The following is a 288,358-nucleotide window of genomic DNA, read 5'->3' on the forward strand; positions in this document are numbered from 1 at the left end:
TAAACTCTATGAAACTTAATAAATTACATTTAAAGGAAATATGTGGATAAGACTGATAGATCAGAAGGAAGGAAGGAAGTTTACCCCTGATACTGTTGAATCAGCTGGGATTTGAGAGTCTCTGTTCTAGTCTCTGAATGCACGTGCTTTTTTATTTCTTTATGCCAGTCTGCTACAGAATCCTTTATCTCCATGGTGTATGTAGGAGGACAATGAGAAAATGGCCCGTAATCACACGTTACCTGAAATAATCAAATAGTCCACAGAATTTGTCGACGACTGACAACAAAAAGACTTTGGCACCATGGATTCTAGTCACACCAAGGAAAGGGTGACTTTAAAAAGCCATCAGTTTGTGAGGATATTTGGCAAATGTAAAGGGTATTGAGTTTAGAGTACTCATTATAAAAACTGACTTTTTTATATGCACAGGCCAGCAGACAGGTCTCAAATCTTTACCCCTTCCTCACTCTCTCTGTGATGCCAAACCAAAGCTGGATTCAATGCAGTAGCCTAGAGATTGCAGATGGGCCTGATTTGCAAGGGCTTGAGACCGTTGAAGTTCATGGTCAAATTCCCAGAGGGCGGAGATGAGCTCCCATTGTAGCCAAAGGTTCAGAGTTTTCCTAGAGTTCAGGGGTGCTTGAAAAGAGGGCTTTGCTTGGGCCTATGGAGTGAGGGGCCAGGTCAGAATCCAGAATCTGCCAATGTTTAGAGCTGGGTTCAGACTAGATGCTCAAAGCATGAAAATATTAAAAGAGATAAACTAGGAGTTCATAGGTCAAGGCCAAATTGAGCCCTGATTTCCACCCCCTGCCATCCCATTGAATTCGCCATTTACCAGCAAATAGCCCACTACATGCGGGAACAAGTACAGCCAAAACTGCTTCCGCTGCTTTCAATGTAAAGGCCAATGCCCCTGTATAGCAGTGGGATTGTGTGAGATACTCCACCCTGGGAGGGGCTGCTTTTGCATTATTTCCAGCCCAGGTAGATTGCTGGAACAATCTCACGCAATCTATGCCTTTTAAGATTGCCAGCGACATTCTGCAGATTCAAACTGTCACCTTTGAGCACTGATCGGAACTGAACTGTGAACTGCCTAGGAGCCTCGCCCAGGGCCAGATGATACCGTTCCGAGACTGCATGGCAGACTCATGTACTCCCCTCTCCATGCACCTGATATAACAAGTTCATCGGAGACAGATAGTGCTTTGCAAGGACAGACACTATATGACTGTTTATGATAGCAGGGACTGAGTTACATGCTCAGCAGTTGTAAAAATAGCCCTCATTGCTCCCCGAATGACTCAGCAAGGGTTCTTCCTGGAGGCAGCGATAAGATCATCTATTTCCTATTGCCACCTACTCATCCTTCTTGCCTGGATTAAAATTAAAAAGACAGGCGACTGCACACGGTTGGATCAAATCTGAGAACACGAGTTGTGGAGTTTGCGAGTTCTGAGTCCCGTCACACAAGAACGCATTTGTAATCAAGAACTGCTGCAATGTGTGAAGCCAGTCTTGTACAGTGGGGAAGTTGCAACAGCTGAGTTGTTTATTGTGATGTCGTTTTCAGTTGGGATGGGGTCAGAGAAGCATCTAAGTGCCGCAATGCTCAGGCAAAGTTAGCCAGGGCCCTCTGGTTGGGAAGCTCTCGATTCACCCGGGGGTGAGGGGCACAGGTGCCGACTTTCTGATTTCCCTGGGGGTGCTCAACTCCCTGCTCTGCCCCAGGCCCGGACCCACTCCAACCCTTTCCCCAAAGCCCCACCCTGCCCTGCCTCTTTCTCCCCCCCCCGCCTCTTCCCACCCCTTCCCCAAGCGTGCCCCTCCCTCACTCCACCTCTTCCTGCTCCCACTTCTTTTGTGATGTACCTCTGTCTGCATCTCTTTGCCTCTTAGAGGGACCCTGTGAGGGCTCCCTGGCTATTTGGTAATGCACTGTAGGCACGTGAATCATTAAACACAGCTGACCTATGATTAACAGCGGGGTGGGGGTGGGGGAGAGGGGATGAGGGAAACTTCTCTTTACTTGGAATCTAGCTTTAAAGACTGGAGTTCATAAATCAAGAATGACCCTTGGAGGTGGGAGGAAACACGAACAAGCTAAACTCAAAGTACCCTTCAGCCCTGCCTCTGTGTGACTAGAAAACAATTGTGGGACAGATCCCGGGCCATTCTAGAGGGCTCCCTGGCATGGGAAAACCCTCAGGTCATGGCATAGATATAGCTTTGCCTGCCCTCTGATGCCCCTTTTTGGTCTCCCCTGCCCAGGAGGTGTGGCCTGAGCATGCCACATTCTGGTGACCTCTGGCCAGCGTCATGGCCCTTAGACTATCATCGCATGCCGGTGTAACTTAGAGCAACCTTCAGTCTGCTCTGTTACCTGAGGGGCCAGATTGGCTCCCCTGGGGACCAGGGGAGTGGTGAGATGACTTAAAGCTCCTGAGGATTTTAATGGTTTGTGCGTCCTGCCATCTCGTATCAGGGAGAGGGGAACCTGTGGTTTCCTTTGGACAGGAGGGCTGATTAGTCTGGTGATTGACTAATTGATACTCTGGGGCTGGATTCTGATCTCAGTTACATGGCTGTAAATCCAGAGTGACTCCAATGGCTCCGCAGAGTCACTCTGGATTATCACCAGCATAGCTGAGCTCAGGGTTCAGACCCGGGTGTTTAGCAAAGCGTATCTGCTGAGGCACTGTGCTGAGATGTTGTTTAGTCAAATGCTGGCATTTTCCAGGTTGCCAATGAAATGAAGGATTGGGAAACACCTACATCGATGCCCCTGGACTCTAAAGGTTATGAAAATACAACCAGATGGAGACAAAGTCCATCAGTTCAGGAGAGTGGAACACACACCTGTGCCCCAATGACCCTTGGCCACATACACTGCCAGTGTTAATGAAGGTAAAGGACAAGCTAAATATGGTTCACAAAGAAAAATAGCAACATGAGGATTTTGTTCACCTGTAGGCAATGCCCCAGTGCCCTCCACTCCCTGTGGATGGGAAGCTGCTGGCTGCAGCTGCTGCCTTGGTCACCAGGGCTGCTGTTGCTAGCACTCGAGCTGCAGGTTTGCGGCTGATGGGATGGCTAGCCTGACTGTTGTTTGCCAACAGCTGTTTAAGCGGGGTGTGGATTTCACCCAGGGATTTTGCTTCCGTGTCTTTCAGGGTGCTTCGTTCTAGAAGAGCCGCTCTCTGATGAGGATCTCGGTTTGCATGGCACATTCCTGGAGTCCGGAAGGCCACCCTACCTTCTCCCAGGTCCCGCTTTGCATGTTGATCTCCTGGCACTGATTCTATAGAAGGTACATAACGAAGGGGGAGATCAAGATAAGGGCACCGTGTGTTTAGTCCCTCGCTTTGTGGGAGCAAACAACGGGATCCACACAAGAGGCACCTCTGCTTTTTCTCTCCCCAGCTGTCAATTTAGGGCTGGATGAAGGTTTGAGGTGGCCGGAGCGGAAGTCTCAGCAGGACGGGGTGGCACAGGGGACTTCCGCAGCTTCTGCTGAAAGAGGAGGAACAAAGGTGCTTTCCAGCAGTGGTACCTGCCCTCCTCTGCGGCAATAGGTCACCTCTGCCATTCAGTACATACCAGGGCTTTCTGCAAAGGGAGAAATGGCCCACCTAGGGTCAGATCCTCAGCTGGTGTAAACTGGCCTTACTCAATTGACTTCTGCAGAGCAACACCAATTTACACCAGTGGAGGATCTGGCCCCTAGGTGCTGAATTATCCTGCAGGAGCCTTACAATTCCCCCTCTCCTGCACGGAGCGGGTATCTCGCCACAGGGGCTCAGTGTTGTCCAGTGGGCTTAGTGTTGTCCAGTTGTGTATTCTCCACAGCAGGGCAGGTGGGACTGTAGGGCCCCAGGCCAGTAGTTAACTAGGTGTTAACCCACAGTACTCACAGGTGTTTGCTTCCCTCCATTCCTGGCCCTGCAGCTTTTGGTCCTGCTTCATGCTCAGAGGTGGCTACTGAATGAGTCAAGCTCCCCTTTAAGGGTGTTTCTGATGCGGTGAGCACAGCCCTACCCCAGGTCAGGGGCACCTGGCTGGAGATAAAGCAATCAGGGCAGAGAACAGCTGGTTGATCCTCTTTTTTTTTTTTGGCAAAACATATTTCCAATGAAAAATGACGAAAAATGTTCACGATGCTTGAAACTTCCTGTTGTTTTGAAGAATCAGAAACCACCACAAAAATCAGCATTTTGAAAACTGGAACGTTTTTTCAGGAAATGCTTCTGGCAAATGACTCCTTTCCCCCCCCCCCCCGCCCCCCCAATTTCTCAGGAAAAAATCATTTGTGTTTTTCAACCAGCAGATCCAGTTGTATCCCCCTTCTTCCCATCACTCACAACCACAGAAAGACCAACACTGGAGCATTATATCCAGTTCCGGTGCTCAGAATTTTAAAAGGATATTGAAAAATTGGAGACGGCACAGAGAAAAGCCACAAAACTAATTTGAGTGCTGCGGAAAATAAATACTTTTACAGTGAGAGATTTAAAAAGTTCAGCCTGTCTTGCCTGTCAGAGAGATGGCTGAGAGATGATTTGATTATAGTGTCTAACAACCTTCACAGGGAGAAAATACCAGATACTAAATGGTACCTAATCTAGCAGAGAAAGGTCTAACAAGACCCAGTGGCTGGAAATTAAAGCCAAACAAACTCAAATTAGAAATAAGACACAATTTTTTAACAGTGCGGGTGATCAACCATTGAAATCTGACTATCAGAAGCTGGGACTGGACAACAGATGGATCACTTGATACATTGTCCTGTTTTGTTCATTCCCTGTGAAGCATCTGGCACTTTCAAAAGACAGGATACTGGGGTAGATGGACAATTTGGTCTGACCCCGCAGGGCCATTCTTATGGAACAAACACTCCCGGGAACTGATGGATTCTCTGTCTCTTGATGTTTTCAAATCAAACTGGGTGCTTTTCTAGAACTTGAGCTTTAGCCAAACACAAGTTACTAGGCTCAGTGCAGCACTGACTGGCTGAAATTCTGTGTCCTGTATTACAGTACAATAGTAGGTCAGACTGGATGATCTAATGATCCCTTCAGGTCTTGATAGGAATATCGAAGAGATCCAGATGGATTTTTTTCTTCCGGGGGATCCCTGAAAAAACTCACCTCTCAGGTCCTCCCGCAGAATGTTTCTGGCTGGTGTTCACAAGAGAGGCAGATGAAAGCACAGCAATTAGGAAAATACCCTTTTTAGATTTGCGAATGGAGTCAATTTGATCTGGAAGCTGCTGAGAGAGAATAAAATATGCCACCCCTCTTTGTCAGTGCCCTTTGGCTGAGAAAAGCCGCTCTTGAACACAATTTCATCAGTGTTTCAAAGCTTTATGGCTTTTTATTGGTGGCTATTTTTCAAGCAGCTTGGGCCATAAAAGTGAGCAGCTCCCAGCACGATGTGCTCGGCTAAGCCTCTGATATTCCAGCTGACCACTTCAGTGCTCTGTTTCCCTTCCCACCAGCGTGGGCCTCAGTTAAGAAGATTCATCTGCATAAGAAGACGGTGTGTGGCTGGGTCTCTCCCAGACCATCTAGATCAGCTCCTCTGCTGCAGCGCCATTGTGTTATTAGTCACAGCCTTCACCGGATTTGGAGGTTATATATCTAAGACGCTACAGAGAAGAGTACTTATTCTCTGCTCCATCACACCGGTGTAACTCCACTGATCATAGAATCATAGAATATCAGGGCTGGAAGGGACCTCAGGAGGTCATCTAGTCCAACGCCCTGCTCAAAGCAGGACCAACACCAACTAAATCATCCCAGCCAGGGCTTTGTCAAGCCGGGCCTTAAAAACCTCTAAGGATGGAGATTCCACCACTTCCCTAGGTAACCCATTCCAGTGCTTCCCCACCCTCCTAGTGAAATAGTGATTCCGAATATCCAACCTAGACCTCCCCCACTGCAACTTGAGACCCTTGCTCCTTGTTCTGTCTTCTGATGTTGAAGACCCAGAGCTCCATGTGGTCTAAACCAGCCTCACTCTATTGGCTTTAATGACTTTACACCGATGTAGCAGAGTAGAGAGAGGTGAAGGCTGGTTAGGGTGCTAGCTTGGGAACCCAGGTTCAATCACTGATCCTGCCACAGGCTTCCTGTATGCCCTAGGCAAGCCACTTAAGCTCTGATGCTCCCACTGGTTTCAGATACCTTGAGGATCTGGGCCTTAGTCTGTCAATGCTTCTGTTTTCCCATCTGTACAATGTGGATCATTGCACTTCACAGGGGTGTTACAAAATGAACACATTGAAAAGCATGAGATGCTCCTTGTTGTGTGGGGATGGGGGCCATATAAATATCTCAGGCCCTCAGAGTCAAATTCTCCCTTTAGTTACACCAGTGTAAATCTGGAGTAACAGTCATGAAATCAGTGAAGTCCCTTCAGATTTACACCAGCTGTTTCATTCTCCTCCCCCCCCCTTTTTTTTTTCACCTTCCATTGTCATTCACACCTGGGAAATGTTTCTACTGACTCTTTTCAGAGTAACAGCCGTGTTAGTCTGTATTCGCAATAAGAAAAGGAGGACTTGTGGCACCTTAGAGACTAACCAATTTATTTGAGCATGAGCATGAGCATCCGATGAAGTGAGCTGTAGCTCATGAAAGGTCATGCTCAAATAAACTGGTTAGTCTCTAAGGTGCCACAAGTACTCCTTTTCTTTCTACTGACTCTGGGCATGTGCAAATTTTAGTTACTGGGCATGTGCAAATTCCCCTCTGTTGTAGGTTTTATGTGCAACACGCGGTAAAGAAACAGGTCTACACAATATCCTCAACCAGGGCTCGGTCCAGCGGCCATTGAAGTCAACGGGACATTTGTGAACAGGATCGGACCCTAAATATAAGGGTTCTTCCCCACTCTCTGCAATTATGAACACTCATTTTCTATACGAAAACACCAACTCCTCAGGACTACCTGAATTTATATGCAAGACCTAAGAATACAGTTACAAGGCTCAGCTACTTTCCTGTTTGTTCGTGGTGGTAAATTTTGGCAAAGCCAAGGCCCACCCTGTGTATTTTGGCCCTGGCTTTACACATAAGCCACAACTACCAATAGCCAAGTGAAAACAAAGCAAAATAGTCCAACTCTCCCACTTAGCTCATTGAGGTTTTGTTATTTGACTCCGTTTCTGGGAATAAGTCTTGCAACACTTCTGGTTTACAATGCAATTGACAAGCTTGTTTATGTCAGGCCAGTGGCTACTAGTGATTTCCCCCACAGATCAATAAAGCCTGGGGCTGCATTAAGCAGTATGCAGGGAAGATGTGGGTACAATCCACACGCCATCACAGTGAAATCGGCAGAGGAGCAGCAGAAAATACTTCTTCTAAGATGGAACCTTCGTTTCTGTGAAAAAAGAAACCACCATCCAAGGGCAAGGAAGAAACTGGAGGACGAGCGATTGTTTTATTTTCCAAAGCTTGTGTGAATGTCGGCTCAAGAATAGGAAAGCGGGTCAGGAGGCCTATTGATGTGAGACATATTTGGGGCAGATCCTTAGTAATTTACACCAGCTGAGGATCTTCCCCTTTATTCCTGTTGTTCGGTTGGGTGGGTTTTTATGCTTAAATGCCAAAGAAATTCTGCACTTAGTACAAATCCCAGAGGTCTGTTCAGAACAATAAAATGGAAAGGATTGCTTTTCGTCTTGCAGCACTTTCCTTGGTGGTGTGCACACATGTACAAACGCACTCAGAGCCTCATTGTTTCCTCATTTACACCAGAGGGGTAAATCCCCTCAGTGGAGCGAATCAGAACCGCACATGCTGACAGACACAGTCACCCCAGCATAGACTGTCAAGTTGGACCCAGACCACAAATGCACAGGACAGGAAGGTTGGTCCCAGTGTTAGCTGGAGACTACAGAGAGCCAGGTTCAACTTTCTGCTCTGCCTGAAGCTTCCTGTGTAACCTGGGGGAAGTCACTTAAGCCCAGATTTTCAAAGGTACTTAGGCTCCCATGGATTTCAAAGGGATTTAGGAGCCTAAATACTTTTGTGGAACTGTTTCTCATCTGTGATGTGGGGCTAATAGGCCTGCAGTACCTCCCAGCGGCATGGTGATGACCCAGCAAAGACAGTGGGTGTTGGCCCTGCTTCGGGGGGGAGGGATAGCTCAGTGGTTTGAGCATTGGCCTGCTAAACCCAGGGTTGTGAGTTCAATCCTTGAGGGGGCCATTTAGGGATCTGGGGCAAAATCTGGGGATGGGTCCCGCTTTGAGCAGGGGGTTGGACTCGATGACCCCCTGAGGTCCCTTCCAGCCCTGATCTTCTGTGATGCTGCGCTCCACACCCAGAGCCAGGCTGTAAGCAGCAGCAAAGCGGACCCTGAGTATGCAGCGCTGGGCGGGGAGAGGGGAAATGATCCGCCGGCAGTAGCGGGACTTGGGCAAATGTGCAGAGCCTGGAAAAAAAGTGTAAGTCACCCATTCGCCTCGATGGGCCCCGCGCAGCTCCCTCGCTTCACAGCCCTGAAGCGCTTCCTAGCGGGCCCGAGGAGCAATGTAGCCTGCGGGCCACGGAAGAGTTTAAATCCCCCTCCCGGGGGAAGCGCGGCGCCAGGGTCAACAGACCGCAGCCTGGTGCCCTGGGTCTGTCGGTTCCCTGCGCAGCCTGAGCCAGCAAAGGCGCAGCGAGCGGACCGACCCAGGCCGGGAGCTGCCGGAAAGCTCGGGGCAAAGAGCTCCCGCTCTCCCCCTTCCAGAGGGGACAGAAAGCGGGCTGGCCCGGTGGGCTTTTGACAGTCAAAGCGCCGCTTGCCAAGCACCCGGGCTCGGATCCCGCTCTTTCTCAGCCCCCCCCTTTAAACAGCCGCCCCCCCCCCCCCCAGCTTCCACAGGGCGATCCTCGGCCCCGTCAAGAGCCCCCTTCCCTCCCCAGGCGCAAACTTCAGAACTGGGGGGGGGGAGGGGATAATAATAATAATAAAATAATAAAACCCCAACCCACTCAAAAATATCCTGCTCCCCCTTTCCCAGGAGCCGGTTTTCAAGGGCAGCCACCCCCTCCTCCGAGCCCACCCCCTTTGCTCGCCTCCAAATTTTGCAAAATCTCCCTGATCTCCCAGGGGCGGGGATATTACCCTAGAAGACCTGTTTCTGTTTCCAGCCATGCCAAGCCCCCGGCCCGCATTGCATTGTATACGCGGGGCCATGTGGTTCCCGTGCAGCCCCTCTGAAAGAAACCCCCCTATCAGGCACGAGCGGAGACCAGCGGGGAGGACTGGGGGCGTGGGGTGGGGGGAGGTGTGGACAGCTAGCCCTGTGGTTCACGGTCTGAGGGTCACATGGGGGCTGCCACTAGCCAATGGGATCCTGCCCACGCTGGTTCTTATACCTGCCTCTTTGCTCCAAAACCACACACATTCCCTGAGATCTACTCAGGCTTGCACAGAGGGGGGAGCAGAGAGAGGAAGAGTTTGCATCAAGAGCAGGATTATGTCTCTCTCTCTCTCTCACATGCACAGGAAGCCCTGCTCTACCTTTGCAGGGAAAGAGACCCTTTTCATAAACGAGCTGAAGGCACCCATTCACAGCCACGGGGACCTATATATACCTAGACGGGCAGAGCAACCCGAGAGATATTTCCCTCTCCAAAAAATAAAAGAGAAACGCACACAGCTCCACTCTGCGAAAATCTGAGGCTTTCCCCTCCTGCTCTCCAAAGATCTAGATCGCTATTTTCTTGCAACTATCACCCCCTTTCAAAAAGAACAAAAACAAAAATCACCACCCCTGGCAGAAGCCTGCTGCTTCTGCAAAAATAAAATAAAACCCATCAAAGGATTTGATTCTCCAAGTTACAAATATATCTATCTATCTATCTATCCCCAGCAACAAAATTAAATCGGGGGGCATTATTTCGTTATTATTTAACTCACCACCCCCCCCAAAGAAAAACCCACCCCCAGTATAAAAGAAGAGCTGCTCCGCTCTCTGTCCTAGACTCCTAACCAAACCTCGAGCCTTTGCTCAGGGGAAGACGGTGCCTTTTCTTGCAGCTTTATGAATGAAACTGACAGACAGCTCGGAGTCAAGTTCCTGCAGTGAAACTAACAAGCTGGTAAATTTCATCGGTGCGGGTTGGTTGGGGGGAGGATTTTAGTACAGGGCGGGGGGGGGGAGGCGGGTGGAAAAAAAGGAAGTTCTAATCTCCCGATTGTCTTGTCTTGTGTGTGAGTGTGTGTTGGTTGAAGCGGCAGGGTCGGTGTGTTTTGAAGGCAACTGTACAAACTTAGTCTACCCTGGGAAGCTGGTCGATTCTCCCCGGTGAAAAGTGTACGGCCCTTCTCCTTGTCCTTTCTTTAAATCCCCTCTTGTCTGGGTGGAAGTAAACAGACCGTCCGCATGTTCATTTCCTAAGTGAGTCTAAAGCAACAGCAGCGGCAGCAAGCGGGAGAGAGAAAAGCAGCAACTTTGACTTTACTGGGCTGGGGTGATTTGATTCTTGGTTGAGGACAGGGCAAGAAGCGTGTGTGTGTGTGTGCAAATGGAAAAGCGCAGATTTTGGAAAATGTCATGGAGTAAGTGAAAAGAGTTTTTACTGCAACATCTAAAATAAACTATTTAGGGGGGGGGAAGAGCAGCTCTTCAGCCCATACCCAATTGGCTTTTTGAAACTGCAGATCCTTTGAGACAGACAGTGAGAGAGAGAGAGAAAGGCGAAAAAAAAAAAAAAAAAAACCCCAACCCGAATTTGTAACGAAAACACATTGCATCCAGGGAAGGTTGACAGAATAAACCTCTTGTGGAGCTGAGCTGCCCTGAAATATACAAGCAAAAATACCCAGCAGCACTCCTGTTTGCCTAAACGTAATTGCTAAGTGAAAATATTTCCAACTTTTTAAAAAAAAATTGTGACTTTCTGATTTGTTTGCTTGCTTAAAAAAAGCTCTTTTTTTTCAACCCCCCCCCCCAACCTAAAAGATAAAATTACTAGATCTAAAAATAAAGCAGTGGTTAACAGCTCCCCCCACCCCTTCCCACTTCTCTCTCTCTTGCTGTGTGTTTGCCTTTGACAAAGAAATTATTTGAACTTCCCTCTGCCTCATAAAAAGGAAGCAGAATAGCAGTTTTGACATATGGATGTGATTTTTCTGCTCTGAGACAGATGCACACACAAAACAAACAGCACCAGGAACTGCTGCTCTGACTGAACTGGGTGTTGGTGCTCCCTTCACATGGACTTTTTCCCTACATTTCTGAAACTGCAGAGATTTCCAGCCATGAGAAAGCGAAGCAAAGGACTGGGGTTTCTTGTCATGTGCCTCTCTGGCTAAAACTGTGGAAACAAACAAGCAAATAATTAAAAAAAAAAAACTGGGAAGTCAAGAAAAAGAAAAGAAAAAAAATCATCTACGACTGGATCACTGGAAGATCCTTCGTCCTTCTACTTCCCTTAGAGATCGTGGATGCTGCAATAAGTCTCTTGGATATGGGATCATATTTGGTTTATCACAGCCTGGGTTTGATCCTCTGCTGCTCGGTGTTGAGTTCTGTCTATGCTCTGGTAAGTTGCTAAATCTTTCTCCGGCACATTCTCGAGCAATTGTTTCCTTTAGCTGAGGCTGTTTCCTTGATGAGTAATTTACTGTATCAGGATTTAGAAACAGCAAAGCGCTGGCTTTTTAGACGAATGGTTGATTTTGCTGGCAGATCTTTTGCACTGAGTCCTTGCTGCTGTTAGTCCGAAAGCGGCTACGCCAGATGAAATTAAAATGACTGTACTTTCGGAAGAATTTTCATTACCCATTTCCAAATTACTTTGACACTGATTTGAGCCAGCTACTGGAAATAATTTCTAGGATCAGCCCCACTCCACCCACTACCGAAAAGCATCCTATTAAGGGGACAAAACGTTTGTCCACTGTTCCGGATTACAATGTTAGTCTTAATTTAATCATGTTCAAGCTTAATTTCAGCAAACAGTTGCTTTCTGCTCTGGGAGTGACTGTACAGTAGAATACTGGATCCGCTTTGCAGTCCAAAACGTCAGCGCATGGATGGCACATGGTTTATACTCAGGGGAATGAAAGTAGTATTAACCCTATATCATCTAAGAGTGTGTTTCATCTGTGAGTGTGTACACATACAATATAGAGTGATTTTGTATGGTGAGACGGCTCTTACATGAGGAGCTAATCTCTATAAAGACAACTATCTTCCTGAGTGGAACAAAAAGGTTTATGTCTCAGGGTGGTACAGCCAAAGGCGACTTGCTCTGCTCATCCTTATGGACGAAGCTAAATGTCACAAGGCATCAGGTTTTGTACATCAAAAACCACACTGTGTGCTCCGTCAGCCACTAGATACAAGGCTGTTACATACGTCTTCCTCGCCCTGGCGTTGTTATTGCTGATCATGTTTGATGCTGGGCAAATGGGTAAGGAGGTCTGGGGTGACTGCCTACGGTCATGTCCGCTTTAGATGCAGACAATGAACATTGCTTAGAATGGGATTTAGTCCCCTGGCCCTCACTCAAAAAAAAATGCCTGTTGAAATTCACTGGGGAGTTTTGCCTGTGTTAAGGACTTGGACCCATTGCTCGGGGGTGCGGCAGAAGGTTCTGCATAACGTAGCTTTACATTTTGTTGGTGTGTTGTGTTGTTGGTGTGTTGCCCATGCAATGGCTGTGAGTGAAACAAGAAAAACCAACCAGCACCACAGACATTCAGACTATCCCTAGACTCGCCCATCTCTGCCTCTTGAGGGATAGGAACTTAGCCGTATTTGAAAGAAAATCAGTGCACCATTGCTGAGATGTGCCAGCCGTGGGCCAGTGGCTGTAGAATGCGTGGGATTGAAACGGCTGATGCCTGATCATGTTTCTTCTCCCCGGGTCCATAGATGCTGGAACTAGGGGTGCACTGCACCCCCTGACTTGAAGTGGTTTCCATCATATACAGGGTTTACAGTGGCACCCCCACTATAAAAATTGTTCCAGCACCCCTGCCTGGGTCTGATGTTGAACAGAGCAAAAGCCAGCATTGTCTGTGACTTCCAGCCCACTTGGGGTTATATGATTATAGTTAAATATGTGCGACCTGCTAACATCACATTTCTCAGACCTGCTCCAATAGAAGTCAACAGCAAAACTCCCATTGACTTCAATAGGGGCCCCCGGCGGGCGCCGATGGAGTATGGTGACTTGAATCTGCTACATCTGTGTTGCCACAAACGCTGGGAGCGAGCGTGGGCAGGAAGACACGCTGTGCTGGCCATTTCAAGCCTCCCCTGCTCCCCACCACACTGACACACACTGATTCCACTACCCATGCGCTGCAAAAGCCTTGTGATCACAGGGTTAACGAGCAAACAGGCTGTCTGAGTTCTTGTGGCTTTTTAATGGCTATTTTACCAGTGAATTATTCATTGACAGAGACCGGAACTAGAGAGAAACCCCAGCAAACAGACAACTTCAGTTCATATACTCTGGGATTAACTCTGCAGCATTGCCCAGAGACGGAGATTCTGGCATGGGACTGTTGTTGATTGTGCTGGTACTCAAAAGTTTGATTCTGCTCACGTGCTGGTATATATCAAGAATAAGTCCACTGAAGTAAACGGAGACACTTGCGTAAGTGCAAGAGACATCAGATCCGCTGTCCTTTCAGGGGGATCTGCACTCTCGCTGGCTCTTAGCATTGTCACCGTTCACTCTAGTTGCATGCAGAGGGCCAGATTCACTGCTGTGTTACTCCAGTGTCACTCTGGTGTAATTCCATTCATTTCAATCAGGCGCATGCGGAGCTGCAGGTTCAAAACACCTCAGCTGCTCTTAAAACACTTCAGCAAAGACAGCTAAGAAAGTTGCCTGAGGGACTTCAAAACTGCCTTATAATCCATTGACTGGGAAGAAATTCTTTATTCCTCTCACCTCCTACTTAGGAGGAACACAGGGGTTATGATCCTGAGTGTTAAAAGCATGTCGTGTTGCTGAACTGCAACCTGCAACACAGAGCTGAACTTTATCTCTGTCGGGGGCCCGATTTTTAACCTACTCTGAAAACGAACATGAACAGTGCTGTGTGGTATTAGCAGCTTGCGTTGACAGAGTGTCTTTCATTGCTCCAACACGGCAGTGATAGGGGCCATATATGTAGCTAGATAGAAGCTAAAGGATTCCAATATGTTTAATAGACTATTCTCAGGCAGGAATCACTGAAACGCAGCCACCTCTGGGGTGTCTGGCGGTGATCACACGGCATAACAGCAACGGATTCGGGGCAAGAGATATTTTGGCCACAGACTCTGGGACAGATCTTTGCTAAAAGTGGCATGTGACCTTTAATGTCCATGCCCAGCAGATGGGACCTTGGTTAACAGACTCCCAGCCAGCGAACTCGGTTTATCAGTTTCCAAAGGACAAGGGGCTACACTGAACGCCCAGGATTTGAAGCTGTGGCTCTGGAGAATCCAGGGACTAGGTTCTGATCACTTTGACTTCACTGGGATTTATCCCATGGAAGCTGAGATCAGTGCATGGCCCCAGGTATTTTAAACCAGATGCTTAGATCGCTAACCCATCCCCTGAAACTTTGAGTTAGACCAGTCATTCTCAAACTGTGGGTCGGGACCCCAAAGTGGATTGCGACACCATTTTAATGGGGTCATCAGGGCTGGTGTTAGACTTGCCGGGACCTAGGACAGAAGCCGAAGCTGGAGCCCCACTGAAGCCCTTGGGCTTTGGCTTTGGTGTGTTCCCTGCCTGGGGCAGCGGAGCTTGGGTGGGATCAGGCTTCAGTCCCCACTCCTGGGGTCGTGTAGTAATTTTTGTTCTCAAAAAGGGGTCCCAGTGCAATGAAGTTTGAGAGCCCCTGAGTTAGACCATGAAAGAGTGAATGCAGGGGAGATTGAAATTAGGGCTGTAAAGGGCTATACAGTATGTTCTTCAGCACCTACATGTGACGGGCAACGTCTTGGCTGCCTGAACTGCTTTTCAATTAGCTTTAACGTTGTATACGGATAGGATCTTTCAGCCTCAATTGCAAGGCAATGGCATGAAACCTAGCGTGCGGTGTAAGGTAAGAGACAGGGCTCTCAGGGTTAAATACTCCTCTCTCCTTATCCTGCTGCAACTCCACTGCGCCTGATTCTCCACTTATTGACATGGGTGTCTATCAGGAGTAACCCTGCAATGGAGTTGCAGCAGTGTAAAACGGATGCAGGTGACATCAGAATCAGGCCTGGTGACTTTAATGAGGTGGCGGGACCATCAGAGGTCTGGATTGTAATCTTTTACTGTCTGTGCAAACTAAGGCTTTTCGGGTGGAATTCTGCTCTTGGTCCCACTGGCAGAAACCCAGAGAAACTGCACTGTTGTCAGTGGAGTTATTCCTGATTTACGCCCGTGCAAATAAGACCAGGAGTTGGCCCTTGTGCTGGGTTCATACAGGCTGGTGCGTTTGTGCCTGCGTGGTGGAGATAAAGTTTATGAACTTTGCGGGACGGTCATACGTCTCCATATGGAGGGAGACGGTTTGGTCTGAGCTGCAAAGTCCTGAAAATAAGGGGTTTGTAATAGAAACATTGCATGCACCAGAACCACTGTGTGAGGGATGTCACTGACTACAGCACAGGACAGGCGGAGACCTCAAACACTACATTTTAATCCTAAAGGGGAGTTTTAAACAACCCGCGAGAAGACTTCCCCAAAACCCACCACAATAAAAAAAGCCCAGGGATTTTTTCCAACTGTTTCCCCTTCTCTCTCTTTTAACCTGGGTGCTTTAAGTGCATTTATCATCAGAAGAGATGCTCTGTCAAAAACCACTGTTGCTGCATTCCACATTTATAATCTCTCGCCTGGCTGCATGGCAGAGCAGCTCAATCGTTTTTGTAACTGTCAGCACCAGGGTCCCTGAGATTGGAAAATCTCGTCATGCTCTTTGGGCCGCTCGTGTTGTCAGCATCGCTAAAAAATCAGAAGTAAAAGTTGCCAATTTAGCTGAGGTGCCAGGCAGGACAGACTCTTGTCCTGCCATAGCTTTTTTTATTTTAGGGTGCTTCATGATTTGCAGGAGTTTCTGGACCAGATTCCCAGACGATAGACACCAGCGGGGAATCTGTCCATTTGTGCACAAATCAGCTAGGACTCAGTGTATCTAGGGCAGACTGATTTAAGGAGGTGTTGTTTTTACCTCTTTGCTTTTCTGATTCGAGCCATGTCTTTGTAGAATTTGGCAACGGGAAAGGCTAAATTACTTAAATTACAAGATCTCTGGGCAAGGACTCTCTTTTTGTTCTGGGTTTGTACAGGGCCTAGCGTAATGGATTCCTGGTCTAAGACTGTGGAACCTAGGCATTATGGTAATGCCAATAGTAATCACAGAGTTGACTGATTGCCTTCTTCCTTAAGTAATTTACAGCTAGAAGGAACGGATCATCATATTCCGTCCCCATACACTGTCCAAAAAATCACATCTAGAGAAGCTGTAATGCTCAGCTGTCCAACTTCATTAAAAAGGCAGCCCTGAAGTGCGTAAAACAATGTCTGAAATGTTCTCTTTTTTTTCACACTTGGGAGACCGCTGACCCAACCATAGTATATTTATGAAAGATAAAAATTTTGTTATTGTACTTTGGGATTAACAGATATCCCTGAACTATAAATACTGAACCACAAAATACAAAGCAAATAAGCCTCGGCGCTAGACTATTGTGCAGGGTGTGACTTACAAGCCAAGACGTTCCGAGTTCCCATGGCAAATCCAACCTGAACAAGCTACATTTGGCCTATGTGTTGCTGCCCTTAAAGCGAGAAGAGTGCAAGGGATAAATAACTGTGTGATGAGGATGTCGAGCTACAAACGAGTGCTGGGCGTGAGCTGTTACACAGAGATCTGCACATTTCACACCCACCCTTCCCCAACCGACAGATCAGGGCTTTGTTGTTGGTTTTTGACTCGCCACAGCAATAACATCCGGTGGCAATGTGCTTTGAGAGATCAACATTGTTGTTTATGCTGTGGTGGTTTCAAGAAGCCCTGGTCAAAGCTTAGGACCCCCAGTGTGCTCAGAGCTGCACACACAACCAAAACAAAGCCAGCCACTGCCCAGAGATGCCAATTCTCCAAACTTTGTCACAAGCCTTGTGATATTTGATGTTTTTTTTAAATGTCTGGCTCCTGGAGTACTGACTCTCCGCTTTCATTTAAAAAAAAAGTTTCTGACCCTGGTGGTTGAGGAGAAAAGCTGGAATTAGCAACCCCCATCAGCACATAAAAGAACCCCAGATGTCTTATTCTTCAAAAATCTCGCGATTTTTAAGCTGATCTCCCATGGTGGGGGACCTGACTTGTGATTTTTGGACCCTCCATGTTGGCAACGCTGATTAAAAGTACAACACTATTGCACTCCACTGTGGCCTGGGTTATGCAGAGGTCAGAAGATGATCCTAATGGTACCGTCTGGCTTCCAAATCTTATCACAAAATCCTAGTCCCATTGAAGTCAGTGGCAAAGCAACTTCTGTCTTCAGTGGAATCAGGATTTGACCCTATGAATTAACACAGGAGCTTGGGACTATTATTAATGAATTGTACAGTCTGATTTTAGAGAATACTTAGTCCTGTCTTGGGTGCAGGGGACTGGACTAGATGACTTCTCAAGGTCCCTTCCAGTCCTATGATTCTCCGATTTTACGTCTCCAACAGAGGCAAATTTAAAGCTGCCCCTTGTAAGCATGTGTCCTTATTAAGAGGCCACGTCTACACTACAGAGACGGTACCAGCAAAGCTATAGCCGCATGGCACCCTAGTGTAGACACACTCAGCACAGTTACGTCCACACTGCGGGGCATAGTGTGGCATAGCTCTGTCACTAACGGGTGGGATTTTTTTCACAATCCTGACCAATTTAGCTATGTTGGTATAAAATTTAAGTGTAGATCAGGCCTGACTCTCCTCTCACGTAGGGCTGGTCTACATTAGAGAATTAGATTGACCCATCTACATCGCTCGGAGGGGTGTGTGTGAAAAATCCACACCCCCTGAGCTACATAGTTAAGCCAACCTAAATCCCTGTGTAGACAGTGGTAGGTGGAGGGAGGAATTCTTCTGTCAGTTTAGCTACCACCTCTCAGGGAGGTGGATTAACTACAGTGATGGGCAAACCCCTCCCGCAGAGTATTTATCTACTCCGTCGACTATGTAGTTACCTCATCCCCACTAGTACCGGGAAGCCTTTTGCACACTGATCCCTCTGCCCTGCATTTACCCTCTGAAATGGACACGATCAAAAAGAGAAAAACCCAGAGATCTCCATTTTGGGTAGGCTGCTTCTCTGCATAGGCAGAAAGGTTTCTGTATCCACTCAAATCGTGACAGGGGCGAAACTGGGTCCCTTTGTGCGACTGCAATGCAAATAATAAATAGGAGGAATAATAATCACAAAACCTAGATAGGTTCATTAGGGCAAGTGAAGTATTAAGGAAACAATTCACCAGGATCAATCAAAACCCTATTTAAAAATGTTCAGAGCAGGGAAGAAGGAATTCCTTCCTGAAACACTTAATATCATCTTGTTTACTGGAACACAACTCATCCTCAGCAATTTGGATGCTTCAGGCTGGAATATTCAAGACCATGAGCCGGCTCTTGAGAGCTATTATAATAAAGACTTACTTTTATGTTGCAACTTCCATCAAAGACACCAAGCAGCAAATGAATGAATCCTCGGCTGATGTGCAGCCACCTCTGGGGCGGAACGTGGCAGTTCTTGAGCAATGCACAGTAACACCTACTAAAAGGCAGCAAGCGAAGATGAATCTTTTATCCAGTTGAGCCTGCAGGCAGGGTTTAGCTAGCAGAATGGAATTCACGGAATACAATTTGGGCAGAATACTATATGGGGCCGGTGACGGATGACAGCAATGCCCCACGTTCTGCTCTCAGACCCACTTGGTCATCACCACAGCTATCCTTGAGGACACGCAGGTGTAACTAAAGGCAGAATTTAACTCAGCCTCTCAATTGCTCTGCTAGGGAATAGGAATTCGTATTTATCCTGCATACACGTAATCCGAGCCCTTTCTTTTCAAGTCATTGCAAAGGCTCCACTTAACTTCAACGGACTTTGCATCAGGCCTTATATATACTAAGGGGGTAGGCCTTAGCATATTTTGGTTTGGGGGTGCTTTAATTTCCGGGTACCTATTCGAGGCCTCTTAAAGGGCCTGATTTCCAGGAGGTGAGTTTTCTGAAGGTCAGGATCCTCTCAAAGTTTCTCCGACCGGGCTCCCAAAATCACTAGCCCCTTTTGAAAATTCAGGCCTTAAACATTGCTAAAGATCTTCAGAATCAGTGGGCTGTTGGTAAGAGAATAAATTAAGCTAAACTCGTCAGGGCAGAGGCTGTCTTTGTTCTGTATTTACACAGCACCCAGCACAATGGGACCCTGGTTTGTGATTGGTGCGACCACAATACGAATAATAAATACTAACTACATCTAGCTTAAGGCTGAAGCATGCTGTTTTACAGCTAACTTATACATTCTAAGCAGTGTCCTTCTACGCTCCTGGGACAGCCAGGTGGTAGGTCAGAGATTCCACCCTATGTTTCCTGCACGGCAGGGGTACTGCATGCTAGTAATGGTCCTGGAGCCAGCCCGCCTTTATTCCTCTATCAGAAAATATAAGGAGAAAGCCCTTGTGAGATTTCACTGCTGGAAACTGACAACAGTTCATTCCTTTTTAGATTTCCCGACAGCAGCATCACAGAATTTATTTCTCCACAGATTTCTTTGTATTGATGCCCCCCATAATGCATCTGGGTTGCTCCTCCTTCAAACACTTTGCTTCCCTCTCGTACACACCCACTGGGTGAGATCCTCAGCACATGTAAATCAGCAAAGCTCTGTTGGAGTTTGATGGCAGGGTGCTGATTTACACCAGCTGAGGATCTGGCCCGACATACACACACACACACTCACTCATTGGCCTTCACACTTCTACCCTCTCACACAGATACGGACATTCTCACCTGCACACGGACCTCACCGACTTATGCTAACTAGACATAAACGGGGTCTAAAGAGATTTGAGGTTGTCCATGTAGGGATTTGCACTAGTTTAACTACATTGATTTAAAAATCAATTTGATTTTAAACTGGTGCCAGCTTCACGTGTATCTGAGGGCTCTCGCTTTTGCATGCTCACATACATTCAGGTGCCAGTTTTCAAAGCCAGGTCCCAGGGGCACACTTATATTTCACACACACACACACACACACACTGTCATGCTCACACACGTTTTCACATCCAAACCTAGCACAGACGCTGCCCACCGTGTGCTCAGGAACAACACCGAGACACTCGCACATGTCACCGCCAACATGGGACAGGGAATCTAGCGTAGACAGTGGAAAGGATTAGAGGGAGGCTATTCACCAACATCTCTTTAACTTCCCATGTCTCTTAACAGCCCTTCTTGTGGATAACTAGCCTCTGAAGTCCAAGTTAGGTGTCCCGGGATGTCTTGATCATGATGGGGAAGGGGAATAACTATGGTGAACACAAATGCACAGATATGGACACAGAACGACTAGGTCACACGTGGGTGTAAATAACACGGTGATGGGCACGGATAGAGATGAGAAGGGGCGTTCTGCACCAGGGTCAGATTGAGGCTCGGGAACTAGAGGTCCGTGCCTAGAGTGTGTAGGGAAAGGACAGAACTGAGAGGAAAGGCATTCCACATTGAAGCGTAGGCACTATGGGGTGGGTGCATAAGTTCCTGGCTTCTGGAGTCCCGTGACGAGGTCAGAATCTCAGCGTTCATACCTTTCTAGCCCTCACGGTCCCACCGCAAACTTGAAAACGTGACCTGAGTGCAACGGACCCGGTGACGTCTGCCGGAGGGTGTGTCTGGGCCACAGTCAGCGGTGAGATTGCCGCACGTCTGGGCATACCTCAGCTGGCTTTGATCTAGCTCGCTCTGATAACAAGAGCAGTGAAGCCGCAGCAGCAACGAGGCACGGCACAGGCTGTACCAATCCACCCCAGACTTGGTGCATGCTCGAGCAGCTAGAGCAGGCTGCTGCAGCTACACCGCGATGGCTAGGGGAGCTCGCTGGAGCAAAGCTAGCTTGGGGGGTGCCGACACATGCTGCAGCCACACCTCTGACTGCCGTGTAGACGCAACCTGAGTCTGCAGAGAGCCTGAAACAACAGCTCTGAGAGGGGAAATTGGCCAGTTTGTCATAGTGGGATGTCTTCATCTTCTTGGGGACCCTGACCTCTTCCAGACCTCACCAGCTCCCTCATTCCCATGCAGGGAGCCAGCAGAGAACAATGGGCAGCTTGCCTCGGGAGATCTCAAAGCACTTATCAGCCAAAGCAGTGTGGGCGTGGCAGTGCGAATGGCAGCTCGGGCTAGCCGGCTGAGTACAATCCCACCACTCCCCTGGGTTAGCCTGAGCCACTCTGACAATGCTATTTTTAGGTTTCAGAGTAGCAGCCGTGTTAGCCTGTATCCACAAAAAGAACAGGAGGTCTTGTGGCACCTTAGAGACGAACCAATTTATTTGAGCATAAGCTTTTGTGAGCTACAGCGGATGCATCCGATGAAGTGAGCTGTAGCTCACGAAAGCTCATGCTCAAATAAATTGGTTAGTCTCTAAGGTGCCACAAGTCCTCCTTTTCTTTTTGATGCTATTTTTAGGTGCTAGTTTGAGCAGAGCTAGCGCATGTATGTCTGCCCGAGTTGGGAAATACGCCCCTGGCTACTGTTGGGATGTACCCAGACTCACAGGGTGGCGAAGTGACTTGCGGAAGATCACAGCTAGGAACAGAAGTTCTTTTTCAAGGCTCCCGGTCCAGTACCTGATCCACTGGCTTCTGGTCCTGAAAATCCCCACTGACTGAGGGGCCTGTGCAGTGTGTTTGTTCCATGTCTGGGCACTAACACACACACACACACACACACACACACACACACACGAGAGCAAAGGAGAAATTGACCATAAACTGACCTCTCTAGTTTCACCTTCTAAGCTGATTGAAATGCAGAATCAAACAGCGGATAATGCCCAAGCTGCATTTGATTGTTTAAATGCTTTCCATTGTAATGATCTCTGGTGTCAGTAGCATACCAGGTAAGGCCAGCTCTTTAATACCCGATTTGTATCTGAAAATCACCCATAGATGAGTCAGTGTTTGTGAAACAGGTTAAAGATGTGAATTGCTAAGTCAGCGCTAAGCAGTATCTTTAACTTGCCAGAAGGCTTTTCCCATGGATGTCCTGGTATTGTAACTTATCCGGGTTCCTTGATGTTATCTTAACCCCTTTTCACACACACCCTACTAATCATGTATTTAAATTCTCTCTCTCCATACACTTTATCTATCTATGTTTTTAACTGTAGGTTTGAGGAATGAAAACAAGCTAAACATCATCCATTTAAGGGCCTGTTCCAAAGTTCATTGGAGTCCACAGAAAAGCTTCTGTCGCCTTCACTGGCCTCTGGATCAGAGCCTAAATATCTGTATGTCGGCATAGATTGGTTAGGTGCACACACAATCCAGCCCAGGCAAGGCGGGTATTTGTAAGGACCGGCCCCAGGCAGTAGGTGTGAGAACTCAGTATCTTGGGAGAACAGTGAGGCACAAATGGACGATACTTCAGTTTAGCTAGCCAAGGCTGATGGGTGAGAGCGGGGAACTGGGAAGCAGGTAATCTATTTCCAACTCTGCCACTGACTTGCTTTGTGACCTCAGGTGAGTCACTTAACCTCTATCTCTCTGCCTCAACATCTCCATCTGTGAAATGGGCATGACAATCGTGTTCTGACAGCTCCTCACACTGAGGCTTAATTAATAAACTTTCCAAAAGGGCCATGGGATCCTCCAATGAATGGCACCCTGAATGTGCAAAGCATGATGATTCCAAAGCATCAGTTACGGGGGTTAGAAGGAAGAGAATGGAAAACGCCTTGAGTTACAGCAATCAGGATGCTCTGGCACATGAATTCCCACCTCTGCACATTAAGTCATGGAGCTATGACAGTGATGCTTATGGTATAAATGGTTAGATAGATAGCTCGATTAGAGATAGGCCTAACCCAAACCCCAGCATTCACCGTGGCAAGTTTTGGGGTTCGGAAACTGAACCCAGATTCCAGCTTGGCCCATCTCTCCTAAGGAAACCCAGGACTGCTGGTTTCAAAGTACTTTGCAAAACCATCAGCCATACCAGCCTTCTGAGCCAACGCAAAGCTTTTTGGGATCTCCTGGCGCATGCATATCCACTCCGCATATCACAGTGCTGTCCTTCATGTAATTACCTGCCTTCGCCATTCGTGAGCACACCACAGGGCTGATTCCTACCCCAAAGCCATCGGAATCCATCAGTGACTTCCTACCCTGCCTCACCCTCTGGGCCAGACATTAATGACCCTCCCGATAGTGAAAGGAGGAAAAAAAACCCAGAAGATCCACAATGGGCCAGATCCAAAGCCCAGGGAAGTCAATGGAACAACTTCAGTGGGCTTCCGATTTGTTCCCAATATCCTGCCTCCTCTTGCCCACAATCCCCTGCTTCCTCCATTGTTACCCAGCTCCTTCCTTTGATATGAGGGACAAAATCCCCTTTGTTTTGTAGGAAGGTGATTGCTAGACTCAAAGTGGCTTTGGATCCTGGCTCTGGACAGCCAGCCCCATAGGTGCTGACTCTGTGGGTGCTCCTGGGCTGGAGCACCCACGGGGAAAAAATGAGTGCTCAGCATCCACCAGCAGCCCCGCAGCTCAGCTCCTTCCCTGCCTCCCAAGTGCCTCCCGCCTGCCGCAGATCAGCTGTTCAGTATCGTGCAGGAGGTGCTGGGGAGGAGAGGGTGCACTAGGGGGAGGGGTTGGGAAGAGGTGGGGCATTAGGGTTGCCAGTTTTGGTTGGACTCATTCCTAGAGGTTTCGTCATATGACATAAGCTTTAATTAAAGATTGATCTTTAATTCTGGAGACTCCAGGACAGTCCTGGATGGTTGGCAACCCTTCGGGGCAGGGGTCGGATGAGGGTGGGGCCTTGGGGGAAGGGGTGGTGTGGGGGAAGGGCCTGGGGCGGAGCAGGGGTCAAGCATCCCTGAGGAAATGAGGATGCTGGTGTCTGTGGCCAGACCCCTCGCACTCTACAATGAAAATGAATGTCTTGTTTGTCCTAGCATCGCTTTAAGAGCGGGATCGATAGAACCACATTGCCCAGCAGATCTATGCCATGGTTAGCAATCGGAGAGGCCGCTCAGTGCAATAACAAGACAGCACAGAAGAGGGGGATGATAAAAGCTGGGCGTTCTAAGAGACGCTCAGAGGACACAATCAGGGCAATCGATGTTGCCTGCTTATCAAGAGCTCTCAGATTACCAAGACTGTTCACCTCTGGAGAACTGATTTCTCCCAGGCTTCCTTCGAGCTGCACGTTCTGCCGTCGTTCCCCGGGTTGTGTGCGTTTGGCTCGCTGGTTCTAAAATGGCTGCTCTGCGGCAGGATGGTTAGCTCCGAAGGCTGCTTTCCTGGGGCGGGGTGGGGGGTGTCTTTGGACAAGTCACTTAAACCTCTCTGAGTGTAAAGTGGGTGCAAGGATGCCTGTGGATGGATCATTTGTGGGAAATGAAGCCAGGGCCTCTGGGTCCAGGGACAGAGCCTCTGCTTTAGCTTGAGGTAAATCACCAAGTCCTGACTCATAAACCGGTATCTGTGATCTAACCCCTAGAGGGAAACAAAGCACCTCACTGTATTCACATATGTTGCACGGGCTTATTAATAGATAGGGGGCTACCCAATTCGTGGTTCTTTTTGGTCAATAAAATTTTTAAAATCGTAAATTTCATGATTTCAGACATTTCAATCTGAAATTTCATGGTGTCGTAACAGTAGCAGCCCTGACCCAAAAGGGAGTCGGGGTGTCGGGAGGTTTGCGAGGTTATTGTCGGGAGGGTTGTGGAATTGCCACCCTTCCTTCTGCGCTGCTGCTGGGAGCGGCGCTGCCTTCAGAGCTGAGCAGCTGGAGAGCAGTGGCTGCTGGCCGGGAGCCCAGCTCTGAAGGCAGAGCTGCTGCAGCGCGGAAGGAAGGGTGGCCTGGGATGGGATTGCAACCGTACGTCTGTGCTGATGCCTTCAGAGCTGGGCCCTCGGCCAGCAGCCGCCGCTCTCGCCTCACTTAAAAACTACTTGCTAACACAATCAGACATAAAAACAGTAAAGTGTCACTGCACGCTGTTACTGAAAAATTGCTGATTTTCTCACTCTTAACATGATTTATTTTATAATTCTAATTGGCATATAAATATTGCCCTTATGTTTCAGTGCATAGAGCGGTATAAACAAGTCACTGTCTGCATGAAATTTTAGTGGAAATGAATTAATGTGCCCCTTGGAAGACCTCCGCGTACCCCTGGTTGAGAACCACTGGTATAGGGTAAAACTGCACAAAAGACCAGATTTCTCGGGGGAGACCAGATTTCGTGGTCTGTGACATGTTTTTCATGGCCACGAATTTGGTAGGGCCCTATTAATAGTTAGCACACGGGATGTGTGAGGCTTAAGTCAATTAATGTTCACAAAGTGCTTGGAGATCCTCAATTGAAAAGGGCTTCAAAAGGGCAGAGTTATTATTATACTCCCTGGGGCGCTCTGGGAACCTTTGCAGGTTATCTTGGCCCGCCTCAAGAATGCCTCTGCTTGCTTTCCCATGGCAGGTGTTGAGTCGTCTGATCTTGGGACAATCCAATCTCTTGTCCTAGGACTTGTCGACGTGGAGAGTTACTGTGCTAGCTGTGGGCTTTCGCGACACTGTAGCAGTGTCCTTATGGTGAGTTAGGGGATGTCTACACTACAGCCCTAAGTCGCTCAGTATTTGGTCAACTTACAGCCACTGCAGTAATTACTGCAGTGGCTGATGTCCACCCTATCCTCTTTCTGTCGGTGGTGCGCGTCCTCACTGAAGAGAGGCAGTGTGGGGGGCTGAAAGCCAGGGCTCTCAGCTCAGCTTCTCTCTCCCAGCTGCGAACGGGGGGACAGCTGCCTGGACTTCTCACCTCCCCGAGTGGGGAACCTCTGGGCAGTCCCCCGGCTGGGAGCAGGGAGCTGGGGGCAGCCAGGCTCTAGCGGTCCAGATTTCTTGTCAATTTCACAGCTCCAGCGGGGCTCTTGTGAAGACGGAGTTATTGTGTCGGTGTCGGAGGGTGCTTACAGTGGCAGGACAAGGCTGCACTGTGTACACTGACATAATTAGGTCGACCTAAATTGCCTTATGTCAACCTGACTGTGTAGTGCGGTAATCAGTCCTTCGCGTGCAGCAAACTGGTGCGCTGTTGATTTACGCTCCGGCTTACTGGGCAGTAGTTCTCCATGTAGACAAGCCCACAATGTTTCAAAGCATCTAAATACATCAGCTCTTGTAATCAAGAAGTTGGGAGAAGAGGTACTGAAGCTAAAGGCCAGTGTTGGCACAAGAACAAATGGGGATAACCAGGCCAAGAATAAATTGAGACTGGAAATGAGCACAAGGTTTCTCCTGGTCAGAGGTGGGAGGTTTCGGGAATAGCCTCCCCCTGGGAATAGTGGGGGGCAAAACAACCTAAATAGCTGGAAGATGGAGCTTGATGTATTTACGAAGGAGATTATAGGACGGGGGTGCCTGTGACAGCAGGGGATGGACTCAAAGACCCAGGAGAGTTTTCCAGTCCTTTGTTCAAAGCAGGAGCAATGAAGCGCCCTAAAAGTGTGTGTGGGCGGCCACCGGTACCTGAACTGTGGCCTAGTCCCCTGCATCACCCCTTCCTCTGAGGCCCCACCCTCAGGGTGCTCCTTCCCCCAAGGCTCCGCCCCCACACTGCCTCTTCTCGCAAGACCCTGCCCTCCACTTGCTCCTCTCTGCCTCCTCCCCTTGTCGCTTTCCCTTATGGCTGGTAAAAAGTGATGGGGCCATGGCCCCCTGGTCTCCATGTTCTGGTATCCCTGGTTCAAAGCAAAGTGTCCCTGCCTCATGGGCTGCTTTGGAGAAGAGAAGGGCCAGATTCTCCCACCAGTGTTGTCATAAAAATAAAGGGAAGGGTAACCACCTGTCTGTATACAGTGCTATAAAATCCCTCTTGGCCAGAGGCAGAACCCTTTCACCTGTAAAGGGTTAAGAAACTAAGATAACCTTGCTGGCCAAAATGACCAAATGACCAATGAGGAGACAAGATACTTTCAAATCTGGAGGGCAGGGGGAACAAAGGGTCTGTCTGTCTGTGTGATGCTTTTGCCGAGAACAGATCAGGAATTCAGCCTTACAACTCCTGTTAAGTTAGTAAGTAATCTAGCTAGAAATGCGTTCCATTTCCTTTTGTTTAATGGCTGGTAAAATAAGCTGTGCTGGAGGGAATGTATATTCCTGTTTTTGTGTCTTTTTGTAATTTAAGGGAGGGAGGGATTCTGGAGGGATTCTCTATGTTTTGAATCTGATTACCCTGTAAGGTATTTACCATTCTGATTTTACAGAGGTGATTCTTTTACTTTTTCTTTAATTAAAATTCTTCTTTTGAGAACCTGATTGCTTTTTCATTGTTCTTAAGATCCAAGGGTTTGGGTCTGTATTCACCTGTGCAAATTGGTGAGGATTCTTATCAAGCCTTCCCCAGGAAAGGGGGTGTAGGGCTTGGGGGGGATATCTTTCCTCATTTTTACTCAGCTGGATAAAGATTTCAGGATTAGACCCAGCACGACTTCTGTATTCCTACTACCCTGAGTCACACTTTAGCATTGCTCAACTAAGCTAGAAGCATCTCATTGTACGGTTCCATGGCCGGGCATCCGCTTCATTGTCGCTTCATTTCCAGTCATGACTGTTTCTCCATCCGCCTTTTGCCACACACCATAATTGTGTGTTTTTTTTTTTTCATTCCCGAGATCATATTCTCTCTCCATGACTTGCTGTAACCTCATGATAGAAACCACAAAGCTCCCAGGGCCAGATCCTCAGCTGTCAGTGAGGCCAGATCCCCAGCGAGAGTAAATCAGCATCACTCCATTTTGCAGATTTGTTCCTGAGCTCCTGGTCTGCCTTGCACCGAGGGATGATGACTGTGGGAAGGGTTGAAGATCCAGGTCAGATAAACATCCTAAACATTGAGATGCTTATCTGAACTGCACTCTGCTGTGCTTGGGTTAGCTTTCTTGCGGCTGGCTGGCTTTTCTTTGGGTTGCCCTACTTATGAAAGTCACGCTTCTTCCTGCATGCACTCAGGTGAGAGCTGCCTTCTTTGTGGCATTTTGGCTACGCCTCCGTCCGATCGGATGTTGAGAACGGAGCCAGCAGACGTAAAGAAGGTTTCAGACTTCAGAAATGGTGGGGGCTCAGTTGCAGATTCAAGTCAGCTCTTAATTACTCCCGTCTCCAAGCCCTGCTTAGAAGTCGGGCCCCCCTTTATGGACGGCAACTTATCCTAAGAGATGCTGAGAGCAGTGAAGCTCTTGCTGGCGTTATGCACGGCCAGCTGGAACCGGACACAGGGTAAACCAGACCTCTTGCCGCACCTTAAGCGCTGGGTGATCACTGAACGCGGCACCAGGGTCTGAAATGTACGGCCTGACTCTCAGCTTGCCTACACCGATTTTCCCCTGGCGATTTTACGCTCTGATTCTCCACAGGGCCTTGCATCTTGTGTCCCCTCTGCAGAGCGTGTGTGAAATGCTGCCATTCTCAATGGATAGCATTTCACACCCATTTTGCACAAGCATCTGTGAAAACCATAAGCAATCGGGCCCATGGACTTCGCAGGGGTTGCTCCTGATTTACCCCACGGTTGGCATGAATCAGGCTTTTGGGCCCAGCTCCTCAGCTGGTGTAAATGAAGCTGATGGAGCCCCGTCAGTTTACAGCAGCTGAGGATCTAGCCCCCGATCAGCCTGTTTATTAACAGGTCTGCGTGCACAGCAGGGTTCCACATGGGGTCAATGCGGGCAAGTTCTCTGGCTTGGCTGGTGGAACTGAGTCAGCATGTCTCCGGGGTAAGGAAGATAAGGGTCCTAAGAACAGTTGAATAAGCAGATCTCTGGCCAAACAAAGGAACAAACAAACATTTGGCTTCCAGCTAGCCATGTGACATAACCAGACTTGTGTCGGGACAGCCTAACTATGTCAGCTCATCTGGGTGTGGCTGGCTCTCCTTGCTATGGTGCTTCCTAGCCTACTTGTGGCTTTGTTGGGCTGGCCCCTTCCCTCACTACCCCCATCCCTCTCATTCCTAGCCCCACGTATTCTAGGGCCCTGTTCTCCCAGTGCAACACTGGCCCTGGGGTTAGAGAATGTGACTCAGGAGATTTGCACATCCATCGTGCACAGTAGTGGGTAACTGGACTGCACGAGTTCTTTAGGCCCAGCGTCCCCAGTAGATCTGCCCTTCCGCCTGTTGTTCTTCTGAAGTGCTGTGGCTACGGGAGGCTCTGCAGGGTGGGTGCATGCAGAATGAGAATGCACCACAACAGGGGTGCTCCCGCCTATTCTGTGTCGGACAGGACCTGCAAGCAAGGGCCCTGCAGGATGTCGAAACACTTCCGCTTCTTCTCCGGGGCCAGGGCAGCATTACCGTGGTCATGTTGCAACTGGATTGCATAGGACAGAGCAGGAGGAGACCTGTCAAATCCTCCAGTCCATCTGCTGGCCGACACTGGTGGAGATCACTCCCTTGCCACACGCTCCCAAGCGGCCTGGCCAACCGAGGGCTAATAGTCACAAGGGACAGGCCAGCATTTCCTTGGGAGATCACTTCACAGCCTACTGGATCTTCTCTGTGTCAGGGTGTTTAACGACAGAAGGCCAGATTGTGATCCCCTCATGCTCCGTGGTGCCTTTCTGCACGAATAGGCCCACCGAGTCCAATAGGACTTTGCATGCCTTATACTTAGATTGCCAACTCTTTGGGGCGGGGTCTGCCTTTTTGGTCTGTGTTTATACAGTGCCTAGCACAGTGGGGTCCTGCTCCATGGCCTGTGAATGAACACACGCCCCTCCTTCTTACTCACTCCATTCGTCGCACAAATAGTTGCCTAACACACGGCTGAGTGAATACGGGCCAAACCACGAGCAGCCAGCCCGTGCATGGGTTTGTGGCAAGAAGTGAAGCTGTCTGTACAGACATCGGGGTCAGACTTTTTCCTCGCTATGCCTGGTGCAGACATCGGGGTCAGACTTTTCCCTCGCTATGCCTGGTGCAGGGCCCACATGTAGATGCGCTCACTCCTCCTTCAAACAAATGGATCGATCCTGTCACAGGGCAGATTCGATGGCAAGCTCCAGCAATGCAACCCTTAACACACTATCACCGAAACTGAGCTCCTGGCTGCTTTGTGTTGCAGGTGTGAGGCAAAGCAGGCAGAGGGTCCCGGGGAGCCTGGCACATGGTGCTTCCAGCCGTGACACTGGGTGAGATATTGGATAATCCTTCTGATTAAGGATTTTGTTTCACATACACACACACACGTGTGCCGGCACACGTCACTTCCTGCACGGCATTGGGAGGCGGTATCTGACCAGCCACCTGCATTAGAGTATCCACCTGCCGCAGCGGTGACAAACTCATTCTGTGCACAGGGACAAACTCCAGTTTAAATCCCCACCCCTGGGCAGCAACGTACATTTAGGATTCGGTACTCTCCTTCAATCCACCGACGTCGCGGGGAGGTTTGCAAAGGGTGGGCGATGGCCTTTATATTGAACCTTTAGGGCGGGTGTCATGGGCCGCGACTCACCACTGCAGCCCCTCCTGCTGGCTGTGCAGGGAATTAGCACTGTGCCCTCTGCTGGTGGCATCTCGCCCGCTCCCGGGACTGCAGCATGCTCTTCATGACGCTGCCCTCCAGTTGTGCCACACTGTTCTCCACCCTTCCGGGGGAATCTGCAGTCTGCTGTCCGGTCACCCCCTTCAGTGGCAGACTGCAGTCCACGGTCGAACCACTTCCCACGTGGCTCCAGCACCCTCCTTGCCCTTACGTCAGGGCCTCAGTCTGCAACCCCCAACAGCCAGCCAGCCAGGAGCAGTCTCTTGCTCCCTTGGCCCCTGTTGGCAGCGCTGCTCTGTCCACGGTGCTGGCAGTTCTCTCAGCCCTTCAGGGATCTAGTCCTTCCTTCCTGGGCTCCCAACAGAGAACTGCCCTCCTCTGCTCTACAGCTCCCTTTTTATGTGGGCCTGCTTTGCCCTGATTGGTTGCTCCCCTCAGCCCTTTGCTGATTGGCTGCCTCCTGTGCGGCCTCCCTAGGGCTGCTTTTAACCCCTTTTCTTCCAGTGTGGGGCAGAAGCCACATCACGGTGGGATTGTCCAAAGGGTCTAACGGAGTTAAGTGACCATCTCCCATGGCATCATGGCACCTAACACCCTTAGGAGCCTTTGAACTCCCCAGACTTCATTATTTAGTTTGTTCAGTGCCATTCAGCATCCTGCACTGAGGAAATCCACTCCCTTGTAGGATCACTGCTGTTTGCCCCCTTTGCTTCTCTTCCTTCTTCCTCTATTTCCCAGTCTTTGTAGGCCTCCTCTGTTCATTCCTCTGCAGCAGCTCCCAATTCCAGCTCCCTTTGGGCTTCCCTTCCACCACCTTCCCCATTCTATCCATAATGAACTAGGAGTCAGCACAGACACTTCAGTGGCATTGTTAGAGTTCAGAGTTAACACAACTTCGAGATGAATAAGTGGCAGAGTGAAGGAGTTCACACCTCTCCGAGCTATTGTCTCAGGCTGCCTGAAGATTCAGGCACAATGTGCTTCATCAGCCTGCACTCTGGTTCTCATTTTGCAAGGTTTCCTTCATAGCCCTGTGTATGGTATGAATGAGCCCCAGTAATCCAGGACCAGGGAAAAGATAAATTGTCAATGTAACTTTTTGGTAGTGGACCCAGTAGCCAAAGAGAGAAGTGGTGTAAAACCAGGTGCAAGAAATAATATTGGCAGCAGCAGTGGCTAAGAATGTGTGGAAGGAAGATAAGCAGACAGGGAGGAAACTAACAAAATACAGGGAGAAAATTAACATACTCAAATATTAACAAATGAAATTAACCAAATTGAAATATGCTGTGCATGTGTGGCACGGGAACAAAGCATGATAGGTACAGGGATTGGTCCTGAAAATAAGCTGGCCAATCAGAAAGTGCATGATGTAACACGGACTGGAAGACACATGCATCCGTGCAGGGGTAAACTAGTATCTAAAGGACTTCATATTGGATTTGTGATACGCCCTGGACTCACCCCCGGATGTGAGTCTGATCAGCTGTGTGTAGTCTTAGTGCATGCCGGTAAAGAAACTTGAGTGAGGAATCCAGAGTTGGGCTGAGTTCTTGGGAGCTGGGAGGTTACAGTCTTGAGAGAAATCCCAACACCGTGTGAGCGAGAATCATACTGTGTCTTCTGAACGAAAGTGAGATGCTGCACAATCTGTGCATGTCGTGTGGGGCACGTCAGATGGGACAGATCTAGCCCGTGGATGGGGACTAGTTTGACACCTCTGAGCGACTGTATCGGTTTCCAGTGGTTCTCAGCCACTATAGTCGTGTCTGCCTTTAAAGGAGAGAGGCAAAGCAAAGCAAGGTAGCAATTGGCATGGTGTGACTTTAAGGTCCCATCCTTTGCCTAAATCACCAGGACTAAAGAACAAATGCAGAAACCACAGGAAAGGTGACTTCCTTGACTTTCCAGGGTGTAAGGCGCGTGCTAGCAAAGACACTCCATAAGATACCAGGTTTTTGATCTCCCACTGCCATCGGCTACTAGGGCTACTGATGCAGGACCTCAGACCAGTGTGGTTTTCATTCCCAGTGTGCGCTCAGTACTCGATTCTGAAACGGGTCTGCACTGGGAGAGGAGACAGCTTTGGGACAGGGAATGGTGTTATTCCTAACAGACTGAAAGAGGAGGGGGGAATTATTGACTCAGCTGAGGAGGGGGAGTTGTGGGGCAGCATTGCTCACCCAGGAGGGGGAGCTGCTCAGTCACACCGCGGAGACGAGAAGGAGCTGCTGCCTTTAATAGAAAGGGGAAGTTGTGCCCCCCCCATACTCCATCTTTATTTCAACTTCCCACCCCCACCCCACCCCCATTTTACAGACAGAGGTGCAGCGACTTGCACATGGTCCAGCCGCAAATCTGTGGCAAATCAGACCAAAACTGACGACTCCTGGCTCCTCAGCCGCTAGCCCACGCTCCAAGCCCTGTCTGATGCACAGGACGGGTGTGCTGCGTCCTTTCCCCAGGCCTGGCCCGGTTCAATCCTTCTCCGATGTACCTTCTCCTGCCCATCTGGCTCTGAGCTCTGCCGGCCCTTAACCTATCCGTCTGTCCGGCATCTCCCAGCCTCGGGTTTACCCTGAGTCCCCTCACTGGAGCAGCGCGGATGACGGGGCTGCCTGGCCGCGCTGGGAAGACGTCATCTCCCGGCTGTCCGCAGCACACGGAGGCTTTAATGTGCCATCCGCACAGTGGTGGCCTTGTTGCAGCTGCAGCTCGGCAAGCAGAGCCCGGCGCTCTCCTCCCCATGCTGGGCTCAGCCCAGATTTTTTGGAACAGATCCTCTTAAAGAGAAGAAGGGGGGAGGGGAGGAAGGGAGAGCCGGGTGGGGGGCAGCGTTGGCCACATCGGAGGCTGTGGCCCAAATTCTGCTGGCCCGATCCGCCATGTTTACAGAACGCGGCCTGTGAATCAGGACATCAATCAACGTTCCGGGGCTCGGGACAGGGTCAGATACCTGTGGTTTGCTGCACGCCGGCAGAGTTAAATACCTCCAGAGTCACAGTACCGCACACTGCTCATTAAAGCTCCCATCTGCCTCTTTGCAGGGGGGCCACGGGTGAGAGGAGGAGGGACAGGTAAAGGGGTTAGATGCCGGCTCTAGCAGCAGTAAAAAAAAAAAATCTCAAGATATTTCCCAGCTGCCTGTGTGGGATGCGAGCGGGGAGCCTAACCCCACTTTGCTGCTTTTCCACTCTCCTTTCTCGCGCCTCAGCTGTAGGGAGCTGCCCAGGACTGCTCACTGCCCAAAATAGCTGGCAAAGGAGCACTGGATGTGAAGTGAATGATATTAAAGGGGGAGGAGAGGTTGGGGCGGGAAAGGCACGGGGCTGGGGAGGAGAAACACTTGAAATCCTATCGCACTGGGAAAGAGAATGAGGCGGGCCCTTCCGTCTTGTTCTGCGTCCCTGTGATTCGTGAGGCTCCATCTACTGTGTTTCTGGAGATCCCTGCAAACATCTGCCTCTGTTTTTCAAAGACACGCACGGGAGTGAGGTACCCAAATCCCACTGGCTTTTAGTAGGTGTTGGGCACCTAATTTCCTCTTTAACACCCCGGACCTTTTCATTTTTTCCTTTGGCTCTTGGGGGAGATTTGGGCTTGTCTGTGCAAGACGTCGCCCGTGATGTATTCGTCTGTGCAACTGTTAGGCCTTTTGGAGGGTCTCCCCCCACCGCCCCCATGCACTGCCCCATAAGGACTCTGCTGTCTGCAGAGAGGCAGTGGTTTCTGCAGGGAGTCCAGGGCAGGCCAGCTCAGGAGAGATGCATCCCCTGCGCTCTCTCCCAGAGCTTTTGCTTTCATCCCTTCTTACCTGTTCGTTGGGTTGGCCTGATCTAAAGGGAAAGTGACTCAGGCTGTAATGATCAAGTTGCTCTTGGGGGATGGAAAAAGGTTACAGGATGGAGCCGAGGGGGTAGAGATATGTGGGATGGAAGGGAAATGGCAAAAGAAAAATTGGGCTGATCTGACCTGTTACACTGGGAAGAGATGGCCCAGGGGAATGGCTGGAACACTGGGCAAAATGCCATAGGCAGCAGTACAGCCCACGGCGAGAGGCCTGGACTCGATGGGTGGGCTTTTAATTCCTGAGAAGTCACACAAATTGTGGACGCCGCAGTGTTACGTGTGTTTCCCACCCTGACCCTTTCGTCTCCTGCCAGTCGTGTAGCAAAGACCTGCGTTGAAGGAGATTGGGATCATTAGCCACATTTTACAGGTGGGGAAACTGAGGCACAAGGTCAGCCAGTGACTTGCCTGGGGTCACCCAGCAAACCAGACTGAGTCAGTCTCGCCAGCTACATGCATTGGTAAATCATGAGTCAAAAATCCCAAGCTGGGCTTCAAACTCATGAGGTTTTAAAAAGGAATGAATGGAAGGTTCTTTTTTTTTTTTTGCTTGCTGGTTGCTGAGGCTGTCGGGGTCCCAGTTTCAAGCTTTTCTCCACAGCCATGGAGACTAGACATTGCCTGTTTTATTTTAATGGAAGCTGAGATTCTCACAGCTAATCACAGGAGCTGGGGCTTTAAGGAGAACTGGCAGGGCTGTTGAGTGGCTGGCTACCCTCGCCCATAAAGGAGGCAAATCCAGACCAGAAAGTGCTTCTGCTGGGTGACTGCAGGCAAGTCACTGGTTGGCCCCGTGCCTCAGTTTCCCCAGCATGGGCAAGGGGTTCATGGTCCAGTCTGCCTGTACTGGAAAATGTGCTAAAATTGTGAGCTATCACTTTAAATGTTCAGGGGCTGTCCTGGTTCAGCGAGGAGGAAGCACCTTACCCCAAGATCACTCAGCAGGTCAGTGACCAAGCTGGGACACGCACCCACCTCTCCTGGCTCCCAGCCCAGTGCCCTGTCCACACGTTCGGAGATGGCGTTCCGTTCTCACACTGCTTATTTTGATTGGGCAGCTCAGCCTGTCCCCGGCATCGCCATTGCTACTGTTTCCCTAGCTAGCTAGGTCAAAGCTAACATGGGCAGCCCTCCCCATGTTACGATCACACTTTCATATGCTGTGTGGAGGTACCCTCAGGCAGGAAGATCTTGAGGCAGGGTCCGTGTCTCCCCATGTGTTTGTACAGCGCCTAGCACGGTAGCATCCAGATTGCCTCTCAGTGTAATACAAATAATCGATTACGTTGAAGGCCCTGATCCTGCAATAGGATCTGTGTGGAGCTCCATTGACTTCAGTGGGATCCACAGTGTGTGAAAGGATCCTGGTGCCAGATAGGGACCCAGATTAGAATCCCCACCTTTCCCAAAACCTAGATGTGAACACGTTTCTGCTGGAGACATTTCACGGGAGGCGCTTCATTTCTATTTATGAAGGAAACAAGGTGGGTGGTAAATATCCAGTAAATACAAATGCACCTGATTCTCATTGACAGGCTACATTTACAGCCCCTTTAAGGCTCCTTTACACTGACAGAGCAGGGTAAAAGTGCCTTTGTGTAAATGAGAATCTAGCCCAGTGTATCTGACAACCACTCACCTCCATGGGGAATGGATCCCAGGAGAAACTTTCCCCATCCGCTCTCCCTGTGCTGCAAATCAGGTGTGAATAGAATGGTTCTTGTTGGACTGGGAGATCCCTAGACAGGGAGCACTGCAAACTGGAGATGTGGTTTGGTGGTTGAAGCGTCGGGTATGAAACACCTAGATCTTGAGTCCTGTTAGCATTGACTCGGGCCCCAGCTTTTCCAGGGAGCTCTGTGGAGTTCATGCAATGTTACTGTGTTGGTCCTTTCCTGCCTGCTCTGAGTTTCTGTTAAAAACTTCATGAAACTTTTACATCAGTAAGTATTTTCTAGGTTATTCTTTGTCCAAAATATCTCCTTCATGTGCTGTTTGGCAGTGAACGTGACTGCTGCACCACACCCAAGAGGTGGGTGCATTTCAGTGAAGTGACTCCATGCACCACATGCTTAGCCTGTGGAATTCATTGCCACAAGGTTTCATTGACACCAAGAGCTTACAATTCAGAAACGATTTGGATGCTGATATAGATAATGAGATTATCCAGCTTTATAGTAGTAATGATTTTTTAAAAATAGTTTTGAAAGGGAAAAATACCTTCATGCTTCAGGGCCTAAGCCAACCTCTGATTAATAGGGGTCAGGAAGAAATTTTCCTTCATGGAAGAGTATTCCATAACTGCATATTGCAGGGTTTCTTGCACATTCCTCTGAAGCAGAGGCTATTGGCCCCTGTCAGAGCAGAATATTGGACCAGCTGGCCTAGTGGTCTGATCCAGTCTGGCAATTTTTACATTCCTGTATAATGTGAGAATCCTTTTAGGACAGAAAGAGCTGTATAAACAGACAGTAAGTTGTTATTATTTACCCAGTTGATTCTCCTGTCTCCTGAGTGCTTCTCTTTAAAAGAAGACATCTGAGCTGTCAAGGAACCTTCCTTTCTCAAGCAGAACAAAAGTAATTAGCCTCCAGCAAGATCGCTTTCCATTTGTTATGAAACTGTCAGTGGCCTCCGCGTTTAACTGTGTAATTACATTCTCCGCAGCTGGCCTCAGTTCCGTGCATTTTTTATTCACAGCTTGTAGCCGCCATGCTGTTGTATAGCGTGTCTATATCTTGGAGACGTTCCTTCAGTGTCTCGGGTGCAATCTGTGGGGCCGATCCCCCCCAGTATGCTCCGGCTGGTTTGCGCCAGTTGGATGATGCAAGACAGTTGTTAAACGGATTAAATCAAATTGACAGCTGCTTTGCATCACCGGAGCAGGGCAAAGTAACTAGAACTCACCAGTGAATCTGTCCCTATGATCTTCGTTGGGTTTGCTTGCATTTGTACTGTTTCACAGTGTGCTTTAGATCTATACTGGGCATTCTACTTTTCAGAGCTGCATTTAAAATTATTTTAGAGACCTGGCCCAGGGAAATTGGGCTAGCTCAGGCAGTTGAACCATACTGGCTTAAATCTTTTAAAGTGACTAATGATTTGGGGGTTCAGCTCGAGGCACGTAAAGGACCCCGATTTTCGAAAGTGCCGAGCACACATGCTTTGAGAATCAGGCCCTTTCAAGGTGATTTTGGTTTAGCCCCCAAGTCATTAGTCATTTTTGAAAAATGAGGCTATTATACTTTTGACTGTTTGTCTGTCTGTCTGTCTATCTATCTGGAACCAAAATGTACAGATAGGCTGTGCATGTATTTTTATACTACTGCTAACGCCCCCCCTCATCGAACACTTCCATTCTAAAACCTCATTTTAAAGGTGTAGTATTACTTGTTTGTTACTCCTGTTATTATCCACTAACAAAACGTGGTTGCTTTACATTGGGATCATTTTGCCCAGCTTAGGAGGACGTGTTCCCAAGTGGCAGGACGGATCAAACCCTTCCTTCTTTTTATATTTAATTGTATAGTTTAAACCTCCTGAAAGAAACAAAGTATTTGAATAGGACAGACTAGCGATGCTGATGGCATCCTTAACAGCTGACGGAATAAATACACATGACCCTGATGCCTTATAATTCCACCTGGCTTGCAGGAAGGAAGTGCATGGTTTTGTTACAGTGTTGCTCAATGGAAATCACCCTGCAGGAGACGTGCAACTTCTAGGTCTCAGGACTGTTTGAAACATCCCAGGGACAAGGGCTTTCCATAATCCGGGTCCTTGTAAAATTCAGACTGTCGACAGCTTTGCAACAACCGGCCCTCCCATTGACTGCTCGGAGAGAAAAAAACAGTCCAAAGCTGGGAATTCTCCATCTGATGAGAAGTGACCTTACTCAAGCGGAATTTGTTACAAGCCATGTTAAGTGTTTAGTTTGCTATTCACTAGGTACAGGTTGTGCTAGACAAATTCAGACTGAAAATAAGGCATCCATTTTTAAGGGTGAGCGTAATTATCCATTGGCACAATTTGCCAAGAGTCAGGGTGGATTCTCCATCAGTGGCAATTTTTCAATCAAGAGTGGAGGTTTTTTGTAAAATATCTGCCCTAGGAATTATTTTGGGGCAGTTCTCCAGCTGGCGTTATCCAGGAGGTCAAACCAGATGATCGCAATGGTCCCTTCTGGGCTGGGAATCTGAAAATCACTCCTGAGTGGAGGAACAGCAAAAGGACAGCTGGGTGGGGAATGGTTTTCTTCCTGTTCTGCATCAGGATGACACTGGGACGTTTCGAAGTTTTTTATAGGGTGGCGGGAGGAAGAAAGAGAGAAGAGAGAGAGACATGGCCCTCCCCCACTCCAGACGAGCCAATAAGGGCACTCACATGGGACGTGGAAGGTCCAGGTTCCAGTTCCTTCTCTACTGGGCTCCCCAGTGAATCCCTCTCTAGTGGGACCTTACATGTTGGTTACTTGAGGGAACTATTGGCTATTCAGAGATGGGGGGCTCTCTCTCTCCAGTTTTGACCTGAAATTCCAACCTGGACCAGAGAAACCTTTCCCGAAAAACATTTAATTGAAACCGGTATGTACTCGTGAAAAGTTTTGGTGTCAGAAAATTCCCAGTCAGCGGTGTGTCAGGGTCTGTGACAAGGGGCACATGCAGTTAATAGATAAAGTCCCAGTAGAGCGGGCTCAAGAATACATAGCAGAATTCCTGGCTTTGGGAGGTCCAATAAAACTTCCTGTAATTGTGCACCGCAAACACTTTCTGCTTGTGCAACTCTTTCCATCAACTGCCGATTGGGTTTCTCAAAATCTCCCGCCACTTAAATGCCAGGCTTAAGCGGGGCTGAAACAATGCATAGGCCTCTGCGCAAGGGTGACTCTCAGCTTTAGATCCCACGGTGATGGGCTCTATGGGACACGCTTGGTGGAGGGAGGGATTGCACCCTGAATAATGGCAGCACGCTGGTTTTCTCAGCCCGTCACAATGGAAGAAGCTGGTGAGGGTAACAGATAGGACATGATCCAAAACGTCACTCGATTCAGTGGAAATTATGGACTAGATGCAGGGATTGCTGGGTGAGGTTCCCTGACTTGTATTCCGCAGGAAGTCAGACTAGCTCACAACAGCTCCTTCCGGCCTTAAAGTCTGGGAGTTGGATCCGGTCCCTAGTGAGCCATTGTCCCTCTGCAGGCCTGCAGAGCCACTCCAGCTTCCTCCTCTCCATGGCTCCATACAATAAATAGACATCCAGTCCCCTGCTGCTTTCCCAGCGTCTCGAGGGCTTTGTCTGGGCATCTCTGACGGCAGGGCCTTGTTATCCGGCGACAGAAGTCTGATCCATTCACAAGAGTCTCTTTGGGGACTCGGGAAAACATTCATGTTGCCGGATTGATCTGGTCTCTCACAGCCTCGGAGGCCCGTAATGGAAAGGCAGCATTAGGGGAGAGGAGGTTTTAAAAGGGAGCTCGTTGATTGGAGGGCCCATTATGATTTCTGAACTGAACACAACTTCAGTATCCCCATGACAATGCCTTCTTGCAGACAGGAAAGTCAGCACCCGTGGGTTGCTGGCCCTGAGCAGACCTAGCAGTTCAAGCAGAAGCTCCCAGTCCAGAGGCTGGATTCACTGTGGACCCAGCATGTCATGAAATAAGCATGCATTTCAGAACTGCCCACTGTTGGGGCGCAGCCCGGCAGAGCCTTCAGAGATACTCCAGGCTTGTCTCTGCTCTTTGTCTCTCTGACAATGTGAAATAACGTGGGCATTTTTGTCTCCTTGGTGTCTGAGGCTCAGGAGATTGGAATTCAAGTCCCTGCTCTTCCTACAACTTCAGGCAAGTCACCTGATCACCCCGTGCCTCAGTTTCCCTCCTGTAAAATGGGGATGTTAATACTCCCTTTGTCTGCTGAGGTCCCGATTCTGGAAAACACTTAGACATGTGCCTAGGTCCATCCCTGCACTTACGCACAGACCTGCCTTTGAATATGTGCCCAGCTGCTGTCCCGAACAGGGGTTCTTTCCCCAGTGGGGGGTTGTAAATCTTTTGGGGGGCGGTCTCTCGCTGTGGGTCTGTGCAGCGCCCAGCACAACAGGGCCCTGCTCCTGCTAGAGCCCGTTAGGCGCTGCTGCGATAGAAACATAAATGCTAATATTAAACAGATGGTATCTGCTGGTTTGAATTATATGCGTAAAGAATGAAGTCGAGGGAGAAAGCTTGGAGCGGCTTGGTGGAGGCGGGATTGTTAAAGCCAAATCCTGCACCCTGGAAAGCAGGGAGTTTTGTCCTGATTACAGCTTGTTTTGCACCATGTGTCCATACAACGCCTGGTGCGGCGGGGCCTCCATCTCGCACGGGGCCTCTAGGCACTACCGTGGTTAATAACAACATGCTGGATCCCATTTGCTCTGCGTTGCGGGTGCGAGCAATAAGAATCCCTAGCTCTCATCTGGCACGTTTCATCCACAGATCTCAAAGGGCTTGATCCTCTTCCTCATTTTACAGATGGGAAACAGCGCACCGGGCATCAGTAAACGCAGCCACCGGCCATTCGGCATCCTGGCGGTTTGTTATTCCTTGTGGCAGGCAGAAATCAGCCTATCTCCTAGGTCTAGGAGACCTTGCTGTGAGTAAAGCCCTCAGGGCCTGGCCCAGTGGTTCGGTGCTGTGACCGTCACTGGTGTGACAATGGGAGCATTGTTACAGACAGCCGCGTAATGGGATCTCGCAGCGTCGTAAATCACTTTTACGGCCACTGCGCTTTCCCTCCTGCGATGGCGTCTTAGGTTTCCCCTCTCCCTCGCTCAGGAATGATGGCAATCTTTGGAGAGGGGCGGGGGCGGGCTCTGGAAACATTCAGTGGGGGCATCCCCAGTCGCATACCTCTGAAATCTGACCCCGGAAGGAAAGTTTATGTGGTTCAACTGACTTAAAAACTTCAAGACCTGGCTGCAACGGTGCCAGATCAAACAGCTGCCTTGAGAATTCCTGGGCCATTTGTGGCGGCCGTCTACGCTGGAAAAGTTTTCTATGGACTGTGGAGGGGAGAGGCGGGGGGAGAAAGATCGAGAGAGAGAAAAGCACACACGCTCGCTCACCCGTCGCACGCTTGCAGGCCAAATGGCAGGAGAACACTGGAACAGGCGTCGGGGGCCACGCGCCTGCACAGACAGGCATGCATATTAACATGTGCTCCCACAGACAGGGGGGTGCACTCGCACGACTTGCACAGATGTTTGCACCGACGGGTGTGTGCACTCGCACGACTTGCACAGACATGCTCACACAGACGGGGGTGCCCTCAGACATACATTCCCAGGCATGTTTGCACAGACAGAGGTGTGCACTCACACGACTTGCACAGATGTTTGCACAGACAGGTGTGTGGACTCGCACGACTTGCACAGACATGCTCACACAGACGGGGGTGCCCTCAGACATACATTCCCAGGCATGTTTGCACAGACAGGTGTGTGCACTCGCACGACTTGCACAGATGTTTGCACAGACAGGTGTGTGCACTCGCATGACTTGCACAGACATGCTCACACAGACGGGGGGGGGTGCCCTGAGACATACATTCCCAGGCATGTTTGCACAGATAGGTGTGTGGACTCGCACGACTTGCACAGACATGCTCACACAGACGGGGGTGTCCTCAGACATACATTCCCAGGCATGTTTGCACAGACAGAGGTGTGCACTCACATGACTTGCACAGATGTTTGCACAGACAGGTGTGTGGACTCGCACGACTTGCACAGACATGCTCACACAGACGGGGGGGGTGCCCTGAGACATACATTCCCAGGCATGTTTGCACAGACAGGTGTGTGGACTCGCACGACTTGCACAGACATGCTCACACAGACGGGGGTGCCCTCAGACATACATTCCCAGGCATGTTTGCACAGACAGAGGTGTGCACTCACACGACTTGCACAGATGTTTGCACAGACAGGTGTGTGGACTCGCACGACTTGCACAGACATGCTCACACAGACGGGGGGTGCCCTGAGACATACATTCCCAGGCATGTTTGCACAGACAGGTGTGTGGACTCGCACGACTTGCACAGACATGCTCACACAGACGGGGGTGTCCTCAGACATACATTCCCAGGCATGTTTGCACAGACAGAGGTGTGCACTCATATGACTTGCACAGATGTTTGCACAGACAAGTGTGTGGACTCGCACGACTTGCACAGACATGCTCACACAGACGGGGGGGTGCCCTCAGACATACATTCCCAGGCATGTTTGCACAGACAGAGGTGTGCACTCCCGGACACAGAAGGACGCACCCAGGTGGGCGTGCACTCATATAGCTGTGCCCACCCTCACGTGGAGAGGCACACATGCAGATGGGTACATGCCCTGGCACAGATGGGCAGAAACAGGAACACATATTCCACAGGGAGGTGGACGGGCTCAGTAGCATGCCCGCACTCCTACATGCATAGACGTGGACATGGCACGTGCATTTCTGGGCGCGTGCGACGTGCCCTCCACCAGGGACACAGAGATGATCTGAGCCTGAGTGTAAACGAGAATCCAGCCGCAGGGAGTTTTATGGGTTGCACACAACTCCTCTGAAAGACAGCACCTCTGCAAGCTCAGGACCCCCCTGACACCCTGCCAGGGCAGGAAGCTCAGCATGGCGTCATAGAGAAGAGCGCCCCCTACTGACTCACCAACTCCACTTCCAGATAGGTGCTCATGAACGCAGTGGCACGGCTTCTGTCGACCTACCCCAGGTCTTTATATGGGCCCTGTCACCTTAGTCTCTGACCGCCTGGTAATTCTCACAACAGGCAGGGCAGTGCTATTATCCCCAATGTACAGATGGGAAACTGAGGCACCGAGAAACTAAGGCCCAGATGGGAGTTAGGCACCAAAATACCTTTAAAAGTCTGGCCCTAAGTGACTTGCCCAAGGTCCCACGGGAAGTCTGTGTCAGAGCAGGGAACTGCACTCAAGCCTCCTCCTTGCACCCTATCCACTGGGCTACCCTTCCTCTCGGAGCGTCCAGCCTGAGCCTCTCCCTGTGTGACTGACGTGTCTCTGAGTCATCACACCTAGTAAAAAAGGGTCCATCCGTCCATCCATTCACTACATATGCCATGTGCCAGACCACGGTGCGCCGTGCCCCATTGCAATTATCCCAGGGCACAGACCCACTGGTTTGTCTTCTACCTCAGGCCGGTTATTAATACCCGGCTCGATCGCTCCACCTCGTTGCCCCCACTGTGCTCGTGAGCATATGATGTTCAGTGGCACCTCTGGTGGGGGGTGATAACAGGGCTGGGACAGGCAGAGGTGTGGGGCAGGCAAATCAATCGGTGTGTTTCCCATTTCATATCTCTAGTCCCTGCCAGTGCTGCAGCCTGTGATGTAACTAATGCTTAATAAGGCCAAGTCCCTCAGCTTCGTTTAAGGGACACGGTGAAAATATTTATTTTACATTCATTGTGCAACAGCACCTGGGAAGCCCTGAATCTTTTTCCTTAAGTAGCATTCTCTTTCCCTTCCCCATCCCCAGGGAAAAACAATCACACACTGCTTTGTTATTGTAGGACTGCTTGGGAATGCTGAGCTGTCCATGCTGCTTTATTATTGTAGGGTTGCTGGTAAGCACTGGGCTGTCTACACTGCTTTGTTATTGTAGGGTTGCTGGTAAGCACTGGGCTGTCTACACTGCTTTGTTATTGTAGGGTTGCTGGTAAGCACTGGGCTGTCTACACTGCTTTGTTATTGTAGGGTTGCTGGTAATCACTGAGCTGTCTACGCTGCTTTGTTATTGTAGAGTTGCTGGTAAGCACTGGGCTGTCCATGCTTCTGTGTGAGGAACTACCCACATTGTTAGCTTTGGGGACTGTTTTGAAAAACCTTTGCAAAATCCACCATGATAGACAGTGGCCTGGACTTTGCCAAATATGGGGAGAGCCCTAGGACTTACCCCAGCAGATGGGGTGTATCTGCTTGGGTGGGCGAATAGCTGGGCTTTGCCCATTTCCCCCTAATCCTTCAACATGGACAGAGCCCTCTGTTGGGGTGGGGTTAGCAGGATTCCCCAGAGCAGCAGGTCTTGGAGTTAACACCCCACTGAGATGACTCAGCTGAATCGCCACTCATTCCTAACGTTTCAGGCTCTCTGCAGGCTCAGGCAGATGTCACTTTACATTATTTTTCCACTTGGGTCATGTTTTACCTCCTAACCACTGGAGCTAGAAATGTAAGTTTGTTTGAAAATGAAATCGGAGATGCTGACGTGGCCCCAGGAGACAAGGGAGCCCTGCGCACAGGCCTATGTATTAATCCAGACCCGGTCGCAGCTACACTGATGGCAGGAATTGGGGCTGCATCTCCAGCACAGTTAAGACCTCAGAGGCAGCAGGTACAGGAAAGGTGGGGACTGCAAGGCACAGATGCCTGAACAGCAAGGAGAGGGGCTCCTAAATGACCTAGGATGGATTTCCAAGCTCCAGGCTGATCTTGGCCAACTGTGGCCTGTTGGCATCTCCGGACGAGATGCAAGCAGCCCTCACCACATCGGAGGGTGACGGCGGTTTGTTTATAGCTTCGGATCACGGGTAAGCGCAAAAAGTTTATCTGGGAGTTGCAGCAAGCTGTATCTATAAACAGCCCTGGAAGCACAAAAGCATTCCTGCTGCGTTAGGCCATTTTATTGGCTTCATGTGATGGCTGGGTTGAGGCGGGGAGGGAGAGTGCTCAGCCATGCACCGGAGGGAAGCTGGCTCAGCCAAATGGTTCACCCCTGCGTCTGAGTGCCATACCGTTGTGCTTGCACGGCGGGGGAAGGTAGGGGAGATTCGGGAAGGGGTTCCAACATGGAATTGAAATTTTAAAGGGAAAAGGCCGTCAAATGGTTTTAATCCTTTAAAAATAGTAATCCCTGCATGAACTCATTAAAGGCTCCTTACATTTAACTCTTTGCTTGCCTTTTCTCTCTAGCTGGCTTTCGTTCCTTTCACGTGTTGTTGTTGTTACTTATTATTTGTATGATCGTAGCACCCCTCCCCCGCATTGTGCTAAGCGCTGTACAGACAGACAGCCATAGGTGCTGTACAACCAGGCAGCCCCAGAGCTGGAGAGAAAGATTAAAGACAGGCTTGACCCCAAAGAGCTGATCCAGCAATAGGATCCTGGCCCCGGTGCTGAGATAGGCCAGTGGCAGAATGGTGGGGCACGTTAGATGTGGCCTGCGAGAAGATACGATGTCAGAGGAAGAGGCCAGAGAGCAAAGGGGCACCAGGGCTACACAACATAAGGTTACGCAACCTTGTTTTCTCACAGCACGTGACCTGTTTGTTGTATTTTTGATATTGCAAAATTCTGGTTTCAGGCAAATATACCGTGCCCATATGCCCACCCTAAACGCACACACTCAGTGCCCACGCTTCGCTCTCTACACACTACACACGCACAGACACTAACCACACATTGTACATGCCTGCACAAAGCGCACATGCTATAAAATACACACACACAATCCACACCCATTGCAAAATACGCCCACCACAAACTCATGCATGTGCTCCATGCTATGCCCACACACGCGTGTACACATCGCATGTGTGCATACAATACACAGCCACACTGCGTGCACACACACCAGACGCCCTGCCCCCTTTGCTGTTAAGGGAAATGTTTTCATTTCATTAATTATTTGTGTGACGGAGCAGGACCCCATCGTGCTAGGCGCTGTACAAACACAGACCTTAAGTTACTTTCCTATTTATCAGCCCAGCAGCAGGATTGGTACTAATAGTGACGTCTGCTCCCTTCAGGGGTATAGGCTTTATCGGTAATCTTGTGCTTAGCTACAGCCTGTATGTCGGGGCAGCAGAAGAGCAAATACAAGGCACGTGCTCTTCTCTCGCAAGCTTGTTGTGTGATGTTTTAATTAATTACGTAGCCAATAAACCTCTTTCATTTCCTCAGATGAAAAGTGCCACGGAAATGTAAAGCATCGCTCACTGTTCATCTCCCTGTATGAGCACTTCCCTTGGCCTTCGGTCAGATTCAGGCCCGAGTTTAGGGGCAGGCGACCACCTGGGGGTTGGGTTGGGGGGCGCCAGGCTTGGGGTGCTGTTTTTGTTGTTCGCGACAAAAGGGAAAATCGAATGTTTGAAGTAACAGTTTTCAGGTATTCCGTATGTGGATTCATTTTTCACTGATCTCCTAAAATGAAAAACCCTTAAAATTAAAAAGTTTCTATAAGCTTAGAGGAAACAATTTATTAAAATTTGCTTATAGACAGCATGAATAAATACAGATCCTAGTGTGCAAACGTATCATCTTATATGACAGGGATAAATCATGCATGCAAATCTTGTATCAAAGTCGTGAAATGGGCTACAAATGCAATAAAAAAGTAACGTATTCAAAAATGTAACAAATGGAGGGAGGGGTGCCAAAGACGCTCTTTGTCTGGGGTGTCATTTGGTCTAGGGCCAGCCCTGATCGTATTGTTTACTGCGGGAAGGCTACCCAAATCTGCATCGATCTGGGCTTCGGGGGAATGACTTCCCAGTTCATTTGCTCTTTGAAATTCCTTCCCTGAGGCCGTAGCTGGAAAGTTGGACTAGTCAGAGCCGTGACGCTGCTGTAACAGGGCAGTCAAGGATTCCCAAGGTGTAGGAGATTCTCCCTCTATACCACCCTCTCTCCCAGTGTAGGGGATTTGAAGGGGGCATGGTCAAATCACTGTTGCTTTCCAGTGGCCCCTTGCTTATGTAATGGCCTCTTCTGCATCAGTACCAGTCAGCATAAGTTTGAACAGCCCTGAGGCTGCTCTAACTTACAGCAGGGGCTGAACAGGCCCCCAGGAGCCTTGTGGGTTGGGACATGCAGTCACTTGCCTCCCTGCCCAGCATCTTGCACTGTCTGCAGCTCAAAATAAACATTTAGGGCTTGATTGTCATTGACGCTCAAGCCCCATTATACCATGCTGGCAGGGCAAAGGGACTTTGAAGTGGGTGTGCGCCCATGCCCCCTTTCCAGGCCCTGTCTTTTACGCTGCCAGAATGAAGTGGAGAGACTTTAGTCCTTTCTCAGTTTTGTATTAAACAGGAAGGATTTTTTTTTCCAATTTACCATCTGTGTCGCTTAAAGATCACACACTGTTGCAGTTCTTCTTCACCTACAGGAAATAGCCATGTGGTTTCAGGTCACCAGGTCTGACATGACATTTGTGGTTACAGCTCGTTTTTCAAAGGTTTGTTCTGAGGCAGAATATCGAAATATCGAAACCTTGAGATTTGCCACAAAATGGCATTTTTATTTTCTGGTCGGCCCTAGGCGTGATGCTTTCTGCTCTTTCATATGGCATGGTCTGCGCTGGGTGACGTATGCTACAGAGTGTCTCTACCCTCTCCAAAGTGGGTTGACGGGAGGGGATGCACAGGCAACGTGATTCTCCAGTACCTTGTCCTTACAGGGGAGGCTATTTTCAGCATATTTATCCAGGTCTTTCATATTCTAGTTATTCATAGAATCATAGAATCATAGAATATCAGGGTTGGAAGGGACCCCAGAAGGTCATCTAGTCCAACCCCCTGCTCGAAGCAGGACCAATTCCCAGTTAAATCATCCCAGACAGGGCTTTGTCAAGCCTGACCTTAAAAACCTCTAAGGAAGGAGATTCCACCACCTCCCTAGGTAACGCATTCCAGTGCTTCACCACCCTCTTAGTGAAAAAGTTTTTCCTAATATCCAATCTAAACCTCCCCCACTGCAACTTGAGACCATTACTCCTCGTTCTGTCATCTGCTACCATTGAGAACAGTCTAGAGCCATCCTCTTTGGAACCCCCTTTCAGGTAGTTGAAAGCAGCTATCAAATCCCCCCTCATTCTTCTCTTCTGCAGGCTAAACAATCCCAGCTCCCTCAGCCTCTCCTCATAACTCATGTGTTCCAGACCCCTAATAATTTTTGTTGCCCTTCGCTGGACTCTCTCCAATTTATCCACATCCTTCTTGTAGTGTGGGGCCCAAAACTGGACACAGTACTCCAGATGAGGCCTCACCAATGTCGAATAGAGGGGAACGATCACGTCCCTCGATCTGCTCGCTATGCCCCTACTTATACATCCCAAAATGCCATTGGCCTTCTTGGCAACAAGGGCACACTGCTGACTCATATCCAGCTTCTCGTCCACTGTCACCCCTAGGTCCTTTTCCGCAGAACTGCTGCCTAGCCATTCGGTCCCTAGTCTGTAGCGGTGCATTGGGTTCTTCCGTCCTAAGTGCAGGACCCTGCACTTATCCTTATTGAACCTCATCAGATTTCTTTTGGCCCAATCCTCCAATTTGTCTAGGTCCTTCTGTATCCTATCCCTCCCCTCCAGCGTATCTACCACTCCTCCCAGTTTAGTATCATCCGCAAATTTGCTGAGAGTGCAATCCACACCATCCTCCAGATCATATATGAAGATATTGAACAAAACTGGCCCCAGGACCGACCCTTGGGGCACTCCACTTGATACCGGCTGCCGACTATTGAACATGTCTCTGTCATGGGTATCTTAGTGAGCGGGGGGGGACCCGAAGGCAGCAAGCAGAGGGTGGGGGGCTGGGGGGAGGAGAGGAGAGCAGCAAACAGAGGGCGGGGGGCCTTGGGGAAGGGGGTGGAGAGGAGTGGGCGGGGAGGGTGCCTCGTGGGAAGAGGCAGAACGGGGGCGGGAAGAGGGGGAGCGGGAGTAGGGCCTCAGCGCGGAGTGGGGTTGGCGCGTGGGCAGGGCCTTGGGCGGAGGAGGCCGAGTGGCGGGCGGGGCTGCGGGGCAGCACAGGGGACGGCACCACGGTCCGGGCGCCAGTGGGGCCCCCCCTCCCCCCGCCCGACACACACGAACTTCTGGGAAACTTCCAGAACACCCACGGAGTCACTGCCTTTGCTTGTACTTTATGTGATCACTTACAGACGACGGGTGGGCCAGTGGTGTGGTGTCCTGCCTGACCCTGGACAAGTCACATGGGGTATGTCCACAGGTTCAAAAAAGATCCGTTCTCCACTTGGGGTAGCTAACTCAGGCTCAAACAGCAGCAAAGACAAGCCAGCCTGAGCGAAAGCCTCTCATGGATCCAGGATTGAACGTGAGCGGCTAACCCAAGGTGCTGTGCCTTCCCCGCAATTTGCACCTGAGTTAGCTAAGGTGGGTTCGCTACCCCAAGTTCAGACACAGCCTTCTTTTGCAGTAGAGACAGATTGTCTCAGCAGAGACCTGCCCATAGAGATCAGTGGCCACTTCATACCCCTGCGAGTCTCCCTGTGCTGCAAACAGACCCTTTCCCCTTAGTCCCCTGATGTGGACTAGGCACATTGAGGCTCCCAGGCCAGCCTTTCAGCAATGAACTCTCCAGATGCTCCCTAGCTTGGCCACCTCCCTTCTGTACATCGCTTCCCCTCCCCGTGCCTCAGTTTCTCAGGCTGCAAAATGGATATTGTGAGACTGAGCCTCCTTTGTAAAGCACTTTGAGATCCTGCGATGAAAGGCAGCTGGATAGAAGCGCCTTCTTATTGCCGGGGTGGAAACTCAACACAGTGCTCACAAAAAGGTCGATGCAAAGCAGCAGTTTGTTCCAAACTCCCAGGCCCTCGTTGGCTCTGAACAGCGAGCGAGCAAGCAAGAGAGAGAGAGAGAGAGAGAGAGAGAGAGAGCAAAACGGCCGGGAGAGATTTTGTCTGAGGGGCTCTTCTATTGAGAGGGGTGTTTCTCTTGCATATCCACAGCCAGCCTGTCACCACGCATTACTCCTGCTCTTAGCATTTGGGAGCGATTAACGGTGCCCCCCTCCCACAGAGCTAGCCGGATTGCAGAATCTCCGTCCCTCTGAAACAAGCCCCTGAGCAAAGCTGCATGTGTTTAACTCCATCCAGCAGCCGAGCCATGGAGGCAGAATCGGCTTCCTCCTTTGGCTGGTTTATGGAGAAGGTCCTTTGGGCTCCATTCAGATTCAGCTCCCCTGGGACTGATTCTCCCCTCGCCGGCCTCCCTCTGCAGAGAGATCCGAATCAGGCCCTGTCCCGTGCTTCTAGCTGCTCCCTGAATTATGACGTCTTGGCCATAGGTGGCAGCAAACAGCTAGAGCTGCGGCACTGTGGGCCTGTCAGACACAGGAGTGGTGGTGTGAACAGAGGTGTGGAAGGGGGAACTCCTCTTTGATCCGATTGTTGGGCAGAGGCGCTTTGCTGTGCTCTGGAGTAGCCTTCCAGTAGGAGCAGAGGGGGGCGAACAAACTAACAAGGCTGAAAATGGAGCTTGGTAAAGCGATGAATGGGATTATATGCCCGAGACAGCAGGGGACTGGACTAGATGATCCAAGAGATCCCTTTGTAGAGTCATAAATTCCCAAGGCCAGAAAGGACCATGGTGATCCTCTAGTTTGACCTCCTGTATAACACAGGCCAGGGAACTGCCCCAGAATAATCCCTATAGCAGATCTTTTAGAGAAACATCCAATCTTGATTGAAAAATTGTCAGTGATGGAGAATCCACCCGGACCCTTGGGAAATTGCTCCAATGGTTAATTACCCTCACTGTTAAAAATTTACACCTCATTTCTAGGCTGATTGTGTCTAGCTTCAATCTCCAGTCATTAGATCATGTGAAACCTTTCTCTGCTAGACTGAAGAGCCCATTATTAAATATTTGTTCCCCGTGTACATACTTTTAGACAGTAATCAAGTCACCCTTTAACCTTCTCCTTCTTAAGCTAAATAGATGGAGCTGCTTGAGTGTATCACTATAAGGCAGGTTTTATAACCCTCTAATCATTCTCTTGGTTCATCTCTGAACTCTGGCCAATTTATCAACCTCCTTCTTGGATTGTGCACACCAGAACGGAACACAGGATTCCAGCAGTGATCGCACCAGTGCCAAACAAGGAGGTAAATAACCTCTCTGCTCCTACTTGAGAGTCCCCAGTTTATGCATCCCTGGATCTCGTTAGCTCTTCTGACCACAGTGTCACACTGGGAGCTCATGTTCAGCGGGTAATCCACCCCCGACCCCCAAATTGTTTTTAGAGTCCCTGCTTCCCAGGATAGAGTCCCCTGTCCCATAAAGATGGCCTGCATTCTTTGTTCCCAGATGTGACATTTACATTTAGCCATATTAAAATTCATATTGTTTGCTTGCACCCGGTTTACCAAGTGATCTAGATCAAGTGGCATCAGTGACCTGTCCTCTTCGTTATTTACCACACCCCCAATTTGTGTGTCATTGGTAAACTTGATTGGTAGGATATTTGTCTTCTCAGGTCAGTGATAAAAATGTTAAATAGCCTAACATAAGAACAGCCATACTGAGTCAGACCAAAGGTCCATCTAGCCCAGTATCCTGTCTTCCAACAGTGGCCAATGCCAGGTGCCCCAGAGGGAATGAATAGAACAAGTAATCATCAAGTGATCCATGCCCTGTCACCCATTCCCAGCTTCTGGCAAACAGAGGCTTGACCTAGGGCCAAGGACGGATCCCCACAAGACCCCACTGGAAACACACCTGCTTGATGACGATTCCCTGTTTACAATTAAAGTAATAGAATCATAGAATATCAGGGTTGGAAGGGACCTCAGGAGGTCATCTAGTCCAACCCCCTACTTAAAGCAGGACCAATCCCCAATTTTTGTCCCAGATCCCTAAATGGCCCCCTCAAGGATTGAACTCACAACCCTGGGTTTAGCAGGCCAATGCTCAAACCACCGAGCTATCCCTCCCCCCAAGTCCTACATCCTATGTTCCTATCGGTGATACAGTGGTGCTGCTCGTGGCCCAGAATCCTCTATTGTGAACCGAGCAGCAGGGCATGTTGGGAGCTGTGGTCTCCTTGAGTCCTGCACTTTTGGTATGACCACAGGAAACAGAGTTGGACTCAATCTGTCAGGTCCAGGGAAGAATTATTCTTCAGGGGTTTTAGGGAGGGCAGCCCTCTGTTAAACACAGATACGGTGAACTGTAGCTTCTGGCAGGCAGCCCTTGCTTGGGCAAAGTTTAGATGGCCCTGTTGAGTCCTCATATAGGGTAGAGGAGGATAAACCCTAGCACTTTCCATCCTAAATGGCATTCTGGGCTGGGTTCGGTGTTAGTATCCCACTGTGATAGCTGCAGGTCCTAGATTATTATTATTTATTGTTTGTGGTATCGTAGCACCTACGAGCTCGAATCATGGACCCAGACCCTGTGACTCCATATGTTTTATGGAAATATGCTTATGAATATGACATAACTGGAATATGCTTTACACTACATACCCCTCGTAAGGTATAATTAGAAAGCTTGTAATCTACTGCATGTGTTCATCCTATTGGTTTGCATGTATTATTTCTAGGTCTGGAATTAGAAAAATAAGACATAAACTTGTGTTACTGATGTAACCATATTAAGTGGAAGCCATTACGGGTGCTTCAGAATCAATGGCCCATGAATGAGTTTGTTTACCTGCAAGCCTGCCTGTGTATGTGTGGGTCAGCCCCGGGTAATGAAGAATGAGGTCTCACAGGGACATGTTACCATGTCATCTGACACTGGAATCCACCTCAAATCTGGTACTTTTCCATTTAGAAGGAGGGGTGGGCACCCAGAGAGACAAAGGATTCCTGCCTTGTGCCAAAGCTATAAAAGGGGATGGAGCAGGACAAAGTGGTCCCAGCCATGAGAAAGCCCCTGCTTGTCACCTAAGATGTCTGCCGGAACTAACAAGGACTGTACCAGGGGAAAGAATTGGGCCCAGACTAGGAAGGCATCTAGTCTGTGAAAGAAGCTTATTGGAACATCTCTGAGGGTGAGATATTACCTGTAATCAGTTTCTTAATGTATTAGGCTTAGACTTGCATGTTTTGTTTTATTTTGCTTGGTGACTTACTTTGTTCTGTCTATTATTACTTGAAACCACTTAAATCCTACTTTTTATACTTAATAAAATCATTTTTGTCTATTAATAAACCTGGGGGAGCAAACAGCTGTGCAAATCTCTCTATCAGTGTTACAGAGGGCAGACAATTCATGAATTTACCCTGTATAAGATTTATACAGAGTAAAATGGATTTATTTGGGGTTTGGATCTCATTGGGAACTGGGTGTCTGGGTGCTGGAGATAGGTAACCTGCTGAGCAGTTTTCACTTAAAGCCTGCAGCTTTGGAGATATGGCCCAGACCCTGAGTCTGTGTTGCAGCAGGCTAGTGTGTCTGGCTCAACAAGGCAGGGTTCTGAAGTCCCAAGCTGGCAGGTAAAACAGACTCAGAGGTCAGCACATCAGGTGACAGTCCCAAGGGGGTCTCTGTGACCGAACCCGTCAAAACACCATTGTGCTAGGTACAAACACAAAGAGCTTCCAATCTGAGTATAGGACAAGAGACAACAGCTGGATACAGACAGATGGGAGAGCACAGTGTTCTCTGCACACCAGCAGCCTGGCTGGTGTCAAATGTTTTGCAGAGGTCGCGCCAATGGAGAATGATGGGGAGGGATTGGAAAGAGGACAATGAGTTAGTGTCAAGGTTCCTTCCCCACTCTGAACTCTAGGGTACAGATGTGGGGACCTGCATGAAAAAACCCCTAAGCTTATTTTTACCAGCTTAGGTTAAAACTTCCCCAAGGTACAAACTATTTTACCTTTTGCCCTTGGACTTTATTGCTGCCACCACCAAGCGTCTAACAAATATATAACAGGGAAAGATCCTGCTTGGAAATGTCTTTTCCCCCCAAAATCCTCCCAAACCCTACACCCCCTTTCCTGGGGAAGGCTTGATAAAAATCCTCACCAATTTGCATCGGTGAACACAGACCCAAACCCTTGGATCTTAAGAACAATGAAAAAGCAATCAGATTCTTAAAAGAAGAATTTTAACTGAAGAAAAAGTAAAAGAATCACCTCTGTAAAATCAGGATGGTAAATACCTTACAGGGTAATTAGATTCAGAACATAGAGAATCCCTCTAGGCAAAACCTTAAGTTACAAAAAGACACAAAAACAGGAATATACATTCCATTCAGCACAGCTTATTTTATCAGCCATTTAAACAAAATAGAGTCTAACGCATATCTAGCTAAATTACTTACTAAGTTCTCCTTTTCTGTTCCCGGCAAAAGCATCACACAGTCAGAGACAACCTTTGTTTCTCCCCCCTCCAGCTTTTGAAAGTATCTTGTCTCCTCATTGGTCATTTTGGTCAGGTGCCAGCAAGGTTATCCTAGCTTCTTAACCCTTTACAGGTGAAAGGGTTTTTCCTCTGGCCAGGAGAGATTTTAAAGGTGTACACCCTTCCCTTTATATTTATGACAGTTAGTTTTTCAGATGTTCCCGTGGAGCACCTTCCAGCATTCGGGGCAGCATGGGGAGGAAGCCCAAAGGGGCTTCTCTGAAAATGCAACATGCGGGTGATGGAGGCTGACATCACGGGCTTTGCTTCAACCCAGCTGCGGAAGTGTCATCACTTCAATTTGACTCCCGTCGCGTATGTGTCTCTCTCCACCTCCCCAAGCAGCACTGAGACACCATCGATATAGTTAGGTCAACATGGGTATCAGTGTAGACACCACATTGCTTACGTCAACTGTTACTGGCTTTCAGAAGCTTTCCCAAAATGTCCCACATTGACAGTACAATCATAGAGTCATAGAATCATACACTCATAGAACTGGAAAGGACCTTGAGAGGTCATCTAGTCCAGTCCCCTGCACTCATGGCAGGACTATGTATTATCTAGACCATTCTTGACAGGTGTTTGTCTAACCTGCTCTTAAAAATCTCCAATGATGGAGATTCCACAACCCCCCTAGACAATTTATTCCATTTTTTCTAATGTCCAACCTAAACCACCCTTGCTGCAGTTTAAGCCCATTGCTTCTTGTCCTATCCTCAGATGTTAACGAGAACATTTTCCCCCTCCTCCTTGTAACAACCTTTTATGTATTTGAAAACTGTTACCATGTCCCCCCTCAGTCTTCTCTTCTCCAGACCAAACAAACCCAATTTTTTAAATCTTCCCTCATAGACCTTTAATCATTTTTGTTGCTCTTCTGTGGACTTTCTCCAGTTTGTCCACAACTTTCCTGAAACGTGGCCCCTAGAACTGGACTCAATTCTCCAGCTGCGGCCTAACCAGTGTGACCTAGAATGGAAGAATTACTTCTCATGTCGACACAAGTGCTCCTAGTGAGGATGCACACCAGCGACACCAGGTTTTGACGGGTTTGGTCAAGTGATTTAGTAACTGCGGTTGACGGTGTGGTCAACATTATTATGTAGTGGAAACATGGCTTAGGAGGTGGAGTGACTTGCCCAGGGTCGTGCAGTAGGTCAGGGCAGAGCCAGGAGTGGTCCAGTGTGCTGGATTGCAGCATTGCAATGGTGTCATTCCTTTGCCAATTGTTTTCATTAGCCGTGAGCTACACGAGAGAGGTCAACAGGCAGATCCCTTCATGATAACTTCCCTGCCAAGGAGTGGGAGGCTCAAAAACCTGTCACTTTGCAGCCCTGCCCTCCGCCCTCACCTCACTCCGAATTCGCTGGCTTATTTTTGTTTCCCTCTCAACTCGAGCCTGGCTTTGGTGTTGTACTTTTCCAGCCACGCTACAGACCCAGATCCGCTCCAGAGGCTGGAACGCGGCCTCCTTGCCAGCTCCCGTTCCTTTGCAAGCCTCTAATTATCATTTTGGGAGGATAATGTCTCAGCGAGAGAGCGTGTCCCTATACGTTTCCCTTGAAACACGGTAAAGGAATGCTGTGGTCCGTCTGTATGTCAGCTCCTGCAATTAGCGTTGCCTGTGTAATTAGCCCAAGATAGATGGTGTTGGTGAGCAAGCGCATCCCTGGTCTAATTTCAAACTGCCATAAAACCAGTGAATGGAAAGCGGAGAGCTGCCATTTGCTTTCAATTGAGAAAAATAGAGGATTAAGGATGATCGGCAGCCCCACCCCTCCTTACACACACACACACACACACACACCCGCAAGCATTTCATGGCTAAATGAAACCAGAAAGGGCAGAGCTGTGACAAATCCAGGCTCCCTCTTCAGTTTCGAAGGACGCTGGAGCACTCCACTCTCTGGGCATGTTGGCAAAAATACTTTCTCTGCCCATATCCCCGCTTGAGAGATGAGGTGGGGTAATAATACCTGTTATTGGACTGACTGCTGTCGGTGAGAGACCCGACCAGCTCTGCGTAAGCCTGAAAGCTGGTCTCTCTCACCAACAGATGCTGGTCCACTAAAAGCTGTTACCTCACCCACCTTGTCTCTCTACCATCCTGGGGTCGACACAGCTCCAGCAACACTGTGTACAACCATCCCCTCTTGTCTCTTCCCTCTCCCTCTCCTCCTCCTCATCTTATTATTATTACAGATCAGGCTTCCATTGCTCCGGGTGCTGTCTGGCCCGTCTCTCCTCCGGAGCGCTTACAATCGAAGTACCCTGGAGCTGGAAGTGCTATCCTCACCTCCGGCGGCCGCACCCACAGTAGCTCTGATTGAGCTGCTGTTCTGAAGTAGAAGCGAGGCCCTGGTGGCCGCTCGGGCTAGCTGCCCTGGGGACGTACGTAGGCTCTCAGATGGGGTTGCACTCGGGGCAGCTCGCCTGAGCCGCTGTGGCCACACGGCTATTTTTAGCGTGCCAGCTCGGTCAGGTCTCCCTCCGGAAATCACGCCTCCAGCTCCAGTGTAGACGTACGTGAAAAGGCAAGGCAGACAAAGGGTGGAGAAACAGGCCTGGAGAGGGGGAAGGGACTTGCTTAATGGTCATTAAAACCCTGAGTTCTAATCCTAATGCTTTATCCACTAGACCACACTGCCCCCTCCCCTTACTTTCTCCTCATTTCTCCCATCTCTTTTCTGTCCCCATCCCCAGACCCTCTTCTCTTTTCTCCTCCTCCTCTTTCCCCTGTTGCCCTGCCCCGCCCCTCCACTTTTTATTTTTGGACACTTCCGTGGGTTATTCTTGGCCTGGTTAGGACTCAGACAGTTGGAAATGCTGTCTTCCCTTCCCAAAATAGACTCCACCCCCTCGCTGTCTCAGCCAGAAGCCATGGCTGCATGGTCTTATAGAATCATAGAAATGTAGGGTGGAAGGGACCTCAAGAGGTCACCTCGACCAACCCACACCCTGAGACAGGACCAAGTAAACCTAGATCAGCCCTGACAGGTGTTTGTCTAACCTGTTCTTAACATTTCCAGTGAAAGAGATCCCACAGTCTCCCTTGATAACCTCTCCCAGTGCTTAACTATTCTTGCCGTTAGAAAGTTTTTCCTAATGTCTAACCTAAATCTCCCTTGCTGCAGATTAAGCCGATTGTTTCTTGTCCTACCTTCAGGGGACATGGGTAACAATTGATCCCCATCCTCTTTATAACAGCCCTTAACATATTTGAAGACTATCAGGTCCCCCCAGCTCAGTCTTCCTTTCTCAAGACTAAACGCCCAGATTTTTGAACCTTTCCTCAGAGGTCAGGTTTTCTAAACCTTTGATCATTTTTGTAGCTCTCCTCTGGACTCCCACCAATTTATCCACATCTTTCTTAAAGTGCGGCACCCAGAACTGGACACAGTTCTCCAGCTGAGGCTTCACCAGTTCTGAGTAGAGCAGGACAATGACCTCCTGTGTCTTACATACGACCCTCCTGTTAATACACCCCAGAATGAGATTCGCCTTTTTCACAGCTGCATCACATTGTTGAGCCTCATTCAATCTGTGATCCACTCTGACCCCCAGGTTCTCTTCAGCAATGCTAGGACTTTACTGATTATTCCCCATTATGTGGCTGTGCATCTGATTTTTCCTTCCTCATCATAATACTTTGCACTTATCTGTATTGAATTTCATTTTGTTGATTTCAGACCCGTTCTTCAATTTGTCATGGTCATTCTGAATTTTAATCCTGTCCTCCAAAGTGCTTGGAACCCCTCCCAGCTTGGTGTCTGCTGCAAATTTTATAAGCATCCTCTCCACTCGATTGTCCAAGTCATTAATTAAAGTGTTGAAATGTACAGACTGACCCCTCTGGAACCCCACTAGATACAACCTCCCAGTTTGACAGCAAACATTAATTACTACTCTTTGAGTACAGTCTTTCAACCGCTTTTGCCCCCACCTTACAGAAATGTGGACCACATTTCCCTAGTTTGATTATGAGAGTGTCATGTGAGACTGTGTGAAAAGCCTTAGCAAAATCAGTCCCCATCTTGTTTTGATTAAGGGGGCCACTCTTGTATCCTGGTTTCACTTGATGTATACAGGAGCTGTGGGCATGTGCTCAGAGCAGAGTTTGACCCTAAGTTTTTAAAACACGGTAATTAGCAACTTCATTGAAATGCATCCAGTACAGCAGAAGGTCTTCCAGTCACTTGGGTAAACTCCCTTTACCCGTGTTTACCCTTGTCTTCACTACTGGCTAACATGGTGCATACCAGCTGGATGTACCAGGGACATCAGCTGGAACAATCTGCTGAGAACACAATCTTCCCTTCAGTCTTTGAGAGAAGCCCAAATTTTCCAATGTGGATCAAATCACCAGAGCATTTTGTCTTGGAAAGCTAAGTGCCCTTGGACATCTGCTTGGGCTGAACGAAGCAAGGTGCGTTGGTGATCAGTTTCCACTCTCCCTTCCCACTGGGAAGGACAAGCTGTTCTCTAACTACATGGGCAAAACAGAAAGCATGGCAGTATCTCCATTTAGGTATTAAACACAACTTGCCAGACCCTGGGTAAACGTTAGGCAAACCGCGTTTGCCTCATATAAAACCTAATGAAATGTCATTGTTAAGGAAACCTGGAAGCCGTTCAGCGTTTTTATTCCCCTTGCCTCCTCCATGTGCCTGTCCTTCTAGGGTTGACCTTGCTTATTTGCTAAAGACATTTGGTTTCTGTCTTAAGATGCCGGCCTTGTCCTGTTATGTGGCCTCTTTAGAGACAGTGACTGTCTTTACAGATGGCATCTTCTATGCAGAGAGGCTGCATGTCTGGACTGTCCTTCCAGTGGCCATTCCCCCTCTTGTTACTAGGTAATTAGGCATTGGTATCCATTGAGGAGCTGACTGCGAGTCATGAGACCATGATAACAGCACTGAATGCCTCATTGCAGGACTCATAAGAGGACATGTCTCACATGATACAATTATTGGAATAAGAACATAGGTGGCAACTGTGATGTTCGACATTGGTGAGGCCTCATCTGGAGTACTGTGTCCAGTTTTGGGCCCCACACTACAAGAAGGATGTGGATAAATTGGAGAGAGTCCAGCGAAGGGCAACAAAAATGATTAGGGGTCTAGAACACATGACTTATGAGGAGAGGCTGAGGGAGCTGGGATTGTTTAGCCTGCAGAAGAGAAGAATGAGAGGGGATTTGATAGCTGCTTTCAACTACCTGAAAGGGGGTTCCAAAGAGGATGGCTCTAGACTGTTCTCAATAGTAGCAGATGACAGAACGAGGAGTAATGGTCTCAAGTTGCAGTGGGGGAGGTTTAGATTGGATATTAGGAAAAACTTTTTCACTAAGAGGATGGTGAAACACTGGAATGCGTTGCCTAGGGAGGTGGTAGAATCTCCTTCCTTAGAGGTTTTTAAGGTCAGGCTTGACAAAGCCCTGGCTGGGATGATTTAACTGGGAATTGGTCCTGCTTCGAGCAGGGGGTTGGACTAGATGACCTTCAGGGGTTCCTTCCAACCCTGATATTCTATGATTCTATGATTCTATGTGTCTGGTCTCGCATCCTGTCTCCAATAATGGCTAACGCCAGCTGCTTTGGAGGAAGGTTCAAGAAACCTCACCATAGGTAGGTGTGGGTTAATCCTTCCCCCTTCTCTCCCATGAAGGTCTCTTTCTAATCCCTAATAATTAGAGGTTGGTTTAAACCCTTAAGCACGAGGTTTTATATCCCTTCCAAATGATCTTTTTGGTTAGCATTAACTATTCATAGATAGGCAGAAAGGTTCCTCGTGATAATCTGGGCTGACCCGCATCACACCAGCCAGGGAATTGCACTCAGTCATTTCTGCAAGAAGCCCACATTTTAGGGTTGAGCCATCCAGTCTTGATTTAAACACTTCCGCTGACAGAGAATCCACCACATCAGCTGCAGGAACACACAACCAGCCATGTTCAGATCCGTCCACCAACAAGCCCCTGATGCTGGGTCTTCTTGTCGTCCGAATGAATGTCCAATCCCTCTCTGAATCGTAGTAAATGGATGCAGTAGCACCTTGTAATTATGCCAGCACAGGTATATCGAATGAATCACGCAATGGCAGACCCTCAGCTGGTGCACGCTCATGTAACTCCACTGACTTCAACGGGGCTAAGTGGATTTACTCCAGCTGAGGATCTGCTCCTGTATCCTCATGACGTCTCTCGGCCTGTCAACAGAGACTGACAACAGCGGGCCAACTTGTGCCATTGTGCTGGGGATGTTGCAGTAGACTGCAAAGGATGCCTGGGGTATTTACGCTGCTGACTCTCCCCGCGTAAGCACTGTCCTGGTGAAGGAGAAAAGGCTTATGCAAAAGCTGCAGCGTGGGCCAAGACATGCCAATGTTCGGTTAGCTCAGCAATGGGGTCTGGAAGTGTAACACACTAGCCCACGTTGCGCTTTTCCCCCGTCGAGGCTGGGCCAGATGGCGGCTAAGAGCCTAATAGAGCTGCAGGCAAGGACAGCTACTTCTTTAGCTCAAATGGCAGAAGTCTGTACTGAAGGTCTCAGGTTCAAGCCCTGGTGATGCCCCCTGGAGAAGCTGTTACACTGAGGTGGTGATGTAGCTTTTTTCTAACTGGGGCTGCATGAGAGCTGCATGTTTGTAGAACAGAGGCTGGTGCTTCAGCAGAGATCTTGTACGCTGGGCCTGGCCAGTGCCAAGATGTGTGAACTAAAGCCTCCGTGCGCAAGAGGACTTCAGCTGAGAACTAAAACCTTGGGCTGCAGTTCTTGTGGGTTCCCCATTCGACTCCACCAGAGCCCTAATGCAGCCCGTAAAGAATTCCCACAATGGCGCTTGAGTCCCCGGGTGGTGTCGGGTACACAGAGCTGGCTCTATGCCATCGCCCACCCAGTGCAGGGGTGTATCTAGGCTGTTCCTATGCAGCCAGCTGTAGCCAGCTGCCTTCAGCAAACTCCTGAGTCAGCCAGGGCTTCATCTGCTAGTCCTTTTAAGATTGTGTGCAACTTCTATTGAGGTTTTGCTGACGGACAGCTGCAGCTTAGGGGAGACCTGCCTCTCTGAATTGAACTTCCAGAGCTTCTCAAATTCACCCAGCACAGATTTTTAACTTGTATCCGGGGTGCCAAGAAAACTGAGAACTGAGACCAGGGCACTAACGTACGCAGCTTGCATCCTGATTAAGGACACCCCATTGTTATAGAGTCTGGCTCAAGACCCCAGACTCTTTTCTCTTGTCTTCAGAATACCTGTAACACCATCATAAACCCAGGTCATAAGCAGTTGTCTAGAAACATCCCACTGCATTTTTGTGCCAAGGTTTTCACCCTAGAGTCAACTGGCTCGTTGCGTTCCATCTCCTGTCTATGTCCCCTGTGATTTCAGTGAGATCGCTCTCTGTCTTATCATTTGATATTGCTAGAGGCCCTGGCAAAGATCACGGCCCTACGCTGCTAGACGCTGCAAAAAAATCCCTCTGTACATCCAGTTGTCGTGTGGTGGGAGCTCTTGGGGGGTAGCAGAGGCCCTCGGATGTATCTCCTTATCAGGCACAGTTGTTCCAAGGAATGCGTCTGACATACAATGTAATACTATGTTATCCCGAACACAAAATGCGTGGGAAATGGTCTGCCCAATGCTCCCCAGACTAAGAACAGTTTCAACCAGTTGAATGCAGGTATTTATTCATCGTGGCAAGGGCAGGGGAAAAAAAGCCATTAGGGATGGTGGTGACAAGTTACATTTATTACATTTCCATTAAGAAAAGCAATGTCCTCCCTGGATTAATAATGAATCCAAGGGCTCCTGACAGAGGTTAAAAAAAAACATTAATAATGTTCTAGACAGAAGAGATGGGATTTTTTACAGAGCCACCGAGACCTAAATGTCTAAGTTTTTAATGGCCAATTTTCCCTTTTCTCTTGTCTTCAGAATACCTGTAACACCATCATAAACCCAGGTCATAAGCAGTTGTCTAGAAACATCCCACTGCATTTTTGTGCCAAGGTTTTCACCCTAGAGTCAACTGGCTCGTTGCGTTCCATCTCCTGTCTATGTCCCCTGTGATTTCAGTGAGATCGCTCTCTGTCTTATCGTTTGATATTGCTAGAGGCCCTGGCAAAGATCACGGCCCTACGCTGCTAGACGCTGCAAAAAAAATGCATTATTAAAGACAATCCCCAGAAGTACTTACAGTTTAACCAGAGTAGATTCATGGATTCCAAGGCCAAAAGGGTCCATTGTGATCATCTAGTCTGACCTCCTGTACAATGCTGGCCAGAGAACTGTCCCAAAATAATTGTTAGGGCAGAGCTTTTAGAAAAACATTCACTCTTGATTTAATAATGGCCGGTGCTGGAGAATCTACTCTTACCCTCGGTCAGTTGTCCCTGTCACACAGAGGGCAACTGATTAATGGAAGCCAAAGGAAACTCTGGTGAGGTCCATAGCGGTCCTGACATGCACATTGGTCATCTGACCTGGGGATCGGGGCGAAGAACTAATCACTAGCTTGAGTAGTGCCGTAATGCGGCTAGGGAAGTGCACATTTCTGCACGGGCTGTCCAAGCCCCTCCAGAACCCTGGGTAAATACGTGTGCGGTTTGACTGCTTCAGTACCGAGATCAAAGCTAGCTTCCACGTGGCTACACAAGCTGCAGTCACGCCCTGTGATCGCAGAATAGATGTACCTAGAAAGCATTATTATCTCTTTTGCAGGTGAGGAACTAATACACAGAGACGTGAAGTGATTTGCTATCGGTCACATAGGGAATCTGTAGCCATGCCCCAGATCTCCATGATCCCAGTCCAGTACTCTTACCACAGGACCATCCTCCTTCCCCCAGGCCCACCCTAGTCTTTGATCACCTCCCAGGTATCTATGGCTGTACCTTCACAGCACCTCTGTGAGGTGGAGAAGCATCATTATCCCCAGGTAGATGGGGAACTGAGGCACAGAGACGAAGTGACTTGCCCAAGGTCTGATTCCATCATGGAATCCATGAAAACCCACCTTTGCCCCATTCATTTTAATGAGCACTTCTTTCCAGCAGCAACCCCCGTTTTCCCTGTGTGGCTGGCCTATGCTGACAGCCCTGAAATGACTTTGGCTCCGCTGCAAAGAGACCAGCAGGTGGAGAGGGTGTCCAGGCACTGGGTCTGATTCTCCTCCCGCTTGCACCTTGCGTCATCCTTTAAGTCCTGATCCAATAGGGCCTGAGTGCCTTGGAAGCCAGTCAGAGATATTTGGCTCATTTCACTGGGCATTGGATTAGTTCCTCACACCTGGGCAAAGTGGAGGCAAGATGCTGCTATGTAAATGTCTACACACAGTGCAAGGTGGTAGAGAGAGGGGCCCATTGCATTCCCCTCTCCCATGAGTTCTACCTAGCTCTTATACAGCACTTTTCATCAGTAGATCTCAAGGTACTTTACAAAGGAAGTCACTGTCCTTAGCCCCCTTTTACATCAGTGAAACGGAGACACAGAATGGCAAAGTGACTTGCCCAAGGCCAGCCAGCAGGCCAGTAGCAGAGTCAGGAATAGAACCCATGTCTCCCAAGTCTTACTCCAGTGCTCTACCCTGGAATGAGAGGTGTAGGGGTTGATGAACCCCTAGGCCAGATCCTCAGCTTGTTTAAATCAGCAGAGCTCCACTGAAGTCAAAGGAGTGTTGCTAATTTACACCTGGAAAGAAGGTGTAAATCGTAATTGTGAGGGTAATTAACCATTGGAACAATTTACTAAGGGTCGTGGTGGATTCTCCATCACTAACCATTTTTCAATTAGATGGGATGTTTTTCTAAAAGCTCTGCTCTAAGAATTTATTTTGGGGCAGTTCTCTGGCCTGTGTTATGCAGGGGGCAGACTAGAGGATCACAATGGTCCCTGCTGGCTTTAGAATCTGTTCATTTACACCAGCTGAGGATGTGGCCTGTTTTTTCCCTGGTGTTACTGTTCTGAGCCTGGCCCATGTGTTCCCACATACCTGCCGTTTGGTGGGTGAATTTCAGTGAGTCCATGATCTCGATCCGCTTCTCAGTGGAGAAGCCCCGAGGAATAAAATCCCTCCTCCAAACAAGAAACCATTAGCAGTGGCAGCAGGGAAGCCACGGATCAAATGAGCGTAAAAACAGAGCTACCCTTGCAGTGTCAAGGGAGTTACCCCAGCGATGAATGTGGCCCCTCGTCTGATATGACAGGCCAGAGGCTGCATTTCTAGGGTCAATTACTGTAGTGCAAACCTTGGTTCAGCTCACCTGGGAGAAAATATTAATCCGTCTCTGGTGAAAGTCTCGAACAGGACAGATACTAAAACCAACTGCGGGCCATACACCAAAAAGCTACACAGCTCTTGTGTGGGGAGGGATAGCTCAGTGGTTTGAGCTTTAGCTTGCTAACCCCAGGCTTGTGAGTTCAATCCTTGAGGGGGCCATTTAGGGATCGGGGGAAAAAATTGGGGCTGGGGTCCTGCTTTGAGCAGCGGGTTGGACTAGATGACCTCCTGAGGTCCCTTCCAACCCTGAGATTCTATGATTCTTGCCACTTGGCTTATTCTGCCGGGTGCCTCCTTCAAGGCCAAGCAAATGCTGATACTTGTTTCTTTCTCTTGCCATTCTGCCACTGTATAAAGCAGCTGCTTTGTGGATAGCATGATTTTTTCCCCCGGGTGTTTCACATACACTTGGGTGGGTTGCTCTGCGCCCACGCGGCAGTGGAGTTTGGATCTAGGACTCCAGAGAGGAAAACCAGAGGTAAATCATCACTAAAAAAGCAAAATGGCAAATCAGTTAGGAGACAAGAGCGTTCGTGCAGGTAAAAGGCGAATGGCCCCGAGCTGTAGGGAAATGGGAAACAGTCTGATTCAATTAGGGCAATTCTATTTCAGCCCTTGCATGGTCTATATGAATGCTGGCAAAGCCCAAGTGACTTTCTTCTTCCGAGAGCTGGACATCCCCCCAGACGACAGCTTAGAAACCTCCTGATGTCTCAGCGACATGTACGCTGTGCTAGGGGAAGCAGCTCCAGCTTCTCTCTGAGTGCCTCTGAGATCCTTGGTTGTCTGACCTCAATGCTGGGCTGGCCGCCTCGGAACCACAATAACGGGTGTTGTCAGAGCAGCTGGCTTGGTGAGGAAAGAGGGCAAGGAGTGTATGGGCTAAGTGCCACTCAGTGGTGACTGTGGGCCCTATTGATTAGAGGGTTCAGTTGGATGGAAAGGGTGGGGGAAAGTTCCTTCCGTGCTACAGACTCATTCCCACGCTGCTCTGGGATGAGCCTGGGCATGTGCGTTAATCTAGTTTAAAGCACAATAATTTAGGGCCTGATCTTGACTCCAATGGAAGTTAAGTGCACCTATCACCTTGCAAGGTTGGACCCTTAACCAGTCACGATGCAAAAATACACTTCTTTATGTGACTGTGTTTCTTTAAGGCCACAAAGGATTCTGGGAATTATTTGCGGTATTTGTGCAGATGTTTGTTAAAAGAATGAAAGTGCTCCCCCGAATCCCCTATGCCGCCCCTGCCTTCTGATATGACATTTCTTTGCCCCATCCCCAATCATTTCTGATGTTTTCATGTACAGCATTTGTACATGAAGAACGATCTGCTAATTATCCAGTTGATCCCAACTTCACACATGGAACTGGTTTTCCTAATGCATTGGAACTATGACCAAAAAACCCCTCTTCAGTCAGGGATTAGCTGGTTTGCTGATCTCGGGAGACTGAGCAGTGGGATGCCAAGGTGGCAGAAGGAAAACTAGGATCTAAGAGGCAGCTGGGTGTGAAAAATAATCATCAGCATTTTTCATCTGTGACTCTCATTGTACCTTGCTATACAAACCCATTTTTAATCTTTGCAGCACCCTTTGGCGGGAGGGAGATAAGATGTCAGATCTGTTCAGAAAATTTCTGGGTAACTTTTTATTTGCCAATAGGCGGTGGCTTTTTGATGCAACAGAAATGTGCATGACAAAAAAAGTTTGTTCTTTTAGAAAGTTGGAGGTGGGGGGGAAAGGGTTGCAGTGAAAACCCAGAAAATATCGGGTTGGCGGCGGAGGGATTCAGATGAGATCGCAGGGGTGCTTCTGGCTTTAAAATCTGTGAACCTAAGGTCTCACAGAAAGACAGTGTCAGCACTGGGTGGAGAGCCCAGGCGGGCTGGCTCCTAGCCCTGTGTGTTTAGCCCTAGACCTGACTGCCTCCGGCTGTTTCGCTTTAGGAATGAGGTCACCACGAGTGAATGGCTTGCTCCAGATGCCTGTTTCTGCTATGGAGCAGGTACACAGCAGCACCCTCCGCTCTGGACTGAGCTTTCTGGTGGGGATCGATTTCGGCTGCCTCCGGCCATTCAGATCTAGGGGCCATTAGCAAGACCCTCCGCCCCCGATATCAACTCGTTGTCTCCATTTCTGGATATAATCAAATCTGAGGCTAGAAAAGGGTGCTCAGAGTCACGCAGGGTGAGTCTGCGCTGTAAAGATCGCCCGAGGGATTGGCAACCAGGTCTGAGCCCCTTGGTTAGCCCAGCCCAGGCTCTAACTTACATCCCCAGCGAGGCCAACTAGCCTGGGTGTAAAGTCCCTCCAAAGCTGCTTTCGAGATTTTTTTGTGTGCGGAGGGGAGGGGAGTTGAGCTAACACCGGGGTCAGAGCCCAGGTTAATTGTCCCACACCTGTCAGGGGTGGTCTAGGTATTCATAATCCTGCCTCAGCCTGTGGGCCAGGAGCTAGATGACCTAGAGCTTCCTTCCAGCCCTACGTCTCTCTAAGCTCTGCAGTGAGGACATACCCGCAGTGTCTGAGACGGGCCTAGCACCCAGCTATTCTGACTCCACGCCCATGCCCAGTCCATGAGATCGTACTGCCCCCTCCCGCCCAACTCGGCTACAAGATCTGAATAATCCAATTTCCAATCCAGACTGGAAAGGGAGTTAAGCAGATTTTCACTCTAGTTCTTGTGAAGGAGCCACCCACCCCCAGGCCTGTCATCCTTAGCGGATGGTTCTGTTCTTTGCTCTGGTAAGACTGAGAAGGAAGAGCGGAGAGCCGCAGTGCCATTTGGGGGCTCATTGTGAAGGCGAAAGCAACAGCCCGAGACCAGGGTGATGTCTCCGGAGATCTGGCCATGGCCATGTTTAACCCGTGACGTCCCTCTGGCTTCTGCAGTGGAGAGAGAACCTGGTTTGGCCATTACTGGCTGCACATACCTTTCAGTTCAGTTCAATGATACCACTGGGATAACAAATTATGCCAAAGGGTAAGACAAATTCAGGCCCCTTGGGTATCAGGAGAAGATATGACCCCTCCCACCCCAAGTGGGGTCATGCACTGTGTTGGGGGGTTGATCCCCCATGTCCATCCGTTATTACTGCACATCTGTGAATTGTGGATCACGGTTTACAGGACTGTGGCATGCCTGTGCTAGGAGTTTGCATTGTTTGAAGGTACATCAGCGTAGCTACATTTGTGCAAGATACTGGAGACAAGGGGTAACATTTTGAAACACGCCCGTGTGTCTTAGAAACCCAATTTAATCCAGTCCTCTAAGGTAGGCTCCTAACTCACTTAGGCACTTTTGAAAATGTTACCCAAAGCCTTACACTTATTTTGCACACCAGCTGAACACCAAATGGGAGCAAATTGCATTACTCAGCCTCTTCCACTTGTTTTCTGACCATCTTATGCCTACTGTGTAACTTACACCACTGTTTACATCACCCGTGAATTTGGATCAGAGAGAGCCAGTGACCATTGTCCCATTCTCTTTGGGGAAACTGATTCTGTGTGCCTTCTCTCTAACAATCCATCCTACTCCATTCGTTGTGTCTTTCAAGGCCACCTTCTTGGGCCTGGTTTTCTTCCCACTTGTACAAAGGTTTAAATCGGGAATAACTCCACTGAAGCTGACGGGCCCGTGTAAACTGGCGTTGCCTTATGGCTAGGGCGCTACCAAATTCACGGTCCATTTTGGTCAATTTCACAGTCATAGGATTTCAAAAATCATAAATGTCATGATTTGAGCTATTTAAATCTGGAATTTCACAGTGTTGTACTTGTCGGGGTCCTGACCCAGAATGGAGTTGGGGGAGGGGCACACAGTTATTGTAGGCGGGGGGGTTGTGGTGCTGCTACCCTTACTCCTGCACGGCTGCTGGCGGGGCGCCGCCTTCAGAGCTGGGCACTGCGCCGACAGCCGCTGCCCTCTGGCCGCCCAACTTTGAAGGCAGCGCAGAAGTCCGGGTGGCAATACCCTGACCCCCCTGAAATAACCTTGTGACCCCCCTGCAACTCCCCCAATTTGAGAAACGCTGGTCTCCCCCGTGAAATCTGTATAGTACAGGTTAAAAGCACGCAAAAGACCAGATTTCACAGGGGAGACGAGATGGCCGTGAATTTGGTAGGGCCCTGCTTATGGATTAGTTGGGGATTGGTCCTGCTTTGAGCAGGGGGTTGGCCTAGATGACCTCCTGAGGTCCCTTCCAACCCTGATCTTCTATGATTCAGTGCCAAATGCTCTACCAGCGTGCCTCAACCCTGACCTAAGGGGGCTCCTCTAGGAGTCAGACGGTCATTCCATGGTCCATTCTACCCTCTCTCATAAAGCTGTGATCAAGGGTGCCAACCATAGCTAATTATTGGGGTGAATTTTTACAGATACCTTTAACCAGTGGAGACCTGATTCAAAGTGATGTCAATGGGAGCCAGTCAGTGGACTTTAACGAACTTTGGATCAGGCCCTAGGAAATGCTCAGAGACCCGTAAGCATATTTGTTCTTGAGTGGTGGTATGGAATCATCTAGAGAAGGTCAGTCAGGAACGTCCATTCTCCCCGCTTCAGAACGCAAGAACAAGGGGACACTCCATGAAACTGAAAGGAGGCAAAGGGATAAAAGAAAATACTTTTTCTACCCTGTGCGTAATTCGACTGTTGAACTCACTGCCACAGGACGTTGTTAAAGCCAAGAATGTAGCAAGATTCAGAGAGGGACTGGACATTTATACAACAACAGGAATATCCAGAGTTAGAAATGAATACTAAAAGAAAAATAGAGTTTTTGAGGGGATATAAACCGTCATGCTTCAGTGCTTAAACCAACCTCTAATTATTAAAGATTAGCAGACCTGTCCTGGAAACAGATTATCCCACTACAGGGTTTCTTTCACCTTCCTCTGGAGCAGCCAGTACTGGCTACTGCTGGAGATGGGTGGATCTCAGCTCTGATCCATTCCAGCAATGCCTACGTTCCTCTGTCTCTGATGGGGCAGCGAACAGCCATGAAGCGGTAATGGCTCTTAGTAACTGCAGCAGAATATGGCACAATGGCCTGGACAGGGGTGGCTCCATCTCACCTAACCCAGTCCCCTGGGCCACCCAATCTTGGAAGACATCTTTCATTCATCTGACAAGTTGCCAAAATGATTTTCGGCCCCATAACAGTGAGAGGAGAGGCTCTCTTCCCTCAGGGCAGCGAGCCAGCCAGCTGCCTGACAGTCACAAATTATGGCCACCAAATAAACAGAACCACGTTCCAGCCCAATAAAGACAGTTACAGAGCCCACAGCGTTGCTTAGGCCCCGATTTAGGACTCTGTTCAATAAAAATAGGCTGGACGGCTGTGGGCCTACAGCAGCTTGGCGCCGACGCTTCCCCCCCTCCTCCCCATCACAGCTGCATGGCTTCCACCTGATTCACAAGCAGGAAAGCCTAGGCTGTTGGCAGTCAGGTGAGAGGGTGTTAAGACCTTCAGGAATGTCTCAGAGAGGCATTTCTAGGGAACCTTTTAACCCCAAGGCTCCCGTAACCTGATGTCAAACTGCAGGAGCCTGTGTGGAGGTGAAGAGCTGTTCCCCTGACTCACCCTCCTAACCAGACCATGTGTGTCCCATCAGCGCTACTCAGGAATGTAGAATGCTGACAATCCTCCTAAGGCAAGAGAAAGCTAGCGAGAAGGGCAGGAGATCCCATGGGAAGGGATCCTAACCAGGAGGAAGGAACTTGGATGTTGAGGTTTATGTTTGCAAGTGCAGGCTAGAGAAAAGGCAAGTAGAGAGGGTGTGTTTGAACAATATCCTTTGTGTATGTGCTGAGAAAGGAGCAGGGTGTAGACTTCACCTTCCTACAGCTCCCAAAGCATCTGACACACTAATTTATAAACAACATATACATGGAGTCATGCCTTCCACTAGTAAAATGCGGCCCCCTCTGGGGTTTAATATGACATCAGTGCCAGCCCAGCTTATAGGTTTCAGAGTAACAGCCGTGTTAGTCTGTATTCGCAAAAAGAAAAGGAGGACTTGTGGCACCTTAGAGACTAACCAATTTATTTGAGCATGAGCTTTCGTGAGCTACAGCTCACTTCATCGGAAGAGCAAAAGAATACTATACCCCAGCTGAATCTCAGCTAGGGGCACATGTACCCCTGGGTGTACACAGAGGTCTTCCAGGGGGTACATCAACTGTCCTAGATATTTGCCTGTTTTTACTACTGGCTACATAAAAAGCACTAGCAAAGTCAGCACAAACTAAAATTTCATACAGACAACGACTTGTTTATACTGCTCTAGATACTATACACTGAAATGTAAGTACAGTAGTGATATTCCAATTGATTTATTTGATAATTATGTGGTAAAAATGAGTAAGTCAGCTATTTTTCAGTAACAGTGTGCTGGGACACTTTTGTGTTTTTATGTCTGATTGTGTTAGCAAGTAGTTTTTAAGTGAGGTGAAACTTGGGGGTATGCAAGACAAATCGGACTCCTGAAAGGGGTACAGAAGTCTGAAAAGGTTGAAAGCCACTGCTATACCCAACTGTAACTACAGAAAGTGTAGGCAGGCTGACTGTGTTCATCTGAGATAGAATCTAGCCACGGATGACCTGTGGGAGGGGTTATGAACCCAAGTGTTCATAGCTTGAGCTGGGCAAGCAACACAAAAAGAGATTTGTAATTCATCATCATTCCCTTGCTTAAAATGTTTCCGTCGTCCAATCATGGGACAGCATCCAGCCATGTGACTTAAGTGACCGGACAAACACCGCACTAGCAAATACTCAAAGGAAAACCGGAAGTTAAGAGCATTTAAAGACCCCGCTGGCTGAAATGTGTTTGCCACCTCATTGGCCTCCTGCAGATCCCTCCTTAAAACTCTCTTGTGCTGTGATACCTACAAACTGCTTGGTAAAGTTAAGCTGGCGGGGTGCAGAAGCCACTGCCTGTCATTCTGACCAATACTGTCTCCTTGTACTCCCCCATCTGTTTATATCCACCTTTTGTCTCTTGTCTAATACTTGCAATGTAAAGTGTTTGGGGCAAAGACTGTCTTACTGTTCTGGGTTTGTACAGCGCCTAGCGCCATGGGGTCTGGTCTATGACTGGTGCTCGAAAGTGCGACCGCAATCCAAATCAGTAAATAAATCATCGTCATCATTTTCTAAAACTTCAGAACTCATGCAGTGCTTGAGCCTTATCATTATCAGACCCTCTTGGCCCTTAAGAGCAGGGGAGGGAAACATCCAGGTGAGTGTCAAAACCTGGGTTCACCAGAGATCGCATGAAACAGCTGATTTCTGATTTCTCTTATGGGATGAGTCTTTAGTTACGACAGGATTCATTGATTTCTGCAGTGTAGCACATGGGATGAGCGTCAGCATGTGGCTCTGCTGTGTTCCTAGCCGATGGATGTGTCTGGCGGCACACAAAGGACGTGCTTTTGAATCTGAGTTTGGATCTGTAGGCTGAGTGCAACGCCTGTGCTGTGAGCGGCTGCTGGAGCTTGTTTAGACGACTCTTTTCCCATTGTCTTCTCCAGGTGGTGCTATCTGTGTGTAATACGCTTGAGGTCAAGACACTTGGGATGCTGGAGGGGGTAGAATCCAGCACCTTCTGTATCCAAAAACAAGCTCCAACCACCAGAACTCAAAGAATAACTTCATTAGCTGTTGAGAAGCAGGTGTTGATGGTCACTGGTAGTAGACACGTGATCATCTACATTTGGTGGTGCCACCATGCTTCTAATTTATGGGGAGAATTCTTCGCTGTTCCTGCTACTACGGAACTGACTGGAAAGGCAGATCCCACCAATGTGATCTATTAGTGAGTCTTTGCCCATCAAAGGTCTACAGAGTTGGGGGGAGAAAAGGAGAAATTGCTCCATCTCCATTGGGTTGGGGTGACGATTGTTTATGCCAGGCACAGTGCTGGGCTACGTCGAGGACTGCTTCGTCTCCCAGAGCCCTGGCAATATTTCCTACCTAAACAAAAGCATTTGGGCCGTTCAGAGTCTGGAAGGACCTGGGTTAATGCACTCGAGAGCTGCCTGGCTTTCACAGACAGCTGTCGTATGACCGAGCACTGTGCACTGCTTTCCAGGAATAGCAGCTAGCAGGTGTCATTTCTCATCTCACCCAAGAGGAAGGGATTGTGTTGTGCAGATGTATCCCAGTGTCTCCCTTGTGCCGACTCAAGCATGGTGAAGAGAGATGTATCCAGCTTGCTGTCGATATGGTCAGTAAATCAGTGGCTTCCACGGTATATGCTCCTTTATATACCTGAAATTCTTAAGGGGTTCCTACTTGTTTCCTATTTACAGGACATAGGATTGGAAGGGACTTCCTGTGTCATTGAGTCCTATTCCCGGCCCCCTATTCAGACCTTATCGTTTGGAATTGTGTAGCCCCTTAGAAGTCCTGAAGGCCAAACCCTGACTCCCAGTGCTTTGGATCAGGCCCCGAATCTCTACTCACAGATCAGCAAAGCCACGTTTTACCTCCCCCCTCTTCCGCTCCTTGCACGAGTTTATTTATTCAAAAGCTAACGGAAGCAGTGGCCTCACGCTAGCTTCAGAGGCCCTGGGCTAACCAGACCACACCCGCCCAGAATGCCAGCCTAGCTGTTGGGGATGGAAAGGCCCCCAATAGCCTCTTTCAGAAACACCCGCAAAGTGGCATCAGGGGGTCGTTACCGCGAGGCCTGAGCTAACCAGTCTGGCTAACAGAAAACGACCTCTTCCCCAGCTCCTCCCCACCCCGCTCCCCCGAACCTGAACCAACCCTTTCTCGCCTGCTGCCCAAGTGGAAGAAATTTTTCTAACACGGGCACTCAGGTCAGAGGGTTGGTGTTTGCCTCACGATAGCACCCAAGGGTCTCAGTCACGTCAGGGCCCCGTTGGGTCAGGTGCAGCACCAACACCCCACAGGCTGTCTGTGGCAGGGCCAGGCATTAAACCCAGGTCTCCAAAGTCCCATTCAGTGCTTTACCCATCCTTCTGCTCCAGTGTTTGCCCTTCTCTAGCACCTTCCATCTATGGATCCCAGTCACCTTCACAATATCCCCCTCCTTACACCCCTGCGAGGTGTGGTTATTCCCTCAGACAGGGAAACTGAGGCAGAGAGCAGTTTAAGGGTCTTGCCCAAGGCCACCCAAGAAGTCCTTGGCAGAGCTGAGAATGGAACCCCGAATTTGTGACACTGGCCATATTCCTATGGATCCAGGTGAGCAAAGAACTGCGGGGCCTGGATGTTTTCTCCCCCTGCTCTTAGGGGCCAAGAGGGTCTGGTAATGATAAGGCTCAAGCACTGCATGAGTTCTGAAGTTTTAGAAAATGATGATGATGATGATTTATTTACTGATTTGTATTGTGGTCACACTTTGGAGCACCAGTCATGGACCAGACCCCATGGCGCTAGGCGCTGTACAAACCCAGAACAGAAAGACGGTCTTTGCCCCCAAACACTTTACATTGTAAGTATTAGACAAGAGACAAAAGGTGGATACAAACAGACGGGGGAATACAAGGAGACAGTATTGGTCAGAATGACAATCAGTGGCCTCTACACCCCACCAGCTTGACCAAATAAATAGGAGAGGCATTTTAGCTCAGAGGCTGCCATGGAGGAAGCCGCTGGTCCGGTCATATCTGCGACGAGCATGAAGGCAATCTAGGGTTCCTGAATTTCAGCAGAGCCACATAACTAGACTTCCTTTGCATCCTAGATAAATTATCTGTCCCTTTGCTGGTGTCAATTGTATAACGGGCATGCGGAGGTGACGCTGCAGACTGTTGTCGGCAGCTAATGCTTTCTATTTTGCTGTTCCGACACCCTTCAGTCCCCTGTCTTGTGTCCTTGCCCCCGGGGGCGCTGTGGGGAGCTAAGGTCTTAAGTAGCGCTCCCTTGACTTGAACCCAACTTATGTTACCTTAAGCACTGAGTGGCCTGTGTAAAACCTTCACTAATACTTAACTTTTATCTAGCAGATCTCAAAGGTGGGGGAACATTTTATATGGGGGAAGCAGAGATGAGAAGGAATTTGCCCCAGGTCACAAAGCAGAGCCAGGAACCAAACCAAAATCTCCTGAAGCCCCATCCAGTCCCTCATCCACTAGGCCATGCTGCTTCCCTATGCAAAGAAGTCACCTTCTGATCCCTCCAGCCTATGATTGCCCAAATGCTCCCCCAGCAGCAGCTGAAAAGGAAAGACCTGGTTTTTGCATGAGGACTCTGCTGGGGTAGAAGCCCGTGGCTGGTGGCCGATCACCCACCAAGTATATTGTATCGCTCTTGGCCCCGATTCTTGCACAGTCAGAAAGCCCTCGCTTGGACAATGAGGACGATGATGTTATTGCTCCAGAGCGTTGTCAGAGCGAGCTGGAAAGTGCATTTAATGTAATGACAGGAAAAGAGCCAACTCGCTGTGTACTCAGAGCTGCTTTCCTGGCACTGGCTAGGGACGCTGGCAGCGAGTCAGCTCCTCTTTTGCTATTAATGATGCTGTGCACTCCAGAATTGCAGAGAATACATTCACTGTGCTGCCCAGCTCCCGCTTTGAGGCCACTGCTCACAATCTACCTGGAGCTCCCATCAGACCTCAAATCTCCAGCCTGCCCCAGATCGGGGTGAAGGAGCTAGCCCTGATTTCTAGCCTGGGGTTTGGAAGAGATCACTGCAGGTTAAAAGGGTCTGGGTAGAGTTAAAGCACCTTCCCCACACCTGAAGACTGGCTTGTGTTTTCTTATACTGAGCAGAGCCGTGGGGCCCTGTGATGGGATGTACCAAGCATTTGCTGACCACTGGCGGAGGCCCTGCCACCTTGGCACACCCAGTCCTAAGAAGTGTCCTGCTGGAAGGGAAGAGCAGTGAGTTCAGACCTCCAGAGGTTGCCTACAGAGGCCTACCATGATCAGCTGCAGACAGAACCAGCGAGAGTTGGTCCTCCGGCACCTAGAAGGGCTGGGAGCAGACAGAGGCCAATCAGGGCCCATCAGGCCAGATAAAAAGGCTGACCACTTCTACTAGGAGCCAGTTCTGGGTGAAGCCATGACAGGCAAGGCTTGCTGTCCCTATCCTAACCCAAGAAACCTGGCCTAGTCAGTATCCTAACCTAGACAGTATTTGCCTTGGTCCACACGAAGGACTAGTGTTCTTGTTATGGACTGTAAAGCCCATATGGCTATTTTGAGTTCAGCATTAACTAGTTTTCTGTAAAACCTGAAGTGAACTTGCTCTGAGAGGTGCTGGACTTAAGTGAACCCTTGACAGGCCTCACCCCACTAGAGTTCAAAGCAACTGGATTTCATGCAGCCTGGTGTGCTGGTTTTTCTGGCATGCACAACATAGGTTATAGAATATAACCCAGTGATTCCTGTGCGAAGCCCGTATCTTATGGTTGAGCTAGAGCATATCTTTTAGAAAGGCATCCAAATCTTGATTTAAAGGCTCCATGTGATGGAGAAGGCACCATCTGCAAAGGGTGACTTCCAAAGGGGGAAAGAGCAGCTCAGCTGTCAGTGGGGAGGTGCCCTACCTGTGTGAACCACACAGACCCCAGTGCTAATCTCAGCCCTGGAAATGTAATTGGCCCCGAAGAAAAGGTCGTCAGCTGGGACTGAACCTGAGACCATATCTGTGCCAAAGGGCAGGCCTCTACTGCTCGGGCTAAAGGAATAGCTTCTTTAGTGGGCAGCAGTAGTAGGCTATTCTCCTGTGGGAACATGAAACTAACCACCTCCTTACCCTAGTCTCCACTGACACATCCCTTCTCCATCACACCACATAGCTCCGTGCGAAGGAGTGAGCGTGAGAATCACAGCTGCTTGGTGCAGAGGGTGAGGCATAGTGCTTACCTTTACCGGCTCCTAGATATAACCCGACTTGCTCTGGAACAAGGCCTGGCTAGGGTGGATTTGGTGTTAGGGTTCTACACTGGCCCTGTTCCCATCTCTGGTGCAGGGAGCAGACCGAGGGCATGTTGGGGGCATGGCTAGAATGCACTCCTGGGCTCTGCTTCGTAGGGAGCCATGAGAGCAGAGCATGAGTTGGAGCAGCCTGGAGGCGCCTCTAAATTACACCAAGCCTCCGATACGCCCCTGCACGGACCCAGAATAAAGGGAGCATGAAGATGGTTGAAATCTACCTTAACCACATGCCCCCTTCCTCTCTGCCCCTACTGCATGAACAGAGTTACTGAGATGGGGAACTCTAACCTGGGAAGCAGTGCCTCTAATCATGATTTGGGGTTGTGGTGGATAATGAACATGAGCTCCCAGTGCAACACTGTGGCCAAAAAGGGCTAATCCGATACTTGGAAGCATAAACAGGGGAAGCTCAAGTAGGAGTAGAGAGGTGATTTTACCTCTGTCTTTGGCACTGCTGTGACAGTTTTCAAATCAAGATTGGGTGTTTTCCCTAAAAGCTCTGCTCTAGGAAATATTTTGGGGCAGTTCTCTGACCTGTGTTATACAGGAGGTCAGACAAGAGGATCACAATGGTTCCTTCTGGCCTTGGAATCTCTGACTCAGGTCCAGTGAATCCAACCACTGGTCTCTGCTAACTGGTTGCATCCATTTCAGTGTATGGCTGGCTGCTGGCTGATGCTACATGCCCAGTTTCAAATGTGGATACATCAGGAAGACTGGCAGTAGAGAGCAGAAGTATGCAAGCTTCTGGGCAGAAGCAGGTTAACATGATCTGATGGTTTACAGTGCTGGCTAGCAGAATGTGGGCAAGGATCACTAGCCAAAATGTTGTTTCCCTTGCAAAGTCAGGTAGCTGCCTGGGGCTCTCTGGGCAATCCAGTACTCACTCAGTGACAGTGTTCAACAGCTTGTTGCAATGGTAAAGGAGTATGTCTTGGAAAGGCAAAAAAAAAATACAATGGTCATAGTGTAGCCTGGAGCAGCTGTGCTGGAAAAACCGTCAGCCCTTCAAGCGAAAGGCTGAACTTCTGCCAATCTGAAAGCCGCAGCCCTCACTCACAGGAGCTGTTTGATCACTCGCTCCTTTCGCAGGCAAACCTCCCATTGAAATCAACGAGAAGCTAACCGGAGCACATCCCCGGCTCATTTGTTATTTGTTATCGAGGCCCCAGCCAAGATCCAGGCCCCATTGTGCTCAGCGCTGTACGCACATACGCAAAGTCAGAGGCAATCCCTGCAATCTAAATAGACAAGGCAGAGAAGAAAGAGAAGAGCGGAAGTAGCATTACGCCCAATATCTGACCATTTTGGACCATAGCTACAAATCTTCTTAAAATCTGAAACCAGTTGGGGAGAAAGAGAGCCCATGGCTTTGGGGTGCTGCCTGAGATAACGTTGCTGGTTTCATTAGCTAGAGCTTCCCTCGCTGTCCGCTCGCCCTGGGATACACCTCTTGTCTTACCCGATCCAGCTGCCCCTCCCTCACTGTCACTTCTCTGTGCCCTCTCCCCTTCCCTCATGCTTGGCTTTGCGCTCCTGTTCACACACCCCCTTCGTGCTTGGAACAGTCTCCCTCTGCCAGCTCCTTTCTGTCTCCCCGAGTCCTTTGGCACACCCCTCCCCCCGTCCTGCTTGTGGACAAGGTGCTTGGTTCAGATTTTGCTTGCACTGAAGGCAATCAGGAGTACGGCCTGGAGCTGGATCAAGGCAATCCAGGGCCATGCGCACACCCAGCACCTCTGCCTCCAGGCCATGGCCACACCCTTTCACCATGGCCTGGCTTCTCCTGCGCCTTGGGTCCTACATTTTCTTGGGGCGGGGGACAGTGGCACGGGCCACCTGCACAAGAACTCTTTGCTGAGGGGCCCTCTACCAGACCCAGCCTTCTCCGCAAGCCCTTTCCTGGCTTCCAGGAGTCTGTTCCAAAGGAGGAAGGATTCAGCCCTCACTTATCCATTTGTGAGTCGGGACCCCACAGCCCCCAGCCACACCCCAGCAGAGCTATATGGGCTTCCCACACGTACAGGCATCCCCTCTGGGGAAGGTGTCCTGGGGGATCCCCAGAGCTGCAGACTTCAGAGTTAACAACCCAGTAACAATGAATGGGGCATTTCACTTCTCTCTCATAGTTACTGTTTCAGGCTCTCTGCAGACTCAGGCACACGCTGCCAAATTGGCTGCACTCGGGGTGTGTTTTCAAGCATTTTCTTTGCAACTGTGAGAGCTGGAAACATTGTTCTGTTTTTAAGCAAAGGCAGATTTTCTGATGCTGTCATATGGCTCCAGGAACTGGGACCCCGAGACCTGTGGAATAATCCAGCCCTGGTTGAGGTCAGAATCAAATCACATGAGTCAAATTCAGCTCTAAGTCACCTCAATGTAAATCAGTTGAGTTTAGTTAGTTAGTCCAGAGTTACAGCAATCCTGAGAAGGACAGGCCGAGAGCTGGTGCCTTCAACTGGTGTGTCAGAGAGAAGCCGATGAGGCTACCGTTCAGGATTATTGTATTCTGTGTCTGGGGGATAATAAAAGATTGAGACAGTCTGATACTCCGGTGCTTGTCTGACATCCACCTGCAGGCTGTGCTGGGAGGTACAGCAGCAGCTGTGTCTCCCGTGTCCAGCCTTGAGAGTTTTGTTTGATTCATGAATTCAGAAAGGTCTTTGCATTGTCAGCAATCTCTTTCCACTAAATCTGAGCTCACTGCCAGAATACCTAGAGGATTACTATCAGACATGCCAAAGAGGAAACAGACAATTTAGCCTGCCCTGGGGGCACTCATCTGTTGTTAAGAGGATACTGGTGGGTGAGGGTTGGTCTAGGCAGCTGGTAATGGATTGTCGGTATCTTTCAACTAGTTCAGTTCTAGATCAAGACAGTAATGAAGGAAATATATTACTCTTCTGTAGGAGCTGTTAGTCATTTAGACCTTGTCTACACATGAAAATTAATCCAGAGTAAAGTAGGGTGTGAATATAAAGCAGATTAACTTTCCCCGATTAACTCCCTATGTAGGTTTCTTATTCTAGAATAAGAATGCTTTATTCTGAATTAGCCGTGTGGATTCAGATAACTTGGAATAAGGCACTCTTATTCCTGAACCGGAGTGTCCACACATGAAGTTAATCAGGAATAGCTACTCCAGAATAATTCCTCATGTAGATAAGCCCTTAGAACCCCCATTAAACACAGTCAAAAAGTTTTATCAGAAAACTGACTTTTCGTTTAACAAAAGCCCAAATTAATTAGCATTCACGGTAGACCAAGGCAGAAGCTGCGGGACTCCACCCGTGCAGTAAGCTACATTCTACTTTTATCTTTCCCCCGTATTTTTTTGCAGGACACACAAAAGCTCATACATTTTGTTTTATTAAAATCGATTCATACTAAACCCAGGGTTGGATGATCTTCAGCGGACACAGCTGATATTGCACTCTAGGGCGGGTTGAAAGTTTTCCATTGAAACTGGTTTTGGATGGAAAAATGGGGATTTTGGCTAACCTAAAGTTTTCACAGAAAAGGTGTGGTTTCCATGGGAAATTTTGGCTTTTCCTTGAAAAAGCTTTAGAAAATACTTTGTTTTTTCTTGAGGAAAATTTTGACTTTGTGTAAAAACAAAACAAAACAAAGCAAAATTAAATGTTGATGTTTTGTCGAAAACCTAGTACCCAGACATTTGTATGATGATGTTTCATTGGAAAACTGAAAATTTTCGGTTTGGGGGTTTCCAGTTTTTTGACCAAAAGTCTGCCTTCTCTGCATAAAAAAATCCCCACTTGCCGACATGCTCCGCTTAACGCTCGTTACCACTTTTCACAGTATTAAACAGGTGTCCCTACAAATTTCCTCTCTTTTGAGAGGCAATCACAGCCACCAAACCATTTGTCACTTTCAGCTCTCCCTGAGGTCTGGCAATTGTTTCCCATAACTCTTTTTAGGACCGATTAAAATGTGCGACAATCCTGTGTTAGCTTTCAGGTCAGTGAGCAGCTATTCAGCTGCCATGGTTTGGGGTCTTGGAACTACATCTCCCTCCAGGACAGTCTGATGAAGGATGTCCCAAAATTCCCTGCATTCCACACAAAGGTGGCATCCCTTTGATTTTAAGGTTGAAAATGATTTACATCGAAAATAGCTGAATGACATTTAAGGCCAGAAGAGATCATCTTCATCTGACCTGTTGTATAACACAGGCCATTCAATTTCTCACAGTTATCCCTAGGTTAAGTCCAAAGATTGTAGTTAGACCAAAGCACTATGGCCCTCAGGAGACTCAACTGTTGTGTGCCACAGGCAGAGAGCTGGAGAGACCGAGGTGTCACCAATACGTGATACTCCTGCCATGACAGGGAATTGAACCGGCAGCTAGAATCCTGGCGCTGAGGTGACAGAGTCCCGTGCATCAAAGGAACGAAGCCCATGGGTTCCAGTACAAATAATTTTTGTGCCCCTCTCATTGTGGGTCTTTGGCACACACAACCAGACTGAGAGGGAGGAGGGGCCAGTGGTTAGAGCACCAGACTGTGGGGAAACCCAAGGTCAGTTCTTGCTCCACCACAGACAATCCCATGTAAAGTGGGACAAGTCACTCCCTCCGGCTTCGCTCCCCCACCTGTACAATGGGGATAGTAGCACTCCCCTCACTCCCCTCCTTTACAGGGAGGTGGGGAGGAGATATTCATTGAAGCCGTGAGGTGCTCAGACACTACAGTGATAGGGGTTAGATAAGTACCATCAATAGAAAGGTGTGTTGTTGCGAACACTGGTTATATTGCAGCAGCCCCTAAATGGCCCCCACTGTGCTAGGTGCTGTACAAACACATCATAAATGACTGTCCCTGCCCCGAAAAGCTGATAGTCAATCGCAAGGGGTTGCTCTAGCTATAGGCAAACCAGGCAGCTAGGGTGGCAGATCTGGCCCAACTGTCCCTCTGTCATGCCGGGGTGGTGGCCAGGCCAAATTTGAGTGGCGTTGCAACCCCATGCACCAGGTCGCAATGCCACTCAGTCAGATTTGGCCCAGCTGCCCTTCCGTTGTGACAGAGGGGAGGCCGGGCCAAATTTGAGTGGCTGGGGAGCGGACGGGGGGGTAGAGCAGCACACTGAAGTTTTGCCTAAGGCAGCAGAAGGCCTTCAGAGTCTTCTGTTTAATCTGATATGCTTCCTCATACTGATCAGTGCCTTTACTCCATGAGTCACCCCGCTGAAATCAACGGAACAGTTCTTGGAGTAAGACACTACTCAGTGTGAGGAAGGGGATCAGAATCTGGCCCTTTGCGCTCGCCACTGAATGAACAATGAACCCTGTTTTAGGGTTAGAATCATAGAACCATAGAATATCAGGGTTGGAAGGGAGCTCAGAAGTTATCTAGTCCAACCCCCTGCTCAAAGCAGGACCAATCCCCAACTAAATCATCCCAGCCAGGACTTTGTCAAGCCTGACCGTAAAAACCTATAAGGAAGGAGATTCCACCACCTCCCTAGGTAACACATTCCAGTGCTTCCCCACCCTCCTCGTGAAAAAGTTTTTCCTAATATCCAACCTAAACCTCCCCCACTGCAACTTGAGACCATTGCTCCTTGTTCTGTCATCTGCTACCACTGAGAACAGTCTAGAGCCATCCTCTTTGGAACCCCCTTTCATGTAGTTGAAAGCAGCTATCAAATCCCCCCTTATTCTTCTCTTCCGCAGAGTAAACATCTCCAGTTCCCTCAGCCTCTCCTCATAAGTCATGTGCTCCAGTCCCCTAATCATTTTCATTGCCCTCCGCTGGACTCTTTCCAATTTTTCCACATCCTTCTTGTAGTGTGGGGCCCAAAACTGGACACAGTACTCCAGATGAGGCCTCACCAATGTCGAATAGAGGGGAATGATCACGTCCCTCGATCTGCTGGCAATGCCCCTACTTATACATCCCAAAATACCATTGGCCTTCCTGGCAACAAGGGCACACTGCTGACTCATATCCAACTTCTCCAGTAACCCCTAGGTCCTTTTCTTGCAGAACTGCTGCTGAGCCATTCGGTCCCTAGTCTGTAGCGGTGCATGGGATTCTTCCGTCCTAAGTGTAGGACTCTGCGTTTGTCCTTGTTGAACCTCATCAGATTTCTTTTGGCCCAATCCTCTAATTTGTCTAGGTCCCTCTATCCTATCCCTATCCTCCAGCGTATGTTATATTCTGCCACTTGTCCTCACGTACTTGAGTACAGCCTTACTCCACAAAGAGCATTGATTTCAATGGGCTACTCACAATGAATTAGGAAAGGATGCTAACAAGTACAGGAGTCCCGCAGCATTCTTGCCTTGCCTGTCTGCTGTAGGTAAATACACGGCTGGGCACCAGGCTGTTTTCCCATCCTGCAAGAATCTTCTAGATTTCAAAAAAAAAAAAAAAAAATCTCAAAACGAAACAAAGCGTCAAAATCTCAGAAATGGTCATGAACCAAGACACCTAAAAACACTCAGTCGATCGAGTAACATGTTTCATTTTGCTCATTTTGAAATGCTTCATTTCCACTGCGATCTTTTTTCTTTCGTAAAACTTTTGTTTTCAGTATAAATGGAGTGAAATTTCTAAACAAAAAGTCATTTTGACGAAAAACACCCTCTAAATTTTTCATTTAGAAAACGTCCAAATGGGCCAATTCAGCAATTTTGAGCATTCTTTTTATTTTTCCCCTTCAAAAATGTTCCAGGCGGGAGATTCTATGAAACTGGAGCTTGTTTCATGAACGGTTGTGACGGATCGGAATTTTTTTGACAAAAACAAGTTTCATCCCGAACTTTCCAACCAGCTCTAAACAGACATTTACGCAGACAGGGATTATTTCATCTGCAGTGGGAACTAAATCAAATTGTTCCCCCTTATGAATGCCTACCTGTAGGCTGACACTTAACACAGGAACAAAGGCCTGTTGAAGAAAAAGAGATGGCAACTTTCTGCAAGACCCTTCACCCAATGATCACACCAATTATTAACATTGGCAGAGGGTAGTGTGGTAAAGTCAGTTGTGTGCAAAAGGGCCAGTCTTGGTTGTTCAGGGCTGGTAGTTTGGAAAAGCTGGCATCCCTGGGGGCAGAGTTAAGGTTGTGGAGCATGATCTGTGGTCTATGGTCGCTGGGGTGAATGGTGAGGTCAGTGTGTGCTTTGGGGCAAAAGAGTAGAAGACATATGCCATTTACTGGCTTGAGTTCTCAGTTCCTTGCTTTTTATGGTTTTGTGTCAGGCCTGTTATGTATGTAGCAACCTTACCTAGGAATGTTTTATTGTCTTTTGTTGGTAGTAGTTATTCGAGGAGGATGCACTTGTAATTACACTTTGTGGTGTAGTTGGCCTTAAACAAAAGCAACATGCTGGTATTAAAGTAGTTAATCTATAGACTTGCATTTCACACTATGCTGACAGGCTGGCGTGTGTCTGTGTAGGACTGCCTTCTACTGGAGGGAATTGGAACTGCTCAACTGTGTGTCATACACCCTATACTGCTAGGAGGGATTCTTCTGTCGTTTGGGTGGCAGGGTTCTGTGTCTTTGGAGCCTAGGATCAGTTCTAGCTCTGCTGCTAGAATTGATTTCCAACAGGGTGTATGCAGCAAGAGCAAAACTATGAAGTCTTAGTTCGTACAGTAAATTGTCTGTGACATTTAGCCCAGCCAATTTGATACATATTGAGCTAAATTTATTCCTGGTGTAACTCCATTGGCTTCAGTAGAGTTACACCAGGGATGAATCTGGCCCATCACATCTATTTTATACGTCGTAAATGGGGCATTTATTTGAGACAGAGGTGAGAAATGTTTGTTTTGCCTGCATGGGTGAAGACAGCTGCTTGAGTGAGCAAACAGTGTTCTGCCGATGGGAGAGATGTAGCCCGACAGGCAGCAGGCACCTGGCAAACTGGTTAATTTCAGCCCCGTGTACAGAGATAATAAGGGGCCATGTCTTCAGCTTCAGGGCCTGCATTGGTGTTAATGGTCTGTGTGAAAATCTGCCCCCTGGCAGTTGCAACCGATAGCTGCAATGCACGTTGCTGGTATCGGAGCAGGGGGGAAATCAAGAAAATAACAAGGGCGGGTGTCACCCACGTGATACAAAAAGCAGAGCAGAGAGGGGCAGTCACCGCTGAAAAGGGCAGAAGTCCTTTCTAGCCACCATTTTCCCCCAGGACTCCTCTATGAACGTACGTAGCACCACGCACAGGCCCCGCTCCACAGACATATGGCTTGCTGCTGGACTTCACACGACACTGAAATGCAGTCATCTCTGGGGTGACAGCCGCTGTTATAACGGCACGGTCCAACCCCCTGCCCCGGTTTGCGACAGGAAATATAGAACAAGGCCGGTTCCATTTGAAGCCACAGAGAAATTTCAGGAAGCAGCATGTAATTCCCTGCCCCAGAGTGCGAGCACTTGCATTTCACCCCTCCGTAATCATTACGAACTTGGACCAGCTCTACAGCGGGTGTAAACCAACCTAGCCCTATTGAGGTCAACGGAGCAACTCCTGCTAAGTATCTGGCCCCAACCCTGCTCATCAAAGGAGCGGTGACAAGCTCCCGGCCAGAGTTGATGCAGCCGCTGATGTCTGAGTGGTCTGAGCGCAGCTAAGTCTCTGAGTGTTTTTTGTTGGTGATGCTGGCACAGATTCCCATCCACATAAGGTGTGTGCCGTCTAGCGGTGCTGGGGCCGTGCGTCCAGCTCCTGCCCGGAGTTTGCGCACGTCCCTCCCCAAGCCCCCTCTGGGCCAGCCACTTGGCTGGATAGAGCCTTGCATTCTTCTCAGAGGGGCCGTGACAGCACCTGAGAACTTTGCACGTTTGCCTGCGTCGAGTGTTTCAGAACACGGGGTGTTGCTGAAATTCAATCCGCTTGGCCGCCTGCCTCCCAGGGAAAAAAATTAAAAAAGAAAAAAAAAAAAAGAAAAGCCCACTTCTTGTGGTGAGTCACTGCACGACGGGAAGCATGGCAGCACTTTGCTACCCCGATGTCTCAGTGGGGAAATAAGGAAAGGGAGCGAGAGGCCTTCCATCTCAAACAAGGGGGGCAAGCAGGCGCACAGCTCCCCAATAATCAGTGAGGACACAGAACTCCTCCAGCCCCCGGGGCCGTGGTGGGAGCTGACAGTTGCTCTGGCCCTGGGGCCACGGCCGGGGGGAGGGGAGCAAGCTCCTCCTGCCCCAGGGCCGAGGCAGGGGCACAGAATGTGCCAGACACGTTTTTATTCCTGCGCACACCCCTGTTCTCAAGCCCATTGCCGTCTTGTGCAGATAACTGAAATGTGAAATAAGCGGGGGGAGGCGCAAAGTGAAAACTTCATGGGGGACAGAAATTTGGTATTGGGATCTTCAGTCGAGCAGACAAAGATCTAACGAGGTCCAGTGGCCGGAAGCTGAGGCTAGACAAATTCAGACGGGAAATAAGGCATACATTTTTAACAGTGAGGTTATGTGACCATTAGACCAATATACCAAGGGACGTGGTGGATTGTCCATCAGTGGCCATTTTAAAATCAAGATTGGTGTTTCCCCCGCAAAGACATGCTCTAGTTCCCACGGGAATTCCTTGGGGAAGTTCTCTGGCTTGCATTACTCAGGAGCTCAGAGTAAATGGTCACCGTGGGCCCTAACGACCTTGGGATCTCTGAAAACGTCTCTGTGCTCCGGCAGGTTTCGTGTACCAATGCGTGCGCCGTTGTTTTGCTTTGTTTCTTTTTAAAGTCAGCCAATTGCAAGCCACAGGCTGGGGGACAGAGGTGCACCTGTTACCCTGAGAACATATGCTGCATTGCTGCGAGCTATGCCCACGATGCTCTATTAATAATAGTAATACCTAAAAACAACGAGGAGTCTGGTTTTATTGGGGCGTAAGCTTTCGTGGGTAAATGGGACTGGGAGTGGCCGGCTCACTACAAAAGCAATTTTCCCTCTCTTGGTATGGATACCTCCGCATCAATTATTGGGAGTGGCCCACGTCCACCCTGACTGAACTGACCTTGTCAACAATGGTTCTCTACTTGTACGGTAACTCCCTTCTCTTCATGTGCCAATATAGATCTATGCCTGTATTTGTAATTTTCACTCCATGCATCTGAAGAAGTGGGTTTTTTACCCACAAAAGTTTATGCCCAAATAAATCTGTTAGTCTTTAAGGTGCCCCGGACTCCTCGTTGTTTTTGTGGATACAGACTAACCCAGCTACCCCGCTGATACTTAGTAATGTCTAGCACGTCTCATCTTTCTATCGCAAAGCACTTTACAAACAAGGTCAGTACCATTCTCTGGGCATTATAGATGGAAGTGGATTGCCCAGGCTCATCCAGCAGCCAAGATCAGACTTGAACACAAGTCTCCTGAGTAGATAGCCAAGGCTATAGCCACAAGGCTAGACTACCTGCTACCTGCTAGAGCACAATCCTGACCTGAGGTGCACCCCTAAGGATGAGATAGGAGTTCAGCCCCCATGACCTATTCAATCTTTGGCTTCTCTGCTGGTGCTGCAGACAAAGGGGTCTGTTATTTTTATGATAGCACCTAAAGATCTGAGTCAGAGATCAAGCCCCTCCCCTCCATTGTATTAGAGATTGTGCAACGCATTACCCTGCCCCCATGAGACCACTGTAATGGAGGGCCTGGGGTCTGCCAATAAGGGATATTTCATGGCAAGGGAAAATGGATAAATCCACACTACCTCTGTGATCAGCTGAGATAGAGCCTCCGCCAGGCAGAGGATAAAATCTCACTCCTATAGCCCAGAACAATAGATACATCAATCAAAAGTCAATCCCCTGGCCAGGTGAGGAGATGCCTAAGGAAAATGGTGAGCAAAGTGGCCGGTGAAATGCTAGATTTGGGGACAGGACCGTGGGAGAGGTAATGAGGGGACGATAATCTTTATATAGGGGGTATGACAAGACTTTTGCATTGGCTCTGGGTGCTGCTTCTGAGCAAGGACTCCTAGTAACCTTGCCTCAAGCAGAGAATGAACTCCAACACTGGATCAAAGACTTGATAAGCAGGCCAGGTGAACCTTGAGAAGGAGGCACCGGGAAAGAGGGGTGCCTGCAGGGAAGAGAGGCAGGATGGTCAAGTGGTTAGGACGCAAGTCTGTGCTCTTAGAGGTTGGGTTCAACACCATCCTATGCCACAGACTTTCTGCAGGACTGTGGGTGAGTCACTGAGATTCTCTGTGCCTCGGTTCTCGGTCTGTAAAATGGGGATAGTAACACACTATGGTGTTTGGGTCACCTTAGCGAGATTAAAGCGATCAGAATCTGGCCTCATGTTATTACTCCTCAGAAATCATGACTTTAATAAGAAGCATTTCTTATGCCTGCTTTCTTTAATGGCTTTCATTTAGACACCCTGTCCGGAATCTTTAATTTGAAATTGACATGGTTTCAAGCCCTCAGGAGTGGTGAGCTGTGAAACAGACGCGTTTGCCTCCTGGCCAGTCCCAGTAGCCAGCTAAAGGCTGTTCAACTTGTCATTCCAACAGGACGCCCACAGAGCATATTGCGCTTTAAATTCACCCCCCCACCCAGCCCCTTAACTACAGACATGGGAAATGTTGCTTCTCTTTCCAAGGATCTAGTCCACTGATTTAACATAGCACTGCTTTCTCTTGCTCCTCCCGTGGCAGGAGGACACCTGGGGCTCAGGCAAATGCGGGCTATGTTTGTTTAGATGGCTCAGTTTACAAAGCAGAATACACTCAGCTGTCTTACATGACAGCAGCTCCTGGTGTTTAGAGATAAAGACTGAACTACAACTGAAAGGGTTGCCTGACGCTGAGAGGAGGATCGAGGCAAGCGGGGCAGTGAGCCAAGGCCTAAAGCATTGCAGCACTGGGGAAGAGACATCAGAGGAAGGCTCATTTTCAGAGCGAGGGTGATTGAGTCATTAAAAGCCACTGGGAACCTTGTGCTTGTATCCTCCTCTTTGATGACATCGCCCCTAAGTGTACGTGGAATCAGACATTTCTTCAGAGATTGCAAACCTATTGGGAGCGACAAGTCAAAATGAGGCCTGAAAAGTCCAAGTTTGCGTACTGGAGTTTCAAAGTGTTCACATCATCTTCCCGGTGTTTGGAAGGGGAGGGAGCTGCATGTTCCCTCTTGTGACTGCTCTCTGGAGCCCAGTAAGCTCCACCTCCCATTTGGTTCCCGCAAAAGAGCAATAAAAAGTCAAAATAAAATAAATAGAATCCATTCCCTCGTAACCCTGATAGCTGCAAAACGGTCTCCGGAGACAGGAGTTTACGAGGCCAATAAAGCTGAGGAACATATGCTTTAAAAGAAAAAGAATATTGTAACTAAGCATGGAGCGTGTGTTCTAGGAAATGGGGCCCAACACAGAGCCTTTCGGGGTACTCACTCGTATCATCTTTCAAAGATAAGAGAGAAATAGCTGCATCAGCCAAGACAAATACAAATCTGCAGTGTTAGACCAACCTTCACCTCCTTTTATGGTGCTCCTGATGGATCAGCCAGTGAAAAACAGTCAGACTTCAGAAACCAACAAAAGGAATCTCAACAACTAAAGGTCATGCAGCGGTCTCGGTCATGTTTCCTACTCTTGTCAATGTCAGGAGTCAAGTGCTTATGGAAACATCCTGGCTGTTCAAACAGATGTTACTAACTGCATCGTGATCTAGACCGGAATTACTTTAACCTGAGGAGTTCACTCTCCAGGCTTGGACCTTTCAGACACACGGTGCAGACTTACAGTGCTTGAGCTAAAGAAATTTCTCCCTCCACACGTGCAGTAGTAGGCTGTTATCCTCTAGCCAGTCCGCCACAATGGGAAGATGCGTCATGTCCTTGCCAGTGGGTTATACATGAGTCCTGAATGTTACTAAAGCTGATGCATGACTGCATGGTCTCTATACAACAAATCCATCATGTAAACGCAGAGAAAAACTGTCTGCTTTGGCAGGGCCGGTGAGAAGCTGTGTTGAGTTTTTGTCAGCTGCAAGCTGCTCATTGCATAGCTTAGCACCTCCTTGGATGTAATCAGAAATGCAGGCAATTTCTCTCTGAGTGCATCACTCCTAGGCGGGTCGAGCAGATGTTCCGATGCAACTTGTCCTGAGTCCGTGGCCAAGCAATGCGCGATGAAGGCTGTAAAACATTTATGCACTTTGATAAACACTGTTTGCCAGTCACAAAGCTCAGCGTCACCAAGATTTGAAGGCACTAGCGTGGCAAGAAGACCAATCAACTGGGTTGCATCCATGCGGATCGTATCCAGGTGCCTGAGAGCGAGGAGCTTACCAAGTGTCTTCCTGTGTGCACGCCACTGCTCTCTTTTTACTGCCTCAGCTCTCCAAGGAGACCAGGCCTGAGCTGATGTCAACAGTCCTCTCGATGGAGCTGCATTGATACCAGCTGTCAATCTGGCCTGTTAGGGGTGCACAATTTGTAGGGAGGAGCTGGAGAGTACGAGGAGCCTGGCTCATGCTCCCCACCCCAACCCCTGCACCTCATCCCTGGTACCCTGCTGAGGGGCCAGTTGCATTCCATGTGCTTTCCTTAGCACAGCGATTGCTCCTGGCTGACGCCTCCTGGTGGATTAGTTGCCCCAAAGGCAAAGCTGCAGCTGGTAAGTTACCCCTTTCTCGGGCCTTGGGCTATGAGTGTAATCAGCCACTGGTGTGGCCCGATGGGATCAAACTGTATATCCCCATGCAGTGGGTAGTTAATTAGTTAGCACCAACAACAGGGTGGGTGAGTCCCCTTGGTCATTCAACAGGTGAGTTTGCCAGCTAAGGGGCGGGACGCGGAATTGCAGGGTACTCGTCCAGCCACTCGCTTTTGCTGCTGTCCTTCATTCATAAGCCTTAGGCTGTGTGTCTGTCACTCTCGCTTGTTTGCCAGCCATTCGTGCAGCCTGAAACACGGCCACCCGCTGTATTGCAGATCGCGGGACGCAAATGCCATTTTGCCCTGTTGGCTGCATAGGCTGGAAGAATGTGCGAGCGTAACGCTGACAGACTCCGATTGGCGGCAGCCAGGATCAAAGCTGGGACCTCAGTGCATGAGACTCTAGTGTGTGAGACAGGTGTCTTTTAGCGAAGGTTGTCACTAGAGTGGGACAGAGCACCACACCAAGCTGGCATGGATTACACATGCCTCATCAAACTGCAGATTGATCAGGCCCTCGGAGAGAATCATAGAAACGTAGGGCTGGAAGGGGCCTCCAGAGGTCATGTAGTCCAGCCCTCTATGCTGAGGCAGGACCAAGTAAACCTAGAGCATCCCTGACAGGTTGGTCCAACCTGTTCTTAAAAACCTCCAGTGACGGGGATCCCACAACCTCCCGTAGTAACATGTGCCAGTGCTTAACTCCCCTTATACTTAGAAAGATTTTCATAATGTCTAACCTAATTCTCCCTTGCTGAAGATTAAGCCTGTTACATCTTGTCCTACCCTCGGTGGACATGGAGGACAATTGATCACTGCCCTCTTTATAACAGCCTTTTACATCATTGAAGATTGTTGCCTGTCCTCCCTCAGTTGTCTCTTCTCTAGACTAAAGATGCCCAGTTCTTTCACCATTTCCTCCGAGGTCACGTTTTTTCCAAACCTTTGATCATTTTTGTTGTACTCCTCTGGACTCTCTCCAGTTGGTCCACATCTTTCCTAACATGTGGTGCTCAGAATTGGACTCAGTTCTCCAGCTGAGGCTGCACCAGCCCTGAGCAGAGCTGGACAATCACCTCCCATGTCTTAGACAGGACACTCCTGTTACTACACCCCAGAATGATATTAGCCTTTTTCATAACTGCATCGTATTGTTAACTAATATTCAATTTAGGACCAACTATAACCTCTGGAGTCTTTTCAGAAGTGCTACCACTTAACCCGTTATTCCGCATTTTGTAGCTGTGCATTTGATTTTTCCTTCCTCCGGATAGTACTTTGCACTTGTCTTTATTGAATTTCATTTTCTTGATTTCAGACCAGTTCTCCAATTTGTCAAGGTCCTTTTGAATTCTAATCCTGCCCTCCAAAGTGCTTGGAACCCCTCTCAGCCGGGTGTCATCTGCAAATTTTATCAGCATACTCTCCACTCCAGTATCAAAGTCACTAATGGAAACATTGAATAGCGCCGGATCCAGGATGGACCCCTGCAGGACTTTACTAGATACATCCTCCCAAATGGACAGAGAACCATTGATAACTACTCTTTCCGTATGGTCTTTCAACCAGTTTTGCACCTACCTCATAGTAATTTCATTCTAGACCACATTTCCCTGGCTTGCTTATGCGAATGTCATGTGGGATTATGTCAAAAGCCTGACTGAAATGAGTATATATCACATGTACAGCTTTCCCCTCCCACCCAGTTCGCTAGGCCAGTAATGATCAGGGTACAATAAGCACAAGATGAAAACTTGGATGGATATTAAATCCACGTATTAGCAGCATGGTCAAGGCAGGGCTTGTGTGCCCCTATTTCACCACCACTTCCTTTGCATCTTCTTCTGTACGTATTATTCAGATTAAAGTAGCACCGAGACACCCAAATTGAGATTTGTAATACTTGCTAAGCACTGTACGTATAGTGAGAGACAGCCCCAAAGAGCTTGCAGTCCTTATAGACAAGGGCAGTGTTTGTATCCTCCTTTTACGGGTGGAAAATTGAGGCATGGACAGATTAAATGACTTACCAAGAGTCTGTGACACAGCCAGGAGCAGCATCCAAATCTCCTGAGCTGTAGCCCAATGCCTTTATCACAAGACCATCTGTTATCACTAGGGTCACCCCCCCACATACACACATCCTTCCCCATAGCTGCCTCTACTTCTAACTGCCCAGGCTGATTCCAGTTTCCAGAACTGTAAATCCCGCACTTTTCACCAGTGCGATACTTGGGGAAAAACAGTGCCAGCTCCCCTCTGTCCCTGTGGTAGATGGCTCAGAAGAGATGGCATCAGATTAGAATCCCGGATGAGGGTGATCTCAGCACATCAGCTGTTTGGAATGCCTTGGACAGTTGTGTGGGAGGTGGAGCAGAATCTGGCAAATAAAACCCAGCAGATCCTTTTTACAACACAACAAAACCCCAGGCAGAGCAGAGATTCGTATTTTCCAAGGCCAGAATGGACCATTGTGATCATCTCGTCTGACCTCCCGTACAACACAGGCCAGAGACCTGCCCCAAAATAATTCCCAGAACAGATTTGTTAGAAAAACCTGGATATTGTCAATGACCCTTGGTAAATTGTACCAGCGGCTAATTACCGTCACTGTAAAACATTTAAGCCTTATTTCCAGTCTGAATTTGTCTAGCTTCAACTTCAAGCCACTGGATTGCGGTATATCTTTCTCTGCGAGACTGACGACTCCATTGTTAAATATTTGTTCCCCATGCAGATACTTCCAGGCCGCAATCATGACATCCCTTAGCTTTCTTTTTCTTAAGCTAAATAGATGGAGCTATTTGAGTTTGTCACTGTAAGGCGGGTTTTCTAAGCCTTTATCACTCTTGTGGCTCTTCTCTGAACCTTCTGCCATTTATCAACATCCTTCTTGAATTGCGGGCATCAGAACTGGACCCAGGATTCCAGCAGCGGTTACATCAGTGCCAAATACAGAGATAAAATATTCTCTCTACTCACACTCAAGATTCCCCTGATTATGCTCTTTGGCCACAGAGTCACACTGGGAGCTCATGTTCAGCTGATTATCCCCCATGACCCCCACATCATTTTTAGAGACACTGCTTCCCAGAGCAGAGTCCCCCATCTTGTAAAGATGGCCTGCATTCTTAGTTCCCAGATATATACATTTGCATTGAGCCGTATTAACACGCTTCTTGTTTGCTTGTGCCAAGTTTACCAAGCAATCCAGATCTCTCAGGCCCAATAACCTGCGCTCTTCATTATTTAGCACTCCCCCAATGTTTGTGCTCCCTGCAAGCTTTGTCAGTGATGATTTTATGTTTTCATCCAGAACAGTGATTAAAAATATTAAATGGCCTAGGGCCAAGAACGGATCCCTGTGGGACCCCACTGGAAACACACCTGCTCTATGATGGTTCCCCATTTTGAGACCTATCAGTTAGCCAGTTTTTAATCCATTTATCATGTGCCATGTTTCTATCATTCTAGTTTTTTTAATCAAAATGTGGTGTGGTACCAAGTCAGGGCAGGATTTGCTGCCTTGGCTGTGATGTCTCCAAGGAGTTACATTGTACGTTCTGCCTCCTGCAGCCCATGTGCCAGAGTGCAGCCCCCTGAGTCCTCTTGCTGGAGCAGAGGCAGCCATCTGTGCAGGATCAGGTGAGGGATTGAGGATGTGGTCTAGAGAGTGGGATGAAACCACCAAATTCCCATGGGCTTTTCAGCTGGGGCGGCCGGGTGTGCAGGGCTGGGAGGTGAGTGACACCTCCCACCATTCCCCTCTTCCTTTCCACCAACCGCCTCACCCTTCCTTTCCTTTCCAATTCTTTCCCCTCCTCCTTCGCCCCCCGTTTCTTCTTCTCCCTGTCCTATCCCATCCTTTACATCCCTAGCCTTTAAATGACATTCTCCCCTTCCTCTTGTAATGACTCCCCACCAGTGGCATAGAGGGGAGAAAAATAAGCACGTGCAAGGACAGAGAGTCATGGGTCATATGTCCTGCCCTAGCCCCCCTTCCGCCCCCCACGCAGTGCTGGAAGGGGCAGAGCAGCCTCTCGGCCATGGCGAGATCATTCCTGTTATTGATTTGTATTGCCGCAGCACCTTGGAGCCCCAATCCCGGCACAGGACCCCAGTGGGCACAAACCCAGATCAGAAAGAGCACCCATGGCCCCAAAAGCATGCCACGGAAGCAGCCGTACTCTTGCTAAGGCAGGGAATAACTGTCAGGAATCATTTCCATGCTGATGCACTCAGTGCCGACAATCCAGCCTTGCCGCAGGGGCCCTCTCCGGCCCCTTGACCTCTCCTATGGGCAAGGACAGAATCTGGGGCCAGGATTTTTCCCCGTTGCTCTCTCGCCTTTGTCCCCCACTCCTCCCTGCGTGGGCCACCGCTTAGCTCCCAGACCCCCTTGCCCTTCACTCCTGGCAGCGTGGTGGCTACTTAGCTACTGCAGCTCCTGCCGGGCCAACTGGCACGCCGGCTTTATTTATTTTAAACTCTTTCCAGCATGAACATGACAGGAAATAGATCTCAAACCATGTTCTTTATGATGGAACTACTGCCCGTGCACTGAAAACACAATCACGCGAGGTGGACTAGCTGATCCCACCTCACCCCCTGCCGATCGGTTTGTGTTCACAACAAATGCTACCAGGTTTATTATTTTGCTTGGCTTTCCTTGCTGAGACTTGGGTGAAGAAAGAAAGAAAGAAAGAAAGAAAGAAAGAAAGAAAGAAAGAAAGAAAGAAAGAAAGAAAGAAAGAAAGAAAGAGTGGTGGGGGTGGACCCCACGCAGCAGCTAAAATTTCCCACCAAGTGTTGACAGCTCCTGTGATTTTACCACACATCTTGGGATATATTTTTTGTGAAGCCCCAGCTTCCGGAGTCAGGTGATTTAGCGAGATTTTCAGCTTGTATTTAAAACCAAAAGTAACTTTCTAGCCCCACCTGTGCAGAAGAAAAAGTGGCAAAAACTCTAAAGGTTCAAAAGCCACAAGGCAAATAAAAAGGACCCCAGATTTATTATTATTTGCATCTCATGAAGCATCGGATACTGGTCACTCTCCAAAACAGGATGAGCCACTGGTCTGATCCAGTCTGGCAATTTGCACTCTGCTATGTAAGTCCTATCAAGGGTTGTATTGTAGAGGATTCTCCATCGCTGGACATTGTTAAGTCACGATGGAGTGTTTTCCTAGCAGATCTGCTTGAGTCAAGCAGAACGCTTGCACTTGAAGCAGGAATTAACATAGGGCGGTCCTATGGCCTGTGTGACGGAGCTCAGACTGTATTACCACAGTGGTCCCTTCTGGGCTCTGAGTCTGAATCTATGAATGGCACCATGTTTATATATTTCTACATGCCCAGTGAGTTCAGTTTACAAGCAAAAAGAGGGCTATGTTAAGAACCTCCTACCCTGCAGCTTCAACCTGGGAGCTGAGAGTCAAGCTGGGTCATCTCCTTCAAGTGCAGGGTCCCTAGTAATAAAGGTTGCCAAGAGTAAATTTGTCCTGGGTGCTCCCCCATTGTTCCCAAACATCAATGGGCTTGCTTTGGAGCTTAGTGGACCGGCAGCAAGAAAAGGGGCCTGCTCCAGTGACTAGAGCACTGGGCTACGAGTCAGGAGATGTGGGCTCTAGTTCTGACTCTACTGCTGATCTGCTGGGGGACCTCGGACAAGACATTTCACCACCGCTCTCTTTTCTATGCAGGGAATCAGGGCTTGTCTACACCTACAGCACTGCAGCAGTGCCACTCTATGAAGACGCTCTATGCCGAGGGGAGAGAGCTCTCCTGTCATCATAATAAAACCACCTCCGCGCACAGCTGTAACTGTGTCAGCAGGAGACGTTCTCTTCTCTTCTCTTCTCCGACAGAGCGCTGTCCACAGTGATGCTTATGTCGGTGTGACTTAGGTTGCACAGGCGAGTGGTTTATTCACACCCCTATGATTTATTCACACCCCCTGAGCAGCATAAGTGATGCCGACATAAGCTGTGGTGCAGACATAGCCTCTGTCTCCCACTATGAGTGTGGATCATGTCTATGCCAATGGGACCCCGATCTTGGTTGGGATTCTAGGTGCTACTCAGCGGGTTCCCTCTCCCTTAGCTCTGTAGGGCTCACACAAGTTACAAACCCCTCTTCGTGACTCGTGTCAGCAGTTGTGATTGAGCACCCACCAGAAGCAGACCTGCTGAGTTAGAGGTGATCAAAAAATGTCCATCTCAATTTTTAGGGTGGGGGGGGTGGACAAAATGGCTTTTCCATCAAACTGGAAACTTCTGCAGGAAATGTCCATTTTTAATAAATGTTTTTTTGGAAAACAGAAAAACATTTTCCCCTGAAGCCAAAATTCTTCATCTGCCCCGCACTGCCCCCGACATGTTTCATGGGCGGGGGGGAATTCCTGGCTAGTTCTGCTGCTGAGTGAATACAAGTTCATTTCTACAATCATTTGTTAAGAGTAGAACACGTGGAGTCACTGCATGTCTTTACTGATTGGATGGGCTCGGGTTGGGGGCGGGTACCTCTCACCTGCAGCCAATGATGGAACTGGTTGATGCAGTTGGCCCAGCCAATCAGCTGCACGATGTCTGTGGCAGAGCTAGGCTTTGAACCAGTCCCCAAGATGTCATCCGCTGCCTTTAACACAAAGCCACCCTCCTTCAGTCCCCGCCGTGGTACATAAGCTGCCGTGCTCTGTATCACTGGAGAATACGGCCGTGTTTAATCCTGACGGATGCAGAGAATAGGTTGCACGGGACAGACACATGCCTGCAAAAGTGGACAGGGCGTGAGACAGCGAACGACAAGTCCAGCGCACCAGGGCTCCAGGAGAGCGCTTCCATCGGCTTCAGTGGGAGACGCAGACGTGCAGGGACGGTATAATCAGCCCTGGTCCACATGCCGCGGGCTTCACCCAGTTCCCTCTTTACCAAGCAGGGCCTAGATCCTCAGCTGGTGTCAATCTGCCCTGGTCAATTAGCACCACGGAAGTTATGCTGGTTTACACCAGCTGACGCTGCTGGCCCCAGATCTAAACGCAAACACAAAGCAGCTTGGGAACGGTGAACCCCTCCAGCGCCGCTGACCGTAGCCCTTGGGGATGTAGGAGCTCCTGATACACTGCCGGTGATCTCTGCTGCTGCAATGCTCTGGGCAGCGTCTGCTCCAGCAAGAGACACCAGCCCTGAGCTGATGTTCCAATTCTCCTTCTCCATTGCGTCCTCCGCCCAGCTGCTCCAATACAGAGCACCAAAGGGCCTCACCGGGCTTGGTTTGCTGATGAGCTCTCCCGCCATGCCCTGCCATCCGAGCGGCAGACCTTAGCAGGCTCCTCCACACCGGATAGCTCACGACCTCTAGCTTCGTTGGAGCCAGCCAGGTCTCCGGGACTGCAGAAACTGGCCCGGATTTGCATTCAACACACAGGAATGCGGCATTTCGACCCGGCATGGGGATAGCACCTGATCTGAAGTCACTGGAAAAGCTGCCGTTGGCCTCAGTGAGCTTTTGATAAGGCACTTAGAACCTGACCTGTGGTGACATTTCTGCACCCACGATTCACCCCTGGGCTCCGCCGCATTGGCTAGCCTGCCACATTCTCACTCCTATCGGATCCACCTCTGGGGGGTTTTTTTTTGGTAACTATCAGCACAAATTGTTTAATTTCCCCCTCTGCCCCAGGAAAACAATTAGTCATGGTCCAGACAGCACGTCCCCCACAGCCCCTTGCATCGGTAAAGTAAGCCGTCGCAACGTTTTAAACCTTAACCAGGAATCTACTTGCTCTTGGCTCTTTTTTTGACCCACTGCCAGGGCAGCTTCACAAAAAGGATAGTGTTATTTCTGAAAATGAGTCCCATAAACAAGGATGAATATGACCTCTCCGCTGAGACTTTGGGTTTACTTTAGTGGCTGGGAGATCGGCCAATGAAATGGAAATACCAGAAAACATTATCATAATTACCCTGTGGCCTCCTCTGGGGGCAAGGAAAACCTTTTTATTTTCCAGGGTCTGGATAGAATCACTACCGAGCCCTCCTCCGCCGAGCCCTCTGCCCGCTGTGCCATTCTGCATTTTGCTAACCCCAAAACGGTTCCTCGAGCCTTCCCTGCAAGCAACGTTTTTTTGGCAAAAGGAGGTGACGTGAAGCCAAGAGGTAAAAACCATTGACGGAGGAAAAAAATTACCAGCAGATGTCATCTTGATTGCAAGCTGTTCAGAGCCATGAGAGCTGCCCAGTCCCATCCCCTCCCGCACTACCGCGAGTCATCCTTGGCTTTGCTCTCATCCTGAGTGCAGGAGGGTCTGCGCTTGGGTGGGGGGCGAAGGATGTTTTTGCGGGGGGAGTGAAGTGCAAACATTAGTCCCTAAACTCACCTGGTGAACTGGAGGCCCATATTGTCCCCTAAGGTTGCCTTAACTGCAGCCAAGCTCCTGAGCTCCACAGGGCTAGAGCTGGACTCCTGCAAAGCTCTCAGCACCACTCAAGCTCCCGGTTCTGCAAACCTCCACTTGCATCCAGGCCACGTGCAGTTGCACTTGGTGCGCATCCCTTGCGTAGGCGGGTGGCGCTGCTATTTGCAGCCATGCGACTTACACCTGTCAGGAGCCGAATCCCTAAAGGCCTAGCGCCCTTGCAGATCACCCGCCGCCCGGCTGGATCTCTGGATGGCTTCTTAAGGATAGTCAGCGTGTGTCCACCACCGGCGATCGGAAGCTTTGGGCTGACGAGAACTGGGTTAAGATATGTTGGTGCAAATCATGGCTTATCAGGGGTTAGCCCATCGCTCTTCCGGGGTTGCACTGGGGCAGCTGTGCCAGCAGATAGTGGTCACCAAGTGGCTGTGGTTGGTGCAATTCTGTGGTTTAGACAAGGCGAGGGGGTTGGGGTCTTTCCTTTCTTCTTCTTAGCATATGCGCAACGTGCCTCAGGTGGCAGGTGACCAGGATTCATCCCCAAATCTGGTTCACTGGTTGGATCATTAGCTTCCCCGGCCCGGGCCAGGTGCTGATGGGGAGTGCGACGTGAACGCTGATCCATGTCCCCTCCCTCCCCCGGCCCCGACTTTCCTTTGAAGCCCTGAGGCACAACTGTAGGTGAAAAATAGCAAGTGCTGAAGAGCAGAATCTAGATCGGGGGTGGGCAAACTTTTTGGCCTGAGGGCCACATCTGGGTATGGAAATTGTATGGCGGGCCATGAACGCTCACAAAACTGCGGGGGAGGTGAGGGTTCCAGCTGGGGGTGCAGGCTCTGGGCTGGGGCTGGGGATGCGGGGTTGGGGGTGCAGGAGGGTGCTCTGCGCTGGGACCGAGGGGTTCGGAGGGCGGGAGGGGGATCAGGGCTGGGGCAGGGGGTGGGGACATGGGAGAGGGTGAGGGGTGCAGGCTCCAGGCGGCTCTTACCTCCAGCAGCTTCCAGAAGCAGCAGCATGTCCTCCCTCCGTCTCCTACACGGAGGCTCAGCCAGGCAGCTCTGCGTGCTGCCCCATCCGCAGGTGCCACCCCTGCAGCTCCTATTGGCCGTGGTTCCCTGCCAATGGGAGCTGCGGCAGTGGTGCTTGGGGCGGAGGCAGTGTGTGGAGCCCCCTGACTGCCCCTATGCAGAGGAACCAGAGGGGGGACATGCCACTGCTTCCAGGAGCCTCACGGAGCAGGGCAAGCCCCAGACCCAGCTCTCCAGAAGGCGCTTGAGGGCCGGATTAAAACGTCTGGAGGGCCGGATGCGGCCCCCGGGCCGTAGTTTGCCCATCCCTGATCTAGATGCAGGTGCATGAAAAGGAGGGTCATCTGTGATCGGATGAATGTAGCCACTGCAGCAGGAGGCAATGTGGCCTAGCTGATAGTGCACTACCTTGTGACTCAGGAACTTAATCATAGAATTTAATCATAGAATATCAGGATTGGAAGGGACCTCAGGAGGTCATCTAGTCCAACCCCCAGTTCAAAGCAGGACCAAGCCCCAATTTTTTCCCCAGAACCCTAATTGTCCCCCTCAAGGATTGAACTCACAACCCTGGGTTTAGCAGGCCAATGCTCAAACCACTGAGCTTGGGTTCTATGCCTAGCTCTGACCCGTTGGGTAACCTTGGACCTGCTTTGTGCCTCAGTTTCCCTGTTGTAAAAAGAAGATCGTGATATTGACCTGGGTTGTAAAAGCATGTTGAAATCTGCTGATGAAAAGAGCTGGGTACTACTGCGTGTATATGGCTGTCCCAGTGTATCTGACGGCTTTGTGTGTTGGGCCTCCCCATCTGTGCCCGCTCCATAGAGTATGAGAGTTTGTCACAAACTGAGCTCAACCTGGAAGGCCTTTTGCTTTTAGCCCTAGAGGTGCCCAGTTCAGTCCTGGCATGGGCCAATATGGAGCTGTGGTTGCAGCAGCATGTTCGTGATCGAATGTGACTCTGCGTTTGGCTCAGTGCTACCCACAGGAAATGCCCTGTGTGTGACTGGCTGTTAGTCGTCAGTTAAACTCAATGCCCATGTACCTCGGCCAAGAGATGGGGAGAAGGCCATGCACCTCCTGCACTGCTGTACTGCACTGGCTTGCGGCTGGTCGAGCCGTTTGCATTTTGGTAACAATTGCTTCTCTCTCTAGCGGTAGGTCTTTGCTGGGCCGAAAGAACCATCCCAGAATCCCCCCACCCTGCCCCCTGTTTTACAGATGGGGAACTGAGGCACAGATCATGCCAGCAGGATTTGGGAGGGGCACCCAAAGTGGCCCAAAGCCCAACAGGTTTGGGTGCCAAGAGTGACACTCCTTGGGCCTGTTGCTTGGAGGGGCCCGGGCTGATCCCCTGCAGCTCCCATCGACCTCAGGTGAGGCTGGGATTGCTCAGCCCCTCTGAAAATCAGGCCTCAGGGGTCTCAAATTGGGCAGCCAGAACGGAGGCCGCTCCAGACCAGTGGCCCCTTTGCAGACTTTAGTAAGAATCCTTATGGCCCAAACCGCAGCACTTCTGAAAATCAAGATTGGATCGAAAAGATCGGCTCCAGTTCAAACAGGAATTAATTTGGGGAAGTCTTATGTCCTGTGCTATACGGGAAGTCCAACTAGGTGATCACTATGGTTCCTTCTGGCTTTATAGTCAATGAACCTAAATAGTCTATTAATTTTATGTAGGTGTCTAACTTTAGGGGCACTCCGATTTGAAAATTTTGGCCTACTGGCTACTAATCTCATTAGCAGGGCCATTCTCAAATATTTTTGGACCAGAATTTAGGAATGCTCATCATAAAGGAGGTCTCACTAAACCCACGGTGACTGCATACGTATGTTGCCATAGATTTGATCGGATTGCAATGAAAACAGGTCTGGTTCTTTATTTCCATCTTCTGCTGTCATGCTGAAAGCATGTTGTCCAAGTACGAGAGAACCAGGAAGTGAAAGTGACAACCAAATAGCAGGAGAAAGTCAGCAATTTAGTTTCACGATCCAAATGGAAGGCATGGATGGTTTTGTGGTGAGGCACTGGACCGCAGTGTGGTCAACGCTTGTATTTTTACTAGGTGTTTCACAATAGTTGGTGTTTGCTTTAAAGCCCCAGCTTCTGGAGTCACGTGATTCCCTGAGAATCTCAGCTGCCATTCTGGGGAAAAAAGTATGTTTCTAGCTTTTGTGGTAGTGGAGAAAAGCTGAAAAATGTGACCTTGGTACACCCTATGGGATCAACCCCCAAAGGCATATCAAATAAATGCCCAATGTCTTTTTTTTTAATCTCAATTTTTGAAGCAATCTCATGATTTTGCGGGGCCTGATGCATGATTTTTGAAAGCTTGGGGTTGGCAAGACTGGGGCTGGGATGTAGAAAATCTGCATTCAGTTCCCAGCTCTGCTGCAGGCTTCCTGTGTGACTGTGGGCGAGTCACTTAACTGTTCTGTACCTTAGTTCCCCTTCTGCGAAAGGGGGATAATAGAGTTTCATGTTTATGTCTTGTCTATTTAGACTGTGAGTTCTTCTGGGCAAGGACTGTGTCTTGCTATGATACATGCAGTGCCCAGCACAGCGGGATGCTGATCTCGAATGGGGCCTCTAAGACACTAAATACAACAAATAATACTAATCAGAGGGAAGACAATAAATAAATAAGCAACCCTCTTAAGCAGCGAGAAGCAAATTAGATTTGTGTGTCTCCCACCCCATTTAAATCATCAGCTAAAGGGACACTAGGAACGGGTACAGAGAATTTCAAACATACAGGGCCAGATTCTGGTGTAATGCCACCAGTTTCGCTGGAGTCACTTTGGGCTTACCCAGGTGTAACTGAGAGCAGTACCTGACCCAGGGTGATTATGTTTCCCAGGTAACGACGCTTTAGATGCAGACTAGCCAACTGCCTGGAAAGAGATGCCTTTACTTTGCATTCACGTTAAGGCTGTTTTGATAGCCTCTGCCACTTTTGAGGAAGGATTTTATTGTGGATGTTATCCTCTCTAATCTGGTCTCGCTTGCCTTGTCTGTCCCATCACTGTAGAATTAAAGAACTACACGGGGTACATTTGATCTACATGTTGAGGCCCCTGGCAGTTCATGACCTTTCTGCTTTTCTCCCGTCCTTGCATATGGGATAAACATCTATTTATGTATTTATGTTTATTCTCTCCTACCATCCTCCATCATCCTGAATCTGATGGAAATGCTCTATTGAAAGGGAAGATTCTGTGTCATACATTATGTATGGCCAGACTGTGGCTCACGCTCAGCTTCCAAACCGATGTGTCTAAAAGCCTGTGCGTGCTTTACTATTTAGATTGCAGTAGGGCCTGATACCACAACTGAGATCTGGGCCCCACGGTGCTCTGTGCTGTACAAACACGTAACAAGAGGCACTCCCTGCTTGTCTGAATAGACAACGAGGTTTTGCTATCCTGGGAAAATATTTGAGATTTTGAAGGATTTTCCCATCCCTAATCAGGACAAAAATGTCAAAATCTCAAAACTGTTCAGGAGCCAACAAACGGAATTTTTTTTTTTTCAGTTCGGATCAGGCGAAATGTTTCATTTGGTCATTTTGAAACAATTCATTTCTATTTCAACCATTTTTTATTTATTTTTTTTTAAAGATTTGTTTCTATCTTTAGCTCAGACTTCTGAACGAAAAGTCATTTCAGACGGGGAAACGGGGACTTTTCGTTTAGAAGACGTCAAAATGAGGTGTTTTGACAATGGCAGAACTTCCCCCCCCCCCTTCCTCCCTCACGTTTTCAAGTTGGGAAATTCCTCCAAACCGACCCTTTCCCGTGCACGGTTTTGGTTTTGATGAATCCCATGGGAAAACAGTTTGCTGAAAAATTCCCAGCCAGGGAAAGGGACTCACCCAAGGCCAAAGGTATACAGGCAGCTAGCCCAAGCGGCTCCCCCCGACCCTGCACTTTTTAGATGCCAGCTCTGCTTGAGCTAATGCTTGTACGTCTGTCCGGACCAGGAATCACCCTTCCCAGCTGCTGTGCAGACGTAGCCTTAGGCTGGAAGCTTTTGGGGCACGGGCTGTGGCTTGCTTTGCATTTACACAGCCCCCCTGAAAGATTCCATGACACATCCCCATCCTGATCTCCTGCTTGCTTGTGCCTCTCCAGGTCCCGCACCTCTCCTGCCCCCTGCAGTTCTAATGGGGCTTGTTCACCCCCCTCATCCCAAGCGGGAAGGCTTCCACGCTGTCTCCAGCAGGGGGCAGCGCTTCTGGGGGATGCACGTGCGGGCAGAGGATAAGGGAGCCTGGCTGAATGGCAGGAAGACAAATCTTTGGTTTTGCTCCCATGAAAATGAGCGTTGGGGTAGGAAGCCGGGTGCAGACTGCTCCCCGGATTCGAACCACAGCTCCGCTCTGCCCCAAGGGGACTCTGGCAACAGGGCCCAAAGGGAAGGGGCTACTCTGGGTAGCCAGGATGCTGCAGGCTGGGCTGGGTCAGGCTTTGCAGCTGGCACATGTAGGAGGAACCCAGCCTCCCGTGTGCAAAGTTTACAAGCTCGGTTTCCTGAGCCCTCCGGACTTCGGGGGTAGGGGCTGGCAGCCCGGCAGCCGGCTGTCAATGTTTGTTCTTGGATTTTGGATGGGATGTTGATTGAGGCAGGTGCCATGTGGCCCAGGGCCTGCCTGAGGAAGTTGGAATAGCACAGCATGAATGGGGGCAGGTTGTGGGATTTAAAGGGGCAGGAGCCCTCTATATTTTTAACTCCATTGGTATTTTGAAGCATGGGGGAGTGGGAGGGGTTGGAAGGCTGGAATCCCAGCTCAGCTGTTCCCTGGTGTTATATTTATCTGTGTTCCTGTATTTAAGTATTACTCAATGGGATTTTTTTTAATAGCTTCCTCTAGCTTCCTCCCTCCGTGCTGCAGACTTTGGTGTCCTGCCCTAGAAATCCCTCCCTTTCTGTGTGTGTGTAGCTCTCCGTGGTCTCTCTGCAAGATCTCGAGACAGTTGCACATGGCGTCTCAGAATGGATCAATGGGGACTCTAATTATGATGTAAGAATAACTATATCTAGGGACCGGTGAGGAACCAGGATGTCGTAGGTGGCTGGGATAGGAGTCTAATAGACTGTAGAGCAGACATGGTGGACGGGCTGGTGTTCCTCTGCTGGATGGGATCAGAACTGCTCAACTGTGGGTCCTCTGCCCCGTGCTGTTTAAGATGGGATTTTCAAAGCAGCCTAGTCTATCCAAGGCACTTACACAGGCCCTGTTACTGCAGGATCTCAGCATCTCACAAGCTTTAATGTACTTACACTCACAGCTCCCATGTGAGGCAGGGCTGTGTTATTATCCCCATTGTACAGAGGCACAGAGAGGCTAAGGGACTTGCCCAAGGTCTCGCAGGTAGTCTGTGGCAGGGGAGGGACTTGAACCCAGACCTCTCAAGTCCTAAGCCAATGACCAGCCTCTTAAACGCACAGATGCCCCTTCAGCTCCTAGAAAATCCCCCCTTAGCTGACTTGTCTCTAATTCACTGATCCTCCCACTACCCCCTCCCCATCCCTGGATAGGATGTATGTGATGGAACGGCAGCTCCCCGCTTTGCACGCTGTGCCACGTGCGGGTGAATGCAGATCCTCGGGCCGTAGAATCCTCGTCCGCTTCACCAGCTGAGACCTTCCGTAAGCTCACTTGCGTTACTTCCACCTCCTCTTCCTTTCTGCTGCTGGGGAAATCTCAAGCTCTGAACGCTGCACGGCTGCTGCAGGTCAGGATCCTCAGGGAAAAGGAATGGACTGGCAACAGGGGTGTCGGAACAGGGGGGCCAAGGCTCTCTCATTTTTTGCCATGGGCCCGGCCCCCTGCCCCTCCTCTTCCCCCCAAGGCCCTGCCCCCAGAAGCTGAAGCCCGGCCTGGGTATGAGTGGCCCAGGGAGCCCAGACAGCTGTGGGGAGCTGCGGACCCTCCACCTGCTGAGGGGGCTGGGGGCAAAAGCAGTCCCCAGCCCGTGTCCCTAACACCCAGGCCACCCACCCCGGGCAGGTGGAGGCCCCGCGGGGGTGGGGATATGGGCTGGGGACTGCTCTCGCCCTCCCTCCCTGCCAGGCAGGTGGCGGGCCCGAGCTCCCCGGCCTGGCTTCAGCTTCTGGCTTGGTGGGGGCTCTGGAGAAAGAGAAGGGGCAGGGCCACAGAGGGGGCAGGGCCTTTTGTCCCCCCGCCCCAGTATTAGGAAGACTCCATTCCCCCTGGCTGGCAAGCATTTAAACTCAGTTAGGCAAATTCACCCTGATGTCCTATGAAAAAGAAATCTAGCCCGGCACGTGTAATCCTGCGGCCGACAAGCCCATGGGCTGGGAGGGAGAAGTGTTTGTCAAGCTGATCCTGTCGACATCGGTTGAGATGAAATGAGATGGACAGAACCGCACCACGTCAGCTTAACCTCTGGGGACGGTCCGGCGGGCACAAAGCTGCAGGGTTTGGCATATGTGCTAGATTGCTGGCGGAAGGAGAGGCCCACTGCGGAAGCTAAGATGCTTGGTGCTGGAATGGGCCACCTAAGAGGTTGTGGAATCCCTGTCACCGGACGTTTGTAAGAACAGGTTGGACACAGGATGGCTCAGGGATGGTCTAGGTTTACTTCGTCCTGCCTCAGTGCAGGGAGATAGAGTAGAAGCCCTCTCGAAGTCCCTTCCAGCTTTACGTTTCTGTGATTCCATGTCTTTCATCTGTGCAGATCCCTGGTGGACTCCGTAAGTGAAGCTAAAGAGGGGTTCTTTGCTCTTTACCTCTCAGCTCCTCGCACAGATATTGACCCGCACAGCACAATATTAGTTAACAGCATTGGCCATCTCTGCTCACTACTAGAATGTCCACTCTATTGTTACCAGAGCGAGCTAGATCAAAGCTACCTCAGGTCTGTCTACACAGACAAAAACCCCCTAACTGTCCAAGCTGCTCTGACTAAAGACGGATGCCTAGCGGAGCAGAGCAGGGATTGCAGCTTGGCTCCTCCCCAGCTCACCTCTTGGGGGGTGGGGAGGTGGGAAGTGATGGACTGGCCATGGCTTGCAGACGGGCCTGGCTGACTCTCTAAATGAGACGCTGTTGCTCACACCACAGTTAGGGGTGCAATGCTGTGGACTGCGTTATTGCAGGAGGCCAGGCCACATCATCCTGATGGTCCCTTCTGGCCTTGCAGTCTTGCTCCGGGGAGGAAGTAAATTACTTCACCTCTTTTGGTGGAGCAGCTTGCTCCCTCTGTGTGCCCAGCCAGCTGGAGAAGATGGGGGCAAGGACGCAGGACTCCGAACACTTGCTCACAGCGGGGAAAAGCCTCTTCCCTCTCCACAGCGGCCTGACTCACAATCAGAGCAGTGAGGGGAGTGTAACAGGGCCTCTGAGAGCAGATCCCTTTGGGAGGCTGTGGTGAGGGGCACCAGGGATGCGCAGAGCGACAGTCCCCGGGGCAGCCTATTCTAGCTCGCTGCTCCGTCTCTGGCCGCTGACGGACCGTGTGCCTCTGTCTCCCTGCAGGTGGATGCTGACGATGTCATCACCAAAGAGGAGCAGATCTTCCTGCTGGTAAAAGCCAAGTCCAAGTGCGAGCGCCACCTGAAAGTCAAGGTGCACGGTGAGTGTCCGCAGCGGCGGCTGGGCGTGGGAGCTGAGCGCAGGCAAGTCGCACGTGTGCTGTCCCCGGAGAAGGGGCCTGGCTTGGATCAGCGTCTCTTTTCCACTCGCTTTCTATTTCAGGCAGCTAACTGCTGCCAGATGGCAGGAGGGGGCGGGGAGAAAACACTCTCATGTGAGTGACTACATCTATGGCCTGCCTGGAGTTCACAGCTGTGAATTATTGGAGCGGTGGCTGTGTGCTAAGGCAGCGTCCCACCCAGCTAGCGCTGCACAAGCTGCCTGGCCCCCCTTCGCGCTCCAACCACACATGGGGTTCGGAGGATCTAGCCCTCCCATATCACACAAATAGACACGCCCCTCCCCCCCACACACACACACCTTGCAGTGCTGCAGACCTACCGCCCCGAGATCACTTGCTGGCAAAAGCCTTCAGCACCTGAGAGCAAGGAGTGGTTCAGGAGCAGATGCATCCGGACATCTTGCCTTCTGGGCATCCCCCCGTGGCACAGAGACATAAAAATCCAGCTCGCTCTTTATTTCAGGCCTCCACCTTTCCATCAGCAAAATCCCCAACCCCCATTCTCTGTACCTCCTTGTTCTGTGTCCCCTCCCCCAGCACTGCCCAATTAACACCTCGTTAAACAGCACACCTGCTTTACCCAGGTGCTCAGGAGACCATTGCATTTGGTGGAATCTTAATGCATTGAATTGCTATTTTAAGATTATTGCAGCAGACTTTTAACCTCCTACCATGAGACCACTGCCCTGTGCATGGACCTCCCATTGCCCAACACTCGCTGTCTAACCCCCACCAGACTGCTGGTGTGCAGAGCCCACGACCTACCGTGCTGACCCGTCCTGTCTCACTGTTCCCTTGTCGTCTCCCACCTGTCTGCAGCCACCTGTTGCCTCTTGTCTTAGATTGTCAGCTTTCCGGGGCAGGGACTGTCTTTGTTGTGTTTGTACAGTGCCTAGCTCATGACTAGGGCTCCTTGGTGCACTGGTAATATGAGTAATAGTCATAACAATTAAGAGGGACTAAACAAGACAGCCTCTCCCTCCCAAAGTCTAGAAAAAGAGTTTACAATGGACAGGCTTTACAGTGTACAGAAAGCTTTCCTGGGAAACATCTGCCAGTCTAGAAAAGCGCTCCAGTCATCTAGAACAGATGTGACAATCGAGAGCTCCCTTTGCAAGCTCGAGGAGGGTCTGATCAGATGGATGGGTTGAGGCACTTTCTATCAGGAACTGTGGAATGAAAGGCCGGAGCCTCCGGTCTGTTAACCTGAGGGAAAGGCACTGCTTGCGGAAGCAGCCGCCTTTGCATTCAGCCGGTTTGTCGGCTCCTTCTCTTCTTTATTGTAAGGGACTCCCGTTGTCTGTGTTCAGTTTGCAGCAACGGTGCCCAGGGTGCACATCCTGCAGCGAGGGTGCTTGTCAGCCAGATGGAGGTGCTCAGTCTGTGACCTGCTACCTCACCAGAGGCTCAAACCATGAGCGGTGCGCAGTTCTTTTTGTCAGAGCGATGCACTGGAATCTAATTAGTCAAAGGTCTCCTGAAACTTGCAGCCAAGCAGAGGGGTTGGTTAACTGGGGGTGGGGGCCCGACCTGCAGCCTTATTTGTGCTTAGCACTGTTGTCTTTTCAATCAACGGCCCTTAAGAACATAAGAACAGCCCTACTGGGTCAGATCAAAGGTCCATCTAGCCCGGGATCCTGTCTTCTGACAGTGGCCAGTGCCAGGTGCCCCAGAGGGAATGAACAGAACAGGTCATCATCAGGAAAAACTATTTTAGGGTGGGGAAGCACTGGAACGCGTTACCTAGGGAGGTGGTGGAATCTCCTTCCTTAGAAGTTTTTAAGGCCCGGCTTGACAAAGCCCTGGCTGGGGTGATTTAGTTGGGGATTGGTCCTGCTTTGAGCAGGGGGTTGGACTAGATGACCTCCTGAAGTCCCTTCCAACCCTGATATTCTATGATTCTATGATTATATGATGTGATCATCATCACCTGTCGCCCATTCCCAGCTTCTGGCAAACTCTTGTGTGCAAGGCAACAACCCCGGTCAATCCAGAAAGGACATAATCCAGTCTTTGGATAGTCAAAAGGTTCCCATAAGTTTGAAAGGCAGCATGATCCAGTGGAGAGAGCACTGAACTGGGAGACAGGAGACATGGGCTTTGCTGCTGGCCTGGTGGCGCGGGGGTTGGTAGGGCAGAGTGTGCGCACTGGGGTCGTGCTGAGACAGAGATGCTGGACATGGGGCACTGCCATTTGTTCTCTACGAATCCCTTTGTGCCAGGCCTCCCCGATCTTGTGATTAACCATCCCCTCATCAGCTAGTTTGTCCCCCCTTTGCCGCCCTCAGAATGACTGTGATGTCGGAGGGTGGCATGTGGGCAGCAGCCTCTGGGATAGGTGACCCAGCAGGGCTGCAAACAAGGATGCTATTGAGTCTTGCTTGCAAAAAATAGCTTTGGGAGGACAATGCTCCTTTGCAGAGGCTGATATATAGTCCCCCTTTAAGAGGCAAGGAGAAACTGAGTCATTCCCCTCTCTGGTCTGGCTGCAGGAGAAGAGCTGCCCCTCCCAACAGCCTGGCCTGACAGCTGACTCCAATGTGTCCTCGAATGGACTCACTTTGCTTGCCTTTAGCAGGTGATAAAGTTCGTTTTGCCGCTTTTACTGTGGCTTGTGCTCAGCTAAAGAGCATCCGTGCACCGTCAGTGCGAAAGCACTTTCACGAGGGGCTGCTGGATCCGGGCCCCAGGCAGAGGGAGAGAAAGGAATCGCTGGGGTGGGTTCCCACCTGGGGACGGTGGGACGTTTGCTCAAAAGCACCTAAATGGCTAATGAGCCTAGGGGCTTGTCTGCATGTGAAATAGTACAGCATCACAGCTGCAGAGCAGCCGTTGCGCCTTTGGAGCGCTTCAGGGTAGACGTTACCTGCGCCTTTCGCTGTAGTTAATCCACCTCTCCAAGAGGCAGTACCTAGGTCAGCGGAAGAATTCCTCCATTGCCCTAGCGCTCTCTACACTGGGGGTTAGATAGGCTTAACTATGTTGCAATGGGGGGTGGACTTTTCACACCCCGGTGTGACATAGCTGGGTCAACATAGCCTTTTAGTGTAGACCTGGCCTAAGTCCCATTCTATCATCTATCTATCTATCTCCACACACACCCTTTATCTAATCTAATCTATCTATCTCCACACACCCCCTCTATCTAATCTATCTATCTATCTCCATACACACCCCCTCTATCTAATCTAATCTATCTATCTATCTATCTCCATACACACCCATCTATCTATCTATCTCCGCACACATCCTCTATCTATCTATCTATATATCTGGCTCTGCCTAGATTTTCCTATAGAGTTTGTTACCGTCGTACCTAAGGGGCTGATAACTAAACTCTCCTCTCGAGCTGGTCAAATATTTGCAGGTTTTGAACCATTGACAGAATTTTTCACTGAAACTTTGAATTTTGATGACAATAAGAAGGGAGGCTGTTTTGTGAAAATGTTATCCCATTTTTTGAGCAGCTCTTCTTTCCTCCTCTTGCTTTCTTTTCGCCTCCCTCTGTCCTCTCCTTGCTCTGTCTGTCATCAAGGGAGGCCCATGACAGCACCAGGAGGAAGTGATTGTCCACAGTGATTTTCAGTGTTAAATCGCTCGGAATGGGATGGAGTTAAGGGTAGGGAGTATCAAACACAATCTGGCCTAGGCACCTTCATTCTGCCTTTGGCCATATGTGGCTGCCTGTTTGTTTCCTCTGGGTTCTGAGTTTACACCACCCCACGTAGTTAGTGGCCTAATTTTTTGGAAAGTCCCTAATGATTTCGGGTTTTGTGACGTTGGGATGAAAACATCGAGTCTGGGCACCAGTGCTCTCCCCCTTTACCAGAAGGGGACCTGAGGCACAGAGTGATTCAGTGCCCTACCCCAGGACACACAGAAGAGTCGGTAGCAGAGCCGAGAACTGAATTCTCATCACCTGAGTCTCATTCCAGTGCCTTAACCACAAAACCATGCTTCCTGTTCTCCTGGAATTCAAGGTAAACCTCCAGGGATGCAAGCCCAGGTGGAGGAAAAGGTTTGTACGCGTCCCTGTGAACTGAAACCTCAGGCTGTCAGTATCATGAGATTCAAGAAACCAATCTGATTCTGAAGCTGGTCAAACAGATCTGAGACCCCTGCATTATAACGTCCTGCAAATGTCTAAAATTCCTCCTGTCTCCTATTAATCAAGCCTACTTTATGGGCCAGATCTTCACTGGTGTAAATTAGCGTAGTTCTATTGCCCCGGCGGAAACACGTCGACGGACATCACCACGCTCTTGCTCTATAATTCACTGCCCCGCCCCTTCCTTGGCTCACTTAGGCAAATGTAACTATTGATGAGAGATGGACCTGAGCTACGCAGTTCTTCTGGAAGCTACGAACCCCTGGGAAGTCTGAAGGTGTTGAGATAATGGGGTTTGGTCTGGCCATTGCCGAAGCAGAGACAAGCGTCACAGTCCTGATCTGCAGCCCAAGTTCCCTGTAGTTTGGTGATGGTGGGGTGTCGTTTGGCCCTCAGATTTTGACTGGGTCTCATCTCTGAGATCTGCCCCATTATCTTCCAGACACTTGCGCTCGGTCTATGCTTAATACCTAAACCAGTATAGCTATGTCAGTCGGGGGTGTGAAAAAACCACACCCCGTCACCAATATAGCTATGGCAGCAAATCCCCCAGTGTAGACGCAGCTATGCTAACAGAAGAGTGTAGATGTTGTTTGGAGAGGTGGTGTTCCTATGCGGGCAGGAAAACTGTCAATGTATGCTGTGTCTACATTAGGGGGATATGCCAGCATAGGCTCTGTAGTGTAGACGTAGCCTAGTGTTAATGCTTTTTCCCCTTTGTCACTAACTTGAAATCATCAAGGGGGAAAAAGAAGCTGGAGGGAGCTGTGAAGTCTGCACAGCTGCTTAGAAATTGCCCTGAAAGAAATGACTGAGAGCAAGGTTTGAAGTGGAGGACTTCTGCAAACACTGTGCACGGGTTTTTTCTTAGCTTGCACAGCTCAGTCCCAGAGACGTCATGGAGACACACAGAAGAGAACTGGCTCTCTGATTGGAAAGTGTGATTCTGTCTACGCATGGATTTCATTAGCCCTTCCCCGGGAGAGATAAGTATCTTGAATTGAGACCTAGGCTTCGCAAGCACGATCCTCTAAAAGCTGGAGCCGCTCATTCTTTGGTCTGTTCCATTTGGCATTTTCTCCTTCCCTTTTCTGGTTTTATTGACTTGTCTCCATTAAATCCACATCAGCGTCTCCTCTCCAGCCTGCGTAACTAGGCACATATGCAAGTGTGCTTTGCAACACAGGACGAAGCCAAAGAGCAACAGGTTCCAGGGCAGCTCCTCTTGAAGAACTTGCTTTGTGTTTCTCATCCCTTCTCTGTGGTGGGCGAAGGCAGGTGGGCAGCATGTGTGTATGTTAGCGGCAGCAAAAGGACATAGGGTATGTGACTACGTATCTCTCTCTCAACCCCTTCCATGCTTTACCACGTCTGGCTTCCTTTCTGTGCCAGGGAGGACCTTTGTGTGGTCTTAGCCCTGAACGGTGGCCCTGGAAAATTAATGAGTGCCCCTGAAACTAGGATTCAGTGTTCTAGGGAAAGGCACACATCACCATCGCCTTAAATCAGGTTCAGGGAAGAACATCGACTCATAGACTTTCAGGCCAGCAGGTTCCCAGCCTGATTCCCAGCAGAGCCATTGGCCATTATCTTTGAAAACTCGTGGCGAACCGGGGAAGTCCCGGATGACTGGAAAAAGGCTAATGTAGTGCCAATCTTTAAAAAAGGGAAGAAGGAGGATCCTGGGAACTACAGGCCAGTCAGCCTCACCTCAGTCCCTGGAAAAATCATGGAGCAGGTCCTCAAAGAATCAATCCTGAAGCACTTGCATGAGAGGAAAGTGATCAGACACAGCCAGCATGGATTCACCAAGGGAAGGTCATGCCTGACTAATCTAATCACCTTTTATGATGAGATTACTGGTTCTGTGGATGAAGGGAAAGCAGTGGATGTATTGTTTCTTGACTTTAGCAAAGCTTTTGACACGGTCTCCCACAGTATTCTTGTCAGCAAGTTAAGGAAGTATGGGCTGGATGAATGCACTATAAGGTGGGTAGAAAGCTGGCTAGATTGTCGGGTTCAACGGGTATTGATCAATGGCTCCATGTCTAGTTGGCAGCCGGTATCAAGTGGAGTGCCCCAAGGGTCGGTCCTGGGACCGGTTTTGTTCAATATCTTCATAAATGATCTGGAGGATGGTGTGGATTGCACTCTCAGCAAATTTGCGGATGATACTAAACTGGGAGGAGTGGTAGATACGCTGCAGGGGAGGGATAGGATACAGAAGGACCTAGACAAATTGGAGGATTGGGCCAAAAGGAATCTGATGAGGTTCAATAAGGATAAGTGTAGGGTCCTGCACTTAGTACGGAAGAACCCAATGCACAGCTACAGACTAGGGACCGAATGGCTAGGCAGCAGTTCTGCGGAAAAGGACCTAGGGGTGACAGTGGACGAGAAGCTGGATGTGAGTCAGCAGTGTGCCCTTGTTGCCAAGAAGGCCAATGGCATTTTGGGATGTATAAGTAGGGGCATAGCGAGCAGATCGAGGGACGTGATCGTTCCCCTCTATTCGACATTGGTGAGGCCTCATCTGGAGTACTGTGTCCAGTTTTGGGCCCCACACTTCAAGAAGGATGTGGATAAATTGGAGAGAGTCCAGCGAAGGGCAACAAAAATGATTAGGGGTCTGGAACACATGACTTATGAGGAGAGGCTGAGGGAGCTGGGATTGTTTAGCCTGCAGAAGAGAAGAATGAGGGGGGATTTGATAGCTGCTTTCAACTACCTGAAAGGGGGTTCCAAAGAGGATGGCTCTAAACTGTTCTCAATGGTAGCAGATGACAGAACGAGGAGTAATGGTCTCAAGTTGCAGTGGGGGAGGTTTAGATTGGATATTAGGAAAAACTTTTTCACTAAGAGGGTGGTGAAACACTGGAATGCGTTACCTAGGGAGGTGGTAGAATCTCCTTCCTTAGAGCTTTTTAAGGTCAGGCTTGACAAAGCCCTGGCTGGGATGGTTTAACTGGGAATTGGTCCTGCTTCGAGCAGGGGGTTGGACTAGATGACCTTCTGGGGTCCCTTCCAACCCTGATATTCTATGATTCTATGATTCTATGATTAGAAGGGGAAAGCTCAAGAGAGGTTCAAAGGCGATGCTGGTGAATGCCATGGAAAAAGCAGCGCAGAGGGCAGAAAGGTGCGAGTCCACTTCTGACCCGCTGCCAGCTGGATCTCGGCGTCCCTGCTATGAAGAGCCAGTCAGGCCCTTTCCGTTTGCTTTGGTGCATTAGACACATTCCGTGATGTTTGCTTTGTTACCGGAGGGCCTTGTGTCCTCCATGAGCCATGACTGCAGCCGGAGGGTGGGTACAAAAGGACAGCCTGCCGCTGAAGGCATTCTGTCTCTGAGGCACAGCGCCTCGGAGGGACCCGGAGGGAGCGTGCAGGACAGCTGCACTTATTCTCCTCGTGTGGGATGGCGCTACCTTGTCTACCCAGAAACTTACGCTGGTTTAAATCGATTTAGTTGAGTCCTTGTGGGCAGATGTAAGTCAGTTTAAACGTTAAACCTGAAGCCCAGCTGAGAGGTAAACCAGGTATAAACAAGTATCAGGCTATGTCTGCACTACAGAGACTATACCAGCACAGCATAGCCCCCTAGTGTAGACACAGCCTGCGTCAACTGAAGGGTGGTCTCGCTCCGTGTCGGAACACCACCTCCCCGCACGAACCTAGTGAGAGTCAATGAAAGCGTTATTCCGTCAACATCGCTGCATCCACACTGGGGGTTAGGTTGGCGTAACTGTGTATCACAGGGTCCACTCACGGCTAGGGGTGCCCCTCCAGGCTGCTCTGGGGATTAGCTCCTTCCAGGTCAGGGGGCTGCCTTCTGCTCCTTCTTCAGGACTTGGCCCTCCAGCCAGGTCACTTTGTGTGTTTCTCCTTTCCGGGGTATCAAAGTCTCTTCTAACAAACGGGCTCAGGCAGTCTTCCCATTCCCTGCCCAGCCTGTGCCACCTCCCCAGTGGCTGGCAGGGGAACCCGGGTCCATCCCCTACTCCAGGTTCCAGCTCAGGGACTCTCTAGTCAGCAGCCAAGGTCTGCACCCTCCTGAGCCTGGCTGCCTTTTCCCAGAGCCTTTCCTTACCTTCTGACTCTCCCCACATCTCTGGGTTTGTCAGCCTCACAACTCCCTCCTCCCGGGGAGTAACTGCAGCCTACTGCCCTGCTGCCCTCTCTGCTTCAGCTTCCTGCCTTTATAAACCCAATTCCTCCTCAGCGGGGCTCCCTCCTTCAGTCAGGAGATTACCTAGCCACTTTATTCCCCTCAGATGGGGCCTGTCTGGTTAATTGGCCCCCTACTTAGCCTATATTAACCCCTTCAGGGCAAGTGTGGGGTGAACACCCCGTCTCACTGTGTCAGGGGTGTGGTTTTTTCCCACCATAGCTATGCTGATGTAACTTTTCAGTGTAGACCAGGCCTAAGAGTGTCTACATACAAAGGTCTGGTCTACCCTAAAACATTAGGTCGACCCAGCGATGTCACTCAGGGGTGTGAAAAATCCACACCCCTGAGCAATGTAGTTAAACTGACTTAATTCCCCATCGACCTAGCTACCGCCTCACGGAGAGCTGGATTACTGATGCCAGTAGGAGAACCCCTCCCCCATAGCTGTATGTAGTATCTATACTGGAATCTATACTGTAGTATCTATACTTCAAATGTAGCCAAGCCTAAAGTGGCATTGTCTTAGCTAAACTGGTTTAACATGACATCTTTAGGCCTTGTCTACACCGAAAAGTTGCACCCATTTAACTGAAGGTGGAGTTTTAAACCGATGTAGTGAAACCAGCGCCAGCCTCAGTGGAGATGCTTTAAAGTGGCTTATTTCAGGTTAGCATATGTCAGCTGGAAACAGGTTTAAGATCAATCACTCTTGAACTGGTATAGAAGCATCTGCACAGCCTTTTGGGCAAGCTTAATTCAGTTCAAAATCTATTTAATTCAGTTTAATTTAAAGTGATGCAACTTTCCTATGTAGACAAGGCCTCAATTAAACTAGTGCACCTTTCTGTGAAGATCAGGGGAAACATTTTCAGACACCTACATGACTTGGGAGCCTAAGTCCCATTGGCTTTCAATGAGACTGTGGCCGTGTCTACACTCTAGTGGCTACATCCGCACTGTGCTGGTGTAACGACCTAGTGTAGACGCGGCCTACATCGACAGAAACGATTTTTCCATTCATGTAGTTAATTCATCTCCCCGAGAGGCAGTAGCTAGGGGCTTGTCTACATGCACAGCGCTGCAGTGGCTCATTAGTGAAGATGTTACTATGCCGACGGTAGTTAATCCGTCTCCAAGAGAGGCAGTAGCTATGTCGACAGGAGAAGCTCTTAGAATCACGGAATCATAGAAGATTAGGGTTGGAAGAAACCTCAGGAGGTCATCTAGTCCAACTCCCCGCTCAAAGCAGGACCAATCCCCAACTAAATCATCCCACCCAGGGCTTTGTCAAGCCGGGCGTTAAAAACCTCTTCTGTCACCATAGGCTGTCTACATGCAGCACTCAGGGGGTCCACTTTTCACACCCTTGAGCAACATAGGTATTACAATGTAAGTTCCTAGTGTAGATCTGGCCCCACTCTTCCATCGACCTAGCCATGTCTACACTGGAGGTTAGGTTGACCTATATATGTCACAGCGGGCAAAATTTTTCACAGCCCTGAGTGACATCGCTAGGTCAATCTCATTTTCAAGGGTAAACCAGGCCTTACTCGCATAAGTGCCTAAGGGCTGGTGCACACTGGGAATTTACATTGGCATAGCGACGTCTCTCAGCAGTAATCCACACCCCTGAGAGACAGAGCTATGCCGACTTAACTCCTAGTGTAGACAGCAGGAGGTTGATGGAAGAATTCTGCTGCTGACCTAGCTATCCCCTCTCGAGAAGGTGGAGTACCTACACTGACAGGAGAACCTCTCCATCCACCTACCAGTGTGTAAACTAGGGCTTAGGTCTACTTTACTATGTCTCTTGGGGGTGTATATTTTTCACACCCCAAGCAATGTAAGTAGGTTGATCGAAGTTTTAGGTGTAGACCGGGCCTAAATGACTTTTGAGACATAGGGCAGGTCTACCCTGCAGTTGGAGATCTGATTGCAGCGTACGTACGGACTAGCTTTAATTTAGCTAATATAACAGTGAAGATGCTGCAGCGCAGGGAGATATGCAAGCCTATGCCGCAATCACACATGCCATCACAGCATACACATACCCTTAGGCTCCTAAATTGCTACGTCCTTGTCTTTGCTAGGAAAAAAAAGTGTGGTCTCAACTCGAGTTAGTTAACACCTGGTGACTGACGCAAAGCAGAATCCTAGTGAAGACAAGCCGGTTTGTCGTTCTCACACAAGTCAGCAGATCAAGGTAATCCCTAGCCTCCCGCTTCGACTTGACCTGCTCACTCGTGTGAAACCTACAGACTGCCTTGCCTCCGCTAGGATTTTACCTTGTGTTCATTACAAGTGTCAGCTAGCTTGAGTTAAGAACAAACCTTTTCTCGAGTGGAGACATAACCTTTTGAAAATTCTACCCAAGTCTAAGAAAGTGACATAAACTAAACTGATATAAACCAGGTTTAAACAAAGTCAGAGTGTCCCCACTGGGGGTAGGGGGTTGCATCCAGGGGCAATGGGTATCATAGGCCAGGGAAGGCTAAGACTTCCCTCCCCCAAGCTGTGGCCACATCCACACTCTGCCCCGCAACCCTGAAGCCGGTGGGGGCTCAGTTCCAGCTGCGGCCTGGAGCTCAGGGCTCGGCCAGTGGCCAGGGGCTGAGGCAGCCAGGGGTGGCTCGGGCTGGCCAGCGGGGATTGGGCCAGCTGGGGTGGCTCAAGTTGGCCCAGGAATCCGGCCCGCCACGACAGCACGGGTCAGCCAGCAGGGGTCGGGCCTGCCGGGGTGGCTCAGGCTAGCACAGCTGTGACGGCTCCGGCCGCGGCTGGGAGGAGGGCTGCAGTGGACAGGGCCTCAGGCAGAAGAGGTGAGGCCAGCAGGCTAGCCTCCCTGAAGTGGGGTTCACCTGCCGCTCATGGGTGCATCGGTTTATAAACCAGTTTCACGTTGAATTGGGATGACGCTGAATATGGACAGGGTCTAAGCAGACGTGTGGGATTATTCCCACTGTGTTTCCATGCGGCTCTTCTCTGCGTGTAGGTTTCTTATGTGCAGCTCTTGGCTTGGGCATCACGGGAGGAAGACCCAACAAACAAACAGAAAGAAAAAAAAACCCGTACAACCATACCCACAAGTATGCAGCTTGCTTTCTTTTTCAGTTTCAATTTTATTTATTTATTTTTTAATTTAGCCTCCAGATGAAAGCCATTCAGTCGGAACAGGAAACCCTTAAAATTTCTTTTATATGTACATAAATATTATATTTCTGCAACGGTGGCTAAGCCGATGCCACCCCAAAGGCAAATCTGGAAGAGGATGAAGCGAAATCCCCAGCTACGAGTCATCAAACATTTTTCCCCCCCATGAATTAAAAGCCTGTCTTGTCCTGCGTTGGAAAACCAGAAGGGACATTTTGCAGAGGGAGAGAGATTTTTACACAAGCCTGTAATTAGCCGAGGCCACTGGTGATCCCGGAGTGCTAGGTGTTGCAGTTTGCCTTGCAATGGCTTGTTTTTTTAATAAATAAGCCTCTTATTTGCTAGGGAGATGAGGTTATTTTTAGTCAAGAAACCATGACTGTTTATCCAAGGTATGTGTGTTGGCTGCCTGAATTACGGCTCCATTGTCCCTAGGGGCCCCCTCCCCATGCCCACACTTTCTTAGTATTGAAACAACACAGAGCTGTGGCTTTCCTATCAAGCATGCTCCATCCTGCCGGGTGCAGGGCATCTCCTAGGAGATGCTGAGAGCCCTCAACTCCCCTTGAAGTCAATGGGAGATGTAGGCTCCCAGCACTGCCCACTATCAGGCCTCAGAATCACAGATTAAAAGTCCTGCCAGCTTTTATTTATCCCTCCTCTCGGTTGTGTTTATCTCAACCAGCCTTTGCGTCCTCCATGATCTTAGCATGGGAGGGCCTTGATCCAAAGACCTCTAGAAGTCAATGCAAAGACCCTCCTTTGTATCAAGACATTCATAAGTAATAAGGGAAGCGTCACAACAGAACCCCACAGCAGAACAACAAAGGCACATTGACATACCCAGGTTATTCTAGGTAGGGGCAGCTTATTTAAGGATCCATTTGTTGCATTCACCCGGTGTTGCATTCACGCAGATCACAAACTCTTTGTGGCCGGGGCCATCTCTTTGCTGTGTGTTTGTACAGTGCGTAGCACCAGAGGGTCCTGATCCAGGACTCGCCCTATGTGCTACTGTAGTAATAATAAAGAAATTAAACTCAGGTGAAAATAAGCCATAAGAAAAAGGAATGGCCAGTAGCAGAACACACCAGGGGTCCGTAGATAGGAGTTTAGAGCAGCTGGAAGGATAGCCTGGTGGTAAGGTTTTTAACCTGAGATTTATACGCGGTGGAGTCAGTTCCCTACCCAGACTCCCTTGCTCGCTCTGTGCCTCAGTTTCCCTCTTCTAAAATGGGGATCATAGCACAGCCCTGCCTCACAGGGATGTTGTGAGAATGAATGCACTAAAGGGTGTGAGGTGCTGGGGCCAGATGAATGAGCAGTGATGTTCACCAATATACATTACACTATTATTTATTTACGGCACAGTGGCATCCGTGTGCATGGCGGCATAATGAAAATGTGACCACAAGGTCCCCTCTCAAAAGCATTTATCACCTGAGGCCCCGATGATGCAGGCTGTAATGGGCGGGGGCGAGGTCTGCCCACCCACCGAAAGCTGCAGGATCAGGGCTTAGAAGCCCAATTCTGCAAATCCTTAGCCGCCAGAGTAGCCCTAAATGGGCACCAGATAGACGAGAGGTTCGGGCGCAGTGAAAGCTCGTGGGTGAGCCCTGATATTTAACCATAGCCCGTGCTGTGATTATTAACAACAATCGTTTTGCTGATCGGCTAGCAGCTCTCCAAGGTTTATGCCTCCTGGGTGAACTTTGTTTTAAAGAGACACTGGAAGGAGGAGAGGCTAGAGTCATGGGAGAGCATGAACAGGATTCCAGGTGTAGAGGACTGGGGCGGCATGAACTGGGGCATTAAGGGTGTGTCTGCATTCCAAAAAATAATAACCCACAGCAGCAAGTATCAGACCCTGGGTCTGCAGGCTTGGGCTCGCGGGGCTTGCGCTTCAGGGCTAAAATAGCAAGCATGGATGCTCCTGCTCGCGGGCTCTGAGACCCACCCCCTTCGCCAGGTCTCAGAGCCCATAATCCTACTTTTAGTCCCATAATCCACTGACCCTCCTGTTCTCTCTCAAACTGATTTGCACCATGTGGTCACCTGCTCTCTTCACGGCCTTCTGTGTTAGGCTGTGCTCACTTTCGCCCGCGACCTGCAGGTCCTTTTGGGCAGAGATACGTGGCCCGTTGAGAACAATTCACCCACTGCCTGGCACTTTGTACTCCAGCCGTGGAGGCAACCAGCCAGGACACGTGCATGCAAAGGCCGACATGCTCGCGCCAGGCTGATGGAGAGCCCCAGATAGCAACGCACACGCTGTTACGCCCCAGGAGACGTGGGCACAGGCCCACGCTGGCACCCTGGCACACATACAGCTGTGCTCACAGATATACCCGCTGACACAGACGTGTATTCCCGCACACCGGCATGGACCGAGAGACACAAACGCCATTACAGCTCGATGGAGGGATGCGCTGTGACGAGTTGGGGGTTCTGTCTGACCCACTTCCGAACTGGGGATGATTTTATGAAATGGTTTCATGAAATCACTCTATCATGGGAAGCCGACATGTATGTGGCTCCACCCTGAGGGATATGTCGGGTGTCTGCCAGCCCAGTGGCAAGGGTGGGTGATCAGCATTCAGCCATCGCCTATTCAGTGTAAGACACCTTAGGACAATGGATTTGCCCTAGTTGAAAGAAGACACTTCCTCCTTTTGTCCGAAGGGAGCAGGGCTTGGAAGTAATGGAAGGTTACCAGGCGGAGAACAAAGGAAGCAGATGACCACAGCAGGAGTCTAGAAAAGGACTCCCCTGGGGAACTGGGAAAAATGAGCCATCTTGCACCAGATTAAGATGAGGGACGCTGCTGCAGGGGCAGGTAGGCAATGGGGGGAGGACCCAGCCTGCCTGCCTGAGCACGGATGAGCTCCCAAGAGAAGGGTGAGCCGGGAAGGGACATCGTGTTTAGGAGGTTTTATGTGATCTGCGCTCCCCTGTGATGTACGTGATTCACTAGAAAGCATAAAGTTGCCAGACTGAACCACACGGGTGAGGCTTTTTCCCCAGCGTGCAGCGTGCAGAAAGACGCCGATACAGGCAAAGACTGGCACATGTCCAGAGACACAGGTGTGAGCGTGCTCACACGTACGCTCGCCCGGATATACCGTCACACACGCTCACCAAAGCAGACCGCCCTCTCCCTTAGCACTCAGTGCAAACACAGAGCCAGCCCAGACATGTGCCCAAGTACACTCATCCCCCCCTTCAAACAGACACCTATTCCCAGACACACACAGCTGGCAGTGCAGCTGCAGGCCCAGACAAACACCCCCGTACAGACGCACAGCCCACCCGGACCCCCTCCCTAAGGCCTGGGTCATTTTTTTGGGTTGCTCCTCCCTGCCTGTTTCCAATCCGCTGAATGTCCTTCCCGTAATAGAGTGACCACAATTGGACACCGTATTCCAGATGCGGTCTCCCTGGTGCCTAGCACGGTGCCAGAATAACTCGGGCTGATTTATATTCCATACCCCAGATAAACACCTCGAGCCCTTGTTTGCATATTTCCCACTGCCAAGCTGCCGCGCAGATGGTTTTAATGTGTTCTCCACATGTATGCAATGCTTGCACAAAGAACGGAGGGGGGTGGGGTAGGAAATCTAGAAGGCAAGTGAGCACATTCCTCGGTGGATGCCCCCTTATGATACGGGATGAGCAGTGGAAACGTGAAGACTTCAGTGTGCAATTGTCTCTCTGCGGTCAGCTTCCTGAGGGCTTCTCCACAAAGACCCCCTTCCTCCCTGGCTGTTCTGGTTTCAGCGGTGCCTCCCTGTCCCACAGTGGACCACCTTCTGTTGGTGAGAGAGACAAGCTTCCAAGCTACACAGAGCTCTTCTTCAGGGCTGGGAGAGGTACTCGGGGCATCACAGCAAAATGCAAAAGCCAGGTCACAGCAGGACAGAGAGAGGCACCAGGTCATTAACCCTTGCCAGCCCCTGCTCTGCCGGAGCTGCCTCCTACCTGCTGGCCAGCTCCTTGTCAGGCGGCAGCAGGTCCCGTCCCAGCCCTGGCACAGAGGGAGCCCAGCTGGGGGTGGGGAGGGAGATGGAGACGATCCAGTGACCAACAGGGGGGTAGAGAAGAGGAGAGGAGAGAGAGATGGGGCGGGGCCTTGAGGGAAGAGATGGAGCAGGGGCAAGGCCTTGGGGGAAGAGGCAGAGAAGGGGGCGGAGCCTGGAGGGAAAAGAAGAGAAGGGGTGGGGCCTCAAGGGAAGAGGCGAAACGGGGCGGGACCTTGGGGGGAAGAAGTGGAGCATGGGGGGGGGCTTCGGGGGGGGGGGAGGTGGGTCTGGATACCAGCATTTAGAAAGTTGACAACCCTATTGTTGAAAATAAGTAGTTAGTCCATTTTTTAAGGGACCATTCAAGGTAGAATGGCCTATTAACACCTCTGCAGTCATAGTGCAAAAAGAGGAGTCAGTGGTTACAGATTGTTGTAATAAATCACAATTCCAGTGTCATCCTTAGAGGCCCCATTGTGCTAGGTGCTATACATACAAATAGTAAGAGACAGGCCCTGCCCCAAAGAGCCAACAGTCTAAGTAGCCAAAACGGACAAAGGGTGAGTAGGGTGAAGTGACTTGACCAAGGTCACATAGCAGAGGCTCAAATAGAACCTGCAGGTCCTGACTTCTGCTTTGTTACCACCTCCACTGCCTCGCAACTGTTCATGCAGCATGATTTAGTCAGGGCCTGCTAACCTCTCGCAGTTAGGTTGTGAATTTACAAATCTCCGAGCGCCTTCTCTTTTCAAAATTGTGCGTGTGTGTATTTAGTATTGGCTGTGCTCTCTGGTGAGAGTGTGGTGTGGTCTAAGGGCGCTGGCCTAGGACAGCTGAACCTCTTGTGTGTCACCACTGCACCCCATCTACCGAGACTCTGAGCTAGAGGGCCAGGTGAAAGGGGAATTCAAAAATCTTCAGACATACGTGCCTGGAAGGGGACCTCAATAACTGACCTTGTTTACGGAAGTGGTGAGCACCTAGAATTCCTATTGACCTTAGCTGAGGGATGCTCAGATCCAGGTCAGCAAATCACACCACTTCTTGGGTGCCTGACTCTCAGCATCCAAATTAAAATTCCTGGCCTCTGCCTTTCTGTCCTTAGGCTCTCTGCCTTTCTCTCCTGAGGTTTGTGGCAAGTTCAAGATGCTGTATGCTGATCTCTCAGAGCTACCAAATTCATTGCCACCAAACAGGCGGATGGTAACCAATATGGGCAACAACTGACTTGGGCAGGATGGGAACCAGCCAAAAATTGGTAAAAGGCTCTGTAGCCCCTGCCCGATTCCCAGAACCATGCAGTCTCTCACCAGCTAGTTCCTGTCTGGCACAAATAAAATCTCAGGATCACGTAGTGCCAATCAAGCATGACGAGTGCGTTAGACTCCGAGGAGGCCCCTTTTGTGTCTTCGTAGCACCACATCCACACTTCAGGGCATGATGACGTCGTGTTGTCACAATGTCACTTCCTCCCGCCCAGGACAGAGCAATGCGATGTTATGAGGCAGACGTGACAAGCGTGGGACTCGAGGGGCAGAGAAGGCAGCAGTCTGCTCAGCTGAATGCTGTGAGTTTGGCCAGGCTGGGGCCTTTGTCCGGTAAAGGAGTGGCAAGTTTTTTCCCAGCCTTTGGCTGCCAGGTGGAATCAAGCACCCTTTTATGGCCACAGACTCAGAGATAGTATTGAAGGAAAGCGCTGTGGCTAATTCAGAGGCAAAAGAGCACCGCTAATGGACAGCGGACTCTGTGGGAACGCATTGTTTATTGAGACTGATAGAGCCAGGCAGAGGGCAGGTGAGTGCTGTGCCGGCCTTCCTCGTACCCAACGGTCAGGGTTGATTTGGAGGGATTGGGATTGGAGCAGTATGTGGCTCGCCTGGACGGAGGTGCCTTGCTACCGGGAGCCCCGGCGGCGGAGGAGAAGGGCGAGTGGCAGGGCAGCGCTGACGTCCGTCGGCAGAGCCCGGGACGGGGAGGAGAGATGCATTGTGCATTGGCCACAGGGTGAGCTGGCCCTTTCAGAGGCAGTTCAAATCCTAGCTGCACCTCATTCCCTTTTCCCCGATCAAGGGAATTCTGGGACTTGTAGTCCAGTGTTGTAGGCCAGAGAGCAAGGCCTGCTGGGAGAGGGAGGGATATAAAAGGAAGCTGCTTTTCTCACTGCAGAGGCAGGTTTGGGGAGAGTAGGTGCTGGGGATGGAGGGGCTCTTGGGAGGAGGGGATCTGGATAGCATCTGATGGGAAGGGGGCTTCTAGGGACAAAGAACCAGGAAGGGCTGGGGAAGGAGGGCTGAAAGGCAGGGCAGCCATGGAAGGAAGCAGCCCAAGGAGAGCAGGAAATATCAAGTGGAATACGTTAGGCTGGAGGAGGTGGCTACTTCGCTATTTAGGGGTTCAGGACTAGAGCTTGTGGTAGAGAGAGGGCCTGAGCTTCTTGGTGCCTCTGCTGAGCTACCTTGAGGTGTTGAGCTGATGTCCCTGGGGTGAAGGGACTGTTGTGAATTCATGTGACCAAGGGGTGAAGGTTGCCTGGGCCTAGAGAAGGATCTGTGGCTTGGGAAGGGCAAGGACTGTATATGGATCTCTGCACCCAAGAAGTGAAGGGCTAGTTTGGGTCTGGTTGATTTCTGCTTACTTCTTAGCCAGAGGGTCAGAGTATCTTAGCCAGAGGGAGACTGCTGAGAAGCAGAAGGGAAACTGTGGCAGGCCAGTGGGAGGGGAGCGGCTCTGCTGAAGGGTTCAGGGAAGGCTGTTTGTGGGTGCACTGGCCAAGGCTTGCAAAGGCAGGTAGAGCAGAGAGTATTTCAGGTTAGGACTGAGGGGCACTGCCCATGTTGAGCAAGGCTCAAGGGTGGCTGTGGGCTGGGGTTGAGGTGCCCTGGCACAGCAAGGTGAGGTCTGGAACTGGGCTCAAGCAGAGTTGCTCAGGCAAGAATTAAGCGCACGGGGGCAAACAGGGAGGTATAAAAATTCATGCAAGGCCTGTCCCCAGCCTCTTCTCTTAGGGCTTCCCATTAATAAGCTCTAAGGTGACTCTGAGGGAAACGTTCCGGGCTGACACACCTCCAAAACGCACCCAAACGCAGATCAGGCAGACGAAAAGCAGAGTCTCTGGAGCCCCACATCTACCTCTCCCTGCTGGGTGTCTCTTTATTGAGTGCCTGCTTTGACTTGTTATTGCGGCAGGGGCAATGGACAAGGTGCTGCTGTGGGCTGGAGGAGTGATTTGGGAAGCCAGGAGAGCTGGAGGAGGGCGGCGTTGACCCTGGCAGTGCTGGGACGAGCCTTCTGGAGCAGAGAGAGGACTGAAAACAACGTAAAGCTGGGCTCATAGGACGGGAGGGAAATGGGGGAGACACGGAAACCTTTCTGTAGGCAAAAGGCAGCATCTTGGAAGCTGCACGACTCCCTCGGGGAAAACAGTCTGAGTTGTCGGAGGCCATCGCTGCCTTGTCCCCTTCTGTCAGGTCACTGTGCGTTGGCAGGGCAGCTCGTGAGCCTGTCCAATGGGCTGTTGTTTCCCTGGCACGGCTGGAAGGAGGCCTGCACATTGACAAAGCCTCATTCTAGGAGTAGTGGTGAGGGCTTTGGTTAAGGAACTGGACGGGTTCAATTCTTGTCTCCCTAAGTGACCTTCAGCCACTCTCTGGCTGTTAGAAACAAGGATGGGACCTGCCGTGGGGGGCAGATTGTCCCACATCTGCTCATGGTTGGGTTCTTTTGCACCTTCTTTGAAGCCTCGGTCCTGGCCACTTATGGACCACTGGCCTGATTCTATGTATTTGGTATCCTCCTTTGGAGGGAAGACACACTGGGAGTTCTGGCTGGATCAGCTACACACCTGGATCGGCCACAGAGGTTACTGATGAGCTCCCAAGAGTTGAGGCAGGACAGAGCCTGGGATTTCTTACTCCTGAACCTCGGGTCCCTGTCCTTCGAGCTAATTAGCTGGAGCAGCCCCTAGTGCTAACATGTTTGCCATGTGATCCAGTAGAGATCGCTGATCCACATATACCCTAGATAAGGTAAGTAGATAAGGCTATTAGCCCTTGCTCAGCTGAGGCAGGGAAAGAGCCATAAACCAGGGTCAGGTATGAGAAGGAGCCAAGGTCCCCAAAGATAGCACAGCATCCTCACGCATCCGCATCTTCCCACCCCCGGTCTAGTGCCCAGAATGGGAAGCGTTGGCAAAGCTGTCAGAACCCCTCCGCCCACACACACCCTGTGGAAAAGCAGGCATCGGGGCTCAGTGTTTACTCAGGCTGTTTGTTTATCGTTTTTACAGGGTGTGTAAAGCTCCAACCCAGCAGTTCCTGCACGTACCCTGGAGTTGTCTTCCTGCCTTACTTCCAGGTGGCTGGGGGAAAGGTTTTTTTTTTTTTCAGCAGAGAAATGTTCTGTGACACCATGTTACCACATGAATCTTTAACCAAATTCCCTGCCTCCCTCATTCAAACAATCCGCAGCAGGTGCAAATTGGCATAGATCTGTTGGAGTTAATGGAGTTGCACTGATTTTTCACTAGCTGACATGGCCCACATTCAGTGTATGTATATATGTGCGCATATATACATATGTGTCTGGGTCTAGGTACCTGCCCATATATATATGTATATGTAACATCAACAGACTCCGGTTGTGGGCAGGCAGGATCAAACCGGGGACTTCTGAAGCTCAGTGCATGAGTCTCTACTACATGAGCTAAAAACCATCTGCCTCTTAGCCGTGGCTGTAGCAGACTCATTAATCTCTAAGTGGTCTTGGTGCCACTAGATGGGACAGAGCACCACACCCAGGAGGTGTGTGGTTTATATGTCTAACATATATACCCCGTATAGTTATTCCTGTCGTCTCTGGAGGTTATACAGTTTGTTGTGAGTTACATTTTAATTGTGTCCTACTGTTTATTCCGGGAAAAGCTCCTTTTAGGCCCTCTGAAACTAACATAACATGCATGCACGTGTAGGTACTCAGATATATTCTTACTCCCTCTCTACACTGCCATTCCGAGTGATGCAAGCAGCTTGTTGCAGTCCTAAACCTACATTCTCTTTGTTGAAAAGAAAAATCCTCATAAGCTTTTATCTGGTCAGTTACAATAAAGCTGATCCCCTCCAGTTATCTGTATTCAGTATTATACAGTGGCTCAGGAAAATGAGATGTCTTAGGAGAAACGAGCATGTATTTTTTGCAATGCCCGAAAGCAGCCGGTTGAAATTTTCTAATGAAAAATTCTCTGGCTGAGAAATGGTCTCTCTTTAAAAAAACAAAAAACAAAACAAAAAAAAAAAACCTGTCATGAAAAATTGTCGGCTTACGATTTTTTAATGTTTTTCAATGTCTGTGGTTTATCATTTTTCAGTTTATTCCCTCTTTTCCATCTTTTTTGAAAATCATTTTTAAATGACGGGTGAAGGGGGAGGGAAAACAAAAAAATTATTATAATGATAAACAAACGTGGGGGGGGGGGGCGGAAAGTGGTAGAAAAAAACAAAAACAGACCCAAAAATGGTTCCTTTTGAACCCTGGAAAATGAAAACAACTTTTGAAACATTTTGTGAATTTTTTTCGTCCATTTTTTTTAACCAGCTCTTGTGTTAATTGCTTTACAAAACAACAACAATAATAATTAATAATACCTAGCTCTTATATAGCATGTTTCGTCTGCACCACAAAGCCACAATAAAGGAAAAGTTTCCCTAGCCTCTGTTTGCCAGAAGCTGGGAATGAGCGACAGAAGATGGATTACTTGATGATGACCTGTTCTGTTCATTTCTTCTGGGGCACCTGGCACTGGCCACTGTTGGAAGACAGGATCCTGGGCTAGATGGAGCTTTGGTCTGACCCAGTAGGGCCATTCTTATGTTCTTTAGTGAGGGTCAGAAACTGCTCTTAAATGTCACCTGAGACAGACTTAGGTATTCAACGAACAAAAGGTCTAATGGGGACAGGTAAGGCAAAGGTGCCAATAATAACATCATCCAGTTACTCAGGTCAGGCATGTTTGATATTTCTGTTTTAACAATATTTCCTGAGTGTATTCATGCACTTCCTGTTGTCGATAAGTGTAGAGTTGAGTCAATAAGTTGAATTCAACTTTCCATTAATTTTGACAGATGATTTTAAAGACAATGACAATTCTTTGCACTATTTAGTACTGTTCGTTCAAAAGTCTCAAATCCCTTCATAAACACAGCTTCCTAAACGCTAAACCTCAGTGCGGGACCAAAGTATTATTGTATCCATGTCACAGATGGACAAACGGAGGCATAGAGATAGTTAAGGTGTGATCCAGCTTCCATGAAAGTCAGCAGGAATCTTTCCACTGATTTCAACGGCAGCTGGTTTGGGCCCAGATCCACACAGGTATTTAGATCCCTAATGTCCACTGAAACCAATGGGCCTTAGGAGCCTAAATACCTTTTGTTGCATCTGGGCCTTGGTGTCTCAGTTACTTGATTCAAAATTGCAGCAAGTCAGAGGCTATGGAACCCAGGAGTCCTGATTCCCAGTTCAATAGTCTGATTACTGTGCATTAGCCTCATCAGTCTCCAGCATTTCTGTTGAACACGCTTGCTGGGAAATAATTGCCCACTTTGCTAGTTCAGAAGCACCAGTTTCCTTTCCATGCACAAAGTGAGGGGGGCTACCACTGAAGACAAATGTTAGAAGAGAAAGTGTAGCACAACCAGGCTTGGCAGAATTTGATTTTTAATTTTTTATCATTTCAGTGAATAATTTCTGTGTTTATTGTAAAGCATTTTCAAACTTTTTTTAATTTCAGTTTTCACAGTCGGGGTGTTCAGCTGTTTTTTAATCTTGCCATCAATTTCAGTTTTCACAGTTCCGGGACATTAAAGGGGGCAGACACAATCATTATTTAATGGCAGCAGACACTGAGAGCCAAAACCGTGAAAGCTTTATAACCGGTACAGCACAAATTGTCAATACCACATGTCACAATACGCAAAGTAAATATGCTTCAACCAAACATCAATGAGCAGTGTTTTTCTGTAAATTCTGCCTATCTGTACATTTTGATTATTGGTGATGGAAACATTTTTTTAGTTGGTTTTTGTGTGTATGGCGAAATCAACATTTACTGATGCGGGGGAAGGATAGCTCAGTGGTTTGAGCATCGGCCTGCTAAACTCAGAGTTGTGAGTTCAATCCTTGAGGGGGCCATTTAGGGATCTGGGGAAAAAATTGGGGATTGGTTCTTCTTCGAGCAGGGGGTTGGACTAGATGACCTCTTGTGGTCCCTTCCAAGCCTGATATTCTATGAAAAAGCTAATTCTGCCAAGCCTAGGTACAGCTCATGGAAATTGGGTATATATACCTATTCTGTCTTTAACTTGGCCCAATGGGATGTAGATCTCTGCTTTCTGCATGTCATGCCATGACACCGGCTCACTCTGTACTGCGACTTCAGTTTCCTATTGCTGCCACTCTGCCATCTTTCATCAGCACTAAATTAAATATAAGAAATCAATAGTTAAATTGTATGTCATTGTATGCCCTAAATTACCGGCATATTGAATCAGGCTCTGTCATCCCTAAACCCAAAGGGGAGAAAATTATTGAAGCTATTTTTTTAAAGGAATCCTGAGTTCTTCTTTAATCATATGAAAGCGTATGCATTCCAAAGAATAAATTGCTTGAATGACTGAAAGACGGTTGATGGCCTAGCTTTGATGTTAATGGAAGAACGTCATCTCTGTGATCTTGGAACATTTGTTGTGTCTTTCATAATGGAATGCTATCACAGATGAGGAGAAGGTGCTTTATTTCATTCTGTTTTCATTCCTGTAGAGTGCCTTTAGACCAGACACTGTATGTAGCGCTGAGAATCTAGCTCTGCTGGGAGTATCAGTCTTCAGTGCGGTAATTGCTAAAGAGGGAAAGCTGCCTGCTGCAACTCTGAAATTAAAACAGAGTGGGGCCCGTCTGTGTGTCTGTCTGCATTTGTTTTCCTTTCAAATGGGTTCTTGGGGCATGATCCTGAAAGGTTCTGAGCGGTCTGGCCCAGCTGGTCCTTTCCAGCAAAGTATTTAAGCAAGTGCTTAATTATAAACATGAACATAATCCCACGGAAGTTAATGGGACTACTCAGGTACTTAAAATTAAGCATGTGTTTAAGGACTTTCTTGGACTGGCGCAGAGAGCTCAGCACTTTGCGGGCTTGAGTCCTTACATACCATATATTGCTGCAAGCCAGTTTTGGATAGACTAGGCGAGTCTGAAGGGGTTTCTTCCCTACTTTCAAGGGAATGCTGAAAACTAGGGCCAGGTATACACTCCATCTTAAGGCAGCACAAGTTATGTCCCTTAGGGGTGAGAATAAGTCAGCCCCCTGAGTGACGTAAATTACACTGACCTAAGCGCTGGTGTGGACAGTGCAAGGTCAGCGGGAGAGCTTCTCCCGCCGACATAGTTACTGCCACTCACGGGGGCTGGAATAATTAAGCCGACGAGCTCGCTCTCTCCCATCCGCTTAGGGCATCTGCAGTAGCTCCACGACAGCATGCATCAGTGCAGGTGCTGTAGTCAGTTACCACGGCAGTCACGCTTCTCAGAGGAGAGGCTCAGCAGTTCTGAGCATGGACAGCACTTGGCTTCATCAGGTGTTGTTTGTACCAACCGGTGATAAGAAATAAAAGAACCTAGAAAGTGCTACACCAGAGCAGACCAGTTGTCCTCCTCGTCATGTGTCCTGTCTCTGGCAGTGGTCAGTTCCAGCTGCTTCGGAGGAAGGTGTAAGAACCCAGCCGTAAGCAGTTCTGTGATCACCTACCTCCAAGCAAAGTTTTTTCCCGGCCCCCATTAGCCTATAGCTTGGCTTCTGGCCTGAAGCATGAGGATTTGTGGTCCAAATCCAGATTGAGGCACTGAAATACCTTTGAAGGTCTGGGCCCAGAGCCCTTCCAGAACTGTGGAGGGAGTTGTGTTGTTTTGTTCTTTTCCAACCCTTGCTACTGTAGCTCTGGATAGTCTCACCATTAGAGCTGGTCAGATTGTTTCAAGGTTTGATAAATTTCAAAACAAATAAAACAGGATGAACATTGAGATGAAGGGTCAGAATTGAGTTTTCAAAATAAATTCCAAAAAAAAAAGGGGGGGGGAGGGAAATGTCTTGATGTGCCCCCCCTCCCTTTTTTTTTAACTACCCCTCCTCCATCCATATAGATGTCTTCTGAATCCTTTACGTTGGCTGTAGGATGATAGACTTTAACTGTAGATTATGGAGTGTGAGGTGTATAAAATTTAGTTTTTTCCAAAAACTGGACCCGATCTTTCCTCATTGGAAGCGATGACCAAACTCCCGCTGACTTAACTGGGAATGGGGCTGGCCTAAAGGAACCCTAATATCCAGCCACCCGTTTCTAGAAAGCCTGGGTAAACTGAAAAGGAGTACTTGTGGCACCTTAGAGACTAACAAAATTCCAGAGCCCTACCTAAAACCTGGGGGTGCTGCAGCACCCCGGCAAAACTCCAGTTCACAGAGCCCCCCACTCCCTCACTGCCCAGAGCCACCCCCAACCTACCCACAGACCCACTCTCCCACCCCCTACCACCCTGTGTCACTCACCAGCCCACTGCCGGCAGGAGCTGCTCATGCAGGCTGCAAGATGCTGTCTCCTCCTCAGCCAACCCTGTCCCCTGCCAGACCAGAGCAGCAAATTTTGAATTTATTTAGCACACAGCTGGGCTGTGGGTTGAGAACTGCTGTTCTTGACCAGGCCACTTATTCTTATCTGCCAGTAGAGGGCGCTCTTTCTATTAACTACCCCGCATACAGCAGGCTCCCCGAATGGCTGGTTGGGCCAAAAGCATTGATTAGTGCCCTGAACTTAATTCTAGCTGGGAGAAGGCCCTTTCCATGCCATGTACATCTGCGAGGCAGCCGGCACACTACAGTTCTGAGGGTGCCAGGGGACTATGTCGGTGCAGGCTCAGTGACTTCTCGTGTTTTCGCTTTTCTCCCGCAGATGGTTTCTGTCTGCCCGAGTGGGACGGCATTGGCTGCTGGCCCGAAGGCGTGCCGGGCAAAGTGGTGGCCATGCCATGTCCTGAGTACATCTATGACTTCAATCACAAAGGTAATAAAGCTCCTTCCCAAATGCCACGGGAACCTTCCAGCCTGCAGCAGGGAGGGATGCAGCTGAGGACTAGACAGCCGGTCGTTGGCCTAGGGAGACTTTCCCTTCTTGACTGGTGTCCCAGGTTTATACCCTGGCCCTTAAACAGTATCCCGGGAGTCACCCGTTAGTGCCTCCGGTGCTCTCATGTTGCCATAAGGGTGAATCATAGAATATCAGGGTTGGAAGGGACCTCAGGAGGTCATCTAGTCCAACCCCCTGCTCAAAGCAGGACCAATCCCCAATTTTTTTTGCCCCAGATCCCAAAATGGCCCCTTCAAGGATTGAGCTCACAACCCTGGGTTTAGCAGGCCAATGCTCAAACCACTGAGCCGTCCCTCCCCCGATGGTCTCAACACCTCCTAGACTGGGTCTTTGGGGTCTAGCAATCCTGGTGTGAGCATCAGGGCAGACTCCCGGTCAGGGACTTTCTTCCCCTTTCAGGGATCAATGCACGTCAGTATTTGCAGATTTTCACAGCCCACTGGACTACAGCATCTGGAAGCACTTAGGTTCGCATTGAGAAGCAGAGGTGAAGGTGGAGTTCATATTGGCTGAAGCCAGAGCTCCACCAAGCCAGACTGCTGCAGAATGCGTCTTGGCTCTGTGTCCCTTTGTATCTGACTCCCGAGTGAGAGCCCCTGTGTTGAGAGAACCTGTTCTCATCACAGGCACCTGACGCCTTCAAACCCTGGTTCTCCAGCTCGGGGCTTTTTGTTCTGCTTCCATGCAGGGAAGGGGAGAAAAGCAACTGGCTCTCGGAGTTCATCTTCAGTCACTGAGGTTCCCATTGACATGGTAGGGCCTGCCACTCAAATGTGTCGATTCCAGCCCAGTCAGCCTTAGTAGCTCAAACTCTTTGCCCTGATCGTCGATGGTGCAAGGACAATTAATTCTCACCCCACCCCCAAAGGTAGTGATGCAAAGCGGATGGGTGCGGGATCCTACAGACAGAGCATGAAAGTATTACAGAAAATTCCCACTGTTGTCACCAATGGCGGCTCCACTCCGACTCCTGAGAGCAGTGACCCTGTGACATTGGTCTGGCTGCTCTGCTCTCATTCCGCATTACAAAGGTGGAGCCGAGACCACAATGTGGCTATACTGTGTCTAATTTTTTTAATAAACAAAAAATCCTTGTGCCTGTTTCTCAGTTGCTCTGTACCTGAGCTGCGCGCAGGACTGGAGTTGGTGGGTAAAACCATTTTTATGCTCCCCCCATTCTGAGCTATGCAGGAGTCTGCTTGGACCCTGGTGCAAATAAAAGCAGCCTCAAGGCTGCTCTAACTTATGCATGCTTCCCAGAGCTCCCAGGAAGCAGAGACTAGCCATCGTGTAGTAGACTACATCCACAACCCTCCCACAGGCCCACTGTGGCCGAGACTGGGAGCTGGACCAGTGTAGAAACCTTATGCCAGAACTGCAGCTGTCAGGCAGGATTTTCTGCAGAACCACTTAAAGGCCCCTTTATGATACACAGAAGGGAAAGAACGATGGTCTAAGTGGATGGAGCACTGGAGTGGGGCAAAGGAGCACTGGGTTTTATTCATGGATTTGCCACAGGCACTCTGGCTGACCTTATTCTGTGCTGTATCTGAGTTCCCTCTTGGTAACAGGGGTGTGACAAAGGGAAAAAAAATCTGTTTCTGATTGGAAGGCACTAAGATCATACATAAGAAGTGATAAGGGCTAGAGACATAGAAAGATCCACTTGAACAAGCCCATTGCTTTTCAATTACTTTTTTTTTAACAACCATGCACATGTTTCCATGCTATTGGATTTTGAAAACCATTTTTCTGTCTTTCTTTTTTTACACCCCATATTTTGACCTACACTGTTTGATGGGTGCCCCTTTAAATCTGAGCATTTCTGTGTAGAACAAATGGCTGGGTTTCAAAGGTCAGCTGCGGTGGGAGATCCTCTGGGCTAAGCTGATCTGAAACAACTCCCTGCTCCCCCGCGGCTCCATGACAAGCCTCAGAGAGAGCAGATAAGGACAGGCTGATTATGGGTAGCTGAGTTGTAAGGACAGGTGGGTAAATTCTGTGGTTGAAGCATTGGGAAAGATACTTCTTCTGTTCTGCAGGACTGCAATCCGCTAAGCGTCATGTTGTCTGTTTTCTCGTTCCTTTTGTTAGGCCACGCCTATCGGCGGTGTGACGTGAATGGGAGCTGGGAGCTGGTGCCAGGCAACAACCGCACCTGGGCGAATTACAGTGAATGCGCCAAGTTCCTCACCAATGAAACCAGGGAGACGGTATGCCATGCTTGTCTGGAAACTGGGAACAGGGTGGGATCTGATCAGAACTAGCCAACAGAGCCTTCTGTTCTTAAACAGGCAATACCCTGATTCTGGAAAGATTCTCAATGTTTGTAGGTCCCAATTAAACCTTTCCCATTTGTTTCAGTGTGAAATTGCTTCACATCAAGGGGGCGGGGGTGGGCTGTTCTTCAAGACAGTCAGATGTTTGTCATGCACCCCTCAAAGTGGCCTGATCCATTTTCACTGGGGTCTGCGGGGGTCGGGGGGAAGCTGGAGGGCACTATGTGAAATTTCTTAAGAAGCTAAGAGCCGATAACCACACCTGATCACATCAGCCACGCTATCAGAGGCTCGTTCACCTGCACATCCACCAATGTGATATACGCCATCATGTGCCAGCAATGCCCCTCTGCCATGTACATTGGTCAAACTGGACAGTCTCTACGTAAAAGAATAAATGGACACAAATCAGATGTCAAGAATTATAACATTCAAAAACCAGTTGGAGAACACTTCAATCTCTCTGGTCATTCGATTACAGACCTAAAAGTTGCAATTCTTCAACAAAAAAACTTCAAAAACAGACTCCAACGAGAGACTGCTGAATTGGAATTAATTTGCAAACTGGATACCATTAACTTAGGCTTGAATAGAGACTGGGAGTGGATGGGTCATTACACAAAGTAAAACTATTTCCCCATATTTATTCCCTCCCACCCCCCACCGTTCCTCAGACGTTCTTGTCAACTGCTGGAAATGGCCCACCTTGATTATCACTACAAAAGGTTTCTTCCCCCTCCCCCACCCCCCGCCGTTCTCCGCTGGTAATATCTCACCTTAAGAGATCACTCTCCTTACAGTGTGTATGGTAACACCCATTGTTTCATGTTCTCAGTGTATATAAATCTCCCCACTGTATTTTCCACTGAATGCATCCAATGAAGTGAGCTGTAGCTCACGAAAGCTTGTGCTCAAATAAATTTGTTAGTCTCTAAGGCCCCACAAGTCCTCCTTTTCTTTTTGCGAATACAGACTAACACGGCTGATACTCTGAAACGCTTCTGGGGGGGCTCGTTCCATTCTAGTGGAGACCATCACCACCTGTGGGCAGGGATCTGCCCCCCCACGCCCCCTCAGGGGTCAGTCCTGGATACTATTCAATGTTTTCATTAATGACTTGGATAATGGAGTGGAGAGTACGCTTATAAAATTTGCAGGTGACACTAGGCTGGGACATGTTGCAGGCACTTGGGAGGACATTAGAAGTCAAAATGACCTGGACAAATTGGCGAATTGCGCTGAAATCAACAAGATGAAATTCAATAAAGACAAGTGCAAAGTATCACCCTTAGGAAGGAAAAGTCAAATGGATCACACAAAGTGGGGAGTAACTGGGTAGACGGAGGTACAGCTGGAAAGAATCTGGGGTTTATAGTGGATCATAAACGGAATATGAGCCAACAATGTGATGCAGTTGTGAAAAAGGCTGATATCATTCTGGGCTGTATTAACAGGAGTGTCGTATGTAAAACACGGGAGGTGATTGTCCCGCTCTGCTCAGGCCTGGTGCAGCCTCAGCTCGAAAGTCCAGAGGAGAGCAACAAAAATGATCAACGGTTTAGAAAACCTGACCTCTGAGGAAAGGTTAAAAAAGCGTGGCATGTTTAGTGAGAAAAGAAGACTGAAACAGGGTCTGATAACAGATTTAAATTATATTAAGGGCTGTTATAGAGAGGCTGGTGATCAGTTATTTTTCATATTCACTGAAGGTAGGACAAGAAGTGATGGCTTAATCTGCAGGAAGGAAGATTTAGGTTCGATATTAGGAAAAACTTTCTAACTCTAACGGTGGTTAAACTCTGGAACAGGCTTTCAAGGGAGGTTGTGGAATCCCCGTCACTGGAGGTTTTTTAAAACAGGTTGGACAAACCTGTCAGGGATGGTCTAGGTTTACTTGGTCCTGCCTCAGCGCGGGGGGTGGACATGATGACCTCTCGAGGTCCCTTCCTGCTCTACATTTCTGTGATTCTGTGCTTCCATGTTATACATCTCCTTGTGAGTTAGGGACTGTATCCTAGCTCTGTGAGGGAGGAGGGTTACCAGCTTTTCCCAGAAATTAAAATCAATGCGGGGTAGTTACTGCAGGTCCCGGGACAGGTAAACAACTCCAGAGAAGTACTCCACCCTGGGGGGAATTGCATAGCTTGGTTCAGACTGGGTTCAAGAGGCCTGAAGAGAGGCAGTTGATTGATGGAGAAGGGGAAGGCGGGGAGGGATGCAGAGAGAGGGCTGACATGGTCAAAGAGACAGGCTAAGAGAATGATCTTTGTAGCAGCATTCGGACTGGATCTGAACAGGGTGTTTGTCATGATCAAGGAGAAGGATGTTGCAAGGAGAAGGATGTCAGCTTCTGAGCTTTTGAGCCACAGCACTCTGCAGGTCTGGGAAAGGAGCTCCCAGAGTCACAGCAAAATGGAAGGTGGCATTAGTAGTTACCATGTGTTGTAAGGGACCATTCGAGGTAGAGTGGCCCATTTACACCTCTATCATAGGACAAAAAGCGGTGGGTAGTGGATTACAGATGCTTGTCATAAGCCATAAATCCAGTGTTTCTGTTCAGTTCAGGATTTTTAGTGTCTAGCAAAGTAATGAATTTAAGCTCCTAAGCTGGGTCTTTGGAAAGTGTTGTGCAGGTTTCCTTTGAGGACGGGGACTGACAGGTCAGATATGGAGTGATGGCTTTGTGCAAGCGAAATGTTAGAGATGTTATGCAGAAGAAATCTGCAAGATGTAGGTAGCCTCCTCCCTTTTCTCTCTGAGGTGCTTGCTATCACCGGTATTAGGAGTGGCTTCTCCCCTCACCTATGCATTCAAAACTAGGCAGGAGGATGTACTATATTTTAGGGAACAATCCTGCGCTGGCACGGAAATAGACTGCATGACCTCACCAGAATAAAGAGAGAACTGGAGAATCTAATTAAGGTATGTATTGTGGGCCCACCCCCGGTTACCATAGTATCTGAACACCTCATAGTCTTTAATGCTACTCCTATGAGGTAGGCAGGTGCTGTCCTCCCTGTTTTAGAGAGGGGAAACTGAGGCACAAAGAAGTCAGTCCAAAATCACACCGCGAGACAGTAGCAGGGCAGGGAATTGAACCTGCATCTGTGAACGCCTCGGTGACTGTGCTAACCACTCGGCCAGCCTTCCCCCCGTCCCCCATTAACATTCTCTTAGGAAGAGGCCCAGGGTGTAGATGCCATGCCCTCATTCCTCGCAATAGTACAGCCACTTCCCTTTCTTCCCCACAGAGTCAGAGCTTTGAGTACACAGCTGAGAACTGCCACACTGAGAGTGGATATGGGGAAGTGGGTCATCACACCGTTTACCATCTATATGCGTGAAGTTGCTACAGCTTCCAGGCAGCGGCCTCTGCCATGTGGCAATTCCCTGGGGTGAAGCCCAGCTGTGTATTTTGTAAATTGTCTGTTACTGCATTGGCAGTGTTTAATTCCAAAGTACCAGCGAACTGTGGGAAAGGCCTCAGGCAAACTTTAGCACCCAAATGACCCAGTTTATGCATACAACCCATTTTTTTTTTTCCTATTGATTTCACATCCTGGGCCTATGGAGGTGGAATTGACCAGGGTGGAGTGTGGCTCTGCCTAATGAGGAGTTAAACAGGTCACTCTGCACGGATCAGAAGAAAGGGACCGGTCAGGATTGCCTGGCTAGCTGGGTCTATTATTTCAAAGTCTGCCTCTTGCAGAGAAACAAGGTGGGTGAGGTAATAACTTTTATTGGCCCAGCTTCTGTTGGTGGAAAGAGACCAGCCTGTGAGCTACACAGAGCTCATCTTCAGGGCTGGGAAAGGTATGCAGGTATGTTCCACACAAGGTGGAACAGATTGTTTAGCATAAGTAGGTAACATGCTCAGACCCCTCTGCAGTCAGAGGACCAAAAAAAGGAGGGCTAGTAGTTTACAGGCTGTTCTAATAAGCCATAAATCCTGTGTCTTTTTCAAGACCATGATTTTTTGCATCTAGCAAAGGCATGAATTGATGCTCCCAGGCTTATCTTCCGAAGGTGCCGTGAGGGTTTCCTTTGAGGATGAGGCCTGAGAGTGTTTCAATGGGGAGGGCTTGTTTTGTGAAAAGTGTTTGCCCACGGGTGAGGCGGAGTTTTTGTCTTGGAGCGTTTTCCCTGTGTGAGTTCCTTCGAGAGCATAATGATGGTCTGTTTTCACCTGCACAGTTGTTATTGGGGCATTCAGCCCACTGGCTGAGGCACAGCACATGTTGTGATAGGTATGTGTAGCACCCAGGGATCTTGAAAGGTCTGTTTAGGGGATATTGATCATAGTAGCAGTGGAAGTATGGCTGCAGATTTTGCGTCCGTTGTTCTGGCAGGATCTGGCGCTGCTTTGAGTTGGTGGGTTCTGGTCTGTGGGGAGCTTGCTTCTGATGATGAGGTTTGGGAGTCTGTTTGAAGGCCAGAAGAGGGGGATTGGGAAAGATTTCTTTCAGGATGTGGTCCCCGTTGAGTATGGGTTGTAACTGTTTAATGATACCCTGTATGGGTTCCAGTGTGGGGTGGTAAAGACAGTCTCTCAAGCTTACACAGAGCTCTTCTTCAGATCACTTCTCTGGGTAAGCTTGAAAGCTTGTCTCTTTCACTGATAGAAGTTGGTCCAATAGAAGCTATTACCTCATCCACATGGTCTTTCTCATATCCTGGGACCAGCATGCCTACAATAACACTGCAAACAAAATTTATTATTATTCTTTTTCTCTGCTGGCGGAGAGTGGGGATTATAAGACTGCTGTGACAGGATTCCCAGGGTGCAGCCTGGGACTGTGGGACCCCTGTGCCCCCTGAACTCTCTTTAGCCTGTCTCTCACAATGCCTTGATAGTGACCAGCAGCAAACCCCTCCAGGTGCTATTATCACTCAGCACAACCGCATGTGAAGCCGCACGCCCAGCTAGACTGCATAAATGCTCCCAGAGCGACTCATGAATTGCACAAGGAAAAGCACCAGCCAAATCCCCCCATCTCCCAGCACTGTGCCTCAGGAATATACAGTCTTGAACTGTTCAAGATGGGCAATGCAAATGTATTAATTGGTTCACCACGTCATCAATGGAAAGTGGATATACACCAGCCTTTGCAGACCTGAGCAGATTACCAAACACTTCAGGCAAATTCACTGGTAAAGATAAACAGTTAAATGTATTGACTACAAAAGATAGATTTTAAGTAATTATAAGTGATAGGCAAAAAGTCAGAGTTAGTTACCAAAAGAAAAGAGAAAAGGAGTACTTGTGGCACCTTAGAGACTAACCAATTTATTTGAGCATAAGCTTTCATAGGCTACAGCTCACTTCAAGGTTATGCTCAGATAAATAGGTTAGTCTCTAAGGTGCCACAAGTACTCCTTTTCTTTTTGCGAATACAGACTAACACGGCTGCTACTCTGAAACCTGTCAAAAGAAAAGAAAATATAAGCATGCAATCTAAACTCTCAACCCAATTAGACTGGGCAACTACTAGACTAAGCAGTTTTTCTCACCCCACTGGATATTGCAGTTCATAGTACACAGATTTCACCCTTGAAATCTGGGCCAGTCTCCTCTGCTTAAGTCTTCTCAGTATCCTTGTTGCTTGCAGCATGGTTGGGGCAGGTGAAGAGCCAAGCATGGGGACCTGTGTTCTGTTTTATACCCTGTCCCATGTGCTTGGGGAATACAGATCCAGGCATATCTGGGGGGCATTGCTGAGTCTCCAGGCAAGGTTGAGCAATTCCTCTGGTGTGGCCTCATGCAGGTGAGTCATTGAATTGTAGCTCCCTTGCTGGACAATAGCTGTTGATGCATTGTCTGACACCTCACCCGGGCGTTGGTTACTTTCCTTGCTGTTGCCTCTGGGGAGCTAATATCTGTCTGATTCCCCAATTCACAGCATGTTTTAGTGACAACCATACAACACGATTCTCATAACTTCATGTGCATTAATGATATGCATATATGGGTCAAAAAATGACTTTCAGCAGATCATAACCTTCCCCCTGATACCTCACACAGCCTCCTTTATATGCAAGATCACAATTGTATATAAATGAGGAACATGAGGGTTACAGGGTGCTCCCCCACGGTACAGAATGTCACAATGGCAATATAGCCCTCCCATCTTTCATGCCCTCCATTGAGTCTGCAGAACTGGTAACAGTAAAGCCTGCTTCGACTGGTTCTGTAAGTATAGAGGTCAGGCAGATGGATTCTGCCAAGACAGATTCATCCCCTTTACAAAGAGAGGTTTCAGAGTAACAGCCGTGTTAGTCTGTATTCGCAAAAAGAAAAGGAGTACTTGTGGCACCTTAGAGACTAACCAATTTATTTGAGCATGAGCTTTCGTGAGCTACAGCTCACTTCATCGGATGCATACCGTGGAAACTGCAGCAGACTTTATATACACACAAACCAGCAGGACAGTGGGGTGGGAGGAGGTATTGTTTCATATTCTCTGTGTGTATATAAAGTCTGCTGCAGTTTCCACGGTATGCATCCGATGAAGTGAGCTGTAGCTCACGAAAGCTCATGCTCAAATAAATTGGTTAGTCTCTAAGGTGCCACAAGTACTCCTTTTCTTTCTACAAAGAGAGTCATGTTTTCTATTATTATTTTTTTTCCCACTGGGAGAACAGCATTTTTGTGTCGTCGGTAACAGCTGCACTTAACCAGCAATCGTCCGCTGAGGTTGTTGGGAGATTTAGAGAGAGATAGATGGACAAACATAGCCAATGGAAACCGAACACTAGAAAGTGTTGGAAAAACCTCCCTGTCTCTCTCTCTCTATAGATAGGTATTTGTTTAGGTTCTCTGTGTTCTCATTTTAGCTACCGCAGGGTAATGATATGGCTGGCCAAAGCAGCATCCAGAGGGGGGTGGAGAACGTTTGTGTCTCTTTCCCTTGCCCGGGATGATACAAATAGGATTATCTCACTTAGAGCTGTGAAGGATCTGATTTTTTTTTTTTAATTAGCAAAGTGTGCTAAAGCAATCGATGCCGGGAGGATTAACAGCTCCTAACTACCCAGCGAAGCAATTGCTTCAGCACTGTTTCCAAGGGGAATCGAAGTGCTGGTGCTGGTGAAAGGTGCTGGATTGACAGCCCTGTAAGGAGAGTGGTCACTTTGGATAAGCTATTACCAGCAGGAGAGTGAGTTTGTGTGTGTGGTTTTTGGAAAAAGGGGAGGGGGGGTGAGAAAACCTGGATTTGTGTTGGAAATGGCCCACCTTGATTATCATACACATTGTAAAGAGAGTGGTCACTTTGGATGGGCTATTACCAGCAGGAGAGTGAGTTTGTGTGTGTGGGGGCGGAGGGTGAGAAAACCTGGATTTGTGCTGGAAATGGCCCAACTTGATTATCATACACATTGTAAGGAGAGTGATCACTTTAGATAAGCTATTACCAGCAGGAGAGTGGGGTGGGAGGAGGTATTGTTTCACGGTCTCTGTGTATATAATGTCTTCTGCAGTTTCCACAGTATGCATCCGATGAAGTGAGCTGTAGCTCACGAAAGCTCATGCTCAACTAAATTGGTTAGTCTCTAAGGTGCCACAAGTACTCCTTTTCTTTTTGCGAATACAGACTAACACGGCTGTTACTCTGAAACCAGCCCTGAGACTGATGTCCTCTGTTTAGCTGCAGATCGGGAGTGGGCTGCCACCGGCTGCAGATAAAGTTTCCCCGCATGTCTCACTAATGTGCCAGGAACAGCCAATTTGGGATGAGGACAGATCTCCTGGGAGAGGGCAGATCTGTGAAGGAGCATGTAGACTCCATGCTGCTGAGGAAGGGGCCAGAGAGGCCCCATGTGCTGGGCTTGCCCCACCTCTCCGGCCCTGTCAATCCTGTATGGTAGGGAGGAAGCATTTAAAAAGGAGGAAACTGCAGTGAGCTGTGGGGAGAGCGATCACCCCAAGCAGGAAACGGCTGGAACGACTCCTGTAGCCGCTGATCTCCATCCAGGAGATCTCCAACCCTGTGGGAAGTGCAACCAACTTCCACGGTGAGCCCAAGTCAGCTACCCTGCTGGAAGGACGCCTAGAAAACGGCAGACTGCCCCAAAGTAAGAAGGTATTGCTGTCTTTCCCCCTTTGAGTTGGCTCCGCGAAGACGTTGTTTTCGGATGCATTGGAACATTTATTTTCCTTTCAATCCTCCATCGGAAGAGATGTAAGAGGGCCTGCAAAGGGTGGGGTCCCATTTGCAAGGAGTTAGAAATTGACTATAAGCCACCCCATGTAGATAACTGGGCATGGCCAGGGACTCCCGCCATCTGGTAGAAAAACCTACAGGAACTCTTTGACAGGCCCATAGGAAGAAGGGGTCCCAGGAGTTTGGCAAGTGAGAGGAGGGAGCTTCTTAAAGAGGTGTCCTAGTGGCATGATCATGGAGGTCCGAAGAGATTTCAGGGTGCCCTCCGTGGCTGTGCTGAAAGCTTCCCAGGCTCAGTGAGCTTGTGTCTCTTTATGCTAATGCTCTGTCTTTAAGAGCTGAGATAACCCTGCCCTTTGTCCAGCTGGTGGCCATAAAGGAGCCGCAGAGGAGCTAAACCAGGATGTGTGTGTCTCTCGTCACAGGCAGCCTGCTCAGAAAGACAGCCAGCCTCCAGCCCAACGGTCTGAGAGATCTCTGGCTTCCAGCCCGAGCACCCTGGCCATCCGGCTCCATTTTGTTTACTTTCCATCTGGCGTTTCAAGGAACTTGGGGAGTCAGGGTCATAGCTCAGCGGGCACTAGTCCCTCAAGGCACCCAGTGTGGTCAGAGAACCTGGGCTCGCTCTGGTGCAATTTGTTTGTTTCTTTGTTAACGGCAAGACAGACCCATCTCTGAGGTCCCGCGGCCTCATGTCAGGCTGTGCATGGCTAGCACGTCAGATGCTTTCATAGAATCATAGAATATCAGGGTTGGAAGGGACCCCAGAAGGTCATCTAGTCCAACCCCCCTTTCTCTTGGCCCCGGGTGCTGGTCTTACCTGGGGCACTCTCACTTTCACGCTGGTGCCCATCCGTAGCGCCTTGGATGTGGGCACTTTCCCTTTCACGCCAGCGTGCATTGGTAGCAACTCCAGCACTTGCGTGTTCGCCCTGGGGCACGTCAGTATCGCCTTGGAGACAGGATCGCTCAGGGGGATGGCAGCAGTAGGTAGCACATGATCACTTTCAGTTTCGCCTGGGTGGAGAGCAATGGCACCTGGCACATGGTCACTTTCACATGGGGACCCGTTGACAGCAATGCAGGGATCTTCCACCCAGTAACCAAAAGCAAACGGGCCTTGTGTCCTGCCAGATTCCCTTCTCCGCTAATGCTGTTAATCCTAGGCATGGCTTGTTTAGGAAGGACAAACCTTCCCGTTTTCAGGGATGAGATTGGAGAGAAGTGTGACTTAGACCCATTGAAAGGGAAACAGTGCGGGCTGGGAACATGGGTTCAGTTCTGCCTGGAAACACCATCCCAGCCACGTGGCCCATCAGAGGGCATGACCATAACCCAGCCAATCTTGTCTTCATCCACTGCCGCTTGTTTATAACGTGGTGGCTTCTCTGCTCCCAAGGAAATCGGAGTCCCATGCCAGGCCCGATGGGAAAAGCAGAGAGCATACAAGGGTTGCTTTATCTAAACCTCATTGTTTAAAGCAAAGTTGCTTTCCAGCTCCTTGGTATCATCTCAACAATGGCGTGATTTGTATGGCCTATGAAGTGGCTGAAGTAGAGGCTGTAGCTCACGAAAGCTTATGCTCAAATAAATTGGTTAGTCTCTAAGGTGCCACAAGTCCTCCTTTTCTTTTTGCGAATACAGACTAATAAGGAGCTACATAGGTGTTACAGATTTAACGGCCACACTTTATATTCCAGTGCTGGTTGTACACGGTTAATACCTGATGAACAGATGTTTTCATAAATGGTTAATCAATTCAGTCCAACAGCTCTATACATGTCATTTGGCCACTATAACACCTTCTACTGATGTGCTGATGGTCTATAACACAAGCTGCTTGTGTCTGGAACATCTGTTGATCATGGGAGAGGCAGTGTGGCCCAGTGGATAGAGAGTTGGACTCAGGAAACCTGAGTTCTATTCCCAGTTCTGTCACTGGCCTGCTGGGTGACCCTGAGCAAGTCACTTCCCTGCTCCAGGCCTCAGTTTGCTCATCTGTAAAATGGGGATAATGATACTGACCAGGTTTGCAAAGTGCTTTGAGATTTATGGAGGGAAAGTGCTGTGTAAGAGATGTGTGCGGAACTCATTGCCAGGGGATGTTGTGAAGGCCAAAAGTATAACTGAGTTCAAAAAAGAATTAGATAAGTTCACGGAGGATAGGTCCATCTATGGCTATTAGCCAAGATGGTCAGGGACAGAGCCCCATGCTTTGGATGTCCCTAAATCTCTGACTGCCAGATGCTGGGACTGGACCACAGGGGATCACTTGATAAATTGCCTCTGAAGCATCTGACACTGGCCACCTTCGGAAGACAGGATACTGGGCTAGGTGGACCATTGGTCTAACCCAGTATGGCTGTTCTTATGTACTGTTATTATTTATTAAGCATGTATAAATGGAACCTCAATAGCCCATGTGAACAATTGAATCACTGTTATTTGTATACTAAAGTTTCTTCTGAGCATCTCAAAGTACTTAACGAGTGCTAGCAAATTAAGCCTTACCCCTGTGAAGAGGGACTGTCTCCCCATTTGACGGATCAGGGGACTGACACGCAAGGGGCCAAAATGTTCAAACTTGGGCTCCTAAAACAGACACTTTGGGGGCCAGATCCCCAGCTAATGTCAGTCACTGTAGCTTCATGGAAAGCAGTGCAGTTATGCTAGTTTATACCAAACTGATGGACTGGTTCCTAAATCCCTATGTAGCAGATGGTCTGATTTGGGAGGTGCCAAGTATGCACAACTCCTATCCAAATCCATGGAGCCTGAGGGGTCTCAAGACTGGGGGGAGAGAGGCAGTTCCCGACTCCCATGGACTGTCTGTGGGAGTTGGGCAATTAGCTGCTCTTTGAAAATGGGCCCCATGGGCCAATTAAGTGTCTTTTTTTTTTAATGTTAAAACAAAGGCTAGGAATGGTGACAGCATTTCACTGGCATGGGTTGGCATTTGTGGCAGTCAAATGCAGTCCTCACTAGTTTTAAGCATGTAATTAACAATGTCTGAATCAACAGCTTTAACTGAGTCTGCAGATATATGGGCCAGTAAACCCTTTTTGAGCTTGCCCTTTATAATAACCATCCCATCTTACACAACTCATTAAAGACGGTTGGAGCCATTTCCTCTTCTTGACCGATCCCTTGGAGAGCTGTCTAAGGGCGTGGCCAGGTGGAATCGTTCCTCAGCCTCAGCCTGTAGCTGAATATCTCACATGCGGATATAGGATGATCCTGGCCTAAATTCACACCAGCGACTTGTCATTGTAGGGCCCTAGACTGAGGCGCCTCGAAGGGGCCTGCTTCAGAAAGCACTGAGCACCTGCCCTTTGAGCATCAGGCCTCTTCACGGCAACTGCCGTTGGGCATCCGAAAAATAAGGCCTCCTGGATCACTAGTCCGGTCTGCAAATGTCCTTCCCTGTCTGTCCCACACCAGATGCTCCAGATGCCTGCTCCTGGTGTTCCATTGGAAGACAGGGCACAGTGGGTGGTGATTTTAGTGGCTTGGTGTCTCTTCGTTGTGCCCAGTGTTATGCATGGTCCAGGAGCATAAAGCAATGTGAGACATCCTCAGACTCCCACGTGGCGGGTTGCGGGGCGGTGGGGAAAGCAGCCTCGGCAAAGCAGTTACTCCGAGTGGGCAGAGCCTTGATCCCACCTCTCCCCATGCACTGCCCAGGAGTCAAGCTTGTGTAGGTTACCTCCCGGAAGAGAAGAGACATGACTGTGGCTTTGGCATGGGCTGCACCGGCATGGCTTGGCACTAGGTGGTAGGAGACTGCTGCGGAAGGAATGGCTCCCAGACCGGGCAGGAGAGGCAGGGCCCAGACTGGAAGCACTTTGCATGGCTCGACTGCAAGCAGTTCAGCTGGCTCAAGGAGGAGCAGTGTCAGCTGGCACCAGGGAAAGAGCCCTGACTTTCTCCTGGGGGGATGGCCCCAAGGTACAGCATTGCCTGGCACAGCTCAGTGGAGGGAAGATCTCATGGGTAGAGCCATGCTCTTCCTCTCTTGCCAGAGGACAGAGCCGAGGTACAGGGCTACATTAGGGCTCGTTTGCTGGAAAGAAGATCAGGCATTGGCAGGAGCCGGTGGAGGCAGTGGCAGGGGGGCAGGTAGAGATGGGGCCACGGCGTGCCGCAATTCCACATCTCCCCCTCCCGGGATAACACACAGCAGGATGCATTGCTGCTGGGGGAAGTGGACAGGAGCCCATCAAACCCAGCAGCCTGGGATCCGTCCGCCCCGTTTGAATACACACCCAGTGCCCTCCGGCCTTTGCTATGCCACCTTGCAAGACAGTTGTCTGGGTGATGACAAGGTACCCAACCCTTTCTCCATGCGGGCACTGGCCGAAGCAGGCTTGCTTTGGCAATGCCCACAGCAGCATGCTAATTAGGCATGGCCAAGGCAGAGTTTAATTTGAAACAATCGCACCAGTGTGGCCCGCAGGGACATGATGGTTCCCTCACCCACCCGATCTCCATCCTCCCATCATCACCTAGCTCTTAGGCGAGGGAGGAGAGTAACATCTGTTTTGTGGCCTAAGCGAAGACAAACATGGCATGGCCCGGGTGCAGGAACATAACCATGGATGTGAAACCACTTTCATGGCCAAATAAATGCCAGAACAAATGCCACAATGCAAGCCACTGCTTGAGCTCTGGGCTGTGATCTACCGTCCTCGAGAGCTGGCCTTTCCCAGACCATTGCAGTTTGATCACAATATCTGGGGCTTTTCTGAAAGCTCCAGCTCCTGGAGTCAGGTGATTAGGTGAGAATCTTGGCTTTTATTTTGGAAAAAGGCTAAGTTTGTAGCCGTGATGGTTGTGGAGAAGAGCTTGAAAACACGAAGGCTCAAACCAGGAGGCAACTAAACAGAACCTCACGTTTATTATTTTTAAAACCCTTGTGATTTTTTTTAAATCAGTCTCGTGATTTGGGGGGACATGACTCGTGAGTGTCAGGCGGCTGGGGTTAGCAACGCTGAGCTGATCTATTAACAGTGTGTTCACAGTTGGACAGAGTGAGCACCAGGGAAAGAGCCTGGTGTATTGTACAGAGGGGAAGGATGGCCTAGTGGGTAGCAAACTGAAGTGGGATTTGGGCTACGCTGTGAATAGGAGCGGGGGCCTCAAAATCTCTCCCTATCCCCTTTTTTCCACACAGGAATGCCAATCCTTGCACTCCCCGAGCACAAGGACTGCTGCAAGCCAGTGATCGGATGGGGAGGAGCAAAGGATGGGGACATACCATCCTCTCCCCAAGCCGGGAGAGCTGGAGGGGAACAGTGCACTGTACTCTTTCATAGGCCATGCCGAGCAGCATCCTGGGAGCATCTGTCTTAAATCAGTGAGAGTGCTTCTGGGAGCTGCCTCTGGGGCAGTGTATCCCCGCCCCTCACCAACACACAAATCCCTCCCCACCCACATGGTTCAGCACTCAGTCAGGGGACTGTATTTTGCCCAGCAAGGGAATGGCTCCCGTGATCCAACAGGTCTCTTCCTACATGTCTGTGAGCCTAGCAATCTGTTTTCCCATGATGCCGCTGTGTTACCTGAACTTTATTTTGTTTCCTAGGCTTGCAAGTGTGTGTACATGTTTATGTGTGTGTGCAAGCATGTGGGTGTGTGTGTGTGCAAGCATGCGGGGGTGTGTGTGTGTGTGTGTGTGTGTGCGCACGAATGCATGTGTGTGTGTTCGGCTCCTCTGGGTCACCATCATTTCAAAGGAGGCCCCCATGTTGTTAAAGAGAAAAATTAACCATGCGCTTTAGAACATCTACTGGCCAATCAGAAGATCCCTTTCGGTAGCACACTCAGAGCTGCTACAATGTAGCCATTGTTTGATAGGGATGTGGGTGTTTCCGGTTAAAATTCTGAATGGGGAAGGAGAAAGGATTTTGGTCCGCTTGCTTGGCGTAGTAATTCTTCGCCACCATGATCCCGTCTTGGAGCACAAGCCATTGCGGTGGATGCAAGCACATGTTTCAGCACAGCTAGGATACCCAGCTTCATTGGGGAGAAGCAAGTTAGGGCTCGTACGGAGCCTGCTCTTTCGAATTGTGCAGTCTGCTTGTACGGCTTGCCTGCTGCAACCACTGCTTGAAAAACAAAAAAAGAACATTGGCAAGCCCAGCACTCCACCAGAGGAAACCACAAGGAAATGTTCCCAGAGCTGGGTATTCTGATGTAATAGGGCTTGAGGTTAGCATTCTAGTGTGGCATTTCTAGCCCCAGATCAAAATCAGAACTGTCATTCTGAGCCCAGCGTTACTAATGTTACTGAAACTCTGGGGTGGGAAGGGAGGAGGAAGAAAGATGCTGAATTGGTTGATTTCTTCCTGAGTTTATTTCTCCATTCAGAAGACGAAATGATGATCTGCCATGTTGGTAGATGTTTTAATCCTGCTAAAGCTGAGATTCAAACCTGCAACAGATATGTTCCTTCCTTGGGAGAATGGAGATAAGCCCCCAGCTTTTAAGGGAAGACTCCCTGCAATAGAAGGTTCCTTGAAGCTGTGACTTAGAAATTGGAGGTGAAAAAGACCTCTTACGTGTCTAGTCTGTACCCTTAATGCAAGATTGATCTCTAGAGATCCATGCAGTCTAAAGTGAGGAGGCCTTTCTGAGGAGACTTTTCAAAACAAAGTCTTGCATGAACAAGAAAGATCCTTAGGCACTTCTGGAAGAACAGGTGATTTCTCTTTGCATCCCTGGGCCAAATTTCTCCTCCTCGCATCTATGTGTTATGTGCTGATGCCCTCCACCCCAGAGCTGGTTATGTAACCCACACACCTTCTGGGTGTGGTGGTGTGTCCCATCTAGTGGTACCGAGACCACTTAGAGAGATAAAATGAGTCTGTTCTACAGCCTTAGCTAACAGCCAGCTTTTAGCTCATGCTGCAGAGGCTCATGCACTAAGCTCCCCATATCCCCAGTTCAATCCTGCCTGCCGATGACCAGGGTCTGTCGGCATTATAAGTAGGGGCTTGTCTGCGATTTCAGCTGAGAAGACTCTGAAGCTCGGGATGCGCTCTCTCAGCTGGGGGAAGTACGTAACCCACACACCTCCTGGGTGTTGTGTCCCATCTAGTGTCACCAAGTCCACTTAGAGAGAGAGAGAAAATGAGTCTGCTGTACAGCCTTAGCTAGCAGCGAGTTGGCTTTTAGCTCATGTGCTAGAGGCTCACGCACCAAGCTCCGGAGGTCTCCGGTTCAATCCCGCCCACCGACGACCAGGTCTGTAGGTATTACAGCTGCACATCAGTGGTGCTGCATATCCTGTGGGCTAAATCCTACACATCCTTAGTCAGGCAAATATCATAATGAAATCAATGGGAGTTTTGCCTGAGCAAGAGCCAACAAAGGACGTCAGGATTTGGCCAACAGTTTGCAACGCGCTTTGGGATCTTTGGGGATGAAAGATGCTGCATAAGTTCAATTTGACACAAATCATGACTCTCCTACAAAATTCACGGTAACCTTCGTTCACTAGGAAATAGGTGTAGCACTTCGCATGCTGTCCATGTACTCAGAAGACCACATGATATCCCGTTCCCATAAGCAGCCACTGCTTCTTTGCCCTTTGGGTTTCTGTTCTCCGCAGATACAAGAGCCTGACTCTTTATGCTGCTAGCATTGTTGGGTTACAATAAAGCAGAATTCATTCTAATTTGGCACTGTTTCCCCCCCCCATTATTTGTGCTGCAGGAGGTCTTTTATCGCCTCTATTTGATTTATACTGTTGGATACTCCATCTCTCTGGGATCCCTGACAGTTGCTGTCCTTATCCTGGGATACTTCAGGTAGGCGGCTCTGTTTTTCCTTTTGTGGGGGTATCAGTTTAATCACACAGATCACCTGGAGGAGACTGGAGGAGACTTAGGTTTTTGTCAATAACAAAGCTCCTCCTTTTTTGTGTGTGTTTCATCTATCAGACACAGGGGTTGTTTTACTATTTGCTGGTTGGGTTGTGTGTGATGCCACTCAAACACACCTCTTGGGGTTAGGTAGAACCCCTCCAAATGCTGACGTAATCACAGCAGGCAGACAGAGCTCAGAACCTAATGCCTCTGTTTGGAGAAAGGGTTACAAGCTGAACGGAGCACATGGAAGCAATGGCGCTGATTCTCTGGTCCCCTTGTGGTGCACAGGAAGCAGAAATAGACTATAAGCACCGAGGTAGGAATTCTCCCAGCGTGGGGGGCATAGAGCCAACAGAGCTGGATCCTACACCTTGTCCCTGCCAGGAGAGGCCTGGGCCGTTTTGCTGGCCAGGATGAAAAATGTTTTTGGTACTCCCGCGCTCATGGGGCGGAGCGAAACAAAGTGGCTGGCTAATTATTGGAGCAAAACTGGCCAATCACAGCAGAGCAAAAACAAATAATGAAATCAAGCTGAGTGACACAGCAGTCTGGCGCTCCTTAGAAGTGGCCGCTACCTTTACCTGCCCCTGAAATTGGTCCATCTTCCTGCAACCTCATCTGGGTGAGGAACCTGTACCATCCCCATCCTTTGAGGACCACAGCCAACGGGTGTAATTTAGAGCAGCCAACAGACTGCTGTAACCTGCACCCAGAGCTGGCTCTGGGCAGGGAACCCAGAAATCCCGAGTTCTGATTCTGGGCCACCCCTTGGGTTGTCACTGACGACTTAGTGGGCTGTGATCATGACAGGCAGTGTCAGCCAGCAGCGGTGGGAGTAACCTCTCCACACTGCTAACAGCAATGGTACAGCTGCAGACAGTCTCCCAGACAGCACAGAACTAGCCTGGGCTAAACCATGGATGTGCAGTACTGGGAATTGCACATGGGACCTTTGACTCTAAAAACACACAGGCCGCTCTCTGGGAAATGAAACGCTTTACGAATTTGCATGTCATCCTTGCTCAGGGGCCATGCAATCTTCTCCGTATCGTTCCAATTTTAGTATATGTGCTGAAGGAAGGCAGTTTTATTAACCTAGACAACAAAGGGAGCCCCATACGCATAGATCAGACACTCACACAGGCCAGTGCAACACGACAAGCTCAGACTGCTTTGGGACCGTGATGACATTTACATGAGCTATTCTGAGACCCATAGTGCAGCCCCTACATGGCCATGAATCTCCCATTCCTTTGGGTCTTTTCCAGGATAGATGCTTTGTTTCTTTTCGGAGACCTGGATAGCTTGTTAAAACATTTAATGCTGTACCTCTGGCCCATTGAATGGAAATTCTGATTAAGCTCAGGTCTTGCGCTGTCTCATGCTTCCTTCTGTTGATCATTGATAGAGAGCGGCTGTGCTCAGAGAAGTGACTGTATAAAAACAGCTTCCTCTTGCTTAGGAGAAATGTTCTCTCTAGTCGCCCAGAGATAGATTGACTTGCTATAGGGAGCAAAAATACACTTTATTTATTAGAGCTGGTCAAAATGTTTTGGCTGAAACAAGTTTTCTGCTGGAAAATGCTGTTTTGATGAAGCCAAATTTTCTCGCAAAATTGTATCTACTTCGACATTTCATTTTGGGAAAAAAGATTGGGGGGGGGGAACCATTTGAAAACATCAGATCTCCCCCTTCGACATGTTCAGAACAAACAGTTGAAAAAAGCACCACTTGGGGGTTTGAAATTTACTCTGTTTGGTATTAAACTTGGTATTCTTCAACCATTTCAAAAGGATGAACATAAAATTGTTGATTTGCCCCAGAACAATTTTTTTTATAGTGTGATTTAGCAATTTTAGTTGTTGAAATTTTGGCATTTTGTCCGAATTGGGGATGATTTGGGATGATCTTTTTGTTTTCAAAATCTCAATTTTTTTCACAGGACGGCAAATCCATTTCCCAGCCAGCTCTCTTTGCCCTGGAGAGCCAACACAACTACACAGGAGTGAGCTGGATTCTATTCTGGCTCACATGTCAGCAAGAGACTCATTAATTAAATTTCAGTTACAGGAACAAATCCTGCTCTTACTCAGACCTGTACAAATCCATTGAGCACTCTTTGTATCATAGGGGGCCTAAAGGCTTTAAATAGAGGAAAATACCAAGGAACTGTAATTGAGATTGTCTTAAGACACCCTTGCCCCCATTAAAATCCATAATCTTAACAACAGACCTAGATTCTTTGTCTTCTTCATATCATTAGACCTGGGGATTTCAAAGGATGCAAACTCAGAGGCTCTCTGAGTGCTAGCTAAACAAACAATATCACATCTTACACTGCTACAGTATAATGGATCTCAAAGTTCTTTACAATCTGTATTCAGGTATCACTTCACCTGTCACTGCAATGCCGCCACCTCTGGTGTGGAGCTCAGCAGCTGTTTAACAGTGCCCAGAAACACTACACAACAGGAAGTGAAGTAGAATATTATATCTAATTGAAGCTGAAGAGGGAATCTAACCAGATAGGATATAAATATTAACACAGGGACTAACAGCCCCGTGCCACAAATGACCGCAAGATCTTGGGCCTTAATTTTACATCTTACTTGCAGGGTGTATAATTGAGTGTGACATCTCAGGGACCTTTAAACCCATCCCCCATATTTTATTCTTGCTGGGGCACCCTATCCCACCCAACTGCTAGGTCAGCTGCCTCTGTGGCTTTTGTTCAACCTCCAGCCAATCCCCTGGGTTACGCCAGGGGTGAATTTGCACTGGAGTGGGGCTGTGGCTGTAGCCTTGGGTCACTGCAGGGGCACAGCATTCCTGAGAGGAGGTGTGCTGGGGTATCAGCACTGTGCCGAATCGTTCGACCCCACTGTGCCATTAGGAAGCACAGCTGAGCTTGACTAGGCCCCGTTGGACATCTAAACCGTTCCAATCCTGTGTCTCCCCCTTTCCCCTTCCAGGCGTTTACACTGCACAAGGAACTACATCCACATGCACCTGTTTGTCTCCTTCATGCTGAGAGCAGTCAGCATCTTTGTGAAGGACGCGGTCCTGTACTCCGGGTCAGCTCTGGAGGAGATGGAGCATCTGTCTGAAGAAGATCTCATGTCCATCACCGAGGCCCCCCCAGCGGATAAGTCGCAGTTTGTGAGTACTGCTGTATGGCCGGTTACATCTTACCTCTCCCTCTTGTGTGGCTCACCCTGGGAACGCAGGTGATCTGGGGCCTTATCCACTTCCTGCCTCTTCCCCAATGGGAGACTGAGACATCTGACTCCTCTTCCCCACCTAGTAAACCACAACGTCTTCTGCATCCCCTCTTCCCTAGTACCTGGCTTGAATCCAGCCCACGGTCTATAAGCAATGACCCAAGAGAACCTTCTGGTCTGCCCGACCAATGCAAGTTCTTCACCCGCAGTCGTCCCAGGTAACATCAGAGCTAGGGTTTAGGGCCATTCCCAGCACCGTTATGTGGAAAGATGGGCACCTCCTCTTTAAAGAACAACGTCAGGACCCTGTTGTATAAAGGGAACATTTGCACAGCCCACGGAAGCGAGCCTGCGAGTCCACATTGACAGACTTGGGCTTGTGGGGCTCACCTTACTGAGCCCTAGAGATGTGGCAGCTCTGGCTGGTGCTCGGGGTTTCAGAGGCTGAGCTCCAGTCCGAGCTGCAACTTCCAAGTGCTGTCTACATAGCTCTTTTAGCCCTGAACCACGTGCCCAGGTCTGTCAACCTAGGCTTAGAGGCTTGCTGCCGTGGGCTGCCACTGGGTGTGTAAATATACCCCGAGTGGCTGTGGAGATACTCCCTTTTTGAACAATTTCCGTGCCTCTGTTCCACCAGATATGTCAGTACATCAGTTTCCCAACATGTACAACTCCCCCCAGAGTACATCATTCAATGATTTCCCGCTCGGCAGCTCTTCTCGGTACAAACCATGCAGACATCACTCAGCAGCCGTTTCTAGGCCATCTGACACTCCTGTGGCAGAGACTTGGAGATGGATTCCAACATGTCTAGTTGGCAGCCGGTGTCAAGTGGAGTGCCCCAGGGGTCGGTCCTGGGGCCGGTTTTGTTCAATATCTTCATAAATGATCTGGAGGATGGTGTGGATTGCACTCTCAGCAAATTTGCGGATGATACTAAACTGGGAGGAGTGGTAGATACGCTGGAGGGCAGGGATAGGATAAAGAGGGACCTAGACAAATTGGAGGATTGGGCCAAAAGAAATCTGATGAGGTTCAATAAGGATAAGTGCAGGGTCCTGCACTTAGGACGGAAGCACCGCTACAGACTAGGGACCGAATGGCTAGGCAGCAGTTCTGCGGAAAAGGACCTAGGGGTGACAGTGGATGAGAAGCTGGATATGAGTCAGCAGTGTGCCCTTGTTGCCAGGAAGGCCAATGGCATTTTGGGATATATAAGTAGGGGCATAGCGAGCAGATTGAGGGACGTGATCATCCCCCTCTATTCGACATTGGTGAGGCTTCATCTGGAGTACTGTGTCCTGTTTTGGGCCCCACACTACAAGAAGGATGTGGATAAATTGGAGAGAGTCCAGCGAAGGGCAACAAAAATGATTAGGGGTCTGGAACACATGAGTTATGAGGAGAGGCTGAGGGAACTGGGATTGTTTAGTCTGCAGAAGAGAAGAATGAGGGGGGATTTGATAGCTGCTTTCAACTACCTGAGAGGTAGTTCCAGAGAGGATGGTTCTAGACTATTCTCAGTGGTAGAAGAGGACAGGACAAGGAGTAATGGTCTCAAGTTGCAGTGGGGGAGGTTTAGGTTGGATATTAGGAAAAACTTTTTCACTAGGAGGGTGGTGAAGCACTGGAATGTGTTACCTAGGGAGGTGGTAGAATCTCCTTCCTTAGAGGTTTTTAAGGTCAGGCTTGACAAAGCCCTGGCTTGGATGATTTAATTGGGGATGGGTCCTGCTTTGAGCAGGGGGTTGGACTAGATGACCTCCTGAGGTCCCTTCCAACCCTGATATTCTATGATTCTATGATTCTATGATTCCATTGTCACCTCTACAGGTTGACGTTCCTGTAATTGGCTGTTCCCATTGTAGTTTATTCCTATTATTTATTGATACGTTTCTGGTAGAAACCACAATGTGCTAAGGGATGTTCCTGGGCCTGAAGGTTTTGTACTCTATGAGCTAGATCCTCGCCCAGTGGAAGTTGGTGGAGTTGTGCCAATTTATATGTAGGAACTGGCCCTGAAATGGCAAACTGGGTTATTCCTGTGGCCGCATATCTGCCAGTTTGAAGAGCACTTCCCCCGCCCCCCAGTTGTGTTGAAACGGCCGAGGGCTATTTCAGAACCAGTAACGCCACTTCACACGTTAGCATAGCCTGGTGAACACCATGCGAGGAGCTGGGCCAAAAAATTTTTTGATTTTCTTTTGCACCAAAAAAATGCTTTTTTTTCCGGCCCGCAAACTATTTGCTAAAATCTGGTTGAATCTGACAAATGATTTTGGTTGTAGAAAATTTTTTAGAAGATTCCAAACATTTCAGCTTGACTTTCTGATTCCAAACCGCATTTCAGTTTCAAATTTGGCCAGTTAAAACACTGATGTTTAAAGCACCTAATGGCTGAATCAAAAAAAAAAAAAAAAAAAACCCTTTCACCCCAAAAAATTGCTTTGAATCATCCGAAACATTCAATGTTTTGACCAAAAAAAAAAAAAAAAGGTTTTGGTTTAAATCAAACTGGATTATTTTCCAGATTTTTCGGTTCAGCCCCTAAACTGACAAATCCATTATTTTCGTAGCTTTTGTTACGTGTCCCCATCTGCAGAGGATGTGGGTCTATTACAGACCATGCCTCTTTACCTCAAGCTTTAGTGATACATGTTTTAATTCAGAAAATCTTCAATTTGATTCCTTGTATTACTCAAGATGCCGACTGTCCCATTAGCTCTGCACTAGCCCACATCAACTAAAAGCAAAACCCTCCGAGTCTGCAAAGAATACATGCACTTTGCTGCATTCGTCAAGAAATTTTATGTCAGAGATGTTTTCTACTTAGTGAACTGCAAAAGCAAACAAGTACCTAAAGGGTTTAGCAATTATTAATATATTACTTTCTTTCCAAACAAAGTGGGAGCTCCATAATTATTGCCTTGGGCTGTTAAAGTGTGGGTCGCTGATAATTTTCGAAGAATATAGACAGTATCATTTGAATGGGATTTTTTTTTTTAAGTTATCTTCTTTATATATTTTTTTCACTTGTTCTCTTTAACAGAAAATTATTTTTCTGGCTGGTGAAATTTGCCAGATTGACAGCTCTGCACACTGAAAATTCCTCTTTTTAGCCACAGAAGAGGGCATGAGCTATGCAATTCTGTGCCAGCCATGCTGGGGCTACTTTGTTCACTTTATAATATTCTCTGAGCAAGAGGCAGTGCCTATATCCACTGCCCCAGGAGGACAGGATATAAGTAGAGCAGGTCAGAAAATGGATTGTCCATCCTGCAAAAAATTTCAAGATTTTGGGGGAGGGGGGAAGCGTCCCAAATTGGAACAAAAAGCCAAAATTTGGACATTTTCACAAAACAGAAGTCCCCAGAAAGGTTCATTGTAGGTCAGTCAAAATGTTTTGTTTCAATTTCCAACATTTTTAATTTTAAAAACCATAAAATAGAGTAAATTTTGAACTAAAAGTCACTTTGAAAAGAGAAACGGAAACTTTCTGGGCTGAAAATGTCTGAACGAGGTGTTCTGTCATTTTCACGATGATTTTTTTCCAAACTTTTTCAATGTGAAATCTGATTGTAATGGATTCAATTTTGCATTAAAAAAAAATCAATGTAACCGAAATAGCATTTTTTGATAGAAAAATGTTTTGACGGTAAGTTTTTGACCAGCCCTAGTCACTAGGTGAGTTGCAGGAGCCATTTAAAAAGGGACTGCAGGAAGCCCTAGAAAATCCACTGTCAGGAACAATCCTGCATCAGCAGGGAGGGGACGACAGGGCAATGGACAGGGGTCAGCATTGCATGCACCAGTTACTGCAATGTGGTATCTATATTCCTGTTAGGATTGCCAACTTTCTAACTGCTGAAAACTAGACACCCTGCCCCTTCCCCGAGACTCCGCCCCCAGTCCTGCCTCTTTCCCAGGCTCCACCCCTCTGCTCGCTCACCCCCAGGACTCACCTGCCGCCTGCAGAGCTGGGCTGGGAGGAGTTGACGCAGAACCTGCCCAATCGGTGCGTGGAGGGGTGGGGAGGGGTCCCTGGAGCAGAGGGCCAGGGTGGGGAAATTGGGGGCACAGAAGGGCAGGTGAGGGCCGACAGGATTCACCCCACACACACACACACACCAACTTATTTGCCAGAAAGACTGGAGCCAGCCAAGAGCCAGCCAGCCAGCCACAGCTAAGCAGAAAGCAGCTCCTCCAGGCTCCAGCTGCTACGCTTCCTGCCCTGCGGTGGCGGAGGCCGGTTACTGCGGGTAACCGGACGTTTAGTGTCCAGTCAGCAATGCTGACCGGACACAGCCAGGTTCCCTTTTCATCTGAACTTTCCGGTCGAAAACCGGACACCTGGCAACCCTAATTGCTGTGGTCGTCCCCCTGTGCTTGGGATGAGGAATCATCACTCCATAGCGACGACGAGTAAGGCTGGGACAGCACTGATTCTTGTTAACGTTATATATTTAATTATAGTAATCCCAGGGTTAAATCTGACTCAGCTGACTTGCCTGTTTAGGGCTAGGTTTTCCCAGGCGTGGATGCAGCAGTCAGTACTGATTCAGCAAAGCACTCAAGTTCTGGGTGGAATTCTCCCTGTGTTATTCAGGAGGTCAGATTTGAGCATCCCAATAGCCCCTTCTGGCCTGCAAGTCTGAGAGTGCAGCTGCCTAAGTCCCACTGTCTTCATGGCCTTCAACATTTTGCAGAACAGTGATGGAATAAGCACTGAATCGGGGGGTCTCAGACTTTCCAAAGTTCCCAGCTTCCACAACTGGGGCTGGGTTTTCGAAAGCACTCTGCTCCCCTTGTTCTAAGGAGAGTGGCTGAGCGCTTTGGAAAACCGGAGTTCTTTTGAGAATCTGGCCCTGCACCGGGGTGCCGAGCCCTCCTGTGTCTATCTGTGTAATCTGTGGCTGTGCACCGGCCGGTTCTGGAGGTGTGATCTCTGGCTGTCCGTTGCCGCTCACCCTGTGCTAAATGCAACCTTGATGGACGTGGGCGCAGCTCCCTTTGACTTCAGTGGAGCTGCGTCTGCTCGCACCAGGACTGGCTCCTGGCTCCATCAGATTTCTTTGGGCCAAAAGAAATCTGATGAGGTTCAATAAGGATAAGTGCAGGGTCCTGCACTTAGGACGGAAGAACCCAATGCACAGCTACAGACTAGGGACCGAATGGCTAGGCAGCAGTTCTGCGGAAAAGGACCTAGGGGTGACAGTGGACGAGAAGCTGGATATGAGTCAGCAGTGTGCCCTTGTTGCCAAGAAGGCCAATGGCATTTTGGGATGTATAAGTAGGGGCATAGCGAGCAGATCGAGGGACGTGATCGTTCCCCTCTATTCGACATTGGTGAGGCCTCATCTGGAGTACTGTGTCCAGTTTTGGGCCCCACACTTCAAGAAGGATGTGGATAAATTGGAGAGAGTCCAGCGAAGGGCAACAAAAATGATTAGGGGACTGGAACACATGAGTTATGAGGAAAGGCTGAGGGAGCTGGGATTGTTTAGCCTGCAGAAGAGAAGAATGAGGGGGGATTTGATAGCTGCTTTCAACTACCTGAAAGGGGGTTCCAAAGAGGATGGCTCTGGACTGTTCTCAATGGTAGCAGATGACAGAACGAGGAGTAATGGTCTCAAGTTGCAGTGGGGGAGGTTTAGGTTGGATATTAGGAAAAACTTTTTCACTAAGAGGGTGGTGAAACACTGGAATGCGTTACCTAGGGAGGTGGTAGAATCTCCTTCCTTAGAGGTTTTTAAGGTCAGGCTTGACGAAGCCCTGGCTGGGATGATTTAACTGGGAATGGGTCCTGCTTCGAGCAGGGGGTTGGACTAGATGACCTCCTGGGGTCCCTTCCAACCCTGAGATTCTCTGATTCTATGATTCCCGCTGGCTCCTGCAAATATGCAGTCTCCGGCTGTGCGTCTGCTCCCTCTGTGTGCAATGAGCGGACGCTCACCGCGTGTGCAGTGAACGAATGTGTCACGTGCTGCCCGTGCAGTCTGTGCCAACAGCAGTGCACCTACTGGCTGTTCTCTGCTGCACACCTGCTGCTTCTGTGCACCATCTAGAGCAGCTGCAGACCTGCAGCTCACTTGCCGGAGGTGCTGGTGCCCACCTGCTGCTTGTTTAACGTCTGCCCAATGCTCCCCGCCCCGCACACCCTGTGTGTGCAAGGTGCCCCTGTCATAGGAATATATCAATGGGTTCCTGAGTCGCTGGCTGAGTCAATGATCTCCCAGAATGCCGACACCCAGAACCAGCACGTGCAAACAGCAGCAGATGCTGGGGTCTAGAATCCCATTTTGATGGGTCACTGGCACAGAAGAAAGAATTGTCCGTAAGAGCAATGAGTTGGCACTCGAAAGTAATGAGCAGCCCTAACCCGGGGCTTTGAGTGCTCTTGGTGAGGCGCAAAGGCGAATGGTAAATGCCATGGGGCAGATCTCAGGACCTCTCTCCTCTAGCAAGTGTATTGCAGCCCGAAGTGGGGGCACATGTTTCTCTTCTTGCCCACATTCTCCTGAACAGTCAGGAGCTAAACACTAGGTCATACCTGCCCTTACACCGGGATAAATCCATAGTAGCTCCAATGACACCAGATCCAACCCATGAGCTCAAAATGAGACCCTGCTCAGGGCACCCCAATGGGACTAACTACCCAACCATGTCAGATACCCCTTGGCTCTTCCATAGAGAGTTCATCTTATACCAGATTTCATGAACTGACTTCCTTCCTACAGTAAACCTTATGGGCCGGATCCTCAGCTGGTGTAAATCAGCATAGCTCCCCTCGGGTTAATGCCGTTACACCATCTGAGGATCAAGCCCTATAAGATGTTCCTCCTTATCATTATTTTTATTAGAATAGTGCCTAGAGGTCTCAACTGCAGTCACTTGAGCTAGGTGCTGTACAACCATGTAGCAATGGTGTCTGCCCTGAAGAGCTTACAGTCTAAAAGTGAGGCAAAATGAGCGGTAGAGGTGGGACTAGAACCCTCAGTCCCAGTCCAGGGCCTTAGCCACAGAAGCAAGCTGCCGCCTGTAAAACGCCCCCTGGAGAGCCCTCTCCAATTTGCACGGTAGCCTTTTTCTTCTCCAGCTTGTTTTCAAGCTCTCGCTAGCTCATAACTACCACTGCTTCAGGTTCACACCGCGTTTTTAACCTCCCTTTCTCCCTCTGCCCTCACTCCAGATGGGCTGTAAGGTAGTCGTCACCTTCTTCCTCTACTTCCTGGCGACCAATTACTACTGGATCCTGGTGGAAGGGCTCTATCTCCACAGCCTCATCTTCATGGCCTTTTTCTCTGAGAAGAAGTATCTTTGGGGCTTCACGCTGTTTGGCTGGGGTGAGTCGCCGCTGCTCTCGGGGCTTTCTAAGCTGACTCTGTGTTTGTGTGTCTATGTGTCTGTGCAGGTCAAAGAGCAGATGGAGACAGAGTTACAGGGCTGGGAGGTGTTGCTGGAAACATCACCCCTGAAGGCCTTATTATCTGCCCTTGTCCACAAACTATCTCCCCAGCATGCACAGGAGTCCTCATCAGGACATGAAGCTGCAGTGGGGATGCTCCGTGGACAGTCCTCCAGTCTGCCTCCCTCCATGAGGGCCTCTGGATCCATAGAGTAGCTGATCCACCAATCCCTCCTCTGACTCGCCCCATCCCCTTAATCCCCGCCGTGTAGCAATGCACTGGGAACCACCCTAAAGTGCAATCTGCAGCATACAAGGTTCCACTCCTCCTACATGGGGTCCCCAGATCCTGTCCCAGGCAGTGCCTTCTTTCCCTGTGGCAGGACCGAGTCCCTGAAGATAATATTTAGATTGATCCCGTGCAGACCAGTCCAGGGGTGTTCCTGGAATGGAGCACTGCAGCTGATTTCACTCTTTTTAATAATTCTCTGCCCTTAGAGATACAGGGGCCAGATCCTCAGCCAGTGTAAGTCGGCATGAGTGTGACACCGGCTGGGCCAGGTTCCCTTGAGACTGTCAGCATCTGGAGAAATGGTTGTATAAACGAGACGTGCAGCCAGGGCTCAGGGTGTTGGTTCATGGGGGAGTCCTACACTCTGATTTCCTTCCTCTGGCCTCAGACTCTCCTGCCACCGGATTTCTCAAGTGTCTGAGCGCACAAATGGAAACCTGCAATTTGTGGGGAAGCGATTTTTTTTTTATGCCTGGATCTTTTCTTGGAGCAGGGAGGGAGGGAAGAGGTGGGGGCAAGCCATTAGTGGAAGGCTGTTTACACACAAGTGTTTAAGAAGAGAATGTGCTTTTGTTCCCCTCTGGCACTGGCTCGGTGAGACAAGGCAGGGATTAATGAGGTGCAGATCGTTTGAGGGCAGCATGATAACTGCCTGCAAGCATCTGATCGGTGGAAACACCGAGGGAGAAGAGGGGATGTTTAAGACGGTGCTCACAGGTATAATGAGACCTAATGGGGTGCGGTATATGAGCAAAGAAACACACAGCAGGGAAAGCTTCTCGAAGGTGGTATCTATTCGAGTTTCTCAAGCGAAACAGCAGAGACCTTGTTTTAAAAAAATGTACTGGACAAAGCCCTGGAGAATATACTGCAGGCCTCAATCTTGCCTTGGCACTGTATGTAATTGGTCATTTCCACCTACGGTTTCTATACTAGTGGATCTCCCAACTAGCTAGCTAGTCAACATTTAAGGTGTAATGGGTATGTCACAGCCACGCGGTGTGGCACTCTGTCCCGCGCTAGTGGTGGCTAAGCCACATAGCAGTTGTTGAGCCTGCTACAGCTTTGCTGCTGAGCTTTGATCTTTGAGCTCGGCTGGTAGCGGTTTGTGTCTGAAGATCCAGGGGTCCCAGAGGTGGCAGCGTTGCAGAGGCTATGAAAGCCTGGCTTTCCTTAGTGAAAGTTGAAGAAATGATGCATTGACTAGTGGAATTTCCAAACATCCGCTGTAGGACAGTTCCTCTTCCAGCTGCAGTTAGACTCAGAATTTTTTGGACTCACATATTTAAAAACTCTTCAGAGTACAGGAGTAACATAGAATCATAGAATATCAGGGTTGGAAGGGACCCCAGAAGGTCATCTAGTCCAACCCCCTTCTCGAAGCAGGACCAATTCCCAGTTAAATCATCCCAGCCAGGGCTTTGTCAAGCCTGACCTTAAAAACCTCTAAGGAAGGAGATTCTACCACCTCCCTAGGCAACGCATTCCAGTGTTTCACCACCCTCTTAGTGAAAAAGTTTTTCCTAATATCCAACCTAAACCTCCCCCACTGCAACTTGAGACCATTACTCCTCGTTCTGTCATCTGCTACCATTGAGAACAGTCTAGAGCCATCCTCTTTGGAACCCCCTTTCAGGTAGTTGAAAGCAGCTATCAAATCCCCCCTCATTCTTCTCTTCTGCAGGCTAAACAATCCCAGCTCCCTCAGCCTCTCCTCATAAGTCATGTGTTCTAGACCCCTAATCATTTTTGTTGCCCTTCGCTGGACTCTCTCCAATTTTTCCACATCCTTCTTGTAGTGTGGGGCCCAAAACTGGACACAGTACTCCAGATGAGGCCTCACCAGTGTCGAATAGAGGGGGACGAACAGAGGGACCTTACCAGTTGAGTCTTGTGTCTGTTTTACTTCGGCGAGAATTGCATCGAGTGTGCGCTGCCGCTTAGTATTACAATGAAATGCTTGGTACAGAACAGGCCTGAGAAATGATTTCCTAGTGCAAATCCTAGAAATAGGGGCAATACAGCAGAAATAATGCCACACGTTTAGCACAAAGCAACATTGCTAATAATGCCCAAGTAGCCAAAAAATCCCCAGTCAAACAGGTATCGGATCCTTTCATTAACGCTTCCGATCGCTGCCAAAGTATAATCAGCTTATTGAGCAGTTCACAATGCTAAAGGCACACCTGTCACAACACCAATTATCCATTTGACTCCAAACATTTGTGGCTGTTTAATTAAATTCCTCTGAAATGAGAACGGATGATTTCCTCCAGTTGCATTTGGTTTTGCTTTATTTGGATTAGCATGATAAAAAAAATATATATATACACATGGCTTTGATAACTTTTGGGCATTCAGAAGGCGGCCCTAGTCCAGTGCCCTCTGAAGTCAATGGATAGACTCCAATTCAATACAGCGGGCATTGGATCATGCCCATACCACAGTGAAGACCAACGTAGAACCAGTGATAAATAACTACCATGTTCCCATAGGTACAGAAGGGAGAAGTTTGCCCCAAGAGCTGAGATCCTTTGCTTATATAACAACAAACATCTAAGGATTTGTAATGCCCTGGAGATTTCTAGGAAAACCCAAACCTTTCACCATAAATCAATTTATGCTGAAGGAACCAAAACACCAATTTGCTCTCTGATGTTAGATCCAAGGATTTATCTGGAGGAGACTTTACAGTCCAGAGCCTCAGCTGGCGTAAGTTGTTGTCAACAGTGGACCTGGAATAGTTGGTTTTTCAGTTCACTAGCAGTTCCAAAAACTAGAGTAAAAAAAATTGTTTGGGGTTGACCTGAAAATGAGATTTTTTTGGAAAATTTTCAGCAAATCAAAAAGATGAAAAAAAAATTCCTTTTGGGTCGCACAGAATGTTTCATTCAGCCTGAAACCAAATGTTTTCTTTTGGTTTTAAGCTTCCTTTTTAAAATTTATTTTGTACTGTTTTAAAATTCAACTGAAGGAAATTTCAAAACGGAAAGTCGTGTCAAGTTAAAAAATATTACAATGGATAGATTTGTGGAGGAATTTGTCTGGGGTTTTTTCATCTGAAACAATTTGCATCTGAATTCAACATGAATTTGCAAAAAGTTTTGTTAACCCAAATCCCCATTTTTCACTGAAAAAAAGTTTCTGCTAAAAAATTTCACTCACCTCTGGTCAGTAGACGGATCTGGCCCTTCTTGTAGTGAAGAGGATACAAAGGTGAGAGAAGGAACTTGTTTTTTGCAGACATCTAGGGCTGGAAAAGATTTTACTAGTGTCAATAAATTCACCAACAAGCTTCAGGTTCTCTGCAGCTGCTATATGAAGGAAGTCTGAGGAGTATGACCAATAACTGTAGAAAATCAGACTATCTCAATTGTATTTTATTCACATTTTAATTGTCCCTGGTAGCTGGACCTCATGGCAATTAGACACTATGGGGGTGAGTGTGATAGGGAAACCTAAAATAGACAGAGAGTTATTGCTGTCAGGGGAGTACAGAGAGGCACCAACTGGCATCAGAATCCCATTGTGCTAGGTGCTGTACATACACCTAGTGAGAGACTATCCCTGCTCCCAAAGTGATTGCAAGCTAAATGCAGAAAGGTCTGCCACAACTTAGAGCAGCCTTGAGCATCTCTTCTGTGCAAGTGATGTTACTCAACTGCTTGTAGGCAGGGAAGTGAAGAATAACTACTCCAGCCACTGGAGCAGAGGACAGGGAAGAGGGGCTCTTTTCCACAGGTTGAATGCAATTATTGTATTATAGCCCAGAACACTACAGTTTACACTCCAACTAGTAGAGACACAAGAACTTTAGGGCAACCCTTACTCACACTGAGTGGCACTTCCTCCTAATGGGTTCCTTGCATGAGCAAGTGTAACCCACACACTTCCCGGGTGTGGTGTTCTGGCCCATGTAGTGGCAGCGAGACCACTTAGAGAGCGAGACTGAGTTTGCTCTACAGCCTGAGCGAAAAGGCAGGTGGCTTTTAGCTCATGCAGTAGCGGCTCATGCATTTAGCTCCAGAGGTCCCAGGTTTGATCTTGCCTGCCAACAGCTGGGATCTGTTGGCATTACACAAGCCAGACTTCAGTGAGGGGCGCATAATCTGCCCTTTGCTGACCACGCATGGTTTGGTGTTACAGATCACTCAGAAAATAGCACAATAGCATGGAATAGAGATGCCCCTGTAGGCCTATGAATAGATACAGTTCATCCCGGCCCTCCAATGAAGTCTCCCTTTCTGAACTGCAGGTGGAGTCAGGATTCTTAGCTCTTCGTCATGCAGGACTCAGGGGCTTTAGAAGAAGAGAGAGAGAGAGAGTGTGTGTGTGTGTGTGTGTTGGAATAGGGCTGAGGGGAAGGATTTTTGCCTAGCCTGAGATGTTTGCACTTTTTCCAGCTCAAGGGGAGAGACCTGACTTTATAGAACCTGCATTGTACACACTGTGTGTATTGATTGGACATGCACAGCGCATACAATGTGGATACTGTAGAAGTCAATTACAGCATCGCCACCCTGGGGGACTCTACCTGTGGCTTCACATGCAGGGCTGGGGTGTGGGTGGACGGGTGCACGAGTGCATGAGGGAGACCAAATTGCTTTTGTGAGGCTTGCCCTTTCTTGGCTGGTTTGCCAAATGCAAGAACAGTTCATCCGTTGTGACTTTCACTGCCAGCGCCACCTGCAGGCTGACACATACGGCCAAGTTTTTGAGAGTGTCTTCTAATTCTGGGTCCTGACATTGTGCCTGGTTTTTAGAGTAGGCTGAGCACCCACCGCTCCCATTGATGTTCCTGGGAGCTGTGGGAGCTTGGCTCCACTTAAAATCAGTCCCAAGGGATCTCAAATTGGCCATCCACATGATGACCATAATAGCTACTGGTTGGAGAGGCCAGTAGAGACCCAGAGGAAAGTGGAGTTAAAGAGATACTGTAGGGAACCCAAGGGTCGAGGTTCTTATAGATTCATAGATTCATAGATATTTAGGTCAGAAGGGACCATTATGATCATCTAGTCTGACCTCCAGTACAATGCAGGCCACAGAATTTCACCCACCACTCCTGCAAAAAACCTCTCACCTATGTCTGTGCTATTGAAGTCCTCAGATCGTGGTTTAAAGACTTCAAGGAGCAGAGAATCCTCCAGCAAGTTCTTTATAGCATAGATTTCTTTTTTTCTTTTAAATAATTTGAACAAATAGCTGTGGCCTTTGGAAAGAACCTGCAAGGCCAAATTCTGTTCCCGTTACACCAATGTAAAATAGAGATGATCAAAAAAAAGGGGGGGGGGGATTATACAAAATGTTGTCAAAGTAATTTTCATTTTACACATTTGAAAAGGGAACTAATTTCAAAATGTGTCTGATTTTGAATCAACATTTTTCTGTTTTGAACGTTTGTTTTCAAACTTATTTGCTTTTTAAATTTTTCGCTTTCTCTTTCCCCCAATCACACAATTTTCTCTTTTTTCCCCCCTTTTCCTCTCCCTCCCCTTTTCCTTTTTCCATTTTGCCATTCAGAAAGAATGGGGAAGAAGGGGAGAAAATGAAAAGTAATTAAAAACCCTAGTTTTTTTGTTTTCCAGGGGTTTTTTTTCTGAAAAATTGAAAATTTAAAGATAGATAGATAGATAGAGGGGGTGTATAGGGGTAGAGAGAGAGAGAGAGAGAGAGAGAGAGAGAGAGAGAGTGTATGGGGGTAGATAGATAGATAGAGGGGGTGTATGGGGATAGATAGATAGATATAGATTGTATGGGGTAGACAGAGAGAGAGGGAGTGTATGGGGGTAGGTAGATAGGTGGATAGAGGGGGTGTATGGGGATAGATAGATAGATTGTATGGGGTAGAGAGAGAGAGAGAGAGGGAGTGTATGGGGGTAGGTAGATAGATAGAGGGGGTGTATGGGGGTAGGTAGATAGATTGTATGGGTAGAGAGAGAGAGAGAGGAAGTGTATGGGGGTAGATAGATAGATAGAGGGGGTGTATGGGGATAGATAGATAAATAGATAGATAGATGGGTAGAGAGAGTGTATGGGGGTAGAGAGAGAGAGAGGGAGTGTATGGGAGTAGACAGATAGATAGAGGGGGTGTATGGGGATAGATAGATAGATAGATTGTGTGGGATAGAGAGAGAGAGGGAGTGTATGGGGGTAGATAGATAGATAGATAGAGGGGGTGTATGGGGATAGATAGATAGAGGGAGTGTATGGGGATAGATAGATAGATAGAGTGTATGGGGGTAGAGAGAGAGGGAGTGTATGGGGGTCGGTAGATAGATAGAGCGGGTGTATGGGGATAGATAGATAGATAGATAGATAGATAGATATAGATTGTATGGGGTGGGGGGGGAGTGTATGGGGGTAGATAGATAGAGGGAGTGTATGGGGATAGACAGATAGATAGATAGAGTGTATGGGGGTAGAGAGAGAGAGAGAGGGAGTCTATGGGGGTAGGCAGATAGATAGAGGGGGTGTATGGGGATAGATAGATAGATAGATTGTGTGGGATAGAGAGAGAGAGAGAGAGGGAGTGTATGGGGGTAGGTAGATAGAAGGGGTGTATGGGGGTAGATAGATAGATTAGATAGATGAAAATTGCTGATATTGAGAAAAGATCATCTTTTTTGTTTAAAAATATTGTGTTTGAAAAATGTCAACCAGCTCTCTGCACACCCAAACGCTGCCTCCCCTGTCTGCATTGCTAGGACTAGCCGCGTCCTGCTGCCTCCCCACTGCCGGAGCCTTTCCCCGCCGCCTCCCCGTTTCCAGAGCCTTTCCCCAGTGCCTGTAGCGACATGCCCCAGTGCGTGTGGACCCAGCCTGCCTTTCCCTGTGGCGTGTAGCTACATGGGCCCTGCATGCTGCCGCAAGCACAGGCAAATGTAGACAAGGTCGTAGGCCGATCAGAGCACACTAACAGACCAGGGCGTCCACACTGGCAGCCACAGCGCTCCAGCGGGGGCGCACAAAACGTTATTCCACTCGCCGAGGTGGAGTACCAGGAGCGGACCAGCCGCGGAGTCAGAGCGCTCTGCGTGCCTTGCCAGTGTGGACGGGGAGTGAGCTAGTGCGCCCGGGGCTCCCTTAATGCGCTGTAACTCGCAAGTGTAGCCAAGCCCTTAGTCTCTGCCCCACGCCCCATTCAGGAAAGTCCTTAGCACCTAGCACTTAGCACCAAATTAAGCACATGTTTAACGTCCCATGGACTTCAATGGAGCTGCAATGGACTTACAGTTAAACACAGACAGAAGGACTTTCCTGAATTGGGCCCCACAGAGCATAGAATCTACACAGAGTTTATATTATTAATAACCATCCTCTTTGTTTTCTGAAAGGGGCTATTTTACTACCATTTGTGGAAGCTCTTGTAGGCCCAATCCTGCATTTTCAGGGAAGTCCATGGGGGATTTGGGTGCAAAAAGAAATTAGAATTGGACTCAAAAAAAGAATATATTCTATTCAATATTGTCTTAGCTCTTACAGGGTGTAATGCCAGGTGTAAACCCACTGAAATAAGTGTGGTTACACCAGAGATGAATTTGGCCGTTACGCTTTAAACATATTTTCCCAGGGTTGTTTTAGCTTTCGTTAATTCATGAGGCAGATGGAAGAAGCTTCTTCTCCATCCCAGTTGAGAAAAAGCTCTTTCTTTGATCAAACCAGTGATCAAATCATGATGGGTAAAATGTCAAGATGCATCAGATTAGAGGAAGGAACCCTGGTGATCTGAATGACTTGCCCAGCAAAATCTCCCAGCCCCCTAATTTCCGTAGTTAATACTTATCTCCAGAACTGGTCAAAGTTGGGAATTTATGTCCCATAGGAAATGCTGAGATTTTTGTCCTGAATCGGGACAAAAAGTCAAAACCTCAGCACTTTTGCAAAATTATATATTCCAAAAATATTTTGTTTTGACTTTATCATTTTGATTATGTATTATATGAACATAAAAGTCAAAACTCTAATGCGGAAAGAAGTTTTGATCACTTCAATATGTTCCTGCAATGCGTTTCATTTTTTGTCGAATCAGCATGTTCCAACTTGAAACGGTTCTACTGGAAAGTTTTCAGCTAGCTCTATTTATCTCCTGGGTTTGGAGATCAGCCTGGAACTATCACAAAGATGCTCTCTCCCATAGGATTTCTGCTGAATCCAGTTTCAGCTGGAAGCAGTGAGAGGGCTATGTGCACTATATAGCCACACAGAGCCTAGTGCCTCCAGATGACCTGTAACCCAACATGGCAGCACACGTACTTTCCCCAACTCCAGGCTGCAATCCTATCTGACTCTGGGTGCCACAGGGCTGTAAACACAAATGAATATCCAAACTGATCTGCCCTACTTCCCAAACTTTTGAGAAGGTCTCAGAGCCTTAGAAGCAGTGGAAGGTAGAGAGGTTGTCACTGTCTGAGAGTATTGCCAGCAGCCATCTTGGGTAGGTGTGCGATGGATATGTAAAGGTTAGGATGCTTTCTATCCCGAGAGGTAGTGTGGTACAGTGGGTTGAAAATCAGGAGTTCTGGTCCCGTCACTGTCCTGCTGCGTGACCCTTGGCAAGTCACTCGTCTCCTGCCATTTTTCCTTCTTGCCAAGTTAGACAGTGAGTTCTCTGGGGCAGGGGCTGTCTCTTCTTATAGGTATGTACAGCGCCCAACACAATGGAATCACAATCTCAGTTAAGGCCTCTAGTAAGATCATTGCTACTGTAATATAAATAATAATCGTCCTGAGTCATTTGTGTCTCTGGATCCAAACTTCCCCAGAACTACGAGGTATTTGTATTTGGTGTTCTGGATAGGACCAAGCCTTGGAATATGGGTCTATGTCTGTTTCCAGATCTGTGGTTCCCTGAGGTTGGAGGTGAAACCAGCATTGAGCCCTTAGGCTCCAAACTATACCTGAACCATGGGGGAATCCTCTAAATAAAGTCCCTCATGCCAGCTCTAGCTCTCTGCAGTTGACTTACAATAGACTGAGTTTGCTATACATTGTATGTACTGATGAGTACTTTCTTGTTTTCAGGACTCCCTGCTGTAATTGTCACAGTGTGGGCCAGTGTGAGGGCCAATCTAGCGGACACAGAGTAAGTCTTGGTTGGATTCTGTGTTGTTTTTCTCATGTTCTTGTGTTATGTCTTTGCCGCATTTTTGGAACCGAGAGGTTTGTGGATGAATTATGGACCCCGGGGGAGGGTGGGGACTAGATAAGGCTGCAGATCTGAAGCAATCTTAAAATGAAGGCAGGAAATGCACCAAGCAGGGGATGAAATTCTGTAGTTCTGTTGTAACTCTCCTGGCTTGTCTTTAGTTTTAAATAATTTAACCAATTTGTGGTCACCTACAACTTCACAGCTGGCACATTGGGACCGCTTGAAAGTCTGCATCAAGCTTAGGGATAGAACTGTGATTCTTGTGTAACCCACACACCTCCTGGATGTGGTGATCTGTCCCTTCTAGTGGCATAAAGACCACTTAGAAATTAATATGTTTGCTACAACCTTAGCTAATTGCCATGTGGCTTGACGCTCATGCGTTTAGCTCCAGAGGTCCCAGGTTCGATCCTCCAATGACGACCGGGGTCTGTCGGTATTGCACTCCACAAGCATAGACCTCTAACACTTGAGCTAAAAGAGAATCATCCATTTGCTTGTACATTACACGGCTTATGACACACATCTGAGTAGTTCCAATCCCATCCAGCAGAGGTCAGTACTGCACTTCACTCACTTCTCAACTCCTTTTCCCATTTACATGGGGTCGGAGGCACCCATGGTTCTTCACCACTCATTCCGGTCCATGGTGTGGGTTCGTAGGTCTTGGAGTTACAATCTTTTCATCTTCAAACTTCTCTTGACAGTCTTTCCATCGTATCCTTGATCTTCCATGTCCTTTCTGACTGTCTCATTCCTCCCATGCTTTCTATGCTAGTTGTTTGCCTCCCATTCTTATCAGTTGTCCAACCCTCATCAAATGTGTGCTCTCCAGCCTATCTATCATTGAGAGTCCCAAGTACTTTCTCCCTAATTTCTTCCATGAATACTCGCTACCCTCCGCTTGCTTGCTGTTCTCTTCAGCATATTACTTTCTACTACCTGTATCATCCTTTCTTCCAGCTTCATAAGATCCAGAGTTTCCAAACCATAGAGCAGGCAGGGACAAACATAGGCAGCACCCGCTTCTCCTTTCAATTTGTTACTTAATTGCCCGTCCCACAATACTCCTGCCGTCTTTTTCAGTGCCGCCCATGCACACTGAGTTCTTCTGTTCAGTTCCCCAGCAGCAGTATGTGTATTTCCCAAGCACACAGCTTCTTTCTTCTGATTCAGCTTCTCTCCAGAAACTTTAATCGACAGCTCTACTCCCATTTTCCCTACTTGCATAACTTCTGTTCTCTATGTGTTTACCTTCAAACCATGGTCTTCAACCACAGATTTGGGTGAGTGGGGCTTCAACTCACTCTGATACCATATTTACCACTTCCTCTTTGCTGTCAGCCAAAAGGGCGAGGTCATCAGCACACATTAGTTTTCTCTGTGTCTCCACAGGTTTCATTCTCTGACTAATTAACTCCATAATTAAGATGAAGAGAAGCGGATTCCGCACACTACCTTGTCTCAATCCCCCTGTCACCTCAAAAATCTCTGAAATTCCATGTTTGTTACCCCCTTAGCTCCTAACCCTCAATACAGTTCCTCTATCATCTCCACTTCTCGAAGTTCCCCTCCCACCCATCTCAATACTCCGAACACCAACCCCTGAAGAACCGAGTCATAAGAGCTGCCATATCGGGTCACACCATGGTCCACCTTGCCCAATATCCTGTCTCCAACAGTGGCCCATATCAGAGCTTCAGGGGGAGTGTACAGAACAGAGCAATTATAGAGTGATCCACCCTATCTTCACCTCCAAGCTTCTGGTAATCAGAGGTTTAGGATCACTCCAAGCATGGGATTGTTTCCCTGACCATCTTGATTAATAGCCATTGATGGACCTATCCTCCATGAACTTATCCAGTTCTTTTTTGAACCCAGTTATATACTTTTGGCCCTCACAACATCCCATGGCAATGAGTTCCACAGATTAGTTGTGCAGCGTGTGAAAAAGTACTTCCTCTTGTTTGCTGGATGCTTTCTCAAGCTCAATAAATGCTACATAGCAGTTATGCCCTCCATTTACCATGCTGTCAAACTTACGTCTCAATGCAAATACTATGTCTATGGTACTCCTTCCCTTCCCAAAGCCATGTTGCGCCTCTCCTATGTTTTCCTCAACCTTGCACCTCCACCTGGCCTCCCAAAACTCTCTCAAGGACTTTAAGAGGCTGTCTTAACAGGGTGATGCCCCTGATAGGTGTTTGGATCATTTTTATCACCCTTACCCCTCCAAAGAGGCACAGACAATCTTGTTCTCCACTCATCGGATATCCTAGGTTGATCTCAGCAAACACGTAGCAACTTGTGAAGTCACTTGATTCTGGTATCTCCAGCTGCATTGAACATATCAGCACTTATTTCGTCTTCACCAGTTGCTTTACCATTCTTCATCGTATTTAGTACTTTTTCTCCTTCCTCCACAGCAGTGGTGGGCAACCTGTAGACTGCAGCTCCCATTGGCCGGAACGGTGAACCGCAGTGTTGGTCTAACACACTAGCCAGTTGAACAAGGCAGCTACTCTACACTCAGCCCCCTCACCCCCAAACCCACTGCCGATTTCAGCACAAGCTGAACATACTTAGTGCTGACTTCTGAAATTTGCCACCTTTTCAGTCAGTGGCTCTCTGGGCACCGGGTGGGGGATGGCGGTAGCCCCAGATACAGTAGCTGTGCAGCATAGTTTACATGCATGATATACATCCATATCTGAAACCCTGCTACCAGTACGTTCCTATCCGACAAGCACAGCGTAACCTAACCGCACTCCCGAGTGCCTGTGACTTAGATCACCACTCAGCTCATTAGAGGACAACATATCCCTCGTCACCTTGACGCGGGGCATTTGCGAACACACGCCGTGTAAAAACCTTCCGTTCTTGTCGGGGCTTTCGCCACCCCTTTTATTTGCTCTCCTCAAACATCCGCACGGAGCAGACGCTGGCCCCGCACGTGAAAACCACTGCTGTGGTGTGGTGCCAACAGAGGGCTACAGACCCTTTCATTTCTTGATTGCTGGAGCACATCCAGTCCACAGCAGCGTGTGAAGCCATGATTACCATCGGACAGTCTCACTCAGTGGCCTATATCAAATATCTTTGGAGGCCTCCGTCCAGTTCCCAGCAGAGGGGAGGTGACCACATCAGAAAACCCACCACCTCAATCAGTGCTCCCTCCCGCTATTGGCAGCCGAAGTAGAGAGGTCAAGGATTGGCTAGGCAAGGAGAATGAACCTCCTGCAGGGTAGGGTTGAGGCTCGTTGGCAGAGCAGAAGGAGGGGATACATGCCGCTGTTCTCAACAGAGGGCTTCATCCTGCAGGGCAGCGAGGGCAGAAACTTCTACCACCGCAGCATGTACGTGGGCCTTGTCTACACACAAAGCGTTAACTGTAGGTCTGATTTTTAAAGCCAATTGAGTTAAAGCCCTCTGTGGACACTCTTAACTTTAATTTAGACCTGTGTAATTAACAACTAGTGTGGGTAAATTTGCAAGCTCAAGATGGAACCAGTTTTAAACCAGTTTAAGTCTGTCCACACAGGGCTTTGTACTTGTTTAAAATCCCACCTTTAGTTAGATCTGTGCAGCTTCTGTGTGTAGGCCCAGGCCTAAGGAAATGAATCTCAATGTAGCTTGCTGAACCCTGGCCATTACAGACTGGGGTGGAGAATTCCAGTTCAAAGAGGATCGGACACCAGCCTTGACGATGCAAAAAGAGCAAGTCCCTGAAATCTGCCGAGAGTAATGCCCAACTGCCACAGATCTCAATGCATCTTAAGCATTAAATACCTTTGAGGATCTGGGCCTAAGATTTTAAATACATTTAAAATTGGCTTTTAAAAGCAGACGGTAGGGATAAAAGGAGGCTGGTTTTGATGCCAATCATTGCTGATGGGAGGGGGAAGGGATGGCTTGGGTTGGGCTTGGGTTGGGCTTGGGTTGGTTCCACACACGCATAGGACATTGCAGGGTTCCTGTTTTCAGCACTGAGTTGCAAACAGGAAAATGAGGCTGTTTGCCTGGGCAGATGAGGATTTACTGATGTGGTGCCAATCTCTTCCTAGGTGTTGGGACTTGAGTGCCAGCAATTTACAATGGATTTTTCAGGTGCCCCTCCTGGTAGCTATTGTGGTGAGTACTGGATTTTTATTTGGGGTGGCGAGGGGGATGGGAGCCCAAACTAGGCAGCTGGAAGAAAGAAACTCAGCCTGTGATCCCAAACTTTTTAATAAGATAAACACATAGGTCAGGATTTGCAAAAGTGACTAGTGATTTTGGGGTAAGGGCTCAACTCTGTGGGGGTTTACTTGACAAGTCATAAAGGGGCCTGATTTTCAGACAGTGCTGAGCTCCTGTCCTCTAAGAATCAAGGTGTTTCCAGCCCACATGGTACCGGAAAGCCCAGGAGAGGAAGAAGATGATCTTGCCAAGCGTCTGCACCAAAGAAGATCCAGTTAAACCTTCCAATGTAGGGTCCTCGTGCAAACTGAACCTTTGCATTTTGACTGCCATTAGTGCTTATGCTGGATTTACTCCCTGACCCAGCTTGTTAAAGGAGGGGAATAGCAAGTCTCGGAACAATCACTGCTGATCAGTTCCAAGTGTCATTAACCAAGCATCAGTAGGAGAGCAGCTCAGCCTCCCACACAGAGGGCAGCAGACAGAGTTATAGAATGGAAAACATCAAGGTCTAGGAATGACCCAGACCTCTTATGAGGTATGGTCAGCATTATACAGATGGGATTACTCACCTGAAGGAAGTAATGTTGGTTCTTTCATGTTTGCAAGATTAGGGCCTTAGTTATCCTGGGAAATCTGTCTCAATTTGTATTGTATAAATGATCTCCTCTTTCTTTCCCAACTTTTCCCCTCCACCCTGTCTTCTGACAGATAGATGATAAAGAGAGAGATTTTCTCTACCCGCACATTTTAGTTCTCCTCTGTGCATGCATACAATTCTCTGTGCATATTGCATTAAAGAGTCTTTCCACTGACTTCAGAGAGCTTTGAATCAGTCCGAATGGCCTTGATTCTTCTGAATTACAGATCACGTGACAGAGGAGTGTGGGTGAGAGGAGACTCAGGCCTTCTGCATATGGAACCTTCTGAAGTAAATGTAATTAGCAGAGCTGATCGAGAAAATTATTTTTTATTTTCTTCCCTTATTAAAATTTTGTATCGACGGAAATTCTCCAACTGGCTCTGGTGGTTCCTTCTGTGCATTGGAAGGAGCAAAGTGCCAAGACCACACAATGATCATTTGAAATAAAACTGTAGGATGGAAGACACACTTCAGATCGTTCAAATGGTTGATTGCCAGCAACCCCATTGCATTTAATTTAAAGCCCAGTTAGTAGATGACAAAGGGCTGAATAGATGTTTCTCCTTGTAAAGAGAATGCTTCTTCATGAGGTTCTACAGGGCTATTTACAAATGCAACTATTTATTGTGCAAACATATTCTGTGGGTTGTTTCCATTTAGTCTGTGTGAGTTCCTATTGCACACTTGTCTGCTTTTTCAGCCCCCACACTGGCTTTTCATCTGTTTCTGGACAAAGTTTTGCATTTTCTGGATGAGCTCTCAGACAGTTCTGGTTCTAAGGGGCTCCACTGCACTGGTAACTCAGAAGTCATTCAGTTGTTTGCATTTCCTTCAAAGCTTTGCTGGTGTTTTAGGAAAAACAAGAGGAATTACCTTGCTTGTTTCCTTCATATTGGGATCACGGGTTCTATGGCGATACAGTAGCAATCAGGAAATACAAGGTTTGGTGAAGGACTGCAAAGAAACAAACACAAGTCATAGATGGTCTAATGGTTTGGCCATTGTTAGCTGGAGAGAAAGGATGGCCTTGTGGCATAGCCGCTGAGTTAGGAGTCAAGATTTCTGAGTGAAATTCCTGCCTCTGCCCAGACTTTCTGTGTGACCTTGGGTCCGTCACTTAAGAGTGAAATCCTGGCTCCGTTGAAGTCAATGGCAAAACTCTCATTGATTTATATGGGGCCAAGATTTGCCAGTTACCTCTCTGTGCCTTGTGTATCCATCTGTAAAATGGCAGTAATGAGACTCCCGTTCCTCCCTGTGTAGTCTGTCCTGTCTATTTAGATTGCACATTCTTCAGGGCAGAGACTGCCTCTTATTCTGTGCCTTTGCACAGCCCCTAGCACAAGGGGGCCCTGATCTCTGCTGGGGCCCCTATGCCCAAGTAATAAACTCTGCAGAAAAATGTAGACCAGTTTCACACAGAGCCCTAGCCCATGGAGATACTTTATCCCTTTCCCTATTGCTTTTCCTTCGCACCACATATCTCGTGATCTATCTTTGAACTTGCTTTAAAGGCTGTTGAAAGATGCTGGCTTGACAGCCACAGAGACTAAAACCCCTATGCACAGAGTAGGTCCAGCAAGGGCAGAGGCTGTGCAAGCTGCTTCCATTCCACTGTGTCCTGCCAGCAGGCCTCAGTCCTGATATAGAGGCATCTGACTGGTGTGTGGGGAGGGAAAGAGTCATTCAGACTTCAGGATGAATTTCAGTCACCTGTTTGGAAGGCTCTGTTCTCTCAGCCATTTTGAGGCACTCACATGCTCAGTGATGAGCAGGGCCCTACGAAATTCCCAGTCATGAAAAACACGTCATGGACCGTGAAATCTGGTCTCCCACCACGAAATCTGGTCTTTTGTGAGTTTTTACCCTGTACTATACAGATTTCACAGGGGAGACCAGCATTTCTCAAATTGGGGGTCCTGCCCCAAAAGGGAGTTGCAGGGGGGTCACAAGGTTATTTTAGGGGTGTCACAGTATTGCCACTCTTAGTTCTGTGCTGCCTTCAGAGCTGGGTGGCTGGAGGGCGGCAGATGTTGGCTGGGCACCCATCTCTGAAGGCAGCACCCTGCCAGCAGCAGCGCAGAAGTAAGGATAGCAGTGCCACAACCCCCCCACACACACTCACACACAAACTCCTTTTTGGGTCAGGACCCCTACAATTACAACACCCTGAAATTTTAGATTTAAATAGCTGAAATCATGAAATTTACGATTTTTAAAATTCCATGACCGTGAAATTGACCAAAAGGGACTGTGAATTTGGTAGGGCCCTAGTGATGAGCATGGTGGAAAGACAAAATTCACCCCAGTGCCCCATCAAATCTCACTGAAGTAGGGCTGGCCGGAAAACAAAAATTCCACTTTGTGAACAATTCCCAGGTTTTGAAATCTGTTGTTGTTTCGCATTGGGGTGAAGAAGAGAACTTCCTAAATGTGGGTCTTCCATACCCCAGGCAAATGCCCTACCCCACTGGGCTCTGGTGTCAGGCTTTCTTTCAGTCTCTCCTATTGGAGCTGTTCTATTGTATGTAACTAACGACATGTTCATTGGGACAAAGAAAGTAATCGACTCTATAGCCTCTACAGGACATTGGAGTGGGATGGGGAAGACCAGGTTTTGCCTCCATGCTCGTCCCAATGTGGAGTTGGAGCTTGAACCTCGGTCTTCCATCTCCCAGGTGAGGGGCTAGCTATTGGCTATTCTGGGGTATGGTTTTGGTTCTGCCCCTAGTTTTGATCAAAAGTTCCATCCTGCAGCTGGGAAAGCTTCATTGAAACCCATACATTTCCAGGAAAAGTTTTGGTTTGGACAAATCAGCATTTTCTGTTGAAAAATTCCCTCTAGTCACATGGTTTTTAAATAGCGCCGTGGCCGTTGTGTGGGCTCCTTGCTCAGGAGTGAATTTCACCTTAACTGCCTAGATATTGTCACACGTGCCTGTTACCACCATGAGACAATAACAAGGCTGGACGTGATGAGGTCTGCTAGGGACCAGAAAAAAGGGGTGACCCTTCCTTATCTCCATGGCACAAGATCAAGCAGAGAGCACTCAGCTCAGACACAGTTGGCCTGAGCTTGCTAAATTGCTGAGCTGCTCGCGAAGGAGCTGTGTACCTTCACCTCCTCCAGTAGGAGCTGAGGATGCTCTCTGGAAACATCTGGGCAGACAGGGCCCTCGAGTTTTCAAGTTGCAGTGGGGGAGGTTTAGATTGGATATTAGGAAAAACTTTTTCACTGAGAGGGTGGTGAAACACTGGAATGCGTTACCTAGGGAGGTGGTAGAATCTCCTTCCTTAGAGGTTTTTAAGGTCAGGCTTGACAAAGCCCTGGCTGGGATGATTTAACTGGGAATTGGTCCTGCTTCGAGCAGGGGGTTGGACTAGATGACCTTCTGGGGTCCCTTCCAACCCTGATATTCTATGATTCTATTATTCTATGAAAGGTGCCATCTCAATCTGGTAGCGCTGCAGGTTTTGGTTTTGTGATTAAAAAAAAATCTTTCTCTTTTCCAGGTAAATTTTATTCTTTTTATCAATATTATCCGAGTCCTAGCAACCAAGCTACGGGAGACAAACGCAGGGAGGTGTGATACGAGACAACAGTACAGGTGAGTCTCCTTTCCCTTCCGGCATGAGACAGCGAGAAACAGGGATGGGCTTGATAGCCTGGGAGATCAAAGTCTCATAATCACCTGCAGAGCAGGGACAGCGCACATGCAGCCTCAGTCACTGCCCTTCTCCTTCTGCTTTCCACGAGCCAGCCAGAGTGCCCATGGAGCAGCAGCGCGTGGCGTACCAGGGGCATTGCAAGCCTCCTCTCAGTGCTCCCTTAAAGAGGGTAGATCCTAGCCTGGAGGGACCAGCTAATAGGCTGAGGGGAGTTCAGCCTCCAAGGTCAGTTTGGCTCATGGCCTCTCTGCTGGCATGGCCATCAAGGGCTAACGATGACAGTGGTATTTGTGATATGGACACCTGCACCATCTATTGAGGAGACCACCAACAACCGTTGGGTAGGAAAAGTGGCTGGCCCAGTGGCTAAGGTTCTGGGCTACTACTCAGGAAACCTCAGTTCTAGTCCTGGCTCTCCTGTGTGATGCTGGGGAAGTTCCATTCTTTGTCTGCCTTGTCTATTTAGAGTTCAGGGACTGTCTCTTATGTTATGTTTGCACAGAGCCGAGCACAATAGGGTCCCTATCTCACCACCATAGTGCCTCTGTCCTTTACTGTGACCCAAATAATTAATAATAATGATTTTCAATCACTACCGCCCTGGGTTGACTTTGAACCAATGGCATAAAGCAAAAGACTGTACCATAAAATCCCATCCTTCCTTTTTATACTTTTTCCCTCCCTTGTTTTCGAAACCTTGACTGGCGATTGCTCAAGTGAAGAAAGATTCCCAACTATTCACAGGAAGTTTGGAGTTTCGTCTTGGGTTTTCTTGTTTGTTTGGGGTTGGGTTTTTTCTGTTCCTTTCCCCTTGACAATGAAGCATATTTGCAATGTAGTCAAAGTTTGACTGTGAAAGTAAATAGCTGAGAGACCTCCACAGCTAGAGAACTCCCAGGGTGTTTGTAGGCTCAAGTTCAAATGATTCAGCACACAATATCCAGAGGAGAGAGAGCAAAATAATTCAGGGCGATATCACTGAAAAGCAGGGTTCCAAGGTCGCCCCTACTGGCTTGCTCCCAGAAGAGTATCCAAAAGTGAGATAATACTTAGTCCTAACGTGAGTGCAGGGGACTGGACTTGATGAGCTCTCGAGGTCCCTCCAGTCCTACGATTCTGTTTCATTGGAAAGTGGGGCTGGAATTTGGCATCAAAATGCAAAGGTTTGTTCTGTTGCCATGTCACAGCCGAGACTTATCTGTTTGTTTATTTCTCACTTGGAGAGGCTTGCTATTTATTATAGCTTGGACAGGCTCAGCTCTTTTGATTTTTTAATCCTCACAGAGATTGTCAGTCATTGGACAGCGAAAGCACCAGGCCTCCTGGCAACGCTGCCCCCTCGCTAATTGCCTCCATTTGGCAATTGCCGTAACCATTGGCAGTTGTTTCAATCCCTGGATTGGCATCATTTCCAGTCAGTGGGATTCGAGGGATGAACCCAGCCAAATGTTAGGGTCTGGGTTGTAACTAAGGTGCACAGGCTCCTGCTGAGGTGGAGTTGCACCTCCATCTAGGCTAGGGGACCTCCAGCGCACATTCCACCCCAGGGAAACACATGGTGATAGCAGACAAGCTGCCCCATTCCATAGGATGGCATAGCATTCTCTCTCCTGTGCCCCTACCAGGGAGGTCAGCATCCATCCAGCTCTGCTGATCTCCTCCATTCCATCCCCCACCAAGGATGCTAGTGCCCCAGGGGATGCAAGCATGGCACAGTCTTGGAAGTCTCCCTTCTTGTCCCATCTGAGCATAGGCAGTCTGGCCCTAGATATGGAGCAGCACCATCCTTCCTTTCCAGGGATTTTTACTGCTGGTGGAAGGTACCGGCTTGACTGGCCTGGAGACTGGATATTCACAATCAGGCACATCATGGGCAGCAGCTGTGCAAGCTTCCCCCTCCCCCCAGCACCATTTCACCACTTCACCTCAATCCAGACCCTAAGGAGGCCCAGAGGATAATTCAGACTCTTGACTTTCTCCATGTGTTTCTCTCCTCCTGTTCCTACAGGAAGCTGCTGAAATCTACCCTTGTCCTTATGCCTCTGTTTGGAGTTCACTATATAGTTTTCATGGCTTTGCCATATACAGAGGTGTCAGGGATTCTTTGGCAAGTTCAAATGCACTATGAAATGCTGTTCAACTCTTTCCAGGTAATGTACCCTGTTAAACTTTCTGGGCATTTTAAGAGCAAAGTAGTGGTGTTCGGTGGGACGGAAGATGGACATCAGATGTGTTCTGTTTTGGGGGAAAGGATTTTTAGTAGGTGCCAAGTTACACTCCCAAGACTTAATGGCTCTACTTTGGTGCTGGGTGTAGTATGTATTTGCAAACCGTGTTAGGGTACTTTGGGACAACGTGTCAGGCAAATAATTTTATCATTTGTCCACCAAAAGCCCTTGAGATCCAGGTTGGATCCTCAGCTGGGATAGGTCAAGAGAGCTGCATGGATTTAAACCCGTTGGCCTCAAAGTAGCTTATCGTAGTCCTACAAACAGATCCGCTAACATGAACTGCAGCAGCCCACTGAAGTCGAGGATAAGCAGGGGCATAATGCAGATCTGAGTGCAGGATTGGGATCTTTTAGCCAAAATGAGTGCAGCCATATGATGAAAATTATGTTACATGCCCACTGCACAGCCCTCCCTTAAGGACAACCTACTGATCCATGGTTTAAAATCTTAAGTGACTGACTAGCATGGCTGACATGAAGCTGGGAAGGTAGAGCTGGGCTCAGACAAACTCTGGATCAAAGGGCAGGGAAGTGCAGATTCAGACGGGACCTGAAATGGGAGGACCTGGCCTTTCATTCTTTGCACACCCAGAACTCCCATTTGAGTGCAGAGGGAATGCATGACTGGGTCCCAAAACTGGGTTCTCATCTCATCTGATCCTGGATTTCCCACATCCCAACTGACTGTCCGAACACTGGGCTATGCAGTCAGTCTCTCCCCACCTCCCCCCAAATATTTATTTATACAAAGTGGAACAGCTCCAACAAGCATGTGTGAGAAAGCTCCACCCCAGAGTAGTGCATAGATGCAGCGATTAGGACCTAGCAGACTGAGATTAGGACGCACTCGCTTGGGACCTAGCAGACTGAGGTGCAAGTCCCTGCTCTGCCTGGTTCAGAGTAAGGATTTGAACGTGGGACTTCTACCTCCCCGCAAAGGGCCCTAATCACTTGAGCTAGGGGATCTTCTTAGAGCTCTAGGTTTTTCTGCAAAAAATTTCTAAAGGTTTTGGGTTCATCCTGATGCGAAACAGGAACATTTCTGAAAGCTTGAAAAATTTTCCCAGGGCAGGAAAATGACCTGGGACAGTGGTGAGCAACTGCTCTTCCAAAGCCTTTACAGGACATCTGCAACAGGAAACAAATGTTCATTTTCTGCCACAGCCCAGAACAGATGTGCCAGCCAGCCAGTGCACATAGGATGCGTTAAATGCGGGTTAGCTGATAGCCTGGAGGACAGTCATTCATGGTCACCTGTTTCTTGAAGGCTGCTAGACAATAGGAGTTTTCCTGGTTTGCACTGGTTTTTAGCTGGGGTAAGCTGGTGTTGCTCCATTGCCATCAGTGAAACTATGTGGATCTGGGCCACGGTGTCAGTGAATAGACATTGAGATGCAGCAGGATAAATGTTAATATGTTGTTTCATCTTCTTTCCAGGGATTCTTGGTTGCCATCATATACTGTTTTTGCAATGGAGAGGTGAGTGTCTTTGGTTCTCAATGATCCTATTTCATTAGAAATAGAGTCCAAATATCTACACTCAGCTAGTCCTCCTGGGGTTAACTCTACTGAGGTCAATGGAGTTAGGCAAGCAGAGACTTAGACCCTTGGTATAGAAACGTCTCCACTGCTTTGTGCCTTTCATAGTCATTTCCCCCTGGGCAAAGCGGATCTAAAATGCTGCCAAACGAGAATTCATTCAAACTGGGTGTAAATCATGACTGTTCTGATCCGGTAACGTTTTGCACCCCCTCTGCACCAGGGTAAATGAGAGCACCAGGGACAAGATGGTGGAGAATCAGGCCTATACTATCTGAGCCATTTAGGGGAAGATTATTGGCAGCCCAGATGGAAGAGCCTCCCACAGCAGCAATCCCTGTGCTATGGGGAACTCCAGATCTGCTCGCTTCCTCCCCGCTTGCAGATTTTTGGAGGCAGGGAGGCCAGGGCCCCACTCTTTCAGCACAGGGGGGGCGGTACATTAGGGTGAGCTGTCGGGTCCATCCAAATGACTGGAGCAAAGTAGGCACTCTAAGGCCTGGTCTACACTAGTTGGGGGGATCAACTTAAGATACGCAACTTCAGCTACGAGAATATCTAAGACGTATCTTAGGTTGACTTACCTCGCGTCCTCACAGCACGGGGTCGACTGCTGCCGCTCCCCCGTCGACTCCACTTCCACCTCTCGCCATGGTGGAGTACAGGAGTCGATGGCAGAGCGATTGGGGATCGATCACTAGGTAGTGAAGACGTACCCTCAGAATCATAGAAGTGTAGGACTGAAAGGGACCTTGTGAGAGGTCTTCTAGTCCAGTTTACTGCATTCAAGACAGGGCTACATAATAACTAGACCATCCCTGACGGGTGTCTGTCTAACCTGCTCTTAAAAACCCTGCAGTGACGAACATCCCACAACCTCCCTAGGCAATTTGTTCTAGTGCTTAACCACCCTGACAGTCAGGTAGTTTTTCCTAACGTCCAACCGAAACCGCCCTTGCTGCAGTTTAAGCCCATTGCTTCTTGTCCTTCATGGACAAGGTGAGATTGTGTCTGCCTTGGCCCAGTCTTCCCATGGCTTCTGGGAGAAGCTGTGCTGCCCTCTACACAGGCCTATATAAGTGCCACTATGATCTTGACCTTGAAATGTAGCCCACTACTTGTTAATGTTGAGTTACTTCACCAGCCTCTAATCCTTCTGGTCACTCACACTCTTGTCCTGCATCGTCAGCAATGCCCACTCTGGGGGATTGTTGTTTGTAGTTCTTCTTGGAGCAGCAGGAAGCGCTCAGGTGGAGTTGAATCACCAGGCTGCCATTTTACCCTGTGGTAAAATGCAAAGGGATTAAGGCCAGAATGGACCACTGTCATCATCTGCAGCATAACACAGGCCAGTGAACCTTACCCGGTGATTCTTACATCAAGCCCAGTAGCTTGTGTTGGAAATAGAGCGTAATCATTTAGAAAGACATCCAGTTTCAATGGAAAAACTCCAAATGACAAGAATCCACTCCATCCCTCAGTGAGCTATTCCAACGGTTCATTACTGTCTGTGTCAAAAATGGCCATATTGTTTCCAGTTGGAACGTTGCTGACTTCACCTTCCAGGCATTAGATCTTGTTTTGCTAGATTAAAGAGCCTTCTGCTACCCAGTACCTTCTCCCTGTGTCCGTACTTAACAGACCATGATCAGCTTGCTTCTTCACATTCTCTTTGATAAACTACCTATAGACTGAGCTCCCGCAATCTCTCATGATAAGGCATATTTTGCAGATCGCTCGTTCTTCTTGTAGATCATATCTCCAGTTTTGCTGTTGATATTGCCATTCTTTGGAGAGGGTACAAACCCCAGGCCTTGCGAACTTGTAGCCATTCAAAATCCAAGGGCGTTTGTTTCTGGAGAGTAGAGGTGTTAACCCAGGCATCCTGGCCATGTTCCAATCTGGATAATGACTTTCTGCCATCCTAAATCTCCATATTAGTCTAGACCAAGTGCTTGATTTAAATACTAATGCTGCAATGGGACCCGAGGCAAAGAACAAAACTAGTGGCCTAGCTAAGAAAGCCTAATGGAGAAACATTCATCATGGCCTGATAGCAACTGCCATGTGGCATGGTAAAAACATTCACTCAAGATTAAGAGATTCCAAGGTCAGATGGGACCACTGATTACTGCACTGTGTGTTACCGATGCTGGCTCTAAATTAAGGGCTGGGTGTTGTTGGCTGGTTGGTTGATTGGCTAGGTTTTTTGGGGGGGATAGGCTTGGATATGGAGAACAAACGATTTGAATGATCCTAATATATCAGAAGTTTACTATACTATTTGAAAAGAGTTTGCAGTAAGGAAAGGTAGCTTCTTTTGGGACCGAGCCTTTCGGCATTTTAGCTAGCAGGCAGTGGTTTGGTTGCTTACAGCTCAGAGAGGACTCCAGATAGACAGCTGGGAAGGGAAATCTGGAGGGGAAGGTCACGCGTCTTCCACAGCAGTAAGAGATAAAGTGAAGGAGAGAGAGCACCAATCAGTTAGGGACACATAATGGGGCCAGATCCTTAGGTGGTGTAAATGAGTGTATGTCCACCAAAGTCAATCCAAAGTCCATTGAAGTCAGGGGAGCTGTGCCACCTAAGAGATGGGAAAGACCTAACAGGCCCTCCAGTCCATCCCAGGCTGCCACTTGGCCCAGTCGAGTGGTAAATGGTGCAACCAGCGGGACTTCCACCATTTCCCTCAGCAGACAATTCCACAGTCTCATTTATCCTGCCACTAAGGGGTGGTTCATGATATCCAGCATAACTATCCCTTTGTCCCCATTTGCATCCCATTACTACTAGTAATCCCCCAGCCATCATCTCTATCTACACTACCTCCTTCTGCAGCCCAGTCACCAGCGTCATCCCTTTATTCCTCACTCATGATCTTCCCTCTCTTTTCTCTCCACCTCTTCAGGTTCAAGCCGAAATAAAGAAGTCATGGAGCAGGTGGACTTTAGCCCTTGACTTTAAAAGGAAAGCACGAAGTGGGAGCACGACATATAGTTATGGACCCATGGTCTCCCATACCAGCATAACTAATGTAACCACCAGAGGGGCACTTGCCCTACATCTCAATACGAGACTTGTTCCGGGTGCCCTCAACGGACACCGAAATTTGCCAGGCTATGTCAAAAATGGCTCAATTTCCGAAAACTCCATGCCTTCTTCTGGGCCAGAGCAGTACAACAAAGAAGAGGAGTACCTGAATGGCTCTGGACTTTATGATGGAGACAGACCCACGGTAGTTGTTGAAGAAGAAAGAGAGACAGTGATGTAAAGAAAGAAGAAGAAGAAGAAGACATCTCCCAGAGAGCATTTAGAGGGCAAAAGAATGCCAGGCCACAAATCAGATGCCAAGGGTTTTCATACAGTTTCTCTGTTCTGTGGAACAAGAGGTCAAGTTATATGGGAAAAGTGGACCACAGATGTGGCCAGCTGTTGATCACACACATTTACGTAGTGGTCTAGTCTCCAAGGTGTGAATGAAGGCAGTCTTCTCCAGACCCGTGGTCCTTGTGACCTGTTGAACAACGGGGATATTCAGAGTTTACAAGGGGATGTACAAATGGTACTCTGTAGTTTCGCCTCTCGGAGAGTGTCCACAGCACAAAGATCCAGGGAATTCAACCAAGTGAAATGAGACGGTCTGGTGAGGAATGTGACATGCCATTTTCTTTCAGTGGTTCAAGCTGCCCCGGGGTGTTGCCATCACTGCTTGGTTGGGTTTGGTTTTCTCATTCATTTTAAAGAAATCTAGCCACCCTCCAATCACCCACACCAGACTGGCCGTGTCCCACTGGCCATGTCTGACAGTTCAAGAACACAGCATGGACAGCTCTGGTGTTTGATGGTTTTGTCCCTTCGTTATAAAATCCAACCCCCCTGGGGTCATTGTGTGCAAGTTCCCTCCCGGAGCGGTCTTATTTCTGATTCCTTGATGATGCAGCATGCTTTTGTGGTAAATGACTCACAGCTACTGGATGCGAGTGCATAACGGGCTTCCCGTTCTCCTACCCAGAGCCCAAGTAACAAGAGAGAAGCCAGTACAATCCTAGGATTAAAATGCAAGTATCAGAATGTAATGTATTAGCTTGTCCAATCTTAGAAAAAAGCCCATTCTGTTGGCTTCTAAGTGGGTAGAGATGGAAAGGAAAGTTTGTGGCTGCCTTGGTGTGTGTGCGTGCATGCGTAAAGCCAACTCAAACCTTTTCTTTCTTTCTTTTCTTTTTGGAATTTCAGGAAAATTGACATTTTAAAAAAAATCTTTAAATTATTTTTTGTTCTCACCTCTGCATTTCCTACTTCCTGTTGGGTCGGGACAGGCCAACCTATCCTGAGAGGGTCTGTTGTAGCAGTATTCCCATCTCAGCCAGGAGCAGGAAGGAGCTGGAGTTGGACAAGTCCGCCTGTTCTCATGAGATGCTCAGGCCAGTTTTGCAGAGCTAAGGCATTTGGATACTTTGGAATTCCAGACTTCTGGATGCATTGCCGAACTTGCCAGAGTTTTTGTGGTTTGACCATCTAGAACACACACACATACGGTGGGCCAGATCCTCAGCTGGTGGAAATGGTTGTACAGTTGTAGCTCCACTGAGGTCATTGAAACTACCTATTGAGACCGAGGGTCCGGACATCACAGTGATTGGCCAAAAAGGGAAAACTGTAAAACAGAGTCTGCATGAATGGCAGAAAAAGGGATCAGGGAAATATTTTCACAATCTACCGTTTCCCTTGCTGGTGGATTCTGTTGATGTCCTGCTGTCACCATGGAAGTAGGTGGTGGTCATGTTCCACCGCACATGGTACTTTTATCTGACTTACCTGCCAAGCAGAAGTCAAGTGGTAAAATCCAGGGGCTAGACCTTTGGCTGCTGAAAATTGGCATAGCTTCCTTCAAGCCATTTCACACCAGCTGAGCTTATTGCCTTGTGTCTCTGTAGATGCCATGATTTAGAGCCATGAGGTGATAATGACAGCTGCCATTCCAGTGTGTGCATCCTCAGAGTCTCTCAGGGGGAAATATGGCTGAGGCAGGCTAAATTCCTTCTTGGGCTCCCAGTGCCCCCAGGTGAGCTGTGGTTTCTCAAGCCTTGATCCAACCCATAATAGTACATTTTGGAAGTACTTCCAGTACGTGAATCCTGTTGGCCCCATATAGGAATCATCTGGCTGCAGTCTAAACATAGTCAGAAAGAGGTGTCATGGCTGGGTGCAATGATCCTGTGGGGACCCAAGGGTGCACCTATCGGATAATCAACTCTCTGTCCCGCTCTTTCAGAGCTGAGCTGGTGAAGCCCGCTGACTGGTGGCTCAGAGACGTATCCATGCCACCGGAGGTGGACTAATGAATCCGCTGCTCCTCTCAGGGCTTAAGACCTTCATTCCCAAAGCTCCTGTCTTGATGGAGTCTGTTGGGGGCCCTGAGAAGAGCAGCTGGTACCTTGACTCGACCTCAAGTGTCCTGCACCTGCCTTTGTACCACCTCTCAGGTTAAGACATGATCCAAAGCCCAACCAAGCCCATGGAAAGACTCCCATTGCCTTTGCTGGGCTTCAGATCGGAACCTGGGATGTGGACTGTGGTGATTAAGAGGGCGCCCCCCCGTAGGGCTCTGAAGGAACTGTACTCCCCATTTCAGGTATAAATGTTGGAAGGTGACAATATTTATTTTTGATGTTTGTTTTTGTTTTGTGTGGTTAGAATAAGTCCAAATATTCTTAGCAATTTACCACCAAATGGCAGCTATTGAAATGTCAGGTCTCCAAAGGGTGAATCAGTTTGGTTGTGGGGTTTGTTTTTTTTATAATACTATGCAGAAATTAAGTAATCTTGCGAGGAAAAACGGATGGACTGAGTGAAAGTCTGGCACTGAGAGCAAGCCAGCATTGCATAAATCTGGGTCAGTCTGAAGCACTCACTGCTTGCATCTTAGCCATATATGCTGGCATATCCTCTGGAGGAAGCGGAAGTTATTGCCAGTCAGCTGTCAACATGTGTACACTTGAGTTATTTAGCATCCCATTGAGTCGAGCTGCCAACGTGTAATCCCAATTCAAGAGAGAGATGCATTAAGTATGCTGGCTCTGGCTTGCCAACCCTTGCATGGACCCTTTCAATCTGCCCCCCTCCAATCCCCAATGGACATGTGTTGTGCTTAAAACCTACCAAGTGGACGCTTGACCCTTGTGACTGTATCACTCAAAGAAAGAAATTACTTAGCAACGTTTCCTTACTGGTGATTCATGATTTACTCGTGTTTGCTGAAGATAGCTCGAGATTAATAACGTGTTTGGAAATCATTTCGCAAAGTTCAAGTAATTAACGAGAGCTATGAAATTAATTTATTTGTAAAGACAACGTGTATAATAAATAAACGTAAAATTGTCACTGGATTTAATGACCAGAACCTGCTGTCAGTTGCTAAACATGACCAAAAATTACATGGAGATGGGGAGGGAAATCTATTCTTAATCATTTCCAACACAAATTGTATGTAATGATAGGTAATTTTTTTCCTTTGAGTGTTCATATGCATGAACAGAATTGCATGTAAGAATTAAGAACGTAAAAAATGGAATTTCTCTGGTTTTAAAGCAAATCATACTGTATTGTTGTTGAATCCTATTCAAATCCTACCTGTGCTGAAAGCAAGAGTTGCAGAGAACTGAGGGTGGAGTCTTTAGGGCCTGATACAATGATGAATGAAGTCAGTGGGAGGTGTGCTTTGGATGGAGCCTATAGCATCTTGCAAAGGGGAAGAGGGGAGGGAGCCTCCAAAATTAAGCATTGTGATCCACTTTGGAGATATCGTGGTTGGATTATTGGCCAAATTAATCTGCAGTGAGGGTCTGAATTTGAGTCCATACAAACTGAGTTGATAATCTGGTGAAAAGGCTCTGCAACAATATTCTTCCTTGTGCCGTCACCATCTCTAGCTCGGGTCAAATAGTGGATGCAAGGGGGAAAATACCTAAGGGCTTCAGAACCACGAAAAGAAAAATAAGCTTTTTCTAGAGTTCAATTCTAGGACGGTTCCAAGGGGGGGACAGTTGTCCTCCTTTTTATCTGAGCCAGCTTGCACTCCTCCCTGATGTCTGTTCTGTGATGTCTTATTTGTCGGCTTAACCGTGTTGAAAAATGATCTGCAGCATTGAGCCCCTTCAGGGTTCTCTTCAAAGCTTTGCTCTTGTTTCCACTTGGCTCCCTACTCCCTTCCCTCCCATCAACAGCCATGCAATCTGAGCTCTTCACGGTTTAATCTACCTCCTCTCTGAAATACACAGAGATGTTGCTCTTCCCCTTCCTTGTGATTCTTGAAAGGCAGAAGGTGTGTTCTATGTGGGTAGTCTCCTATCATCTCTGCTCTGCATGCGTGTGTTTGTAGACCCCCTATAAACTTGTTTCATCTTTGTTCCTGAGAGATGGTGTCTTTTTTCCCTATTCCTCCACTTTGTCTCATCTCATCTTCCTGGAGTTCTTACTTTTTTAGAGCCAGATCTTGTAGTCCTTACACAGTCCATTCTTGGGGCAGTTTTTGATAGCGTTGATGGAAATCAGAATTTCAAAATTTTTGGCAACAGTTTTCGATTTAAAAAAGTATCGGGGGAAAAAAAGTGATGAGATGTTTGTAAAAATGCATTCTCTTGGTTTTTTGCCGAGAGATGACGGAAATAATTTAAAATGTGGAAATTTCAAAAATTAAGGGGAAAAAATGTCTTTGTGGGTTCTTTTAACCGGCTGTAACTTCTGATACCTTTACTCAGTGACACCAAGAATGAGTCCGTGGCTTCAACCAGTACTACTCAACGAGAGTAAATGGGTCGTTCTGGCCCTTCCTCAGCCAAAACTCCTGTTCCGAACAATGGAAGTTTCTCCTGAGAAAGCAATGTGTGAAAAAAGAAGCAGCACCGTATGAGTCAGCCCCTAGAGGGTATGTTGGAGTAATACGTGAAGCTGCCCTGTGCCCAGCTCTGCCCTCTACTGGCTGGACTGGTCATGAGTTTCACATCTGGCTGCGCCTGTAGCTCGTTGAGCCGAAGCCCATGCTTTGGAACGAAAGCGTGTGAGGTGAATGCCCAGTGCTACAGTTTAGCTCGTGGCCTAGGTGTTTCATGTGTGTTGCAGTCATGGAGTCTGGAGGTTCTCGCACAGTTCAGTGCGCTTAGCTCTGGGCTGCCTCTTTTTGTCCATCTGGATAAATCAAGGTTTCTCCCTCCATCAAGTTGCTGTCTCTAGTGCATTATGTGAAGACCATGTTTCCATTCACCTGGCATCTCTTTCAGGGTGGGCTGATGGTGCCCGATGAACTGAAAGTAGATGCCAGGAAGCATTAGGAAGGAGAGGATATAAATTATTTGGAGCCTGATTCTCCATTGTCCTGTACTTTGTGTCGTCTTTGATGGCAGTGCTCAGTTAGGGTAAATGAGAATAAGGCGTCAGAAGTACATAACTCTGACAACTGAGGGGGATGTCCTCCTCAGGCAAGGGAATAAAGCCAAAAGGGGTTAAGCAAAATTAAAATTATTAATTATAATCTTCACTGAACTGCCGATTCTCTAAGCAAACACAGAGCCAAATCCATCTCTTCCCCATCTCCTCTTCTGAGTCTTGGCCTGTCTGAGCTCTGATGGAAGCAAATGACAATCGGAGCAGTCTCTTCCAATTTAAACCACTCTGCGGGAAGCCAGAAAGCTTCAGTGTCCATCTCTTGGATTTCTAATCCTCTGTAAGTGGGGGTAACATGCTGCCATCTGCAACTTGTAATTGCCTGGCAGGTGGGTAAAACATTTCGTAGGATGTTGGCTTAGGTCTTCACCATGCCAGCTCTATCTAACTACACCCTCTGGGTGAGAGATTGTATTGCGCCCAGTGGTGTGTCTTGGAGATTAGATATTCCTAGATGAGACCTGTGCTGGAACCGTATTGCCATTTGACTTTTTAATTTTGCTGTTATTTCTGAGGGGTTGCCATCTTGTAGCGAGTGAGTGAAGGACCCACACAAAATCCGCATCAAGCTACTGAGTTTGTAAAGCTTTTACTACATCTCTCCACACCGAGTGCGGTTTGTAGCCTATTCTTCTAGGGTGTCTTGAAATGAGAAATGTAGCAAATTGCCAAGGAGCTGAGTCTGCAAAAGACCCTCTAAATAATGTCCTGTAGGAATGGCCATGGCCTTTTGGTTTGCCTGGAAAACATGACGATTCGTAAACTGCATGAATAAAAGGAAAGAACACGTCTATCCCTATTCAGTGATCTGGATTGTGTGGCAGCTTTTATACTGTTGTGAAATTAAAAGGTTGGCCCTATTGGACAGCAAATATGGTTGGCCTGAAAGAACACCCTGTTTCCAAAACAGCAAATCCTGCCATCTTTATAAAAGTTCACTGGCCTATCACCATGCCGTGAAACCCATTTTCTGACCTCCCTCAACATCAAAACTAGAGCTTTGGCTAGTGGGCGGAGCTGTTAGTTAAGGCTGCAGCAGAAAAGGAAATCATGGCTGAGTTGCTATAAACCCATGTGACAGAACAAGAGAGACTAAAACGTAGCTCATCTGCACCAATTCATAAAATCCTGGTGAAAGACACACAAGCCTGGCTTTGACGTGGGCTTCTTTGACAAGAGAGAAGTAGCTTAGGGTTGCCTTCTTATCTTTTCCCTTAATGGACTTTTGCCTAAAAGTTCTGAGAGGCAAGTCTGGTCTTTATGGCCCATTTGATCCTTGGTGTCTCCATTGGAAATGCCAAAAAGGCCAGTTTGGATGGAGACACCTGTCCATTAAAATTTGACTAAGATCCACCCAACTCCATTTCACAGGAACGGCTTCTGGGCTCAAAGCAACTCATAAGAATTTCTGTCTCAATTTGATTAGAAACAACAACCTCGAGACAAAAGTCTGAGTCACAGACATTGGTAATGGGTTGCAATTGAACCCTCACCCCCAAATGAATTATCTTTACAACTATCTATTAAAAGCCAATGATATCAAAGGGGTGTCCCGATCAGGTGGCCTTGTTTAGAAAATACTGCTAAATACCTTCACTAACTAACTAAATCCCTTCTCTGGATGGATGGATGGATGGATGGATGGATGAAGGTTCATCTGGCAGAGAGTTTTAGAGGTTAGTTTTTCATGCAATAATATTTTTTAGCTGGACTCAGATTCATGCTTTGGCTAGAAGCCCATTCTACAGCTTTAATACAAAGCCAATTCAGAGTATCTGAAAGGAGCCATAATGGGCTTAATTCAGCATGGCAGTATTCCAGTTTCCCAATGATTTCTGTGGCATTACATCAGTGAAAAACTGAAGTACCGCAGTGCCAAATTGGTCTCTTGCTTTTGGAAGGGTGGATTTATTAGGCAAATACTGTTCTCAGGAACAGATAGTAATTAAACATTTATTTTCACTGAGCCAGGCTGATAAGTAATTATGTATTTATTTCACCGGGTTACTTTCAGTGTCATTATTATACTAATTTCTGCATGATGCCTGGCTGTCCGATCTTTCTTGAGCAGAAGGGAGTTCTCAACAGTGGATGGCATAGAAGTAATACATTGAGACAACTGGCCATTCATAATTGGTCGCCAGGGCCAGTTAGAGAAAGGGCGTCTCTGATCTTTCAGCCACTGCTGTACGCCAGGAGTAACTCCACTGAAGTCATTGAATTACACCATGTAAAAGAGATCAGAGTCAAGCCTTCTGTTGGAGGCTCATAGAGAATTCTGTTTCATGCTGCTAATCCAATGCCTTTATTCCTACCTATGAACATTCTCTGCAAATAATTAGGGATTGGCCTAGCCACTTTAAGATTTCTACTTATTACAGCTACAGGTGGGACCCCTTGCTCTGTGATAACTGGACCAGCTGATGTTTGGGGTGGGTTGTTTTTTTTTAAGAAGAAACAGTGCTAGCCTCTGGAGGTTAAGCTCTTGCATTTGTATTGGAGCCAAAGCCTGTGCTCCTAAGAACATAGCGGAACAAATTTAGCCCCGATTAACCATGCAATCCCATTTAATGCGGTCGCATGAGGTTAGACATCAGCTCCGAATCTGGCTCTAGCTTGAGGAAACATGAGCAAGTGAAAATGCTGCAGTGAATAAAGTTTAAACAAGAGTCCACTTCAATGAATAGCATCAGGGACCAGAGAGGAATATAATTCTGGCACCAGTTCTGGAGAACATACCTTCACGACACTTCTGCAAGTGCCTAACTCTACGCACATGTTTAAATGCTGTTCTGAATAGAGATGGACGTGAGCACATGAGTGACTTCTGTTCTGAGCAGAGGCCTCACTCCGAGATCAAATGGCTTCTTTGGCAATATCTGTTCTTCTTTCTCTCTCCCTTCCCCCGCAAAGGCAGAGATCACTTTTTTCAACCTTCCTTTCTGTCCTCCAGCACAGATAAGAAAGATGTCCCCTGCAGCGGTCTGAGCACAAAGAGAGAAATCCAGGAATTAGGAGTTCTTGTTCTCCTATTTAACCCCCCTCTGAGCTCTGGTGACTGCTTACCCCTCCACCTCTCTGGGACTGTGTGACGGTCAATAAGGCCAGATTCTCAACTGGTAGCTCTCAGCATAGATCCATTGAAGTCCATTTCAAATGAACTCCTGGCCCCACTGAATTCAATGGCGAGGCTCCCATTGACTTCAGTGAGGCGTGATGTCACGCTTTTGTTTTTGAAGAGGTAAAAGGCTCAGTATCATTATTCCAATGAACAATCTCCCCTAACCTCCCCTGCTTTGGAAAAATAATTAACACAAGCTTTGAAGTAGCCCAGAAAGCAGAGCGGGAGGGGAAGTGTTAACTATAGTACAGCCTCGTTTGTCTGAAATGGGGTTTCAGAGACAGAACTTCGGAGAGGTCGGATCTCTAGTTGCGGCAATCAGGGGCAATTAGTAGACAGGTGATTCTGGATAAAGGGGGCCATCTGGATGGGAGAGTGTTTGGGAAGAAAGTGGGTTGAATACATGGTTTTGTTCCTGTCCATTGGTTTCCTGTAGAAGTGGACCCAGCTCCGCTGAAACCAAGACAGTGACCATCCATACCAAACGAGCAATGTTTCAGGTCACGGGGCATGTGGAATGGGGAGCTAGGGGTGTGTGGTAAGATACAAGTCATTCGGTGGCTTAGTTCCCCCAGTGAGGGTCCTAATAAAGGGAAAGAATAGCACCATAGGCCAAATCTGCAAGTGAGATAAATCAGCCTGGCCCCACTGACTTGGGGCTTGCCGGTTTATGCCAGTTGAGGATTTGGGTCCATATACATGTGCACACACAAGAAGCTACAGCAGGAGAGCAGATGCCAGGGCAGATTGCCCTGGCCCCAGTCTACAGAAGCACCAGGCCATTTGCTTGTCTTTCTGGTGAGCTAAGCGAAACGGACAGGAGGTTATTTACCTGCTGCTAAAACCCATTGCTACTTCTCAGCAACTCCATGCTAAGCCAACAATGGAGGGTGGCCATCGGCGACCTGATATGGGCACTAGAGAGGATCCTGACTCCCATAAGCCTGCAATGTCCTCCTCTCCAAACGCTGGCTCCTTTTTCTGATTGGACCAGGAGGGAAAGGGGCGGACGTTGACCAAGGAGCTCTTGCATTGTGTGTTGTTTTTTAGATCACATTTCACATAAAAGGGACAGGGGAAATATAAAGGACAAAACTGTGATTTATTTCTATGTACTATTGAGACACTGCATTGTGATGTCTTCAATAATGCATATGGTTTACATTCCTCCACCTTTACTTTTCTGTATGGACCAAAATAATGACAGGAAAATGAAAAAAACCACAGGTGTATGTAAAAAAAAAGGGAATTAAAATAAAAAGAAATCTTTATTGATTTTGTGAACATTTAAGGATCTTTGTTTGTGTGCCTCTCTCTCCCTCAACCCTGAAGACACTTGTGTATTCGAGCCTGCCAGTCCATACGAACATAAGAGCGACCAGACTGGGTCAGAGCAAAGGTCCACCTAGCCCAGTATCCTGTCTTCCGACAGTGGCCAATGCCAGGTGCCCCAGAGGGAATGAACAGAACAGGTCATCATCAAGTGATCCATCCCCTGTCACCCATTCCCAGCTTCTGGAAAACAGAAACTAGGGACATCCTCCCTGCCCACCCTGGCTAATAGCCATTGATGGCCCTATCCTCCATGAACTTATCTAGATCTTTTTTGAACCCTGTTGGGTGGACCAGTGCTACATATTCCATCTGCCTAAATGTGCATGCAAAACAAGAAACTACAGTCCAGATTCTCCTGCTGGTGCAAATCAGTGTTGTTCTATTGACTTCAACACGGCAATGCCGTTTATACCAGCTAAGAATCTGTCCTTGCATGTGCCAGGACATTCCATATGATGCACCATTGAGTTTTGTAGGAACAAGTATTGGGCAAAACTGTTCCCTTCCGCCTCTGTTTAACAGTGTGCTGTGTGCGCTGGTTGGCTGTGACACTCCACCCCAGAAGTGGCTGTATTTCAGTGATGCTTTCAGGATGACAGTTGGTATGATAATGTATCAAGAAAACTCCGGAAGTCTTTAGTCAGGCTAAATTGCTGTTGGCTTCAGTGGGAGCTCTGGGCCCTTGGCTTTTCTGAAAACCAGGCAACTTATATAGGTGGATATACATGGAGTCGTTTGCTTGATTTTCAAAATTTCTGAGTTCCTGCAGCTCCTAACGGTGAGAAATGGGGACAGTTTTGACCAAGGACACTTGGACAAATCCTTGCTTCTGTGCAAAGCTACCCAGACTTTTCAGTGTCCACACCAAGCAGAGACAGAACCCCACATAATTGGTTAGGTGCATGAGGAATGAATTTTCTGAAGTGCTGGGTTCTGGTCCTTGCCAAATGGAGGCTGGATACTAAATAGACCAATCGTCTGATTCAATATAGCAACTTCAATATAAGAATGAGATAACATACTACAGAGGTCCACAGAGGAGAGCTGCCTTTGGACAGTAGGCTTCCATGCTTGCAAGGACCTTTGGAGTCCCACTGGAAGACCTAGCTTGTCTGTATTTCCACCAGAAAACCACCCTGACAGTGCTCAATGGAAGAATCCACAACACTGCCCAAATCAGCATGTTGAGCAGAAGAACAATCCACGACACACCCTCGCAACCTGCTCCATGCTTACCCTTAGAGCAGCAGGGTCCAGAATGGAAGTTAGGAGCCTAAGTGCCTTTGGGGATTTGCACCCAAGCAATTTCTGTTGACTTAATTGGAGCTGGGGGATGCCCAGCATCTCTCACGATCCAGGCCCTGAATTCCCCCGGCGAAGGCAACGGTTGGTGGAAATGGACAAAACCAAGGTGAAGAAGTGCAGGTGCAGTAATAGGCTGAAACAAGGAGATCCCGCCTTGTCTTCCCTTCCCACGGCGAGCCCTTCTATGTAGCAGTGCCTCTTGCTTCTATTATTCTCCTCGTGTGGCTGCAGTGGCTATTTTGAAAGATGCACTCATACCAGCTGATATTCTCACGTTCTCAATATCCTGTAGGCGTCTCTTTCCATTCAGAATTATGCCATGCCTTCAGTAAGCCGGGAGCGAACAATGCAGAGTGGCGTCTCTGGAACGCTCCAAACGCTTAGTGTAAAAGACCTAACTCGAGATGAGCGAATGCTAGTCTATGTGAGTAACACACGCAAACACTGTAGCATCCAATTGATGGGTGGGGGTGCCCTGCTTCGCAGGCCTTTGTCCCAGTTCGCTGGAATTCCTGATCGACAAGAGGCATCCGTTAGGGACTCAAAATGTTGCGCCTTCCTTCCTGCCCATCTAGAGTTCACTGTTATGCAAGTCTGGCCTCAAATGATTATATTTATATTATGGACATTCCCAGAGACCCCAACTGTAATCAGGCTCCCGTTGTGCAAGGTGCTGTACAAACCCAGTAAAAGTCTCTCTACCCCAGAGACCTGACAATCTAAATAAAGAGGCTTTCCACCACCCCCACCCCCTGAACTGCGTTGAGATGACATCGCACCAGAGGAATCCAGTGGCAATGGCATTCTGCGCCGGCTTGTGCTCCTGCAGCATCAGCCAGCGGAGGCACGCCTCCAAACGGCACAGGGTGGCCAGGTGCCTGGTTTTTGACTGGAAAGTCCGGTCGAAAAGGGGATCTGACAGTGTCCGATCGTATCTACTGACTGGACACCTGAAGTCCGGTTACTGCAGGCAGGGGAAGCGGAGAGGCGCCGAGTCATCAACCGCGCCAGCCCCTACTTAGCCGGGGCCACCTCCTACCTGCGTCGGGTGGCTGCAGCTCCCTGCCCCGGCTCAGCAGGCGAATCCCTCCCAACCTGGGCAGAGGTCGGGGAGAGAGGGCAAGAGCAGCGACGGATGGGGGCAGGGGAAAGAGGCATGAATGGGGGGAGGGCCTCAGGGGGAGGGGCAGGGCAGGAGTAGGGCCTTGAGGGAAGAGGCGGGGCAGGGGTGAGGCCTGTCGGGAAGGGGCGGGGCCAGGGTAGGGTCTCGGGGGAAGAGGTGGGGCAAGGACAGGGTCTCGGGGGGGGGGAAGAGGCGGGGCACAGGTGAGGCCTGCAGGGAAGGGGCGGGGCAAGGGCGGGGTCTCAGAGGAAGGGGCGGGGAAGGGATGGTTCCAGCACTCCTGTTGGAGTGTCCGGTTTTTAAATACTACAAGTTGACAGCCCTAGATTCCAAAGGGGTCTGAAAGGGTTGCTAACGCAAATTTGTTATGCTGAGCCAGTATGGGGCACAGGGAGATGAACCAAGATCTGCCTCTAACGCTCACACTGGGTACCATTCTTTGAGTGCCGTGTCAATCACACGCAGGTGTCCTAATTAAGCAGACTGATTGTGCCCATTCCGCACAAGGCTTGCTAACCTGCAGCTGGTTCCATGGGAACTGACTTCATTCCGCTCAGGGCCTGCTGTGGGATTGTGCCGGGGACAGAGGCAAGGGAGAAGCTCGTGCCACCTTGCGCACCCCCCAAGCTGAGCCCAGCCACAAACACAGCCCTTGTATAGCTGGGCCCTAAGCATATTCCCTGACGCTCACTCACCCAGCACAGCGAGACACCTAGGCCCTGAGCCCCAAAGGGATGTCAGTGTCTTCTTACTCCCATTGGTGTCCAGGAGAGTTCGGTGAGGCTCTGGTGCTCTAGTGATTGTGCACAAGCATAGGGCAGACCTTCCAGATCCTTCCACATCTGTGAGTGGGAAGCGCACCGGGGAACAGCGAGGCAACAGCAAATCGCACAGGTGGAGTGTTTTCCCTCTTGTCTTTTTCACCTCCATTCCTGACCCTGCACCACAATCATAGAATATCAGGGTTGGAAGGGACCTCAGGAGATCATCTAGGCCAACCCCCTGCTCAAAGCAGCCTGATGCATTGCTCTGGCCACTTAACTCAGCTGCTTTGCTGTGGCCTATTGGCTAGGAGGCCGGAGAGGCAGCTGTGTTGAGGGCCACAGGGCGTTGCTGCTGACACAAAAACACAACAGCCAAAACGCCATGCTGAGCAGGCTTTAAACAGTCAGGACACTAGGAGGTGCCAGCCCAGACGGGAACTACTGAAACCCACTGCCCAGTGTGTATTACAGGGACTCTGTGTGTCTGCTCCACAGAGACTGAGCGTCTGTTACGATGCTGTATGCCCCCAGGGCATTAGCCCAAACTGTACTCGTGCATGCATTCGCCTCGAGGGGTTCCCCGTCCAATCCCTGCCGTTCCCGTCATGTGGACAGAACAAGGAGCCGTGGTCACAAGTTGCAGTGGGGGAGGTCTAGGTTGGATATTCCGAATCACTATTTCACTAGGAGGGTGGGGAAGCACTGGAATGGGTTCCCTAGGGAGGTGGTGGAATCTCCACCCTTAGAGGTTTTTAAGGCCCGGCTTGACAAAGCCGTGGCTGGGATGGTTTAGTTGGGGATGGGTCCTGCTTTGAGCAGGGGGTTGGACTAGATACCTCCTGAGCTCTCTTCCAACCCTAATCTTCTATGATTCTATGATTCTGTGCCCACAGGAGAACCCTCTAATCCCTCAACATGGAGTGCAGGAAGGGGAGATGCTCAATCCATGCCCAGCATAGAGGAGAAATTCAGCCTCCACGACCACACCAGGGCTGGCAAAGGAGGGTGGCCTGCTAGTCAGCCCCACAGATATGTGTTTTTTTTAATCCGTAGGCTACTAGCCAATTCTAAATTGTTGAACTTGTTAACATCTGGCTACATTTGCCAGCTGGCCAGTTTTTCTACTGGCTTGTCAGTTGCTGGTTGCCATGTGCCCAGTTGGGGTTTTTCTCCCCACGTGTAACTTACAAGAAACTTGCAAGCGGCATGCAAGTCACATGGCTGCTGGAAGCATCATAGAATCATAGAAGATTAGAGTTGGAAGAGACTCAGGAGGTCATCTAGGCCAACCCCCTGCTCAAAGCAGGACCAACCCCAACTAAATCATCCCAGCCAGGGCTTTGTCAAGCCGGGCCTTAAAAACCTCTAAGGGTGGAGATTCCACCACCTCCCTAGGGAACCCATTCCAGTGCTTCATCACCCTTCTAGTGAAATAGTGTTTCCTAATATCCAACCTAGACCTCCCGGACTGCAACTTGAGACCATAACTCCTTGTTCTGTCATCTGCCACCACTGAGAACAGCCGAGCTCCATCCTCTTTGGAACCCCCCTTCAGGTAGTTGAAGGCTGCTATCACATCCCCCCTCATTCTTCTTTTCTGCAGACTAAACAAGCTCAGTGCCCTCAGCCTCTCCTCGTAAGTCATCCCGCACCACGTGCCAGGCCCTCAACAGTGGCTGAGGTTCCTGCTCCTCTCAGCACCTAGGTCGGGGAAGCAGGACAGACAGACCGAGGCTCTCCAACAGGGACATGTAGGGAGCAGAGACGGGGAGTGGGGGAGGCAGGGACAGTAGGGGCTCTCTCCAGGGCTGAAGCTCCTGGGAGGGAATGGGTGTAGGGGCTTATGGGTCGGGGTGGGGGTCAGGCTGGTGAGGGGATGCTTGAAAGAAGAGAGTAAGGCTGGGGGTGGGCAGTGGCAGGTTCTTCCTTGAGTTTGGGCAGTGGCAACCCTGGAGCTGGCCATTCCCTATACCTCAAGCTGGGAACAGGCGATGGACACTGGGAAGGGCACAGAGCCTATAGGACCTGAGTGAGGAGCCCCGGGCAGCAGGCGTGAAGAGGGTGTATTAGCCCTCTGCTGGTGTCTGGGCGGGGGTGTTACAAAATGAGCTGGGCCTTTAAGAGCAGCATGGGCCAAGGCGTCCCCTGTGCCCAGGTTTCATGATGGAAGCAGCCTGGGAAGGGTCACAGGACTGAGGAATATAGATGGCTGGGAGACCCTTTTAGTTAGACTCTGCCTTTGCCAGAGGGCCAAAGCTCCCGACCTGGCCTCACAGGCTGAAGAAACCCCAGCCCACTCAGAAGGAAACTGAGGCACGACAGCATCAAGGAAGGCAACCCGCACCCTCCCTGGCGCTGGGGAGCTGGTGTGCTTTGGAACTAGCAGGGAGGACTCTGGGACAGGGGTGGGAAGTGGTACTACCCCCTGAGCAAATGAGGGATGGAGACTGAGCCTACCTGAACCTGGCTCTCTGCTTAGTCAGATAGGATGAGTGCAAGGGGTTTAAACAGGCACCCAGGTGCCACTCCATGCCCAGTCAAAGGCTACCGCAGATAATGTCTCTTTTAGAAACAAGAGGTGGCTTAATGAAAATGGGCTGGTTCGACCAGGCCGCCTAGCTCGCCACGGTGTCACGTCATTTAGTATTGCCAGCCCCGCTTGCTCAAAGGCCAGGAGGCAGGCCCTCAACCATCACCAGATTTTAAAAATAAGAAACGTTGGGTGCTTTTCGGCATCTGGGTTTTGAGCCTATAGGGGTCACATTTTCAAGCTTTTCTGAGAGACGCCTACATTTAAGGGCAGAAGGGAGTCCTCATGATCTTATGTCCACAGAACCTCACCCACCCTGTAGCAGGCCCATAATCTCTGGCTGAGTCATTGTTTAAAGTCTTCAAGTTACAGAGACTCCACCGGTTCCTCTAGTTCAAACCAGAAAGTGCCCCTGTGCCCCATACTGCAGAGGAAGGAGAAAGCTGCCCCCTCCCCCAAGATCTCTGCCAATCTGATGTGGGGGACAACTCCTTCCTGACCCCAAATATGGTGATCAATTAGACCCTGACCTTGTGGGTGAAACCCATCAGCCAGACACTTGGGAAAGAATTCTCTGAAGTTATTCAGAGCCCTCCCCTTCTAGCGCCCCGTCTTTGGCTGTTGGAGATAGTGGCTAATATTTGCAGGGCATTGTAGGGTGTCTCCTCATAAACGTATCAAGCTCAGTCTTAAAACAGGTTAGGTTTTTTTGCCCGCCCCCCCCAACTTCTCTCCTTGGAGGGCTGTATCTGTGCAACTGTGACAGCTTACTATTGTTTTAAATGAGAACTCGTACTTCCGTAACAGCATGACTCCAGGAGCTGGGACTTTAAGAAAAACACCAAATAGCAGCAGACTTGCAACCTATTCTGTCATGTCCAGGGTCAGCTCCAGCAAGCCTGTGGCCTCCTCTGTCTTCACTGCAGCCACTTGGACCTTCACGATGACCACAGTAGGTCTCAAAGTGGTTTGAAAAGAGCAGGGGGGTGGGGGGAAGCAGCTTTGATAACACGGAGCTGGAACAGTTCAAGGGCTGGAAGTTTAAACTACATACCTTCAGACTGGAAATAATGCACATATTTTTAACAGTGAGAGCAATTAACTATTGGAACAAGTTACTGAGGGTGGCGGTGGATTCTCCATCACCGACCATTTTTAAACCATGCTTGGATGTTTTTTCTGAAAGTTCTGCCCTAGGAATTATTGTGGGGCAGGTCTCTGGCCTGTGTTGTACAGAAGGTCAGACTAGATGCTCACAATGGTCCCATCTGGCCTTGGAATCTAGAAATCTATTTGCTTAAAGTGTGCCCCTCAGCAACCTGGTTCTATGCTAATTTTATTCCTTTTACTGGGTCTGCAGCCACCTCCTCCCCCTTAAACACGGGCAGTGCTAGAACCCAGGGTCTCCTGCACCAAATGCACCGGCCTCGCAGAAGAGCTGGACTCAGCAAGCCGGTTGCTGTGTATCACAATAACTCTACTGAGCCTGCTCACTTGTGAACAATGCTACGTAATCATGTGACAATAGGTGGCATGCATCATATTAACTCTGTGTGTGTGTGTGTGTGTGTGTGTGTGTACATACTATATACACATCACTTTTGTATAGCACTCCTCTACTTCTTGGGTTCAAGGGGACTCTTCATAGAATCATAGAATCATAGAATATCAGGGTTGGAAGGGACCCCAGAAGGTCATCTAGTCCAACCCCCTGCTCAAAGCAGGACCAATTCCCAGTTAAATCATCCCAGCCAGGGCTTTGTCAAGCCTGACCTTAAAAACCTCTAAGGAAGGAGATTCTACCACCTCCCTAGGTAACGCATTCCAGTGTTTCACCACCCTCTTAGTGAAAAAGTTTTTCCTAATATCCAATCTAAACCTCCCCCACTGCAACTTGAGACCATTACTCCTCGTTCTGTTCTTCTTTAGCCATTCACAGTATAGGACCTATGACCCACAATTGAACAGTTCTGATTCTATCCAATAGAGGGCAGTGCACATGTAAACACTTGCCAATTCCTTACATTCCTTTGAAGTGATGATTCCCATTTCATCCTGCTGATGACTTATTTTTTTTTGGATAGTGTATAGTGGCCCAAATCCAGTGTCGGGCCCCATTGTGCTAGATGCTATACAGAACAGTGATTAACAAGACACTCCTGGTCCATAGAGCTCACAATCTTGGGTTGTGTCAAACCACAATAGGTGTACAAAATGGACATACAAGAAAGTTATTGGGGAGCAGTAAAAACAAGCCTTTCTTTTTTGCACAATAAACGGTAATCTCAGCTCACCACCTGCCTCGCGACTGAAGGTTCCAAAACATTTGTGTTTTCACTCTCCGTAGAAATGCTCTGTGGCGAGTTTTTCCATTTCTGTGCGTTCCATTTGCCTGGACACCAAAGAGATTAACACGGAATATTAGCTCCCAAAGCACCGTCATCTGTCGTGGAAAATTGAGCTCTGCTGTAGCCAGCCAACCTTTGTGAAATACAAAAAAATAAACCCCAAACTATGTCTGTTTGGAAATGCTATCCCTTGGAAAAGTAGATGGGTTTATGCTTGCCAAGTGCAAACAGCTGTCTTTTATATCTACTACCATATAAATTCTTTGTAGGAGAAGCCCTGGATGGAGCCATGATGGGTTATTTATCTGAAGCAGCAGGTGTATCCCAAATTATTTTACGAATGGCATGTAATGGATCACTCATCAGCTTCTAAAATGCAGCTACCTATGGAGTGGAACATTACAGTAATTCTCCACCAATAACGCTATTCAACACATCTATTTTAGGCATTTATATGTCCCCATCACCATTGTCTCTGAGCATCTTACACTCATGAATGTATATATGAGGTAGGGAAGCGCTGTCATTCCCCAGTTTATATATGGGGAACGGAGGCACAGAGAAATTGAGGCATAGATCCCCAAAGATATTTAGGTGCCTAACTCCCATAGGAGTATACCTTTGAGGATCTGGACCTCTGTGGGTATATAAAAGATCCACAGCATGGCCATGGCTGGCCTGGGTCAGCTGACTCGGGCAGCAGGACTAAAACTTAAAGTGGAGATGTTTACAATTGGCCTCGCAATTGTGGGGGGGGGGGAGTCCTCAGAGCCCAGACTCCTGCCCCAGCGCAAATGTCTGCACTGCAATTTTTAGCCCCACAGCCCAAGCCCCAGTCAACTGAGGTGGGCTCTGAGACTCGGCATCATAGGAGCTTTCTTTAATTGAAGTGTAGACATACCTTAAGTGACTTGCCCTGGGTCACACAAGAAACCTGTAGCAGAGCAGAGTCAAACCCAGTTCTCACAAGTTCTATGCTAGTGCCCCAAACATTGAACCATCCTTCCTTTTAAGGGATCATTTTAGAAAGCATGACGAATGACTTCCCCACTGCAACTGCAACCAACTTCTTCAACTAAACTGGCGTACGTAGCCGTAGGCAGAAAGCAAGGAAAGGATTGGTTCATAAACCCTTTGCTACATGCCAAAAATGAATACATATTGGCTTGCGAGGCAGAGTATGGCCGGCTAGTTTAATGACGGCCAGGATTTCACAGCTTGTCTGGAGAGAGCTGTCCAGAGCCACGGGAAAAGAACCAGTCATTACTCCAGGATAACCACATCAATGAAATGCAACCCAACGGCAGAAAGAAAGCATTTATTATAGATGGGAGAAGAGTGGATCCCAGGGTAGGGTGCCAGCTAGGACATGCGTCAATTTCCTGTTTGGACGCAGACGGCCTGCATGGCCGAGGTCTGCACTATAAAGCTACATCAGTCTGGGGTTTGATTACGGCAAAAGGTCCTGGTGTAGGCACGGTTATACCACTAGTGCCTATTTCACTCTGGGGTGCTAGACTAAAGCTTTACTGACACAGCCCAGCGAGTGCTTTGCCAGAATAGTAAACCAGCAAAGTGTTCCTCGTGTAGACCTGGCTTGGCCTCTGTGTGCTTCTGCAAAATGGGTATAATAGTACTTTCCCATCTCACAGAGGGATTATGAGGCTAAACACAATAAATCTTCTGAGGTGTTCAGGTAATATGGGCATGGGAGCCATATAAGTACCTGCAATATCTAGACACATAACATAGAATCAGTGACCGCTTTACATAGGAGGCAACTGCAGCCACAAACAGGTTTCCACACAGCTTGTGTGCCAACTATATCTGTCTTGTTTACCATGGACCATGCCCCGCTCAGAACTCCATGCACTACACAGAGACACCTAGTGGCTTAATAATGTGCTGCAAGTAAACATATAATTACAAAAAAGTTACACAAACACTTATTTTCTTGGTACAGTGAATGTCAGGCTGAGAAGTCATCCTGCACTGAGGCAGGACCAATTAAACCTAGACCATCCCTGACAGGTGTTTGTCCAACCTGTCTCTTTCATGCAAATCACAGAACAAAAAGCTCTGAAGAGTTTAGAAACAAACTCACAAAAGTAAACAGCAGAAGGACAGTTACACTCGGCGAGAGAGAGAGGCTTCTTTGTGCTATGGAAAGAGGCAGGAAGCCAGCAGGATACTGGAAGGCTAGTTTTCAGCTAGCCAGAGCTACAGAAGACAAAGCTTTTGACTTACTAGTGGTGAGATTGTCACTTCCCCGCACCGTGCCTCAGTTTCCCCATCTAGAAAATGGACATAACCTTACTCACTGCCTGGCTAGGCGTTGTGAGGATAAGGTTATGAGCTGCTTTTCTGGAAAGATGGCCTTCTAAGTAGACCGCTGGCTTTACCTAAGGTAAGGAAAAGATGGAAACTAGTCGTGCAAGAGGGTCTATTAAACATGTTGACTGAGGGCTACACTGTGCCGTTGGACATGGCCCTGAGCAAGCATTGGCATGGTAGCTGCCATGAGCCTCATTAACCCCATGACACACAATTCTTCTCCGGCTTCCTCCTGGCTCCCACAGGGTGGGGGGTCATTTCCCAATAGACGATATCAGCAACAAATGACATAACCCCACTGGACAGGCTCAGACACTTTGTCCAATGAGCGGAGGTGAAGCCGAGGTCCCGCCCATGCCCTGCCCACCCGTACTGGAAGGACGCGGTTGAGTCACTTCACTTATTCCTGTGCACCCGGCCCCCAACAACCTAACCCCACCCCTCGCCCTCTCTGTTTAGCTGGCCCCGCCTCTCTCCTGAGGGAGTGACCAATCACGGATCAATGGGCAGGCTCCTTCATAGGCTCTCCCTCCGCGTTGGAGGTCAAATAGTCCCACCACAAGGTAGGCTTAGCCAGTTTCGATGTGTATGGGGAGGCTCGTATGGGCATATGGTCCAACCCGCCGCCCAGCCCTTCCTGACATTTTGGCAGCCACCTGGCAATAAACACAGCAAGAGCTCAGGGAATAATGGTCAGTGGGAAGCGCAGCTGGGGACGGGGATAAGGCAGAGCAGGCGTTACATCGCACGGGACATCTACTGGAGGCCTGGAAATGTTTCCACAATGGAGCTGAGATCAGAGAAGGAAGAGAACACCCCGGCGGGGCACAAGATGGAATAAATTAGCCTACGAAATGTGGCATCAGGAGCACGAGACAGGAGGGCCCCTCTGAAATGCCAAGCGTCATCTGTTAACATAAGGCTCAACCGGCCAACCAACGGTTTAAATCAAACGCCAGTGGGCCAGATCCTCAGCAGCGTAAATCAGCGTCGCACCAGTGCAATCGATGCAGCTGATTTATACCAGCTGGGGCGCTGGGTCCAAAGAGCGAAGTGTATCAAGCCTGGGGACACGGTTGATTTATTAAGGAGCAAGGACACATCTTTGGCTGGCATAAAAGGGGTGCTGCTCCACTGATTCAATGGAATTGCTCCCATTCACACTACCTGAGGATCTGGTTCATAGGGGTGTGCCATAGATATTAGCAATCATGCGGGGAGGGAGAAGGCAGAGAAAGAACATCGTAGCTGTCCATGACAGCGTTTAAAGCTTTGCTGGCATCTGGCAATAGCCCTTAATGTTATAAAGTGAAAAAGCGGGGAAGATCCTGTTCACTGCCCACCCATCTCCTGGCTTGCAGCTGAGAGGAAGGATGGTCCAGTGGTTAGAGCACTAGCCTGCGCTATGGGAGACCCAGCTTCCATTCCTGCTCTGCCACCAACATCCTGTGTAACCCTGGGCCAGTCCCTTAGCCTCTCGATGTCTCAGATCCCCACCTGTACCATGGGGACAATAGCACTGCTCAGCCTCGGTGAGGATAAGGATGGGAGGTGTTCAGACACCGGGATGACAGGGGCCAGATCAGCTAACTTTGTATCCATCTATGCTGATAGCTTAGAGGCCCCCTCAGTCTGGCATCTTCCTCCTGTTCTGCTGTAGTGGGCAGCATCCTCACAGGAAAGCCCCTGTGCTTCCCAAGGAACAAGACTATGATGTCCTGGAAACTTGCCTCCAGATTCCTACCTGAGGGCCTGCTCCTCCACAGCCTTGTGCCCTGTGTTGTCACTACTTTCCTGCGAAGTAGTTGGTGCCATTCTGAGCTGGTCGCCCTTTACACCCACTTGCACAGGGGTACATGACAGTGCAATGTGCAAGGGTAACTTGCCACCCCAGCTTGTGTGTCTGGCACCAGAGGGATAACAACCTACTACTGCTGTGGGGTAGTGGAGTTATTCTTTTAGCCTACTTTCTTTGCGCGGCACTGTTGAAGGTCCCATGTTCAAACCCTGTCGATGACCCATGTTGGGGAGTGAATCATGACTCGAGCTACAGAGAATCAGGCTCCAGGACTTCAGAATGATGGAAGAATCCAAGCACTGGTTTTACACTGAGCCCAGTGCATCCTGGGACAGGACCCTGAGAGTCAGTGCTACCCAGGCAGGGCTATTTGACACTAATCCAGAGAATGTAAAATCAAGCATGACGGGATATCGCTGACGATAGGTGGGAGGATTCCAGAGGCACAAAACCTCAGTGCTCCACTGCTCAGTTGTCAGTCTTGCTCACTAGCAACGTGTGAGCAAACTTGGGCCCAGCTTGAAGGGATCCCGGCATGATTCATGGCTGTCCAGGTGAAATTTGGTGGCTTCTGCTACCCGTGGAGGTTCATGTGAACCCAAAATCTCAGAGCGAGACTCAGGAGGAGGGGAAAGGAGCATGCAGGCGCATCTGAACCAAATCCAAAGGAAGGTGAAACCTCCAACCATTGTTCCAGGGGAGCGGGGGACCCAGGGAAGACTTTGTGTTCATAAATCCGTTTGAAACATTCCAGATGTTTAGAGGAGTTTTTGCAGAAACCTGAGCCCTCTTTTCCGAAGATCCTGGACTCTTTTGTCAAGGGAAAAGACTTAGAATGCAATGAAACCATGTTTTCCCAACTATGCAGATTAGGGTTGCCTGGCTTCCTGCCACGAGATAGAAGTTTACCAAAAAAAACCAAAATAAATAAAAAGTAACTAAATTGACATTAGATTCGCTGCATCTCTCAGGACTAGTTCTGGGGTGATGTTCTTGGGCTTCAGATCTCTCTCACCGGAGGGCGCTCCCTGGAGTATCTCTTTGCTGTCCTTAAACATGCAGGGTTCCCACCTCTCACACATTTAGTGCAAGCCTCATGATATTTGGCGTTTTTCCCCAAGGCCTCAATTCCTGCAATGTTTTGATCGTGAGCAAATCCCAGCTGTCGCTGAAAATCAATAGTATATTTCTAACCCTCATGGCTGCGGAGAAAAGCTGGAAAAAGTGACCTACATCATCATCATCGGCGACCCTCAATTCGAGGATGATCTCTCCCACAGATTTACATATGAGTCCGGAGATGTCTCAGAAGTCCGATCCGGGAACCACAGATCCACCCGCTGTAGGTACAGACATTTCCTGATGGGTCAGCTGCCTGCTGAGAGAAAGTTCTTTCTTTTCCCTTCCTTCTCTCTCTCTTTTCACTTTGAGGGCAAGGCACTTCTCCTCAAAGTAGACCAGTGCCTGATGGAGGATGTGGCGCCATTGGGGTCAGTTGGTGGCTCGCTCCTCCCAGCATGTGGTGTCCACATCAAAACTGATGGGAAACATAAAGATCCCCAAATGTATGTACGTATTTATTTATTATTAATTATTATTATTATTTGAACCTCAGGATTTTAGGAGGTGGGGGCTGACTTGTGATTTTTGAACACTTGGGGCTGTCAACACCAAACGAGCTCTCTTGTCTCTTCGGGCTTCCAAGGTTTCATCAACCTGTGCTTCTAGGGTACTACCTGTGTATGTCTCCAGGGCCCCACATCATCCTCTATTTAGGTAGCTGGGGCTCTAGACTGCAGAGGCAGATCAGGGACATACAGACTGCAGCAGGCGCCGGACACTGGGTCATGTGATATTTGAGCAAAGAGAGATTAATTGTCAAAGACAAGTTCTGGTTATCCTCTGCATGAAAGCAACATGCTGTCTACCTCACTGTACAGCTGATGGCCTCTGGACTCTAGAGGGCACCTCTCTAGCTACCTTGGTGGTGCTATTTGAAAAGAGTCCAGGAGTGGGGAGAGGGAATTAGTGGTATGGGGGGGAATTGTTGATTTGAGCAGGGGAAGGAAACCAAGTGGAGCATGTGACAGCGTTAGGGGCAAGGGCCCTGGGTCATCGGAGCAGGGTGGTGTATGAGAGGATTGCATATCAGCTGTGGCTCTTGCCACCATCACATGGCTTTGTTACACCATTACAGATCAGGGCTCTACCATGCTTCAGTGGGGCTGAAAATAGTTTTGTGGTATCCATGCTCGCAGCTACACCCTTTCCAACACCCGCCAAGGGCGAGCAAAGGAGACCACAATGTCTGTCAGCAAGGGGTCCCTTTCCTAGAGTAGATGGATACAAAGTTTCCTGAGCACCTAATTCCTTGTTGCTTGGCCGGGCCACCTTTGGACTTCCCCACTTGATCACTTAGTACTCTTAGATGCATTTGAAGAAGTGGGGTTTCTACCTACAAAAGCTTATGCACAAATAAATCTGTTAGTCTTTAAGGTGCCACTGGACTCCTCGTTGTTTTACTCTGTAAGCCAGTAATATTCACCTTCGTTGCTAATCAAGATAAAATGAGGGTGATCCAACCTCACACTTTCAGTGTTACCCACTTGTCAGAGTTTGTTATGCATCCCTCTGTGTGCCTGATCTGTTACAGCACCCAGCTGTAGGGCCTAGCTGTAAAGACTCACGTTCTTCACTCTGGAGGTCCTTAGTGCATCGATTTTAAGGCCGGAAGGGACCCTTATGACCATCCTCTCCAGCCTCTTACATCACACAGGCCATAGAACCTCACCCAGTAATTCTTGCATCAAGCCCATAACTTTTGTCTGAGCTAGTGCAGTGGTTCTCAGCCAGGGGTACACGTACCCCTGGGGGTACGCAGAGGTCTTCCAGGGGGTACATCAACTCATCTAGATAGTTGCCGAGTTTATAACAGGCTACATAAAAAGCACTAGTGAAGTCAATACAAACTAAAATTTCATACAGACAACGACTTGTTTATATTGCTCTATATACTATACACTGAAATGTAAATCAAGGGTTAGCCGATATCACTGAACTGTAAATACAATGTTTATATTCCAACTGATTTATTTTATAGTTATATGGTAAAAATAAGTCAGCAATTTTTCAATAATCGTGTGCTGTGGCAGTTGTATTTTTGTGTCTGATTTTGTAAGCAAGTCGTTTTTAAGTGAGATGAATCTTGGGGGTCCGCAAAACAAATCAGATTCCTGAAAGGGGGACAGTCGTCTGTAAAGGCTGAGAGCTGCTGAGCTAGAGCATATCTGTCCGAAAGAGACCCTGTCTTGCTTTAAAATCTGCAAGCAATGGACACTCCACTGCATTCCTCATACTGTATGGTTTCCCCCATGGTTAGTTACTTTACCTGTTAAAAATCTACACATTAGTTCCGTAGGAATGTGTCTAGCTTCAGCTTCCAATCTTTGGATCTCGGCATGCCTTTCCCTGCTAGACTATAGGGCCACCGGCTCTCAGAAATCTCTTCCCCGTGTCGGTCCTTGCTAGGGTGACCAGACAGCAAGTGTGAAAAATCGGGACGGGGGTGGGGGGTAATAGGCGCCTATATAAGACAAAACCCCAAATATCGGGACTGTCCTTATAAAATCAGGACATCTGGTCACCCTAGTCCTTGCTGAGTGTGATCAAATCACCTCTTAATCATTGTCAAGGCCTGTTTATGAAAGATTGCGATTTGGAGACACTCCCTCCTCAGGGACTGTGTGGTGAGCGTGGGAATTTGGAGATGTGGCCTGGCGGCAGGGGTTGGGCAGGCCGCATGGCTGCGTGGCAGCAGGTCACCAGAGATGCTCTCCGGTTTGTTTTAGAAAAGCTTTGCTTTTTTCTCACTCCCTGGTTCGTTCTTTAATGAGCCCCAAAGTCGGTACAATCAGACCTTGGGCAAAGGAAATAGACGGACCTCAGTCTCTGGTGCTGGCCAAGACGGTGGCCCGTCACGTCAGCTTGATGGCCTTGAGGGTTAGAGGGAACCCGCCCGCGTCCCGTAGAGAATTGCCACGTGCGTGCTGGCACTCTTGATGGAAGCATGGTGCCAGATTCGACGGACTGATCCAAACAGGATGAATTCTACGTCCCCTCCAAGCAGTGCTCCTAACCCTGCTAGGTCCTGCCCACGCTTCCCCTTCCCGCCCCTTCTCTCTCAATGGTACCACCCAGCATCTGGACATGAAGATGGGGCAAGCAAACCTGCCTCCGCTTTAACTCCTCCCACTCCACAACCCGCCTTAAAGTGCCGTCAAATACAATAAGACCCAGCCAGCATCTTATTGCCAGTCGTGACAATTGAAACAAAGCCAGCCCACCGAGGTTCACAGTGTGCATCCCCATCTTCCCTGAGCCCAGCTGCCCCTTTCTCCCTCCTCCTCCCAGATTGCTGGGGATAAGGGGCCAGTGCTGGGGGTTTTCTGCAGCTCTCACTCGTTATCTTAGATATCGGGGCGGGGGGTGTCTATGCAGCAGCAGGCCATAGTGCCATTGAGAGCCAGTGATGTGTTTGCAGCTTGGCCAAACAAACCCAAATTGATCTCATATGCCACTTGCAGGTCTCCGTTCTCAATAGTTCCTTTCTCTGCGAGGCCTTCAGCTGGTTAGGGTTGAAGCTGAGGATAGGCTTGAGGCTTTGGGAAGAGCAGATGAATTCAAATTATGTGTTGTAAACAGGCAGCGGAGGCTGGAGAACCCACCTCCCTGCAGGAACCCAAGGAAATAAAATAACCCAGAGGACAAGCTCTGCTCGCCCTGGTCCCCCAACTTGGTTTCTCGGTTGACTCTGGCCGTGTTGTAAAATGCAGACGTTTATTTTACAAGCTGTGGTTTCCCGGACTGAATCCTCCCCGGTGGCTCAGGGACGTCCCAGCCGAGCCGAAGAAACGCTGGGCTCGGTCAGTACAGCTACGTGCAGGTACTCAGGCACTCCGTGCCACTCACACGCCCTGCTAGCATCCCCCGATCCCAGGCGCATGCCGACCTGTGCACGCAGCGTGAAACACGGGGCCACACGGCTGCACAAGTGCAGGCCTCGATATGCCTTCACCGATGCCTCCGCTGTGCTGCGCACGGATCCCCACGGGCAGAGCTGGACCCACAGGCACCCACGCATGCCACTCAGTCAGACACAGTGGTGTACACATGCAGGGACTGATTCTTCCTCGAGCCGCACCTTGCGTCGTGGATTTTCCCTGGCGCAAAGCGGGTGCAAAAAACCGTACCACGTGATGGGGAAGCCTTTAAACCCGCTGTGTGCTCACCGAACGGGGGGAAAAGGCGGCACTAGAGGGAGATGGCCGGTCAGGAGCTCTGTGGCCGAAGGTGTCTCGGGTCAGGCACGCCAAATCGGGAGCCGCTTTTGGAAACGTTGGGGCTGGGAGCCTCGGTTGCGCCGCTGGTCCTGGCACGTGCAGGCCATCGATGTCAAGGGAGTTCGGCCAGCAAAGCCCATGAACAAAGCAGGCCTGATTCCCCCGCCCCTAACCCCTTCCCCCTCCCCCCCACCCCCGGCTACCTGGCACCTTGTGCTGTCATTCACACCACTGCAAAAGGAGCGCAAAATGCTACCAGATCAGAGCGGTCCGGTCGCACTGAGGGGAGTGTTTTACAGCCACTTGGCACTCGCCTTGCCCAGGCAGTGCTTGCCTTAAGAGTGGGCGACTGCCCGGGGCACCGTGGTCAACTCCCCCCACCCACACACACATACAGCCAGCCCAAGGCCCCTTTAACTCCTGAGCGCTGAGCCTGAGGGATTCTAGCCAGGCTCCATCTGCTAGTCCCAGCCGGGCTGGGGAGGGATGGGGCTTCCTCTTCCCCTGCAGGGGCCGCTCCTGGGGCCCAGTGAGACCTTCTCTGGGAAGCTCCCCCAGCTGCAGAAAACTCCGCCCCCACCCCATGTCCTGTCCCCATTGCTCCCAGGCTGTGGGGAAGGGGCCTCTGTACAGGGAGCTCCCCCCATTTGCCCAGATTGCCATTTTCCCTAAGGCCGGCCCTGTGCCCAGGTGTAAGCGATCGAGCAAGGTGCAGCTCAGTGGCACATCCGGGCCCTTGATCATGGCTGTGTACAAGGAAGGTGGGAGCAGAGAATGAAGTCACGAACACACACACACATTGCTGCTGCTGAAAGAAGGATGGGGGCATGGCAGACTGTTCCATCCCTGAGACCCCACAGATGAGGATCAGGAGGGGGCACCAGGACTATAGGGCAGCTCCCCCAAAAGGGGTCGATGGTGGTGTAAAGGGGTCACTCCCTTGGGTCAATAAATGCCAGATGAATACAAAGGTGGAGTCGGAGGAGCCTATCTAGCCAGCAAGCTTGATATTGAGAGGGTTCCCCATCACCATGGTATCTGAGCAGAAGACTAATGAATTGCCCTGTTGTGGTTAATGGCCACTGCAGGAAGCACTGGAAAAAAGTGGGGAGAGTATAAGAAGCATGAACTTCCCGCCAGAAAACTAAATCCAGCTACAGGGGCCAAACAATCCAAGCCCAGTGAGTAATTTATTAGTAGGGTTGGCGGGATTAGCTTTTTGTTGGTAAATGTCAGTGAACGTCAGTTTCACCATTCGCACACAGACTGCCCAAAAAACATTTCTCTCAACGATAACTGAAATTTGCAGATAGGCAAAGAAAAGAAAATGCGGCTCGAGAATTGATTAGCGTTGGACTGAAGGAGGTTTACTTTGTCTGGTTTGACAGGCGAGACTGCCCATGTGTGTTTAATGGTGAGAAAGCTTTCGCTTTTTAAAATCAACATTTACTTACCTGAAATCATTATTGTCTGACCCACCCCCATTGTCTGATGACCCCCCCCATAATTTTCCAAAACTGTGAACGTTTCAATAGAAAAATATGCTTAACGATAAACATCGATATTATACGTCAAAAGCATAACAAAATGATCATCCAGTTCTCCCAAGCTGCTGGATTAGCAGTAGCGCAAGGCCCCAGCCTGGTCGTGGGCAGCATGTTGCAATCATGTTACCGCTCGGCTTATTTTTAGCCCTTGCTCTTTACTTTGGGAATCCCTTGCCTGAGAGCTGAACGTGCCTCTGTAACTCTAGGCCCGACTGTTACGGGAGGCACAAATGCCAAGCAGGCTGCCCTTTGCACTTGGGCACTCTAGATGAAGCCAATGCAGCTAGAAACGTGATTTACACGCTGGTGATAAGATTAGAGGGACTCCACCAGTGGGATAATAAACCGGTAACTTTATAGGGATGTCAGGCAGCAGCCAAATGGTTTGGGGTTTTTACTCCTGGCTATCCACTTTCGTAGCCCCTTCTTTCTCGGCAGCAGGATCCAGTGCAGGCATGGCCAAACTGCGGTTCACAAGCTGCATATGGCTCTTTTACGGTTAAAGTGAAGCTCGGGGAACCCCCTGAACTCTGCCCCCATTCTCCATCTACCAGACTGGGTGAGGGAGTTCGGGGCTTCTGCCCTCCAACAAGGTGGTGAAGCTAGGGGCTTCTGCCCTGCAGGAAGGGGCTCTTGGGGCTTTAGCCCCACAGGGGGCGGGGAGGTGCCAGGGCTCGGGGCTTCAGCCAGGTGCACCCCTCCGGAAGGCTTCCCGCAAGCCCTGGCATGCGCCGCCCCACAGGGCAGGTTGTGAGTGTTTTGCAGCTCTAGAACTTCTGAAGATGATCATATGTGGTTCTGAGGGTCAGTAAGTTTGGCCACCCCCGACCTAGTGGATAAGGTACTGAACTGGGACTCAAGACAGCTAGGTTCTATTCCTATAACCAGCTGTACAATCTTAGATAAGTCATCAGAACATTAGTCACATCCTTTCTCTGTACCTCGGTTTCCCCTCCTATACTTTGTTTGTCCTGACTGTTTAGATTGCAAGTTCTTTGGGTTAGAAACAGTCTGTTGTTGTGTGTATGTATAGCATCTTGCACAGTGAGGCCAAAATCCATTTAGGCACTAAGGTAAGACAAATAATGAACCCATAGAATCATAGAAGATTAGGGTTGGAAGAGACCTCAGGAGGTCATCTAGTCCAACCCCCTGTTCAAAGCAGGACCAACACCAACTAAATCATCGCAGCCAGGGCTTTGTCAAGCCGGGCCTTAAAAACCTTTAAGGATGGAGATTCCACCACCTTCCTAGGTAACCCATTCCAGTGCTTCATCACCCTCCTAGTGAAATAGTGTTTCCTAATATCCAACCTAGACCTCCCACACTGCAACTTGAGACCATGGCTCCTTGTTCTGTCATCTGCCACCCCTGAGAACAGCCGAGCTCCATCCTCTTTGGAACCCCCCTTCAGGTAGTTGAAGGCTGCTACCAAATCCCCCCTCATTCTTCTCTTCTGCAGACTAAATAAGCCCAGTTCCCTCAACCTCTCCTCATAAGTCATGTGCCCCAGCCCCCAATCATGTTTGTTACCCTCCGCTGAACTCTCTCCAATTTGTCCACATCATTTGTGTAGTGGGGGTCCCAAAACTGGACGCAATACTCCAGGTGTGGCCTCACCAGTGTCTAATAGAGGGGAATAATCACGTCCCTCCATCTGCTGGCAATGCTCCTACTAATGCAGCCCAATATGCCGTTGCCGTTCTTGGCAACAAGGGCACACTGTTGACTCATATCCAGCTTCTCGTCCACTGTAACCCCTAGGTCCTTTTCTGCAGAACTGCTGCTTAGCCATTCGGTCCCCAGCCTGTAGAGGTGCATGGGATTCTTCTATCCTAAGTGCAGGACTCTGCACTTGTCCTTGTTGGACTCTTCAGATTTCTTTTGGCCCAATCCTCCAATTTGTCTAGGTCACTCTGGACCCTAGCCCTACCCTCCAGCGTATCTACCTCTCGCCCCAGCTTAGTGTCATCTGCAAACCCAGGCTGCTCCCCACAGTACCTGTGACGCCCCCCAGACTGCCCCCCCTAGCACCTGCAGCATCCCTGGGCCGCCCTGCCATGAGCACTCACGGCACCCCGCAGCTGCCCCTGACTCCCCCAAGATTTAGTCAGGGCTATACAGTACAAGTCATGGACAGGTCATGGGCCATGAATTTTTGTTTACTGCCTGTGACCTGTCCAGGACTTTTACTAAAAATACCTGTGATTAAAAGGTAGCCTAACCAATCACCAGTTACCAGTCCCGGCTCCCACTCCAGCCTCCGACTTCTGACCCTGACTCCGACATTTGGGATATGACCTCGGCTCTGACCCTCAGCTTTGATTCCTCGTTCTGACTCTGGCTCACCCCCTGGCTCTGGTAATTAATTGGCAGTTGACTCTGGCGCTGACCCTGGACTTCATTCCCCAACCTGAATGCCTGCTCCACCTACTAGCCCTGACTCCTGCTCTGCTCAGTAGGCCAGGCCACCGACATCTTGGTCTATAGCATTTAGCTCAGGCATAAGAGATAGTCATGCCTTTAGAGCCAGAGATACCAGCTTTGGTTCCCTCTGCTGACAACGCAACCAGGGACATCATGTTACACTTGCAAACTTTCGTTTCCCTGCCAGCCCCTGCAAAGAGCTCTTTTCAGTTCAATAGAGCTAGGAGTGTTTCCTGGGCACTTGCCATGGGGATATGTCTAACGTCTGAGGGCCTGGAGTGCTTCCTTTCAACCTCATGGTACAATTAGTAAGCTCCCAGGTATTTAACAGAGTCTCCTGCTGTTCACCGGGCTCCTGGAAAGAAATGGCCTGGGCCAGCTTACAGCATGGCTAGTTTGAAAAGCAGGTGTGGTCCTTCTGGGTGGAAGGCATGGCACGGGCCCAGTCCTCAGCTGGTGCCATTTGGCATAGCTTCATTGACTGCCATGGAGCTATGTGGCTTTATGCAAGCTGGAGTCTTCCCCTATAAATGTAGCCATGAATCTGTGCCCTCATTATGCAAGGCGCTGCATTTAGCAAATAAATTGGTTAGTCTAAGGTGCCACAAGTACTCCTTTTCTTTTTGCGCCTGTCATTATGCAAGGCACTGCATTTAGCAAATAAATTGGTTTGCCCTCTGAGAGTTTGCCAGGATGCCCAGAATGATGGCTAGTTACTGATCAAACAAGATACTCCAGTGAAATCCTATGTTCATTTCCCGCCTGCCACAGCACAGGTAAGGCCATTGGCTCAGAAAGCAAGATGCATCAGATAAAGGGAGCTATGGGATGGGGAAGGACCAGAGTCAGAAGGTTTGCAGTCTCGGCACTAGGTGGACCAAAGCCTGCTCTCTGAAAACTGGCAGGTGGAGTGCCAGGCTGAGTACCTCAGAGGCATCATCGCTGCAAACGGGCCCATCTCCTTCCATGGGACTAGCCACCGAGCCAAATTCTAGAGCCCATACTGAAATGTCCCTCAATGTACATTCAGATGCCTGCCCCACCTCTGCTCATCCTATGTAGGGCTGGAAGGGACCTCCAGAGTTCAAGTAGTTCATCCCGCTGTGCTTAGGCACAGTTAAATAAACTAGACCATCCCTGCCAGACATTTTCCTGTTCTGGAAAACATCTGATGACGGGGATTCCCGTAAAGAAGCGAGTCACTGATTACTGTTATTTTAAATCTATATTACAGGGGCACCTAGCGGTCAATTAAATCATGCTAAGCACTCGACAGACACACAGACAATAGCAGTTCCTGCGTTACTGCATGCCATCGAAGTCTTAGTTGGGCTTAATTAGCCAGTGATTTGAGCTCTTCAGATGGAAGGCACATAGCAGTATTATTGTAGGGTTACAAAATATGAAAACAAACCAAATCGGCCCTGGCCCATGGTGCTTTCCACCCCTTTGTGTCACGTGGCCCACGTTCAGCTCCCTAGCAGACAGCTGCAGGTCCACCAAAGTCACTCCATCTTTGTGTGAGCCATAAGACCATCCTTTCACCTCCTCTAGAGCAAACATTGCAGATAGCCAGGCCCTGAGCCCCTGCATTTAGGAGTTAAGGCCCAGGTCCACAAAGGTATTTAGGATGCTTAGGAATTAGGTGTTTAAATACCTTTGAGGATCTGGTGCCCAACTCCCATTGGCACCTAACTGGCGTTTATGCCTTTGAAAATCCCCACTCAGTGAGGTGGCCCTGATCTTACCCTTCTTGTAACAATGAGGAGTTTGCCCATTGCCCGGGATTTGGGACCTTTCATTAGCTTATATCTGTATGACAAGCGCAATCATTCCACAATGAGCAAAGTGCCCTTGTAAATCCTGTCATGGACTCCCAGGGCCCAGTCTAGGCCCCAGCCTGTCACCAGTCCCTGGACCCCTTTAGTGGGCCAGGCCCCAAGGACCCACACAGTTCCACAGGGGCAGGCCCGTGGCCTCCATGACTCAACTCCTAGACTGGGCCTCCCGCACCAGCTATCCCTGTCTCTCTCCAGGGCTCCCTGCCATGAATCCAGCCCAGCCAGAGTCCTGCAGGGGGCTTGTACTGTCCACCTTCAGGGCTTGGCGCTCTCGGGAAGTATTTATAGCAACGCCAGGCAGCCTCTCCAAACAAAGGAACTACCTATTAAGCAGCGGGCTACGCAATCTAGAAGTCCTTAGGTTAGCACAGTGAGGCTGCAGCCATAGTCCATCTTGGTCAAACTAGTGCCATGATGACCAACCAACGTGTGAATGATTCCATCTGCAGCTCCCTCTCTTGTTTCCCTCAGTTGTGGCTCCTGAGTTCCTCCAAAAACATCCCCTTTCTCCAGTCACCCAACACCTTGTTCTCCAGCTCCATTCCCAGTTCCACTCGCCAGGGTTTCCTGCTGTTCGGTGTTCATTGCTCAGTCTTAGGAGCATCTCTTTGTCCTGCTGGACGCTCTGTTGATTTGGGTTAGTTTGAGTTCTTTAATGACTGCGTTCATTCCCCCCAGACAGCAAGGTGACACACACATGCCTCCTGTACTCTTCCAGGGGCCATGTTAGCCCTTTTGCACCCACTGGATAGCAGTGCAATGTACAAAGGGAAACTGCGGCAGGCCTAGGCGTAGAAAAATATTACTGAAAATTCCCACATTGTCACACTTCCGAAAGGCAGCGGGATGATTCCCACCTTCTAGCACCTCCCATTGCCAGCTCCCACCTCCGGTAATGATAGCAAGCATGAAAAAATTGCCATCCCAGAGGGCAGAGAGGTTACAGTGAGCTACAGGTCGCAGGCAGTTCTCTGCACCCAATGGGCGTGTAGAGCGTGAAGGGGTCCATTTTGCTCGCACTTACACCAGTCGAACACTGGCTTCAGGGGAGTTAGTCCCAGAATCAGGCCCCTCGACTGATAGGCACAACTCTGAGTAGTGAACAGAAATTGGGGTAGTTTCCCTTTAAATATTTTGTGAGCCTTCTCTAGTGTTAGGGCCTGATTGGCAGGGTCATGAGGCTCAGAGATTGTGAAAGCCAGTTATTCTGTTATTACACCTCTCCCGATCTGGAATTCCCCCCACACCTCTCTGCTAGCCCCCTGGGCTGACAGACTAACCCCAAGGAAAGTGTCTGTCCCAGCATGTCCTGCATAAAGCATCTCCGGCACTTGAAATCTGATAGACTAGCTGCCCCCAAACTGTTCAGGAAGCAGCCCCCAGCCCTGTAGCTCAGCTCACACTGCAGTTAATTAACCGCTGCTCTGTCCCCTCCCAGAATCCTCCTAGCCCAGGAGGAGCCGGAATGTCCCAGAAATCCACCTGCGCTTGTTCCGAAAGGCTGCAGTTCTGGCAACGCTCCATACCTCAGCTGTTAGCTGAACAGCTCAAAGGCACTCAGGTTCTGGTCCCTGCTCTGACCCCCACTCACCGCGTGGCTCGAGGTAAGTTACAGCAGTGCTCTGTGCCTCAGTTTCCCCATCTGACAACACCTACTGCACACAGGAGTTCATCCATTCCAAGGAGAGAAGGGACCATTGTGATAATTGAGTCCGGTCTCCTGCATAACGCAGGCCAGAGAACTGCCCCAAAATAATTCCTAGAGCAGAGCTTTTAGGAAAAAACATCCAATCTAGAGTTAAAAATTGTCATTCATGCAGAATCCCCACAACCATTGGTAAATTATTCCAATGGTTAATTACTTTCACCATTAAAAATTTACACCTTATTTCCAGTCTGAATTTCTCTATCTTCAACTTCCAACCAATGGATGGTTTTAGACCTTTCTCGGCTAGACTGAAGAGCCCATTAGTAGGTATTTGTTCCCCAAGTGGAGACAATAGATTGTGATTGTCACCCCTTAACCTCCTCTTTGTTAAACTTAATAAGTTGAGCTCTCTGAATCTATCACTATAAGGCAGGCTTTCTACTCCTTTAATCATTCCCATGGCTGTGCTCTGCACCCTCTCCAGTTTATCAACATCCTTCTTGAGAAGCAGATTTAAAAATCCTCCAGAGAAACCACTAATCCCACTGTCCTGAAACTTCTGCTTGTGAGTGAATTCCTTCAAGTTTCTTCAATAAAGACGCACATGCCTCTCCCTTCCTGACAATGACCGTTCAAGGCTCTGAGACTGCAAGCATCAGCTCCGGAGTAGAGCAGTGTCTCCACCCCAGTACATCCAGGGAGAGGCCCCCCACACGCAATGTTACATTTAAATGAATAACAGACAGCATAGTGGTGTTTATGTATCTCACTGGTCAGTATGCATTACAGGTCCCTGATCCACAGCAGATCTGAATGTGTCACGTCTCAGCTGAGGTGAGTTAGCTCAAACTGCAGCAGCTCATGCTTTGAGCACAGAAGATCCTGGTTCAATCCCAAGTAAGAAGGCACATTTTTGGAATGGTACCTGGCCCCCTTCTAAGTAAGTTAAGTTATGGTGACCCTTCCATTAGGATAACTCGACTCAATGCATTCAGTCAGCAAACTGGACTGAAAATCCACTGCAATAAGACAGAGATCATGACTTTTAATATTGCCTCACCATCACCAGTACAGATAGAGGAATATGTTCTCACCAGTGTAGAAACATTCACATACTTGGGCAGAACCATCAACTAGGATGGTGGAACAAGCCAGGACATCCGGAACAAAATCAATAAAGCCAGGAACACCTTCAGGAGCTTAAATACAGTCTGGAAATCATCAAAACACAACACTAAAACCAAACTCAAGATTTATCAGAGCTGTGTACTTTCAACACTACTTTGTAGTGCAGAATGCTGGCGAATGAGACAGTCTGACATGTCCAAACTGCCTTCATTCCATACAACCCGCCTCAGAACATGATGATGATGATGATGATGAAGATGAAGTACAGTTCTGATGCCCTTTAGTCACACAATAAAGATAACAACATCTTGTTACCCTGAATCCTAGACCTAGGTGAATTTTAACCCCAAATGGCCAAAATTCACTACTTGGCAAAGTAGGGGTGTCTATGCAAATAAGGTCTGCTCATGAGTTCTTTTTCTCCAGTTCATCACTAGATGGCAGGAGAGAGCTCATTACAGTGGTAATAGTGGGATAATTAGGCGCAACTGTCAAACTATACATGCAGGCATGGCGGAGAGGAGACGCCCAAGCCCCTGAAAATTTGCTTGTGTTAAAGAAAACACAGGATGCCTTTGTGTTGTAGGGTGAACCAGACGAACTTCCAACTTCTTAGAGTATTAACAGTCTTTTTATGCAGGCAACACGCAAATGACTTGTCATAGTGCCACAGACCCACATCTTCCACAGTTGCCAACAACGCACAACGGCCACACGTTTCCTTATTTAACTACCCTCCTACTCCCCCTAGTGGCTGGTTTATTATAGACATTATAATGGTTCCCACTTTTTAAGGATTTACTACACAACCTACAAACCAAACAATAATGATTAGTAATGCATTGCAAATTGCACATAAAAATAATGAATAAATAGGCATTCAGTCCCTGTTACACTGTATAAGCTTTTAAATATGTAGATGGACATTTCTGCCGTATAGAAAGCCTGAATTCAACTGCTGCAGAAGGTAATTCCGACCATTGGTTCAAACCTGTCATTCTACCATGTGGTAATCTGAACAGTCTGTCTGTGAGGTCCATTGGTAACAGTTAATGTTGTATCCAGTGGCTGCCCCTCCAGACTTCCAGAAACTGGTGTGCTGACCCTAATTGGCATTCTCAGGTGATAATTCCACCATTGCTGTACTAACATCTCCAGAGTTAACACCAATCGTTTTTCTCTGCTGATCCACATGTCGGTGCACTACCCTGTCATCTCCCAGAATTTCCACGCAGGAGACTGCTCCTGTAATATCTTGAAAGGTAGCTGGCATCCAATTTGGACCAAAAAGGGTTTCGTATAAACAGCTTCTCCAAAAGTAAAACTATGTTCCTTTGCATGTCGGTCATGTTCCTGCTATTGCTTCTGCTGGTTTTGCTGCATTTCTCCCATTCAGTATGGATGCTTAAGGTCTAACCTTGTCCTTAGTTTCCTTCCTATTAATGAAGGGGACAAGCTTGTGGCAGACAGTGGTGTTATCCAACAATTAAGCAGGTAACAAGGTATGAAAGTATCTATGGTACCTCCAGATATTCTTTAGTACCCTCTTTAAATGACTGAATTGCCCATTCAGCTCACCCATTTGATGATTGATGGTAAGGTGTGGATGTAACGTGTTGCTGTTTTGCTTCATAAATCTTTGGAATTCCACACTAATAGAAGAACTTCCACTATCTGACACAAGCATTTTAGGTAAGCCATGGCTACTAAAATTGGTCCTTAATTTTTTTATGGTGGCTTCGCTAGTGGACGTATTCCTGGGGTCGACGTCTACCCATTTGGAATGTGCGTCCATTAGCACTAAAAACATTTTTTCAGGAATGGTCCAGCATAATCAGTACCTGCTCTCCTCCAGAGCTTCTCCGGCCACTCCCAGGTATGAAGTGGAGCCATTGTAGAAGATTTGTGACTCTCTTGGCAGATAGGACAGGATTGTACCTTACTTTCCATATCAGTATCCATCTTTGGCCAGCACATGTAACTCCAGGTGGTCATCCATGATTACTTGCTGTCCTTGCTTTGGAAAGATGAGCCCTACTCCCCATAATACATACCCATCTTGTACACTAAGTTCACGGTGTTGCATATAATAAGGTGCGAGCTCCTGATCAGCATCTCCTTAGCACTAAGTCTCTAACTTTTGCAAGTTACTCGTTTGTGATTTTACCTGTAAGGCTGTCACTGGAGGTTTATCAAAATAGTCCATTAGTAATACGGTCTCTTCGCTTTTGTCTCTTTCGTATGTCTCCAGTAAAGGCAAACGACTTAAAGCATCTAGCATCTGCATATCCCAAATTCTTACCCGCTTTTGTGTACAATGGTATAGTCATAGGGTCTTAATGTCACTGCCCATCAGACTGGGATACAAATCCAGTTGTTTTCTCTGACCCATCCTCCATCCGGTGAGTTAAAACAGCTCCAGGTCTATAAGGCAATGAATGCATCACAAGTCAAGGTCAGTTCTTTGTCAGCTTGATAGTGAACGAGGACTTCTGCGGACTGCAGCAATAGTTTAGACTCCTGAAATGCTTGTTCCTGAGCTGATCTCCAATACCATTTAATCCCCTTGTTAAGTAACATACCCAGAGGCAGTAGAAGTGTGGATAAATTTGGTACAAACATACGGTAGGATTCAGCAAGCCGAAGTAAGTCCTCAGCTCTGAAACGTTCCTAGGTGCCGGGGCATCCTGAATGGCTTTCACTTTATCTCTCGTTGATTGTCATCCCTGGGAATCCGCTTATATCCCACGTACATCACTTTATGAGCCAGGAAGGAATACTTATCCCATTTTAGGCCCAGAACTGCTTCCTTTGCCCTACTTCACACTTCAGCTAAACGTTGTAGATGTTCTCTATCTGTTGTACCTGTGATTACTACAGCATCCAGATATAATCCCACACGAAGAATTCACGGACTCAATCCCCCTCCATGGTTCTTTGGAAACCAGCAGGTGCTGAGGACACACCATAAGGCAACCGATTATATTTTAACAGTCCTTTGTTTATGGTGACATACTGCATGGAATCTTCTTCCTGGATGGTCTGTTGGTTGGCAGAGCTCGTGTCTAACTTTGTGAACAATTGGCCCCCTGCTAAAACTGCAGACAGATCCTCAGGTTTTTGGAACTGGGCACTGTTCTAATTGTGAAACCCTATTTACAGTCCATTTATAGTCCCCATGTATGTGCATGGAGCAATCCAACTTCAACACTGGTGCATCCCATTCAGAAAACTTTACAGGTGCAATAATTCCAGTTATCTGTAGGTTTTTTTAACTCAATTCCCTCTATTTGTTTCGTGGCCCAGCATACAGATCTGGGTCTGAAATAACAAGGTGTGACATTTGGGTTTGCATAAATTTTAGTAGTAGCATCTTTTAAAGGGCCCAGGTCATCTTCTGTGTACTTAAAAGAGTTTCCAGAACTAGATCATCTTCTGATTTCAGGTGACCTTTCCAATCCAGGGAAAGCCAACCACCCTCTACTAAGCAGTTTAGGGCCAGTGCCTGCAGCTTGGCTCCAGTGGCAAACCTTCATACTGGTGGCTTTCAGTATCTTTACTACTTCTCCAGTGCATAGTTTTAATTTTATCCTACGTTTCTGCAATTGAGGTGGTTCACTACCATTCCACATGGTGTCGTACACTTCTTGGCTCATAACACTCACGCTCCATCCCGTGTCGAGCTCAAATCGTACATTTTTTCCATGTACAGTCAGCCCAATATGAATGGGACCTACTTGAGGAATATTTGTTTCTGTTATGCTATAAGCTACTTCCCCCTCCTCTTTTTCACTACTTTCCTCCTCGAGTACATGAAAGGTAGCATGGCTATGAGGCTGTTTTTAATGATGGGGGGGTGTCCGCTTTCCTGGTTCTGGTTCGAAACACTCTTTGAATGTGCCCAGTCAATCTGCAAATGGGACATTTTTCATTCTAAAATCTGCCGACCATGTGTTTGACAACATTCTCTGCGAGCTAATGTTTCCCAGGCTGCCTTGCACAGTACCTTGTGTTTCCTGCATGTTACTTCCATCTCGTACATCCAGGCTCCTGTTGGTTGTGTTTGTAACTCCTGTACATTTCTATTTGCAGATTCCCCAGCCTGGGCCAATTTCAGAGCTGTTGCAAATGTTAATTGTGGTTCAGACAGCAATCGCCTTCGCATTTTGTCATCATTAATGCCACAAACTAATCTGTCTCTAAGCATTTGTGTCAGAGTCCCATGGTAATTACAATCTTGAGAGAGCTGAGTCAATTATGCCCAAATTCCCCTATAGTCTTCCTGGATTTCCTTGACCTAGAGTTAAACTTAAATCATTCTGCTGTTTCACTGGGTGGTGGGTTGAAATGGGTTTTTAAAAGATTGACTGGCTTATCAAAAGTTTAATCTCCAGGCTTTTCAGGGGTTACCAGGCTTCTCAGTAAAGTGTAAATCTTGCCCGCCACACTGCTGAGCATGATAGCTTTCTGCTGACCGGCATCTGCAATACCATTAGCAGTGAGAAAATAAGATAATATTTTGCAGTATTCTTCCCAAATTTGGTGTTACACAGTAAATGGTGAAATAGTCCCAAGTGTTGCAGTCATTCCCCCCTGTATTTGTACAGGTTTGTAGGCCTTACGCACCGATGATTTCCCAGCCTTCCTTCTTTCTTTTCTCTTTCCCGTTCTGGCAAGTTCAGCTCCACCTCGTCGCCACATGCTGTAGCGTAAACCAGACGTACTCCAGAGTCTTAGAGCAGTAACAGTCTTCCTGTTCCGGCGACACGCATCTGACTTGGGAATAGCTCCGCAGACCCACAGTTGCCAACGACGCACAATGGAATCCTGCAACCGCCACCCGTTTCCTTGTTGAACGATCTGCCTACTCCCCCTGCCCAGTGGCTGGTTTATTATGCACCTTATACGAGTTTGTAGTGGCTGTGGAGGAGATTCTTTATTGACCGGTAGGGCTCTAGGATCTCCAGTGATCTCCCTGTGCGCATTCTCCCAGGGCTGCAGAGGGCCGTTTGAGTGAGCCCAAGCCATGAGAGATGTTCTAATTTCTTCCAGACAGTAATGACTCCCAAAGGAGCTTGGGGATGGCAGGATTGCAGTAGTGGTCCAGTCATGTTCCTCCCAAATACACCCTAATCCAGAGGTGGGCAAACTACGGCCTGCGCGCCACATCCGGCCTGCGGGACCCGTCCTGCCCAGCCCCTGAGCTCCCGGCCGAGGAGGTTCACCCCCAGCCCCTCCCCTGCTGCCCCCCCGTCCCCCCCATCCCCCGTCGCCCCCCGCAGCCTCAGCTCACCGTGCCACCAGCGCTCTGGGCAGCGGGGCTGCAAGCTCCTGCCGGGCAGTGCAGTGGTGTGGCTGGCTCCAGCCAGGTGGCGCAGCTGCCAGTCCCGCTTCTCTGAGTGGCATGGTAAGGGGGTGGGGAGCGGGGGGGTTGGATAAGGGGCAGGGAGTCCCGGGGGGGCAGTCAGGGGACAGGGAGCAGGAGGCGGTTGGATGGCGCGAAGGTTCTGGGTCGGGGGGGCAGTCAGGGGACAGGGAGCAGGGGGTGTTGGATAGGGGGTGGGGTTCTGGGGGGGCAGTCAGGGGACAAGGAGCAGGGTCGAGGGTTTCTTTATGGGGTCAGTCAGGGGGCGGGAAGTGGGAGGGGGCAGATAGGGGGCAGGGGCCAGGCTGTTTGGGGAGACACAGCCTTCCCTACCGGGCCCTCCATACAGTTTTGGAACCCTGATGTGGCCCTCGGGCCAAAAAGTTGCCCACCCCTGCCCTAATCGCTCCTGAGGTGCTCCTTATGTGGCAATGCCCAGAGATTCCCCCAAGCCAGGAGAATCTTTAGCTGCCTACTGAGAGGAGCTTTATGGTTCCTGTGCACACATGCCCCCAGAAGCACTAAGGGGCATTGCTGGGGGCAGGATGTAACCAGATCTGTGCTTCGTAATATGGTCTCTCACCCCTGCCAGCTTTACCCCGGGGTAATTCCTCAGACCGCAGGGGAGCTACTCCTGATTCACACCAGTGTGACGTGAGAGGAGAACCAGGCCCAGGGTCTGCCTAAGACTTAGGCCCAGGTCCTCAGCTGTTGTAAGTCAATCTTTCTCAAGTACAGTCAGTGGGGCTACACCTCTTCACAGGATCCGGCCCCTAGCCTAGTCTAAGCTGGCAGTCAAGGAATGAAGCATAATCGTCCCCTCACCATGGCTTTTTACTCCTGACAATTTCCTTTTCAGGCTGGCTACAGGGTTCACATGCTGCATCTTGGGTTCAAACTTCCCCAGGTGGGGTTCATCCCATGTAGAGGGCCAGGACAAGAATAATGCATGATTAAAGACCCACTTAGCTGGACTGAAGGGCAGCTCAGGCCTGATGACTGCAAAAGGGAGACATTCACCCGGTGCTCAGACTGCACTGCGTGATGTCCAAACAAACAGGAGGTGTAGACAGTTCTCTCCTTAAAACAAGATACGGTCATGGTACGCCAGCAACGTCTCATTTGGGGTTTGATCCTCAGCTGGTGCAGGACGGAGCAGCTGCACTGTCCCCAGTTTACACCAGCTGAGCCTCTGGCGCATCAGCTCCTAGTTGTAGAGTAACTGCCATGCAAAAGGGCTTGTTGATCAGCCAGCAACTCATCAACTGGCCTTCCTCCTCCTCACAGAGCTGAAACTTATCAGCACTTAGCCACATTGCATTTCCCACAGGCAGGAAAGCCAGAAGGAAAACCCGTTTGTTTCAAATCATTTAATTGATAGTTGAACTCTTGCACCGCTGGAAACTGTGGTTTTAACTTTAGGAATTGGGGACTAGAGCCCCAGCTGGCATGAACTGATTTATTTCCATCTAAGTCAGTGGAGCTGCACTGATCTGAACCAGGTGAGGATCTGGCAGTGGGAATTCTTGGAATCATAAAGAAACTGTTTAGGGCAGGGTGTGATGAAGAGAATAAAGCTGGTTGGGAAATACTGAAGGAAGAGAAAAATTTGACTCACGCACTCACTCTCACATATACACTCACACACACACATTCACTCTCACACACACACTCATACATGCTCTCTTTCACACTCATACATCCACACTTATACACGCTCATACATTCACACTTACACACGCATACACTCATTCTCACACACATTCACTCTCACACACAGGCATACACTCACGCGCACGCTCACTCTCTCACATGCACACTCACTCGCACACTCATGCACTCACATACTCTCACTCACACAGACACACACTCAAACACACACGTTTGCAAACATTTTTGCAGATTACAAAATAAAATTAATTCACGGCTTGAATCCAAGTCTTTCAGCAATGCAGCACAGATCCCTACCACCAGAGCTAACAGGGTAAATCCATTAGCAGGCAGCGTTACTAGGCAGTTATCTTCTAGAGAAGTGGGTGTTAGAAGGTGACAAGATACATGAGTGCGGGTTTGCGGACTATAAGTGCAGTATGGACCTGCATTAATGACAGAGCTACCGAGCAGCCACAAAGTTATTTGGCCCACACCCTCAAAGATATTTAAATGCCTATCACCCATTGATTTCAATAGGAGCAAGGCCCCTCAATAACTCTGAGGATCTGGCCTCCTGGACAGATAAGGCCGGAGTGCATGCCTAAAGGGACCTCAGGAACATGCTACTCAAGAACATGCCTGCTCAGATGTGCCCATTCCCCACCACAGCCCTACTCTTTTGTGACCCTGCATTGTTGCAAGCCAGGTGGGATGGGTCATGCAGATGTGGCTTCTGCTGCTTACAGAGCACTACGCTTCGCGTTTGGTCTTCGTGGCACCTGCCTCTCTGCTCCAGCCTGCAGGGGGACAACAGAAATAAAAGCAAGCCAGAGAAAAGCCCCAACTGTAAATGTAATGCAGCGGGAGGACCAGCTAATGGGAGGGCTGCCAGGCAGCAATTCTCAGGATCAGGCACACACGAAAAATTAAACTTCGCAGCAACAGAAAAATAGGGTTGGCCACGGATCCTGAGCTGGTTTGAATCAGTTCTACCAGGCTGATTTCAACTGAGCTATGTCAGTTTACACCAGCTGAGGATCTGGCTAAAAGAATGTAGACTACAGACAGAGGAAAATCAATGTATTTTCTATATGTATGTGAGGTACTTTTCATAGAATCATAGAATCATAGAATATCAGGGTTGGAAGGGACCCCAGAAGGTCATCTAGTCCAACCCCCTGCTTGAAGCAGGACCAATTCCCAGTTAAATCATCCCAGCCAGGGCTTTGTCAAGCCTGACCTTAAAAACCTCTAAGGAAGGAGATTCTACCACCTCCCTAGGTAACGCATTCCAGTGTTTCACCACCCTCTTAGTGAAAAAGTTTTTCCTAATATCCAATCTAAACCTCCCCCACGGCAACTTGAGACCATTACTCCTCGTTCTGTCATCTGCTACCATTGAGAACAGTCTAGAGCCATCCTCTTTGGAACCCCCTTTCAGGTAGTTGAAAGCAGTTATCAAATCCCCCCTCATTCTTCTCTTCTGCAGGCTAAACAATCCCAGCTCCCTCAGCCTCTCCTCATAAGTCATGTGTTCTAGACCCCTAATCATTTTTGTTGCCCTTCGTTGGACTCTCTCCAATTTATCCACTTTTATATGGCCGCCATCACGTATGAGCACCTCACAAGCTTGACTGTGTTTATCCTCACCATACCCATTATACAGATGGAACTGAGGCACAAAGAGTTAACGGTATGTCTAAACTGCAGCTGGGAGAGTGGTGGTTGCGGCTTGGGCTCTCAAGCCTGTGGGGTTGAGTGAGCTTGAGATCTGCAGTGTAGACATATCCTTGAACATGCCCAGATCAGACATGAAGTCTGTGGAGAAGCAGAGATTGAACCTGGTTATCCTAATTCCTAGGCTACCGCCTTTAACCACGAGACCATCTTTCCTCTTCAGGGTCAATGGGCCAGTGACAAGTAAAATCCCATTTTATCGGGCATCTCAACTTCTGGCTGAGGCTGCCTGGTTTGCTTATACATTAGGAGACCTTATGGGCATCTGTCATGCACTTCCAACCTCTGGAAAGGTTTTCTGTCAGCTAGGATAAGTAACTACGTCAACTGAGTCAGATTGTAACACTGGAGGGTGTTTATTCGGTATTGTTATTGCTGCTGTTGTTTTGTGGCCTTTATAAAAAACAGTGAGCTTCGGAACAGGAAAAGCCGCTTTATTGCATTTCAGGGGCGCAACTGAGATTTGGGATGTATGGCATGTTTAGGGTGAGTCAGTCAAGCCCCGGGGATATGGGATTTTGCAGAATACGGTCATCGGTAGGATACTTTCATCGAGAGAAGTGCTGCTGGGGTAAACTCAGCTGGATAACTTTAAAGTGCTCCACAAACTGAATTCACCCCCAACACTGAAACGCAGCCCCCTCTGTGGTAGACTGTGTCAGCGGATGCATCATACACTGTGCAAGACTGGGAGATGATCTTGAGATTAAGATGATGAGCTGACCTTCAACGATCTGGATTCACTTCTTGGTTCTGCCACAAATTTCCTGTGTAACTTTGAGCAGGTCACTTAATTTCTCTGTGCCTCAGTTCTCCGGTTGTACAAAGAGCATAAATGACACAATCTACGTGAATGAGACAGATGAAGAAAGTCAACACTTTGGTACAGCACCTACCACAATGGGGCTCTGGTCCTGGCTGAGACCTCGAGTGCAGCTGTAATAAGAGAAAAATCTTTTTTACCCAAAGGTACGTCGGCAAGCCCCATGGCTTATAGACAGTGACACGTGGCCTGTATAGAGCACAGCAGCCCTCCATTGTTAACGTCCCATCCAAAAGATCTCCAAACAGAAAAAAAAACTTTCCTTGAAGGACGAGCTGGTCCTGGTGGTATTCAAACCGACAGCCACAGGAAGGTCAGCTAAGGCAACTGCACGTGTTGGTCATTAGGAAGGTGTATCCGTAGCCTGTTGATGAATGAGTTAAGGATGTGGAAGTCACTCAGATGTGTGGAGCTGCAGCCCAAGAGTGCATTTTATTATACCACTAGGGTGACCAGATGTCCTGATTTTATAGGGACAGTCCCGATATTTGGGGTTTTTTCTTATATAGGCTCCTGTTACTCCCCACCCCCTGTCCCGATTTTTCACACTTGCTGTCTGGTCACCCTATATACCACTGACCCACTGAAAATGCCATTGGTTGCCGTGTGTCCAGGTTGCTCAGAGCTTTCAATGAGAACTAACAGCTTTATTGACTTTATCCAGTTGTGCCTGAGGGCGAGAGTCAACCGAAACTCCAGCCCTCCTGTTGTACCATTAAATATGTCTCATGTAAACTCTGAAGTCTTGGCTGTTCCAGAAACCTGGTCAGTTCCATGGAGGAGTTCTTGCAAGAAAGAAAAATGTGCAAGCAATTGCACGCTTACAGTTCTGTGCAAAAAGGACTTCATTGTGTCTGAAATGCGATCTCTTTTTTCCCATCATCCCCACTGAGTGATATGCAAGCAGTACCAGTGGTGAAAAGAAAATTTGATTTTTTTAACACTGGTTCAGATGTCGTGATCTCATGTCATATTCTAAATAACAGAAGCAAGGATTTATTTTAAGGTATTGGGCCAAAACCTTAGCAGGTGTAAATCACTGCAGCTCTGGATTTGAGCTGTGGATCTGATACATGGATTTTATCTTGTTCGTTTAACAAGACCAACTTCACCTCAGGCATTGTAATTCACATGCCCATGTGCTCCGTAAGGGCCCGATCTTGCCAGCCAAGGCCACTCACCACCTCAAAGCAGGTGCTCAACACTAAACCTGGGGGAAATTTTCTAGCTGAAACTCTTTTGGGGCAAAAACTGCAGATGCCGTGACAGCAAAGCATTTCACAAATGTATGCCATTTCGCTGAATTGTTTCAGCCAAAAAATTTTAAAAAAAAGAAAATCTGAAAAAATCAAAATGTTTCCTTTTGACAGTTTCAAAACCAAAACTTTTTGGTTTCTTGCCTGGCAACGATTTTTTTTTTTTTTAGAACTTTCCTTCTTTTTTTATGAATAAACAATTAGAAAACAAAAAAAAATGCTTGAAACGAAAACTAAACATTTTGTTTCAGGTCAAAGGAACCATTTCCTTTGACCCAGTTCAAATTGAGGGGTTTTTTTTTTACTTTCAATTCACCGAAAAGTTTCATTTTTGGTTCCAGCCAAAATATTTTCTCACCCCTGATTTTTCTGAATTGCCAGCAAACTAAAACAAAATCTGATTTTCACACAGTTGCACTCAGCACTTCTCAGGATTGGGCTGTTCGGTGAGTTTCTGCAGCCCTAATAGTGGTGGAGTGTTCTGCCATGGGGTCAGCGGGGATCCGGCCGAAACACGCTGACCTGGATTCAGGCAACGACACAGCCAGACTATCGTCTAGTGTCCCTGGGCTACTTCCTACTACCCCTTCGTTCGGTATCTCGGCTCCGTAGGTGTCCTCTGTTCCCGCCGGGGGATACAGCCAGTGGCAGTCCCAGCAGCTCCTCCATGGACTCGGGCGCTGCCAGGTTCGGCAGCAAAGTCAGAGGCCTGCAGTGAGCAAGGTACGTCTGTCTCCTTCCCCAGCTCGGCTCCAACTGAGCTGGAGACTCTGCCTTTTGTACTTCCTGTCCCGCCCCTCAACTTCTGGGGGAGGGGCTAGCCCAGCCTGGCTCCACCCACTAAGGCGCTGAACGTGGTTCCTCCCACTCTGGCTCAGAGGGAGGCCACACCACCTCACGACAAGCTGCGACTAGAACACGGAGCTGGGATACCAGTACGAGGGCTGAATTCTGGTTTTATTTCCTGTGGGCTCCGGGTACAGAATGGCACTTTCCTTCAGAAAAGGATCACATGGACGGCAAAGGAATGAAAGAAGCAATGCACAGGTTTTGTAGGGGATTGTTGCAAAAGTGATTTTACGACTCCAAATGCCAAGAACATTTCTCCTACTCTGAAAGAAGATTATAAAGCTCAAATTGTAGCACAAAAAACCCCCGCAACCACCAACAACCAGGGAAATTACCCCTTGCTCCTCAAGGTGATGAAAATTCCATGCTGTGCATGCTTGGATCTTCCCTTGACATGACCTTGGGAGCAGGGCTCAAGGGCAGAGCTCAGGCGTGACTAGATAGGGGAGTGGCCTTTGGGGAAAGGGAGTGACATGATTGGATACATCCAGAGTCAATGAGGACACCAGTGTGATTTGTGAAAGACCGAGCTTTCCCAAAGCGACCAGTGATTTTGGGTGCCTCGATTCTGGCTGCTTAGACTGAGATACCTCAGCGGGGTCTGATTCTCAAAGGGCAGGTGGGTGCTAAGCACTTCCTGAAAAACAGGCCTCTTTAAGGTGTCTGGAGCTGGGCAACCAAACTCAATCGTCACTTTGGAAAATCTTGGCTTTTATTTCCTGAGCTATCGTCAGTTGAAATCCTTCTCTGCCACATACTAATAAGTCTGGGTGGTTTAAGTAGCACAAGGTAGCTGGATCAAATGCTTAAGGAGCTACACCTACAGTATGAAGTCTCTTGTTCTCATGCTAATTGCTAACCAAAATAAACAACTTCTAGTCCATTGGCCCTGCACCGGGAAGTGCACCAAGTTGTTAAGATGACTCATTCCCTCCTTATGCAAACTTTATCAAAAGGATGCTGACCTGTTTTCGGGAAGAGTGAACACGGGGTGTAATTTTGCTTTTGCTCTTTCAAATTGAGCTCTAATTAAACTTTGCAAAATGACCCTGTATGTCCCTGGAATATTGTTTGGGTTGATGTTTCTCTGATAAACAGAAGGGCTGCTTTCTATGAAGAGGACCATTTCACCCAGTGTGAAGCCTCAGCTTGCTGAAGACAGACAGACAGACAGACAGAGAGAGAGGTGTCCTGTTTTCTGAGCAATAATTTGGTCCTCTGGTTTTGACATTTCTTGGGGTACTCGGGATTGTGAGTCCCCCTGCCTCCAGCAAAAGAGAGAGATGCTTGTGCTTAACTATATGTCTGTTCCCTGATGCCTTCAGCCTGTGAGCACGCCTCTGGGCAATGCCAGCCCTGTCTTTGCCTTGCAGGTTAACAACAGGTGCACCCCAGTCCGTTCCCCTGTAGTGTCCAGCCCCTTATCCACTGAGATCCTGTTGTCATTAACATAAACACGCTGTCCATTTACTTCCTAGATGCAGGATAAAAGGGTATTTTCCTTGCCTTCTCCTTATACCCCTAAAATTCATTGTTTGTCCCTAGAGCCAAGAGGATCAATGTAGCTTATTCTCCAGTATGTGCCTACCTGCTGACTCCCAACCGTCCCCCCACCCCGCTCCTCCCGTTGACTTCATATGTAAATATGGCTTCCATTATGTTGGCTTCCAATGCTTCATTTGCACATGGGCTGAGAAAGATGGATGGATAAACCTCTTTTATCTGGCAGGAAAACTGTTTGTCAACTCTGCCTTGATACAGACTTTAGGAACTTTTTTTTCAGTATACACATATAATTCCGTACATCCGATCTGTACGTAAATTTCCCAACAATACTAATGATCAGCCTGACTCTGGCTTTCATTCACGACCCGGTAAGGTATTCTCTGATGAACCAGAATGTTCACACCAGGATCTGAACATGCCTGTAACCCCCCTTGCCAGTTGGCATTGAGGGGTTCTTAGGGTCACACTGGTTTCACTGTTAATCTATTTAAGAACAAGTTTACTGCTTCATAAAATGGGGAATCAGTGCTATTGTCCTATAAACATCCTCCAGCAGCAAGAATTTATATTCCTGTCACTTCTAATGGCAGCTTGTACCCACTTGGGACATCTGACCCCTCATTTGTGCCCATGATGGGATCTTAGAATTGTTGGTGCACCATTCCAGCAGGAGACCTGGCCTGCTCCGGGCTGCTGACTCGACAATCAGTCACCTTAATGGTCAGACCCATACCCTGTGAAAGCACTGACAGGTAGTAGCCTCCGCAACACCAATAACTCAATCAGTTTCAAACAAAGGGGGGCATTCTCTGGCAAATCACAGGCAAGAGAGAAAAGAGTATCTCCATCTGGCAAGGGCATGGCAACAGGCAGCCTCAAAGAAGGACTGTAAAACTAAGGAAGATGATGATCAGCAAACCCCATTCTGATCTGCCACCCATTTAAGGCTGGTGCTGTTCCCATAGTCTTCAGTAGGGTTACCCCTCATTGACACCAGTGTGACTCAGATCAGAATCAGACCTAGTCTCTTTAGACTAGCTCTAAATTCTAGCCTTCCTGAGAAGTGAAAGATTAACTTGTCTTAAACAAATCCGGTCTCATCCCATCAGGAGACACACTCCCAGGGAAAGGTGCTTTGTTTGATAGAAAAGTCGCCATTTCGTGTGAAAGGCTTTTTTGACCCCTGTTCAGGTAACCAGTTTACAGCAGGTGACAAACTACCAGTCCACATTAGCATTTGATTGCATTACCCTTTGAATCAAACACAATTAAATGGACATCTTCCTTTTACAAACATACCTGATTAAGTTATATTCTCGGGAATTATTCATTTCCTCCTTCCTGGTAAACAGTATACACTAATGTATGCATGTTACAACCCCCGCAATCCCTCATCTCCCTTATTAGCTTGGCTGAGAGCAAAGGGACTGTCATTTATCCATCTGTTCAACGAGATCCCAAGAGATTGGTTCCCTCGGAGCAAAGTGCAGCAGCATCAGAATAATTCTTAGGATTTATCTAACACCTTACATGGCCAAAGAGATTTATAAACAGCACCCTTTGCAGAAATGTATAGATATTTCCTCACCCTATTTTGCAAATACTTTCACTTAATGCCTCTTTTCTTTCAGTTTTCCTGCCATGCACAAATCAATCCCATTCAAAGGTACAAAGGGCAGTTAGGGAATCTAATTCCCACAAAGAGTGACTTTGGAGTTGGGCACCTGACTCCCTTTGGTGCCTTTGGAGTTTCTGCACTGCAGGCTGACTGAAGAGAGGCTTGTAAGAGAAACAGGGCAGTCAAGAGAGCCTGCAAAGGGCAAATAATTGGCTTATCTTGCTTCCTTATGTTACTGGCACATGTATGTAGCCCCCCGTTCCAGGCCTGACTGTGGATGGGACACTGGGAACTTCACCCCCACACACATACGTTCCCAGGCTGATGGGGAAGTGGCGTGTGCATGGACAGTATCTGTACACACACACACACCTGAGGACGAGAGACAGGAGGGAAGGATGGGGCACCATGGGAGAGTTGTCACCTCCTCCATTCAGCCTGGAGATGGGTGGATTCTTGTGCTCCTCACCTACTCTGAGCCCTGAATAGGCACCAGGGAAAGATTTAAAAAAAAAAAAAAATCTTTCCCCATCCCCCCACTTTTCCATTTAGGCCTGGTGGAAGATGGGATGCTGGGATTGTTCAGGACAGGGACTGTCTCCCACCATGCACTTGTACACCCTCTGGTGCCACAGGGCCCTAATCTAGGTCGGGCACTCTCAGTGCACTGTGAGAGTCCTGATGGCCCGAAAGGATACAAATATTATTCCTCTCCAGGACGCTGGCTTGAATTTGGCCATGATCGGCAAAGCCCCAGCATGCACGTCTTTTGGTGGGTCATGTACAGTAAGACCGTGGCTGAGCGGGCAGGCATCCATTTCACACACTGGCACCAGCGTTGGCAGCTCTCCTGGCAGGGAGCTCATGGGTTCCCTCTGGATTCAAGCTGATGAACGTTGGCAGAGCAGGGTAGGGGTGTGGATAAAGGGCCTGATCCACAGCCCACTGATGTCAGTGTGTAGCCCCCACACCTTCTGGGTGTGGGGTTCTGTCCCATCTAGTGGCACCAAGACCACTTCGAGAGAGAGATAAAATGAGTTTGCTCTACAGCCTTAGCTAACAGCCAGTTGGTTTTTAGCTCATGCGGCAGAGGCTCATGCACCAAGCTCCAGAGGTCCCAAGTTCAATCCTGCCCCCCAACAACCAGGGTCTGTCAGTGGTATAAGTGGAAAGTCTCCTGTTGATTGCAACAAGCTTGGGATCAGGCCTGGATAGAGGACGATAGGTGCCAGAGCTGTCAGAGCTCCAGATTCATTCAACAGTTTTTTTAGCGCACTGGATGTAGCAACTTCAGCTTGGAAAGTAACGAATTCTGCGGACCTCACCTCTCGCAGAAGCCAGAGGAATCTGCTGACTCAGCAGAGCAGTCACATTCCACAAGGACCGATGGTAACTTTACGTTTTGGGTGCCCCCGAGTTCCCGTTTGGCCTATAATTTAAGATGACTCAGCATACGCAGATGGCCGAGGCAGGATATTTACCCTGCAGCCTTGACTGTAAAATAAAACGGAAGCTCTTTATCTCCAGGGGCAATTGCAAGTAAGGGAATATTTTCTGCACTGAGGATTTAGGTGATTCTACAGACCCCTGTTGGGAACTGCTCCATAGCCCAGTAAAATTAGTGGATGCCAGACCCAGGAGCCTTGATGTGCTGCGTTCTCTCTGAAATAAACCTTTATTCCCACCCAGTGTTCTCCCCCACTCCCAAGATAAGCTCCTATCCCCATATTATGTTCTGGAGAACTGCAACCAGGAGGTGTGATTGCACAGGTAGGCACACCCCAGCTAGCTTTGACCTAGCTAGCTCCAAACAGCAGGGAAGCTGTGGCAGCGAGGACTAGCCACACAAGTATGTACTGAGGGTCTTCGGTGGGCTTGCAGCCCCTGGCCACTGCAGCTTCATTGCTATTTTTAGCCAGCTAGCTCAGGGCTACCGCCTGACACTGCATTCACACCTCCCGACTGCAGTGTAGATGAACCCTAAAGACTTGCCCAAGTTAGTTGGGCATGGAATGGACCACAGGAAGACCCCAGCTTGTGCACTAACCACTGGGACATCCTTCCTCAAAGCCCTGCACCATGGGCGCCGACTTCCCCGCTTTCCCCTGGGTGCTCAACCCTCACTCTGCCCCCGGCCCCACCCCCACCCCACCCCATCCATGCAGCCCCGCCCCTGCCCTGTCTCTTCCCGTCCCTGCCCCATCCCTATTCCAACCCCTTCCCCAAATCCCCACCCTGGCTCTGTCTCTTCCCCGCTGGGCCTCGTCTGTCAGATAACGCTGGCCATAGGCGCCGACTCCATGGGTGCTCCGGGGCTGGAGCACCCATGGGGAAAAATTAGTGGGTGCTCTGCACCCACTGGTAGCCAAGCTCCCCTCACTCCCTGCCCCTTCTTCTCCTCGCCTCCCTCCCCCCCCCGAGCACACCACATTCCCGGTCCTTCCCCTCCCTCCCAGCATGCCGCCAAACAGCTGTTTTGCAGCGGCCGGGGGGAAGCGCTGGGAGGTAGGCGGAGGAGCAGGGATGCAGCCTACGTTTTCGCAGTAAAAGTTCCCCACACACCCCCCCTCTGAGCAGCCGCAGGGTGTGTGTCCGGCCGCCTGTCTCCTGCCCGAGCCGCAGAGCGAATCACAAACCGGCGGAGGATGGGTGTTTGGCCACCTCCGGATCCGGTAGGTGTGCTCAGAGACCGCCCATGTAATTGGGCCCTTCCTGCAAGATCTCACAAGAAGGGGGAGGGTAGATCTCGCTCATAACTTTTAGCCCTGTGGTTAGGGTGCTCACCGGGGATGTCGGAGACCCTTGGTTCAAGTCCCTGCCTCCACCTGAGGGCAAGAAGGGATTTGAACTGGGATGTGCCACCTCTCAGCTGAGTGCTCGCACCTTTGGGCTAGGGAATACTTTGATGCGGGGAATCCCTCTGTCTCTCCCATGGAAACGGGTATGCTGTGGCTCGATAACTAAAGAGTCCCTGGAGCCGGGGGGAGTGGATCCTGGGTGAGTGCTCTAAGCACCCAACTACAGAGTCTCTCGCCTGCTCATTACAGCGCCACTGGGCACCTCATTCCAGAGAAGGCTCCTGGCTGTGATTCCCAAGCAGATACAGGCATATAGCGCTTAGCGCATCCCCCTCTGGTGAGCACCTCCCCTTGGCTGGCGCGTGCGGCTCTCTCCTAGCACGCTGGCTTTTGTGGCCTGCAGCCTAAGGCCCTGCTCTCTCTCTCCCCATGCAGCGTAGAGGAGCCTAGACACGTGCCTCAGGCTTCGTGCATCACAGGGATGCTCCCAGATGCCTGAAAGCATCACAACACCCACCTCCTTTTGGGCATTCAGGCCCAAGCAACATGCCCGAAGGGGCAGAGGGCATAGCCGAGAATTGAACTCAGCTCTCCCAAGTCCCAGCCGAACACCCGAACCACAGCCAGCGTCCCCTCCCCTGCACCTCTTCAGACCCTTGTGCTGAGCCCTTTGCAAAGGGGCTGAATTGCCCCTTGTTTTACTACTATAAAACACAACAGGCCCAATCCACACAGGTACCTCCCGATTTACATCAGCGTAAGTGCGAAGAGACTCCGGGTATGTCTATATTGCCGAAGCTGCGCACAGGTTAGTGTGAATCCAGCGAGTGCGGGTAACAATAGTAGTTAAGCCAACTCTGCACTGGCTGACAAGTGGAGTGTGTGTCCAGGGCCCAGGCCAGACTTACACTGTTCCTCGGGCTAGGTGAGGTCAAGCTAGCCCAAGCAGCTAGCCAAGCACAGATTCTTCTGTGTGGATATATCCTCAGGCCTTACTTACCCAGTGAGTTCAGTGGAGCTTCCTTGACTGACACCAGGTGAGGATCTGACCTACAATCACAGAATCACAGATGTGTAGGACTGGAAGGTCATCGAGTCCAGTCCCCTGCACTCAAGGCAGGACTAAGTAATAACTGGACCACTGTCTAACCTGTTCTTAAAAACCTCCAATGATAGAGATCCCACAACCCCCACTTGGCAATTTGTTCCAATGCTTAACCACCCTGACAGTTAGGAAGTTTTTCCTAATGTCCAACCGAAACCGCCCTTGTTGCAATTTAAGCCCATTGCTTCTTGTCCTCTTCTCAGAGGTTAAGGAGAACAATTTTTCACTCTCCTCCTTGTAACAATCTTTTATGTACTTGAAGAGTGCTATCACGTCCCCGCTCGGTCCTCTCTTCTCCAGACTAAACAAACCCAATTTTTTCAATCTTCCCTCATAGGTCATGTTTTCTAGACCTTTCATCATTTTTGTTGCTCTTCTCTGGACTCTCTCCAATTTGTCCACATCTTGCCTGAAATGTGGTGCCCGGAACTGGACACAATACTCCAGTTGAGGTCTTATCGGCTCAGAGCAGAGTGGAAGAATTACTTCTCGTGTCTTGCTTACAGCACTCCTGCTAATACAGCCCAGAAGGATGTTCGCTTCTTTTGCAACAGTGTTACACTGTTGACTCATATTTAGCTTGTGATCCACTATGACCCCCCAGATTCCTTTCGGCAGTACTCCTTCCTAGGCAGTCATTTCCCAATTTGTATGTGTGCAACTGGTTGTTCCTTCCGAAGTGGAGTACTTTGCATTTGTCCTTATTGAATTTCATCCTATTTCCTCCAGTTTGTCCAGACCATTTTGAAATTTAACCCTAACCTCTAAAGCATTTGAAACTCCTCTCAGCTTGGTATCATCCTCAAATGTTATAAGTGTATTCTCTGTGCCATTAGCTAAATAATTGATGAAGGTATTGAAGAGAACCAGATGCAGGATGATCCTTGTGAGACCTCACTTAATATGCCCTTCCAGGGCCAGCCTTAGGGAAAAGGGTGCCCTGGGAGAACTGGTATTTTGGCTCCCCTGACCCCTGCTGCCTCCCCACCCATCACTCCTGATCCTCACTGCCTCCCAAGGCTCCCCACCCACTCCTCCCAGTCCCTGCTGCCTCCCCACCCATCCCCCCTAGTCCCCGCTACCTCCCCCTGCCATTGCCCTGAGCTCCCTTCTGCAGCTTTGCACTCCAGGCCTGCCCCCACTCCTCGCCTCTTGACCACGGTGCCCCAGTACTTAATTTGTGAAGCCCCAGCACCTCTGGGTTCCTGGCCAGCAGCCACCGCTCTCCAGCCACCCAGCGGCCACCAGCAGCAGCGCAGAAGGAAGGGGTTAGTACCACACCAGTCATTCCATGCTTCCTTCTGCACTGCTGCTGGCCTTTAGAGCTGGGCACCCAGCCAGCAGCCGCCAGTCTCCGGCCACCCTGCCCCTGCTTAATTCCACCGCTTTCATTACAAATTAAACACTGTGCCCCCCCCACCCCCATCCACAGCGCCCTGGGCAATCACCCCTGTCGCCCTCCCCTAAGCCCTGGCCCTTCTAGCTTGATGGTGAACCACTGATAACTATTACCAGTGCTATTACTCATGACAATACACTTGGTAAGGTGGGTTCTCCACTGGTTTACACTCAGGTAGATCTGGAGTAACTCCTTTGAAAATCCCTGGAATCATGCATAGCATGCATATATATATATATATATATATATATGCATATCCCTGGAATCATGCATATGTTATCATTAGTTGGGGATTGGTCCTGCTTTGAGCAGGGGGTTGGACTAGACGACCTCCTGAGGTCCCTTCCAACCCTGATATTCTGTGATTCTATGATTCTAAATGTAAAACCGGTGTCAGTGAAAGGAGAATCAATCCCGCTATTCTTTATAATACATGTGTCACCCACTGGGGAGTGGGTGTTACAAGTCCCCCTTGTATAGTGCCTTTTAGCTTAAGCCTTTTAGTGCTGGAGGTCCCTGGTTCAACGCCCCAGTGCGCTGGCCAAGATCACTGCCCTTTCTAAACCTCATACCATGAGCCAGATAATGTAATGGCCATTGAAATCAACTGAGCAACAACCGTTTACACAAGCTGAGTTGCTGCCCCATGGCACCACCCCGTGCGCTTGTACCATGTTGAGTACACATTGGACACCTCCATCATATGAATAAATAAATCCTATGAAGCATGGACAATTTACCGAGCCAGATGTTAAAAAAATGAATAAATAAATCTCTTACCATGGTAACAACTACAGTGGGAAAAAAGTAACGATATCTCACTCAGCCATCCAAAATTGAGTTACTTGCTTCGAGTGAGCGGGTGAATGGGATTTTACAGAATTAATACAAACAAGTGAAGCTGTACCTGGCTGAGGAATAATGGATCAATTAAATGCCTACATTATTGTGACCTCGGAGTCACCTGTCAAATACAAGACCTTTATTACAAATGTGGAGGAAATTACCATCCCAGTGGTTAACTGCACAACCAGCCACTTTGAATGGTCAATGCGATCTAGTGGATAAAGCAACGCATGGCCTTGGGAGACTTGGTTTTATTCCCAGCTCTGCCACTGGCCTGCTGGGTGACCTTGGACAAGTCACTTCCCCTCTCTGTGCCTCAGTTTCCCCATCTGTAAAATACACTTTCTAAAGCACTTTGAGATCTGCTGATGACAAGAACATTAGAAGAGCTAGGTGTTAGTATTAATAACTCATAAGGGGAGATCAGTTTAATTTGTAATCACCAAACAGGGGTTTGATTTTTCCAAGGGGGTCATTTTTTATTCTATTTAATTATAAAATGTGCCTTTGCCAAAAAAAAAAAAAGAGTCAAATTATAGAATTCCACACCACAGTTTGAGGTGCTCAGATAAATGACTGTGGGAAGACTTCATTTAAAGAATCTGATGAATCATTAATTCTCCCGTGTCATACAGCAAGCACCTGAGGGATGTTATTACAAGGAATGGCTGTGCCTACTTTTCATTCCTGCAACAAAATTAACTCTCCCTTCATCTCATCTTCATGCATTTTGCATTATTCATCTGGGGGATTATGAAAAGCTGGTGCCCATGCCTTCACCTTGACTGGCCAATGACTTCTAGCTGGCGGAGGACTGCGTGAGAGGCTTTGGGATGTGGAATCCTGCCAGTCTCCCATTCTGTTTCTCGGCTTCTTTCTTGGGTGGAATCCACACCTTATGCCCTCAAAGCAGTGGGACTTAGGTCATGCCTGGACCTTGGGCTGGCCCCTCTGCCCCGGGGCAGATTCCACACTTCAGGCCACATCTGCACTGGCAACTGGATACAGGCCCAAATGCATGGTTGTGCCAGAACTCCCCTACCGTCCACATCTAAACCCCAGGAACATGGGTTTCAAGGTCTGTATGGGACGAGAATGCTAGCATGCCTGAAGGGTGTGGGTATGAACTTGCCTCGGGCTGGCACGGTCCCCATGTGAGGATACGGTTAAGACACGTGTACCATGCTCCGAGTTCAATAGCCCTCCAGCCCCATTCCACAATGCTCCAAACCCTTTCCTGCCTGACCCTTATCCAAATCTTTAAAGGTCCCTGTCCTCCCGTTTTCATTCACAGGAGTGAGCGGCGCTCACCACGTCACCACAGTTTGCCGCTGCACCCTTCTCACCAGCAGACGTGAACATGGAACATGCTCTGAGAGCAGCCACCCGGTCAGCCGAGCCCACCCCAGTCCTGACAAAAGTGTGGTCGGAGTTCATCGTCCTCCATGACTTCTCCTGCAGCACCAGGAACTTACCTCTGGACCGGGAAGTTTTGGAGAGGCTGGCGCAGGCAGGCAATAACCGCTCTCTGGCCCAGGGCTGGGAACGGACAAAGCACCTGAGGCTCTGGTAACAAAGGACAAAAGACTGCAGCAGTCACTCCAGGATGGTCCTCCAACATGCCCGTTCTTCAAGCAGCTGCACCAGATGCTCTCCACAGGCGCCAGGACAGAGCCTGAGGTGATGCATCCCCACCAGCCTCATCCCCACCTGCCTTATCCTCCGGCGGAAAAGGCCAGGGCATGGAGGCACTGGGGACCACTGAAGAGGAGGCTATGGCAGATCCAGAGGAGAAGGCTCTGCTGGAGAAGCACATTATCCTGCACCTCTGCCCAGAGCAACTAGGGCAGTGATTCTCAAACTGTGGGTCGGGATCCCAAAGTGGGTCAGGACCCCATTTTAATGGGGTCACCAGGGCTGGCTTAGAATTGCTGGGGCTCGGAGCCAAGCCTGAGCCTCACCAGCCGGGGCCAAAGCCAGAGACAGAGGGCTCAGGTTACAGCCCCCCACCTCCCACCTCGGGCTGTAGCCCTTGGGCTTCGGCTTTGGCCCCCCACCTCGGGCAGTGGGGCTCGGGCTTTGGCCCCCACAACCAGGGCAGTGGGGCTCAGGCGGGCTCAGGCTTTGGGCCCCCCTCCTGAGGTCATGTAGTAATTTTTGTTATCAGAAGGGGGTTGCAGTGCAATGAAGTTTAAGAATCCCTGAGCTAGCGTGACCAGATAGCAAGTGTGAAAACCAGGGAGCTTGCCCAAAGGGACCCTGTTGCAGTCCCGGATGTGAGTGGTGGAACAGACTGGGGTCCCGCCTGCTGCAGTAGCCATTGCCAGTATCACCCTCCTCCTCTGGCTCCTCCTCTTCCTGGATCTGCAGCTCACCACAATGCTGAGGTGGAGAACCCAGCCCCGGCCCCCCCATGGTAGGGGTAGGCTGCAAGATTTGGGGCACTGCACCCTGCATTGGCACCTGAAACCCCCTCCCAGGGGGAGCCCTGTGACTGTGCAGGAGGGGAATGAGCCTGAGATTGTGCCTGCAGGCCAGCATGTGCATGGACCCCAAGCCTCATGCAGGAAAAGCCCCTGTTTGTCCCCCGGAATGTTTTCCGCAGCTGTTCCCCCTTGTGCAGGGGAAGGGGAAATCAAGGCGAAAAAGACAGGGCCCTGGGCAGTGAAGTTTTAACTGTCTCTGGGGTGTCTGATCAGCTCTGTTTTCACTCACAGTTCCTTTTTTAACAATGGTCCACGTTACACTGTGTGTTCTAGGTTCAGTAAATGCAGTACCCCCGAGACACAGCAAGACGGATCCTAGGCTGTCTCCTGTCACACACAGAACTCCGGGATACTGCCCCCGAAACGCTAGTGTTAACCTCACATACCAGAAAAAGAAAAAGGCAGCGTGGACATGGGTATACCCGGTGACAGTGCGTTTACCCACTTCCAGCACAACATATGTGGGCGTGCAGTGTGGGTATGGGGCATACACACGGCTCTGTACCTGGGTCCAGTTGCCAGTGTAGACGTAGCCCTATAGATTAGGACTCCCATTCTCTGTTCTGTTACACGTCTTTGCCAGTGTAACTCCACTGATTTTAGTGGTGTAAAACTGGTATAAAGGGATGGTGAATCTAGCACAAGAGGTGGAAAACACTGGCTAGGTCCCGTCTTTTCCATCCACCTGCTAGTAAAGGATAGTTTCCTACAGTACATTCTCCAGGGCTCCATCCTGTTTAAAGGGACAGGGCTTACACTTGCTTCCTTGGATGTCTATCTCACAGCCTAACAGAGGAAGAGGTGGCCTTGTGATTAAGGCTTTACTTCATCTGTGACACAGATGACAATACACCCTTGTTCTTTCTCATCTCTATACACTGGAAGCTCTCCAGGGCAAGGGCTGACTCCCACAACTCGTATTATTTGTCTTGTGGTGTCTGAGCCTCAGTCCTGCATTGAGACTCCATTGTGCTAAGCGCTGTACAAATACTGTACCCAAAACACTGTCTCTGTCCCAGAAAGCTTGGCATCTACAGTTTACAGCCTCAGCACCTCGCACAATTATTGTACATAATATTACTGTTACAACAGCAATGGGTTAGATTTTTCTCCCTTCTTTGTCTATCCTTAAGATCCCTGGTCAGGAGTGGCAGAAGCACCCTAAAAGTGGGGGGTCCACAGGTGCCTTAACTGTGGCCCCGCCCCCCCACCATGCCACTCCCCCAAGGCCCCACCCCCATGTCACCCCTGCCCCCTGATTCCATGCCCTTGTGCCACCCATTCCCCTGTGGCCCCACCCTCACACCGCCCATTCCCTCTGAGGCCCCGCCCTTGCACTGCCCCTTCCCCTAAGACCCCACCTCCACCCCACCTCTTCCCCCGAGGACCCAGTCCCACGCCACCCCGTCTCCCCAAAACCCCACCCTTGCGCAGCTCTTTCCTTCCTAGGCTCCCTGGCCCACCCTGTTCGGGCACTCCTGTCCCTGGTTCTTTGAAAATCCCAGATTTCCCCTCCTAACCCAATTGTTCCCCACCAGGCTCCTCCTTCAGCAACAAACCACACACGGGCCAGAGGCCCATTCCCTCAATTAATCACAACGTCAACTATAATCAGACTCTCTGCTCAAGCTGATGTGTAATGCACTAAGGCCGTGGATGATTTTCTGCTTTGACAGACGGTTCTTGCTACCTGACACATTGTCGGCATCTGTTGAAGCAGTAGAGCCATTTGCAACATGTCTTCCAGAAAAGATTTGCAGGAATAGACTCAGAGTGACATGATCTGCAGGTTGTTAAATGCAAAACCAGGAGTCAAAAGGTTAATTGTTCTTTCGTGCTCAAGGAAGCATTCAAAAATGAAGACAAAAAGGCAGTGCCTCATGCATGCTGCTGAGTAATTATTATGACAAGGACATACACCAGCCTGCCAGCTTTCCTGCAGAGAACAAGATTAGCACTGAATATACAGCCAAATATACTCCTTTTCTACTTGAAACCATCGGTTCTTCTGTATCCATTCTATACACTTGTAACATGCCTTGCGTCCTGTACGCCAGCATAAATCTCTGGCAGGCAAAAGGTTTTCATTACTCAAGAGGTCTTACAGTCTGCTCAGTTCCCTAAAAGATTAGCTGCTTAGGGGGAGGGATAGCTCAGTGGTTTGAGCATTGGCCTGCTAAACCCAAGGTTATGAGTTCAATCCTTGAGGGGGCCATTTAGGAATCTGGGGCAAAAATTGGGGATGGGAGGAGGTTGCACTAGATGACCTCCTGAGGACCCTTCCAACCCTGATATTCTATGCCACCTTGTGCCATGATCCAGCTCTTACAAACTCAGCCAGGTGGCCCTTCATGTGCAGTTTGATGGAGCCCCCGCTTTAGGTGGTGCAAGATGATGCTGCTGGTAAGTCAGTAGGTGATACTTCCCCCTTCTGGGTTACCCCTGATGGTCACTGAGTCAGGAGAATATGCCACAGGATGGATCTTCCTTTGGGCTGAGATGCAAAACAAAGGTCCTGACCAGCTATGTCTATTAAAGTTCTCCTGGCACTATTGCAAGAGTGCTCACCCTGCCTAAATTCCAGTGTGGGTCATTATGGCTGGCCTGCTTAAAATATTCCCTTCATTTCAATTGGCTGCTTGATGCATCTTCAGTTCCTTTCCTCCATTGTCGTATAGAAGAATGCCACAGTTCACCCCGGGAGTGGTTGCAGCATGCCCCGCTTTGCAAAGAGCTTTTAGGACCTTTCAGAAGGAAATGGTGGTTAAATGATCAGGCTCTTATTATTTCTAAGCTTTCTTCTGGCATCAACCATCCAGCTAGTGAAGAAACATTGCCTGTGGTGGGAGCCTAGTGTCAAAAGAGCTGCTATGAGAAACGTCAGTCTTTCTCTAATATTGGCTTAACATTTGAAGAAAATGTCCCCAGCCACACTGAAATGAATGTCTGACCAGGAGTTACATGGTCTGGAACACTGTAACTGTGAATAAGCTTTTGGATTAATTTAAAGAGGGCCTCATGACTGTGAAGAACTTGGGTAAAAACAAACACATGATTAAAAGTCATCTTGAAATATGGACCTTTCAGAACAGGATGTGCTACATGAGAGATAGCTGGAAAGCTGTGATACGAAGCACCAGTGCTGAATTCTGTGGTGAGCTCTGGTGTGTAGCTGCTACTTCTCCGTCAGCTGGGAACACTCTTAGGGTGAGAGGGAAAAGCAGTGAAAGTCTTTTCATTGACTTCAATGGACTTTGGATCATGCCCTTCTCCCCCACAATGGAGCAGGGCTTGCTCTAAAGCCTAGAATTTCATTATCAGGTGTACCCCACATTTTCAAGTGCCTCAGGCTGACCGAGTGGATGGCAGAACCTTGCCACGCTCCCAATTCTTTGCTTTTCATTAATTAGGATAATAAATGATGCAAGGGGAGGTGGTAATAAGGGCAGGGGAAAGAGAAGGAGGCTTCCACAAAACTTCTCAGATGGCTTATCCACATGACGTTTGCAGCATGCTAGTCCCGGTTTCTTTTCTAGTGTAAATGAGGATGAATGGAATACAGCTGGTGTGGATCATTTGTGGAGAAAATATGAGAGCAAAGTGGGTTTTGAGGAGGGATTTGGAGGAGGAGAAATAGCTTGCATAGCACATGGGGTCAGGGAGACCCTTCCAAACAGAGGGAGCATGAAAGGAAGTGGAGCAAACCACAAGGCCCAAGTAGTGGAGCACCAAAGCCTACATCTGTTACACGCTCCTACTCTGCAGGGCCTGTTTGCACTATTAACCCTGCCGCTCAGCTGGTAAGGCAGCACCGAATCCTAGGGCATGCGCGACAGAGGTTTGGAGCAACCGCTGCAGGTTGGAACAGGAGAAATTGAATGGGGAGGGGTAAGCACCAGACCCGAGGGTGAACCTATGTTCATCATATGCGCCTGATCCAACAGGCCTCCCCTGGGAGCCTTTCAGTGTCTTCAGTGAGAACTGGATCAGACCCCGATCAAAGAAGGCCAAGGAGTTCAGTGGCTCCCAGGGACGGCAGTTTAGCATTCCCTCAGAGCAGCAAAGAGCCCCCGTTGCGAAGGCCCAGGCAGCGCGCATACAATTAATGGCCTCGTGGGGATAAATAATGAATGAACCATCCCCACTCAGTCTCCCCAGTCATTCTAATTGTAAACCAGGCCGCTCACTCGGGATATCATTTCAGATCTTTTATAAGTATTGAAGTCACTGCCTTTGGTTTTCCAGAGACAGCAACAAGCCACGGACGCCCGAGCGGCTTTCAGAGCGCGCGGAGAGGCCTGGCTGACAGACAGGCCAGACCAGTACAGCCTGAGGACTGATCTGCAAGCTCAGGTAACCCAGAATACAGATATTCGCTATGATCTTCCAGTGCTGAAAAGCTGCAAGGAAGGCCAATGGGGAAAATCCATATTCGGATAGGAGGATAATACTATTTAAAAGCGTAACCTCATCCAGTCTCTTCATCCTTTCTCCCCTTGGGAAGTTTGTGATGGGGGAGCTGCGGAACTCCTGTGTAGCTAGAAGCCGGAGTAAGCTGCACCCGTTTCTGGGGATGTGTACGCTGCAATGCGAGGTGCGACTGCATGCCTCCGCTCGCTTTAATCTAGCTAACCCTGCTACATATAGCAATGCAGACGTGGCCACACGGGCTAGCAACATACCCACGGCTCTGGGTGGGCTTGTACAGCCCAGGCTGCAGTCCGCACAGACACATCTTCCCTGCTATTTTAGTGAGTTAGCTAGATCAAAGCTAGTGCGGGTATGCCTACCTGAGCGGCAATCACACCTTGGACTGCAGTGTAGACACACCCCTGGGTCACTTTTTACATCAGTACAGGGCGTCTATACTAGGGGTTTCTACTGGTGCAGCTACATCAGTGCAGCTGCAGTGGTGCAATACACTCAGTGTAGACGTAAGCAGAGTCTGAAAGGGCTCCTCCCTGACAACTAGCTAGGGATGGGGAGAGAGTTCAGGAACAAATTGTATTTACATGAACACAGCTACTCTACCTAGGTATCCAGCAGACAGAAGCTGTGCTGCTCACAGTGATCAACTTTGGCGGGTACAAATCACTTTAGTACTGAATGCAGGGGTCATGATGTGTTGTTATCAATGTTGTTATCTTTATTGTATCAGTAAAGGGGAGCAGAATTGTGCTTAACCTGTCCCAGCTGAGGGGATCACTCTCAGCTGACAGGTACTCGCTAAGCCAGGTGCTCAAATGCCAGACACCTGTGAAAGGAAGAGGGGTGGGGAAAGGTGTCCCTGCCAGGAAGTGTGGACTCCCCCTAAGGGTCCCTGGTCTGGTTTAACCTGTTCCTCCCCACTGTTCAAAGATACAGCTAAGTAGCCTCCATTAGGAGTCTTTTGTTCTGTTAAGTGCTCACTAAGAGCTGACAATCACTAAGAGTTGGGTGGACCCTCAAGAGACTGTCCTGCAGAGGTCACAGCAGAGAGGTAGGTAGCAGCAGAAGGTGACTGACGAACGTCTGGCAAGGGCCGCCAGTGGACCAGTAAGCAGGTGGCTAGCGAGGCAGTGAGTGGAACGGTGGCTGGTGAGGTGGCCAATGGAGAGGAACAGCGGCGCGCAGGGCAGCCAGTGGATAGAAACAGCAGCTGGCGAGGCGGCCAGGCAGCGAGGAACAGCAGCTCGCAGGATGGCCAACCAGCACAAGTGCTCAGATGGTGGAGCACACGAGATGCCTTCTTCCGCCGGTGGGAGGTGAACTCACTCAAATGTGCCTCAGAACCCTGGGTCCTCTCTGACCAAGGACAACGGCCGTGAGTGGGGTATGGTGAGGGAGCAGAGAGGGGCACAGAAAAGGAATGTTGGTTGTAAAACTCAAGAACGTGAGGCAGAAGGCTCTGCCCCACACACTCTGGGGTGGGCGTCCTGCTCACAGTTTTAGGTTTATGAATCCTGCTTGTGGCATTTTCCCTAATTAATGTCGGGTGACTTCCCTCCTTTCATTAGAAGTTTATTTTCTACACTCAGACTCTGCACTTGCAAGTGGGGCAGCATTGCGTCTCCAAGGCACTCAAGGGTGGTGTATAATTTTCCCCGGTTATTCAAACCAGCTCTGTGTTATATTATTGAAAAGGAACCCCTAGATATTGAACCCGGCTCCACCTGGTAGAAGGGTTACACAGACAAGCCCTTCCTCTATATTTTGCCTGCTTTTGGCTATACCTTCCATGTAAAACCATGCCTTTTAAAACTGACATAGCTCTCGTGGTGTAGAAACATAGAGGAGACAAGACTGAGTCTTTGCCTCCAGGGGCCAGGGGGGCGAGGGTGTGGGGGGATAAAGAATGACCTTGACTAGCTATATGGAGGTGAAAAAGACCTGTGCCTTCTCTCTGCCAGAATTTTACACCAAGAAAGCCAGCTTCTGAGAAAAATAATCACAGCTCTGCTTTTGTTTGCAGCGCCGCCCTGACTCAAGATGCTTGTTGTTCTTAGTTCATCACAGGGACCTTATTCCAGAGCCCAGCCCCTTCCTAGCTATTAAGCAAACAGCTCTGCAAAAATACTGATGACTCCAATCCTGTTTGATTGGGAGCCCTTTTAAAAGGCAGGACATTTGCAGCTAACCTCTCTAGCCATGAGACTTCTGTACAAATTACCTGCAATTACATGCAATTACTTGATTAGCTCCAAGGCATCCCATGCCTTTTACTGGAGTCAAAGCCTTTGTGATTCGTTCCATTAAAATCTGCACAGACAATTAAACATGCATTAACAGTTTAGGGACAGATCTTCAGCTGGTGCAAAGTGGCCTCTCTCCATTGTCTGCACTGGTTTCCAGATAACTGAGACGCTGACTCCACAAGGCTTATACGCAGTGATGAGCTGCCAGAAGCTCAAGAACCGGTTCCTTCACTCGCTCCGGGTCTTCGGCAGCACTTCGGTGGCACGTCCTTCAGTCCCTCCGGGTCTTCGGCGGCACTAAAGGACCCGCTGCCAAAATGCCGCCGAAGGCTCGGAGTGCCGCCGGGTCAGTAAAAATTCACACGGGAGCCTCCCCAGCCGAGAGCTCAGGCGGGATGGACAGGACGGTCCCGCGGGCCACATCCTGTCCGTCCCGCCGGAGATTCCCCACCCCATGAACAACCGGTTCTAAACCAGCTTCCAAATTTAACAACCAGTTCGGGCGAACCGGTGCGAACCAGCTCCAGCTCACCACTGCTTATATGATAAAGAAGGTTTGATGTACAAGTGAACACCATTCCCGCTGCAGCCGCTGCATTTGATTTTGTTCCCCCTGGTGTTTGCATCGCTGTTTATCATTGTTATAATGTAATAATGTACACTGGTATTGCATTACCAGCAGACGGTCGCTCATGCGACGGGCTGCAATCAATAAACCATGGGCCTGTTTGTGCTTAATGGGCATTCTGAGTCATATATCTCCATTTCGGTGTGAAGGCCATTACAGAGAGATCATGAGTTCTCCTCCTACCTTTCCACCTCCTCCGCACTGGTTAAAGCATTGTTCTCTGCTCACAGTAACAGCAAGAAAAGCAGATCCCATCTATTGCTGCTAAGAGAAGTGAATGCGAAGACCATATAAACAGAGTACTCCATTTGCTATGCATCGCTTGTGCTCCGTCTAGGATTTGGTCTATGAAACCAGTGGTGACGGGGTGTACCTGGACCTTCATGGACCCCGTTGGAGGCCCTACTACACCCCGCCCCAGGAAGGAGCAGTGGAGGTGGGTTGTCCAGGCCTGCCTAGACAGACCTCGTGGAAGTAGCCAATCTGAGCCCAGCAGGCTCAGCTAAATGAAGGCCCAGCCCCTCAGCTGGTCAGTTCCTGGCTGGGGTCAGAGGGGCAAGGAAAGATGCTCTGCTCTGGCCAAAGGAGCTCAGCTGGCTGCATTTGTCAAAGTGAGCATGAGAGGCCCTGAGAGCTCTAGCCCTAAATTGGATGGAGATACAGGGTGTGTCTACACTGCAGTGTAAACCTGTGCTTGAACCTGGGCTCAAGGCTAACACCCCTTGCGTCTATACTACAATTGTGCCAACCCAGGGCTCAGACCCAGGGTCCCAGGAATCTGCAGGGCTGGAGAGTTTGAGCTTGAATCAAGATGGGACCCAGCATCTGAACCCTATTGCTTTGCAGTGTAACCGCAGCCCTGCTTGACTCAGGTGCTGGGAGTAATCCAGAAGTATCCCACAATTCCATGGGCAGGCCTGCCGACAGCCATTCCGGGCACCAGGGCCAGGGCCATCCCTAGGAGGGTGCAGGTGTCGGGGCAAAAGTGACCAATATGTCACTTCCAGGACCGACCACGCTGGGCCACTTATGACGGCCCGTGGGGGCCCCGAAAGCGTGGGGCCCAGAGTGGTCTAGGAGCCCTGCGGCCTGTCCGAGTGATTTCAAAGGGTCCAGGGCTCTTTTAAATCGCACAGGCCCCTGGGCAATTGCCCCTTTGCTCCCTCCCTGCCCCTACCCCCCATCGGCAGGCCTGTCCATGGGACAACTTCCTTGGCCCTCTCTATCCCAACAATCTGCAATCCATTCTAGTGACAATGGAAGCCTGCCCCCCCCCACTTCCCCTGGCAAATGGCAGCAGGTCAGGGTTAACCCACTGTGTTCTTATCACCAATCTGCATGCACACCGTCAGAGTGATAGGGGAGATTCTGACAACAGCACGATGCCGAATGTTTTTAGACCACCGCCGGTAACTGCAATATCAATTATTTTGCTTCTGGCCAAAAGCAGCCAAGCTAGTAGGCCTTTGTAGCAGCCGTAGCATAACTAGACAGGCCAGAAGGGGGTTACCATGATAATTGAGCATGACCCTGCACCGTCTGTTGGGCTTTCCTTTAAGCTGCAGAAGCATGTGGTTTTGAAATACAGGAAGTCTATCTATAGTTGATTTCTGATGAGTATTTGTCAGGGACCAGGAGACTGCAGACTCTGCAAAAACACATCTGTTTAACTACCAGCTTGAAACGTCATGCTTAACAAACTGCTTGCTCAACGGTTATTGGTGATTGACAAGCTATGTGGCTCTGAAATAGGGGAAAAGCTCTGGGTTAGTTGGACACTTCGTGGACACATCTTAGGGTCCCCAACAGCAGATGGAAGACTGGCCACCAGAAAGCTGTTGTTGTATCACTCTGTAGTAGGTTAGCGATCGACCCATCCCCTCTGGCTCAATGAGAGGTCCCTCCACTTCACTACGTCATTGGGGCACCGCCCAGTAGCGGGGAATTAGCAAATCAAGTGCCAGAGCCCAAGGCCCCTTTTGCAGGTAGGGCAGCACAGCAAAGCATTCTAGGCAGCTGTGACCCTTGGGCAGGGCAGACCAACAAAGTAGTCTAGGTAGCTCTGATGCTTAGGCAGGACAGAGCAGTAAAGCAGTCTAGGGACCTCTGGCCCTTAGGCAGGGAAGAGCAGCAAACAGTCTAAAGAGATCAGGCACTCAGGCAGGGCAGAGCCATAGGCAGTCTTTCACCTGACCTCCTGGCTCAGGCAGATGGCAGATGAATGCATGCCTCTGGGACTCAGGGGGATAGGCAGCCACCCCAGGGGCGGGGCAGCTGCTGTGGGTAGAGGGACCTGAGCCCCCTCTACTCCACCAGATCCCATCCCAGGGCCCTGACAGTGGTAGAGGGCTTGGCCACTGCGTCAGCGGGGATCCCACTGAAACACGCTGACTCAAGCTCTGCGGCAAAACCAGACCAAAGTCTGGTTTCCCTGGGCTACTTCCTATCACACTCTGAGCGAGGAGCTCCACAGTCCGCGGGTCCTCTGTCGCATTGGGGTATTCAGCCACCAGCAATCCTGGTTGCTCCTCTCTCCTCTTGGCTTCCTCTGGGATCAGGGTGTTCCTCAGCTTGGTAACAGAGCCTGGGCCCTGCAGCAGGCTTGGGAGGTCTGTCTCCTTCCCTGGCTCAAGCTCAACCGGGGTAGGGGCCCTGCCTCTTATACTTCCTGTCCCATCCCTTAGCTTCCAGCATGAGGGGCGGGCCCAGACTGGCTCCACCCACTAGGGAGCAGAGAGGGGCCCCTCCCCCTCTAGCTCAGTGGGAGGCCACAACGCCTCACTACGCACTCAAAGACCATTCCAGACTTCGGTAATTATTGATTTTGGGGATGTGCTACTAACCTGCTGGGGACATAAGTGCTTGAAACTAAATAAAGTAAAAGCTTTAAGTTAAAACATTCTTGTGGAGGTGCTAGAAATGAATAAAGTAAAGGCTTTCAGTGAACGCACTCTTGTCTGTGTTGTTTATGCCAACCACGTATCAGACAGATGTGCTGTGCCCCCATTGATGTATTTCCTGACACCACCTCTCAAAGAGTAAAGTTACCAAGAGCTTTGGGTTCAGAAAACCCCAGATAACAAGATAGCCTCCTGGGTTTGCTGTGGACAGTGAACTGATCAAGCCTTTTGCAAACCAAGCAGTACGCCACTACTGTTTATAGGGTCCCGGGGCTGGGTCCTGGAGTAGTGCATGGGCCCAGGTTCCCTCTCCAGCCACTGGCAAAGTGGGCTGAGCCCCAAGAAGGGGACAAGAAGCCTGAATAAAGGGCAGGATTTAAAAGGGCCAGAGACCCTGCTGAGGGTTGACAGTTTGTTGAACTCTTTGTAATCCCAGAAGGGATTTATTCATTTTGACTGTGTGACTTGGCCGGAGCGTTGAGTCACTGAAGACCCACTTAGGAAGGTCAGCAACCTGTAGGGGACGCTAGGAGCGGAGAAAAGGATTGCGGTACCACACCCAGCCAGTAGAAGGCACTCAAGAGGTGAGCGCCCTGTGACATCAGTATTGAGGTGCATGGAGCAAGGTAAGCAAACTGCCACCCACGTAAGAAATCGGACTGACTGCTGCTCCTCAGCTGACCAGTTTGAAATACCCCTTTTGACATCTACCCTTCGGGAGCTTCCAACTAGGGAGTGGCGCATTTCGATCCATTCAGGAGGCTAAACGGACAGGAACAAAAAGTGCAAATTCTGTCCTCAGAGGCACACGTGGTTCGCTGGGAAATCAGCCCAGGGCAGAAGCAGTTCCTGAAAATCAAGGGGAAGCTGTCGATTGTAAATCACTTAATTATCTCACTGCCAATTAAAAGTGCCGTATTTCTTTTGGTGAATTGGCGAGGGACAGGGCTCAGTGGACTGGAGACATTAGCCCTGGGGAGAAGTCAGCCCTGGGGAGTGACATCTCTGTTCATGCCCAGCAAAGTCCTGGCACATGCAGGAACAGCGAGCGAGCTTTTCCCAGCTGTCCGGCCATTTCAGGCTCTAGGCTTCCATGCAGCTCAGCATGGGCTGTAGTCAACAGGGTCTTAAGTGTGTGATGGGATGAGTCATAGCTGAGTCTTAAAGTACCTGTTTCAGCGCTTTGGGACCATAGTGACTAGGACTCTCTGCGGTCTCGCTGATGCCTGGCCCAAGCGGGCTGCTGCTGCTCACCTCCCGTTCAACGACATGCGTTCTAGTTCACACAGAACTTGGGGTGCTCCCCATTGCGGGACCAGAGTTTGGAGCAGCCCAAGCTCCACTGTGGGTAGAGAACTCACCGAGGAATGTCAATCGTATTTTGTCATGGAGTTCAAGACCAGAAGGGACCACCAGCCCATCTAGTCTGACCTCCTCACAGGCCCCCAGCACCTCCACACCCATCCCAACCACCAGAATCATACCAAAGCATTACAGCCCTCAGGAGATCAACTCCACCCCCAGAGAACAGGACGGACTGAGGTGCACCAATGCCCGAGGCCCCTGCAATGGCCGGGGGTTGATTAAGTGAGATACACCCAGATGATCCCAGCAGCAGATCCACAGCCCCATGCTGCAGAAGAAGGCAAAAACTTACCAAGATCTCTGCCAATATGACATAAGGGAAAATTCCTTCCCAAGCCTGCATACGGCAATCAGTTAGCTCCTGAGCAAGACCCACCAGCTATGCACCCGAGGAGGAGACTTCTCAGTACCAGACCATCAGCTCACCCCATCCACGGTCTCATCTCTAGCCCTGGCCATCTCTGATGCTTCCGCTTATATTTATTTAAAGGCTTTTTCTATGCTCATCACTGCAGTATCTGGGCACCTCAAACACCTCTCCAAGGCATGGAATTACCACCCTCATTTTACAGATGGGGAGGCCAGGACCCAGAGGGTGGAATTTGCAAAAGTGTTTAGACATTTAACTCCCATTGATTTCTATTCTAACTCCCATTGAAACTGTCAAGGTTCCTCCCCCACTCTGAACGCTAGGGTACAGATGTGGGGACCTGCATGAAAACCTCCTAAGCTTATCTTTACCAGCTTAGGTCAAAAACTTCCCCAAGGTACAAAATATTCCACCCTTTGTCCTTGGATTGGCCGCTACCACCACCAAACTAATACTGGTTACTGGGGAAGAGCTGTTTGGAAATGTCTTTCCCCCCAAAATACTTCCCAAAACCTTGCACCCCACTTCCTGGACAAGGTTTGGTAAAAAGCCTCACCAATTTGCCTAGGTGACTACAGACCCAGACCCTTGGATCTTAAGAACAATGAACAATCCTCCCAACACTTGCACCCCCCCTTTCCTGGGAAATGTTGGATAAAAAGCCTCACCAATTTGCATAGGTGACCACAGACCCAAACCCTTGGATCTGAGAACAATGAAAAAGCATTCAGTTTTCTTACAAGAAGACTTTTAATAGAAATAGGAGTAAATAGAAGTAAAGAAATCCCCTCTGTAAAATCAGGATGGTAGATACCTTACAGGGTAATTAGATTCAAAACATAGAGAATCCCTCTAGGCAAAACCTTAAGTTACAAAAAAGATACACAGACAGAAATAGTTATTCTATTCAGCACAATTCTTTTCTCAGCCATTTAAAGAAATCATAATCTAACGTATACCTAGCTAGATTACTTACTAAAAGTTCTAAGACTCCATTCCTGGTCTATCCCTGACAAAAGCAGCATATAGACAGACAGAGACCCTTTGTTTCTCTCCCTCCTCCCAGCTTTTGAAAGTATCTTGTCTCCTCATTGGTCATTTTGGTCAGGTGCCAGCGAGGTTACCTTTAGCTTCTTAACCCTTTACAGGTGAGAGGAGTTTTCCTCTGGCCAGGAGGGATTTTAAAGGGGTTTACCCTTCCCTTTATATTTATGACAGAAACCAATAACCTAAATATCCCTTAAGCTCTATTTTAGATATCTTATATCTTAGAGCTTAAGAGACTCACCCAAGGTCACATATGAAGTCTATGGTGCAGCCGGGCAACAGAACTCAGATCTCCTAGCCCTGTCTTAATAGCAAGCGGAAGAATCTTCTTGCAGTTAACACAGAGGAAAGCCAAAGAAAATCAAGAGAAAAAAATCATTATGTATAATGTAGAGTTCTCTGTGCAAGGGCACTTAAGTACTTGTGACACTGTTCTTTGTACATGTAAAATCTAAAGAGAATCCACCATTGAAAATCACCTGGACTTCAAGGCCAGAAGGGACCATGTTGATCACCTAGTCTGACCTCCAGCACATGTGCCTGTTACCTTCATTGCATGAATTACTTCACTAAGAATTTCATTTCAAACCTGATATGACTGGCATTTATTGACCAGCTCTGGAAGATCCCAGAGATACTTTCCAGCGTATTCTTCAAGCTACTCCAGGCAGCTGTTAAACATAATTTTTTTTGGCTGAACGTAGGTTCCTGGAACTGATGCAAAAACTAGAACTAGTTGGGGGCCCGGGGAGGAAGGGGCAAAGGGGTTTTTGCAATATTTTTAGTGGAAAAATATGTGTTCCTTTTTCATTCAAAAATTTCAAAGTTTTTGGACCAGCTCTAGTAAAAACATGAGGCTAGATCTTCAGCCCCACCCTGGCCCTTTGCACCATTTTGATGGTGCAGAGAGGCCAGAAAGCCTGTGTAACCGGTCAGCTGGGAGCTGCAGCTGACCTGGGGCAATTCTTGAGTGCTACAGAACCTGCTCCACACCCTCCCCTCCTCGGGGTGCGCTGAAGTCTTGACTGAGCATTAGGGGTGCGGCCTGGGGGGAGTGGGCATAGCTGGAGAACTGAGGCTGCTCTAAACCTCACCGGGGGTGGCAATGGTGTAGAACCAGCCTCACATGGCTCTTTGCAGCTCTCCTCCCAATGCTGCCGACCACTTCGTGGGCAGAGCGTTCCATACTCCCTCTCTCAGCATGGAATGCTTTCGCTTTACTGACTAACACGGCTGCTACTCTGAAACCTTTCGCTTTACTGTTCTCCTTCCATCCTTCCCTGCCAGCACAGGTAAGATACATACGCCAGGGGTAATCTGGATACCCCTAGCCTATCCTCTCCAGCAACATAACAGAGCAAAGACATCTGAGGAAGATGCTATCCCAGGATACATTGTATATACTGGTGAAGCAAAGGAAGACTGGCAGAATCAATTCTTACAATGGTCTGGAGTAAGTTATAAGGCAGATGCAGCTTTTCAGATACCATTTTCTGGACCGACTCAGATATCAAGCCACAAATATGTTTTCCACCGAGTGACTTCTTTAGAAACACTCCACAAACATATGGCCCAAATCCCAACTCCACTGGCTTCAGTGGGAGCTGGATCGGGTTTACAGTTGCTTTGAAGACACTGCAGAGGCGAATTTCATTTTCTTTCTGCTTCTGGCGGCGAAATCAGAAGCGATTTGCAGTAATCAGTGATTTGGGATTCTCAGTGCCTCAGTGAGGTCAGCATGTGTTTTCTCTTCTGGATTAGCTGGGCGCTGTATGGTCTTTAACAGCCCACAAAGCCGGCCTCCTGTTTTCCGAGAGTGCTTGTTTTTCCTTACAATCTTTTCTGTTTTCCCTCTGTAAGCCTGGGTCATTGTGCTGCTGATCTTCCATGGGCAGCGAACTCTTCCCTCAGAACCCCCCAACATTTGTGACATCAGCCAAGGTTCTTTGCTAGAAGCACCATGTGCTTTAAGGGCACAGCACGCATCCCACAGACGTATGTGTTGTTAAGAAAAACACTCCATGGGACTGATGTTGAACCCTCCACAAATCAAGATCTGGGACCTGAGTCTTGGCTCTGTAAGGCAATTCAGTTCAATTAACGCAGTGGAGCATTGCCAATTTACAATTGCACGTGCTCCCTGGGGACTTTCTCATTAGACCGGGTTGGGAATTTTTCTATGAAACATTTTTTCTTCACTGAAAAATGCAGATTCTCCTAAGCTGAACTTGTTAGTGAAACAGGACTGGTTTGGGCAAATTTCCCAACTTGAAAAAAAAATTTGAGAACCAAGTTTTGAAATTGTCTGCAAGTCCTGTTCTGACATTTTCAAAACAAACAAGTTTCAGATTTTTTGTTTCAGAATGACATTTTGTTTAGACATTTAGCTTAATTTACCCTTTAAAAGCTTTACAATGGTCATGACCATAATGAAATGTTTAGAAATGATCAAAATGAAACATTTCAATTGTCCCCAAAATATTTTTTTATTATTATTATTTTTGATTAGTGAAAAATTGACATTTTGCCATCTCAACCCAATGTAGAATGAGACAATTTTTCAAAATGTCAAAATTTCTCAGCCCTATTCTTCCTAATAAGAACATACGAATGGCCATACTGGGTCAGATCAATGGTCCATTTAGCTCAGCATCCTGTCTTCCAACAGTGGCCAATGCCAGGTGCTTCAGAGGGAATGAATGGAACAAACAATCATCAAGTGATCCATCCCCTGTCATCCATGCCCAGCTTCTGGCAGTCAGAAGCTAGGGACACTCAGAGCAAGGGGTTGCATCCCTGCCCATCCTGGCTAATAGCCATTGATGGATTTACCCTTCATCCTCCTTATCTAATTATTTTTTTAACCCTGTTATAGTTTTGGCCTTCACAACATCCTCTGGCAAAGAGTTCCACAGGTTGACTGTGCGTTGTGTGAATAAATACTTCCTTTTTTGTTCTAAACCTGCTTCATTGGGAGATCTCTGATTATTGGCTTATGCAAAGGAGGAAATAATATTTCCTTATTCACTTTCTCCACACCAGGCACGATTTTTATAGACCTCCATCATATTGTCACCAATACTCAAGAGTTCAAATTTGCCCACCCTCAGGCAGGACCAGGGATATTACCCAGTATTTTAACAGCATGGAACGCCCATCTTTGAAGGCCCAATGTCCTTTCCGCTATGTGATTTCTCCCTCATGCTCTTTACAAACATTTCACCCAATTTTTTTAGTGATTCATTTTTAGTGATTCTTTCCTACTTCTGGCTCCTTTTCCTTGATGATTTACTCTGCAGGAACTATTGAGAGCTAAATGGAATAGACGAAGGCCAGAAATACCATTAGTTTGTCTAGTCTAACAACTGGCATAACACAGGCCATAGAAATGCAGCCCTGCTGCCCCTGTATCGACCCCAGTATCTTGTCTGACTAAAGCATCTCTTGCAGAAGAGCATCTAGTATCCTTTGCTGATGCAGGCTGTTTGGCGTGGTGATCCAAGAAACTCAGTGCATTAAGCCGGGCTCAGAAGTATAAACCTGGTAATCTTTAGTAGCACTCAGTTGGTAGCGCTGGGGTAGAAGTCTCAAGTGGACCAGTGCTGCTGCTACAGGGCAGTGCAAGGGGAAAGGATGCTCCCTTCTTGGAAATGTCAATGTGGCAAGGTAAAGGCGCTGCTTGGGGCAGAATATAAAGAAAAAGGGAAGCTGGGTCAATGGGGAAGGATGTGTCTTCTCTTCTCCTGGTTGCCTGAAGCCTCTGGAGATTCTTGCCCAAGGTTTCTCAATTGATTTGCTTTTGTGACCATCTTGTGGACATAGGCACCAACTCCGTGGGTGCTCTGGCACTGGAGCACCCACGGGAAAAAATTGGTGGGTGCTCTGCACCCACCGGCAGCCAAGCCCTCTTCCTCACCCCACCTCACCTCCGCCTCCTCCCCTGAGTGCACCGTGTCCCCGCTTCTCCTCCCAGCGTTTTCTGCCGCAAAACAGCTGTTTCGCGGCGTAACAAGCTTCGGAAAGGAGGGGGGCGGAGGAGGAACGCAGAGCACGCAGGGGAGGAGGCGGGGAAGAGGAGAGGCCGGGGCAGGGATTTGGGGAAGGGGTTGGAATAGGGGCAGGGAGGGGGCAGAGTTGAGGCAGGGACTTTGAGAAGGGGTTAGAATGGGAGCGGGGCAGGGGTAGAGTTGGGGCAGGGCCGGGGGCACAGTGGGGTTGAGTACCCACCGGCGCCAGCAGAAGTCAACACCTATGCTTGTGGATAATAAAACAAGCCCTGAGGAAAGGGCCTTGACTAAAGACCTAATGCATGGAACTTAATTTCCCTTGCCTGGCTGATGAGACCACCCACTACCCTACACTCACCCTGTGGGTGAAAGGCACAAACTTTACACCATGTCTGCGTTATCGGGGCTACGGCATAGACCCAGCCACATCTACGCTGCGGAGTGAGGTCACCACCGCTACGGTGCTCAGGGGGGTAAACTGTGCGCACCAAAGCTATGCCGACCTCACTTTCATGTGTAGACGAGGCCAGAGTCTCTCTCCCTTTCAGAGGCGTGTGTGCCAAGCCACACTCCAAAGCCACTGATCCTGAAGTAGAGGTCCCACCTATAAGAAAGTGCTGTAGACAGAGGCGCCGACCCTGTGGGTGCTCTGGGGCTGGAGCAACCACGGGAAGAAAACAGGGGGTGCTCAGCACCCACCGGCAGCCCCACCGATCAGCTCCTCCCCCTCCCTCCCAGCGCCTCCCGCCCGCTGCGGTCAGCTGCTCAGCGGCATGCAGGAGGCATTGGGGGGGGAGGGGGAGGAGCGGGGATAGGAAGAGGCGGGGTGGGGGCTTCGGAGAAGGGCTGGAATGGGGGTGGGGCCTGGGGCAGAGCAGGGGTCGAGCCCCCTCCGCCCCCGGGAACGCGGGAACTCGGCACCTCTGGCTGTAGATCTGCAAGACTTCCCTCAAGCACCGACTGAGGCTGTGTCTACCTTATCGCCGCCCAGGGCGAATGCAGCGTATGTCAACAGAAGGAGCTTTTCTGACAGTATAGAAACACCACCTCCCCAGACAACATGAGTTAGGCTGGCCGTGCCCGGTTCTGTCAGCCGAACTGCATCTACACTGGGGGCTTTCTCAGCCTAGCCACACTGGTCAGGGATGTGGGTTTTTTCAGACCCCTGACTGACATAACTAGGCCAGTTTTAAGTTTTAAGGGTAGACCAGGCCTCAGAAGAGCAAAGCTCTATAGCCCGTTGCTGATCCCCTCTCCCCCAGCCACTAGCCATCACCGATATTCATTTGTGCAGCTCAGTTCTGTAATTCACAGTGTGCCCACCCGGGCAACTCATCACGAGTAGCACGAACACAATGAAACCCAGTAGGCCCTGGCAATAAGTGACCTCCTTCTACTGTATGGAGAGCAGCGTGGTCCAAGCTTTCAGCCAAATGTCACTGGCAGGCATGGAGTGACTCCAAGATCAATTTTGCTTGCATGAACTTAATGTGAGCTGTCGCAATCATGCTTGATTCGCAGTAACAGATACTTATTCCTTCCTACCACGCTCATTGTAAGAATGTGAATCATCCCCACCTCTTCTGGGACTCAGTGGGATATAATATGCAAGGCTACAGGAATTCCATTACCATGTAGCAGGAGTCAGTATCCTCTGATTGCACTAGATGAGTCCAAAAATATTTTGTGTGCCCATAATGGCAGTGGGAGACCTCAGAAATCAAAATGATCAAGGAGGTCAGCTGGATCAGGGGCACAGGCTTTGGCATTCATCATTCATTAGTAGGCCGCCATTTGTAAACCTATACTGCGAGTGATCGACAGACTATGTAAAATAAGTTGATGGCTTTAGTCCAGTTCTCTGCCTGGCGTCCACATTCCCCAAAACTATCCCAACTGTAAAAGACAAAGCATGAGCTTGTGCTTAAGGTGCTGGATGAAGGCTTAGGAGATCTGGGTTTGATTCTTTACGCTGCCACACATTTGCCCTGTTTAACTCTGGGCAAATCACTCTGTGCCTCAGTTTCCCCCACCTGTAAAGTAAGGATGAGACCACTTCCTTGGCCTTATTCCCTCCACTGCTACTGGTCACAGATGTCACTCCAGTTTCTGCTTTCTCTCTTGCTGGGGATGCATGACTCACAGGTGTTAACAGAATAATTAATTAATACTGATTCAGCTTTTCTGAGGTGCAGCATGCTTGATAAACACCAGCTCTCGCCAAACACTTTGTGAGGGCGATAACTTGAATTCTCTGCATTTTGCAGATGGAGAAACCAAGACACAATGGGCCAAGCCCATCCCTGGGGTCACACCAGGGAATTACACCAGCATGAATACGACCCAAAGATCCGGAAGGACTTGCCCCAGGAAGATGGGAGGGGAGAGTGGGTCATTCACTGCCAATGTTTTAATTAGAATTCACAGTCCCTAGTCCTGCGCTGATGACATCAAGCCAGATCTCTCAACTGGGTCATTTAAGAGGACACTTTACTTTCAAGGGGCTGGAAGCTTGCCCTGGGCAAGAGGAAGCACATAGGAGGAACAAACTGTGACTGATGCATTACAATCACAGTTACAATGCATTCCTGCCTCCCAGCTTGTCCTGGTCTTGGGATGTCATCTGCTACTGATCTATAGCCCCCCTTTCCATGCAACAACTGAGCTCTCCTGGCCGGTGCATGGGATACGAGTGGTCTTAAGGCTCCATTCATTCTCACCCATCTGCACAAGGGGAAGGACCAGTGCCGTGATTCACAGGTGTCCCAGCGGGGGAGTACATAAAGATGGTCATACTAGGTCAGACCGATGGTCCATCTAGCCCTGTATCCTGTCTTTTAGAACAGGGCAATTTATTGACTGATCCATCCCCCATCATCCAGTCCCAGCTTCTGGCAATCAGAGGTTTAGGGACACCCAGAACACGGATTGCATCCTTGACCCACTTGGCTAATAGCCCTGGATGGACCTATCCTCCAAGAACTTATCTAGTTCTTTTCTGAGCCCAGTTATACTTTTGGCCTTCACAACATCCCCTGGCAACGAGTTCGACAGGTTGACTGTGAGTTGTGTGTTGTTTGGTTTAGCCCTGCTGCCTATTAACTTCATCAGGTAACCTCTGGTTCTTGTGTTATACAAAGGGGTAAATAACAGTTCCCTAGTCACTTTCTCCGCACCCTTCATGATTTTATAGACCTCAGTCATACCCCCCTTCGTCATCTCCTTTCTAAGCTGAACAGGAGGAAGGGAGTATCTTTCCTTTCTCTGTGGCCATTTTAGGCCAGTAAGTTTGCACAAGCTTTGCTGGCATAAGATGACTCCTTTAATCGTTAAAGGTGGGGTTTTCAAAAGCACATCAGTAACTGAGAAGCGTAAATCCCATTAGGTGCTTTTGAATCTCCCCCATAAATACACACGGGCCCCAATAAGCAGACACATAGAAGTTCCCTCCCATATCTCCTCCACCCTCAAGTTCCCGTCCCTAATAAGGCTCCTCAAAATGCTTCCATGCTGATTTCAAAGCACCAACGATGCCCACTCCCAAACAACCCTACCATACCAAACTGATGTGCGGGGGGAGAGATTTGGAAAGGCATTGCATTCCACTTGCAATCTGTTTACCAAAAAAAAAAAAATCTTTAAAATGACTTTTTAAAAACTACCTCGACAGTGTCCCCTTTAGAAACAGCTTCTTCCAAAAAAATAAACAAACAGGCCTGTTTTTCTGGTGTGTGAAAAAAAAAATATATCTTGTGGGTTCCATGAAATTCCTAAAACACAACACAAGAACCAGCTTGAGCAGGGCTGCGCGCAGGTCTCAGGGGTTTTTCCTCTCGTGGTTACCGTGATGTCATCAGCAGGCTTGGATGCGTGTGTGTGAAGAATAAATGTTTGTGTGTGCAAGGGAGGGGGGGGACCCAACACAGATTAATTTGTGAAACAAGCCAAGCACAATAATGGGCTGGAGTCAAAAAATTCAGAAAAATCCTCCTGCAATGCTAGCTTATGTTCCTTCTGCTTTAAAGCATAGGGCCTGATCCAGAGCAAGTCAATTCAGAGGCCTCCTGACTTAAATGGGCTTTAGATCAGGCCCTGAGTGCACAGGCTGGTATTCTCCATCACACCCCAGAGCTCAGACAACTCTGCTGATGGGAAATAGAACTTGCTGGGCAATAATATAAAACCTAAGAACTCAATAATGCTACTTGGGCTGTGAGACTAGTATCATCAAGTCTCTTTATTATCTGCAAAACCCTCCTGCTCTTTATTAGCAGTTTTTCCAGCCCAGAAAATGATGCAGTTTGATTTTTGTACAGTGCCTCGCAGAGCAGGGTAAAGAACAGATTTGCTGGTTCGGTGGGAGTTCCGAAAAAGGGAAATAAAAAAATCAATTCCGATCCAAACAAATCTGAAATTTTCCAGAAGTTTTGGGGACTCTCAAGAGTCCGATTCTGGTCTGTTCCCAGTTCAAACCTGGATCGCCTACATCCCAACTGCTTAGCCTTGGGTGAAAGGTTGTGCGATAATATTAAAAAATTGTATAGGGCATAGGTTAAGAAAAGAGTGTCTGTACATCTGGGTATCGTGCTTAGATTATCCACAAATACAAAGTTTGTTTTTAAGGTCATAAGATACATATAGTGCTTAATCAGCAATAACCCACATTTAGGTGAATAAATTTAAGAATACTGTTTAGATAGTAGCATCCAAGTATTCGGGTACATCACTCATGAAAAGTTATACAGAGAGTTGGTTGTGGAAAGCAAATATAGCAATGAGTGAAGATTCCCCCTCAGTAATTGAGACTTTAGGGTAGGTTGTCCATTTGGAAAATACAATCCATGAGGAAAGTATTTCAGTTAATTTCCCAGCTGCGCTTCTCATCGGCACTCCAGCTCATCCCTCCAGATATTGCCGATGTCCAGTGATGCATTCTATATAGATGTCCCTCGACCACCTGATGGCATCTTAAACCATGAGTTGCTGCATCAGCCGAGCGTAGCCCTGACTGATTCTGCATTCTCTCAACACTCGCTCATTACTGAGGTCTCATGCTCCCAAGGCTCTGACAATCAGCACATGTGTCTGGACCTGGTAACCCCAGGCTCTCAAGGTGTTGGCCAGAGGGGCGTATTTCTCCCCCTTTCGAGCTTGGGCATCGCGGAAGGCCGTGGTCCTGTTCTCGAAGGGCACTGTGACGTTCACCATCATGATCTTCTTCTGGTCCTCATTGGTGATGACAATGTCCAGTCACAGTTGGCTGTCAGTTCCGGGGATGGCAGAGTTCACAGCCACTTTCCCTATGGGTGGCAGGATGGCTCTGGCCAGGCAATCTTGGATGGCATTATGTTTCAGCTGCCAGGCTCTGGAATGGAGCTTGCAGCTACACAGGACATGGGGTAGTGTCTTGTTGGCATAGCCGCTCTTCCTGCATCGCTTGTCCCGATTCCTGTGGCAGACGGCTCCGTTCAACAGAACATAATTGAGCCGGGCCCTGTGGATGAACCTCCAGTCGGCAAATCAGGTGAAGCTGCCCCTGGGGAGGAAGTGGTTGCTGACATCCCACTCGCACGTCACCTGGAACCTGTAGCCCCTTCTCCTCCAGCCACCTGGTAAATGCCCCAAACTATCTGGGTCAAATTCATCAATAGTTTGGGATTGACTGAAATTGCATTTTTGTTGAACCAACTATTTGTCCAAAAAGTTTCGCCCAGTCTTAGTGCCTAGTGCAACGGGGTCCTGATCCGGGAGTGGGGCTGTGAGATGCTACCACAATACAAATAAAAACTAAATCTTGTAATCTAAGTTTGGTCAGTACTTAGATCATCGAATCATAGAATCATAGAATATCAGGGTTGGAAGGGACCTCAGGAGGTCATCTAGTCCAACCCCCTGCTCAAAGCAGGACCAATCCCCAACTAAATCATCCCAGCCAGGCCTTGTCAATCCTGACCTTAAAAACTTCTAAGGAAGGAGATTCCACCACCTCCCTAGGTAACGCATTCCAGTGCTTCACCACCCTCCGAGTGAAAAAGTTTTTCCTAATATCCAACCTAAACCTCCCCCACTACAACTTGAATGGATGGGAGATCATCAAGGAAATCCCAGGGACTGCACAGCACATGTTGCGGGCAACCCTGGGCAGTGTACTTCCCCTTGTTTCAGAACTGACTCAGTGCCCCAGCATGGTTCAAGAGGACATTGTACACCTGGAGGTGTCATCCTTCATGTAAGTGTAACCTACACACCTCCTGGGTGCGGGGTTCTGTCCAACCTAGGGGCACCGAGACCACTTAAAGAGAGATTAATGAGTCTGCTCTACAGCCTTAGCTAACAGCCAGTCGGCTTTTAGCTCATGCAGTAGAGGCTCACGCACTAAGCTTCAGAGGTCCCAGGTTTGACCCCAGCCGCCGACGACCGGGGTCTGTCGGCGTGACATAGGGCTGAGGTCTTGACTTGTCATTAAAAACCCCATGGGATTTTGCAAGGCTATGGCCCCAACCCTGAAACTGGATCAGCTGTTCAGAGCCACATTAATTTCACTGCCCCCTCTCCTTGCTGACGTACAGGGCTGTCTGTGTAGAACTGGTGGTAGGAGCAGGAGCTAGGGATCTCTGCTCCCCTTGCTACTTGGTTAATTCAATCCTGCCTGCCTAAGTTCCCCCAGGAATTTCAATTGGCTAAGCAGTGACGCTGAAAAAGATTTGGGGGTTGTGGTGGATAATCAGCTGAACAGGAGCTTCCAGTGCAAGGCTGTGGCCAACAGGGGTAATGCAATTGTGAAAGGGTTGACTCACCACGGGTGCCTCCTTGTGGCCAGGAATGGCATAGCAAGTCTCTTCCCACTGGCTTTCTCCTGCCAATGGCCAGGTCCCTTTAAAGTGTCTCCCCTTCCGGTTTAGTCCAAGAACAAAAAGCAAGGGAATTAACACAAATAAACTGAGTTTATGTGAGTGAGAGAGAAAGAGAGAGAGAGAGAGGAGTGACTCCCTCTCAGGGTGCATCAGAATCTGGCCCTCCCTTCCCTTAGGGAAGGGCCTACAGTCAGCCCTTTCCACAGGAGCTGAAGGTCTATCCTTTTCCCTGACCGGCCGACAGGTGAGCCATTCTGCTCCCCTTTTAAGCTCCTCCTTCAGCCCATGCCTGCCATGCAGGTGTGGCAGGGCTGAGCTAGCCGAGCCCAGAGCAGCTCCATAACCCCTGTGCAACGTGGGATTCGTATACCCCATCAGAGATACATAAACAAGGGAATCTCGAGTTGGCACAGAGAGGTGATTTTACCTCTGGATTTGGCACTATTACGACCACTGCTGGAATGGTTTGTCCATTTCTGGTGCCCACAGTTCAAGAAGGATGTTGATAAATTGAAGGGGTTCAGAGAAGAGCCACAAGAACGATTAAAAGATTAGAAAACCCGCATGATAGTGAGAAACACAAGGATCTCAATCTATTTAACAAAGAGGAGGTTAAGTGGTGATTTGATCACAGCCTATAAGTACCTAGGTGGGGAGCAAATATTTGATAATAGGCTCTGCAATCTAGCAGAGAAAGGTCTAACACAATCCAAGGGTTGGAAGTTGAAGCTAGACAAATTCAGACTGGAAATAAAGTGTAAATTATTAACAGTGAGAGTAATTAACCCTTGGGACAATTTGCCATGGGTTGGGGTAGATTCTCCGTCACTGACAATTTTTACATCAAGACTGGATGTTTTTCTATCAGATCTGCTCTAGGAATTATTGTGGGGAAGTTCTCTGGCCTGTGTTCTACAGGGGCACAATGGTCCCTTCTGACCTTGAAATCTATGAATAAACATGGTTTCTCTTAATTTCCTGTCCTGGTAAGTACTGCCACTTTTATCCCAGTAAATATGTTCTCCTTCCAGTCAAGGATAAGCGTGGTGGGATTTTCCCTTTTCTTTTGTTCGTGAGATCCCAGCTCTGTACTGCTAGGCATTAGTGCACTTGTGAGATAACCAAAAAGGCTCACTCAGCGAACCAGAACTTGGGATGGGGGGCGAGGCTGGACAATCTGTGTCCAGAGATCTACTAGAATTTATATCCATTTAGAATAATTGCTGTGTTACAGGTGATAGGGCACTGGATTCAGGCTCTTGAGGGTCTAATCTCAGCTCTGCTCCAGACTCCCTGTGTAATCTTGGACCAGTCTCTGTGCTAGTTTCCCACTCTGTTACAGGCTGATCTAGATAATGGGTGGTCTAGATAATACTTAGTCCTTCCATGAGTGCAGGGGACTCTACTAGATGACCTCTCGATGTCTCTTCCAGTCCTATGATTCTATGCTGCTGCTAATGTTTGCCCACTTTTGTCAAGGGTTTTAAGATCTTTGAAAATGTTATTGGCGTAGTAGATTGGAGGAAGCAGTAAGATGCAATATATCTTGATTTCAGTAAGACTTTTGTTATATCCCACATGACAGTCTCCTGAGCAAACTAGGGAAATGTGGTCTAGATGAAATTGCTATAACGTGGGAGCACAACTGGTTGAAAGATTGTTCTCAGAGTAGTTATCAATGGTTTGCTGTCAAACTGGGAGGGTGGATGGAACGGAGTCCCGCAGGGATCAGTCCTGGGTCTGACACTACTCAATCATTTCGTTAATGACATGGGTAATGGAGCAGAGACTATGATTATAAAGTCTGCTGATGACACCAAGCTGGGAAGGGTTCCGAGCACTCTGGAGGACAGGATGAGAATTCAGAATCATAGAATATCAGGGTTGGAAGGGACCTCAGGAGGTCAAATGACCTTGACGAAATTGGAGAACTGGCCTGAAATCAACCAGATGAAATTCAATAAAGACAAGTGCAAAGTACTGCACTTAGGCCGGAAAAAACAAATGCCCAACCACATAACGGGGAGTAACTGGCTTGGTGGCAGCACTGCTGAAAAGGATCGGGGGAGTTGCAGCGGAACACAAATGGAATATGTTGCAACAGCGTGACGCAGTTGCACAAAAGGCTAATACCCTTCTGGGGTGTATTACCAGGAATGTCCTATGTAAGACCCGGGAGGTCATTGTCCCACTCTACTCCGCAGTGGTGAGGCCTTAGCTGGAGAACTGTGCCCAGTTTTGGGGAGCCAAACTTTAGGAAAGATGTGGACAAATTGGTGAGAGTCCAGAGGGGAGCAACCAAAATGATCAAAGGTTGAGAAAACCTGACCTCCGAGGAAAGGTTCAAAAACACTGGGCATGTTTAGTCTTGAGGAAAGAAGACGGAGGGGGGACCTGAATACGGTCTTCAGATATGTTCAGGGATGTTGTAGAGAGGACTGTGTCAAGTGTTCTCCATGTCCACCGAAGGCTGGACAAGAAGTCATGGGGTTCATCTGCTGGAAGGGAGATGTAGGCTAGGTATTAGGAAAACCTTTCCAACTCTAAGGATAGTTAAGCTCTGGAATAGGCTGCCAGGGGAGGTTGTAGAATCCCCACCATTGGAGGTTTCTAAGAACAGGTTGGACAAACATCTGCCAGGGATGGTCGAGGTTTACTTGGTCCTGCCTCAGCGCAGGGCGCTGGACTAGGTGACCTCTCAAGGTGCCTTCCAGCGCGACATTTCTATGATGGGCAGGTAAAAATCATTATACAAATGCTAAGAATTATTCAATATAAGTAACACTTAAGTTTTCACTAAACCAAAACAGTTCTGAAGCACCATCCAGTGACGCTGAGTGGTGCTCATTAGTGCCAAGAGAACTCCCACGACCATTCTCTGGCAATACGTACAACTTACGACTGAGCAGCTCTGTCCTAGACAAACACTACTACAGTTCAAGAGCTAATTATGTCAGAGCGCTGGATGCAGGCGTCCTGAAAATCCCAAGTCAGCTGCTGGATGTGCACAACAGAAAGCCATGGCTTCGGGTGCTGAACAGTAGCCATCTGCTTTGTGCCTTTTTCAGAACATGAAGCCTGGGGTTCGTTGGAGGAGCCTGTTTATCTTTGTTGCTTTCATTTCCCAGTTCAGGTGCTCCGCTTTTCTGGTACCAGCCAGACCCATGGGCAAACAGAGGCATTAGTCAAATGAGCAGGCATGTCACATAGGGCTGTGCACCAGCTAGGGAGATGCTGAGCTCGTTTAAATAATAATAATAATAATTATTATTGTTATTATTATACCTGGTGCTTATCTAGTGCTTTTCATCAGTAGATCGCTAAGCACTTTACAAAAGGGGGTAGTATCATTATCCCCATTTTATAGATGGGGAAACTGAGGCACTGAGAGGGGAAGTGACTTGCCTAAGGTCACCCAGGAGGCCAGTGTCAGAGCCAGGAAGGTAACCCAGCTCCCCTGAGTCCCAGTCCAGTTCTCCATCCCCTAGGCCACACTGCCTCCCTCGACTGTCTCCTTGGTCATCGTCCAGGATTGAATCCAGCACTTCCCAGATTAAAGTAGGGTTGTCTGAGTCCCCTAGATGGACAGACTTCTGTTCTCTGTGGATCAGGTACAGCGAGACACACATAACACAGTGAACAGTAGATTCTCCCTGCAAAGGGTTCTCCCATCAGCAGAGAATTGGTATTTTGGATTCAAACACCATGCACAATGGCCTCTAAAGGCCTTAGCCCCTCTCATCACCTGCCAGCCAGGGGCATTTGAAAGACTCGTAGCAGGAGGGGCTGTTAGCACAAATGGGCTGAGACAGAGGGCCCCTGGTACCAGGCTTCCCAATGGGCAGAGGCAGAGATACCCAGCCACCTCTGGCTGCCCCTCTCCAACTCTCTCATCCCTTGTGTCACAGGAAGGCTTTTCATAACTGTGATCCCTAGGCTAGGCCTACACTCACCGCAGCGTACACTTCAGTGCAAGGCAGGCTGGGTCCACGCTTGTAACTGCGGGGTGTAGCGACGTGATGTCGTGGAATCTCCGGCCGCACGGCAGTGACCGGACCCTACACTGCTAAAAACATCAGTGGAGATGTGGGAGGTGCGGCTTGGGTGTCTAGGGTCCGTCTGCACTGCGATTAGAAACCCGCCGCTGGCCAGGGCCAGCTGACTCGTGCTGGCGGCTCTCGCACTGAGGGGCTGTTTCATTGTTTGTAGACGGGCAGGTTCAGGCTGGCGCCCGGGCTCTAGGACCCTGCAAGGTGGGAGGGTCCCTGAACTCAGGCTGCAGCCCAAGCCGGACACCACAATTAAACAACCCCTTCGCCCGAGCCTGAGTCAGCTGGCACCAGCCAGCCAACGGTGTCTAATTGCAGCGGAGACATAGCCATGGAGAGCCACGTAGCGGGGCTTAGGCATGTAAGGCACTCTATGCTATTCACCTATGCCACGCCTCGCCATCTACACTCCTGTTGTTACCTGTACTAGCTGGTCGTGCAGCGTCTGTGGTCTACCCGACACCGTCAGTGTAGTCGGACCTTTGGAGAACCCAGTCCCCAAAACAGCCAGTGCCAGGCGTAGCCCAATCTCTAGATTATGTCATTAATTATAGGGACTACCTAAGAATTCCCAGTTCTCATGCTGTGGCTTGACAGGTTCTTGGCCCAAAATCAGGCCCAGAATTATTAAAATTACTAGATAGTTGGGACCCGTAATGCGCACAATTGCAAGACTCACACTATAGGAACTCTTCTGGAATAAATTACCTAGGGAGCTTGTGGAATCTCCATCACTGGAGATTTTTAAGAGCAGGTTGGACAAGCACCTGTCAGGGATGGTCTAGATAATACTTAGTCCTCCCTTGAGGGCAGGGGCCTAGACTAGATGACCTCTCGAGGTCCCTTCCAGTCCCCTGATTCTATGATTCTATATTTCCAAATAGTTTATGAATACATTTAGCAAAGTCACAAACACGCTAGCTCAGTAAGGTAGACAGAGACTGCAGAATGTACATCTGCACATCCGTACACTCAGACCATCCCTTGCAGAACAACCTGAAATGTTAGCCATCATCTTCCTCATCACTATTGCCTTCCTCCTTATCACCAGTGGCCATCATCCTGGCCCCTTCCAAGGGCTACATCTGTCCCTCCTCTACTGTCCACGGGCTGGGATGCAACTTTTATAACATGTTATGCTACACCACTATATCTAATGCATATTCAGTAGGGGGTGTCCCTATAGCTCTGACTGCCAGAAGCTGGGAGTGGACAACAGGGGATGGATCTCTTGAAAATTGCCCTGTTCTGTTTATTCCCTCTGAAGCATCTGGCACCAGCCACCATCAGAAGACAGGATTCTGGGTTAGATGGACCACTGGTCTGACCCAGTATGGCCGTTCTTATGTAATACATTGATACACATTTAACCCCTTTTATTGGTATTACACTCGCCTCTAAAGGCCTCACCCAAGATCTGAACCACAACACAGCCTTTGCCCCAAAAAGCTTGGGCAACACTAAACCTTTGAGAAAGGCAGTAACATTGTCACCACCATTTCACAGATGGGGAACTGAGCAATTAAGTGACTTGTCCGTGGTCCTACAGCAGGTGATTGGCACAGCTAGGAACTGAATGCAGGTCATCTGGGTCCTAGGGTCAGTGCCTTAGCCACGAGACCAGCTTCTCTCTCTCTACCTTTTATGCTGATGGCAGTCAGCTGTTCACGCCTTCCTTGACAACCTTCTGCCCATTTGGGCCAATCCCATCTGTGTCTTCTACTCAACTTATATCAGGTGAATGCCCCTAAGATGGAAATGTTTCCCTTGGGCATTTGGACCCACCTCAAGCTCTTCTGTCTCCCTATGCAGACATCTTCAACCATGCCTTTATCTCCTCTCACTTTACCCGGTGCAACTCCCTTCCCTGTGCTTTCCTCCAGCGGGCATATGATACACCCCAGCCTCGTACCAAGGGGATTAACAGACGCCAAGGATGGTTGTGGTCATTTCCGGCATGACATAGGCCATCCCTGAATTAATTTCTGATTGAGCTAAGCACAGTTTTTTTACAACAGCAGCCAAATCTCAGCTGATTATCATGACATTTTCAGCCCTAGGTTGGCTTTGAACTGACTCTAGCGATGAGCCAGATTCAAGGGTGTCTACACAGTCCCTTGAGCTGCCCAGCTTGTGCTGGTTTGCTCTTTCTTGCACTTGTGCTCCCTCTCTCGTGCGTGTGTGCGCACTCTCTGTCACACTCACACATGCACCCCACGCGGGTGGGCTTGTATTATAAGCAGTGGGCTGGGAATCAGGAGCTCTGGGTTGAATACTCAGCTCTTGCACTGACATTCTGTGTGACACAATCTCTGTACGTGACATCCTGGCCTCAATGACGTCAAAGGCAAAACTCCCACTGACTTTAACAGGGCCAGGATGTCACCCGTGTCTCACATCCCCATGTGTAAAAGGGAGAATATTCCTTCCTGTCTCTCACCTTTTTTGTTCTTATCTCGTTTCTTTGGACTGTGAGCTTTTTGAGGTAGACTGTCTCTCGTTATGTGTTCGTTCAGTGCCTAGCCCAATGGGGCCCCGATCCTGCCACTGTGACACACATAGTAACATTCATGCTTCTCCTCCGTTCAAGCACACGGTTCAAAATGATCATCACTCACTAGCTGCTAAATAACACCCATGTACTTGGCATTGGACAAGACCCGGACGATGACACTGTCCGACCTAAGGAGCTCCCTGTCAGTCAGATCTGACCCTTCCAGTGTCTAAAACTTCCCATCCTTACTCAAAGACCTCATCCTCTCTCCCTCACCTTCCTTGCCAGGAAGCTCTCTCCCTTTTGCCCCTCCATGGTGGGACGGTGCCAAATTATTGTGAATCATTGCGGCTGATACGACGAAGTGTAAGCATGAGTTTGGTACAGCTTGCGACATCTGGACTTGCTGGAGGATTCTGAGAGCAGGATTCTCTTTGCAGTAGATAGATGGTGTGAAAATTTACTGGAAGTGCTGAAACTGTACTTGAACGGTTAATAAAGGCTCTATCTGCGTGTATATTTCAACATCAAACTTTGGAATATATGAACTGGGGGACCACCTCAGGGGACCAGCTTTATCAAAGTAAAGAAGACATGAAAACATGCAGTCAGTGGGCTTGGCACAGGCTGACCGGGTCAAAATAACCCCTCTGGTGGCATCCTGCTAGGAGCTAAAGTGAATGATTGATGAGAGGATAAATGTTGATTGAGCTTTGGTCTGTGCCTGATTTGCAGCCCCCTTCTAAAATATTAATTAAAGAAAACCAGTAATGAAACGCCCACAGGGCATATTTCTGGGACATACGACTCCTTTGAGAACAAAAGGTAGAAATACTAAGCAAAGTAAATTAGTTAGTTAGTTCCCCAATTAATATCTGAAGAGGCCCTAAAGACAGAAGGTCTTGGTTACCTAAGACCCTGCTGCGAGGGACTTTTGTGGGACTTTTGAACCAGAGGGCCTCGGGGTAACCAAGACCCTGCTTCGGGGGACATTTGACAGACCAAGTACCTGAGTGGGAGAAAGAAGAGAAGAAAAGAAGTCTCCATTGAGGACTGGTAGCTATTCCTGCTTTGTTTGCCAATCAGGATACGGTGTAAGGCCAACATAGTTACTGAGGCTTTGTGCTTGGGGAATTGAGGCTTATTAGGGATGTGCTCCCGCTTGTGTGATTCTGTCTCAAATAAATGACTGCATTAAGCATGTTGTTTTCCAAATTTTCTTTGGTACTGGTAACGATCCTCCCAGCTGCGGGCCATTAAAGATCTGTTTCAATGCTCCATACCACCTCAGCAATGCTGGCGAGAGAGCCTTCCCCCCTACAGCACTTGCCACAGAGCTATGAAATTTGCAAACCACATAGTCACTATGAAATTGGCAACAAGTTTTATGAATTCCCCCCCCCAATTTTTCTACCAGTTCTAATTATTATTTGTATAACGGTGGACCTACACACCCCAATTTGGGATCAGGGCCGTATTGTGTCAGGTGCTGCACTCAGAACAAAAAGACAATCTCTGTCCCAAAGAGCCCACGCTCCAAGTAGAAGACAAGAGGTGGATATGAGCGACCAGCCGGAGCAGCACCAGTTAGCTGTGAGACCAGCGTGGCTCTGTTGGTATGTCTCAGCTACTGAAACTCATTTAAATTTGTGAAGTATTCAGGGTACAGCTTTTATGAAAGGGACTGCACAAAACAGAGTTGTGTTGTATATGACAATTGTGACTCTTTTCAGCCATTGGGCATATTGCATACAGCATTGCCAGCTCTTGTGATTTAAAAGTTTCACTATATTGTTGTCCTTAAAGCACCAGTTCCTGGAGACATGTCATTGAGAGGCAGTGTGGCCTACTGGATAGACCAGTGGGGTGGGACTCGGGCAACCTGAGCTCTATTTCTGGTTGTGCCACTGGCCTGCCGGGTGATCTTGGGCAAGTCACTGCCCCATTCTGTGCCTCGGTTTCCCCATCTGTGAGATGAGGAAAATGATACTGACCTCCTTTGTAAAGCACTGTGAAATCTACTGATGTAAAATTATTATGTGAGAATCTCGGCTTTCATTTTTAAAAAGTTTCTAGGCCTCCCGGCTGCAGAAAAAAGCTGGAAAATGGGAAAGCTATGGACTCAGACGCCAAAAGATAAAATCAATAAATAAATAAAAGGAACCCACCATCATTTTATTTTTAAAAAAAATCATGATTTTTAAGCCCGTGAATATTGTTTTTGGAGGGCGAGGGGCTGGCTCGGGAGTTTTGAACACTGAGGGTTGGCCAGACTACACGTGCAATTGCCTTAAAAAAATTCAGCCCCACTCAATGGTTAAGGAGAAGGCCCCTATCCTGGGCCCCCTGAGGGGGCAGAAGGGGATGTTTACCCCAAACCGAGTGGCCCCCTGTACAAGGTCGCAACGCCCGGAGAGAGAAGCCTGGCCCAGCCCCGGGGGACAGGAACTGCCACTGTGAGGTGAGTGCAGGGTAGACTGGATCTCCAGGCCACCCCACAGTGGTGATTTTTTTGGAAGGGTTTCAGATTTTGCCCCAGGCCCCCCAAAACGGCCATGCAGCCCTGCCACGCTCCCTATCTCGCTTTTAGTGTCCCTTTCCAATGGCTCCTGATTTGATTTCTCTCCCCCACCCCGCTCCCCTCCAGAAAATACATTTCCAGCTTCAAGCTAGGAAAAGAGATCAGTTCAATTCACCTGCTTTCACTCACACCATCACCTCTGCCTCCCTACAGCTGCTTTTACCACGCTTGGCTTCCAGTACAGCACGGGCTATTCCCCATCCTGCTCCATCTGAGAGGGACCATTGTGCCCTCGTTAATTGCCCTGTCTTGAAAGGCTCTGGCTGATGGGGAAAGCTGGCCGTGCCGTGAATGGAGCTCACAAGGTGACGTGTGTCGGGGGACGCGCGCCTGACCTAGACAGACGGCAGTTCAGCCAGGTTCATTTCTCCATAAACACTTCTGTTTATGCAGCAGTTTTGTCCCGTCCCCCCAAAAGGCCTGGTTTTATTTTTATAAAATTTGTTGATTCGTAACGATACATTTTTTAAAAAGGAGCATAATAAACGCAGTGTTTCTCTCCTCAGAATAAAAATAAATAAGTACATGCTGCCCAGGCTCCAAGTCGAATTATCTCCTTTCGTCCCCAACTCCAGCCTGGAGCAGATTAACACAACCCAGGGGCCTGGGCACACTTTGGCATGGGAAAACCTGTGACCCCATTCCCTCCTTAGCGAGGTTGCTGGGCTGGTGCTTTTCTCTGGCCACCTTGGACCTCCTCCCACCGGGGATCACCGCCCCATGTCTTCAGATGGGCTGGGGTCTGCCCTCGAGGAAGGAGGACCCAGACTCCACCCATCCAAGCATGGGATGCTTTATGTAGGGGCCCATGGTCAGCTGGCAGAGTATCCCTACACATAGAGCCCTGCAGAGCAACTGGTTTCCATTAAGATGAATGCATCTGCTCACCCCATTCTGAGCCATTGTTTCAGGCTCTCTGCAGACTCAGGTACACGCCACAGAATCAGTTACAGTTAGACCACTTCAGAGCCATTAGGGTTAGAAACTTTTTGTTTACTGAAATCTGAGCTGGTGGGCTGCGAATGGATTTATAGTGCTTATGCTGTAATCCAGGCCTGACCCAAGTGCCTTTTGTTCTGCAGCATTTCACTACCTTCATTAAGCCGATCTACCCTTTCGCAGGCTGTGATTTGTAGCAATTCTAGGAAGTCGGGGGCACCATAATGCACCCACAACTAAAATGCAAGACAATTTACAAAGTGAGGCCCTGGAAACTACATACGGGCAGCAGGACAAATTGGTCTGGTGGTTTATTACAACAGTGCTTAGCAAGCTGCAATGCTAAAGGATTACAAGCAAGGTAGCCAGCAGAGGGGGGAGCAGGAAGGCTAAAGAAGGTGGCTGTCTTAGTCCGAGTGTGGTAACAGAGTGGTAATCTTTTATCTTTTTATGCCAGTTGTGACAAAGTTCCTCCTCTACCTCGGTGGGTCTTGCGCTTATTGGTGGATTTACTCGCCTCGGAGATTCACGGCAGCCCTCAGTTTGATCATTTTCGTGAACCCACAGTCCAGGTCGACTCCTCCTGTGTCTGACCAGAAGTTGGGAGGTTTGGGGGGAACCCGGGCCTGCCCTCTACTTCGGGGTCCAGCCCAGGGCCCTGTGGAATGCAGCTGTCTAGAGTGCCTCCTGGAACAGCTGTGCGACAGCTACAACTCCCTGGGCTACTTCCCCATGGCCTCCTCCCAACACCTTCTTTATCCTCACCATAGGACCTCCCTCCTGGTGTCTGATAATGCTTGAACTCCTCAGTCTTCCAACAGTCCGCGTTCTCACTCTCAGCTCCTAGTGCCTCTTGCTCCCAGCTCCTCACACGCACACCACAAACTGAAGTGAGCTCCTTTTTAAAACCCAGATGCCCTGATTAGCCTGCCTTAAATGATTCTAGCAGCTTCTTGATTGGCTGCAGATGTTCTAATCAGCCTGTCTGTCTTAACTGTTTCCAGAAAGTTCCTGATTGTTCTGGAACCTTCCCTGTTACCTTACCCAATGAAAAGGGACCTACTTAACCTGGGGCTAATATATCTGCCTTCTATCACTCTCCTGTAGCCATCTGGCCCGACCCTGTCACACAATGCAAAAGAGTCACATTGCTGGCTGGAGGTGAAATTTCTGGGTGGCCACTATGATGACTTCTGTAATAAAAACTAGAGCTGGGTGGGAAATGAACATGTCTGCGATGTCATACATTTTTCCTGTTCTGCACTGGGACCTTTTGAATTTTTTCACAAAGAACTAAACGGACACCCCAAGCAGACCATACCCCAGTGATGCGGCTACCATTTAGGATGTGAGAAACCCCAATTCAAGTCCTGAACCAGACCCACTGGGAGGGGTCTCTCTTCCCCCCATCCCCTCCCTAAAATTCCATCCTGGAACCCAGCAAAAGTTCTGTCAGAACTGGCCCCACCCGTTCCCTTTCTTTAAAGGAAAGTTTTGATTTCAGTGAATCAGCGTTTTCCAATGAAAAACCACGTGATCAAAAAAAATAATCCCTGACCAGCTCCAATCTAAACAGCAGAAGTGGGGTGAAACACGGAGCACATCCGTCTTGTAATTTGTTAGGATCTGGTTTTCAGAAGGCACATATCAGAAAAGTGACCTTTTTCATGCTCCAAAACCCATTGAGATTGGCCATTTAAATTATATAATCTCTGTGTTGCAAGTGAGGCAACTTAATACACGCAGGAAATCATGCACTTTTTGTGCACCATCAGGTATGTGCATGCATAGGTGGCAACTTCTACTGGTGCTGGTGGGTGCTTGACCCACTCCCCCGCCCCTGGCCCCAACCTGACTCCACTCCTGCCCCACCCCCATTCCAACCCCTTCCCCAAAGTCCCCGCCCCAACTCCGCCCCCTCCTTGCCCCTATTCCAACTCCTTCCCCAAATCCCCAGCCCAGCCCCACCTCTTCCCCACCTCCTCCCCTGAGCATGCCGCGTTCCCGCTCCTCCCGGAGCTTGCTACAGCTGTTTGGCGGTGGCAAGCGCTGGGAGATAGGCAGAGGAGCGGGGACGCAGCATGCTCAGGGGAGAGGGAGAGGGAGGAGGTGGAGGTGAGGTGGGGCCAGGGAGGGGAGCTTGGCTGCCAGTGGTTGCAGAGCACCCACTAATTTTTCCCCATGGGTGCTCCAGCCCCGGAGCATAGATTCATAGATATTAAGGTCAGAAGGGACCATTATGATCATCTAGTCTGACCTCCTGCACAATGCAGGCCACAGAATCTCCCCACAGAGTCGGCGCCTATAAGTATATGTGAAAGGTCGTGCACATTTACAAGTGGAGGCTGGTTTGAAACCTCCCTGGAAACCCAGGCTCTTCAAGTTTATTTGCAATTCTCTGGGGCATTTTAGGACATGATGGTCTTGAAAGTTATCTTCTCACTGCTTCCATACTGCAACGGGTGTTGCCTAGTGACTAGCACATGGACAAGGACTCTGGAGACCTGGCTTCTAGTCCTAGCCCTGCCATTGGCCTCCTCAGTGATCTGCAGCAAGTGACTTCCTCAGTCTCCCCATCTAAATGGATGTAATGATACTAACCTAATTTGCAAAGCACTTTGAGATCTGCTCAGGAAGAGGTTCTATATACACACAGACAGGGTGTACATTATTATTTCTATAGATCAAAATGGTTGACCATCCTGAAGACAAATTCTTTCCCCCTAGATTTAGTAAATTCTGGCTCACATTAACCCAATCCAGCTCCTTGTCTGTACCTGTGCTCCTTAACTGAGGGCATTCCAAGATAGCCCCTGGGCCACATTTGCTATACAGGGCAAAAGTCCTCCCTGAGCATTGCCACCTCTAATGGAATGTAGGCTACACAGCCTCACAGGCAGGGGGATGTCCGTGGACTATCTGGAATAGCTAAAGCTGTTGACGTTAGGAGCTGTGAACTGGAACAGTTTCCTTCTGCGCTCTTGCCATGAAGGTCCCGGTCCCTGGTGACCCAATGGCCAAACCACCACAACATGCTGGCTCGTGTTGTATGTGTGTCCCACTGCCACCAACAGACCACAGTCAGTTCTGCTTAAAGCTTGGCCATTGTCTAGCCCTTTGGGGCAGGAGGCACATAAAGATACAAGCCCCACCCAAAGTAGGTTTCAGCTGGACCTCAAGGCATTCAATCCAGCCCAGGTTGACAGAGACCAAAGCTTTTTGCCATGGGCCAACTGCTTTGCAAAGCAAACAGGTGGGTCTCAGCCATTTCCTAGTGGAAGACTTTGCTATTTGGATGAGTCCCACAGGATTGGGGCTGGGCTTGGCCCATCTACCCCTCAGGAGACTCAGACTGGCCGTGGGTAATGCAAGCCATCTTTGTTTTCACTATGCTCCTCTGCAGGAGCTGAGATGTCCGTTCTCCTTCCAGTGCTCTCCTCCAGTCCTGCCATGCCTCACAGGTGCAGCGGGAAGGGCCTGCTTGAACCCATAGTTCCTCTTTAATCCCTTCCTGCCCATTGAGAGGTTTTGTGTACCCCATCATAATAGCATAAAAGCCACCAGCACAAGAGACACCCTCATCAGGAGTCCCAGAGACATCCATAATGAAATAAGCTTGGAAACACGATGCCTTTGCCCATCTACGGTTATCCCTGGAGGAAAGATCCGTTAGCTGATCAGTGACATCTGGTTAGTAGTGATAGACAATTAATTTTACTTGTGACAGAGAGACTTTTTTTTAAAAAAAGCTCAAATATCTCTTAACTGGAACTGGGCAAAGTTTTTCAGTCAAAACTTCTTTTTTTTTTTTTTTTTTTTTTTTTGAGAACACCGAAACATTTCACAAATTCCCATTGGTTTTGCTGAATTATTGGTTTCAGGGGAAACCAATCAAAACATTTCATTTTGACATTTTCAAACCATTTCAATCTTTCTATTTCAAATAACTTTCCAGTTCAACATTTCCTTTCATTTTATTTTTTAAGTGTAAAAATGGTTGAAATGAAACTTTTTGATTTTGTTGAAACAAAACATTTTGTTCGACCTCAAACGTTTTTTCCTTAAATTTTTCAAAATTCTCAATGAACCAAAAACTCCATTATTCCCCCAGTTGAAGCAATGATGTTTGGTTAGTAACGAGGGAGCTTTGAGCTAACTGGTGCCCTAAAAGTAAAAAGCTCATACACATCTTTCAAGTTCCCTGAACCCTCCAGCTCCCTATAAGACTCTACCTTAAACCTAGAGCCTACAGTCGTTAAAGTTTTGTGTGTCTGTGTTTGAAAGATGGGGAGAAGGGGGGAGAAAGAAAGTGCTAAGGTGAAAAGAAGTCTTGGCCAAGGTCTTGTGCAAGTCAGTTTTGTTTTTTTCTCCCTCTCTACTTCCCGGCTTTCTATATTTGGTGTGAAGTGAAATATGATAAGTTTGGTTCAGCTGTAGTTCTGTCCAATTTTTCCCCAGTATGAAACCTGAAGTACAATTATAACCTTTCCCTTCCGTACAGAATAAATCACCGTGCTAGGCTTTTACAAGAAACCGCAGCTCTGCTCCCCTAAACCGAAAACAACAAAAAATACAACATTGAAAAACGGATGTACCAGTCCAGTCGGGTAGAGAAGCAATGTTGATGAAGTTAACACAAATGGTACTAATTACCACCTCCAGTGCCTGCGAGCCACTAAATACCTGGAGAAACCAAATTTCACACCTCATCTGGCTGCTGGGGATATAATTGCAACTCCAGAGAGCCTTGATGACTCCCCTCCCTTTCTTTCCACCTATTTCAATTGGTCTGTGTTTCCTTGCTGGGATGCAACACTAGACTTTCCCTTTCCAATAAAACTCCATAAAAGAGTTGACCTTTTCACAGCCGTATTAGTGTTTAGCCCAGATCCTGCAAACGTTTAATGTATGCGCTGATCAAACTTTGCACATGTTCATAGTTCCACATGAGTGAAAGGGCTTATAACAGAAGAAATCAAGTGCCCATCACAATGAAAGGAGCAAAACCAGCTTCATTAAAGACTGAAATCTATGTACGTCGAAGACCATGGTGCTTCTCTGGGACAATTATTTAGGATTTGTATTATTGTAGCACTGAGGAGCCCCGGTCAAAGACTAGGTCCCCATTGTTGGGCACTGTACAAACACAGAACAAAAAGACCATCCCTGATCCAAGGAGCTGACAATCTAAGTACAACACAAGAGACAACAGATGGAGACAGACAGATGGGGAAGTGCAAGGAAACAATAAAACAATATTGGTCAGCATGATAAGCAGTCATGTTTTTTGTAGGCATCCCAGCAAAAGGAGAGTTTTATAGGAGGGATTTGAAGCAGGATGCAAATTATAATCCCCGGGACCCAGTGTGCGAGTGCGGGGTTCAAAGCCTTCTTGGCCAAGGTGCTCTGGCTGAGGAAGAAACTTCCAGAGGAAGGCCTCTTCTGAGGTTATCCGTCTTTATGGAAACACAGCAAAACCTTCCTCTTCGACAAAGCCTTTCCACCATCACAAGAATGACACTTGCAACATAGACACTCCCATCTACCTAAGCAACCCTCCCTCCCACACATGCACTGACATAAACACATCAACCAGCCAGCCAACACAATCACATCAATAGCCAAGCAGTGCTTTCCCCTCAAAAGAAGTGCAAGGTACTCTGTGAAGGCCTCTAGGGACTTCAGGATTGCTATTGATTTCACATGGAAGGTGCTCAGATACTACGGGGATGGGTGCCAGTATTAAACTGATGGGTGGGTAGATAGATAGAAAGAATGAATGTGGCATGAAGGAAAAGCTGCATCTGAATACTGACCATTTGACTAGCTGTGCGCATTCCATGTGAAATCTGAAAACAATTTCTCTCTTGCACATCTACAAGAGAATGGGGCTTTTCTCCTCACAGCTTTCGGGTGAGATGTAAAATTGAGGGCCTGACCGCTTGCGATCCTTTGAAATGTCTGGCACTTTTTGTAAAAGATGAGGTGTTAATCCCATGGTCCTGGCCAAATTCTAGGATGAGTAAAAACATTCTTCCTGCTTGAATTCTCCCTGCAGGTGTCCTTCACTTGGCTATTGACAGACTAGAGTATGCATCTCCTTCACTTCCTGCCCCCAAACTGTTGTGCCCTGTTGCTCTGTGCTGCTACATAGTGGCCACCTTCTAACCCAGAAGTGGCTGCATTTTAATGGTAGGTGAAGTGATTTCTCTATCTACATTAGTTACTTCACAGTGAAGTCAAGAAGCATAACTAACTTAGCCCTGGTCTACACTAGGACTTTAGGTCAAATTTAGCAGCGTTAAATCAATGTAAACCTGCACCTGTCCAGACGATGAAGCCCTTTATTTCGACTTAAAGGGCTCTTAAAATCGATTTCCTTACTCCACCCCGACAAGTGGATTAGTGCTTAAATCGGCCTTGCCGGGTCGCATTTGGGGTACTGTGGACACAATTCGATGGCATTGGCCTCCGGGAGCTATCCCAGAGTGCTCCATTGTGACTGCTCTGGACAGCACTCTCAACTCAGATGCACGATTGTTTGCCGTTGCTCTGATGCAGGGAGGGGCGACTGACGACACGGCTTACAGGGTTGGCTTACAGGGAGCTAAAATCAACAAAGGGGGTGGCTTTACATCAAGGAGTATTTCAGGCAGGACTTCATGGAGGGTTCCAATAAGAAATGGTGCACCTAAGTTATTGTTCTTATTGGAACAAGGAGGTTAGTCTGGCCTCTGATTGATACATGGCTAGATTTACCTCGCTGCACCTTCTCTGTGAGTGACTGCAGTGTGACCTAGAGGAATGAGTCCCTTAGACAGGGGAGGAGGCAAATGAGTACAAAACAAATCTGGTCTATTTCTTGTTTTGATACACTCCATCTATCTTTTACATCTTTGGCTGGCAGCAGACGGTGCAGAAGGGCTGCATGCCATCCACATCTCATGGCTGCTCAGCAGAAGATGGTACAATAGGACTGCTAGCCATCCTCATCTCTTGCCTGCCCGGCAGAAGATGATGCTAGCAGTCCGTATCACCTGCCTGCTCACCATAAGATGGTTCAATAGGACTAACTGCAGGACTAAAGAGAATGACTTGATCAAGTCACTCCAAATTTAGTCCCTGCGCCCATGTCTGCCCAGGCACTCCTGATCGACCTCACAGAGGCGACCAGGAGCACCTCGGACATGACGATGACGGCTACCCATCCTATTGCACCGTCTGCTGCCACAAAGCAATGGGTTGCTGCTGCTGTGTAGCAATGCAGTACCATGTCTGCCAGCACCCAGGAGACATACGGCAACAGTGAGCTGAGCGGGCTCCATGCTTGCCGTGGTATGGAGTCTGCACAGGTAACTCAGGAAAAAAGGTGCAAAACGATTGTCTGCCCTTGCTTTCACGGAGGGAGGGAGGGAACGGGGGCCTGACGATATGTACCCAGAACCACCTGCGACAATGTTTTAGCCCCATCAGGAATTGGGATCTCAACCCAGAATTCCAATGGGCAGCGGAGACTGCGGGAACTGTGGGATAGCTACCCACAGTGCAACACTCCGGAAGTCGACTCTAGCCTCGGTACTGTGGAAGCGCTCCGCCGAGTTAATGCACTTAATGCACTTAGAGCATTTTCTGTGGGGAGACACACACTCCAATATATAAAACCGACTTCTATAAATTCGACCTAATTTCGTAGTGTAGACATACCCTTAGTGATATCACAGCAACACCTAGCGGACGCAAACAAGATTTGGGCCTCACTGTGCTAGGTGCTATATGTACATTACAAATTGTCTTTGCCCAGCTTATCTTGTAATGGAGTGAATCTCAATGAGCTATACCCATGGGCCGGTTGGAGAATTTTATGACAAGAGGCGGGCCATTTGCGCAGAAGGCTGACCAAAAATATTTTTTAAAAGGCTGCCAATAAA

General features: G+C 48.8%; 1 protein-coding gene and 1 long non-coding RNA gene across 4 annotated transcripts; both read left to right on the forward strand.

Annotated features, from left to right (window-relative positions):
* The first annotated feature begins 2,783 nt into the window (after nt 1–2,783).
* LOC311516723 lies at nt 2,784–7,737 on the forward strand. Its single transcript, XR_014710493.1, has 3 exons — nt 2,784–2,913; nt 3,180–3,316; nt 6,768–7,737. It is a non-coding gene; the product is annotated as an uncharacterized lncRNA (long non-coding RNA).
* A 1,681-nt stretch (nt 7,738–9,418) lies between these two features.
* Nucleotides 9,419–196,853, forward strand: PTH1R (parathyroid hormone 1 receptor). Of its 3 annotated transcripts, none has more exons than XM_084620002.1 (14): nt 9,419–10,106; nt 11,154–11,552; nt 107,604–107,700; nt 133,219–133,329; nt 135,508–135,626; nt 151,571–151,665; nt 154,698–154,884; nt 162,136–162,289; nt 171,668–171,728; nt 175,859–175,925; nt 180,130–180,224; nt 182,294–182,435; nt 183,953–183,994; nt 186,963–196,853. In XM_084620002.1, exons 2-14 carry the CDS (start codon nt 11,478–11,480, stop codon nt 187,323–187,325), a joined length of 1,608 nt encoding a protein of 535 aa, XP_084476128.1. In that variant the 5' UTR covers nt 9,419–10,106; nt 11,154–11,477; the 3' UTR covers nt 187,326–196,853. The 3 variants fall into 3 exon arrangements, with proteins under 3 accessions (XP_084476128.1, XP_084476130.1, XP_084476129.1); XM_084620004.1 differs by having other exon boundaries at nt 11,257–11,552; XM_084620003.1 differs by lacking the exon at nt 9,419–10,106 and having other exon boundaries at nt 11,016–11,552.
* The last annotated feature ends 91,505 nt before the right edge of the window (nt 196,854–288,358 follow it).

The sequence above is a fragment of the Lepidochelys olivacea genome, assembly GCF_965140295.1.
Source record: "Lepidochelys olivacea isolate rLepOli2 genome assembly, chromosome: 2".
In the NCBI taxonomy this organism is placed as follows: domain Eukaryota; kingdom Metazoa; phylum Chordata; order Testudines; family Cheloniidae; genus Lepidochelys; species Lepidochelys olivacea.

What these genes read in the sequence shown, in the direction of transcription:
- PTH1R (XM_084620002.1), top strand. Translation starts at nt 11,478, where the DNA reads ATGGGATCATATTTGGTTTATCACAGCCTGGGTTTGATCCTCTGCTGC. An exon ending in TGAGTTCTGTCTATGCTCTG is followed by an intron (nt 11,553 to 107,603) that starts GTAAGTTGCTAA and finishes GTCTCCCTGCAG; the next exon opens with GTGGATGCTGACGATGTCAT. An exon ending in CCCTCCTGGTAGCTATTGTG is followed by an intron (nt 175,926 to 180,129) that starts GTGAGTACTGGA and finishes TCTCTTTTCCAG; the next exon opens with GTAAATTTTATTCTTTTTAT.